Source organism: Giraffa tippelskirchi, chromosome 4, assembly GCF_054371585.1.
Source record: "Giraffa tippelskirchi isolate mGirTip1 chromosome 4, T2T-mGirTip1v1.2.pri, whole genome shotgun sequence".
Classification (NCBI taxonomy): domain Eukaryota; kingdom Metazoa; phylum Chordata; class Mammalia; order Artiodactyla; family Giraffidae; genus Giraffa; species Giraffa tippelskirchi.
In genome coordinates this window covers 182992370-183280727 of record NC_137278.1, presented here as the reverse complement: position 1 = coordinate 183280727, position 288358 = coordinate 182992370, and the positions used below count along the sequence as shown (strand labels likewise).

The 288358-nt window shown below is 40.0% G+C and overlaps 3 protein-coding genes and 1 pseudogene across 5 annotated transcripts; 1 reads left to right on the top strand and 3 right to left on the bottom strand.

The window, feature by feature from the left end:
* The first annotated feature begins 13655 nt into the window (after positions 1-13655).
* On the top strand, positions 13656-30277 carry CMAS (cytidine monophosphate N-acetylneuraminic acid synthetase). 2 transcript variants are annotated; one of them, XM_081596595.1, is made up of 8 exons: positions 13656-13946; positions 21851-21993; positions 22152-22307; positions 24824-24957; positions 26705-26799; positions 27180-27351; positions 28472-28625; positions 29694-30277. In XM_081596595.1, the coding sequence occupies exons 1-8, from the start codon at positions 13687-13689 to the stop codon at positions 29882-29884; spliced, it is 1305 nt and encodes a 434-aa protein (XP_081452721.1). In that variant the 5' UTR covers positions 13656-13686; the 3' UTR covers positions 29885-30277. The 2 variants fall into 2 exon arrangements, with proteins under 2 accessions (XP_081452721.1, XP_081452722.1); XM_081596596.1 differs by having other exon boundaries at positions 28472-28629.
* A 26584-nt stretch (positions 30278-56861) lies between these two features.
* LOC145545704 (sulfotransferase 6B1-like) lies at positions 56862-80429 on the bottom strand. The gene is made up of 6 exons (XM_081590515.1): positions 80285-80429; positions 78397-78581; positions 74309-74435; positions 63918-64012; positions 63579-63765; positions 56862-58126 (listed from the first exon to the last, which is right to left on the bottom strand). The coding sequence occupies exons 1-6, from the start codon at positions 80427-80429 to the stop codon at positions 58008-58010; spliced, it is 858 nt and encodes a 285-aa protein (XP_081446641.1). The 3' UTR covers positions 56862-58007.
* A 26318-nt stretch (positions 80430-106747) lies between these two features.
* On the bottom strand, positions 106748-278551 carry ST8SIA1 (ST8 alpha-N-acetyl-neuraminide alpha-2,8-sialyltransferase 1). Of its 2 annotated transcripts, XM_081596594.1 has the most exons (6): positions 277863-278551; positions 220590-220734; positions 178480-178589; positions 170496-170588; positions 119885-120137; positions 106748-107891 (listed from the first exon to the last, which is right to left on the bottom strand). In XM_081596594.1, the coding sequence occupies exons 1-6, from the start codon at positions 278096-278098 to the stop codon at positions 107847-107849; spliced, it is 882 nt and encodes a 293-aa protein (XP_081452720.1). In that variant the 5' UTR covers positions 278099-278551; the 3' UTR covers positions 106748-107846. The 2 variants fall into 2 exon arrangements, with proteins under 2 accessions (XP_081452720.1, XP_081452719.1); XM_081596593.1 differs by lacking the exon at positions 106748-107891 and having other exon boundaries at positions 118599-120137.
* Positions 209392-209950, bottom strand: LOC145503702 (large ribosomal subunit protein uL16-like; annotated as a pseudogene).
* Positions 278552-288358: the final 9807 nt, after the last annotated feature.

Here is a 288358-nt window from a genome sequence, read left to right as displayed (position 1 = left end):
AGGAGAGAGTAAATGGAGATCAGGAATAAAAGGGGACAAAATAGAAGAGAGGCCTCTCATAGATGGACTGTAATAGCAAATAATGAACAGAAGATTGTAATCTCAAACATCAGCACATAAATTTAGGAAACAAAACACCTTCTGCCCAAAGATTGTAAGGACAATCAACTTATATGGAGAACACATCAGTATTTTTCAAATACTACCAGTATATTAAAAATACTTCAGTTCAGTTCAATTCAGTCTCTCAGTTGTGTCCGACTCTTTGCAACCCCATGAATCCCAGCATGCCAGGCCTCCCTGTCCATCAGCAACTCCCAGAGTCCACCCAAACCCATGTCCATCGCGTCGGTGATGCCATCCAACCATCTCATCCTCTGTCGTCCCCTTCTCCTCCTGCCCGCAATCTTTCCCAGCATCAGGGTCTTTTCCAATGAATCAGCTCTTCGCATCAGGTGGCCAAAGTATTGGAGTTTCAGCTTCAACATCAGTCCTTCCAATGAACACCCAGCACTGATCTCCTTTAGGATGGACTGGTTGGATCTCCCTGCAGTCCAAGGGACTCTCAAGAGTCTTCTCCAACACCGCAGTTCAAAAGCATCAATTCTTCGGCGCTCAGCTTTCTTTATAGTCCAACTCTCACATCCATACATATTAAAAATAGTATCCTGCTACAAATATTTATTTCCACATATTTTTAGTTGGGCTTTAGGAGGACATTGTAAGTTTCCCCATTTCCCCCATTTCCTGGACTTTCAAATGTATTTCAGCTCAATCTTATATAGATACTTGTCATTCCTCTTTATGTTTGAAGATGCGAAGGTTGATTTTAAAATGACTGCTTCAACATTTCATTTTTTTTCCCTTGTTAGACCTCAAACACATTTTCTTAGTATGATAATACTATAAATGCAAGGAAAGGAAGCGGCAAGGCATTGCATGTGAAAATAAATGCATGAACATGATGACTGAATATGTGAAGATAGATGACATTTTCTATTCTACACTTTATTCCCCATATGTCATATTTAATAATTTACCTCTCTGTTCTCCTCCATAAAATGTTAAGGTTTTCTTCTGTTGGAGCTCTGTGGGCTTTTTAAAAGTTATATAACCCACTGCAATGATTAGGAAATTGTCTCTGCTCAGAATACACCCTCAGCAAATGTTTGTTGGGTGCAGAGATGAATGGTTCATGAATATGGAGCTGCCAACAACACATAAAGTGAAAAACTGAGTTAAGTCCTTGTATATTCTGTTCTTCCATCTAAAGGAGGAAGAAGTTAAATCTTCAAAAAATGAAATTCAGTATCACTTCCCTTTTCTTGTCCACATCTCAAGCCTACTGGGTAACATAGAACTATTTGATCTCATAGACAAGAAAGTCGAGTTCGTGGTACAGGTGACATTTGTAAGTGAAAAGGAGAGTGAGAAAAGGAGCTCCTGTATTTGTATAACTCTGTAAACAGAAAAGGAAAAGTAGCCAGAGTCTGTAGTTACCAAGTTCGTGCTTGTGCCCTGTCTCTTAAGTCGTGTCCAACTCTTTACGACCCCATGGACTGTAGCCTACCAGGTTCCTCTGTCCATGGGATTCTCCAGGCAAGAATATTGGAGTGGGTTTCCATTTCCTTCTCCAGAGGATCTTCCTGGCCCAGGTTACTGAACAGGCAAATCATTTCAATGTGTTTCAAGCCCTTGGGTTTTTAGAGGTCACCAAACAAATTCTCCAGCCCATGGGGATGGGGCCACCTAGTGGTCAAGAACTTTAATTTTTGTGGTTTCTGAATGCATTCCACCTGTAAAATGCCTGCTGCAAAAATTATGCATTCATCCCTGGAATCCCTACAGATAAATCTTGGAAGTCAGTTGGACTATATGTATCAGGAGTCCTAAAACTGCTGTTGTCCAAGTTTCTCCAGGCCATATAGATGAAGTAACAGAAATGATAATAATTCAAACTGGCTTTCCCTGCTCCTTTAAGAGCTCATCCTTCCATCAGTGTCCATCAAGTCTTTCAAGTCTTCAGGGATGTCTAAAATTTCTTCAAACAAGTTGTACGCTATCAGTGACACTGCTGGTTCTCCTGGCACGGTCTCCCCCAGCCCTTACTCCCCACCTCTAATCATGGACTCTGAGGCTTCTCTCTATCTGCCCAGAACACCCCCTAACAAATCCTGTAGCACCCTCTTAGCCTAAGAATAGTGCTAGCCCCAACTTGCCCTGCTCTGTGTCATACTATCTCAGCCAGAGCCCTAAGCCTGGCTGCTTTTGCCCTCATCCCTCAAACTCTCCTCATGAGGACAGCTCCTTCATTTTCTACCTATAATTCTTTCCCAGAGGCCGACCCAGAGGACTTGGCACAGGACAGACACCACACTGTCCTTTGCTTCTCCACTGTTGCCCCGATACTCTGTATTAGTTTCCTATGGGTACTGTAACAAATTGGGTTTTCCTGGTGGTTCAGATGGTAAAGAATCTGCCTGTAACACAGGAGACCCGGATTTGATCCCTGGGTTGGGAAGATCCCCTGGAGAAGGGAATGTCAACCCATTCCAGTATTTTTGCCTGAAGAATCCCATGGACAGAAGGAGCCTGGTGGGCTACAGTCCACGGGGTCTCAAAGAGTCAGACACAACTGAGGGACCAACACACAGACACACTGTAACAAATTACTTTAAATTTAGTGCCTCCAAACAACTAAAATTTATTGGCTTACTGTTTTAGAGGTCAAAAGTCCAAAATCAGTTTCACTGGGCTAAGGTCAAGGCATCTGCAAGTCTTCAGTCCTTCTGAAGGTTCTACAGGAGAACTCTTGCCTCTTCCAGGTTCTAGAGGCTGCTTGCTTTCCTTGGCTCATGGTCCCTTCCTTCCTCTGTCTTCAAAGACACCAGTGCAGGATCTTCTCTCCTCTCTGACTTCTGCTTCTGTTCTTACATCTTTTCACTCTGACTTTGACATGCCTGTCTTCTTGTAAGGACTCTCCTAAATTGTTGGAGATTAATCCAGGATAGCCTCCTTATCTCAAAATTCTTAACTGAATTTCACCTGCAAGTCCCCTTTTACCATCTATCTCATTCACAGGTCCTGGGGGATAGGATTTGGACATCTTTGGGAAGCTGCTATTCAGCCTCCTTTATCTTCCCTTCACTAAATCACATGTGCTTTAATGAGAACAAAGATAACTGATTCCTTCATGACTCATCATTATTTTTGCCAACCATTCACCAAGATGACTGTTTGGAATCAAACTAATAATAATTGTAATATAAGTATCACTTGTTGCTTCTTGGCCTTTTGGTAAGATCAAATGAAGAATCACTTGTTTATAGATCCTCAAAGTCCTTGTACTTCAAGATTTCAATAAAATTTTCTCATACTCCCATACTACGTATAGCTGAATATCCATTATCCCTCTGTATTTCTCTGCAGACTTCTGGGATTCTTCCACTTTTCCTACTCATCTCTACTTCATTTTTTTTTTCTGAAGTATAGTTGATTTACAGTGTTGCATTAGTTTTAGGTGTATAGCATGGTGACTCAGTTGTGTGTGTATTCAGTCATGGTCACGTCCCACTCTGTGACCCCATGGACTACAGGCTCCTCAGTCCATGGAATTTTCCAGGCCAGAATACTGGAGTGGGTTGCCATTCCCTTCTCCAGAGGATCTTTTCAACCCAGGGATAGAAGCTGGGTTGCTCACATTGCAGGCAGATTCTTTACTGTGTAAGCCACCAGGGAAGCCCACAGCATAGCATAGCATAGCAAACATCTTAAAACTGCTCTAATCCCAGCATATCCACGCCATGTACTTCACTTTTCCACCCAAAATCTCACCTTTTAACCAAAGAGCTTCTCAAGGCATTAAAAAATAAAAAGTTCAGTTGTCCTCTGATCAAATATGAAATTTTGTACCAACTCATAAACTAACATTTTTTTCTCTAATACATAACTATTTCATTAATTCCACTCATTGGTCCCTTATATGATGTGTTATTCATTGTGCTAAATGCTTTTTATGCATTGTTCCTTAATCTTCAAAACGATCTGGTGATGTGGCCATTATGAGACAGATGAGAAAATTCAGACTCACAGAGGCTAAGCTATTTGTCAAGGTCAATCAACTAAAAAGTGATAAAGGGAAAATCTGAACACAGAGACTATTGAACACAAGGCATGCATAGGAGACACTGTGTCTTCTTTCAACCCCAGTGCAAAAATCTTTGTATCACTTTGTGGCAGTTGGAGAAATGGGCAGAATGTTAACTAGGGTACTCTGATACTTCTGGCTTCCTACAGGGTCACAGACTCCCAAATGCTTAAAAAGAGCTGTGCTGGCCAGACCCATGCCCACACTGGGCAGGAGCAGTGCATGTGATCAGGACACTGAGCAACTTTGTGACATCCTCTGTAGAGGACTCATCTCCTTCTATAGCCTCTTTTTTTTTCCCACCACAGGCTCCTTCAGGAATGGGGCTGGACCTTCAGGTTGGGCCCTGTTTATTTGGTCCTGTGTAACCTGGGACTAGGAGCTGTCTTCTGCTCAAGGCTACATCCAGGGACAAAGATCTGATCAGATGATTCCCCTTTTTTATCCTCTGATCAAGGGACCACCCTGTGTTTCTAGTCGCAATGTGGCTCCTTTTAAGATATCTTCTTTCCACCCTTTTCCAGCTGTAGGGCCCCTGTACCAAGGGAACTGTGGAATTTTCTACCAGCTCCCTTTCAGGAAGTAGCTTATGAGGGCAACTGATCATACCAGCAGGGCTCACTCCTAAGATCTCATGGTTCCCATAGGTTTTCCACCATCTTAGCCAAGAACTCCATTTGTATAAGAGGATTAGGCACACTGCAAAAACATCTGTCACCAGATCCTATTTATTCTGGAACTAGATGCCCTCTCTGTGCTTCCCTCTCCCCATCAAGTCAAACTTTAACTACTAAATCATTCAAAATGGGTTCTCATCATGTAAGGGCTCAGAACCCAGATTCTAGAGTTCAAGATTCTACATTCAACCTTTAGACCATGAAATTTTTGATCCTTGCTTTACATCCTTGGATATGCTCCAGTGTCTCTGGTTTATAGTCTATAGGAACTTGAATAGAATTTGTATCCTGCTGGTGAGTGAAAATTGTACAAATTTTAATTATGTTGAAATGGTTGATAGTGCTTCTCAGGTCTACTATATCCTTCTATTCGCCCATCTATTCAGTCTATTAATTATTGAGAGTTTGACATTGAAACTCCAACTAAAAATCTTGATTTATCTACTTAAAAAATAATTGTAATATATAGTGAAACTATATGTAACTTTGTTCTATATTTTCCAAGTCTTTTGTAAATGTGTTAGCATACTTTCATAGTTTAAAAAGTAAAAAAGAAAGAAAAAAAAAGGGGGGTTAGGGTTGTCATGACCATACAAGACCACCTTACCTGCCTCCTGAGAAATCTGTATAGAGGTCAAGAAGCAACAGTTAGAACCGGACATGGAACAAGAGACTGATTTCAAATTGAGAAAGTAGTACATCAAGGCTGTATATAGTCACCCCACTTATTTAACTTATATGCAGAGTACATCATATGAAACGCCGGGTTGGATGAAGCACAAGCTGGAATCAAGATTGCCAGGAGAAATATCAATAACCTCAGATATGCAGATGACACAACCCTTCTGGCAAAAAGTGAAGAGAAACTGAAGAGCCTCTTGAGGAAAGTGAAAGAGGAGAATGAAAAAGTTGGCCTAAAACCCAACATTCAAAAAACTAAGATCATAGCACTAGGTCCCACAACTTCATGGCTAATAGATGGGGGAAACAATGGAAACAGTGACAGACTTTATTTTCCTGGGCTCCAAAATCACTGCAGATGGTGACTGCAGCCATGAAATTAAAAGACGCTTGCTCCTTGGAAGGAAACGTATGACCAACCTGGACAGCATATTAAAAAGCAGAGACATTACTTGTCCAACAAAAGTCCGTCTAGTCAAAGCTATGGTTTTTCCAGTAGTCATGTATGGATGTGAGAGTTGGACTATAAAGAAAGCTGAGTGCCAAAGAACTGATGCTTTTGAACCATGGTGTTGGAGAAGACTCTTGAGCATCCCTTGGACTGCAAGGAGATCCAACCAGAACATCCTAAAGGAGATCAGTCCTGAATATTCTTTGGAAGGACTGATGCTGAAGCTGAAACTCCAGTACTTTAACCACCTGGTGGGAAGAACTGACTCACGAGAAAAGACCCTGATGCTGGGAAAGATTGAAGGCAGGAGGAGAAGGAGACAACAGAGGATGAGATGGTTGGATGGCATGAGTTTGAGTAAGCTCAAACTGACTTAATAGATATGAGTTTGAGTAAGCTCCGGGAGTTGGTGATGGACAAGGAAGCCTGGTGTGCTGCAGTGCATGGAGTCTCAAAGAGTCAGACATGACTGAGCGACTGAACTGAACTGAAGGGTTGTCAAGAACCTGAAATGAGATAACACATGTAAAGACTCAATAGTCTGCCTGGCGCCAAGTTCTCCAAAAATAACTATACTTATTAATAACTATACTTATGAATACATCCTTCTGTGCTGTGCTAAGTTGCTTCAACTGTGTCCGATTCTTTGTGATTCCATGGACTGCACCCACCAGGCTCCTCTGTCCATGGAATTCTCCAGGCAGGAATACTGGAGTGAGCTGTCATGCCCTCCTCCAGGGGATCTTCCCAACCCAGGGATTGAACCCACATCTCTTATGTCTCCTGAACTGGCAGGCTGTCCTTCTAGAAAGTGGTCATTCCCTGTTAACATCAAAAAAGTGGTGGGAATTTTTCATTCACCACATTGCACAATATTGTTCCAGAAACATTTTCCTTTCAGGATCTTCTCTGGTTGCTGTTGTTGTTTTTCTTGCCTTAAATCTAGTCTTTGAGGGGTTGGGTCCATAGCTTCATGGAACAAAAAATCTTGGTGTCTTTCCGACCCTTCTCATGTCCCTGCCTTGACATCCTCAGTAACAGTGGATGGCCTGAGTACCTGCTTCCCTCCACCTTTTAGTCTCCAAAAGAAGTCACAGAACCATGGTTATGTTTGCCTGTAAAAAGCTGATACTTTGCCTAGCAGACAGTTCTTATCAGATGTTTTGAATACCACAGGCAGCTCTCCCACCCTCCGGCTTCACTCTTATCGACTTCTTCCTCCCATAGAGTTCAAAGTCTCTAATAGCTGGAGGCCTGACTGGTTCTGAGATCTGGAGTTCTAACACACCTCCTTTTCCTTCTCCTAAAATTCTTAACAGATAAGGGTCCAGGAAGTCCTTCAAGTCCACTAAATAATCTGAGCTTCCACAGTAACATTTCTTTACAGATGAATGCTTCTTTTACTTGTTTCGTGAAAGTTTTCAAGTTTATTTTCTACAGCTTCTTTCCAACCTGTTTTTTGAGATTGTTTCCTTAGCATTAATATATCCATGTTTTTAAAAAACATTTGTCTTGATATAGATTTAAAAATTCATCTGTTCATTCCAGGTGTTACATGTCGGTTCAAATCTAAAGAAATATAAGGTCTCAAACACCAAACCATGAGCAATTTTGTGGCAGTGGAAGTCCTCTTGGTCAGGATTTTTCACTCTGTTTATGACTTACTATTTCTGCCTGACAGATGTGTATCTTGGGTTGCTGTTATTCAGTTGCTCAGTCATGTCTGACTATTTGTGACCCCATGGAGTGCAGCATGCCAGGCTTCCCTGTCCTTTACCATCTCCCAGAGCTTGCTCAAACTCATCTCCATTGAGTCAGTTTTGCCATCCAACAATTTCATCCTCTGTCACCCCCTTCTCCTCCTGCCCTCAATCTTTCCCAGCATCAGGGGCTTTTCCAACGAGTCAGCTCTTCGCATCAGGTGGCCAAAGTATTGGAGCTTCAGCTTCAACATCAATCCTTCAGCATCTTGGGTTACATCCCAGCAAAGGGTCTGGCCAAGTTGAAATTTCTCCCCCACAGGTACTGTCATCACATCTTCCAGGAAAACCTATGATTTGGTGACCATGTAGGGCTCTCTCATGGGCTGTAAAAAAAAAAATTCTACCAGATCTATTGTCTATTTGGGGTTATCAATCTAGTCTTTGGGTTTCCCTTGTATCTCAGTTGGTAAAGAATCTGCCTGCAATGCAAGAGACCTGGGTTCGATCCCTGGTTCGCGAAGATCCCCTGGAGAAGGAAATGGCAACCCACCCCAGTATTCTTGCCTGGAAAATCCCAAGGACAGAGTCTTCTGGCTTCCTAGGTGGCGCTAGTGGTAAAGAACCTGCCTGCCAATGTAGGAGACACAAGAGATGTGGGTGCGTGGGAAGATCCCCAGAGGAGGGCATGGCAACTGACTCCAGTATTCTTGCCTGGAGAATCCCATGGACACAGGAGCTTGCTGGGACACAGTCCATAGGGTCCCAACCCAGGAATCGAACCAGCCTCTCTTATGTCTCCCTTAAGTCTCCCCCATTGGCAGGTGGGTTCTTTACCACTAGCGTCACCTGGTATGCCCTTGATTGTGCTGTTTTTCACTCTCTCTTGAATCACTTGCTCTGGGAATGCTGCTGCTATACTGTGAGCTGCCCTGTGGAGGGGCCCATGTGGCTATATGCTGAGCGAGGCCTTTGGACACATAGCCAGCCAGCAAGGAACAGAGGCCTGCCAACAGCCAGGTGGATGAGCCACATTTCAAGTGGATTCTCTAGCTCAGTCAGGCCCTGAGATAATCGTGGTCCCAGTTGAGAACTTGACTGAAACCTCATAAGAAACCTGTAGCTAGAACTACACATTTAAATCCCTCTCTGAGCCTCAGAAACTGTGAAATAGAAATGTCTGTTCATTTAAGCTGCTAAGTTTTAAGGTAATTTATTGTGTAGCAAGAGATAACTTATACATGAATGGTAATGTGGCCAACCTACCCAGATAAAGCAATGAATCTTAATTTGGATTCAGATGAAGATAATCACTACATTTTAATTGGGTAATTTCATTTATAGAAATCTGTTCCAGAAACTATTGCCTACATCATTACAAATTTATACACAAAGTTATTAGGGCTTATTACCTTACATAAAAATGTCCAGCAATACGGAATTGCTAAATAAAGTATGGTCTGTCCATTGAAAATAATTTTAAATAACTTTTAACAGAAAATTTAAAGATTTTATACTGTAAAGATACAAACAACAAAAGAATATAAAATTGTATGTATATACACATCATACAATTTTATATTGTTATATTTATGTCCCAGCTTCCCTGGTAGCCCAGCAGTAAGGAATGTGCCTGCCAATGTAGAAGATGCAGGTTCAATCCCTGGGTCGGGAAGATGCCCTGGAGAAGGAAATGGAAACCCACTCTAGTATTCTTGTCTGCATAATCCCATGGACAGAGGAGCCCAGCAGGCTTCAGTATATAGGGTCACAAAGAGTTGAACTGAGCAACTAAACAACAACAACATACACATACACAAAGACATATAGTACTTACAACTCAAAAAATAAAAAAATCCACGTGTTAAAAAACCAGTAAGAAAGTCTTAGCTGTAGCCCCAGAGAGAGAAGTAAGTCTGTGGGTCTCTAGCAACTGCAGTCACTGTAAGTCACAGCCAGGACTTTCATGGGCACATGTAAGATACTCTTGAGGACTCCCAGAAATACTAGGGGTAGGGCACTTTCTGCAGAGTTGGGACTACTACAGCACCAGAGACTGACTGATCCCTAGATTCAGACGTTGGTGTGGCTTCATTCCTACCCACTTGACGGTGAGATTCACCAACATTAAGAATGCTAATGGTCAGAGGCCAAACACCCTGTCATCACTCTTGTCTTCCTTCTCTCACACCCCTCATTTGACCTGTCAGCAAATCCTATTCACTATACTTCTAAGATACACTTAGAAATTGAGCACTTTCCAGGACCTTCCACCTATTTCCAGGGCCCGGCAAAGTACCTGACACACAGTAGTTATGCAGTAATGATTTGTTGAAAGAATGAAGTGGAATATGCTCTTCATAATGTCCATAAGGTCTGGCCCCTAATAGCTTTACGTGCTGTAATCTGGCCCACATGATCCCCTCTATTATCATCTTTTATCACAAACCCACTGGTGTCATATGCTCGAATTATAGTAAACTACTTCTAGTTTCCTAGTTTCTCATTAGGAAGCTATTTCATTCTTCTGTGACTTCTCTAATACTATTTCCTCAGCCCAGAAGAGATTCTTACACTTGAACAGTATTGCACAAGTCGTCTTAGCCAACAAAAACTCACTCTACTCTAAATACTTCTTCCTTGTTCTTTGCCTACCCCAGCACATGCATTTCTATCAAAGCACAAACTGCACTATACTGAGGTCTGCATATCTCCCCATCAGAATGCTAAGTTATGTGTCTTGGCCATCTTGCTTTGGCATTCCTGAAGTGTTGTGCAAGGCCTGGCTTGTGGAATGCAATAAATGCCAGCAAATCAATGAATTAAAGGACTTCTCGGTGTGTTGAGTTTGTTCACATACAGAATCACAATATAGAGACACTACAAAGATATGTTCTTTCACTATAAATACAAATGAATTATTCTTTGGCAGCAATATACTTCACACTCATCTTTAAAGGAAGGATGAGTCTGAATATTTGCTTTTAGAGCAGTTTATTTTTAACTCCTTCAGAGTAACTCAAAGACAAGCTAACATTTCCTCTTCTTGGCACAATCATTATCCTTCTCTTTTTTTCAAAATTCCATTTATTGTGTTAAGAATACACCTGCCATCTTAAATTTTAAATGTGCAATACATAATTGTTGACTACAGGTTATACAACATTGTACAGCAGATTGCTAGAATGTATCAATCTTGTCTGTGTGCATGCTCAGTCTTAACTGACTCTTTGTGACACCATGAACTGTAGCCCACCAGGCTCCTCAGACCATGGAATTTTCCAGGCAAGAATACTGGAGTGAGTTGCCATTTCCTTCTCCAGGGGATCCTGAAACTTTATGCCCACTGACCACACATAGTGAGTATGGTCTTAATTTTATTGAAAAAAAGTTATCAAACTTCCATGTGTCATATATTGAGCCAGATAATCACCTTCCACTTTGACTATCGCCTCCCTCACTTCTCTCTTTCTTTCTCAAGATTGGGAATCAACCAGCTGTCAGGTCTAACCAAAACTGCCCTGTAAAAATGCAAAGAATACAAGGTGCTTTATTATTGTAAGACTGCAACAGGATACAAAAGTATGTGTGGGCAGAGACTAGAAAAGTAACATCAGATGGAGTTCACTGCCTATTACCACGCAGATACTGCAACCCACATGCTGTTCCAGATGCAATTACAAAGAAGGAGAGGTCCCTCTCCTGGAGGAGTCCACAGTCTCATGGCTTTTACGCAAAGTGCTGTAATCTCCTTTGATAAGAAACAATGGTGCCACTGTGTGGAGGACACCAGGTGCCAGAGGAGTTAAACTACTCAGATGTCAGTGGTCCATTAGGGTTTGCGGGCCTCTAGGGAATGACCGTGGAGCATGGCAACTATCTTATCAGTGGGAAGTAAGGTAATTACTGGAGTGGAGAAGGCAAAAGAGGTTTGTGTGTCAGAAGCAATAGATGTCCTCCTCACATGGTTACCAAAAAAATCAGTGTTGCTATTTCTTAGCATAATAACTGGGAAGGTCCCATTCAAAGAGCCAGTGCATTGAGGGCAAAATGACCATGTGGCCTGTAGTGCTGGGATGGTTCCCGGGGCCCGGGCCCTTCTCCAGGCCCTGCATTGATATCTGTTTATAGTCATCCTTCCCTATATCCAGCACCTTCTCCCAGAACCAGACCCTAGAAGGGCCAGGCTACTTCACAGGCAAAAAGATGAGATGTGAAGTTTCCAGTAACTGTCTGGGACTCAAAATATTACAGGCTTACTCTCTCTCCTTCAGAAAGGGCCAAAACCTGGGAAGCACTCCTTCTGTCACTCCTGGAGAAGGAAAGGCAATACCACCACCTTTCATTCATTCTGGGTGGACTAGCCTTCCCCTAGGACAGACAAGCAGACTCTCTACTTCCAGATAACAGGCTTGCCAAAGTGGTAAAATGCAAAGTGTATGTTAGGTAGGAGATTTCTTTCTAAAAAATCACACAGAAAAGATATATGTGTGTGTGTACATGAGTGTGTGTGTGTGTGTGTGTGTGTGTGTATGCACCTATGAATCTTTTGGCTGGATCAAGAGCTTTTCCCTTCTCCCTGTGTGGCTTGACCCTGCTTTCTTCCATGTGAACACAAGCTTCCCAGTCAATTTCAGAACAGAAACTCTCCTCATCTCCCTTCCCTCATCCTGCCCTGAGGATTCAGGTTTAGAGGGTCCTTGCTGCTGCTGCTAGGTCGCTTCAGTCGTGTCCGACTCTGTGCGACCCCATAGATGGCAGCCCACCAGGCTCCGCCGTCCCTGGGATTCTCCAGACAAAAATACTGGAGTGGGTTGCCATTTCCTTCTCCAGTGTATGAAAGGGAAAAGTGGAAGTGAAGTCACTCAGTCATGTCCGACTCTTAGCGACCCCATGGACTGTAGCCTACCAGGCTTCTCTGTCCATGGGATTTTCCAGGCAAGGGTACTGGAGTGGGGTGCCATTGCCTTAGCACCCAAATATTCAGCAAGAAAAAGATCCTTTCTTTCCCAGAGTCTCTGGAAAGGACTCCAGGGTGATCGGTGATCTGCTTGATCATATTCCTGTCTCTGGGCCATGACTGTTCTCAGGAAGATGAGGTACTTAGATTGATCAGCCTGGGTCATACATTCACTGCAACACTGCTGAAGATTTGTGTGAAATGCCCACCAGGTAAGAGAGCTAACAATTCCTGAAAGGAATAGATTTCAGTAGTCCCAAAACAAACAAACAAACAAAACCGAACAGATGTCTGTTGCACTTCGAAGGGACTAAGCAAAGTTGACTTCCAAGTTTTTCCACCTAGGTGGATGGTGATGTTGGTAGAAAATGCAGACAGAAATATTCACATTGTAGTGATCATATCCCACTATACACAAACACAGAATCACTACATTGTACACCTGAAACGAACATGTTACATGTCAATTATATCTCAATTCAAAAAAAAAAAGAAAGAAAGAAAAAGAAAATGCAAAGATAGAAGCAGTTTGAGCCCATAGGGAGAGCTGTTTTTAAAATGTTGAATTTAAAGGGCCTGGAGGACATTCGAATGAGGTCATCTCTTAGAAACAAGGAGTCGGTAGCATAGCAGAAAAACGGACACTTAAATTTTTAAATGAAAATTGTTTCGAGTTAGGGTGCATCAGGGTGTGATGTGGCAAACCCGCTACAATTTCTAATGGGGAAATTCTTCAGTAGAAGAACTATTTGTTGCCCGTGTTGCCTATTTTATTAATGTCCATACAATATCAAACTCCGCAGAAGCTGCACTTCCTTCCAGTCAGGACGGGGCTCTCGGTACCGGACTTTGGCTTGGGGGTCGTGCAGGCGGAGCCTACTGGCCCTGCGAGCGACCCGCGGACTCCAACTCCCGGCGTGCCCCGCGAGGGTGCGGGATCGAAGGTGGGCGGGGCCGGGAACAGCCACCCCCGCGGGCAGTCGGGCGGGGAGATCGGGCGGCGCCGAGCTGAGGTGGCGAGACAAGAGCTCCCGGATGTGGAGAAGCTGGGGAGAAGGCGTGGGAGGAAGATGGACTCGGTGGAGAAGGGGGCCGCCACCTCCGTCTCCAACCCGCGGGGGCGACCCTCTCGGGGCCGGCCGCCGAAGCTACAGCGCAACTCCCGCGGCGGCCAGGGCCGAGGGGTGGAGAAGCCCCCGCACATGGCGGCCCTCATCCTGGCCCGGGGCGGCAGCAAGGGCATCCCCCTGAAGAACATTAAGCACCTGGCGGGGGTCCCGCTCATTGGCTGGGTCCTGCGTGCGGCCCTGGACTCGGGGGTCTTCCAGAGGTGCGCATGTGCGAGAGTGGGCGGCGCGGCCTGGGCGGGGGTCGAGAGGGGGAGCCGGGCCGCCGGAGGGGCCAGGGCTCCGGGGGCAGCGGCCCCCGGAAGGGGTGCGCAAGATCCGCGGTGCCTGGGCCCCGGCTACCCGCGGGGGAGGCAGGGCTCCAGTTTCTTCCTTGTTCCGTAACTGCTAATAGCCATGAACTTGGGACTGTTCCTGCCCCAGCCCTTGAGAGTGACACCCGTAAAAGGGGAGATTTCCTCTTCTCAAAAGTCTGCGCTGCCCAGGTTGACCTCATAGGGTAAAGGCAGGAGGCCACCCTTGTGAAACATCTGCGATGATGACTCCTTTAGACGGAGGCCACTAGCTTTCCCCTGTTGCTCGGCGTCTGCTACCCACCTGGTGCTGATCGATTAAGGAGGCGTCAGGTTCATGAATGGAGTAGGGTGTTAAGGCTTTTCTCATTTCCAGCTCAGCTTGGAGATCCTTTCCTGACCTTTGGAAAATACTCTAAGCTATCTGCCTGTTGTGAGTCAGCACAATCTAGAAAGCTGCTCACATTTGTACCTGGGTGCGAGACAGTGGAAAAGCGTACCGCCGGGCTGTTTGATGAAATGCTTCTAAATTATTTGATCATACCTTCGGAACTTCGTTTGCCCTAAGGACGGTTTAATTGTGCATCATTTAAGAGACATGGCCATATGCCATGTTGGTCAGGAGTTATGTCATTCATAAAAGGGAGGAGGCATTCTGTGCCAAGAATGAATTTACACATGGTAATTTCAACCTAATTGTGCTTGAATTTGTTCCCCGTGAAAAGTAAATTATCTTCACCTTTTGATTTTCGAGTTTTGGTTTTTAAAGAGATGGCTGTCTCTGGAACATATTAATTACATACATTAATATGTGGATAAATGATTTTCATTTAACCGAATATGTTTACAAAGGAGATACCAAAATAGTATAAATTTACTAATTTTCTTGATGTTTTTATCCAAAGGAAGTCTTGGGTGGTGCTGGGTGAATAGGAGCCTGCACACAGAAGATATTAATAACAGTAATGTAACAGGAAGTGTGCAGAGGAGAGATAGGGAAAGACTTGGGGATTTGGTTCAATTCAGTAAACACTGAGTCTGAATTTCTGCCGTACACATCCAAGGGGATTACAAGATGAATGTGACATGGTTCTTTCCCTGTGAAACTCACAGACTTTGGGACATTTTTACCTCCTTACAAAAGGTACACACTGGAAAAGAAACAAGGACCGAGAGAAGGTGCATCCAAGTTAGTAGTGATGTATTAAAACCCTATTTCTGTGACATAAACCAGAGATCAAAATCACATTCTTAATAGATTGAGAACAGAACTCCTTTACAACTCCAATTGCATATGTCACAAAACCCTTTTCAAACTGGCTTAACCTAAAAAATGGTAGGGTGTGTTTGAGATACAAATTCAAGAGCAAAAATGATTCATTGATTCTGCAAATATTTATTGATTACCTACTATGTGACAGGCACTGTTATGTGTCCTTAACCAGGAGTTTAGCAGTAGGGTCCATCCATAGATGGAGCTGGCATTATAATAGAGAGAAGATAGTTAGTATATAGTGTACTGTATCAGGTAGTAATTCATATTTTTAAGAAAAAGAAAGTAAGGGGATGGTGCAGTTGATCACCATAATCCTCTATTTCTTGGTTCCTCTAAGGCTCTCCCTTTTATGGTATGGGGGTGGTTTTGCTGACAACTGCAAAACTTTCTACACATAACAACTCCATCCAAGCCTCTGTGGTCAAACAAACTCCATCATGGTTTCTAACGGCTTAAAGGCCTTCTTAGGATGATTCCAGCCCCATAAAAGAGTGCTCAATGCTGCCAGGAGGATTTACCTTCTCTCTGGCAGAGAGCCCCTGTGCACCTGCGTTCAACAGTTAATTTAGGAAGCTTGTAATTATACATTCATTTTCTTCCCTTTGAGGTCTAATCTACCACCCCAAAAGGGGTCGGTTTGAATTTAATTGACTTATTCTGAAGCTGCAGTCAGTTTGGAGCAGCCTTCCTGCTTCTCACTTTCTACTTTCTTCAAAAAAAAAATCTATCTACCCTGTGAAGGAATTGGAGAAAACTGTAGCTCACCCGATTTGTTTTTCAGGCCTGGAGATTACTTTGTCCAAAATCATTTTGACTTAATTGAGTTTCTAGCCTGCTTAGAATCAAAGCTAACAATACTTTCAAGGTTGCTAACTTTGCCCATTAACTTACATAGTTAACAGTCAAGAAAAAATGCTGAGCTATTACTTTCATTTAGTAAAAAGTCATTATGAGAGCTGAGTTTGTAAGAGCTTGATTTTCAACAGTGGTTGAATGCTGTGTAAGTAAATCTTAGAGTGAATCGATTTTTTTACATGTTGCCTAATATACTTGTGAAAAATAAACATAAGTGTTGGTTTCACTTTTAAGGTGTGGATTTATGATTAATGAAAGGCCTGGTCTCTGTTGTCTTTGAAATGGCAGTTTATGATTTGAAGTTTCTGTTATAGGGATCATGGTTGATACTCCTGTTCATCCTGTTAGATGTAGTATGACTTCATTTGAGCCTAAAGCCATTGGCATTCCACTTTGGCTTTTACTTTATACTTGATTTTAAATTTTATTAAAAAAGCCTGTTTGTGCATTTGCTCATCCTTTTCTCTTGCACTTGCTAATGTAATGGTGCCCCTTAGCTGAGTGGAAATGATTGACTTCCTTATGATGATGTAATAAATGATGATCATTGTATTTTAAGTGTACATGTAGGATGCTATTTTCATATTCATAGTGCCATTGCCTTACATAATACATATAAATTAAACGTTTGGACCTTTGAAGGTCTGAAAGCAAAACTTCAGTTTTCCTTCAAACGGAGCTAGTGTGAGGATTAAATGAGACTGTCAACTGTTCCTTTATCACCATTCCTGTTATTTTCAATAGCTATTACCTACTAAACATTTATTCTATATTTTGGTTTATATTGGTTTGTCATAACAACCATATTTGGTAATTGCTGTCATTGTCACCTCTATTTTAGTGAAAATTTAGGCTTAGGGAGATTTGGCCTCGGGTCATATAACTAGCTTGTGGTAGAGCCAAGACTTGAAGCTCTTCCTTCAGAGTCCATGCTCTTAACCATTTACTGTTTCATTCATTCAGCAAGTATATATTGAGCACCTGTTATGTAGCAGGCACTATAAAAATACTTTGTAAAAAGTAAAGCATTATAGAAAGGTCGGTTATTGCTTCCTGGCCACTCTGTATTTCTACTAATAGGTAGGGAATTTCTCACGTCAATGGATTTTGTATCCCTGGTGTCCAGAGAAGGGCCTGAAATAGACTACACAGTCAGGAGTCATTTCCATTTTGTAATGAAGGAATGAATTTGAATAATGAAAGAAGAAACATAGGCAAACCTCTGTTTTTATTTACCGTTTAAGCGTTTCCAAAAGATCACTGAATCCTGAGGTGTTGAATGTTTTGTTACAGTAAAGATCAGGATATTAAAGTAAATGGCTTCAGCAATTTATTTCAGTTAGTGATATAACTAGATGTCAAAAGACTGGTCTCTTTTACTGTTTACTTTTTACTTTATTACCATCACCACCCTCCTTTTATCCTCTCTTTAAAAAATTTACTGAGTTTTCATTGGTACTTCAGTTTGTTGTATACCTTTGTGACATTTTCCAGTAAAAAACTTATCCCAAAACTATTTCATATTTTGCAGTGGAAGGAAATGAGGGCTTCTGTATTCTGCCTTTTGCAGAATGACACAAGTAAATATGACACACTTGACCTCTAGCCAGTGGCTCATTTATTAGACTTCCTCTGAAAAAAATTAGGGGGCAGGGTGGGGGTTTATTGACTTTATCTCTAGATTTAAATCTTCCTTCTGCCAGTAGTAAAGGGAATTTCTTAAATCTAGAGCTGTTAGAAATTTTTCTTTAGTTTCTTTCTTTTCACTCTTGACAGTTGAGCATAGATGTTTGAAACATGCAGTTTCTCTTTCATTCAGTAGATGTTGAATGAAAGGGGTGAAAGAAATGCAGTTGACCCTTGAACAATATGAGGATTGGGGTGCCAACTCCCCTCCTCAGCCAGGGCAGCCAGAAGTCCCAGATCAGCTTTTGATCTCCCAGACCTTAACTACTAGTAGCCTACTGTTAATGAAAGCCTTCCTAATATCATAAACACTTTTTTTTTTTTTTAATTTAGGGCTTCCCTGGTGGCTCAGATGATAAAGAGTCTGCCAGCAATGCAGGAGACCCAGGTTTGATCCCAGGGTTGGGAAGATCCCTTGGAGAAGGGAATATCCCCTGGAGAAGGGAATGGCTACCCACTCCAGTATTCTTGCCTGGAAAATTCCACTGACAGAGGAGCCTAGCAGGCTACAGTTCAAGGGGTTGTAAAGAGTCAGACATAACTGAGCATCCGACTTTTTAAATTTATTTTTTTTAATTGAAGGAAAAATTCTTTAAATTCTGAAGTGCTTTACAGTTTTCAAAAGTTTGACACACATGATTTTATGTAATCTCATTTTTTTCTCCCTACCCCTGTATTGGCCCTCCCCCTTTCCCTCTCCCCACTGGTAACCACTAGTTATCTATATCTGAGACACATTATGCTTTATTTAGTTTTATTTATTTTCATTATTTATTAACACATTTTACATATTTATTATATAGTATGTTACAGTAAAGTAAGCTAGAGAAAAGAAAATGTTGTCAAGGAAATCATAAGGAAGACAAAATACATTTACAGTACTTAGCTATACTGATATCATAATTTTACTTTGTTTACAAGATGAATCATCTATCAATACCTACATCAATATTGTCTTATATGATACAAAACACTGTAGATGTTATATATATTACTAACACTGAACATCAAAAATGAAAAGATATTGTGAAAAAGAAGTTCATGTTTATCTACAGGTATAATGATTCAGGCATTAATCATAAAGAAGCAGCTATATGATTGCTTTGTGGTGGTCTAGGGCTTCCCTGGTGGCTCAGTGGTAAAGAACCCAGCTGCTAATGCTGGAGACTGGGGTTCAGTCCCTCTGTCAGAAAGATCCTTTGGAGAAGAAAATGGCAACTCACTCCAATATTCTTGCCTGGGAAATCCCATGGACAGAGTTGTCTGGCAGGCTACAGTCGGTGGGGTCACAAAGAGTTGAACAGGACTTAGCAACTAAACAACAATAATGGTGGTCTGTTTTAATTGCCAATATCCGCTGGATCATCGAAAAAGCAAGAGAGTTCCAGAAAAACATCTATTTCTGCTTTATTGACTATGTCAAAGCCTTTGACTGTGTGGATCACAATAAACTGTGGAAAATTCTGAAAGAGATGGGAATACCAGACCATCTGACCTGTCTCTTGAGAAACCTGTATGCAGGTCAGGAAGCAACAGTTAGAACTGGACATGGCACAACAGACTGGTTCCAAACAGGAAAAGGAGTACATCAAGGCTGTATATTGTCACCCTGCTTATTTAACTTCTATGCAGAGTACATCATGAGAAACGCTGGGCTGGAAGAAACAAGCTGGAATCAAGATTGCCGGGAGAAATATCAATAACCTCAGATATGCAGATGACACCACCCTTATGGCAGAAACTGAAGAAGAACTAAAGAGCCTCTTGATGAAGGTGAAAGAGGAGAGTGAAAAAGTCGGCTTAAAGTTCAACGTTCAGAAAACTAAGATCATGGCATCTGGTCCCATCACTTCATGGAAAATAGATGGGGAAACAGTGGAAACAGTGTCAGACTTTATTTTTGGGGGCTCCAAAATCACTGCTGATGATGATTGCAGCCATGAAATGAAAAGACGCTTACTCCTTGGAAGGAAGGTTATGGCCAACCTAGATAGCATATTTAAAAGCAGAGACATTCCTTTGCCAACAAAAGTACGTCTAGTCAAGGCTATGGTTTTTCCAGTGGTCATGTATGGATGTGAGAGTTGGACGGTGAAGAAAGCTGAGCGCCGAAGAATTGATGCTTTTGAACTGTGGTGTTGGAGAAGACTCTTGAGAGTCCCTTGGACTGCAAGGAGATCCAATCAATCCATCCTAAAAGAGATCAATCCTGGGTGTTCATTGGAAGGTCTGATGTTGAAGCTGAAACTCCAATACTTTGGGCACCTCATGCGAAGGGTTGACTCATTGGAAAAGACCCTAATGCTGGGTAGGATTGGGGGCGGAAGGAGAAGGGGACGACAGAGGATGAGATGGTTGGATGGCATCACCGACTCGATGGACATGGGTTTGGGTGGACTCCGGGAGTTGGTGATGGACAGAGAGGCCTGGCGTGCTGCGATTCATGGGGTCGCAGAGTCGGACACGACTGAGCAACTGAACTGAACTGAATTTTAATCAGTATGATTGCTTCATGGTAGCCTAGCCCACACACACTAATGAATGAATCATTATAAAAATTTTATGGTATACAGTATTACAGTCATATTCATAATACAGTGTCAGAAACATTGTTCCATTTTTTAAAAGCCCAAAGTGCCAACATTATTAACTTTAAGTATCATTCATCTTATACCTATGTGAGGGTAGACTATTATCTACATGAAAGTAAAGGGAAAGTGTTGTATTATCATGTATTATCTACATGAAAGTAAAGTGAAAGACTCAATCATGTCTACTCTTTGTGACCCCATGGACTGTAGCCTGCCAGGCTCCTCTATCCACAGAATTCTCCAGTCAAGCATACTAGAGTGGGTTACCATTTCCTACTTCAGGTGCTCTTCCTGACCCAGGGATCAAACCCAGGTTTCCTGCGTTGTGAGCACATTCTTTACTATCTGAGCCACCATGGAAACCCATTATCGACATATGTTTTATGTATTCATGGCATACCTTTTTTTTTTTCTTCACACTGTTCCAGATTGCCTTAAATTTTTCCCATACATTTATTGAAAAAAATTCACACAGTTCAAACCTGTGTTGGTTAAGGATCAACTATTTGTGCAAATACCAAAGAAGTCATTCAGATGTCTTAGTGGAATGTCAGTCTAAAAGCACTGTGGCTAGAGTAAAACATTCTGTTTCTAGCAATGGAAATTTATAAAGGTTAAGAAAACTTCAGTAGAGACTAGTATGCATCCCCCAAATAATGTTTTATATTTGACTGTGAGTCATCATCTTACAAAGTGCGAAAGGTCAGCTATGTAAGGTGTGGTTAATAGAGCTGTTACACTAAGCTTCCCTGAGCCAGTCAAGTCATGTTCTCCACGACTTTGATTGTTATTGTGGCTTCACCCAGTTGATTCTGTGTTCAGATATTTATGTACCCATTGTTAGTTGCCCCCCGTCCCACCCAAAAAAGTTGGCTTGTCTGACTGTTTTGGGCATGTAAGTCTTGACTAAGCTTGAAACTCAGCCTTGTGGTTTGGCTAAGCCACGTCAGTTTTTTTTCTCAGCAGGCATATTAACTATACAATGTTTTGGATTTTTATGGAAAAAAAGAAATAGTATCTTATTTCCTTTAGATTTGAACTTCCAGTGTTACTAGTCTTTTTAGTAAACCATTAGCCTTAAAAATATAAATATTTTCTAATTTTATAAAATGATATCTAGGGCTGTGTAAACAATATGTATATAAATGTTATATATAATGTAAATATAAATATTACATCTGGGACCACATTTATAATTCAAACATTTAAAAATGTGGTTTCCATAGAAAATTCTTTATTTTTCTTTAAATTTTATATTACTTTGAATCTGTAACATTATTTTGATGGTACAAAAACTATTCTAACATTATGTAAGCTGTATTTTGGGGGTTGCAGAGCTCCTTTTTATGTTTAATTTTTTTTTTTTAAGTGATTTGGCTTTTTTTTTTTTTTTAATATCTGTACAGTGTATGGGTTTCAACAGACCATGATGAAATTGAGAATGTGGCCAAACAGTTTGGTGCACAAGTTCATCGAAGAAGTTCTGAAGCTTCAAAAGACAGTTCTACCTCACTAGATGCCATCATAGAATTTCTTAATTATCACAATGGTATGAATTTGACTAATAGTTTATTCAAAATTTTATGTCATTTCCAACTTGTTAACCATTTCAGAAGACTTGTTTAACATTTGAATTTAGATTTTAGTATTACTTGCTTGCAAAGAACTTTGTTTTGATGTTCTTTTCATTTGTCTTATCTTTTTAAGAGGTTGACATTGTAGGAAATATTCAAGCTACTTCTCCGTGTTTACATCCTACTGATCTTCAAAAAGTTGCAGAAATGATTCGAGAAGAAGGATACGATTCTGTTTTCTCTGTTGTGAGACGGCATCAGTTTCGATGGGGTGAAATTCAGAAAGGAGGTAATCTGTTGTATCAATTTTTATTTTAGCTCATCTTATGGAGAATTAGTTTTTCTTATGTAAATATTCTTTAGCAGTGGGAGAGTTAAAAAGGGAGCAGTAAAATAGAATATGGGATTTTTATCACTATAGTAGATAATAACATTTATAATCAGTTCTAAATCTTGTGATTGTTGAGACAAAACAATGGAAACCAAATTAATTCTCTTTCTTTTTACAAAAGATTATTTTAACCCTCTATTTGTATTTTGAGGCAAATATGTCATTTTTCTAGAGCAGATACTTTTGTGTTGCTCTACCTATGAATCATATAGAAATGATGGGAATAGAAGTCTTCCACCAAAAAGTTCTGGAGAACCTTAAGAATGAATCTGTGGAATTGCTTCGCAAAGTTCACAACTTCTTATACCAAAAGAGTACCGTAACATTTAGTTAGAGCCTTATTTCTCTCCAGGCAAACTAGCAAAATACGTCACAAAGAATAGAATTACCAACAAATAGGTAAATGAAACATACATGAAGAAAGGCAGTATGTTTCTGTTCAGTCTTGACATTTGTTGAGTGTAGGAAAACTGGGTCAATTGTCTCTAACCTATGTTTGATTTAAAGGAGATAGTAAGGAAGATGCAGTAAAAATGGAGAAGGTCCACAAAAGAGCGATTAAGATAAGAAAGTAAAGTTATAGGCAGAAAATGATTTTCAGTCTCTAAATGGGAATGTCATCAAAATTAATAAAATATATCAATGACTAGTTTATTGATTTCATTCAGTAAACAATTATTGAGTATCTTTTCTGTAGAAAATTAGTTGTTTTATCTATATAATATTTTGAACTTATTCACTAAATATCAAGGGGCTTCCTTCGTAATTCAGTCGGTAAAGAATCTGTGTGCAATACGGGAGACCCGGGTTCAATTCCTGGGTCAGGTAGATCCCCTGGAGAAGGAAATGGCAACCCACTCCACTATTCTTGCCTGGAGAATCCCATGGACAGGGGAGCCTGGCAGGCTGCAGTCCATGGGGTAGCAAGAGTCAGACACGACTTAGCGACTAAACCACCACCACTAAATATCAAAAATAAAATATAGGAAGAATTAAAGCTTGAAAAGCACATTTTTGAATAAGTCAAGGAAACCCAGTGTTAAACTGAATGTTGAGCTTTACATGATAAAATTTTATATGATTAAAGTTAAAAAGGGTTAGAAAATATCTATACATATCGACAAATAAAATTTGCAAAAGTTTAGTGAAAAGACAAGGGAATTCTGGTATGTACTATACTATGCTATTAATACAATGTACATAGGTTTGGCCCCGCCTCCCCCAGGTTGCATTTCTAGGAAAGCAATTACAGAGAAATATGCCAATAATGGAGAGAAAAAAAAAATCCACATAAATATCCTGCAAAACTAGATTGTCCATAAAATCAAATACTTTACAACCAGTAAGAACAGTACTGTAATATGTACTCTGTGACATAGTCAGATGTCACAAGTTTTTCACTTTAGAATTAAGCAAGTATTAATGTATTTGTCAGGTGTCTCCTCTATGCATGCGTGGATCTGGCTGCTGGGACTTATTGCTTACAGAGTGTATGGTCTAATGATGTCAGCATTTTAAATATCAGTAATGAAACGTTATTAAAATACATAATAACTATAAACCGTGTATGAGATACATTTTTACTAGGACAGTTCGGGCCTAAAAAGAAAAGTATAAGGATACTATGGGAGCATGTGATCTGGGGACTTCAGGGACAGCCTTTGAATCACATGTGAAGATTCAGTGGCGAAAAATACCAAAGGACCTTTAATAGAAGGGTTTCATTTATTATATCATGGTGTAATTAATGTTGATATTGTTCAGCCTTCATTATTACTAATGATAATAATAAACATAATTGATTGTTATGTATATTTTATATTAGTATTTTTAAATTACTGGTAAGAATATATCATACATTATATAAACATTTCCCATCACTATGTAAGGTTCAATAATTTAATGAGGAAATAGTAATTTTTGTGTAATAATTCCATGAATGTAGTTTCTCAACCACATTTGATAAATAACACACACATTGTATTTCTATAGAAGCACATAGTGTGCAATAGATTTAAAGGGCTCAAATATTGAATATCAGTATTTTATGACAAGTTCAGTTCTTTGGCAACTAAGGTTGCTTTTATGTTCTCCCAAAGCATTATATTTGTATGAGTCTCTTAAAACCTTAATTATTCAGGATTTCTCCATAAGATACTTTATTTTCCTCTTATTATTATTGAAAAGCAAAGATAAATCATCAGAATTATTTATCAGAATTATTATCAGATACATCATTTGAGAGTTGTTATCAGAGGTTTTGTTCCTTTAAAAAAAATCTACTAAATTGTTTATTTAGAAACAAATATTTTTGTTTCTAAAATAAAAAAATTTGTATTTGCTTTTTTAAAAAATTTACTGAATGATTTCAGTGTTCAGAGCACCTGGGACTTATTGTAGCTTTTTGCCTTTAGTTCGTGAAATGACTGAGCCTCTGAATTTGAATCCAGCTAAACGACCTCGTCGACAAGACTGGGATGGAGAATTATATGAAAACGGCTCGTTTTATTTTGCCAAGAGACATTTGATAGAGATGGGTTACTTACAGGTTTGTGCTCTCATTTTGCAAAAAATCTTTTAAACCCTTTTGTGTGTGTACTTTGAGTTCTAAGAAAAAAGTATGGCACAGTTCATAAAGGAAAGTATCAACCCCTAGAGGAAAAGGAGTAACTGACAAGATTTATCATCCGAGGCATTTATCTGGCACACTTACCCCGAACTGATCTGGGATCCATTCAGTGAATATTCGAGGGATTCTGCTACAATTCTAACATTAAGATAAATCAAGTATTGAGTATTCTGTGTATGTTGTGGTATTCATATTGTTTCATTCAAAACTGTTTTTAATCCATGGTTGTATTATTGTCAAGTTGTGGTTGTACAGTTGAATAATCTTTACTGCTTTTAAAAGAGACAAAAAAAAAAAAAGGAGCAGTATAGTAGAGGTAAAAGAGCACCAACCTAGGCATCAGGAAAACCAGATTATAGTAATATCTCCATCTATAACTATTTAACCTTGAGTATATCATTTTATCTGTTCCAAATCTTAGTGCTCTCCTTTTACAATAAGTGCTCTCATTTTACAATAAGTGGGTTGGATGTCTCACGCAGCTTTAGAGCTTACATGGTTATATCATATAGTATTTGTTCATTTTAGTTATAGGTATTGTTGATTCAACACCTACTGTTGATTATATGAAATACTACATAGGTTATCTCATATAATGAAATAAAGTGCATGTTCCTAGTTTTGTTTCAGAGGAGGAAATGGCAGCCTGAAAAATGAAGTCATTGGCTCAAAGCAAAAACAAGTTGTAAATGCTATTGTTAGGATTTTAATTCAGATCCTTATGTTACTCAAAAAATAGCATTTTAAAACCCCAAAACTCTACTGTTTATAGTAAAAATTCTAATGTGACTCATTCTCTAAGGGGAAGAAATTTTCCCAGTCTTCTGGTCAGTAGGCAAACCGTAGGCTAGCTGTTCAGTTAAGTTTGAGTATTCAGGAAAATTAGATTTGACACCTATAGGTACAACTCGCCCTATGCTCTTTGCTAAGGGGGACTGTAATTTGACCCTTTCCTAAATTGTGAAGAAAAATAGAAGTTCCTCATTGTAACAAGATTTGTAAAGAGACTGACAACTGTGAAAAATGTAAATTCCCAGCAATTGATCATGACCTTGGAATAATTACAATCGTAAGAAGTGCCCCAACCCTCTTGCGCTATGCATACCCCAGGATCATGATGCTCATTGTTCTTACCTTTACCCACATGTGATCCATTCAGTTATTGTTGAGTCCTGTCTGTACCTCAGGGATCAGTTCTGTGCAATAGATATTACAGTTCCTTTTCCTCCCCAGTCTGACCCCTATTGCAAATAGGAACAGAAGTTCCAAAAATACTTATACTGCTGCTTTTGGATGATGATGGGAGAGACTACCAGAACAAAGGGAATACAACTAGGGTTTCTCAGAAAATTCCTTGTGGTCAGAACCCTGGAGGATATGTATTATTTCTGCTCTTGTTCAATGTTAAAATAGAATTCTGAAAAATGGGAACTTGCACTGTGTAGGCAGAATTTGAAAAGGGTTAAATTTACTTGTCTTACACGATTGGAATATATGAAGCTCTCCCCTCCAAAAGAAACTACTTGTTGTATGTCTGATGTAGCTGGGTTGTTCATTTTTTCTTAGTACTGTAGCAGCGAATTCATTGTTCTGTATTTTAATAAACTTGTTGATAAGCGTGAATGCGTGTTGACAACAGTCCTCATGGCACTCGTAATATGTTTAGGGTGGGAAGATGGCGTACTACGAGATGAGAGCCGAGCACAGTGTGGACATCGATGTGGACATTGATTGGCCTATTGCAGAACAAAGAGTATTAAGGTGAAAGCAAGACCTCATAGCCTTTGCACTAGGTCATAACAAAGTATTTTCAGTAGATCCATTTAAATTCACTTTTAGACACTGATTTCTGATCCTCCAAACATCTTAGAATCTTTTGTAATATTTTGCTTACGTGAGGAAGACATATATATAAAATATGCCTATAGATGGCTTATTCAGTAACTTCAGAACCACATAGTTTGGTTGGACCACACTTAAAGTTCTTGAACCATAAGTTGAAGTGTGTGTGAAGTAACTTGGAAAGGTAATGTTTGAATAACTGAATGGGAATGAATTAGCAAGAGTATCGGTGTTAGCCAGATGAGAGGGAGTGATTAGTTTCACACTTGGATTCAAAGGTCTGTTTTGGTTTCTTTTAGATACGGTTATTTTGGCAAAGAGAAACTGAAGGAGATAAAACTTTTTGTTTGCAATATTGATGGATGTCTCACCAATGGCCACATTTATGTATCAGGAGACCAAAAAGAAATAATATCTTATGATATAAAAGATGCTATTGGGATAAATTTATTAAAGAAAAGTGGTATTGAGGTATGTGCCCCCTGAACATAGCAATGGTTTTCAAGATTGTGATATAGGGTCAAGGTACATGTGACTGAAATAAAAGATTTACATTTTTAGTGTTATCAATTAAAGTGTCTCAAATTTAGCCTTAACATGCCTAGAAAATTACGCTGTTTTTACTTTTAGGTGAGTAGAATTAGAAATCTATCAACAAATAGATTTCTTCTCTATTTAATGAATGTGAACATATTATTTTAAATAGGTGCTACCTAATATTTCCCATGGGATCTTGCAATCAGAAAGATTTCATAGAAAATAGGTGTCAGCATTTGGAAGAAAGCAGATGTCAGGTGGATTTTTTTTTTTTAATGTAGCTTATTCTTGCGATCCCTTGGACTGCAAGGAGATCCAACCATTCCATCCTAAAGGAAATCAATCCTGAATGTTCATTGGAAGGGCTGATGCTGAAGCTGAAACTCCAATACTTTGGCCACCTGATGTGAAGAGCTGACTCATTGAAAAGACTCTGATGCTGGGAAAGATTGAAGGCAGGAGGAGAAGGGGCAGACAGAGGATGAGATGGTTGGATGGCATCACCAACTCAATGGACATGAGTTTGAGTAAACTCTGGGAGTTGGTGATGGACAGGGAGGCCTGGTGTGCTGCAGTCCATGGGGTCGTAAAGAGTCAGACATGACTGAGTGACTGAACTGAATTGATTCTTACAATTGAATATTTTAATTCAAAGTAACAATACTTATTTATATTTTCAAAAATGAAGTTTAAGATGATTTATTATGGTTCATTAGAGATCTTAAATATGTGTTCCTGAGCAGGTCAAAAAACAAGTTATAGACTTTCCTCTGAATAAAATGAAATAGGGGAATCTTAGATTGCTAACAGACAAAGTATGTTTTATTTTTTTTAAACTGTAGATAGGTTACTTTCCACTGTGGAAAACAGTCTTTCACCTTTATTGAACTACTGGAAATAAAATCTGCTAAAGCTTCATCATTTTAAAATAAGTTAGTTGATTTTTCTTAATCAGTCCTTCAAAGGACTACTCGCTTGTGGTTTGTATTATTTAAAAGGTATTATTTTATTGTGAGCGACGTCTGTTTTCTCACTTTGCCCTTTTAATTTTTAGGTGAGGTTAATCTCAGAAAGGGCCTGTTCAAAGCAGACCCTCTCCTCCTTAAAACTGGATTGCAAAATGGAAGTCAATGTGCCAGATAAGCTTGCAGTTGTAGATGAATGGAGAAAAGAAATGGGCCTGTGCTGGAAAGAAGTGGCATATCTTGGTTGGTATCCTTCTTTTCAGCCATAATAATGGAAAGCCATAATTATGCAAAGAGATACTTTAATATTTATTATCTTTCACTGAAAACAATTCAAATTTCCATACATTTAGTAATAAAAAATTTCAGTAGATACATGTAGCACAAATTTAAAATAAACACTCTTAACCAACATTTTATTAGCAGTATTTGGTCTATATTATAGTAATAGTTGTATTCAGAATGGTGAATGTTAGGTCCTGGGAGTTTCTGAAATTTATCCAATCAAAGGAAAGATAAGGGAGGGAGGTAGAGAGAGTAAAAGCAAGGCAGGGAGAGGGATATAGTTAGGTCAGTTTGATGATAATTATTTATCAAGCAGCATACAAATCAGAACTATTAAAGGGAGATTTAAGATGTATATCAACAAAATGCAATATGTGGACCGTTTTTGATTTCTGATTCAAATAAATCAACTATAAAAAGACAGTTTTGAGACAGCTGAGGATATCTGAGCATGTACTAGATTATTAGATGATATTAAGGAATTACTGTTGATTTTGTTAGTTGGATGATACTGTGTCACTTTCTTAAAAATGTGTGTATTATAGGGAAAAGATGAAGTGTTTACTACTGAAGTATGTTGTCTGGGAATTCCTTCTCCCTTTCCTTCAAAAAACTTGGCAGGGAATGGATAAAAATATTGATAAATAAGGCAAAACATTAATAATTATTCCACATAAACTTGGGGTTCTTGCTTATTGGAAATTTTCCTTCATAAAAAAGTTTAAATAATTATAATTTATATGTAGAATTTCTAGTACCTGTACTAGGCATGGCACATAGAGAGGATACTCCATTCTCCTCTAACTGATAAGCATTTATGTTGAATTGCTTAAGAAAAAACACTAGACCTCAAGTATTTACTATACATAGAAATACTTTAACTCATTTTGTTCCATCTAATCTGTAGCATTCTTATATGCAGTGTCTAAAGTTGCCAGAACTGTTTATTGACTGCTGTTTGCATTATTTAGAAAGAATATTCCTTATCTCTTTAAATATTCAACCAGTGTTTCTTCAACTTGATAGGAAATGAAGTGTCTGATGAAGAGTGCTTGAAGAAAGTGGGCCTCAGCGGCGTTCCTGCTGACGCCTGTGCCGCTGCCCAGAAGGCTGTTGGATATATTTGCAAAAGCAGTGGAGGCCGTGGTGCCCTCCGAGAGTTTGCAGAGCACATTTTCCTACTCATGGAAAAGGTTATCAACTCATGCCAAAAATAGAAAGTAGTGTTATGTTGGAAAAGAACATATGCAGCCTTCATCAGCCATTTTAACTTTTATTTTTGATTAACTACAATTCCATGCTGTAATGTTAACAGAGTGTGATTGAATTTGTGATCTATCTGATATCTTTTAAAGCACTCAGACTCTCACTCTGAAACCTTCTATGAAATAACTGTGCTCTACTTTTCCTCTTTATGCGGAATCATTATTTAGAAATTGATTACAGTCTTTCTCAGATTTTTAGTCAATGCAAGTAAGAACATCATCAAAATTGACTTTGTATTGTACTCTGTAAAATTGTGTGTGTGATGCTGAAACTTTATTTATTTGGGGATAGTTTGTCTGGTAAGACATGCCCTTCTATTAATTAATAAAATTACATTTCACAAACTTGATGAAAACTGCCTTGTTGTTTTAGAAGAGATTTACCAAACATTGCCCAATTTCCTTTAAACACTGACAGTGCAGTTGGCCTAAGAAATAAGCCACCAAATACCAGCTGTAGAGCATCCTGTTGTACTTCATATATGGATACATATAGCACATAAATACAAATGGAGATGTCTGAATAAATTTGTGTATTGTGAAGGTTATATATTTATTTGTAGTAAATCATTTGCAATTACCTCTGAGGTCATGGTGATTTTGTGTACTAAATTCGTGTACAGTTTTACAGCCACCACAAAACACTCTCCTACCTGGTTAGATTCCAAGAATGGGGCATTAGCTCATAAATGTGGGCTCTTACCTAATAAACACGAACCATTTCCTGTGAAACATTTTCATCTATTTCCACTATAAAAAGAGTTCATGTAAAACTCTAGCAAGAAGCAGGCCACTCATACTGTGCTATATAGGAAGTTGTTTTTCTGTCAGGGCTGAGTGAATCTGTACAGTTCAAAGACTGCCCCATAGGTTAGAAGAAAAAAGGATCCTCTTCTATGTTAATTTCCTTTACATCTTGTCCTGGCTTTACTCCCATCTTTCTTGCTTTCCCACAGCAACTTCTTTACTCCAATCCCCTTAAATTTGCACATTCCCAAATGTTCTTACCCCTATTCATGTTCTTCCCAAAGACCACATCTCAACTCAAAATTTCAGCTATAGACTCCATGCAGATGATTCCAAAATCTAATGACTCTAAAATCTAATGTCGATTGTGAATTCTGGTTGCATTTCAAATTCTTCATATTATAGGCCAGACTCCTGTACCTCATCTCCGAAAGGTCTCATTTTATCATTGGGACATCACAGCCTTCCTCAGTTTCTCCATTTCTAGTCAGACACTAAATCTTGAGCTTGACATTATAGTCCAGTGTCCTTTCAGTTTATCTAATACTGTTGCTAGATTGATTATGTATTTGCTGTTATCCTTTACAAAATGGATACCACAGAATGGGATCACACATGTCCTGGTCCAAATGTATTCTGGACACCAGGTAATATTTCCAGCTTTGGTTCCTACTAATCCTAGTGGGTCCCTCCACCCCAATCAAGCTATTCTATGTAATTCTCGAACAATGCCTCTATTAGCCTATTCTCAAACCCTACCTTCTAATCACCAAATGAGTTACTCGTTCCTACAAAAATTCCTGCCAAAATATCTCCCATAAATACCATGTGTGAGTATAGATTATACTGGAGTCCTTGCTTCATTTCCATTCAGTTCAGTTCAGTTCAGTTCAGTCACTCAGTCGTGTCCGACTCTGCAACCCCATGAATTGCAGCATGCCAGGCCTCCCTGTCCATCACCAACTCCTAGAATTTACCCAAACTCATGTCCATCGAGTCGGTGATGCCATCCAGCCATCTCATCCTCTGTCATCCTCTTCTCCTGCCCCCAATCCTTCCCAGCATCAAGGCCTTTTCCAATGAGTCAACTCTTCGCATGAGGTGGCCAAAGTATTGGAGTTTCAGCTTCAACATCAGTCCTTCCAATGAAAGCCAGGACCGATTTCCTTTTGGATGGACTGGTTGGATCTCCTTGCAGTCCAAGGGACTCTCAAGAGTCTTCTCTAACACCATAGTTCAAAAGCATCAATTATTTGGCACTCAGCTTTCTTCACAGTCCAGCTCTCACATCCATACATGACTACTGGAAAAATTTTAGCCTTGACGGACTTTTGTTGGCAAAGTAATGTCTCTGCTTCTTAATATGATATCTAGGTTGGTCATAACTTTCCTTCCAAGGAGTAAGCATCTTTTAATTTCATGGCTGCAGTCACCATCTGCAGTGATTTTGGAGCCCCAGAAAATTGTCTGACGCTGTTTCCACTGTTTTCCCATCTATTTCCCATGAAGTGATGGGACCAGATGCCATGATCTTAGTTTTCTGAATGTTGAGCTTTAAGCCAACTTTTTCACTCTCCTCTTTCACTTTCATCACGAGGCTTTTTAGTTCCTCTTCACTTTCTGCCATAAGGGTGGTGTCATCTGCATATCTGAGGTTATTGATATTTCTCCAAGCAATCTTGATTCCAGCTTGTGCTTCTTCCAGCCCAGCGTTTCTCATGAGATACTCTGCATTTAAGTTAAACAAGCAGGGTGACAGTATACAGCCTTGATGTACTCCTTTTCCTATTTGGAACCAGTCTGTTGTTCCATGTCCAGTTCTAACTGTTGCTTCCTGACCTGCATACAGGTTTCTCAAGAGACAGGTCAGGTGGTCTGGTATTCCCCTCTCTTTCAGAATTTTCCACAGTTTGTTGTGATCCACACAGTCAAAGGCTTTGGCATAGTCAATAAGCAGAAATAGATATTTTTCTGGAACTCTCTTGCTTTTTCGATGATCCAGCAGGTGTTGGCCATTTGATCTCTGGTTCCTCTGCCTTTTTTAAAACCAGCTTGAACATCTGGAAGTTCACGGTTCATGTATTGCTGAAGCCTGGCTTGGAGAATTTTGAGCATTACTTTACTAGCGTGTGAGATGAGTGCAATTGTGCGGTAGTTTCAGCATTCTTTGGCATTGCCTTTCTTCAGGATTGGAATGTAAACTGACCTTTTCCAGTCCTGTGGCCACTGCTGAGTTTTCCAATATGCTACTGGAGATTAGTGGAGAAATAACTCCAGAAAGAATGAAGGGATGGAACCAAAGCAAAAACAATACCCAGTTGTGGATGTGACTGGTGATAGAAGCAAGGTCTGATGCTGTAAAGAGCAATATTGCATAGGAACCTGGAATGTTAGGTCCATGAATCAAGGCAAATTGGAAGTGGTCAAACAGGAGATGGTAAGAGTGAACGTTGACATTCTAGGAATCAGTGAACTAAGATGGACTGGAATGGGTAAATTTAACTCAGATGACCATTATATCTACTACTGTGGGCAAGAATCCCTTAGAAGAAATGGAGTAGCCATCATGGTCAACAAAAGAGTCCGAAATGCAGTACTTGGATGCAATCTCAAAAATGACAGATTGATCTCTGTTCATTTCCAAGGCAAACCATTCAATATCACGGTAATCCAAACCTATGCCCCAACCAGTAACACTGAAGAAGCTGAAGTTGAACAGTTCTATGAAGACCTACAAGACGTTTTAGAACTAACACCCTCAAAAGATGTCCTTTTCATTATAGGGGACTGGAATGCAAAAGTAGGAAGTCAAGAAACACCTGGTGTAACAGGCAAATTTGGCCTTGGAGTACAGAATGAAGCAGGGCAAAGGCTAACAGAGTTTTGCCAAGAGAACGCACTGGTCATAGCAAACACCCCCTTCCAACAACACAAGAGAAGACTTTACACATGGACATCACCAGATGGTCAACACCGAAATCAGATTGATTATATTCTTTGCAGCCAAAGATGGAGAAGCTATATACAGTCAGCAAAAACAAGACCGGGAGCAGACTGTGGCTCAGATCATGAACTCATTGCCAAATTCAGACTTAAATTGAAGAAAGTAGGGAAAACCACTAGACCATTCAGGTATGACCTAAATCAAATCCCTTATGATTATACAGTGGAAGTGACAAATAGATTTAAGGGACTAGATCTGATAGACAGAGTGCCTGATGAACTATGGACGCAGGTTCGTGACATTGTACAGGAGACAGGGATCAAGACCATACCCCTGGAAAAGAAATGGAAAAAAGCAAAATGGCTGTCTGAGGAGGCCTTACAAATAGCTGTGAAAAGAAGAGAAGTGAAAAGCAAAAGAGAAAAGGAAAGATATTCCCATCTGAATGCAGAGTTGCAAAGAATAGCAAGGAGAGATAAGAAAGCCTTCCTCAGTGATCAATGCAAAGAAGTAGAGGAAAACAATAGAATGGGAAAGACTAGAGATCTCTTCAAGAAAATTAGAGATACCAAGGGAACATTTCATGCAAAGATGGGCTCGATAAAGGACAGAAATGGTATGGACCTAACAGAGGCAGAAGATATTAAGAAGAGGTGGCAAGAATACACAGAAGAACTGTACAAAAAAAATCTTCACGACCCAGATAATCATGATGGTGTGATCACTCATCTAGAGCTAGTCGTCCTGGAATGTGAAGTCAAGTGGGCTTTAGAAAGCATCACTACGAACAAAGCAAGTGAAGGTGATGGAATTCCAGTTGAGCTATTTCAAATCCTGAAAGATGATGCTGTGAAAGTGCTGTACCCAATATGCCAGCAAATTTGGAAAACTCATTTCCATTACCCAAAGCCAAATACGAGGAGACCTTCAGTCCTCACTTTGACTTCTACTTTCCATGTGTCCAGTAGTAGGGAGTATTAGTCAAGAAAGTATATGTTCAGCACTGACAAGTTAAAAAACTTAGAAGTTGCCAACCCCTTCCTTATAAGATGGGCTTCCCTGGTGGCTCAGATGGTAATGAATCTGCCTGCAATGCGGGTGACTTGGGTTCAATCCTTGGGTCAGGAAGATCCCCTGGAGAAGGAAATGGCTATCCACTCCAGTGTTTTTGCCTGGAGAATTGCATGGACAGAGGAGCCTGGTGGGCTATAGTCCATGGGGTCTCAAAGAGTCAGACATGACTGAGCCACTAACACTTTCACTTTCCTTATAAGACAAACTGGCCAAACAAAATCAATGCCTTTTCTTCGGCCTCTCAAGAGAAGTGAGATAGGACAAACATCTAGAATCTAAAGAGATACACACCTGATAGTGGTTTCCCTGGAGCAAAAGCTGCTGGATACCATAAACGAACAGGAACAGTTATCTACTAATTTTGAAAGCTGTTGGAGGTTGTGTGAACCAATGTGAGATAGTGGTCATGCAGACTGTAGTCATGATGTCGTCTTTCTCTGCAGAAATCACAGAACGAGTCTGAGGATTCAGGAAGAACCCCCATGTGGCCCTGATAGAATAGCCATTGTGAAACCCTTTCTCCCTAGGAAAGGGCTATTCTAGTAGGAAGGACTTCTTCCCCAGAGGGCAATACTAAATGACAAGCCAACAGGGAGAAGGGAACTCTGTTCCACTCCAACTTTTCTGTCTCATCTAAGGTGGGGAAACTCTCCCTTAGTCAACAGGGGAGATAACATCAAGGAAACATAGTGAATGCTGCAGGCAGAAAGAAAGTAAAAGCAGGAGGAAGAAAGCTATATACCTTGTAGGAGAGACAAACATTTGTGAAGGCCAAGAGAGAGAGCCAATATCCCGAGAGCCAGCTAAAAGATCAAGACTTTGAAGATTTTAGAATGTTCTCTCTTTTCCACACCCTATGCCACACACCAACATATTGCTATCATAATAACAGTGGATTACAGCTTTAAAAGGTACAAGATAAGATGTCCTCTGAGGAGCGATACAAAAGGAAGTCCCCAAACTAAAAACAAGGACATTGGAGGAATTTGAGGTCTCTGGTACCTCTCGCTACAAGCAACAGCCCAACTCCTAGCAAGATTAACGTGAATCTTCACACTAAAAACCTGTATGTATCAGCATCTATTACTCAATAACATATCTAGCTTTACAAGCCATGCCAAAAGATGAGAAAAAGCAGAATGTGAAGAGACAAAGCAATCATCAGATACAGACTCAGATATGACACAGATGTTAGTATTATCAGACAGGCAATTTAAATAGCTATGATTAATATGAAAGTCTGCAATGGGGAAAGTACACAACATGAAAGACTAGCTAGGTAATGTCAGTAGAAAGATGGAAATGATAAGGGGATCAGAAAGAAATGCTAGCAATCAGACAGAGTAACAGGAATGAAGAATGTCTCTGAGAGTGGGTGAGTATGCTTGAAAGAGCTGAGGAAAGAATGGGTGAACTCTCTAATATTAGCCAATTTTATTTCTCTCTATACACCTGAATTACAAGTTTATTTTATTATGTTTTATTATTTTCCAGCTTTATTGAGATTTCCTTGTTGTTGTTCAGTCACTCAGTAGTGTTGCACTCTTTGCTACCCCATGGACTGCAGCACGCTAGGCTTCCCTGTCCTCCACCATCTCCCAGAGCTTGCTCAAACTCATGTCCATTGAGTCAGTGATGCCATCCAACCATCTCATCCTCTGTTGTCCCCTTCTCCTCCTGCCTTCAATCTTTCCCAGAATCAGGGTCTTTTCCAATGAGTCGGCTCTTCACATCAGGTGACCAAATTATTGGAGCTTCAGTTACAGCATCAGTCCTTCTAGTGAATACTCAGGACTGATTTCCTTTAGGATGGACTGGTTTGCTCTCCTTGCATTCCAAAGGAGTCTCAAGAGTCTTCTCCACCACCACAATCCAAAAGCATCAATTTTTCAGTGCTCAGCCTTCTTTATGCTCCAGCTCTCACACCTGAACATGACTACCAGAAAAACCATAGCTTTGACCTGAGCTATACTTGACATATAACATTGTGTATGTTTAAGGTATTCAACATGATGATTTGAAATGTGTATATATTGCAAAATGATTACCACAATAATGTTAGTCAACACATCCATTACCTCACACAGTTACCATCCCATGTGTGTATGTGTGTGTGTGTGTGTGAATGTGTGTATGGCGAGAACATTTAAGACTTACTCTTTTAGCAACTTTCAAGTTTCAATACAACACAATTTCAATACAATACAGTATTGCTAACTACAGTCACCATGTTGTACATTAGTTTCCAGAAACTTATGTATCTTATAACTGAAAGTTTGGACCCTTTGACCAACATCATCTATTTGCCTTACTCCCTAGCCCCTGGCAACCATCAATACACTCTCTATTAATCCTTTTTGTTGGTTTTATTTTATTTTATTTTAAGATTCCACATGTAAGTGAAATCATGTGGTATTTGTCTTTTTTTCTTGAGTGTATTTCACTTAGCATAATGCCCTTAAGTTTCATTCATGTGGATGCAAATGGCAGGATTTCTTCCTACTTATGGCTGAATAATATTCCACTGTATATATGTATCTAGGATTTCCCCAGCGGCTCAGCTGTAAAGAACCTGCCTTCAATGCAAGAGACACAGTAGAAGCCATGGGTTTGATTCCTGGGTCAGGAAGATCCCCTGGAGAAGGAATTACAACCCACTCCAGTATTCTTGCCTGGAAAATCCCATGGACAGCCCATAGGGTAGAAAAAGAATCAGACACAACTTAGTGACACAAACACACACACATATATATACAACATTTTCTTCGTTCATCATTGACAGACAGGTTGTTATGAATTTGCCAAATTAACATTTATAAAGTGGATCACATAGATATGCGTGTGCATGCTCAGTCCTGTCCGACTCTTTGCAACCCCATGGACTGTACCTCATCAGGTTCTTCTGTCTATGGGATTTTCCAAGCAAGAATAGTGGAGTAGATTGTCTTTTCGTCCTCCAGGGGGTCTTCCCAACACAGTAATCGAACCTGCATCTCCAGTGTCTCCTGCATCACAAGTGGATTCTTTACCACTGAGCCACCGGGGAAGCCCATCTCATAAGATATGGAATCAGCCAATATGGTAACACAAGATACTGCTGAACTCCACACAGACACAATAGATATACAGCAATTTTCTTTAAAAGAAATTCAGAAACTAGCTGCGTGATTCTTAAACATTAGACAAGTGGGAAAATACATATGCTGAAACTGGTAGGAAAGACTGAGACACACTCTCACTATAAATGCCACCTCCATCACAGTACCGAACAACCAAGAGGAAATTCCCAAATATCAGCTTCTTCCTGAAGAGTGAAGGGTTTGGACTTCACATTTAGCACCCCCTCTTTTAAGACTCCCGCCCAAGAAATGGGCCCCCAAAGCACACAACTCTGAGAGCCAATCAGGCTTGCATACCTCAGACCCAAAGACTGTAGCAGAGAAGAAATTGTTAATGGGCAGGTGAGCACTTGCCAACTCTATTCCCTCAAGACTCAGTGCAGAGGAAGCTGGCAAAACAGCTTTCTCACAGTTTCTCCCTGGAAGCAGCTAAACTACTTTCTTTACCAGCTGCTGCTTGAGAGTCCAATCTTGGTAAGATATATGTTTTTAGGAATTTATCCACTTCTAGGCTATTCTATGGAGAAGGCAATGGCACCCCACTCCAGTACTCTTGCCTGGAAAATTCCATGGACAGAAGAGCCTGGTAGGCTGCAGTCCATGGGGTCGGGAAGAGTCGGACATGACTGAGCGACTTCCCTTTCACTTTTCACTTTCATGCATTGGAGAAGGAAATGGCAACCCACTCCAGTGTTCTTGCCTGGAGAATCCCAGGGACGGGAGAGCCTGGTGGGCTACCGTCTATGGGGTTGCACAGAGTCGGACACGACTTAAGCCACTTAGCAGGCTATTCTATTCATTGGACTATACCTTTCCATAGCAGCTTTTTACTGTCCTTCATATTTTTGTGGTGTCAGTTGTAATGCCTCCTCTTTCATTTATAACTTTATTTGAGTCCTCTCTTTTTTTCTTGGTTAGTCAAAATTTTCCAGTTTTGCTTATTTTTAAAAAAATCAACTCAGTTTCACTGATATTTTTCCTGCTGTCTTTCTAGTCTCTGTTTCATTTATTTCTGTTTTAATCTTTATTATTTCCTTCTTCTGTTAACTTAGGGCTTAGTTTGTTATTTTTCTAATTCTTTGAAGTTAGGTTGTTTGAGATCTTTCTCTTAATGTATATGTTTGTCACTATAAAATTCCCTCTTAGAACTGCTTTTGCTATGTTCCATAAGTTTCAGTAAGTTGTGTTTCCATTTCATTTGTCTTGATAAATTTTTTATGTCCAGGGGTGTGTTAATTTCCACATATGTGTGAATTTTCCCATTTTCCTCCTGCTATTACCTTCTAGTTTTCTACCACTGTGGACAGAACAAATGTTTGACATGATTTCAATATTCTTAAGTTTGTTAAGGCTTGCTTTGTGACCCAACATATGATCTCTGCTGGAGAATGTTCCATGTGTGCTTGAGAAGAATGCGTATTTTGGTGGTCTTGGGTGGAATATTCTATATTTTGTTAGGTCCATTTGGTCTACAGTGTTATTCAGGTCTGCTCTTTCCTTATTGATTTTCCATCTGATTGATCTATCTGGGGTGATTATAACATATGGATAAATGAAATGACTGACAGCATTATCACAAGGGATGGGAAGGCTGACTTGAGAATATACTCTTATAAAGTGGAGCAGTATAGTGTTATTTGAAGGTAGACTTAGATTATTTTAAAATGTATATTATAACTCCTAGGGCAACAACTGAAAATGTGTTTTTTAAATATTGAGATCAAGAGGGAATAAAATGGAATCAATCAAAATTCTCAAACTCATGAAAATCAGAAAAAGATGGGTGGGATAACAATGAACAAATGTACTGAATAGAAAACAGTTACAAAGGTGATATATTTTAATCCAACTATATCAATAATCACTTTAAATATAAGTGGTCTACGCACTAGTTCTGGAGAAGAATATGGCAACCCACTCCAGTATTCTTGCCTGGGAGTCCCATGGACAGAGAGGCTGGCAGGTCATAGCCCATGGGGTCGCAAAGAGTCGGACATGACTGAGCACACATCCACACAAGCGTTAAAAGACAGAGACCTTCAGACCGGATTAAAGAAAACTAGACCCAACTTTATGCTGTCTACCACAAACATACTTTAAATATGTGGTTTTTAGCAGCTAAGCCGTGTCCAACACTTGCGACCCCATAGACTATAGCCCGCCAAGCTCCTCTGTCCATGGGATTTCCCAGGCACGAATACTGGAATGGGTTGCCATTTCCTTCTCCAGGGGATCTTCCCAACCCAGGAATTGAATCAGGGTCTCCTGCATTGCAGGCGGACTCCTGCACTGTAGGTGGATTCTTTACCAACTGAACTACAAGGGAAGCCCCCACTTAAAATATAATGACTCAGAAAAACTGCAAGTAATGAGATGAAAAAGAAACACCATGCTAACACTCATCGAATGATAATATCATATATTGTACCACTTGTCTATTGCTGTATTTTGAACTACTTCTAAATGTCTTTGCTTGAAATAGCCACTATTTAATTTCTCACAGTTCTTTGAGTCAGCAGCTTGAGCAGAGCACAGCAAGGCTGTGCTTCTGGTCTCTCCTGGGCTCACTCTTGTGGTTGCAACCACCTGGTGGCTAGAATGACTGAATGATCCAAGCTCGTTTTACTCACATGCTGGCTGTTGCCTAGGTCTTTCTCTTTCTGTAATCTTTCAGCTTCAAAGAGACTAACCTAGGCTTCTTAACATGGCAATCCCAGAGCAGCAAGGTGAGATTGAAAGCCACAGCACCTCTCAAGGGCTCCCTTAGAAGTCATCCAATATCACTTCAGTCCCCGTTCTACAGGAGAAAATGAGGCAAGTTGCTGACTACCCAGTCCAGATCAAGAAGTCAGGAGGAGAGAGTCTGTCTCCTAATGGAAGAAGTTTTATTTTTAGCCCACTATCTATGTTGATATGTTCAGATTTGGGTAATTAAATAAGCTGGAAAAAGACATATGTTTAAGGGCTTTTATTATAATTATTGCGTTGGTCAAAAAGTTAGGAAAAACCGAAATGATCATTTTGTCCAATTTGGTCAATTTCTATGTGTCCTACTTTCCTCATTAGAATAGTATCACCTCATAACATTGTGACGATTAAATGAGATAGTATATTAGTAGCATCTTTACAGAAGTACCTGGTTCACATAGGGCCCCTAAACATTGATAGTGATAATGATGATGATGGTGAGTGATGAACTGATTTAGCAATTGTGACTTCTGGATTCTAGATTCAACGTTGTTACTAACTAGCTAGGTGGCATTTTTAAAATCATTTGACACTCTCAAGTTAGTTTGACTATGAATTTAGGGGCTTATATAATAGACTACCTCTAAGATCCCTTCTCATTCTAATATTGCAAATGTACTGATGTTTAACTGAGAAGAAATGTTTCACATGGAAGAAATATATGCCAAATATATGGTAGGTATTTAGGGCGTTTGGATGACTGGACAAAGAATTGCAGTGCAGAAGTCTTTTAAGTTTCTTTTTACAAAAATGAACTTAGAAAAGAAATACTCTTGATTAGATTCTGTGGTTCTTTGAGGGAGAGAAACTATCAGCAAAGTAACTTAATCCATTATGACTATTTACTTTTCTTCAATTCGACAATGAAGCGTTTAGCCTATTAAAGATATTGCTATCATCCCTGAAGATAAAAAGATAAATAAGACACCAATTCACCACCTAGGCTGGTTGATGATATAGGGGAATGAGGTGAGAGATGAGTCTGGAGTGGTAAATAAAGAGAACCAAACCATACATGGTCTTGTAAGTTACATTAAGGAATTTCTATTTTTATTCTAAGACTAAGGGTAGAGAGATGTCCTTAAAGATCTTGAAGTAGGAAAAGCTTTTCAGGTGAAGGTGCAATTTGTCCTGGGCCTTAAAGACTATGGAAATTTATTAGATGTCAAAGGATAACATGAGAGAAATGGGATTAACACATTTAGAGACTAGAAGAGGTCCACTGTGTACACGACCTAGAGAACCTGGAAGGAAATGGTGAGAAACGAGACCAGAAATCTAGGATCAAATTGGGGGTGACCTTTAAAGGAAAATAGTTGATCCTTGTGTTGACTTAGAAATGCTCAAAATTCTTCCAAGTCAATCTATTGTACTACCAGCTTGTATGTCTACTTAGTGTTTGCGGTTCTCTTTGTAAAAACTTACAGTGACTCCATGGACTTCCCTAGTGGTCCAGTGGTTAAGAATCCACCTGCCAATGCAGGGGACACAGGTTTTATCTCTGGTCAGGGAAGATTCCATATGCTGAGGGGCAACTAAGCCCTTTTGCCACTGAGCCTGTGATCTGCAGATACTGAGCCCATGCCTCCTAGAGCCCGCGCTTTGCAACAAGTGAAGCCACCACGATGAGAAGCCCACGGACCACAGCTCGAGGGTAACCCCACTTGCAGCAATTAGAGAAAGCCTGCATAACAGTGAAGACACAGCACAGCCAAAAGTACAAATAAAAAGACTTACAGTGACTCAAAACTGCCCACAGGAACACTTCCCAGTCCAAGTGTGATAGTTCTCTATATCCTTCCTATTCTTCCACTCTAATGCAGAAATCGGCAGAGAGCCAAAATTAACCTTCCTCTCCTTACTCCACCTGTGCCCATTATTCTCTTAAAGTTCATTCTTCCTTCATAGCCCTGAGTATTTATTTGGGTGTTCAAGGCTTCCCTGGTGTCTCAGATGGTAAAGAATCTGCCTACAATGCGGGAGACTAGGGTTTGATTCCTGGATCAGAAAGATTCCCTGGAGAAGGAAATGGCTACCCACCCCAGTATTCTTGCCTGGAAAATTCCATGAATTCTGGTGGGCTACAGTCCATGGGGTCACAAAGAGTCAGACGGGACTGAGCAACTAACAGTTTTGTTTAAGGTCAGAAGGCCCATCTGTTCTGTGGGCATTGTAAGGTATCAGCATGGTAACTCAGAGGATGTTGAGATGGGCCAAGCAGATCATCTTGAGAATGAAGGACTTATTGCTGGGAGTATTGTCAGCAGATGAACCTCAGCTGTCAGCCCTCTTAAGTGCTGCTTCAGCTAAAAGAGAGTTGCTTCATCCAAGGTCACCTCTTCTAAAGGGTAGCCCACATCCAATGACTGGATAGATGCAAAGGATAAAAGTTCTCCCCCCACCCTCAACCCCACGCTTTCTCCAACAAGAGACAACAATAACAGAGTATTGTCAGCAGATGAACCTCAGCTGTCAGCCCTCTTAAGTGCTGCTTCAGCTAAAAGAGAGTTGCTTCATCCAAGGTCACCTCTTCTAAAGGGTAGCCCACATCCAATGACTGGATAGATGCAAAGGATAAAAGTTCTCCCCCCACCCTCAACCCCACGCTTTCTCCAACAAGAGACAACAATAACAGGCCATGCTAGCTTCAGAGCTCCCTGTGGGGAAAGCAGAAGTCTTTGTTGAGACTGCATAGCTGTCCATCTTCTGCCTCTGCCCAATCCTCTCAAAATCACTTCCCTGTAAACCTCCTGGACACTCCTCTCCCTCTCAGAGCCTGCTCCTCAACTGGGACATTGGGACATACTTTCTGAATGAGCAAATGAATGCATACACGGAAGGATAAATCCTATACCAATTTGGGAGGGGAACTAGATAGAGGGATTCCTGTTACCTGAATTGTTAAATATTTCCTAATTATTTAAAGGGCCATATGTGAATTTGATGGACAAGAACATGGGCAAACTCCGGGAGATAATGAGGCACAGGGAGGCCTGGTGTCCTGCAGTCCATGGGGTCACAAAGAGTCAGACATGACTGAGTGATTGAACAACAACAACAAAAACAATGTGAAGTCTTAATAATCCCTGTTACAAATCTCCAGTGTAGTTTTCATTAGGAATATCACCTTTGATGACCTGCTGCTCTTGTTTGCCTGAACAGGTTAGAAAAATTTTACTGCTAAAAATATATGAAAGAATGTTGGTTTGTGCTCATTTCATTGATACTCTTCTTTTTTTTTAATTGGGTAAATTTTTATTTAAAAAAAATTTTTTTTGGAGTATAGTTGATTGATAATGTTGTGTTAGTTTCCGGTGTACAGTAAAGTGGATCAGTTATACATATACATGTGTGTGTGTGTTCAGTCACTCAGTAATATTCGACTCTTCGCAACTCAATGGCTCTTTGTCCGTGGGATTTTCCAGGCAAGAACACTGGAGGGGGTTGCCATTTCCTCCTCCAGGGGATATTCCAGACCCAGGGATAGAATCCCCACCTGCTGCATTGCAGACAGATTCTTTACAGCTGAGCTGCTGGGAAAGACCCACATAAACATATATCCACTCTTTTTTAGATTCTTTTCCCATATAGCTCAATACAGAGTATTGAGTAGAGTTCCTTGTGCTATACAGTAGGTCCTTATTAGTGATCTCTTTTACATATAGTAGTGTGTATATGTCAATCCCAACCTTCCAATTTATGCTTACCTCTACCCCTTGCTGTGGTGCTCCCTCTACCAACTGTGGTGTTGGAGAAGACTCTTGAGAGTCCTTTGGACTGCAAGGAGATCCAACCAGTCCATCCTAAAGGAGATCAGTCCTGGGTGTTCATTGGAAGGACTGATGTTGAAGCTGAAACTCCAATACTTTGACCACCTCATGTGAAGAGTTGACTCATTGGAAAAGACCCTGATGCTGGGAAGGATTGGGGGCAAGAGGAGAAGGGGACGACAGAGGATGAGATGGCTGGATGGCATCACCGACTAGATGGACATGGGTTTGGGTAGACTCCGGGAGTTGGTGATGGACAGGGAGGCCTGGTGTGCTGCGGATTCATGGGGTCGCAAAGAGTCGGACACGAATGAGAGACTGAACTGAACTGAACTGAACTACCCCTTGCCCCTGGTAACTATAAGATTGCTTTCTATATCTGTGACTCTATTTCTGTTTTACAAATAAGTTCATTTGTACCAATTTTTTAGATTCCACATACAAGTGATATTATTGATGATATACTTAATTCAGGATTATTTCATGCTGTGTTACTAAATTGCTCCCAAAATATAAACACTAAGTAGATTCAATATTAAGTATTTGTATGCTGAGGAAACTCAACATTCAAAAAACTAAGATCATGGAAACTGGTCCCATCACTTCATGGCAAATAGACGGAGAAACAATGGAAACAGTGATGGACTTTATTTTCTTGGACTCCAAAACACTGTACATGGTGACTGCAGCCATGAATTTAAAACACGCTTGCTCCTTGGAAGAAAAGTTATGACCAACCTAGACAGCATATTAAAAAGCAGAGACATTACTTTTCAACAAAGGTCTGTCTCGTCAAGGCTGTGGTTTTCCCAGTAGTCATGTATGGATGTGAGAGTTGCACGGTGAAGAAAGCTGAGCACCGAAGAATTGATGCTTTTGAACTGTGGTGTTGGAGAAGACTCTTGAGAGTCTCTTGGACTGCAAGGAGATCCAACCAGTCCTTCCTAAAGGAGATCAGTCCTGAATATTCAGTGGAAGGACTGATGCTAAAGCTGAAACTCCAATACTTTGGCCACCTGATGTGAAGAACTGACTCATTGGAGAAGACCCTGATGCTGGGAATGATTGAAGGTGGGAGGAGAAGGGGACGACAGAGGATGAGATGGTTGGATGGCATCACCAACTCAATGGACATGAGTTTGAGCAAGCTCCAGGTATTTGTGATGGGCAGGGAAGCCTGGTGTGCTGCAGCACATGGGGTTTCAAAGAGTCGAACACAACTGAGTGACTGAACTGAACTGATGCTGAGGAAAATGTACATATTTTTAAAATCTCAGTGATAGCTCAGTTGGTAAAGAATCTGCCTGCGATGCAGGAGACCTCGGTTCGATTCCTGGGTTGGGAAGATCCCCTGGAGAAGAGAAAGGCTGCCCACTCCAGTATTCTGGCCTGGAGAATTCCATGGACTGTATAGTCCACGGAGTCACCGAATTGGACACGACCGAACGACTTTCACTCACTAGCCAACATTTGGCCACTAGGTGTCATCACAGTTCTAGCTTTAAAAAAAAAAAAAATATATATATATATATATATATATATTATCTCCTTAATTTCTCTTTATGATGGTTCATTTTTAGTGTATAGAAATGCAAGAAATTTCTCTGTGTTAATTTCATATTCTTCAACTTTATCAGATTCATTAATGAGCTCTAGTAGGTTTCTGGTAGCATCTTTAGGATTTTCTATGTATAGTATCACATCATCTGCAAACAGTGATAGTTTTATTGTTTGTTTGTTTGTTTTTTTCCAATTTGGATTCCTTTTATTTCTTTTTCTTCTCTGATTGTTGTGGCTAGGATGTCCAAAACTATGTTGAATAAAAATCATGAGAGTGACATCTTTGCCTTGCTCCTGATCTTAAAGGAGATGCTGAAAAGCTTTTCCCTGTTGAGTGTCATGTTAGCTGTAGGTTTGTCATATATGGCATTTATTATGATTAAGGTAGTTTTCTTTTATGTTCACTTTCTGGAGAGTTTCTTTTTTAATCCTAAATGAATGTTGAATTTTGTCAAAAGCTTTCTTCTGCATCTGTTGAAATGATCATATGGTTTTTAATCCTTCAGTTTATTGATGTGGTTATCACACTGATTGATTTGAGGATACTGAAAAATCCTTGCATCCTTGGGATAAATCCTACTTGATCATTGTGTATGATCTTTTTAATGTATTTTTGGATTCAGAGTGCTAATGTTCATCACTTATACTGGACTGTAATTGTCTTCTTTTTGTGGTATCTTTGACTGGTTTTCATATTAGGGTGATAGTAGCCTCATAGAATGAGTATTCCTTCCTCTGAAATTTTTTGGAATAGTTTCAGAAGAATAGGTGTTAACTCTTCTCTAAATGTTTGATAGAATTCACCTGTGAAGCCATCTGTTTCTGGACCTTTGTTTCATGGGATTTTTAAATCAAAGTTTCAATTTCAGCTGTTCATATTTTCTATTTTTTCCTGGTTCAGTCTTTTACTTTTCTAGGAATTTGTCCATTTCTTCCAGGTTGTCCGTTTTATTGGTATATATTTGCCTGTAGTAATTCTCTTATGAGGGCTTCCCAGGGGGCTCAGTGATAAAGAATCTGCCTGCCAATGCAGGAGATGTGGGTTCAATCCTGGGTCAGGAAGATCTCCTGGAGGAGGAAATGGCAACACACTCCAGTATTCTTGCCTGGAGAATCCCATGAACAGAGGAGCTTGGCAGACTACAGTCCATGGGTTTGCAAAGAGTCAGACACGACTTAGCGACCGAGCATGCACACACTGTCTCTTATGATCCTTTGTATTTCTGTGGTGTCCATTGTAACTTCTCCTTTTTCATTTCTAACTTTATTGACTTGAGCACTCTCTCCTTTTTTCTTGATCAGTCTGGCTAAAGGTTTATCAATTTTGTTTATCTTTTCAAAGATAAATTGGGTGTAATTATAGTTTTACATTTTAAAAAGATGGAATTAACCACCTGGCTGGAAGTAACCAATAAATTATTTGTTCAGTTCAGTTCAGTCACTTAGTCGTGTCCGACTCTTTGAGACCCCATGAACTGCAGCACCCCAGTCTTCCTTGGTCCGTTGCCAACTCCCAGAGCCTGCTCAAACTCATGTCCATTGAGTCAGTGATGCCATCCAACCATCTCATCCTCTGTCGTCCCCTTCTCCTCCTGCCCTCAATCTTTCCCAGCATCAGGGTCTTTTCCATTGAGTCAGTTCTTCGCATCAAGTGGCCAAAGTATTGGAGCTTCAGCTTCAGCATCAGTCCTTCCAATGAATATTCAGGACTGATTTCCTTTAGGATGGACTGGTTGGATCTCCTTGTAGTCCAAAGGACTCTCAAAGAGTCTTCTCCAACACCACAGTTCAAAAGCATCAATTCTTCCATGCTTAGCCTTCTTTATAGTCCAACTCTCACATCCATACATGACTACTGGAAAAACCATATTTTTGACTAGATGGACCTTTGTTGGCAAAGTAATGTCTCTGCTTTTTAATATGCTGTCTAGGTTGGTCTTAACTTTTCTTCCAAGGAGCAAGCATCTTTTAATTTCATGGCTGCAGTCACCATCTGCAGTGACTTTGGAGCCATCAAAATAAAGTCAGCCACTGTTTCCACTGTTTTCCCATCTATTTGCCATGAAGTGATGGGACCAGATGCCATGATCTTAGTTTTCTGAATGCTGAGCTTTCAGCCAACTTTTTCACTGTCCTCTTTCACTTTCATCAAGAGGCTCTTTAGTTCTTCTTCGCTTTCTGTCATAAGGGTGGTGTCATCTGCATATCTGAGGTTATTGATATTTCTCTTGACAATCTTGATTCTAGCTTGTGTTTCATCCAGCCCAGCATCTCTCATGATGTACTCTGCATATAAGTTAAATAAGCAGGGTGACAATATACAGCCTTGACGTACTCCTTTTCCTATTTGGAACCAGTCTGTTGTTCCATGTCCAGTTCTAACTGTTGCTTCCTGACCTGCATACAGATCTCTCAAGAGGCAGGCCAGGTGGTCTGGTATTCCCATCTCTTTCAGAATTTTCCACAGTTTGTTGTGATCCACACAGTCAAAGGCTTTGGCATAGTCAATAAAGCAGAAGTAGATGTTTTTCTGGAATTCTTTTAATTAATAAGAAATTAATTAATGTTAAATCTAATGAGATTATTAAATCTCACGATTATTAATTTCATTAGAGATTTAATAATGTATTTTCATTGTTCAACTGTCATACATTGAGCATTAATATCCACTAGAGGAAATTCTTTGTAAAATACAATTTTAGGACATTTAGTTTTTCTTCACAGCAGATCACATGGAGAGGAAGTTTCTTTTAACCATGACTGGAGAATCTTGTGCTAAGTCACTTCAGTCGTGTCTGACTCTTTGTGACCCTATGGACTATAAGCCACCGGGCTCTGCTGTTCATGGGATTCTCCAGGCAAGAAACACTGGAGTGAGTTGCCATTTCCTTCTCCAGGGGATCTTCCTAACCTAGGGATTGAACCCGCATATCTTATGTCTCCTACATTAGCCGGTGGGTTCTTTATCACTAGTGCCACCTGGGAAGCCTTGGCAAATGGAATGGGAAGGCTAAGGCTGAAAGAGGACACAAAAACAGTTGAATTATTGCCTTTTTAGAGGCCTAGAGCCAACTATAGAGATTCTCAAGATAAAAATGACCTCTCTCTGTCTTAACTTCTTTTAATTCTCATAACTTCTATAAAGTAAGTACTTTTATTTCCTCCATTTTAGAGATGAAGAAGCTGAGACACTGAGAGGTTAAAGCTACCCAAGATCATATATGAGCTGGCAGAAACAGAATTCAAGACAGAGAACATCCCTGAGGGTAGCGTATTATATTACTGATGAAAGCCTAGACAGTGTTTTCAAAATGTCATGGTACCTTAACACCTTCATCAAAGTTGTTTATAATCTTTTTTTTTTTTCTCAGTGAAAATCATTCAGTCATGTCCGACTGTTTGCGACCATATGGACTGTGGCATGGACTGTAGCCTGCCAGGTTCCTCTGTCCATGGAATTCTCCAGGCAAGAATACTGGAGTGGGTGGCTGTTCCCTTCTCCAGGGAATCTTCCCAATCCAGGGATAGAACCTGTGTCTCTTGCATCTCCTACATTGGCAGGCAGGTTCTTTACCACTGCGCCACCTAGGAAGCCCAGGCAGTCTATGGGGCCCCTTTAAGGACCCCACTCCTGAGCTCACACACAGAGATTCAGGCCTGCAGAGCTCTGCCACTGGGCTTTTTAATCATCACCCTCCATTCCTGGCCATATGCACTGAAGAAGCAATGTCTTCTGGCTTATTCACCAGTACTTTCTAGCACAGCACCTGGAATCCATTCTAAGGGATTCTCGATCCTTCTTCCATCACCTGTAAAAATAAAAAAGCCAGACGTAGTGGCAGGAAGAAAGCAACGCAGACTGAAGTAGGAGTAAAGACACAACCGGATGTGGCTGGGGAAATGACAACACGTTTCTGTCCTGCTTTTTCCATCCTCTATCCTCACCTGGCACCCACGTGCCTCATCCTTGCCACTCGTTAGGGGAGAAGGTGGGGAGAGAGAGACCCTGAGGGGGATGCTTTAGGGCGTGACAAAAATGCTGAGTTACCTGGGCCCTCAGGGGTCTTTTTGCCTCCTCATTTTATAGAAATAAATACCACTGCCCAAGTTCTCTTTCTTTGAGTTTCAGATTTCTCATTTCATAGCAGGGACCCAGGCCTGGGCCAAACTTTAAGAGCCAACACCTCTACATCTGCTTCTCTATTCCTACCCAACGGCCTTGTGGACACAATGTGGGAAGGAGAGGGTGGGATGGATGGAAAGAGTAGCACTGACATATATGCACTATCATTTGTAAAGTAGGTAACTAGTGGGAAGCTGCTGTATAACACAGGGAGCCCCACCAGCTCTCTGTGACAACCTAGAGGGGTGGGATGGTGGGATGGAGTGGGGGAAGGGAGGCTCAACAGGGAGGGGAGATATATATATATATTGTTATAGCTGATTTGTGTTGTTGTACAGCAGAAACCAACTTCCCAGGTGGGCTTCCCAGGTGGCTCACTGGGTAAAGAATTCACCTGCAGTGCAGGAGACGCAGGAGACGTGGGTTTGATCCCTGAATCAGGAAGATCCCCTGGAGGAGGTCCTGGCAATCAACTCAAGCATTCTTGCCTGGAGAATCCCTTGGAGAGGGGAGCCAGACAAGCTACAGCCTGTGGGGTCACAAAGAGCCAGACAAGACTGAGCAACTTAATGCACACAGCAGAAATCAACGCAACATTGTAAGGCAATTATCCTGGAATTTAAAAGAGAGAGCGAGAGAGCCAGCACTTCTGACTGAAGCCAGGAGCTTAACAGTCTAGGTATCAAACAAGGCCCAGCCAGTGAGCTTGTCCGCTGTCCTTCCTGTGACTCTGGGCCCTTTGGTTTGATTGGCATCATAGAAAGAGCACTGTGACAAGTCCCATCACTGCAGCTCATCCCCTGTGGGCCTTGGTTTTATTTGCCCTCTATAGAAGGCTCAAGGAATTCCTACATCAGCTTTGTGAACATCAGGGCGGAAAGGGTACTTCACCTATGATTGCCTACAGAAGGCTTATAACCTTAGTTATGAAACAGAAGCTTAAATCTCACAAAACAGGATACAGTTGACTTTTACCATTTGAGAAAAAGAAGAATGAAATAAGGCATTGATCAGACTGGCTTGAACTGACTTTTGGAGCAAATGTAACATCAACAGTATTAAGGTGTGTGTTTACCAGATGGCTTTTAAATATTCGTCAGGGGTGAATAAACTTCTCTGTGTCATTTTTTAACTCAGCTGTCTACTACCTGGCCAGATTTAGTTGTTCAGTTGAGTTCAGTTCCGTCACTCAGTCGTGTGCGACTCTTTGCGACCCCATGACCCGCAGCATGCCAGGCCTCCCTGCCCATCACCAACTCCCTGAGTCCACCCAAACCCACGTCCATTGAGTTGGTGACGCCATCCAACCATCTCATCCTCTATCGTCCCCTTCTCCTCCTGCCCTCAGTCTTTCCCAGCATCAGAGTCTTTTTAAATGAGTCAACTCTTCACATCAGGTGGCCAATGTATTGGAGTTTCAGCTTCAACATCAGTCCTTCCAATGAACACCCAGGACTGATCTCCTTTAGGATGGACTGGTTGGATCTCCTTGCAGTCCAAGGGACTCTCAAGAGTCTTCTCCAACACCACAGTTCAAAAGCAGCAATTCTTCTGTGCTCAGCTTTCTTTATAGTCCAACTCTCACATCCATACATGACCACTGGAAAAACCATAGCCTTGACTATGCAGACTTTTGTTGGCAAAGTAATGTCTCTGCTTTTTAATATGCTATCTAGGTTGGTCATAACTTTCCTTCCAAGGAGCTCACATTTATTTTAATTGAAATTTCCTTTGAGCCAATTGCTTAGCAATATGCCCTCTCTCCCTAACCAGGCTGGTTATCACAACTCTGTTCTCTCCCTCTATGCCTGCCTGAACCTCTCATCAGCGTCCTCAGCACAGATCCTGGTGGACTGTGAAATTCCACAAAATGAAGGTGCAGTCTAAATAATTGAGAAAATTCAAAGACCTATATTTTCTCATTTCTATTAAATTTGATAATGTAAATTAACATAAGCCATTGAAATAAATAGCAAATTTGAACTGAGCAAAATCATACTTTTAGAAACGTATATATTCAAGTCTGTGATGTATGTGCTCAGTTGCTCAGTCATGTCCAACTCTTTGCGACCCCGTGGACTGTAGCCCACCAGGCTACTCTGTCCATGGAATTTCTCAGACTAGAATACTGGAGTGAGTGGCCATTTCCTTCTCTAGGGGATCTTCCCAACCCAGGGATTGAACCCACGTCTCCTGAATCTCCTGCTTTGGCAGGTAGATTCTTTACCTCTGTGCCACCTGGGAAACCCCACTATGATATATGATACTGATGATGAAATATCATAATCAATATTATATTAATATACTGTAGACACAGACTGGCTCATATTTCTACTCCTGTTATTAATTGCGGTTTGAGATCCTCCTTTTCCTCCCAGGGATAATGATCATACAGCCAGTCAACAATTAAAGATTCGTAAACCCTCACAGTTATATATCAAGAGTCATGAAGATTTTAAACTACTAAATGATTATATTGTAAATAAACTGGAAAAAAATGCCCAAGTTTATTTACCCAATTCTGTTATAGCGGTTATAGTGTGAGATTACTTCACACTTCAGATGGGTAATAAAGAGAACTGTCCTTATCCAAATAGGACACAACTCTGAAGTAACCCTGAAGGCTCTAATTAGTTTCCAGATTGGCTGCTGGTGGTGGGGGAGGGATGATTAGGTGGATTGAAGACTCCTTAGCTATTGATGTTTTATGTAGGTTTTCATCCAAAGTAACCATTGGGCCATTTCCTACTTCTTCCTCTGCTGACTCCTTGGAAAGTTCCATCAAGGTCTGTACTTGTATATTTAGATAAAGGATCAAGATTCTTTTAATAAATCAATGTGAATATTATAGTTAAAGGTTACAGGATTCTCTTTGACACTGATTTTCAATTACCTGACTTTAATTGATATTTTATTAATGTGTGAAAGAGCTGCTAAAGACAAAAGTATTTCTGTCTTATAGTCTTACACATGACAAGGAAAAATTGCACACACACAAAAAGGAAAGGCTAAAAGCACACACACATTGTGTGGATCCCCACAGACCTCTCCAGATTTAGTTACCCTGTAGGTGGTAAGCTGTTCTTATCATTTACAACTTATCTTTGCTTATTTAATGTTTGAGTGAAGATTGACAAAGTCTTTCATTGCATGCAGAATAGATTAAGAGAGACTGAAAAGCAAGAATCAATAGTATTTTTTGACTGGTTTGAGGTGGGAGGTGGTAGAAAGGCAAAGAATTAAATATGACTCTAAGCATTCATGCCTACTGCTGAGCAGGTAGATAGACAGGAATGTGTTCTCATGACTTAAATCATTCTTTCACTAATTCATTCAAACCACCCTCACTGAATAATTTCTGAGATCAACCCTGCATCAATTACTGAAGAAGCTTTTGACAAGCTCTTTGTAAGTCTACTATAAAATTGAGAAGGAAAGACTTAAGTAATACTTAAGTAGTAATACTTAAGAAATACTTATGTAATAATTGAAGGAAATAAGTATAAACAAAATTGACTAATGCAAGCATGAATAGGAGAATACAAAAATAGGACCAAAGTGGATAACGGTACTACTGTAACTGAATTTCCCGGAAGATGTAAAATTAAACTGGTCCATAAACCCAATTGACAACCAACATTAGTTACACCTTTATGATGAGTGATGTCACAGGCTAGGTGTGGTAGAAGATACAAAAATGGACAGGCCATGGACTCTAACTGGCAGGAACCTTATAAACTATAATATAATTTACCTGTAATACAAAGCCTGAATTATTAAGTGTGGGAAGTAATATATAAGTAAAGGGTCACTGAAGAGCCAATGAGGAAGAAAGGAAAAACAATGGGGCAGAGAAAGGGGAATTTCAGAGAAGAGTTTCTCAGAGCTGGTGTTAAACCAATAATGCGTGAAGGCCTTTAAGGCACAAATACATGGAAATGAGACAGTGCCTCCTAACGAATCTGTTGTTCAGTCGTTAAGTCGTGTCCGACCCTTTGCGACCCCACGGACTGCAGCAGGCAAGGCTTCCCTTCCCTTCACCATTTCCTGGAGCTTGCTCAAACTCGTGTCCATTGAGTCGTTGATGACATCCAACCATCTTATCCTCTGTCTCCCCCTTCTCCTCCTGCCCTCTCAGTCTTTCCGAGCATCTTTCCCAGGGTCTTTTCCAATGAAACCTGAGAAAGATCATTAGGATCCTGCAGCGATTTATTAACTACAGAGAGGAAAGGGTAGAGCAGAGAAATGGAGGAAAAAGAGCAAAAAATTAAAACAAAAAAGACAAGGGAATCCCTAAGGGAGTAGTAGGGAGCAATTTGGATGAGGAAATGGATATAAGTTGTTTTGTCAGATTCAAGGAAGTGAAGAAGCAATGTGGTGTGGGTCAGAAGTCAGGGGGAGAGACCCAGAACTTATCTCTGAAATGGTGATACCCCCAGTGGCAATTAGCCTACAGTCCATCTCCAGTAATAGCCATCATCACACAGATGCTCATTTACGAGAGGCTCTGTAAATCTTCTAAATGGGACCAACCTTCCATGCCTCCCCACCTTCTTTTTTTTTTTTTTGCAATGCTTTTATTTTACAGTTTTGTCAAATACAGCCTTTCACAAAGTATTCTGAGGGAGTGGCAGAAGAGGAGGAGGGACATGGAGGGAAAAAGGCTCAGCGCACTTGTCTGCTCCACTAGCGGGACCAGGGTTTGGGTTTTTTTTTTCCACATTCACTTAAATGATATACTTGAAACTGAAAGTGCTGTCACAGGATAGGCATGTGCCTTTGCATCTCCCACACAAATCCGGACAGTGGGATTTTCCCCCACCTTCTTAAATCACCCTATTGGCCCGTGGGAACAGCACCACAATCATCAAAGAGATTTTCTTTATTGTTGCTGCTTAATCGTGTCCAACTCATTGAGACCCCATGGACTGCAGCACGCCAGGTTTCCCTGTCCTTCACCATCTCCTGGAGCTTGCTCAAACTCATGTCCATCAAGTTGGTGACGCCATCCAACCATCTCATCCTCTGTCGTCTCCTTCTCCTCCTGCCTTCAATCTTTCCCAGCATCAGGGTCTTTTCTAATGAGTCAGTTCTTCGCGGCTTGTGTCCAAAGTACTGGAGCTTCAGCTTCAGCATCAGTCCCTCCAATAAATATTCAGGACTAATTTCCTTTAGGATGGACTGGTTGGATCCTTGCAGTCCAGGGGACTCTCAAGAGTCTTCTCCAACACCACAGTTCAAAAGCATCCATTCTTTGGTGCTTAGCCTTCTTTATGGTCCAACACTCACATCCATACATAACTACTGGAAAGACCACCGCTTTGGCTAGACAGACCTTTGTTGGCAAAGTAATGTCTCTGTTTTTTAATAAGCTGTCTAGGTTTGTCATAGCTTTTCTTCCAAGGAGAAAGCATCTTTTAATTTCAAACCTTATCCTACCAGTTACCTCGTATCTAATAGACATTTCCAACAGCATGGTCCAAGCAGAGGTCTTGATCCTTAGCTCCCCCATTGTCACCACCAAAATCATGCTGCTATCAAACCTTCATCTAAATAAAAAGTTCCTCAGATACTCAGCTGGTTAGCCAAAAATCTAGGCTTCATCTTCTATTCCTTTCTGTCTTTCATTTCTATAACAGGTGAGCTATTTCAATATCCATGTTATATCTTAAAATTGACCATTTCTCACCATTTCCACTGCTACATTATCCATGAGTCCCTCTTCCCTGACCTACACCCCTGTACTAGGCATTTGTACCTGCCTCTTACCTTGACCCTAGGTCCCTTCTCCATCTAGTCATCAGATTGATCTTGTGAAAGGGTCCATCAGGATGTTTCACCCCTCTGTGGGAAATCCCCCATCTAGCACAAAATACAAATTCCTTGCCATGCCTCCAAGCCCAGGGAGCCCCACTCATCACTCACATTGAATCTCCTACATGGCCTCCTCAGAGTCCTCAACCCAACACGCAGCTAAGGCCTCTCTACAGTCACTGTTTGCTACATTGCCTCATTTTAACTCCTTTAGAGAACATATTAGTACCTGGCATATCTCAAATGTTTACTTTAAAAAAATTATATATTTATTCTTACAAGAATGTAAGCATCTTGAGAGCTTTTTCAAGTTCATCATGTGTCCCTATAGTCTACAATAAGGCCTGGAACATAGAATATGCTCCAAAAACTTTTTTTGCCTGACTGATAATGATGAATGAATCAAGGCTCTTGGTTATAAGTTTAAATAATTGATCTTAAACAATTTCCTACCAAAACTGGATTACAATGATCCCAAACATATCAAATAAAGTCCTATTTCAGTTCTTTCCATCTCTATGATGGTCTTTTTGGTTTTTTTGTTGTGGACCATTTTTAAAGTCTTATTGAATTTGTTGCAATACTGCTTCTGTTTTACGTTTTTGGTTTTATGGCTACAAGGCATATGGGATCTTAGCTTCCTGACCAGGGATCGAACCTGCACCTTCTGCATTGGAAGGTGGAGACTTAATCATTGGACCATCAGGGAAGCCCCTCAGCGATCATCTCAATGTGAGAAGATGATACAGCCTCATGGAATTTGGTGCCTTGAATACCACAGTCATTGTCTTCTCCTCTTGCCAGTCTCATTAGATTTTCTTTGCCTCACTTAGATGACTTAGTCATTCTCTGTACATTAACATCAGAGAAAGTTAAGTGTGACTTTAGTTTCAACATGAAGGTAAGGACTTGACCAAAATCATACCTGATTGCCTTTCTCATTCACTAGCTTTATTTATTTAGGAAAGGGAGGTGTTGAAGTAGATTTCTGTGAGTGTTTAATTTTGAAAAAAAAAAAATCTAAATTGCATAAAGTCCAAAGGAATACATTTTATTCATAACAAGTATGTCTATAGAGAAGATTGATCAAAATCTAATGGTCACTGAATTGTGATAAACTTGCCACAAAAGACTCCAAAAGTTACTAAAAATGATTAACAATACATTGAGATACAGAATCAAAGTGTTTGGCTGAATTAACTAACTCAATCCATGGCTTTGCGTTTATAGCTCAGAGTCATATACAGTACACAGTTTTGATTTTCCATTTAGCCTTGAATTAAATAATACAGCCAAGGTGTAAACAATATACCATAGATATTCAAAACTTGCCTTTCGTCATTTAGGTAATAATCTTAAAATAAGTTCACTGAAATTTCATTATAACGTCTTCTAGGCTAAAGCTACAGAATAATATTCATTACAGGAGAAAATTATGGAGATTGTATTAATGCTAGAAATGCTTCTGGGAGAAAGCCTACTTATTCAAAATACTGTAAAAAATCATAAATAATTCAAGGAAACATACTTTTCAAAACTGAAAAGTAAGACATTTTGTAATTTGACTTTTTTGAAGATAAAGAAAATACTGGAATGTCAAGCCAGTATGAATTTAAAGGTAAAGAATATCTTTTTATTCTTCATCCTCACTAATATACCAGACTATCATTTAATATAATCTGTTAGGAGTTTTTTCCTTAATAAAATGATGTCTGTCATTGTATGACACTGGAGAATATTTTTACACAGACACTGGGGAATGTTGAAATAAAAAATGTTGGTCTAGAGGTCATGATGGTCTAAACAGGCAGAAAGTAATTTCTTCTTAGACATTTGTTATTTTGGTTAACCCTATACCTCTTTTGCTGTACATTAATGCAGCTTATAGAACACCCACAGTAATATTCTATCTCTAAATAAAAGTAATCTCCTTGTCTTATGAACATCCTGAAATCAGACATATAATTCACCCATGCAAAAATTGTATACTCCCTTTTATTCATAATTATCTATCCCCAAATAGGCTAATAATTGTCTCTCAAACATGACACTTCTTCATAAGGTGTCTGTTTTTCACTGCAAGAAATATCTGCCTTCCACACTGGTGAAAAATATTTATGTATTCCCCAAGCACTGCCTTGCATAAAATGGAAATTGGCGTCATTTCCCATTTATATTAAGAGTAATCTCCAAAATGTTTTGCTAGTTCACTATGCTTCATTTTCTCTGTGAATAGTTCATCAAATACTCTCTTCTGCTTTGAAGTGAAGTAGTTTATCCAATCACCCACTGCCCCTGAAAAAAATCAGAAAGAAATCAGACAAGAACCAATTTAAATGTATACATTTAAAAGGAAGCTGCCAGAATTTATATGAAAATGTGAATAATTTTATCTCTTGCTGGTAAGATGGTGGGGAACTATTCTTTTCTTCATTTGCTTATCTGTTGTTTCTAACTTCTTCAGTAATTGCATATTAATTTTTATAGCTTAAAAAGTTATTTCTTAGAAAGGAAAATAAAAATATATAAATATCCTAGGTTTTACTATAGCACAGCAAAGAAGGATCTCACCTAAATTTAATACAAACAGAAAGCAGACAAAGTGGATACAATGATGCTACATTTATTTTTCTACCTCTTCACCTCTGCAGTCGTAACGGGGCTGATAACATACTATAGGGGTAGTTCACTGGTCTCATTTCAGGAAATTTTCTTTTACAAAATTGGTTTCAGAGAGTTAAAAACACAAATACAAAGTTACTTGTATGACACTCTTACTTTCAATATAAGGTGTCCTGAAATTGAAATAAGACATACACGTCACATGGTCTTTCGGCCTCTCCTGATTGTTGGAGTCACCCTCAAAGCCTTGGCCACTGCATCAACCCCATAAGACTGGCCTTCTCACCTCTATCACACACACTACACCACACCTCAATCCTTGACCTGGTGGATCATGGTCCTTTGTCAATTTGGCCCCAGGCTTCCTCCCTGGGGTCTAGTCTAGGTACAGTGGAGCTCAAAATACATCATTTTATCCCTTCATTACAGATTGTCTTGGGCTTCCCAGGTGGTGCTATTGGTAAAGAACCTGCCCGCCAATTCAGGTGAGATAAGAGACATGGGTTTGATTCCTGGGTTGGGAAGATCCCCTGGAGGAAGGCATGGCAACCCACTCGAGTATTCTTGCCTGGAGAATCCCATGGATGGCGGAGCCTGGCAGGCTACAGTCCATAGGGCTGCACAGAGTCAAACACAACTGAAGTGACTTGGCATGCATGTACACAGACTGTCTTATATTATTCTCTATAACCTTTTCTCTCCAACTAGCTTATACACTCTGTCAAGTTAGGGACAGTAATTCATTGTTCATGTGTAATCCTGTAGTACTGAGTCAGGTGCTGACCACATGGTGGGTGTTCAAAACCCATGGCTTGACTGAATGTCAGACAGTGTCAGCTACAGCAAAGAAACAGGTAACAACCTAAGAAATTTTTGGTGTTGTTGATTCCTGGTTCAGAAGATTGAGTTTAAGAAGTAAAGTGGAACTCTTCTGTTTGGGGGAGAAGAAAAAGGAAAGAGAGTCCTATCAGAGATAGAAGATCCCAGAGTCAGGAAATGGTATTGCTTCTGAAACACATCATTAGTTGGGGCACAAGGTCAACTTCATAAGATCAAAGTGCCTGGCCCTTAGAAGAGCAGTGTTAATGCTATCAATTTACTTAATATTCTTTCATTCTTCTTGGCTCTCCTTTCTGGCTTCTTATGTTAATTCACCTGAACCATTATTGTCTTTCTTTTTACATTTGACCTGACTTCTGTGTGCTTGGTTTCTGATTTATTCTTTTACTCTTTCTTCTACTTTTTTTTTTTTTTTACTTGCTTATATCATTTGCCTGTTTTACTTTGGGTTGTTTTATCTTTTCTTAGTGAATTGTAGTTTTTTTTTTTTTTAATAAATTATTTATTTTAGTTGGGGGCTAATTACTCTACAATATTGTAATAGTTTTTGACATTTGAAGAATAATATATAGGTTTCAGAAAATACATACCTATAAGCAAAGAAGATAAAAATCAAGAAAATACACCCAGCTCACATGGCTGATAAATTGGTTAGCATGCATTCTTCTAGATGCTTTTCTTTGCAAACATATATAAGCATATAAACTGCATTTAAAATCATACAATTATAACCTACTTTTCTCATTATACTTTGACCATCTTCCAGTATTACTATTTGTACACCTACAATGAAAGTTATCCTGAATAATAATAATACCGTTTGGATTCTAATCTTGACTCTGCAAACTACTAGTGGTGTGATATTGGATAAGTTATTCAGATGCCTGGTGTCTCAATAAAATCACATGAACAGCATTCTAAAAGTCTGTTACCAGGTTTTAGATAAGTCAAATAATGTTCCTGGCATAGAATAAGTGCTCAGTAAACACTGGCTATTCTTCATCTAGCATTTCTAGTTTTGGTGACTCCATCATAAACATGAATATAACTTAATAGATTTAAATTTCTGATTAAACATATTAAGTGCCATTTAAGTGCATCCAAGGTTTTCATTGTTATAAGCAATGCTGCAACATGCATCTTTTCCATACACATTTCTATGCTCCTGTAATATTCCCCCTAAGTTTTAGTTTGTATGGGCCTTTGGACTTCTGACACTTACGTGAACTACTCTGTACCCTTCCTTATCACCTTATCACTGTGGCCACCACAGAAATTTTTTAGAATATCAGCTCCATTTCCGACTTCAAAGACAACTGCAGACACAAATTCTCCTCTGAAAAGTAAGGAATGGCTCTGTTCACCACGAAGTCTGAATCAATAATAGTCATTTGGTTGAAATGATTATTTTCAAAGGATGGATTCCCCACTCACTCTCTCTCCATCCAGCCATTCAAGGAATGAAGTGAGTGGTCTCTATTGACCCATCCTTGTGTATAATTCCTCATATAATCCTAATTTACTAATTGGCCCTCAGGGGGACTAATCTCAGAGACGCTATTTCCACTGTTACCTATGCGTTTTTTTAGATATAAAATAAGGAAACCACTTTTAGGGAGAATTTAAAGGTGTTAGAATTACTGTTGCTAGCTACAGTTATGTTGATATGGTTTCACCTGGTGATATTTGCTAAGGTCACGAGTTGGCAAGTCAGAGATTAACTCATTAGAGTAAAATTTCTCAAGTTTGCAGGATAAGCCATGTGAATACTGAGTATTGCTAATCAGATGTCAAAGGGCAAAGATAAAAAATGTCAACAGAAGTACCGGACTAAGGATCAGAACTTCCTCATTTTTCAGCATTCTCTTTACCATGGTCCCTCCGAGTGCCTTCCTGTTTCTCTCTCCTCTTTTCTTCATGCATCCCTTTCTATGTGCTGTCTTCCCTTTATCATCTCTTCCTCTCTCCTTCTAACCCTTCTCCCCACCCTGCTTCGATATCTTTCCAATACTGTCCTCCATTCTTCCACTTCTTAAGAGTGGTCCTTCACTTCTGCTCCTCTTATTTAATCTCTTATCTCTTTACCTCCACCTCAATGTGGTTTTCATCTCCACTGCTATAGAAACTGCATCCTCAGAATTCACAAATGGTAAACAAATGGTCATGTTTGACCCTGGGTTTGGTTTCTACTAATTCTGGCTGATCTCTTTTCTTGGCTTGTCTTGGGCTATTGATGTCAGGGTTTTAGGATTTCCCCCTTCTACCCTTTCTTCACTAGTTCCTCCCACTCACCCTGAACAATTTTACCTAATTCCATAGTCTGGTGATCGCTCCTAAACTGACTTCTCGGCCGACAGCACCCATCAGTGGCTCACTGCCACTATCCAAATTGTGACCCTCAATGTTTTTTACCTGCACCATTACAACAACCTCTTAATTGCACTTTCTGCTTCTGCTTTTGCTTTCACTCTATTCTAATCAATTTTCTACTCTGGTTCTATTTAATTTTCTAGCAAACAGGTCTAACTATGTCAGGTCCATTCTTAAAACAGCAAACAGACCTCATGGTGTCCATCAGAGCCATAATATTTCTCTCTCTCATTCTGCTTTATGTATCATCTACCACTTTAGAGTCCTTTGGACAGCAAGGAGATCAAACCAGTCAATCTTAAAGGAAATCTACCCTGAATTTTCATTGGAAGAACTGATGCTGAAGCTGAAGCTCCCATACTTTTGCCACCTGATATGAAGAGCCAACTCATTGGAAAAGACCCTGATGCTGGGAAAGATTGAGGCAGGAGGAGAGGGGGATGACAGAGGATGAGATGGTTGGATGGCATCACTGACTCAATGGACATAAGTTTGAGCAAACTCCGGGAGCAGATGAAGGACAGGGGAGTCTGGGTGCATGGGATTGCAAAGAGTGGGACACCACTGAGCAACTGAACAACCACCACCACTGTAGCACATGGCACTACCTGCTTCTTCTGGGAGATACCATCTAATTCCATGGTGGTTCTGAGATTTTCTTCTTGCTGTTAGCTCTTGATGGAATGTATTTCCTCCTGGCATTTTCCTAGTAAAATCTTGCATATGCTCCCAGTTTCAGATCTGATCTCTTCACCTACTTTGCTAGGCAAACATTTTCTCCTTTATCCATATAGATTCACATTTGCTCATATTTTACTAGTATAGTTGTCATTACCTTATAGTACTATCTAGATTATGATCTAACTGAATGACAGGTCTGTATTTTATTCAATTTTTGAAACCTATTCAATTAATAAACCTGATAGTTTATTAATAAATATTAGGTAAAATTTTTAGAAAATAGTTTATTAATAAACATTTGGTAGACATTCGAAAATAGTTTATTAGTAAATATTGGCAAATAAATATTCCTTTCTCCTAACTCTCATTTTTGCTACTCTAAGGAAATTTTTAAATGAACCACCCAAGAGGACAAAAGTAATCTGTAAAGTTAAAACAATATCTGGTCTATCAACACATGAGTTGGCCAATATTTTCTTTGGGCTTGGTGGTAAAAGAATTTGCCTGCAATTCAGGAGATCCGGTTTCAATCTCTGGGTCAGGATGATCCCCTGGAGAAGGAAATGACAACCCACTCAGTATTCTTGCCTGGAAAATTCCAAGGACAAAGGAGCCTAGTGGGCTACAGTCCACGGGGTCACCAAGAATCAGACACAACTGAGCACATGTGCCCTCTGTGTTTCCAGGCAGAGGAATATCCCCAGATAACAATCCCAGCTTTTCTCTCCACCTCTTTCTTACTTCTGCAGGGCAAGTTGTTTGATTGGTGAGGTTGGAAAAATGCCCTGGTCACATCTATCAGCTCTTTTTTTTCTCCTGGAGAAAACATGTGTCAGGTACCGCTCTACCACACTGAGTGTCCTGCGCTAGCAGGGGTCAGGACTACATTGGAGTGGCTATGACTAAGTGAGCATGTTTGTAAAATTCAGGATCCATTATGAGCAGTCACACTAGGCTGCAGACCTGAAGCACATTCTTCAAGTTGCTTTATCATTTCCATCTGTTTGACACCTGTGTCTACCTCTCAGTTGGTTCCTAACTAGCCTGGGAATCTCAACATCTGGAAAGAATGTAACTCAAGAATTTCACTTAATAAACGTTCACTGAGGGATAACAATGCACAATCCACTGTGCAAGGTATGGGGTGAACAAAGGTGAAATGAGACATTAAAAATGGCAAAATGTAACTACTTCCAAATATGAATCCAGGCAAAGCATCTCATCTCTGACTTACCTTTCCTAAATACCAGGTTCCTGTTAGAAGTGAGGGCACAGATGGTGTGATTTGGATCACAGTTTTCTCTGGCTGTGCTATTTTTCATTTCAGTGAATGATGTTTTCCAAACAATCTGATTAATCTCACTGTCACTCACGTTTAAACCGAGGAAAGTAGTTATTTTCTTTATGTTTTTAGAAGGATCCTGAGCAAAAAGCAAATAAATAAATACACCCAAAGTGTAACTCATCAAAATATCAAATTCATCCTCTGAAATCTGAAAATGAGATTCATTGATTGACTTCCTGTTTTAATTTTACTTAAATTTTCATTGTTGAAATGGCAGAAAAGACTTACTTTCTTCATCTCTTCATAGGATATAATTAAAATGTTCTTAGCATTTTTGTGTTCTTCCCAGCTTAAAATGTGATCAAACCAGGATCCATATACAACTAGAAGAAAAGTGAGTTGTTGTGTTAATATTAAATGTGTTAAAAAGCTTTCATTAAACATTATAGCTTTGCATCCCTGGGTTCTTCCCATTTAAGTGAAGTAGTCAATGTAAGGTACACACATACTAGACTCTGGAGTGAAAGAGTTTTCCTTCAGAGAGCTCAGTTTTACCATTTCAACTATTAATAAATACACTATTGTGAAATGAAGCTGGGTGGTCACTTCTTTTAATTAGGCTGTGGTTTTTTTTTCTTATTTCTCGTAAATATTCTTTTATCATCAGAAGTGACACCAGAACTACAAAGATACATTTTTTCCCAAGAATTGTGTTTTGATACTTACTTTGGATCTTGGGAGAAATAGGGAAAAAAATGAGAATTTATCATTTTCTTCCTGTAAAGTGACATGTGTTTCATAATGATAAATTCTTAATACAAAAACTTTATGAACTTCCTCAAAAAATTCCATTCACAGTTCAAGGTTGAAAAAAATACAGTCTTAGGGATTTCTCTGTGGTTGACATGCTCTTTTTATTGTTTTGTTAAATTGACAGCCTTAAAAATCTCTAAGGCTTGAAAGTAAAATATTATCATACAAAATAACCTCTAAGTGATGATGACTGAAAACAAACAGTGAGCAACTTCTCACCACAGAAAAGTTGACTAGCTTGACCATCTAAAGCATAAAATACAGTCATTTAAAATACTACATTTGGGACTTCCCTGGTGGTTCAGTAGTTAGGAATATGCCTTGCAATACAGGGGGCAGGGGTTTGATCACTGGTTGGGGAACGAAGATTCCACATGCTTTAGAGCAACTAAGCCTGCGCACCACTCCTACTGAACCCACACTCCACAAGTAGAGAGTTTGGGTCGGGCAACGTAAGATCCTGCATGATGACACAACAAAGATTCCATGTGCCTCAACTAAACCTGATGCAGCCAAATAAATTAATAAATATTAAAAATAAGTGACTATGTGTTCAGTCATGTTCAAATTTTCCATGGACTGTAGCCCGCCAGGCTCCTCTTGTCCATGGACTATTTCAGGCAAGAATACTGGAGTGGATTACCATTTCTTACTCTAGGGGGATCTTCTTGACCCAGGGAAAGAATCCACATCTCTTGTGTCTTCTGCATTGGCAAGAAGATTCTTTACTACTAGTGCCGCCAAATGAATATTTAAAATAAATAAATAGACAAAATGCTACATATACATCTTTCCATGCCTCTGATGAGATAAAATTCAGTTTTTATGACAAGACAAAAATTTTAACATAAAATGCTTTTTCTGTCCATTTGGCTCTCCTCCCTTCCCCTTAGAATATATTGTGCATCTCCATTCACCTGGCCTCCTTAGGTGGTAACATTCCTTCTTAAACATATAAAGGGTCACAACTCCTTAGGAAATAATTTTCTCCCTTAATCTTGAAAGGGATTATGATGACTCATAACCCACCACTCACTTTGTACCTGTAGATCTGGATCGTGTCAACTGTCAATAATACCTAATTTGACATATAATCCTTGGTTTCAAAACTGTGCTTTGACCTCTAAGGGGCAGAATTGTCATCAGAGCTTCCTGAAATAACTGTCTCATGATTGATAATCTTCAGGCTGGCTTGAATGAAAATTTCCACTTCTCAGATTGACTGTTGATCAACATTTTATCAATATGCATGGTATAGCTGGCAGGACACTAGAAAGTACCTGGAATCTACCTGAACCTGTACTTGTTATCAGTGTGGACGCATTGAGCCCCTCTGGCTTCTTGGTACAGTTCAAATGTTCTGGTGCATTCTCCTGCTATTCAGATCTCATTGCTTTAAAGTGGCAATCCTAAAAATATTATTGGAGTTGTTTTTTACTTCATTGAGACTTGGAATCTTAAGGCATACCAGTGAATTTTTGGGGAAGGGACCAGAGGGGGCTTTGAGCAGGGAGCTCAGGAAAATGTAGGTGGCTGGGTTTTTGTTATATTTGACTTAAACTGAAAAAAACAAAAACAAACAAGGTGGTGATGTATGTCTTAAACAAACCATTTTCTGATAAAATGAGAGACAGAATTATTCAGCTCCGAAGAGCAAGGGAACCCCACTACAACCATTAAGTAAATATTACTCTTCCAGGGACACATGACAAAAAGATGGATCATCTTGTAGATGGTGATTTTAGACTATTGAAGAGAAAACTGAGACACATATAAAAGTTGAACTGACCCACTTTGGAGAGCTAGACTCAGAAGTAGCATGCATCCAATCCATCACACTGTCGTCAGAAAATTAATCAGATCATAAGTCATAAATAAATTAGGGTATCAAGTTGATAATGGGAAATTGTGCCTCAAAGGCCAAATAGCTCCCAAATGGACAGCCACCTGTGGGGATACCAGCTGAGTATATGTATGCTTGCAAGTGTTTATTTAATTGTGAATTAAACGAAAACTTGCCCTGAAATGATCAAGATGGGGCTCTTTTTGTCATTCCAAAACTGAGTTTTGTGGGCACAATTAGGAAAAGCCCGTAGAACATCAGTTTTACCTTGTCAGTCAGGCTCCTGGATCCCTGCCTGCAAGGTTTACTTTCTCTTTTCTAAAAATTAGGTTAGCAGGGGGAGATATTTGTAGGGTTAGGGCTAATTTCTTGGGTCCTCTGAACTGTAAAGACTTAGAGAGCTCCCATTCTATCCTTTGAATTGTAAAGACTTACTTTAAGTATGGAAGATCCCCTGGAGAAGAGCATGACAATCCACTCCCGTATTCTTGCCTGGATAATCCCATAGTCTATGATAGTCCCCTGGACAGAGGGACCTGGCAGGCTATAGTCCACGGGCTTGCAAAAAGTCAGAAATGACTGAAGCAACTTAGCACAGAGAGCTCCCATCCTAAAATATCAGCACCTATTTTAATTGGTATGCAGAAGTCCCCAAAGGATTCACAATTCCAAAATAGCTTCAATTTAAGATTTTTTATAAAGAGTTCTAGCAGAGTCACCTTAAAAGGACTTGTATGATCAATTACACTTATGTAAATAATCAGGCCAAGTTTATTAAAACCGACTTATTTTTGCAAATAATTTAGTCTTAATTTGGCTATGTTTGGTAGAAATGAGGGTAATTACTTTAGTAGAGAGAAAAAAATATCATGTTTAATGGGCCATTAATTTCTACTGTTGTTGTCATTAAGGTATTTTGTATTTACTACCTAAGATTTACTTCTCGGATGGCTCCTTCTTGCTATGTTACCATAAAGATTGTTTCTGAAACTTACTATCACAGTAATCCATTTTAGGATGAAGAACAGATGCCCCATGACTTGTAACCGGGACATTATGCATACTGGAAAAGCCAAGTAAAGAAACATTGATAGTCATGATGGAAGGGACCCAATCAGCCCTCCTCTCCTGAAAGAACTGCAGATCCTATTTCTGACACCTGCCTAAGACCATCACTACCAGACCAGGATGAGAAGACAACATCTGAAGTAGGCAGCTAAACCAAGATGCCATACCAGGTTGGTATACTAATTACTTTGATAGTTGTTCATACTTTTACTTATGAACCAAATATATTTCTTCCTTGGACTCAATTATTTGCAAGTTCCAAAAAAAATCAATCCAGTTGCTGGGTTTGTGGCCAACTGCCTATGTCCAATACTCCTAGTTTACCCTGGTGGCTTTCTCTTCTCCAAGGTTCTAGCTGGATGGCTCTTACAAATTTTACTTTAGGAGAAGGAGATTCTAGTACTATGCAAGCTAATGCTACTGCCAGTATCACTGAGTGAGACTCTCCTACCTGGCCAATTAATGACACTTGTTTTGAACCTGGTTGTAAGTACTCCTTTACACTAGATGTTAAATGTTGGGTAGCAGTGGATTTATGGAACAAGTTTTGGGCTTGGCCTTCCCCTGATTGGTTAGGAAGATGCACAGTTGATTTCCCCTGGGCTCAAGGTCACCTACAGGAAGCCTTGGAAACAGCCCCTGCCAATCTGCCTTTAATGCGAGCATGCTGGCATTAAAGCTTCGATCAGCTTTCCAATGGTATGACCGTTTGGCTGTGATACTCTTTCCTTTAGTTGGAAGGGAAGATATCATTAATCACATAGAGGCTTTAACGAAATTTACTCAGCAAGCTCTGAATGATAGTAATCAAGCCATTAGCTTGCTCAGTTTGGAAGTTTCCTTGATGAGAAAAGTGGTCCTACAGGATTGCATGGTCCTGGATATTCTAACTCCTTCTCAGGGGGAAACGTGCTATAATACTGAATATTGTGTTTTTACACCTGATGACTCTTCTAATGTAACTTGTCTTATGATACCTGAAGAATCAAATTTCCCCTATGAAAGATCCTTTTCCTGATCTGAGGAAAATACTAGGAAAATGGTATGGTTTAGGAGGGTTTTGGCTTCAGTCTTTACTTAAGACATTGTTACTCCTATTGACAATTTTGACTACTGTTTGTGTAACTTATAAAGTGATCATCAACTCCTATGAAGTTAATAATATCTAAACAACTTGAAACTGTTTTTCATATCTACAGCTCTTTATAAAGTAATGAACATACACATGGATGCACATGCAAGGCAAAAATTGGCATTAAGTACTATGGACAACTGGGAATTGACTATTACCCTTTGCCATTTATCTTACAAGTACAACCTCCTAAAAGGAAAAACAGAACCAGGCTATCAAGATTTGATATCAAGGAACACGGTGGACTCAGGCTAGGTAAGCAACTACCCTGGCATCAAGGGGCCAAACATTTGATCACCTAATGCTTTCTATCAAAAAATTAATGATCAAGACTGACAGACTTAGAGAATGAACTTATGGTTGTCAGGGGGAAGTTAGGGAACTTGAGATGGTCATGTACACACTGCTATATTTAAAATGGAAAACGAGCAAGGACATACTGTATAATACATGGAACTCTTGTCTATGTTATGTGGCAGCCTGGATGGGAGGGGGTTTGGGGGAGAATGGATACACGTATATGTATGGCTGAGTCCTCTCACCGTTCACTTGAAACTATCACAACATTAATTGGCTATATTACAAAATCTGGCAATACAAAATTTAAAAGTTCAAAGAAAAGAAAAAGATACATGTTCAGAGAACAGCCATAAAAAACATTAATGATCAAAAGCAGGACATTGGTGAAATAAAGTTCATATTTTATGGAAAGACAAGAAAACTTTAAACATGAAAGTTTGCCTGTTTGGTCCTCCTCTCTCCCATTCAGAGGGTATTGTGCCTCTGTATAACCAGACTTCCTTCGGAGACAATGTTCCTTCTTAATCTTGTAAGAAATCATGATGATTCATGACTCACTTTGTACATGTAGATCTGGATCGTGTAAACTTTCTATTACACATCATTTGACATATAACCCCTTGTCTCAGAACTTATATAACTGTGCTTTGACCTCGAGCAGGTGGAGCAGTCTTCAGAGCTTTCTGAAAGTCTGTCTCCTCGGTTTTAATCCTCGGGTTGACTTAAGTAAAATTTTCCATTTTTTCTTAGGTGGACTATTGATGAATTTTTGTCAACATCTCCTTATCATCCAAACATTTAATACTAGCTCAGTCTTGGCTTCCCCAATGGCTCAGTGGGTAAAGAATCTACCTGCAATGCAGGATACATAGGAGATGCGGGTTTGATCCCTGGGTTGGGAGGATCCCCTGGAGGAGGAAATGGCAATCCACTCCAGTATTCTTGCCTGAAAAATCCCATGGACAGAAGATCCTAGTGGGCTATATAGTCCATGGGGTCACAGAGAGTCAGACATGACTGAGTGACTAAGCATGCACAATGCCTCAGTCCTAAAAGAGCTATATTACTAGCAATTTCCTGAAGATTTGCTAACTGCTAATTCATTTAATCAACATTTATTAAGCTATTAGTGTCTGCCAGACATTGTGATAGACACTTAGAACATTAAATCTTTGATTAAATTGAAGTACAACAAACTCTAAACTAACTGCAATTTTTCATAGCTTCAGCTCATGAGGAAGCAAAGGGCAAAAAAATAACTATAATCTATTTTTAAAACAAGAATTTCCAAGACTACAGTGGTATCATTAGAGTATCAGCCCAATTTTCTACTCCATGGGCCCTGAAGACTGTGTAATGATAATGGTGCTAAGAAGAACTTCCCTGATACAATCTTCAGTTATGAGCAATCTCATTGCTATTTCAGTGACTTACATAATACTTTATCTTAGAATTACCCAAATTACCATATCAGTGATAATAGTTTATCTTCTAAGAACGGCCAACCTTTTCCTAGGTACAAAACACATGTAGGAGGAAGACTGATTTGCTCTCAAATTTAGGAAGTCCCTAGAATCCTAGACTATGCTTACAGATTCAATCTGCCTCACCCCCTCTCCCCAGCAGCTACAGCCCAGCCCTGGTCATTAATGGCACCTCCTAGAGTTGCTGGGACTTCCCAGGTGGTTCAGAGGTTAAACAATCTGCCTGCCAATGCGAGAGACATGGATTCAATCCCTGGGTCAGGAAGATCCCCTGGAGAAGGAAATGGCAACCTCTCCAATATTCTTGCCTGGGAAATGCCATGGACAGAGGAGCCTGGCAGGCTTCAGTCCAGGGGGTCGCAAAGAGTCAGACACAACTTAGTGACTAAACGACAACAACAGAGTTGTTGAGGCTCTGAAAGCTCCCGGTACTGTCAGGAGAGCCTGTATTTCTAGTACCAAGAAGCTGAGAAGGGACACAGATCCAGCATCATACCCAGTGATTAGGTGTAATTGACCTTGTCCATCATGGGTTTTCTGTAGGAAGCATATTCCAACATGCCCCAAATAGATTTAAGAATCAACTTTGCATAATAGCCTGATCATAATTTGAGAGCCAGCTATTCTACTATTGACTAATTAATTCATTCTCCACCTTGTTCCAAAAGGATGTAAGCCAGCCAAAAGAATCTAAAGAAACTGGCTGCCTGTGGTGGTGTTACTAATATAGGAAATTACAGTTTTAGTTTATATTTTAATCAGAATCCTCATTGTCTAGGTCATTAGTAGACCTCTGGCTTTAAAGAAAATAACAGTTTCCAAAACACATTTGAAATCTTCCTTAATGGGAAATGTTTTTCTGCACATTCTTCACGTAATACAGAATTATTCTACCACTTCCTGGTCTTAACATATGCCAGGATGGCCCTTCTGCGATCCAAATTACTCACTCTTCTGAAACGCTCCCGGACAGAAGTTGCTCTTTCTCAACCAATCCAAGTGTCTTAGGGTCTGGAGAATGAGTCATAAACCTCACTGCTTCCTACCAACTTCTAGAAGTTCTCTCTCCTAAAGAATCTAAGTTCCTTTGGGATTCATGTTTTTTTTTTAATATACTGCTCTTTCCACCCTTGCCTCAGTCAGAAACCAACCTTCCAATCTCTCTCCTACAGTTACTGAAGATTCTGATTTTAGAGCAAAACCTTAATGGGTAGCTTGTACAATCCCCTACTCTGACCTTTTTTTTTTTCATTTTCTTGCTTTTATTTATCCCCTCAACAACTGACTTGCCAATACCTTCCATTTTTTTGCCCCCTTACTGTTTATTTCAATCATCAAAAAACACTCAGTGTTGAAATGAAGCAATTCCCCTTCTTTTCTTCTCTCTTTGCTGCTGAGTTCTGCTGGAAAATTTACACAACTCTGTTTATAGCACTGCAAATTCATTTTTCCAGCCTTAAAGGCCCCAAGTTTGCCCAGCGAAACTATTTGTTCTGCATTAACACATTCGCCTGTTCTTCACCTCAGCTATTTCAAACCTCCCACATTTCCTGCAAACCTTATGCCCCACTCTTATATCCTGTTACAATGAGGCTCGTGGTTACTAGTTTCTAGAAAGCACTCTGATGACAGATAACTGTGGAAAATGAAACTTGCCTAGATGAAGTAGCCTAGGAAATAGAAAGTTCTAATATAAAACTGGAGAAGGGGCTGTAGGGGAAAAAAGAAAAATACTAATACTGCACTGAGATATTAATCTGTTGGGATATTGCCAGAACACAATTGATAGTTATTATGTAATTTGAAAACCTAAAGCGTATTTATAAACTGAAAGAGAAAATTTAATGATTAGACAAACGTGTAGCTATGTATATCTCCACTATCCTATCTGCTCATATCATGTGTATTTATATTTATGGTTTGGAGTTGGGTCCAGGGTACTTTGATGCCTCAGCTATAAATTAATCTTTCTAGGTAAATATCTACTTGTAACATTTCCACCCTAATGTGAAACTATGTGAGTCTTTGTGGGTTTAAATGACTATGTCTAATAGAATAAGTGAACAGATTTCTACAACAAACTTTAGCCTCTAAATAATTCTACAAAATAGATAATTTTAAAAATCCTATTTTATGTTAGGAGTCTGAACCTCAGAACAACTAAGCTACTTGTGCAAAGTTACATATGGAATAAAATATAGTCAGCACTTGATCCCAGTTATACTGTCTCCATAGCTTGTTTTTTCTACTACATCATGTCATTTGCAAGAGAAATAACCCTCCCCTCCAAAAGTGACTGAAGAACATCCTTGAAACACAGTCACATACATATAACCACTGCAAAATGATAGAGATGTTGCCAAATGAGCACTCATGCAATGGTGAGAGAGGTGGTGAACCACAGTCTATAACAGCTGGAGATGAACACAGCTTTTCTTTTCTTAAAGAAATGCAGACTCAAGATCTGTTTTTCAAAAATAATTTATGTATTTAATCTCTGCTTATTCCAAAAATGGAATTGAGGCAGAGTGAGGCATGCTAACAATCTTCGAATATTTAGAGGGCTATCAGGTGGAAGATGAATTAATGATTAGAGGGATAGTTTTTTTTTTTTTTCCAGATGAGTTACGACACAGTGGTCAGAGCAAAGATTTTTGGAGTTGACGCTTGACTTAAGTCTCAGCTCTCCTCATTATTTATGCATCTGTGGGAAAGGTATTTGGCCTACCAAAGTCTTCCTTCTCCTCACCTATAAAGTGAGGGTAAGAACATCTACCTCATGTTTTCTAGTGAGGATGAAATGAGATTGTGTTTGCAGAGTACCTAACCAAGTGTCTGTATCACATGGTATGTGCACAATCTATATCACATAGGAAGATTTTTAAAAACATCTTAGCAATACCAATATTGAATGTGTTGCTTTGGGGCAGTAGTAAGGGGTATGGACTTGTCAAGAAGTTCAAACTTAGCCTCTACAATTTTGGGGGGTGTTGTAAAGGTGCTTCAAACATCAGGTGGGTGTTTAAACCAGATGACCTTTACTATACCTGTCATTTCTGAAATTTGATGATTCTACCGAATATGTGCCAATAGATAGGGAACAAACTAGAAAGAGGAGTTGAAACAGTGAGCATAGTATGTTCTTCCATAGCAATTATCACAAAACAAAATATTAAGCCTTGTTGCTGGTGAGTTTCCTATGTCTTCATGTTAAGGTTACTCTTGTCTGTGGCCTCTCTTAAATTAACAAGCAAAAGCTTGACAATTCGCAAGTAAAATAGTGAAATTAGTAATTAAGCCAAGTGAGAGATAAGATCCTCAGGGAATATACCATTTCTAAATTGTGTCTCTTCTGGATTCTTCATCTTCTTACTATATTATTTTTGTTTAATCAAAGCCCTGGGAATTTAGAAGAGTTTTTTTTAAGTGCTCCAGACACCACCGAGTCAGGGAAAAAAGAATAAACCCAAGGGTCGTGCATGGTGGCAGGCCTAACATGTGCTGTGCAGCTCAACAAGTAATGTATCACTGAGGTGTTTTCAGAATAAATTACTTTCTTCCAAGTGTCAAGATGGCAAATTCTTTCACATGTGTTATATCTAGGGGGTTGGGAGTGTGTGTGTGTACTGTTTGACATGATTTATTTTCCATGCAGGTATATATAAGGCATGTTTCAAGCTACCTGTCTAGGTTTCAGCTGTAAATCACTGTACTTCAATCAGTGAATAATTACTTCAGGGAACAGACTGAGGGTATATGAAAAAAAAAAAAATGCTTGATCAGAATTAATTTCTGTTTCTGAAGACATGAAAACCAGCTAATAAGTCATCGCTAATATGTTCTACCCCTTGGTGATAAAAAAAAAACTATGAAGAAACAAAGTGAGAAAGAATATACATAGAAGAAGCAAAGGAATAATCTATTCAAATATATTTCTGAAAGTAGGCTGTTAGGATTCACTTGAACTTTTGGAAAATGCTTTTATCTTGAGTGAAGATATTCTCTGTATATTATGAATAAAAATCACTGTTATATTTACCATCTCCTTTTAGGAACAGCTCAAAAAATTCATGCCAGGTTTCAATGCTAGGGAGATTAGGGTTATCCTTGTAGTAGTGGAAGAATGAAACAGCTGTATCTTTTGGATTCCTAACGATGTAGATAATCTGTCAAAAAAAAAAAAATCAATTTATTTTTGTATGGAAGTAGCCCCAAGACAAAACATTTCCTAAGAGAAAGTAGCAGCCACACTTACCTATGCAAGTGACAACTTTTTGGTAGCTTCAGCTGATTATTAAATACAGACTTAGATACCAGAGTGTCTCAAAATTGAAGGTGCATACAAATCATCAGGGGATCTTGTTAAAATGCAGATACTCACTCAGAAGTTCCAGGATGAGGCCTGGCATTGTGCATTTGTAGCAAGCTCCCAGGAGATGTTGACGCTGCTGGCCCACTGACCAGACTTTTTGAATTTATGTGCTAAAATTTGGTCCTATCTTTTCAGGGATATACTTGAGAAAGTCCTCCTCAGGTGAAGGACAAGATTAATATTTTAATATCCATGTATGACAAAATATGATTTATGTACAAGAAGATTTCTTACAAATTATCCATATTTATAGAAAGAATAATGTTTTGGAATTCCTTTTTCTACAATTTAATCAGCTAAAGAGTAAGGAATCTAAGATACCTTGCCAATTTATACAAATACTGCAACTGCAATTTAATTTGATTCGATAAATATTTATTTAACACCTATTGTATGTCTGGCTCAGCTGGTGAAGGATCTGCCTACAATGCGGGAGACCTGCGTTTGATTACTGGGTTGGGAAGAGCCCCTAGAGAAGGGAACGGCTACCCACTCCAGTATTCTGGCCTGGAGAATTCCATGGACTGTATAGTCCATGGGGTCACAAAGAATCGGACACGACTGAGCGACTTTCACTATTGTATGTCAGCTAGTGTGCAAAAACGTTCCAGAGCCAGGGAATAGAATAATGAGCAAGACAAAAATGATTCCCGCACTCTCAAAACTTGCAGTCAAGTGAGAGTGTGTGTGTGTGTGTGTGTGGTGCACACACTTGGTCATGTCTGACTCTTTGCAATCCGTGGACGGTAGCCCACCAGGCTCTTCTGTCCACAGAATTTTCCAGGCAAGAATACTGGGAGTGGGTTGCCATTTCCTCCTCTAGGGGATCTTTCTGACCCAGTGAAGTGAGGGAAACAGATAATTAAATCCACTTTTGACAATGCAGTGTTATGAGGGTTATAATAGTGAAATACAGAGAACTATAGGAGCATATAAAAAACCTCTGGAAGCCAATGTGAGAAGCCTGGTGATAATAGGACTGTCGCCAGTCAAGGTCACCATTGCATGAGTACCAGATATTCTAACTTGCTTTTTAATTGAAAATCAGGGAGGACATATTTGACTTAGATAAGGAAGTGTTTACTGAGTCATTTTTCATACATAACTATCTTTCCCTATTGTGTTCATAGTCCAGGTATTGTGACCCTCATTAATAGCACCTGCTCCTCTTTACTTGAAAGATACACAAAGACCACGACACGCAGGAATGAAGAGCCACCTTTACCCCCGCAGTTATCTTCTCTTCGTCCCAAGAGATAATCATGGAAGAACACAACAACTCGGGCTTCCTCTAACTGCATAGGCTTCCTGGGCAGATTCACAGAACCCCAAGGCCCAGACACCACAGTTTAAAAATCCACTGCCTTAGCAAGAAGGAATAAATGGCAGAATTTAAAGCCTTAGACATCCAGTTGGAGGCTTTATTTTTTGGTAAAGAGAATAATTTTTTAGGGACTTTGGAGAATTCTTCCTTAAGTTACATGTCAGTACGTTCTAGTGGGAGGGACAGTGCAGCCCATTAACATATATTTTACCAAAAAAGGTTAAAAGAAGGTGTTCATGTACAATGAAGAATGTTAAATAGATAGTGCGATGTGTATACAAATATGATATCACTATGTCATACAGCTGAAACTAACATACTGTTATATGTCAATTACACTCAATAAACACACACACACATTGTGAATGTATCTTAAGAAATTATAAAAATTATTAGGGGGAGGTTATGAAATATGAACAGAAGGTAGAATAGTACTCTGGACAAAAAATTAAATATTAACTGAATATTTTTAAAATTAAATTTCCTTAAAAATTGAAAATTTATTTAAAAAATTAAATATTAATGTGACGCAGTGGTAAGGAACTTGCCTGCCAATGCAGGAGACACAAGAGATGCAGGTTCGATCCCTGGTCTGACAAAATCTGTGGAGAAGGAAATGGCAACCCACTCCAGTGTTCTTGCCTGGAGAATTCCATGGACAGCTGAGCCCTGGTGGGCTACAATCCATGGGGTTGCAAAGAGTCAGACACGACTGAGCACACAGACAGTGTAAAATGGGCTGAAAATATAAATTTCACGTAAGAAAGTTTGGAAACATTCAAAAGGAGAGTCAAATATTAGGAAGAAAATATAGGAGGCCAAGTAGGGTTGAGAGCTGATAGAGAATAATGGCAGGAGGAACTTACTATCTGTCTAGCCCTACAGGGGTAGTTAAGGCTTGCCCATCCTCCAAGCTCTTGGGGCTCAGCCATCAGCAACAGAAGACAGGTCATTGCCTTGGCATTCTAGGGACAACCAGACAGTCTCAGTCCCCATTAAAGGGTGGCAATGAAAGGATCATACCTTCAGGCTGTAGTGTTAGTGTGGAGTTTTTAAAATACACCCTGCTACAATCCTGGAAAAGGGCATGGCACCCTACTCCAGTATTCTTGCCTGGAGAATTCCATGGACAGAGGAGCTTGGCAGGCCACTGTCCATGGGGTGCAAACAGTCAGACACGTCTTAAGCAACTGAGCATGCACACACACACACCTTTTCTGAATTCTGGCTTCTTTGCTTATAAGAGGAAAAATAGCTACTCTTGTCACTGTTGTAACATTTATAAAGCAGAACTTAATCACTGGTGGCATTTGTTATCAGTGTTATTGCATTGTCCTAAGGGTTTTTAAGTGTACCAGACTCCTTTTCTACCCAAATCTCTCTCTCATAGATAGTCTGTTTGAAATGAAAATGCTCAATTGAGTCAAATTGTAATCAGCTTAGCATACTTTCACCTTTTCTGATAGATTTGCTTGGGATAAACACAAACTCCATGGTATTTACCTCTCCTTGTGTTACTCTTACCTGAACTGGAGAGTAAATGGTATACATGGAGACATTGTGGTTATAGAGTTATAATCATTGGAAGATCTGCTTTGATGTATGCACATTTGGTAGGTTTATTTATTTTTAAGAATATAACTAACATTGTTTAAAAGGCATCATTACTTGGAAATTGTTTACAGTGGACACATGTGTCTTGCCTTAGCTTTACAAATTTTATCCTCTTTTTTTCTGATCCTGCATTTCTCCATGAAAACAAATTTTAATAAGAAATACGTGAAAATAGAAAAAAAACTTTAAAAATTAGAAGTAACTTCTAAAATAATAACGTGAGGACTTTAAAAAATGGCTTGAGATAACTATTCTTCAGTGTTTTTGTTTTTTTTTTTATAAATTTATTTATTTTAGTTGGGGGCTAATTACTTTACAATATTGTAATAGTTTTCCATACATTGACATGAATCAGCCATGGGTTTACATGTGTTCCCCTTTCTTCAGTGTTTTATATTACATTTTACTTTTTATTCTTTCCCATATAACCTTTTGCAAAAATGATAGATAAAATAATTAAAATAATATTATTAAGGCAGTTTTTCTTTCTCTAGACATCAATATTTAAAGAAAATGACTCAAACTAGATTCAGAATAGAATAAGACATTATCTAGCATAATTACAGTTGACATACCAATGTCATACTCAGATTTTTATGAGCCAGATACTGTGGTAATACCTATATACTCATTTTCTTGTTTAATGTTTATCACACTATGTGAGATGAATACTATTATCCTTGTGTTAAATGAGGACACCAATACTCAGAGAACATTAGCAATTTTCAAAGGTCACACAGCTTGAAAGTGACACAACAAGAATCCAAGTTCAGTTTTGTGTACCCCCCGAGCCTCTGTCTTTAACCATTGAACTTACCTTGCATTGTTTCTGTTTAATATTCATTGGTAGCATGCTGTAGCTCAAATGCGTTGGAATAACTCTCCTCTCACAGTACGTTTTTAGTTCTTCAAATTTAGAAATGTCTCCCAATTCAATAGGAGGTGTTAGGGTAATTCTAGCATTGGGAATGTTCTCAATGACTTTTGCAATCCAGTGAGTGCCTTCATAAGAAAATAAAATGAAACGCATTTTTAATCAAGTGATACTCAAAATGAATATAGAAAATGAACATGAGGTTATAAAAGCAATGAATACATTAGTTTTATTATAAATAGTTATCACCTCAACACACAGATAAACCTGTTGGAACATTCGAGATGTTAGTTCCCTTTACAGGAAGAATCACATTTTAAAGATCGTGAAGAGTGATGAAAACTGTATATGCTGTTTCATCAGCCTGAAATACTCTTCCACGTTACCACTCACTTCTAGCACCTTCTCCAGTTCACAAACACACAGATCTTTTCATTCATGATTCCTGCTGGTGCTGCAAGCTCATGCATCTTGCTCTTCTAGAAACTGCCTTCTGAGTCCCCAGTTCCCTCTTCTAATTGCTCACCCTCTCTGTCTCCCGGAAGCAGCACACATCAAAATAGAGTTGTATTCATGTCTATCTCCCTAGCTCCCTGCTGAATACAGACACGGAATCTTGTTTTTGTCTGCATGCAAATACAGAGCAGTTGTGCAAACAAAGCATTTGAACAATGAACGAATGCTGTATCCAAACATCAAGGAGATGCAAATGTACTGCCATTAAGTCTGGAATAGATACCACTTTATCTTACAGAAAACAAATGAGGATATGCTCCAGTGGTGTAGACTATAGAAAACTGGAGCAGAGAAGTAAAAATTTCGGTGGGGAGGATGTTTTGCTAATTTGAAAGCAATGTTCCAAATTGGTTTAAATGAGGCTTAGTTTCCATTTATCTCATAATTCCAGTTAGATACAAGATTAACAAATTTATAGTTGAATAAATATTTAAACAGTGCTCTAACATAATGTTTTAAATTTAAGACTACTTTAGATTATGATGTTAATAGCCTTAAATATGTATAACAGTCATATAAATGTAACTATATAATAATGATATTTGCATTATTTTAATTAAATATACTGATTTATTCTGATAAGAAGAGAGAATATACAGTTTTGTGCTGCTGAAGGGGACCTCCTGGCAGCTAATGGAAAATACCAATTTATAGGCAACAATAAGTCCCGGGACTTCCCTGGTGGTCCAGCGGTTAAGACTCCAGGCCCCCAATGTAAGGGGCCCAAATTCCATCTGGAGATCTAGCTCCCTCATGCTACAACTAGATCTAGCATCTGGGAACTAGATCCCTCATGCTACAACTAAAAATATCCCCCGTGCAGCAACTAAGATCCAGTGCAGCCAAATAAATACATATTTAAAAAATATGTCCAGTGGACGCCTTATATATAGTTGTTTGTATATGGTATAAATTAGCCACTTGTTCTTATCAGCCCAGAAGAAAACAATTATTTATTTACAGATCAATCATTAAGTACAAATTGAATAAAAACTATTTATTTATCAGTATGCCTGGCTCAAAGTATGAAGAGAACTTTATAATGTTACTGATATCATGCTTATTATATATTACTATCTATATGTCTGTGAATAAAGTCAAAACAAAAGTGTACTAAAGCTCTAATTTCTACAGTTGAATTTTCTTAAAGCACATTTTTTTGACTTTCTAATAAATTTTTTCATGAAAATAAGCATTTAAGGTACTTTAATTTCTAGTGGAAAAGTTCTGAAAAGTAAATGTTTGATAAAACGTATTACATGTATTATCATTTTTATATATCTACTTTTTAAAGATACATTGAAATAAACTTTACCAGATTTTGGATAGGAAACCAGAAACACATCATCCTCTCTTGCCTCAAAAGAATCCAGGGAATTTAGAAGTTCTTCTGAAGACATAGTGGAAAAGATGACTCCCTTGAATTTATGAAGAACACTTGACTGGCTCTTCGATGACATCTTTCGTCAAACCAATTGAAAAGTATTTACTAAACACTAACTTTACACAAGGCACGGAGCAAGTGTGGTCCTTGATTTTAATCCCAGCTCACTGGCAATGTAATCACTGAGCTGACATCCCAATTAAAGGATCATATATATACCTTTTGCAATTCTTGACAAGAGTAATTTTTAAATGATAACTGAGCCAAAGTCTGCTGTGAAAATGATGTTATCTGAATGTTACTGATAACATGTGTTACAAAATATTCCCTCTAACTTGACTCAGACAGTTTACATACACAGCTAGCTTGGTAGCTTGGTAGCTGGTATTGAATTTCAGGAAGAAAAGAGGAATAGAGTAAGAAAATACAATTTTTTTGAGGTATTAGCAGGTAAATCTGTGACAAAAGAGAAACCTTACAGGAAATACTTTACATAAAAAGTACTAAAGATACTGTGGGAATAAGGAAACCCAAGTAAAAAAAGTATCTTGAGTTTTCATGTACACAGGAAGTTTTGGTTGAACTAAATAAACTCTTGTCTGAGTCATTCTTAGCTTTTGTCACCAATATTGTTATATTCTGGATTCAGTTACATACGGCAATGAAATGCCCAGTTACTTCACTGAACCATAGCTGAATCTCTTGGCTTGTTTAAACTTTAAAAAGAAATGTACACAACAAGGAAATAATCAGCATTTTAGCTGAGCACAAAAAAAGTAGAGGTCAATTGTTGAAAAACTGAAGAAGAAAGATATACATAATAATAGCAGAAATAAAAATTTAAATGATTATACACCTAAAAATTCCTCAAAAAAGCCTATAAATGATTAAAATGAATATGTAGGGGACTTCCCTGGTAGTCCAGTGGTTAAGAATCCATCTTCTGATGTAAGCAGCACAGGTTAGATCCTTGGTCAGGGAACTAAGATCCCACATGCCATGGGGCAACTAAGCCCACAAGCCACAACTAGAGAAAAGGCCCATGTGCCCCAAGGAAAATCCCTGGTGCTGCAGCAAAGACCTAGCGCAGCCAAAAAAAAAAAAAAGAATATGCAAACTGATCATGAAATACCTGGAAGCAAATTGTATTTCTGTATTCTAGCAACAACCAAATCAAAAATAAAAACTGAAAACCAATACTATTTATAATATGAAAAATTAAATCTCTAGAAATAAATCTAATAAGACACATAAAAGACACTGAAAACTTCAAAGCATTAATGAGACTAGTTAAAGAAGACCTAAGTAAATGAAGAAGTGTACAATGTCCACGGACTAGGTGATGTTATTAAAATGTCAAAATGAGGGGAGGGAGGTTCAAGAGGGAGGAGATATATATATATGATTATGACTGATTTGCATTGTTGTATGTACAGCAGAAACCAATACAACATTGTAAAGCAATTTTCCTCCAATTAAAAAATAAATATAGGTCTATGAAGTCAATTTAGTTTGATCAAAATCCTAACAGACTGTGTATGTTTGTGTTTGTGTCTGTGTGTGTGTGCACATATGTGCAAACTGACAAGCATTTGTATGGAAGTGCAAAGGGCCTAGAAAATCTCTTAAAGAACAAATCTATAGGACATATATGATTGGATTTCAAGATTTACCAGAAGACAGCACTAATGAAGATAATGTGGCCTGAGCCCAATGCTGTACAAATAGTTCAATGGAACAAATAGTACAGAAGATCCACACATAAATGTTCATTTGATTCACGACAATGATGCAATTCAGTGAGGGGAAAATGGTCTTTTTTAGTGAATGGTGCTTATTCAATGGGATCAATATCGGAGGAAAAATGAATCTTACCTCTTAACATAACAACGAAAAATTTAAGATGGATCATAGAATTAAAATGAAAAGAAAAATCTGCTAAGAAAAAAATACAGGAGGATATCCTCATGATCTTTGGGAAGGCAGAGACTTTTTCATGACACACAAAAGAACTATCCATTAAAGAAAAAAATTATAACTTGACTTCATTAATAACCTTTATTGATTACAAGTTATCATTAAGGAACTTCCTTGGTGGTCCAGTGGTTAAGAGCCCACCTTGCAATGCAGGCTACCTGGGTTTGATACCTGGTCAGGGAACTAAGATCCCACATGCCACAGGGCAACTAAACCCGGGTGCAGCACCTAAGACTTAACAAGCCAAATAAATAAATAAATAAAATTGCCACTAAGAGTGTAAAAAAAGGCAAGGCTACAGACTGCAGGAAAATGTTGTGTATATATATATATATATTCAACACTGTACTCACTTTTAGACTCTTTAGAGAACTCCTACTAATCAATTAAAAGAAATCAAACAACTCAACAGCAAAAAGTGAGCAAAAGGCCTGAATAAGCCTTTGAAAAAGTGTCCAACATTATTCGTTGTTGAGGAAAAGAAAATTAAAATTAACACCGAAGGTGAGATTCACTTCCAGAATGTCAGTATGAGGGGTTTTGTGGATCTACTCCCTGAAAAAACCACCATGAATGGTGACAATTATTTTTCAAAATAAATAAACATTTTAAATATCTAGAAATTGCCCTAAAAGCATACAACAAACGAACAAACAGTTATTCAAGAAAAATGCACTGAATCTTCATAAGAACAGTGAGACTCTATCACACTTCAGCAACAATCTGCTGCCTACTTCCACTACCCCTTCCAGCTCAGCATCAGGGCTCTATTCCAAGGACGTATGGCCAAGAAGATGGGACTTCCTCTCCCTCTGGCTTCCAGGCAAGAATTTGAAAAAAATAAAATCTCTAGTTTACTTCCCCAATACTTCCTTGGGAGGAGCAAGCCACATTTCTCATTCTCTCCAACTCTGTTTTGCAGAGGCTAAATTCCAGATGACTGTAGCCAAGAGGTTTAGGGCTTCCTTCCTCCATTCAGTTCCCACTCATGGTGTGGAGGCCCTGCTGCTGGTGTGTCAGGCTAAAAGCATTGGGGCCCTGGTTGCCTTTGGCCCAGCTTGCTCACAGTTCAGAGGTTCCACATTAGGAGAAGAAAGCCAAGAAGACCAGGGACTTTCATCACTTACCAAGGCCCTGCTCACACACCCACACCCACACAAAATGTATGTCACTCCAAGAGAAATGTCCTTGGGAGTGTCCTCACACCCAACTCCGGATTAAACGGTTCAGACACTATTTTTGACCAGAGCATGAGCCTAGACATAAGGACAAAGAGCTCTGAAGCTCTTCCTGAAGAAACTGACTCTATTTAGGAAAGAATGATGGGGAAGTCAAGGATAAAATTGCTCTAGAAACCAATAGAGATTTTTGTGGCAAGAAACTAAGAGAAAGCTAGTAGCTCCACAAAAGCAATGAAATAAATTGTAGGCTAACTTGTTCACCTAGAGAAAACCAGGGCAAGAGGTTTAAAAAAGTCTCCTGGATAACCTGGTCACCTCCACAAGTGGCCCAAATTTAACTGGATTAGACTATGGATCAGTTCATATACTGAGGCACTGTTGAAAACAATAGAGCAATCAGTCAGTAGTATTGAAGTCTAATAGTTGGGTGTGATGCCAACAGAGGCAAAGAGCTTAACAGAAAGATCAAGAAAAGAGACAGTCAAAAAGAGCCCTTCCAAAACCACTGTCAACCCAGAGTCTACCATGCCTAAGCATGCACCCTCTGAGGAGTGACATCAGAGAATGTTCGAACAATACTATAAACCAGCTAGACTAAATGCACATCTATACAACACTTTACCCAATAACAGCAGAATACACGTTCTTCTCAAGTACACCTGGAACATCATCAGAGCAGTACAAAGTTTTCCTTATTGTAATGACAACAAAACAGAGTTTTCAAGTTGTCTTTTATATTTGGCAGTAGACTCAGTAGATAAATATTGAAGAAAATCTAGACGGTAGAACAGCTTGTAATTCTGATGACTTTTGTTGTTTTCTCTCTGGAATGATGGGATATATTCTGATGAGACCAGAATTTCTTTGTGCACTGAGTTTAGATTTCAGTTTTATCTTTGTTGCAACCACACTGTCTTGAAAATATGAAGAATTCAGGAGCCTAGTTATACAGAGAGGGCAATTTTTTAATTATTTAGAGAAATCTGCAAGTCCATTTCATATTTTCAAAGAAAGGCAACATAGGAAGAATCTATTTTTAGTTGTACAATGAATTCTACATGTTTAAAAACATAGAATATGCCTGAAAGAAAAACAACCCTTTTGTTTCCTAAATATAAGTAATATGTTTTTATCAGAGAAATTACAAAATGCTAAAAAATAAAATTATCTCATTATTTTATCACCCAAAGGTAACAGCTAAAAGTTGATGTACCCCTATGAAACTTTTTTCCTATTGATATTTGTAATATATGTATGTTTACAAAGATGTTACCATTCTTTTTTTTTGGCAAGCTGTTTGACAAAACTATAAATATATCACTATAAATATGAACAATATACAGTGCATATAACACTATAAACATGAAAAGTATAATATTTATTGGAGACTCAGTATTCTGTTGTATAATGATGTATTTAATCAATTCTTACTGTAGAATCTTCATTTCTAATTTTTTGTCATAGCAAATGAAAAAATCTGAATAGACATTTCACCAAAGGTGTACAAATGAATGATAACCACATGAAAAGTTGCTCAACATCATTAACCATCAGTGAAATACAAATCAAAAGCACAGTGAAGGATGTCTTCACACCACCAGGATGGCTATAATAAATAAGACAATAATAAATGATGACAACTTCTGGAGAGCATGGAATCCTCAGACACTGCTGTTGGGAATATAAAATGGTAAATTGCTTTGGAAAATAGTTTGGCAGTTTCTTAAAATGGTAAACATACAGTTATTATATGATACAACAATCCCACTCCCAACTATATACCCCAAAATGAAAACATGTGTCCAAACGCAAATTTGTAAATAAATGTTCACAGCAGCATTATTCACAATAGCCAAAAGTGAAAACCACTCAAATGCAGAGTTGTGTTTCTTTTGGGGGTTATGGGGAGAAATTCCATTTCCTTGCCTTTTCAGCTTCTCTAGACTTAGCTCATGGCCCTGTATCTGAAACATTTGTCCCCTCTGCTTCTATTGTCACATCATCTTCTCTTTAACTTTGACCCCATAGCCTCCCTCTTATAAATTTCCTGTGATTCTATAGGTGTACTCAGATACCTCAGAATAATTTCCTCATTTCAAGATCCATAACTTAATCATATCTTCAGTCTCTTGTGCTACGTAAAGTAACATATGCATAGGTTCTGGGGATTAGGATATGGACATCTTTGGGGGGCTATTATTCCATCTATTACATTATAAAGTGGAATATTATTCAGCAATGAAAAGAAATTAAATACTTATACAGGCTTCACTGTGAGTAAACATTGAAAACACTACATTAAGTGAAAGAAACCATTTGCAAAAGACTACAAATCTTACAATTCCATTTATATAAAATGCCAAGAATATTCAAATCTATAGAAACAAAAGTAGGTTAGTGGTAGCCTTCAACAGGAGAAGTTGAAGGGAAATGGGGAGTGACTACTAATATGTATGGGATTTCTTTTTTTGAGATGATAAAATGCTCCAAAATTGATTGTGACATGCTTGCACAATTTTGTGAATATACTATTAATATAAACCATTGAATTGTGCACTTCAATGGGTGGATTCCAGGATATGTGAGTATATGTAAATAAATCTGTCATATTAAGAAAAACAAGGATAGTATTATACAATCATCCAGAACCTCTTGTCAGCAAAATATAAGAATCCTAGTTGATTCATATCCTTGCCAGAATGTGATATTGTCATACTTCACTGGCAAGAGTATATAAATTGCCTACAAATACATTGGAAAAGTGTTTGGTAGTATTCCATTTGTCTATTGCTGGTAACAAACCACCATGAATTGTAGTGACTTAAAAGCAACTGTCTGTTCTTTCCTAGGTCTATCGGTTGACCATGTTCAGCTGGGTGTTTCTTGCTCCAGGTCTTTGGTGCAGTCACTCTCAGATGGTAGTTAAGTACTGGATTTTTCTGAAGACCTGACTGAGCTTGACATAGAAAACTGTTTGTTCACATAACTGGCAGTTGATTCTGGCTGTCAGCTGTGAGTTTAGCTGGGGCTGTCTATCAGAGTGCTTGTATGTGGCTTTTCCATATGGTTTGGGCTTTTTACAGCATGGCAGTTAGATTTGAAGAGAGAGCATTCCAAGAGTGAGCCTTCCAAGAGACCAAAGCAGTAACTACAAGGCTTCTTATGATGGGCTTTCGGGAGTCATGTGGCAGCACTTCAGCTACATTCTATAAGCTACACAGGGTCAGCCCAGACTCAGTGAGAAGAGGACCACAGGGCACTTGAATACTGGAAGACTAGCTCTGACCTCCATGTCCATTTGAAAGCAGCAAAATGCTCTCAGAACCTTCTCACGATCTCCAAATCCTCATTCTATTAAGTCATCAGGGTCAAGCTTGAAGTCTGTGATCCCATTACCTAAATCAGGTATAGACATGACTGGAGCTCCTTGGAGACAGTCCCTCTCCTGAAGGTTCTTGAGTATAGCACCTAGAACACAATTCTCTCAATTCTGAAGACTTGTGAATTAAAGAGACAGGTTATCTCCTCACACACACCCAACATACAATGGAAAGACAGGGAGAAGGTACCTGTAGGAGACATCTCTACTTTAAAAGCATGTAACTGTCAGTGAGTTAGAGAAATTCTGTTGAGTTTGATACTCCTCTCTACAAGTGATTCTCTGAGGCTCTAGGCTCTGCCTTCTTCAGTTCAGTTCAGTCGCTCATTCGTGTCCAACTCTTTGCAACCCCACGAACTGCAGCATGCCAGGCCTCCCTGTCCATCACCAACTCCCAGAGTCCACCCAAACCGATGTCCATTGAGTCGGTGATGCCATCCAACCATCTCATCCTCTGCCGTCCCCTTCTCCTCCTGCCCTCAATCTTTCCCAGAATCAGGGTCTTTTCCAATGGGTCAGCTCTTCACATCAGGCGGCCAAAGTATTGGAGTTTCAGCTTCAACATCAGTCCTTCCAATGAACACCCAGGACTGATTTCCTTTAGAATGGACTGGTTGGATCTTCTTGCAGTCCCAGGGACTCTCAAGAGTCTTCTCCAACACCACAGATCAACAGCATCAATTCTTCGGCGCTCAGCTTTCTTTATAGTCCAACTCTCACATCCATACATGACTACCGGAAAAACCATAGCCTTGACTACATGGACCTTTGTTGACAAAGTAATGTCTCTGCTTTTAAATATGCTATCTAGGTTGGTCATAGCTCTCCTTCCAAGGAGTAAGCATCTTTTACTTTCATGGCTGCAATCACCGTTTGCAGTGATTTTGGAGCCCCCCAAAATAAAGTCTGACACTGTTTCCACTGTTTCCCCATCTATCTGCCATGAAGTGATGGGACCAGATGCCATGATCTTAGTTTTCTGAATGTTGAGCTTTAAACAAACTTTTTCACTCTCCTCTTTCACTTTCATCAAGAGGCTCTTTAGTTCTTCTTCACTTTCTGTCGTAAGGGCGGTGTTATCTGCATATTTGAGGTTATTGATATTTCTCCCGGCAATCTTGATTCCAGCTTGTGCTTCATCCAGCCCAGCGTTTCTCATGATGTACTCTGCACATAAGTTAAATAAGCAGGGTGACAATATACAGCCTTGACGTACTCCTTTTCCTATTTGGAACCAGTCTGTTGTGCCATGTCCAGTTCTAACTGTTGCTTCCTGACCTGCATACAGGTTTCTCAAGAGGCAGGTCAGATGGTCTGGTATTCCCATCTCTTTCAGAATTTTCCACAGTTTACTGTGAGCCATACAGTCAAAGGCTTTGGCATAGTCAATAAAACAAAATAGATGTTTTTCTGGAATTCTCTTGCTTTTTCAATGACACAGTGGATGTTGGCAATTTGATCTCTGGTTTCTCTGCCTTTTCTAAGTCCAGCTTGAACATCTGGAAGTTCACAGTTCATGTATTGCTGAAGCCTGGCTTGGAGAATTTTGAGCATTACTTTCCCAGCGTGTGAGATAAGTGCAATTGTGCGGTAGTTTGAGCATTCTTTGGCATTGCCTTTCTTTGGGATTGGGATGAAAACTGACATTTTCCATTCCTGTGGCCACTGCTGAGTTTTCCAAATTTGCTGACATGTTGAGTGCAGCACTTTCACAGCATCATCTTTCAGGATTTGAAATAGCACAACTGGAATTCCATCACCTCCACTAGCTTTGTTCGTAGTGATGCTTTCTAAGGCCCACTTGACTTCACATTCCAGGATGTCTGGCACTAGGTGAGTGATAACACCATCGTGATTATCTGGGTCGTGAAGATCTTTTTTGTACAGTTCTTCTGTGTATTCTTGCCACCTCTTCTTAATATCTTCTGCTTCTGTTAGGTCCATACCATTTCTGTCCTTTATCGAGCCCATCTTTGCATGAAATGTTCCCTTAGTATCTCTAATTTTCTTGAAGAGATCTCTAGCCTTTCCCATTCTGTTGTTTTCCTCTATTTCTTTGCAGATTGCTGAGGAAGGTTTTCTTATCTCTCCTTGCTATTTTTTGCAACTCTGCATTCAAATGAGTATATCTTTCCTTTTCTCTTTTGCTTTTCACTTCTCTTCTCTTCACAGCTATTTGTAAGGCCTCCTCAGACAGCCATTTTGTTTTTTTGCATTTCTTTTCCAGGGGGATGGTCTTGATCCCTGTCTCATGTAGAATGTCATGATCCTCTGTCCATAGTTCATCAGGCACTCTGTCTATCAGGTCTAGTCCCTTAAATCTATTTCTCACTTCCACTGTATAATCATAAGGGATTTGATTTAGGTCATACCTGAATGGTCTAGTGGTTTTCCCTACTTTCTTCAATTTAAGTCTGAATTTGGCAATAAGGAATTCATGATCGGAGCCACAGTCAGCTCCCAGTCTTGTTTTTGCTGACTGTATAGAGCTTCTCCATCTTTGGCTGCAAAGAATATAATCAATCTGATTTCGGTGTTGACCATCTGGTGATGTCCGTGTGTAGAGTCTTCTCTTGTGTTGTTGGAAGAGGGTGTTTGCTATGAACAGTGCATTCTCTTGGCAAAACTCTATTAGCTGGCTTTAAAAAATAAAGGTGAGGGGAGAATATTATGGAAAAGTTTAAGTCTTCTTTCAAAATGATAAACTGTTCACTAGAATACATCTTAATGCATAATTCTGTTTTCAATGTTGAATATGGAAAATGATCTTTTATTTGCTTTCTTTTGTAACACTGCAGAATTCCCTTTCCCTACCTCTAAAGTACTGAGGTAAAGTTTGTGTGCTTGGAAATTCAAAAGAGGAAAGTATGGTAATTATTTTAAAAATTACCAAACATTTCAAATATTTTGGTAATATTACCAAAATGTTACCCCATCACAACAAGTTCCATTTACAGTGTACTTATTACATGTCAGCCACTGCAGTGTTCTATACGTACATCCTTACAACAACACCATACAAGAAATATTGTTAAACTCATGTATTTCAGTGAAAAGAAACAGACTCAAGGGAATTAAGTAGTATACTTAAGAATACACTTAGAATATCACAATCAGTGCTAAATATGATTAGCTTGAAAACATCTGCTCTTAACCATACAAAATGTGTCTGTGTGTGTGTGTCCATGTGAAACAGTCCTTTTGGTCTCACTTGCGCGAGAGTGTGTGTCTGTGTGTATGTGCACTAATGTATGAGTAAAATGTCTTCATTTGTCTGTAAATATTAGAAGTTCTTATGATATTTAACGTCCTAGTAAATCCCCTAAATAAGAACCTTCAAATTGCAAACTTTCAAAGATGTGAACGTGTGTTTGCATGTCCAATCATGTAAGTTACGTGATGTGTGTGGTAGACATTGTCATGTGTGTGCATCCTCTACAAGTGGTTGCACTTTTGTGTACTTCATTGTGTAGTACTGTAGGGTACAGTAGTACAGTATCTTTATTTCAAGCCCAGGACATCTGGAAGCAAGCAGAAAAGCAGTGGTGATGTAGCTGGTACCACTAAGAAATGCCAAGTGATAACGATATTTCAAAAGCGAAAATAATCAAGAGTGGATTGAGGTGAAAAGATGGTAGAAGTCACTTGATCTTATAACATTGAACTCCATGCTATATAGCACAAGGAGCTTACTAATGAAGACCTGATTGAGTTAGAGGCCCAGAGGAAAGACAAACAGAGACATGAAGAAGAAGAAGAAGTAACTGAAGAATCAGAGAGATTTACAACGCAGGAAATGCAAGGGAATTCTTCTTATTAGTTTCTTAACTAATATTTCTTATTAGTTCTTGTGTGGTGGCTCAGATGGTAAAGAATCTGCCTGCAACGCAGGAGACCCAGATTTGACCCCTGGGTTGGGAAGATCACCTGAGAAGGGAATGGCTACCCACTCCAGTATTCTTGCCTGGAGAATTCCATGGACAGAGGAGCCTGGCGGGCTACAGAACTGCAGAGTTAGACACGACTGACTAACACTTTGGGCTTCCCAGGTAGTTCAATGGTAAAGAATCTGCCTGCAATGCAGATTCTTTGCAGATCTGCAATGCAGATCTTCCCCATCCAGGGACTGAGCCCTGGATGGGGAAGATCCCCTGGAGAAGGAAATGGCAAACCACTCCAGTATTCTTGCCTGGAGAATCCCAGGGACAGAGAAGCCTGGCGGGCTACAGTCCATGTGGTTGCAACAAGTCAGGCATGACTTAGCGACTAAACCTCCACCGTTAGTTTTTGAATCACAGGACCTGAACAAAGAATGGTACCCAAAGGTTGCACCAGCTGTTTAGAATGCAATCCAGTGCTACCATCATATCTATGATGAGAAAAAAAAAGAGCTACAACCCAGGTTTCACTGTGTCATTTTTTCAAAAGGGTAGACAGAATTAAATTCAGCAAGGAACCAGAACCTGTGCCATCAACATCAGGCATGAATGAAATTGAAGTTGCCTTTCATCTCCTATTGCTGATGATCCTTCAGCTCTACCATCTTCCACCTCCTCTCCCTTCTCCAGTCAGTAACTCTTCTTGCCTGTTCACTGGATGCCGGCCCCTGTATGCCAGCTGTTGTACTGGACTACTGTACTTTTCCACCTACTTTATCATAAGATTAAAAATGCTTTATTTGTGTTTGTTTGCTTTCATGTATTATTTGTATGAAAAGTACTATATGTCTATTACAGTGTAGTACTACATAGCTAATTAGTATTAGTTGGTACCTAGGCTAAGCTTGTTGGACTTACAAACAAATTGGACCTTAGAATGTGCTCTCAGAACTCGTTTGAATGTAGGGGACTTATTGTAAATAAACTCTCTTCATTCCCTCCATTTCTAAAAGCAAGATTTGCATATATGGGGCCTTCCAGAAGCCTAGGCATAATCCTCAGTAGGGAACTAAACCCAAGAGCAGGTCCAGGTTCTGTGAAGGAGAAACATGGTGCTCTGGTAGCCGAGTGAAGGGAGAGAGCATCTAATGAACAGTTAGTAATGGGTCCTGGAGGGGGTGGACTTTGACCAGGGCCTCAAAGATGGGAAGATTTTCACAAAGTGTAGGTGGGTAAAAAAAGCAGAGACATTACTTTGCCAACAAAGGCTCGTCTAGTCAAAGCTATGGTTTTTCCAGTAGTCATGTATGGATGTGAGAATTGGACTATAAAGAAAGCTGAGCACCGAAGAATTGATGTCTTTGAACTGTGGTGTTGGAGAAGACTCTTGAGAGTCCCTTGGACTGCAAGGAGATCCAACCAGTCCATCCTAAAGGAGATCAGTCCTGAGTGTTCATTGGAAGGACTGATGCTGAAGCTGAAGCTCCGATACTATGGTCACCCGATGCGAAGAGTCGACTCATTGGAAAAGACCCTGATGCTGGGAAAGATTGAAGGCAGGAGGAGAAGGGGATGACAGAGGATGAGATGGTTGGATGGCATCACCGACTCGATGTACATGAGTTTGAGCAAGCTCAGGGAGTGGGTGATGGACAGGGAAGCCTGGCATGCTGCAGTTCATGGGTTCGCAAAGAGTTGGACATGATTGAGCAAGTGAGCTGAACTGAACTGAACTGAGGTGGGTAAGGATTTTATTTAGAAAGGAGTTGTGGGGGCACTGAAGGAGGGAGATTTAGGCCTAGAGGACAGTAGCTGAGAAGTACAGCTACAACAACTTGGGATGGAGATAGAATAGGAGCAGCAGAAGATGAGGTTAAAAAGTCAGACTAGGTCTCTGCCCTGACAGTACTGGACCCCCAAGTGAGGAGTCTGTTCTCAATCTGAAATAGGACAGGGTCACAAATTCTCACCACGACAGAGGCCAGGTAAGTAACATAAGTGGGTGAAGAGGGCCAAGTATAAGACACAGACATACACTTAATTTATATTAAACACTTAGAAATTATCTTTACTTCCCTAAGCAAATATGTTGCTTTTCAATTATAATTTAAACATATAGCTTCTCAGGCTATCTTTCATCTTCTTATCTTTGAAAGTGATATGAGGAAAGAGAATATTTTTCCACTCTAAGAAAAACAACAGCACAAGCACTAAGTAACAAATCAGTCTCAGCATCAGGAATCAAAAGGGACAGTTGAGGACTTGGACAAACTGGAGTGGACCTGTTTTGTCTTTAGGAGGTACTCAATACTCAGCTCTTTATTGTCTCATGAGAGCCTGGGCCCAGGACTTGTAGATCTTTGAGGTTTTCATGAAAAATCACAAGTTCTGGTTTTGATGTAAAGTCATTTGATTGCTTAACAAAGGCTAAAAAATTTAAAAACTGAGTAAGCCAAATAAACAAAATATATATTCCATCTACATTAGAACTGTAGGCTCCTAATTTGCACCTTTGCTTAGGAAATAATGCTTTTTGAATAGAAGGATAACACATTTAGAATTTACTTTAGGAACATATCTGCTGGTCATATATGAAATGAACTAAAGCAAAAGGAGAACTCAAAGCAGATAACCAGTTAAGGCATCTTTCAAAAAGCTTGGCTTGAAATGAGTAGGATGCTAAGGAAACGGAAAGGTGTTTCCAGGTATAGGACTGTGAAAGAGAGTTAGGATTTGGTAGCAGGATGTGAGGAGAAAGAGAAAAGGATTTCTTTTTTTCTTTCTCCCATGATTTTGGTACCAAGGGAGGGTATGACAGTGACCTCAAGACCTCAAGTGTTCCCAAACAGGAAATGTGAAGCAACAGGAACAGTAACAGGCAGAAAGAAATCAGACAAGAAGATTTCAGGAAAGGTTCAGAGGTAACACAAGAAATGAAGTAAAAAGGAGTTTGGATGTCAGTGAATATGGAGCTGCCTAGTAATATCAACTTTTTTTTAATGTTTCCTTTTGTTTATGGACATTTTTTTTTTATTAATAAAGAAACAGTTGCTCCAAGGCCAGAGGCAGAAAATACTCTTCTGACATATTATATCAAGCACTTCTAATGCATTAGACATTATTCTGACTACAGGAAACAGAATCTGAATATGATTGTAAACTCTGTACTTTCATGAGAATTCTAGTTCGTGAGACAGATAATTTTTTAAAAAAATAGAAAAATATTAAGTTATGATAAGTAAAATACAAAGAAAAGAACCACAGTGATGCAGTACAGAATAACTAGGGGGTACTTTGATTTGGGTGGTCAGGAGAGGTTTCTCTATGAGGGGCCAGTTTCCAGTTTCTACATTCAAGAGGAGGTCCTCATCTAGAATCTAAACGTGTACTGTTTGTTATATGAGTAAGTGAAAAGGAAATCACCCTGAGCCAAGGAGGACAGAGCCTGAGGAATTCGCTAAGAGAGTCCTGACACTGTTTTTTATTTTTTTTATTTTATTTATTTATTTTTTTAACTTTACAATATTGTATTTGTTTTGCCATACATTGACATGAATCCACCATGGGTGTACATGTTTTCGCCTTCCAGAACCCCCCCCTCCCACCTCCCTCCCCATCCCATCCCTCCGGGTCATCCCGGTGCACCAGCCTCGAGCATCCTGTATCATGCATCGAACCTGGACTGGCGATTCGTTTCACTTATGATAATTTACATGCTTCAATGCCATTCTCCTATATCATCCCGCCCTTGCCCTCTCCCAAAGAGTCTATAATACTGTTCTATTTATCTGATGACACTGTTAAATTGCCTTCACTGGTAGGGAAAATTCTCAGCTGAACACAGATACAGCCATTATTCCAATGCAGTATTGGCAAGTGAAAATTGGTTTTTAATTTATTTGTTTACTTCATTGTTTTATTTTCCTCTCATGGAGTGTTTTCTTGCCTTTAATATAAATTGAGAGAGGTTTCTGGCAAAGATGGAGTACCTGGGAGTTGGCTTACTCTCCAACTTAAAACAAAACAGGCACAAAAGAACAAAATAGAAGATCTAAGAAGCAATAGGGCTTCCCTGGTGGCTCAGTTGGTAAAGAATCTGCCTGCAAAGAAGGAGACCAGGGTTTGATCCCTGGGTCAGGAAGAGCCCCTGGAGAGGGAAATGGTAACCCAATCCAGTATTCTTGCATGGAAAGTCCCATGGACAAAGGAGCCTGGCAGACTATAGTCTACAGGGTCACAAGAGTCGGACACCAAGAAGCAATAGATTTTCAAGACACTGGAAACAGGGGATTAGTAGTTTATCCTGCCCATATTACCACATATTTCTTATTAAATTACTAAATTAAATTGACTGAACTAGGTCTCTAGTGAGAATGTAAAATTTTGTTATTACCATGTTGTAAACAGTTTAGTAGTTTCTTAGAAAGTTAAACATATCTGGGCTATCGCATAGCCCAGACATTCCACACGTAGGTATAAGAATTGAAAACAAACATCCACACAAAGATGTGTACATATAGCTCATAGCAGTTTGATTTCTGATAGCCAAAAACTGAGAAACAAGACAAAACAACACATGTCCATCAGGAAGTAAATGGAAAAACAAATCATGGTAGAGCCATATGAAGGAATAAACAATTGATACATGGGGCTTCCCGGGTGGCTCAGTGGTAAGGAATCTGCCTGCTAATACAGAAAGCAGATCTCTGGGTCGGCAAGATCCCCTGGAGTAGGAAATGGTAATCTGCTCCAGTATTCTTGCCTGCCAAAATTCCATGGACAGAGAAGTCTGGTGGGCTACAGTCCATAGGGTTGCAAAGAATCGAATACGACTGAGCAACTGAGTATGCACACACACATGCAACTACATAGATAAATCTCAAAGCAGTTTTGCTAGATAAAAAGCCAGAAAACAAAGAGTATACATTGTGTGATCTTATTTATAGAAAATCCTAAAAAATGCAAATTCATCTATAATAACAGAATATAGATCAGTGTTTGCCAGGGGTTGGAAGGAGGTGGGGATAGGCAGGAAGCAAAAGTACAAAGGTATTCAAGGAATCTTTTGGGTGTGATTAATATACTCATTATGTTGATTGTGGTGATATTTTTCATAGGTGTGTACATATGCCAACTGTATACTTTAAATATGTGCAATTTATTGTATACCAATTGTATCTCAATGAAGCTGTTAAAATTATCAAGGAAAATATTTCAATATTTAGAACCTGACAATCAAAGATTACTGCAGACTCTTTCCTATTTAATGCGTGTGTGTAGTCAATATGAGGTTGGTCTTTACCAATGCTACTGAAATTATTTGATAAATCATTTATTTTTACAAATTGTTTAGAAGTTTTTTATTTAGAAATTTGATTAGCAGTTTTAAAGTTAACAATACCAAACTATTAGAAATATCATGTAATTGTGTTGGTGTCTTTCTTATTAGAGTTACTAATTTTGCACAGCTAAAAACTTATTTAATAAATGATGAGTATGCACTATAGTATTTCTGGGGGATGAAAGTATATCTGAAAATAAAACATAACAAATTGTTCACAGTGGTTCTCTCTGGGGCAGAATTACGAGTAAATGCCATGACTGATTTAACACATATCCCTATTGCTTTGATTTTTTTAAAAATTACCATTGCTTTATAATCGCCAAAAAATGGATCTTTCCATTTTAAGAGAAGGCAAAAATCTTCAGGTAAAGTTCCTGACACAGTGTTTGGCACAAGATACTACTGAACTGTAGCTATAACCTATACCTCACGTAACTGGTATCCTACCTGAGAACCCTGGAGCATCCTCAAAGAAACCTCAGTCTAGTTCTTTAGAAGGACCCAGAGACAAGACAAGATGAAGAGCCATTTCTTCAACAGCCACCTTGAAGACAGAGCCTTCGTAGTCTGAGCGGATGTCTTTCTCCTATTTCTACTTCAGCCCTTTCCCACAAGTCTCTGTCCTTTGCAAGCTAGCACTTGTCCTCCTCCTCAAAAAAAGGTGGTTGTCATAGATATACACAACCTTTGAGGGCACAGTTTGGAGAGGCACAGGACATTTGTAAAAGTGGGACAGTGTCTCACCATAGCCCACAAGGAAGTAGAACTTGTGTGGCAGGGACCAGGTCACAGATCTCGACCTGATTTGGTTGTTGCTGTTCAGTCGCTAGGTGGTTGCCTGACTCTTGGCCACCCCATGGACTGCAGCACGGCCAGGTTCCTTCCTCTGCCGTCCACTATCTCTCGGAGTTGAGCAAATCTGATTAGCCCTGAGCTTTAGAATAAGCTGACTGCCCAGGCAGGCTGGGAAGATGCCCATCAGAAATCGGCGAAGGAAAACATCTTCCACCGTTCACTCTGCAGTATGGTCCTCCCCATCCAAGTTACCTGTGTGCAGGGATGGCCAGTTTTCCCGGTGGGTGATGTAGCGAGGTGCGTGCCTCTTCGCAGGTCACCGGCTTGTCCCTCTCGCCCGCTAGAACTCGCCGTCTCGCGGTTCTTGGCGCCGGCCACGCAGGTGTGCAGGACAGGCCAGAGACACCGCAGCTTCCACTTCCGGGGCACACATGGGCCCTGCCATCTTGGGCCTTAAAGTTACCGATTTTTTTTACATTTGTATTTTCAGTGGTTTGACATGCCCTTATTTTCTCTACCCTCCCAGCCTGCCACTCTCCCCTCCTCCTTGTGTGTCATTTTCTATCAACTTCCCTCCCCGCCCTCCAAAAGTATCATCTGAAAAGCAAAGCAAACCAAAGCATCACTGACTTTAAATATCAGGGCTTTATTTCCTCATTTAGCTGTTGAATCAGAGATACACTTTATGCAGACGAGGTTCAGTTTGGGGAAGTATTTTACACCAGAACCGTGCATATTTCTCTCTATATTGAAGATTAATTGCTTTTCTTCTTTTGAATCTCACACAGGTATTGATTCATAGCTACCAAGAAGCTTAGTTATGAATACAAGCATGGTAGGGATTGATTTGTGAGGGGGTTATTAGATGTTTCAATCAAGTGGATCTTCCTTTATTGCATCAGCTCGGTTTGTTCACCGTGCTCACCCACGTACTTTCAAAGATTGCTAAAAGCAGCACTAACACCCAGTGAAGTCAGTGCTAAATGAAGTAGCAAAGATGTAAAGTTCTTTTTTTTTTCTCCTAAACCCCAGAAGAGACACCTATGACGCAATGAAAAGTTAAGATGATATGGAATCAACGCTTCAATAAAATCATTAGTGCGATGTGCCCCTCGACAAACTGAGGACCTTTAGAGAAAAGACAATTTTATAAATGAGAGCACTTATATCCCCCTCCCCCCTCATATAACCCTCGCAGCACTTGTTCAGAATGCATTTATTTGGAAAGGTAGAATTAAACTCAGTCTTTTTTTTCTTTTTCCAGAAATAACCACTGCTCTCAATATAGCATCCCAAGGGAGAAAGAAGGCTATTTTAAATGGAGATTAATTTCTTTGGAAGATACAGAATCCTTGTCACAGAAGGTTTACAAAAAGTTATTCCAGAGTAAGGGTAGAACTGATAAAAATGATGTCTTAAGATTCCTACAGATACTAAAATTCTGTCATCCTTTGTAGCTTATTATATTGGTATGGTAGGAAGACCAACTAAAATATTTAGAATAGAAAGTGTATTTTATTTAAAATTAGAAGAATTCAGTTTTACTTATAATCTATATGTCTCAGGTCATCTAGCCTGAATTCAATCATACTAACAAGAAATCTCATTTTCTTTGTGTAATCTACCTTAGGGACACCACCAGTATTTTCTTCCTTATAGACACAAATGTGTCCATATGATTCCATTTGTGTGAAATTCTACAGTACAAAAACCTAATCTATAGTGTCAGAAAGCAGACAGTGGTTTTCAGGGTCCAGTATTGGGAGAAATTTACTGAAAAGGAGAATAAGAAACTTTTTAGAGTGATGGACATATCTATCCCTTACATCATTTGCCAAAAACTCATCACACTGTGCACTTAAAATGTATTCATGTTATTCCTCTTAAATTCTACTTCAATAAAGATTTTTAAAAACTGTATTAAGATACCATTTTTTTAAACCTATCACATTAGCAAAAAATTCAAAAGCTAGACAACACACTTTTCTGGTGAGGTTGGGTTTAATGAATATTCACATTGCTTAAGGAGGAAAAAATCTTTCAAGTCCTAAGGACAGGAATCATATGCCTCTTGATATAATATTCTCAGAATGTGTAGCATTCTGGCTGAAAAATGCATTAACAGAATCTAATCAGGTGAGACTACCAGACAAGCCCAAACTCAGAGACTTTCTGATGACTCTGAACTCTTAAAATCTTTCAGTGTTAAAGACAGAGAAATAGTTCCAAGTTGAAGGAGACTAAAAAGATATGACAACTAAATTCAATATGTTATCCTAGAATGGATCTTGGAACAGGAAAAAGAAAATGAATTTTAAAGACCATAAATGGGACAATTGATAAAATATGAATAAAAATATTTATATGATACTATTACATCAATATTAAGTTTCTGAAATTATCTTTATACTGTGGTTATATAGGAAAATGTCCTTGTTGTTAGGAGATATATGCTGAAGAATTAAAGGATTAAAAGATTATGGTATCTGGAATTTACTCTGAGATGTTTCATCAATAATAACAGTAGCAATGATTAGAGAGATAGATAAATATGGGCAAAACATTAATGATTGTTGCCTCTGAGTAAAGGTTATATGAGAGTAGGATTTTCAGAACATTTTAAATCTGATGGTTCTTTTAAATTTGGATTTTTAAATAAATAATTTAAATGAATCTTTAGATAGTTTCTCAATGAAGAAGGAAAGCCAAAATAAGAAAACAGAAAATTTTTTTTTGCCCTGGGCCCCTAGAATTGAGTAGACCTCTTGAATTCTCAGGAAAGATTTCAGAATGTCCCAAAGACTATAGCTTTGGGAGGTCTAAGAGCTCAGAAAGTAAGGCCAGAGTATAGTTGGGGTAGGAAGTGGCCAAAAATGTGTATGCATGATGGTAATGGAAAGAGGTCAATATTTCTTCAGCTCTATTTCTGCTTCTGCTCTGCCAATTTGCTTCTTTAATTCAGAGGGAGTTGAACATTTCATTGCAGTTTTGGCAACACTGGAAAATGCATACACAGTAATACTAGTAACAGGTGCTGATGGCCGTAATTTCTTGGGCAGAAAAATGTTGCAGAATTTACCTTGGAACTGGGGTGGACAACTTAGTATTATTAATAAAAGGTGTTGATGGCCACAATCTTTTCCTGGGGAGAAAAATATGTTCCAGAAATTACCTTGGAACTGGGGTAGACAAATTCTTAGGTCCACAATGTGACCCTTAAGATTAAGATTGCATATTACAGTCACTGTTGGGCCATTGTGGTTTGGAATAAATACTCCAAGAAAGAAGACACAGATAGAAGAGAAGTCTGTGAAGAGAAAAGAAAAAGGGAGAGAAAGACAAAAATAAGCACTTGTTGCCACCACTACCTCAGCTGTCCCTTGAAGGCACCAGCAAGAAGTGGCTGAATCGTGCTCAAACCCCAATAAGAAGAATCACCTGAAATACAGAGGCTGGCCACCGCATTATGGAAATGCCATTTTTTTTTTTTCCAAGTCAGTGAAACTTAAACTGAGCAAGCATTCACTACTCCTTTGAATTTTTATAATTCTTTGTTTTAGCTTGCCAGCGTTTGTCTCATGCCTTCATTCATTCTAATTTTTATACATGTTTTATCTCCCTTACCAAATTGTAAATTTCCTACAGACTGGGTACAGAACACAGCAATTTTTATATTCCTCAAAAAGATCAGTGTAATGCTAATAACTCATGCTCAGTAAATATTTCTTGAGTTAACATGACATAAAAACTAAACAACCAAGCTATCACTATTTTCATTTGACATGTCATTGCGTGTGAGAGCCACCTAGTGTGCAAAAAGAGCTGTGTGAAGGAGCCCAGGTCAACAGCAATTTGAGTGAGTTTTCAGGGGAACCGTCTCAGACTCACTCCTTTAATTCAAGATCCTTTTTTTTTTTCTTATCTCTCTGATTTATTCTTCTGAGGAGGAAAGATGGGTTTTAGAATATTAGAACTCATTAATTCTCCTCGACAGCAGCACTGACTGTTTCAGTCTCTTTCACAAATGCCTTTTCATTCATCCCATTAATGGAAAATAAAACATGTTATTGATTCTAACATACACCTTTTCACATTTCTGAAGCCAAACAGCATTTTAAAATAGATGCCTTTCACAATCACTCTTAGCTGAGCAGTATTCTTAACATAGTTGCCATTGTCTGCACGTGGGCACACTTGGTTATGGCACATCTCACATCAGTTGAGTTATGAGCACTGTTTATATCAAGTTTGTTAAATTTATCTGCCATTTGAATATCTTTTGAAAGATATATATTAAGATACACTTAACAATTGCACATCCATATTTATACACACACATATACATAGAGAGAGAGAGCCACACTTGTCTTTAAAACATAAAGCTAGTGCATATGCAAAAACCGCAGGAAAATTACACTAAAATCAATTAGTGTAAGCTGATGATTTTTTGAAAGAATTACAATTGTGTTGCACAACAACAACAAAGTTTCCTACAAGGCCTAAGAGGGGAAAGAGACCCAGAATCAATGGAGCTGTGTTGCATTCTATTACTGAGATACATGCAAAAAGATTGCTTATCATGTGCTGAGCAATGCAACTAGAGGCAGGAAATTTGGCAACTCTCCCTCTGAATAGACAAGAGAAACTTCAGAGTAACAAGTGATGATGTGATCTATTTGTACTTTGTGTAGGACTACCAATAAGATGTGAATTTGTCATCACGTTCCTGATTTTTTGGAACAGAAAGAGTTTGCTTGTAAAGATACATGATTCATTTGAAGTAAAAATGGAAACAGTAATAATGGTACATTGAACATCCTGATGAATCTCTAAGGTAGAAACATTTCTCAAAATCACATTGACGATGTTAAAATCATTAACAAGATCAAGATAATGAGCACAAGTAATAAATCAGCATAACTGCAGCCACTATAGAAAACAGTGTGGAGGATACTCAAAGAATTAAAACTAGAACTACCATATTATCTAACCATTACACTTCTGGGAATATATCCAGAGGTAAAAAAAGTACTAATTTGAAAAGACATCTGTATTCCCATGTTCATAGCAGCTCTATTTACAATAGTCAAGACACAGAAACAACCTAGTGTTCATCAGCGGATGAACGGATAAAGAAGTTGTGCCATATATGTACGTATTTTACAAATTACTTTGTAAAAGACCTGTGAATCTTTTGTAGTATTTGTCATGGGCTGACATTTTACTACTTTCTTGCTATGAAAGAGAACAACTATTTTTTCAAATTGAATTTTCTAGCTGTTAGAAAATACTAGTGATAAAAAATGAAATTGATTTTCATATGTTGATGCTGTATCTGGTTCAGTGCAGTTCAGTCGCTCAGTCATGTCTGACTCTTTGTGACCCCATGAACCGCAGCACACCAGGCCTCCCTGTCCATCACCAACTCCTGGAGTTTACCCAAACTCATGTCCATTGAGTCGGTGATGCCATCCAACCGTCTCATCCTCTGTCGTCCCTTTCTCTTCCTGCCCTCAAACTTTCCCAGAATCTGTGTCTTTTCAAATGAGTCAGCTCTTCAGATCAGGTGGCCAAAGTATTGGAGTTTCAGCTTCAACATCAGTCCTTCCAGTGAACACCCAGGACTGATCTCCTTTAGGATGGACTGGTTGGATCTCCTTGTAGTCCAAGGGACTCTCAAGAGTCTTCTCCAACACCACAGTTCAAAAGCATCAATTCTTCTGTGCTCAGCCATCTTCATAGTCCAACTCTCACATCCATACATGGCGTCACATCCATAGCCTTGACTAGACAGACCTTTGTGGCAAAGTAATGTCTCTGCTTTTTAATATGCTAGCTAGGTTGGTCATAACTTTCCTTCCAAGGAGTAAGCGTCTTTTAATTTCACGGCTGCAGTCACCAGCTGCAGTGATTTTGGAGTCCTCCCCCCAAATAAGTCAGCCACTGTTTCCACTGTTTCTACATCTATTTGCCATGAACTGATGGGACTGCATGCCATGATCTTAGTTTTCTGAATGTTGAGCTTTAAACAAACTTTTTCACTCTCCTCTTTCACTTTCATCAAGAGGCTCTTTAGTTCTTCTTCACTTTCTGCCATAAGGGTGGTGTCATCTGCATATCTGAGGTTATTGATATTTCTCCCGACAATCTTGATTCCAGCTTGTGCTTCCTCCAGCCCAGTGTTTCTCATGATGTACTCTGCATATAAGTTAAATAAGCAGGGTGACAATATACAGCCTTGATGTACTCCTTTTCCTATTTGGAATCAGTCTGTTGTTCCATGTCCAGTTCTAACTGTTGCTTCCTGACCTGCATACAGATTTCTCAAGAGGCAGGTCAGGTAGTCTGGTATTCCCATCTCTTGAAGAATTTTCCATAGTTTATTGTGATCCACACAGTCAAAGGCTTTGGCATAGTCAATAAGCAGAAATAGATGTTTTTCTGGAACTCTCTTGCTTTTTCGATGATCCAGCGGATGTTGGCAATTTGATCTCTGGTTCCTCTGCCTTTTCTAAATCCAGCTTGAACATCTGGAAGTTCACAGTTCATGTATTGCTGAAGCCTGGCTTGGAGAATTATAAGCATTACTTTACTAGCATGTGAGATGAGTGCAATTGTGCGGTAGTTAGAGACTGTTTCCAAATAGGAAAAGGAGTATGTTAAGGCTGTATATTGTCACCCTGCTTATTTAACTTATATGCAGAGTACATCATGAGAAACACTGGGCTGGATGAAGCATAAGCTGGAATCAAGATTGCTGGAGAAATATCAATAACCTCAGATAGGCAGATGACACCACCCTTATGGCAGAAAGCGAAGAAGGACTAAAGAGACTCTTGATGAAAGTGAAAGAGGAGAATGAGAAAGTCTGCTTAAAGCTCAACATTCAGAAAACGAAGATAATGGCATCTGGTCCCATCACTTCATGGCAAATAGATGGGGAAATAGTGGAAACAGTGGCTGACTTTATTTTTGGGGACTCCAAAATCACTGCTGATGGTGATTGCAGTCATGAAATTAAAAGACGCTTACTCCTTGGAAGGAAAGTTATGACCAACTTAGACAGCATATTAAAAAGCAAAGACATTACTTTGCCAACAAAGGTCCATCTAATCAAGGCTATGGTTTTTCCAGTAGTCATGTATGGATGTGAGAGTTGAACTGTAAAGAAAGCTGAGCACAGAAGAATTGATGCTTTTGAATTGTGGTGTTGGAGAAGACTCTTGAGAGTCCCTTGGACTGCAAGGAGATCCACCCAGTCCATCCTAAAGGAGATCAGTCCTGGGTGTTCACTGGAAGGACTGATGTTGAAGCTGAAACTCCAATACTTTGGCCACCTGATCTGAAGAGCTGACTCATTTAAAAAGACACTAATGCTGGAGAAGATTGAGGGCAGGAGAAGAAGAGGATGCCAGAGGATGAGATGGTGGATGGCATCACCAACCTAAGGGACATGTGTTTAGGTAAACTCCGGGAATTGGTGATGGACATGGAGTCCTGGAGTGCTGCAGTCCATGGGGTAGCAAAGAGTCGGATACAACTGAGCTAATGAACTGACTGACACCTCAATAGGTACACATAAATGCATTTGTAAGTAGCAACAGTCACCCATGGTAACAATCCTCAAAGAAACACTAGGAATAGAATTCAAATTTTTCATTCTGGTCGGTGGCATATGCCAAACAAACAAACTAGAGCTAGCATCATATTAATCCTGAAGGATGAAATGTTTTTATTTAAGATCAGAAATAAGGCAAAGACATCTATTCTCTGCATTTCTATTCAACACTATGCTTGTAGTTGAAGCCAACTCAATAAGACAAGAATAAAATTAAAGGCATTCTGTTAATTTAATTCTTTAAAATTAAGGGCATATTGAAACAAATAAATACATGTGTCTTTATTTTCAGATGACACTAAAGTGCTATCTTTATGGAAAAACAAAATGAACTTCATAAAATTTAAAATTCTTTTATTTGCAAGAGACATCATTAATAAAATGAAAAAATAATTCAGACAAGGAAAAATATTTGCGAATCTGAGGAAAGATGTGCATAAAAAATATATTTTTTAAAATCTAAGAACTCAATAATAAGAGGAAACACTCCTCACTCTAAACGTACAATACAAATGATTTTAATAGACATTTCACCAAAGGAGATATATAAGAGACTAACAAACACCAAAAATATACTCAATCAGTCATTAGGGAAATGAAAACTCCAAAGAGATATTGTTATACACTCTCTAAGAGGGTCAATTTGTTTACTTTCTTTTTTTTAATCATTTTTTACTGTGGTAAAAACCATATCACATGAGATATACCCTCTTCACAGAGTTTTAAGTATACAGTATAATATTGTTAACTATAGACTCAGTGTTGTACAAAAGTTCTCTAGAACTTTGTAACTTTATACCCATTGAGAAGAGGGATATTTTTAAAAAGATTAACAATACTAATTGTCATGGAGGATGTGAAGAAACATCACATATTTATGTTGGGTGTGTAAAATGGTATAGCTACTTTGCAAAATAGTTTTAGTAGTTTCTTAAAAGGAAAATATTACCATGTGAATCAGCAATCTGCACACAAATATTTATAGAATCATTATTCAAAATAGCCAAGGGCCTAAACCAACCCAAATATACATTAATAAATTAATGAATTAATAATCAAAATGTATTAAATGCATGCAATGGAATGCTAGTCAGCAATAAAAAGGAGCAAACTACTGATACATGCAATAACAGATAAGTCTTAAAAATATTTTACTAAATGAAAGAAGCTAGACATAAAGAACTGATTATACTATTTCATTTATACAAAATACAAATGAATTTATTTAAACTTTATTTACATAAACTTTATTATTTCATTTATATAAACATCATTTATATAAAGTTTCCATAAAAGGCCAAACTATAGAGACTGAAAGCAGATTCATGGATGCCTGGGGTTAAGACTGAGAGCCAAAGTTGACTACTGGAAGCAGGACATTTGGGGGATCTATAAATTATAAAACTGGAGTTTGGTAATGTTTTCACAACAATTAATTTTACTGAAATTCATTTAACTGTACATTTACAATGGGTAAATTGTGTGATACATAAAGTAACCCAAAATATAATTGTTAAAAATATATTAGCAACCTAATTCTGTTTTAACCTTTCTTTTAAGATGAACTGTAATATTCATCTCCCACAGAGACCTTAGGTAGCTTGTCTATTAAATAACAATAGCAATAATAAGCCTGTCAAGCTATTAATCAGAGCAAAGAGGACTGGAAAAGTCCTCAGGTGCAACAACAATTTACTTGGCCTGACACTTCCTGTCCTACTAAACTACTAACAACAACCTTCTTGATGTGAAAAGGTTAGTTAAATTGGGCCTGAAAAATATAACAACTTACATAGTTAGCACATTCTGGTGATATCTAGAACTGGAGAATTTGTTGTTGTTAAATTCAAATGTAAAATCTCTGTCATGGTGCTGAAGCACAAAGATAAAAATATTCTAAAAGAAGCTAGGTGAAAAAGGTGAAAAAGAAGCTAAAATCACACATAATATGACAATAATGTTAGCAAAATCCTCATCAAACACAAAGTAAACTAGAAGACAATGGAGTAACATATTTTCAATGTTAAAAACTAATAAGCTATCTTTCTACATCCAGTGAAACATATTTCAAAAATGAAGATGAACTACAGACATTTTCAGATAAAACAAAAGCTGAGAGATTTTACTGCCAGTACTATTAGAAAAGCTAAAGAAATTTTCGTCAAGATGTGAGAAATGATACCAGTTCTACAGGAAGAATGATAAAGCACGAAATTAGTAAATGGGGGTAAAAATGCAAAGTATATTTTAATATGCCAATTTCTTTGAAAGACAAAATGAAACAACAATATTGCATTGCAAGGTTTTGTAATTGTATTGCATAAAATACATGGTAAAAATACACATATTGTCTTCATGTCAGTCTGAGCAGCTAAAACAAAGTACTACAACTGGGTGGCTTATAAACAACAGTTTATTTCTCATATTTCTCTAAGCTAAAAGTCTCAGATAAGGATGCCAGCATGATCACGTTCTTGTGAGGCCTCACTTTGAGGTTTCAAATTTCTGATTTCTAGTTGTGTCCTCAAATGATAAAGAGCAGAGAAAGGAAGCAAATTCTTTGGTGGTTCTCCTATGTACACTAATTTCATTTATGAGGACTTCACCCTCATGACCTCAGTGAATCCTAATTCAAGCCCTAAATCAAAAGCCTTACATCCTAATACCATCACATTGTGGGATAGAATTTCAATGTTTGAATTTGGGGGGGACATAAACACTTATTTCAAAACACACAAAAATATCAATAAAAGGACAGGAGATATAGAGTAAAGTGACATTGTTGTTGTTCAGTCGCTCAGTTGCGTCCAACTCTTTGCAGCCCCATGGACTTCAGCATGACAGGCTTCCCTGTCCTTCACCATCTCCAGGAGCTTGCTCAAACTCAAGTCCATTGAGTCGCTAATGCCATCTGACCATCTCGTCCTCTGTCATCCCCTTCTCCTCCTGCCTTCAATCTTTCCCAGCATCAGGGTCTTTCCTAATGAGTCAGCTCTTCACATAAGGTGGCAAAAGTATTGGAGCTTCAGCTTCAGCATCAGTCCTTCCAGTGAATATTCAGGGTTGATTTCCTTTAGGCTTGACTGGTTTGGTCTTCTTGCTCTCCAAGGGACTCCAGAAAATCAGTGCATTGGCTCTGGATAAACCTGGTGAGGCCGGAACAGTTTCTCCTCATGAGGACTGCCAGGCAAGGCCTTGAATTACCTACGGTTGGGGCATAAAGGATCAGACGATTGTTTGGCCTGGAGTCAGATTCCTCAGTGTATGTAGTTTACAACAGAATTGCAAAGTATATAAGGATAAGTTTTACAGAACTAAAAATTAATGGGATACACTTGGAAACTTTAACACTTCTTTTTTCTGTAACTGAAAGAGCAAATAGGTAAAGTGTGAGTAAGGATACACTTGACCTAGTAAACAGTTTTAGTACACTCCTGCCAACAACTGTGCTCATGCAAGCTGGGCTATAAAACCAGATTCAATAAACATCAAAAAATTTAAATCATGCATAGCATATTTCCTGATCATGAGAGAATTAAATAAGAAAGAGATAGCAAAAACATACAAGTAAACATTTCATATATTTGGAAATTGAAATGTGTATGTCTAAAACCCATGAACTAAAGAAGAATCACAAGGTAATTAGAAAATATTCTGAATTAAACGGTAATACAAGCATGTTGTTGTTGTTCAGTTGCCCAGTGATGTCCATCTCTTTGCAACTCCATGGACTACAGCACGCCAGTCTCCCCTGTCCATGGAATTTTCCATGCAAGAATACTGGAGTGAGTTGCAGTGCCCTTCTTCAGGGAATCTTCCCAACCCAGAGACTGAACCCACATTTATGTCTAATGCATTGCAGCCAGGTTCTTTACCACTAGAGCCACCTGGGAAGCCCGTGATCAAGAGTAATACTTGTTAATTCCATAGACATAAGCTCCTTTCTGCACTTCTTTTGCTGTAAAATATTGTTGTTATTCAGTCACTAAGTTGTGTCTGACTCTGAGACCCCATGAATTGCAGCATGCCAGGCTTCCCTGTCCTTCACTATCTCCCAGAACTTGCTCAAACTCATGTCCATTGAGTCAGTGATGCCATCCAACCATCTCATCCTCTGTCATCCCCTTCTCCTCCTGGCTTCAATCCTTCCCAGCAACCAGGTCTCTCCTAATGACTCGGTTCTTCATATCAGGTGCCCAAAGTATTGGAGCTTCAACTTCAGCATCAATCCTTCCAATGAATATTCAGGGTTAATTTCCTTTAGGATTGACTGGTTTAATCTCTTTGCTGTCCAAGAGACTCTCAAGAGAGTCTTCTCCAGCACCACAGTTCGAAAGCATCAATTCTTTGGCGCTCAGCCTTCTTCATAGTCCAACTCTCACATCCATACCTGACTACTGGAAAAACCATAGCTTTGACTATACGGACCTTTGTCGAGAAAGTAAGGTCTCTGCTTTTTAATATATTGTCTAGCTTTGTCATAGCTATTCTTCCAAGGAGTAAGTGTCTTTTAATTTTGCTGCTGCAGTTACCGTAAAATATGTCTATGGTCAAAAGGACGCTGTGTGTTATATATACCAATATGGTACGTAAGTCGTTCTGTAGATAGTGATGTATATAAGCCATAGATAGATGGTGGTGATGGCAGGAGCACTGAGGACAGTAAAGACAAATCCAGAATAAATGTCTACTTCAGCGAGAACAAATTGCTGCATCTCCATGATGGAAAGCACTGAAACCACTCTTGACCTTTTAAGGCACTAACTGCCCCCATCTCAGTCTTAACCTTTATAAGAGATCGAGACAAAACAGTATGTTGCACAGATACCATGAATCTCTTTTCTCAGTTCTTGATAGTCTTCTATATACAAAGTTCTTTTAGTAACAGGTATGGAGATTGTGCATACAATCAATAACCTGACTTTCACCACTGCTGGGTGTCCAAGCAGTAACAGCATAGGCCAATATAAAACCATTTCCAAACACATCAGTAATTCACCTGGTGTGATGTTAATTACAGCAGACTCACCAAAGGAACACTCATACTCCATTCTTACTGTGCCCTCTTCCTCCACACACAAAGGTCAGAATCCTCTTGATCGAAGGATATCTTGAGACCAATAAACTCTTGATTGTTTTGTAACATAATTTTTGATTTCATTGTTTATGATGAAAAAGTTTCCAAATATTGAGGCTGATTTTTTAATTCATGCCTGGAAACCATGACTCTTGTGGAGGACAGAAATTAACTTTCTATCCATATAAAAGAGTTAACAAAGGATTTGTTTTCCCATATTTTCCAAATCCTAGAAACTAGTTAATATGTCTCAGAATCACGCATTAAGCATAAGGAGATATGGCCTCAATTTCATTCCATGGTTTCCTGATCACTCACAATGAACTTCACAAGATTTAATTCAATCATCCTATGTGTTTAGACCTTTATCATCAAGAATCTAACTGTATATCCAAATAATAATTTTTCAGGCAAAAATACAGTCTGTGACATGTAATTACCCTCCACTTCGGTTTAGGAATTCTTGAGTAATTAATACCTTTGGACTCTTAATATCTGCTTTTGAAAGCTTAAATCAAAATAATGTAGAACAGCAGGATTCAGTAATACCTAGATTTTTTTACTTAATGGTAGTTGGTGAAAACAAGCAAGATCTATTTTTCTCGTGTGATCTGAGAATAGATTAGAGTAACCCACATTTATGCTGGAGCTCTGTCCTTTTCTCCCAAATGATTCAGCTAAACCTCATGAAGATTTAACATTAGGTAATAGAATGTCCTTTCCTAAAATAGCTACAGTCCAACAAGCTGTTATATGAGAATGAAGTCAGAGAATTAATAAGGAGAACTGCACAAAGCACCTGGTCATTTCTGAGGCGAAGTGTATGGTAATGGATGGACCAAGGTCATTTTTCCTGATATCTCTCCCTCTTGAAAAAGTGGCAGAACGGGGCCACCAGAGCTCAAGCGAAAACGGGAGTTTGAAGCAGTTATCTAAATAATTCAGGCAAGAAGGCACACTTAGGCTTGTCCAAGTCACTGAATTGAAATATTTTGAACCTTGTTGGAAATTTTTTAATGTATTGCAAAGACACACATACTGATACTGAATTATTGCATTAAGGAAAAATGTTATCCCCGGAAAAAGTAGGCTCATGTACATATACCATGTTAAATAAATGCTCAATTTTATTTCTCCTTTACGTTGCTCAGTAGATAGCAACTTTCACCTGCATAAGAAGTATGAATAATGTCCTTGTATCCTAGACACAGCATTTATAATTCTGTATTTCTAAAGTAATTTTCTCACTAAATAGCATTTTTTGCACCCAGAAGGAAAAAAAAGCAGTGTAGCTGATATGCATACAAAAATAAAGGAAGAAAAGAAAATAGAATTACCCAAATGCTTCTGGGAAATAAAAAGACTTCACAAGCTATATAAAAAAACATTTTATTCACAGAGTACATTTCCAAAATTTCTCCAAGTAAGGGAGGTAGAGAAATTGAAACTTACTGAAACTTCTCAGTACCAGCCATAATTACAATGAACACAGCAAAGAAAAAGACATGTTTTAACAGCAAACCTCCTCCTATGACATTGCATTTAAATTCTGTGGAAAGAACAACTCAGCAGAACCAACAGAGATACTGTTTTTTTCAAGTCATACTATAAAAAGTACCAATTAAAGTTTTTTTTTTACCTGCTACATTTTCTATGAAACTAAAAAAAAAAAAAAGAAATGAAGAGCACTGATTTTCCCCATACCTACTGCCAGTGGAGTTTGGCTTTATTAGGAAGAAGTAATTTCACATACAGTTCAAAACTGATTTCAATTTTATGGTCTAATCTAACATCTTTTCCAGAATTACTGCATCTATCGACTTGGAGTCAGACTACACTGCATGAGAAAGTCTATTTGAATTTTTCTATTTTTTTCTGAGCTCTAGTCTCTGCAAATTTACTCTTGAAAAATAGTCTTCATACATGTGGAATAATATATAATGTTCAATCATCAAGTTAAAGAAAAACTTTCTTTCTCAAAGCTTTTGAGACCAACTATGTTGTATGGTAACTAAAGTTCTAGTCATGCTCCAGACTTTTAAAAATGTAGGCAAGCTTTTTCTTTTTTCCTTTTTAATTTTCCTTTTAATTTTTGGGCTGTGCCGCTTGGCAGGAGAGATCTTAATTCCCGGACCAGGGATGGAACCCATGCCCTCTGCTGTGGAGGTGCAGATTCTTAACCACTGGACCACCAAGGAAGCCCCTAGGCAAGCTCTTCAGTGGAGCTCTGCTGTTTGGTGGAGCTTCAGCGTTGTCTGTTCTCACCCGTTTTTAGTGTCTCTGATGCACCCCAGTGGTCATCAGTCATCACCAATTGTGAATCCTATACACATTATTATGAGGGCTTCCCTGGTGGCTAAGTGGTAATGAATTCTCCTGCCAATGCAGGAGAAACGCATTCCATCCCTGGGTAAGGACGATCCCCTGGAGAAGGAAATAGCTACCCACTCCAGTATATTTGCCTGGAAAATCTCATGGATAGAGGAGCCTGGCAAGCTACATTCCATGGGGTCACAAAGAGTCTGACACAACTTAGTGACTAAACAACAACAATATACATTATGAAAGAGATGTCTCTAGAAATCTTTCAATGAGAAAGCCCAGTGGATTGGTGCTAAAGAATAAATGGGAAACAGGAAAAAATTGTTTTCTTGCTTCCACGAATGCTAGAATTTGCTGAAAAAACAAGCATTTTTAGTCCGTGTCCTTCTGCTGCTATTACCTAAGGCATTCCCTATGAGAAGGTTCTACTACTTCAACAAAGGATATTTACATACTGTTATCAGACGTCTCCAAGGCCTAGATACTATTGTGCATTTATATAAAATAGTCACATTCACTACACTTGTAAGAGTTCCTGCTGATGATAAAGATACAACTTGGAACAGACATGGTTACACCTCTAGAGTGACAGGGGTACATGAAGGAAATACACAAGGAAGTGGGAGCCAAGCCAGAAAAAGTTAAGGCACCCTCTGCCACCCCCAACCAGGTCAGCCATCTTTCTCTTTCAATGGGCCTAACTAATGTAAGGGGTGTGTGTATGCGTGTGTTTACATTAGCACATAGGAGAGAAAACACATCTAGTCTGCCTAAGTGATAATGAATATAAAAGCCTTTTACTGAGGTATAATTGTGGGAGCAGTAACTAAAGCTAACTTTATGCATAGCACATGGTGATCATGTTTCAAAGGGTCAAGTTCAAGGTGACACTTGCTACTATATTGCTGCCTCATCATGACAAAAGATCAAAATCATCTTATTTCGCGAGTATGCATCAAGGTAGAGATGGACAAGGGGTGTGAGAATGGGAGTGTTTGCATATTCAGGCTCAAACACCAAGGAAAACCCAACGTGGAGAGGACAGGAAGTGGGGTCGAGTTTAGACAAGTAGGTAAAAAGGTACCTAAAAAAAGCAGTGCTTTTTTCCCCAAGCGTTGCACAGTCTCACGCTGCTTCCTCTAGCATGTTTCCAGCATTAGAAATAACAGTTGCATGACAATGTATTTCTTTTAAAATGTTTTGAAAAGGTTCTTGGGGCTGACAACAAGGTCTTCACTGCACACTAAGATCCCTCCCACTGACATACATACACTGTGTATAAAATAGGTAACTAATGAGAACCTACTGTATAGCTTAGGGAACTCTATCTACCCAATCCTCCACGGTGACCTAAATGGGACAGAAATCCAAAACGGGGGGATATATGTACATGTATAGTTGATTCATTTTGCTGTACAGTAGAAACTAACACAACATTGTAAGCAAATGTACTTTGATTAAAAAAATAAAGATTCCTCCCAGTGGTCCCTCTCAATTAAAGCCCTGATTTTTGTTCTATCATTTTCATTAAACTTCCTTTTTTAATGATAATTCTCCATTTCTCATATGGTAGAGAGAAAAACAGACATATCTATCTCCTAATTTTCTCTGCCCTGGATAAAATCACATCTCTTAGATGTTTATTTGTATCATGTGAAACATGAGCTTTTAAAATGACAAATAACTGGAGAAAATCTAATTATATAGAAGCAGAAAGAGACATGATCAATACATTTAGACAGTATTCTATAAAACTTCCAGGTATAGTTGCACGTTATTATTATATTTCATAGCTTCAACAAGAAAGCAAATCAGAAAGAATTTTAGCACAATGTAGAGATCAATATGAATACAGGAGGTAGGTAAATGAGTGACTATAGCCAAAATATAATTCCTCTTTTGTGCTTTAGAATTTATAGTTCTGGGCTTTGGCTATTGTACAAGTGATCTCAAGTATTATAAGTCAATTTATAATGTTATTTACTCCTTAACTATTAGAGCAGAAGAACTCAGAAATGCTGGCACCAGAAAATCAGAAGGAAATGGAAGCACATATTTTTTTCTTATTGCAACAACAAGCGGAATTTTTGTGTTATGTTTGAATGAGTTTTCCACTCATGTATTTATTTCAGGTAAAAAATTCAGATAGGCCTAGGCTGGCAGTAAAGTCAGTAGTATCCATTTTCTTATGATAGGAAAAAAAAATGGCCAACACAATTGGAGATTCACATAAATTTCCTTTCTCTTACAAAATAGAAATTTTACGGTGTTCAACCTAAATACAGTGGCTTCTTATTTAGGAATTTATAAACAGGCAGTCTAGGCCTTTGCATGCCTCTCCAGAGCTTTCTCCAGGCTACTGAAGAACTAGTAGAATACTTAATATTTTCCCAGCTTCGAGAACTCAGAAAAAATGCATCAGAGTGGGGGGAAAAAGTTTCATTTTTAATAAACGCTGGCAGGGCCATAATTAGATCAAGATGACCAGAATTCTGTCACGGGACACCCAAATTTAGAGAGCACAAGTATAAGTCAAAAAAAAGAAATGTTTAAGGCAGTGTAAAATTTTAAGCTTCTCAGCAAATTTTCACACCAACTCTCTAGTCACAAGACTACTAGCTCGACCTCAAAGCTAGGAGATCTTCCATGGTAGCAGACAGAGATAGAGAGTGCTGGAAGGCCAAGGCCAAGGCCAAGTGCAGAGACTTCTCTGACCCTTTGTACGTGGAAAGCTTGGGGACTGGGTTTTTCTTCCTTTCCATTTGCCTCTTCTTCACCCCAGCATGCTGTTCACTGAAGTTGCCTAAACTGCTAGTCATATTTAGTTGTAGTTACTGTTCATTTGGGGCTTCCCTGGTGGCTCAAAGGGTAAAGAATCTGACTGCCATGCAGGAGACCTGGGTTCGATCCCTGGGTCGGGAAGATCCCCTGGAGAAGGGCATGGCAACCCACTCCAGTATTCTTGCCTGGAGAATCCCATGGACAGAGGAGCCTGGCGGCCTATAGTCCATGGGGTCGCAAAGAATCAGACACAACTGAGTGACTAACACACACACACACACACACACACACACACACACTGTTCATTTTGTAAGAGGCTTGACCAACATTGCAGGTGCCTTGGTATTGTCTGCCCATGTCTATCCCTGATGTGTGCCCATCAAAATCAGATCATCTCAGAGGAGACCTCTACACTGGGAAAATGAAGAAATAAAAAGCACAGTATTGTTCTCAAACCTTATTCCTCCACATGTTCTTCCTAAAGCTCCCATAAAAGTCCTCTTAGAGTTTGATCTTTGAAACTCTACAGACAGAGACCATATATCACCTGATTTTGGTTGGAAAGTTTTTATACAACCCAATAAGCATTTCCTCAAGTTTTCAGCGTACTGTGACTTTTTTTCCTCTTTAGGTCCCTCCTAACAACGGTTTATCAGTTAAAATTTTCATACAATCAGTATTTTTAAACATAGAAATGAAAACCCTAGGTGACTGATTTTCCAAACTGAGAAACAGGAGGTGATATATAATAAAATGACAAACCTACCTGAGTTGCTGACAATGTTACGGGTTATTATTTCTATTCAAAATTATCACTAACACTCTTGTAAAGCTTTGGACTAATCTCAGAATATTTTTGGCAAATTCAGAATCCTAGGATTTCCCCAGTTATTTTCCATATAGATTTTTAATCCAGGTTGCCCATTGCTTCAGGTACAAGTTATATTTAACCTAAACAAGGTTTTTGGTCCAGAAAAGGGCATAAAACCTCACAGAGTCGAACACAGAGTACTGTTTGAACATCTGTCACTATGGATCTCTGTATCATTTTGGATCATTTGCCCTTGTTAAAATAGGTAAAAGTGAACTATACAGAAGCAAAATCCAGGAAGAACTCCTTAACTTCTTGTGTTACTTTCAATTTAGATGCACAATGTTGTATAAACTGTCCGACAAATACTCTATAGAAAGCATGTGTCCAGTGTCTTCTTCCATAAAAAATCTTTTATATAAAAAATTACTTTCTTATGAAAGACTTAATCTTTCAGGCATCTTAATTTGACCAAAGTCTAACTAAAATCAAACAGAAGTCTTTCTTGCTCATGATCCATAACATCAGTGCAGTTCTCCAGTTGTAGCTAATAAAAATTAAAATTCACATCAGGTACTCATTTTCAGTCTCTTCACTCCCTCATTTATCCCCATGGAGCAACCTAATTTTTGCCACTAAAATATAACTTAAAAATTAGACTAATATGTTAGAGGATGATGCCTTCTCCTTGCAGGTGCATCAAAAGTGATGAAATATTTTCTTATGAAATGTGTCTACTGCAACCCAAATCTCTTCTGAGCTGAATCTTAAGGGTCAGTAACATTAAAATGTAATCAACCAAATTTGGCAAATAATGAGGCCCAATTCTGAAGGTCTCAATTTCAAAAAAATAAAATAATGGGAGATTAGAATTTAACTTAAGAGTAATAGAGTATGCCAGAGTACTGTGCAAGATAATTCTAGAAAGATCCTCACTTAGGAACACATACATTCCAGTAAGGATGGATATACTAACTTTATGCTATAAGCACATGTACACACACATAAGCACACACACTCACAACTCCTAGATTGAAATATATCTATCTAACCACAGAAAAGGAAATATGTATGGCATACTTGTGAACTATCACTATAAAATAATGCCAAACTGTAATTTACTAGGAGAAAACATTCTCATTAAATTGTAGTCATACTTTGAATGACATGAGCATGTAAGTGAAGACAATATGGAATAATCAAAATATCAGTTTGGTCTAATGTGGGGTTTCTCAACCTTGGCACTACTGGGATTTTCACGTGGGTAATTCTTTGTTGGGGGGCTGCTCTGTGCATTGTAGATCTTTAGTAGGACCCCTGGACTCTATTCACTAGATGCTGGCAGCACCTTCCAAACCATGACCATCAAAAATGTCTCCTAAGAATTCCCTGGTGATCCAGTGGTCAGGACTCTGAGCTTTCACTGCCAAGGGCCTGGGTTGCATCTCTGGTGGGGAAAATAAGATCCCACAAAAAAGTCTGCAGACACTGGCAAATGTCACCAGACAGGGGAGGAGAATCACCCCAGTTAAGAAGCTGTGATCTAATCATACTCTATCCATTTGCTTGCCTTTCAGAAGCCCCAAATGTACAACTAACCACTGTACAAATCTCTTGCACAAACCTAGCCCAGGAATTACAAAATGCAAAATTTCCAGAAGACATCTTCAATGGAGCCAAGACACATGAGTTCAATGGAGTTCATTAATTATTGATTTTAACACTGTCAACAATTAAAGCACTAATTTGAGTGATATCTATTTTATTAACTTTTATGTGTGCTTTTTGTTAGGCCTTTTATATTTTGATGAAATGTATAGGTAAAAATGCATTCCTTTTCAGGTAGTTATTAAATAATAATAATAGCTCAAAAGAGGAAATATATTCAGGATTGCACATACAGTGCATATTTAATGCAACTCACTCATAGCACATTCTCATTACATTTTTGCTGCCAAATAGGATCAAAAGAGCAAATTGGATCTGCACAGAATCAATACTCTTAAATTCTTAACTTTCTAAGTATCAATAGAATCTGTGTTATGTCACCAGTCATATTTCAACTGTTGATCTCTATAATAATCTCAATATTCAATCTTATTTAGAAATTGCCTAGACAGGAAGATCCCCTGGAGTAGGAAATGGCAACCCACTTCAGTATTCTTTTCTGGAAAAGTCCATGAACAGAGAAGCCTGGTGGCCTACAGTCCATGGGGTTGCAAGGAGTCGGACACGACTGAGCGACTGAGCACCACCACATCCCAGTGATGTAGAATTTTTCCAAGGGCTTTGTTAGCTTGGTATTATTTAAATGAACCCACCCAAAACTGCCACCTGGTTTAGTCTACATTGTATACTAAGTCTTTCCCACAGAAAATGAAGCTGAACTTTTGGGTACAGTTTACCTACATTTTGGTGATACTTAAAAGAATCAAGTTAGTGATATGTACTGTCTCCTTTTAGATTAAGACACTGCCAAACACAAAGACCATGTGAGGTTTCTTTTACCTTTCTCTGTATGTAAACACATCTGGCTGCCTGTAATCTGTCAACAGAGTGCGCAGTGTGTCAAAGCTGAGGTAACAAGCCTTCTAAGCTGTCCTACCTGTTACTAAAGGAATCAACAACTACTAACTCACATCCCTTTACTGGTGTGAACCATGTGTTGATGACCATTTGTAACACAGGATTTACTCATGAGATGTTGGTGGGGGGGAGTCACATACACTAAAACAGTTCTGTTCATTTGGAGTGATTTGGGGGTAAGACTCACATCTCATGCTGGTACGAGCATTAGAGCAGCAACCAGTAAGCTGGTTTGTCTCGCAGCAAGGTGTGGTAGGTAGTAATAATGCATTCATAGCTCTCCAACACCAGTTACAGATTTCTGCTATCCCAGGTCATATGGGTTCCGCTTTCATAGCTGCACAGGAATGAGCTTTGTCTGAGTGTGTGTATGAGTGTACATGAGTCTATGCATGCTTTTATGTGTGCATGCATATGCTTCATCTTGGAGAGAACCTATTTAACCATGGCAGAAAGAAAAGGAAGTACCTTCCGGTCTGTATTCCAGAGACTAAGCTTGATGTCATTGTGCTTTATTTCACCTCTGAACATTAAATTAGGAAGACAAGTATGCCAATTTGCAAACAAATAATGCACTTGCATTTGTAGTTTTTTGCACTAAAATAATAAGCAAGAGATGTGGGTTTCCGTCCCTGGGTCAGGAAGATCCTGTGAAATAGGAAATGACAACCCACTCCAAATCCCATGGACAGAGAAGTCTGGCAGGCTATGGTCCATGGGGTCACAGGGAGTAGGACACAACTGAGCGACTGAGCACACACAATAATAATGCAAATAGGCTTGCATAATGCAGACCTAAAATTGAGTTTATGCCCTAAATTCTGAGGAGGGAAAGTGACTCGTTCTCCTGACAATGAATCAACACAATCTAAATTCAACAGTGCTTCACATTGTCTAAGTGGACTTGACAAAAGGGGAGGAAGTAATTCTTATTTGACAGTTTTTTAAATGGAAGGGAAGGGAACTCCCTCCCTTGAACAAAGACTTGGTTCAAGAAATTACAATTATCAGCTGTAGCGTTTTGTATCCATATTACTCAGTAAGGGATTTTTTAAAAATGTACCCCATCACTACTCACTGCCCTTAAATAGGGCAAAATTAAGTAAGAATTTTTTAAAAACCTACAGTTCTAATATTAGTCTGATTAAGATAGCTTTTTTTTTAAACTAAGTCAGTTCGGGTTGATAACCACTAACACTTCTACTCTGGCATCTCATTTAATCTACCTTAATTCCTCAGCTTCAATAACTAGAGTTTTGTCTTGTTTGTGAACTGTACCTTCTCGTGTAAATGTGCTTTACCAACATCATTTCATCAGCATGTTACTAGTTGCAAATCCACCATGTGCCAAATAGTTCATGGGATGGTTCACTTCTTTTTTTGTCTTCCAAGCCAATAGTAAAAGCAGAGTTTCCCTTGGGTTTCTGTTGTCATTTTTTTCCAAGTGGCCCATGCAAATCCATGAAATGACCTGATCATTTCCTTTTGAAGTTACGTATAAAACCTAACAAAAATACCCTGGCTCAGTCCTTTCTTTTTCCACAGTCCCTAGGAAGTGGGCTGGAGTGAGGTGTCCTCACATGGGTCTAGCTGCATTCTCAGTGCACCAATTTTATGAAGATACCAGAGTTGAAGAAATTCCTCCGGCATGGCATGAAAGCCAGAAAAGGGCAAGACATTATCATAGTAGTGGTGGCTGATGGGCTGTTCATGCATATTCACAGAGAAGGGCCAGAAGCCATAGATGGCCACCTCTTCACAGAGGCCCAGGGCTGCGCTCACCAGAAAGAGTCCTGTGGACAGGCGCTTGGCGTGAATTCCCCTACTTTTCCAGAACTTCCCAATGCTACGCAGAAAGTTGGGGTTGGCAAAGAGCACTGTCTGATTGGCACCGACATCTGACAGTGTGTAATAAACCCGGAGGGATGGCTCTGTTCCCGTCTTCATAGAAAAGGCAGGCATGTAGATGTAACTGTGGTTATAGACCTTCATGTGGTCCACAAACGTCTTTCTGGACCACAGCAGGTTCTGAAACCTATCAAAGAGAAGAGGCTCAATTAAACCCGGGAAAAAGTAACTCATCAATACCCACTCTACAGTTCTTCTGATGCCCTGATAGGCATGTCGTCTCTGCAAAAGAACATAAAAAGCACTTCTCTTGATTTAAAATCCACCTTGAACTTACCAATTATCTCTCATCAAGTAGCCTGGCTTTCCCCCACCCCAACATCTTACACTCAGGTTAAGATTTCTTAATGAGATTCTGTTTGAACTGAAATGCATTGCCCATGCTGTTCTCCTTTAGAATTTACTTGCCTGGAATATAAAAATGATTTAATACTCAGGAATTCACAAAGGTTGTTGGTTGTTGAATAGACTTGATAAATGCTACCTGTGGGGCAGACATAAACACAGGACTTTTTTCTTCATCTGCAAATCAAAAGAACGATTTCAGAGATATTCTTCCCGCTGAAATGCTCTGATTCTACAGGTACGAAGCTTTATCAATGAATGCTACAACTATAATAATAATGGAAGAAGAAAGACTTGTTTCTATTAAACAAGGTTGCTGAGAGCTGCTCATATTGCTAGCTCCAAAGAACTCTGCTTTTCTATGTTCTTTCAATTTAGATTATATAGGAGGATTTCTGATTCAAATGTATTCAGTTAAAACTTATGGTGGACATCCTATGTGTCAGGCATTGGGGAAGAAAAACTTTTGATCTCAAGAAATTCAAGTTCAGTTGTAGGAACAAAAATATAACTGAGCACATTAATATAATAACATCATATATTAAGCACATAATATAATAACATTAATGTTCTAAGTACCACAGTTGACAGTTGTATACATTACTATGAAATACAGATGAAAAAATAATTCTGCCTTGGGAGAGTGGGTTCCAAAAAGAGCTATATTGAGGGGATGGCACTTAAATACATTTCCTTTGGGGAACAAAAGAAGAATAACCATGAAACTATAAAAGATACCAATTGCAAGGGTGCACAGAGTCCTGAAACGATGATAAAGATCCTGTGATTAAGATTCTGTGTCTCTGGAATGAGCGAGGCAGGGATGACTGGCGGAGGCAGTGGTGGAAGACGAGGCGTGTTGCAGGAACCCTTGTGTGTCTCTCATTTGTTTGGACTGCCCTCTGTGATGATGGGGAACCTTCACAGAAGTGGGTACGCACAGCACTTTACTACCTGGATTACAAATATTCCATCATTTGTTTAGCTCTCAGTCTTTGTCAAGAAAGGTGACTCTAGTGACTCTGGGGAAGGAAGAAGCTGATGGCCTGGAGACCAGTTAAGAGATTGCTGATGTAGATCAAATGAAAAAAGCCAGTGAGTGAGAGGAGGGCCTTGCAACTTCTTGTTCTTCCACATGGAAGTCATTTGTCTCAGGTTACATGCAGGTAAAGAAGGAGCATCTGATGGGGTGGAGGGGGAGTTGGGAGGGGGGTTCAGGATGGGGGGACACATGTACACCCATGGCTGATTCATGTCAGTGTACGGGAAAAGCCACCACAATATTGTAAAGTAATTAGCCTTCAATTAAAATAAATTCATTAAAAAAAAACAAATTAGGGAATACTATGTAGCTATCAGAGAGAATGAGGTAGTGCACGTGTATACAGAAGTCAAGACATATATATATATGCAGGAAAGGTGTCAAGTATAATAAATATATGAAATTATAAAAGAAAAAAAGCAGCAGCATCGGAGAATGGAACTGAGCCATATCAGCAGAGGAAAGTCTGGTCTGACAGGTTGGCAGGGCTCATCAGAAATATGTGAAACTGAAATTCTAAATACACAAATCCACAGGATTTTATGTTGCAATCAGTGTTATGAACTCTGCCTGCCAAGAAAGGTGGGTCTCTCAATCCTATAGGAAGGGAAATTGCTCAACTTTTCTTCATGTCCTTGATTCAGCAGCCTGCCTTAGCAACTTTTGACAGTCACACAGGGAGGTGAATTTTTATCCAGTCCGCCCTGCTGATTCTGATGCAGGTGTCAGGGGCTACAGTTATTCAGAAGATCAACACCATCAACGTAAGCTATCTAACTCTCTGTACCTATCTACTGGCATCTCTTTCTTTACATCTTCTAATTTTGTCCTTGTTGTATTTCTAAGAGGAAGAAGTTTCTCTTATAAACTGTGAAACAGGCTGTTTCACACCCCCTAGTGTGGGGGTGTGAAAACAGTCAAACTCTCTCCATCTCTATTGAATCATCCCCTTTTATCTACTAAACATGGTTCTAACTTAATACAAGAAAATCCATTGTATGCCCAAGCTGTTCCCAGAGCTACCCTCTAGCCCTCTCATTTCATCATCAACATTTTAGAGCAGTAAGTACACTCCTACTTGCTCCCTTTCTTGCTTGCATTCTCTCCTCATTGCTGTACAGAATGGTTTGTATTCCATAGGGTTCTGTTGGTGGTTGGAACTTATCCTTATTTTTGTAGTGGACTACATACTAAAGGGAATAACAGACAGCTCCAATAAAATCAGGGCAATTGATTTTGTGTTCCCTGTCTTAAAGCTGACTGATAATTCTCGAAGAAGGTAGTCTTCCTTCTTTGAGTTTTAACCTTGAAAAGAAACACACATCTTGAATGTACTATACTCCCAGTTTTATTGGTGTGGTTAAAAAAAAACCTACGTATTTTATTATTTTTATCTACCTCATTCTTCAGAATAGCTCAGAATTGCTGTATACTGTATGAATGGAAAACTATTAAACAACAACTGAAAAATAAGAAAAATGAAACTGACCAGTCAATAAATCATTAAGCATAGAAATGATTAATATATCATGAATATGGACATGTAGTAGAAAAACCAAATACAAAGCACAGAAACACAGCACATTTGACAAATGGATTTAATATGTGGTAGTAGAAAGTTGGTGAAATTTTTTAAATTAGTTAACAGACAATGTCAAGATAAAGTGTTAGTCACTCAGTCATGTTCAACTCTTTGCAATCCCAAGGACTAGGACTTGCCAGGCTCTTCTGTCCATGGGATTCTCCAGGCTAGAATACTGGTGGGGGTTGCCATTTCCTTCTCCTTATTATGTCAAGATAAATAGTTAACAGTTTGGGAATTTGAGGGGAAACATATTTGTACTTGACAAGAAAATTTCAAAAAAAAATTAAGATAGTATAAATATTTAAAGTCTACATTAAAGAATACAAGAAAAATTAAAGAAAACAATCAAAATCTTATCATTTACAAAGTACTTTTTCCAAAGAAAAATACTGACAAAATTATGTTGAGATGTGAAATTTCATTGCCATGAAAAATAAGATAACTGAAATAAAAAAGGGAATGACTCAAAAAAATATTTTCAGCCAACATGACAAACAGAATGTTAATGTTGATAACATTATAAAAGAAAGTGTGAAAGAAAGTATGAAAGAAACTGTGAAACATTAAGAAAGTCACTCAGTCATGTCCAACACTTTGCAACCCCAAGAACTATAGACCACCAGTCTCCTCTGTTCATGGAATCTCCAGGCAAGAATACTAAATTGGATAGCCATCCCCTTCTCTAGGAGAACCTCCCGACCCAGAGATCAAACCTGGGTTTCCAGCATTGCAGGTAGATTTTTTTTTACTGTCTGAAGCCACCAGGGAAGCCACTGATATGAAAATGGACAAAAACAGAAAATTAGAGGGAACTGAAATTCATAAAATGTTCAGCTTCAGGTTGCCAGTCAAGATGCAAACTGAATAGAATCAGGGAAGATTAAAGGTCCAGCTCTCCTCTCTTACAGCAAATCTCTAGAAATGAGAGAAAAGATATTTTTAAAAATCTATATTTATTCTAAAAAAAAAAGAAAGCAAACCTTCAGTGAATTACCACATCTGGAGTACTTCTGAAAACAGAAAGCTTACATAAAAAAAGCAGAGCGTAAACTAATTTGCCAAGCATTGTTCCAAAAGTTAGCTGTGCCCTATGCCTTAAGGCAGGAGACCCTGGAGAAGGTAGGTGTTTTGGAACAATCAACAAGGTTATTATTCAGATTATGGAGCAGCAGGAACATGCAGGTGCACTGAACCCTAAAATCCAGAACTGGCCAATTATCACTCTGTGTAGTGAGGAGGGAGTGTCGATCTCTAGGGAAGGGCAGTGGCTGCGTGCATAGATGATAGCTGGCCCAGCCTACAGGAAACTGAGGCTTCTTTTCAACTCATACAATATTGGCAGCCAGGCTTATACCAGGCTTGACACTGATGGGTCAAGAGAGAGACCTATATATTATGACATCTGAGACTCACCCAAGAGAAAGCCACCTTGCCACTTTTTCTTCAACTGAGTGAAGCCCACCTGTCAAAAAGTCCAGTCTCTCACAGAGCTTCCTGTCTCCAAACAAGAACAGTTACTCAGGATGAGAAGATGCTGAAGGGAAGTCTTCAACATGAGGGTCAGGGAACAGAATGGAAGAAAAAGAGAACTCAGAAAAGACCAAGATCAGAAGACTCTTGAAAGTCTATAATTTGTTTAGAAATAGTAATAATTATCACACCCATGAACTAAGATTGGGATGCTATAAAATGAAAGAGAACATTTAGGTAGTAAGAAAGAGCTGTTGGTAATTAACATACATAACAACAGATGGATTCTGGTAAAGGAAAGCCCCAGTAACTCAGCTTACACAGCAGGCTGAGAAAGCCATCAATCAGATTCTAATGAGAGAAAAAGTTTCTCAACAACACTCAGTCACTCAGTCATGTCCAACACTTTGCGACCCCAAGAACTATAGACCACCAGTCTCCTCTGTCCATGGAATCTCCAGACAAGAATACTAAATCGGATAGCCATCCCCTTCTCTAGGAGAACCTCCTGACCCAGGGATCAAACCTGGGTTTCCAGCATTGCAGGAAGATTTTTTTTTACTGTCTGAAGCCACCAGGGAAGCCACCGATATGAAAATGGACAAAAACAGAAAATTAGGATGTCTCAACAACAAAAAAGAGCCCTTGATAGATTATATGCTGGCAGTAATGAAAGAAGATTTGCAGCTCTAATGAGAGTCTGGAGATGAATTAGTGACTGTTGCATCAAGTCTTTATTCACTTTGGGGAAATATTAAAAAAGTTGAAAGTGAAAGTCGCTCAGTCATGTCAGACTCTTTGTGACCCCATGGACTATACAGTCCATGGAATTCTTTAGGCTAGAATACTGGAGTGGGTAGTCTTTCCATTCTCCAGGGGATCTTCCCAACCCAGGAATCAAACCCTGGTCTCCAGCATTGTAGGCAGATTCTTTACCAGCTGAGCCACAAGGGAAGCCCAAGAATGCTGGAGGGGGTAGCCTATCCCTTCTCCAGTGGATCTTCCCAACCCAGGAATCGAACCAGGGTCTCCTGCATTGTAGACGGATTCTTTACCAACTGAGCTATCAGGGAAGTATCATTAAAAGTTGAACTGAATATTAAATATTTGTAATAGTTTTTTTTTTGGTCTCAGATGCGAACAGGACTGAGACACTAAGGTAAGCACTGGTTACTGATTTGATTGTGATATATCTGTATTGAGAGATCAGGAAAGTATGAGTGTATGGCGGGGGAGTGGTGCTGTGAGGAGCACTTTAAGAGAGAAAAATCTTAATTTTTCCATAAGAAATCAATAGATAAATGGAAAAAGTTTTAAATTACAATTAACCATGTGGCTTTAAAATGTAACAAGAGAAAAATCAGCTAGAGAAGCTGAAGGCTTTGGAACATTTCTTGAGGGAGTGTATGACAGGAAATTGCTGCTTTCTCTATGAAGCTTTGTCATATCATTTGATCTTGAAAACTGTGTACACATTTTGGTAAAATTAGAATCTGAAGTTGTTAAATCATAAAAATATGAAGTAAAGAATATATATGTGTGCAACTGAATCACTCTGCTGTATAGCAAAAATTAATACAACACTGTAAATCAACTGTACTTCAATAAAATAAATTTTAAAAACATAAATGAATGTATATTAATCCAAAGAACAATACCACCCAAAAAAGTAATAGTCAAGAAACTTTATGCACCTAACCAGATAGTTTCAAAATATACATAGCAAAACTAATTAAAATTCAGATAGACAGATATTCACAAATTCACAATCATAATTAAGTCTTTAATTTTAAACTGTCTATTATTTTTAAACATGAACAGAAACTTTCTAAAATGACCAGATATTATGTCGAAAAGAAAACATATAGTATGATATATATGTATACACAAATGTATTAAAATAATTACCATCATTCAGTCCAGATCATCTGATCAAAAATGTAATAAAATGAGAAGTCAACAATAAAAATACACATCAGTTCAGTCAGTTCAGTTGCTCAGTTGTGTCCGACACTTTGCGACACCATGGACTACAACACACCAGGTCTCCCTGTCCAATACCAATTCCCAGAGCTTACTCAAACTCACGTCCATCGAGTCAGTGATGCCATCCAAACATCTCATCCTCTTCTGTCCCCTTCTCCTGCATTCACTCTTCCCCAGCATCAAGATCTTTTCCAATGAGTCAGTTCTTTGCATCAGGTGGCCAAAGTATTGGAGTTTCAGCTTCAACATCAGTCCTACCAATGAACATTCAGGACTGATCTCCTTTAGGATGGACTGGTTGGATCTCCTTGCAGTCCAAGGGACTCTCAAGAGTCTTCTCCAACACCACAGTTCAAAAGCATCAACTCTTCAGCACTCAGCTTTCTTTATAGTCCAACTCTCACAACCACATATGACTACTGGTCCATATAGTCAAAGCTATATGGACCTTTGCTGGCAATCTGCTTTTTAATATGCTGTCTAGGTTGGTCATAGCTTTTCTTCCAAGGAGCAAGCATCTTTTAATTTCATGGCTGCAGTCACCATTTGCAGTGATTTTGGACCCCCCAAAATAAAGTCTTTCACTGTTTCCATTGTTTTCCCATCTATTTGCCATGAAGTGATGGGACCAGATGCCATAGAAAACATATTTCAAGTATGTTAAGAGGAAATCTCAACTTTTACAGATGACATAATTACCTATTAGAATATATAAGAGAACCAACTGAAAAATTATTTATTTAAACCAAAAAAGACTAGATAAACTAGTTTTTAGTAAGTAAACTTACTTTTAGTAAGTAAAAAGTACACAGATGTGGAAGAAATAAGCAAAACTGTCTTCACAGATGACACATAGAAAATCTGAAAGAATGGAAGCTGGTGGGACTAATAAGTGATTATAGCAAGGTTGCAGATTACGGAACTAATATACAAAAGTCAATTGCTTTCCTATGCACCAGTAATAACAAGTGGAGTTTGAAATAAAAAACACAATACAATTTACACTAGCAACCCCCAAAATGAAATACTTAGCCAGAAACCTATCAAAATATGTACAAAATCTGTGTGAAGAAAACTGTCAAACTCTAATAAGCTAAATAAAAATCAAGTAACTAAGTAAATGGAGAGACACTACATGTTCACAAATATGAAGACTCAATATTCTCAAGACGTCAATTCTTCCCAACTTGATTTATAGATTCAATGCTGCTGCTGCTGCTAAGTCACTTCAGTCGTGTCCGACTCTGTGCGACCCCATAGACGGCAGCCCACCAGGCTCCGCCGTCCCTGGGATTCTCCAGGCGAGAATACTGGAGTGGGTTTCCATTTCCTCCTCCAGTGCAAGAAAGGGAAAAGTGAAAGTGAAGTTGCTCAGTCGTGTCCAACTCTTTGAGACCCCATGGACTGCAGCCTACCAGGCTCCTCCATCCATGGGCTTTTCCAGGCAAAGAGTACTGGAGTGGGCTTGCAATTCCAATCAAAAGTCCAGCTAGCTCTCTTGTGGCTGTCAACAAATCATTTCTAAAGCTTATATGGAGAGGCAAAAGCCTGAGAATAGCCAATACAATGTGGAAAGAAAAGAATGAAGTTGGAGGACTGATACTCTATCTGACTTCAAGTCTTACTATAAAGCTATAGGAATCAAGATAGTCTGGAATTGGCAAAAGAATAAATAGATCAATGTAACAGAAGAGGGAGCCCAGAAATAGACTCACAAAAATACAGTAGGTCTTTGACAAAAGAGCAAAGGTAGTGGAGCAGAGACAGTCTTTTTAACAAATGGTGCTGGAGCAAGCGGACATTAACATGCCAAAAAAAAAAAGCAATCTAGACACGGACTTTACATCTTTCACAAAAATTGACTCAAAATGCAACATAAGTCTAAATGTAAAATGCAAATCTATAAAACTCCTAGAAGATAATAGAACAGAAAATCTAGATGACCTTGGGTATGGCAATGACTTTTTAGATAAAATACCAAAGGCACAATTCATGAAAGAAATAATTGATAAGCTGGACTTCATAAAAATTAAGAACTTTTTGCTCTGTGAAAGACGATGTCAGGAGAATGAGAAGACAAGCTACGGCCTGGGACAAAATATATGCAAAAGAGACAGCTGACAAAGAGCTACTATCTAAAATATCAAAGAACTCTTAAAACACAAGAAGAAAACAAATAACTCAATTAAAAAATAGGCCAAAGACTTTGACAATTCACCAGATGGCAAATAAGCACAGGAAAATACGTTCCACATCATAGATCATTAGGGATATTCAAATTAAAACAACAATGAGATACCACTACATTATCTCTGAGGATGCCAAAATCCAGAACACGTGTGTGCATGCTCAGTCGCCAAGTTGTGTCTGACTCTTTGCAACCCCATGGACTGTAGCCCAGTAAGCTACATGATATTACTACATGATATTTTGATATATATATATCTTTCTTTATTGTTTGTATCCTCTTGAATGTATACAAAAAGGACTTGATTTTGTTTACTGCTAAATCCATAGCACTAAGAAAGCTGCCTGACACATGGCACCAAATTAATATTCATGAATGTTTGCTGAAGTATGCAGAAAATCAGAAACAACCTAAGTGTCCATCACTCAGGGAATGGGCAAAACAAATAGTGTTATGTCCATTCTAAGCAGAGTTGTTGTTATTTAGTCACTAAGTCGTGTCCAACTCTTTTGTGACCCCATGGACTGCATGCAGCCTGCCAGGCTCCTCTGTCTATGGGATTTCCCAGGCAAGAATACTGGAGTGGGTTACAATTACCTTCTGCAGGGGATATTCTAGAGGAACTGAACCCGCATCTCCTGTATTGGCAGGTGGAGTCTTTACCACTGAGCCACCAGGGAAGCCCCCATTCTATGTATATAAGGCAATTCTCTAATAACACAGCTCTATTTGTGTGAAGACAGAAATATTTACAAGACAAAATGTCACGTGAAAAACAAAGAAGATGCAGAATTACTATAGCAATTTTTGTAGTGGATTATCATACAGGACAAAGATATATATTTTCACATATGTATGTAAATGCATGGAAAAACATTTCAAGGATATATATTAAACTCAAAACAATGGTTGCATCTGGGAAGAGCAGTAGGTGTAGGGGTATAGGTAGAAGGTCCAGCCTTATCTGGAATGCTGCATTAAATTTAGACAATAAGTATATTTATGTGTTAGTTGTGTTATTAGATATTTCCTTTGAAAGGTCAGGCATCTTAATAATCATATAAATGCAAAATAAAACAATTGTGAGTTTTTAGTTTCCTCTTTTCAACACACCAATAAATTGGGACTAGGGTGGAATATTATTCTTTTTAAGTTTTTAATACTATTATAATGTCTGTACCATATAAACCACATTTACAAAAAGAGTCACAAGTGTTTAGGTTAATTTATCTCTTAAACATATTTTGTTTTAAAAGTTCACTTCTTTTACACAGAATATTTGTTTTTATTTTCTTCTCTATAATTTCTATTTGAACACTTTGCTTATTAGTTAACCTCCTGTTCAAACATTTCAGCAATTTTCCAGTAAGTTACCTCATTTTGTTGTGTTATTTACTTGCTTTTTTAATATTTTGGATCAACGACCATGTTCAAAGTTGCTGTCATTTTTCTATCTCTTTGTGCAGCTGTTTGTTTACCAGCTGTTGCTTCCTTTTTCTCTGTCAATAAACACTGATTTTTCTGCTAATTTATACTACCTTCCTCCTCTGCACCTTCTCAATCTACAAGGGTGCCTCTTCCACAAGAAATATTTTACCAGATGGCAAACAACACATCATAAGAAGCTATTCTCTTTATACACAGTACATATTAAAATATGCCCTAAGAAAGCAAACTTTAAAAATATTTGCAGGGTGAAGCTTTCAAACCTAAACTGAGGATGTTGCTAGAGGATGTTCCTCTTAGAGAGAAATTTAGGACAGGCCTTTAAGAGATGGATATATTTGAACTGAGTTTTGAAGACTGAGCAGAAGTTAGCTATGTATATGAAATTGAAAAAAAAAAAAAGAGCATTTCTGCCTGAGAGAGCAGCATGGGCAAAGGAACAGAGGGAGAGAGGGGGTTCTGGGAAGTGCAAACAATTTAATATGATGGAGTTTTAGCACCTTGGGAGTAGCTAGAGATGAAGCTAGCGTGGTACAAGTGCGTGCATGCTAAGTCACTTCAGCTATGTTGGACTCTGTGTGACCCCATGGGCTGCAGCACTCCAGGCTTCCCTGTCCGTCACTATCTCTTGAAGTTTGCTCAAATTCATGTCCATTGAGCCAGTGATCCCATTCAACCATCTCATCCTCTGTTGTCCCCTTCTCCCCCTGCCCTCAATCTTTCCAAGCATCTTTCCAATCTTTCTAACGAGTCAGCTCTTCCCATCAGGTGGCCAAAGTATTGGAGCTTCAGCTTTAGCATCAGTCTTTCCAATGAATATTCAGGGTTGATTTCATTTAGGATTAACTGGTTTGATCTCCTTACAGTCCAAGGGACTCTCAAGAGTCTTCTTCAGCACCATACTTCAAAAGCATCAATTCTTTGGTGCTCAGCTTTCTTTATGGTCCAACTCTCACATCTGTATATGACTATTGGAAAAACCATAGCTTTGACTATACCAACCTTTGTCAGAAAAGTGATGTCTCTGCTTTTTTAGCTGCCTAGGTTGGATAATCAAGATGGTGTGATTGCTCACCTAGAGCCAGACATCCTGGAATGTGAAGTCAAGTGAGCCTTAGAAAGCATCACTACGAACAAAGCTAGTGGAGGTGATGGAATTCCAGTTGAGCTATTTCAAATCCTGAAAGATGACGCTATGAAAGTGCTGCACTCAATATGCCAGCAAATCTGGAAAACTCAGCAGTGGCCACAGGAATGGAAAAGGTCAGTTTTCGTTCCAATCCCAAAGAAAGGCAATGCCAAAGAATGCTAGAACTACCGCACAATTGCACTCATCTCACACGCTAGTAAAGTAATGCTCAAAATTCTCCAAGCTAGGCTTCAGCAATATGTGAACTGTGAACTGTCAGATGTTCAAACTGGTTTTAGAAAAGGCAGAGGAACCAGAGAGCAAATTGCCAATATCCGCTGGATCATCGAAAAAGCAAGAGAGTTCCAGAAAGACATCTATTTCTGCTTTATTGATTATGACAAAGCCTTTGACTGTGTGGATCACAAGAAACTGTGGAAAATTCTTCAAGAGATGGGAATACCAGACCATCTGACCTGTCTCTTGAGAAACCTGTATGCAGGTCAGGAAGCAACAGTTAGAACTGGACATGGAACAACAGACTGGTTCCAAATAGGAAAAGGAGTACATCAAAGCTGTATATTGCCACCCTGCTTATTTAACTTTTATGCAGAGTACATCATGAGAAACGCTGGGCTGGAAGAAACACAAGCTGGAATCAAGATTGCTGGTAGAAATATCAATAACCTCAGATATGCAGATGACACCACCCTTATGGCAGAAAGCGAAGAAGAACTAAAGAGCCCTTTGATGAAAGTGAAAGAGGAGAGTGAAAAAGTTTGCTTAAAGCTCAACATTCAGAAAACTAAGATCATGGCATCTGGTTCCATCACTTCATGGGAAATAGATGGGGAAACAGTGTCAGACTTTATTTTTTGGGCTCTAAAATCACTGCAGATGGTGATTGCAGCCATGAAATTAAAAGATGCTTACTCCTTGGAAGGAAGGTTATGACCAACCTAGATAGCATATTAAAAAGCAGAGACATTACTTTGCCAACAAAGGTCCATCTAGTCAAGGCTATGGTTTTTCCAGTAGTCATGTATGGATGTGAGAGTTAGACTGTGAAGAAAGCTGAGTATCGAAGAAATTGATGCTTTTGAACTGTGGTGTTGGAGAAGACTCTTGAGAGTCCCTTGGACTGCAAGGAGATCTAACCAGTCCATCCTAAATGAGATCAGTCCTGGGTGTTCATTGGTAGGACTGATGTTGAAGCTGAAACTCCAATACTTTGGCCACCTGATGTGAAGAGTTGACTCATTGGAAAAGACCTTGATGTTGGGAAGGATTGGGGGCAGTAGGAGAAGGGGATGACAGAGGATGAGATGGCTGGATGGCATCACCAACTCGATGGACGTGGATTTGGGTAGACTCTGGGAGTTGGTGATGGACAGGGAGGCCTGGCTTGCTGTGATTCATGGGGTTGCAAAGAGTCGGACACAACTGAGCGACTGAACTGAACTGGGGTTGGTCATAGCTTTTCTTCCAAGGAGCAAGCAGCTTTTAATCTCATAGCTATACTCATTGTCTGCAGTGATTTGGAGCTCAAGAAAATAAAGTCTGTCACTGTTCCCACTTTTTACCCTTCCACTTGCCACGAAGTGATAGGACTGGATGCCATGCTCTTAGTTTTTTTTTTTTAGTTGAGTTTGAAGCCAGCTTTTTCATTCTCCTCTTTTGCTCTTATCAAGAAGTTTTTTAGTTCCTCTTCACTGCCAATCGAGGTTGAGACTTTACTCATAAGGAAAGATGGAGACTAATTAGCACTCATCACTCTGTGAGGAAGATGATGAGGGTGTCACCCCCAGAGTTACAGGAGAGGAAGGAGAAGCTGACCTTGCTGACTGAAAGGAACACTGAAAAGTGCTGGTCACTGGAAAGCAGTGGTGAGGCCTGTGATGCAGTGTCCATGCTGATTTAGTGTGAATTCTGTACCAGCTGTTAGATTTCTGTCCCTCTAAGGTGTGTTGGTGGCTCTTATAATGATATGTAACACAAGAGGAGAAGGTGGTTTGAGGGGAAAGATTATTACCCATTTTGGACCTGTTGAACTCTGGGCACAGGATCACCCAGAAGAACAATGAGCCAACTCAAGACAATATTGACAAATCATAGCATTTAAATGGTGGACAATGTGGGTAGACATTATAGCAAAAGGTATGATGGGCAGTGAGGTTAGGGGACACCAGGAATGGGATCAATAACAGAAGAGAAACGAGTTTCAGAAGTTTGTCAACAGTGGCAGATGCTGAAGAGAGATCATGTGAAATGAAGAGAGAAAACACTACCTGGAGATTCAACATTTCCATTTTCGGCAGCATCAGCTACTTTAGTAGAAAGCAATCTAGATCATGGGTTGAAAATTCACACATCCAGGGCCAAGCTAATTAGGAAAATATGTAAAGGGACAAAGAATCAGACAAGAGGGAGTGGATCTGAAAATGGAATGTACGTGTCCAATCTAAAAGGATTTCTAACTAAAACTACAAAGTAATGGCTAAGTAAATGTCATGCAGACCAGGTCTGACCCAATGATAACAGCTCAACCCTCAAAACTTATTCAAAATTCTGAATGACAATGAAACCATGGAACCACAATCCCTTTGAGGCAGATGAAAAAAACAAATATAGTAGATATGGTCTCTTATTTATGATGTCAGTAATAGTCTCAGATAAGAAATAGGAAGACTTATAGTCAAATTACAGAAATAATAAATTCTATCATAAGATGGCTTGTTTAACATGTTTTATCTTACTTAAGCCTTGTAGTAACTCCATGAAAAGGGTGTTGCCTGTTTTCTGCTGTGGAGGAAACTAAGAAGCAGAGTGATTAAGTATTCCAGCCAAGTTTCATAGATGGAATGGATTCAGTAGACTCCAGATTTCAGCTCAGCTCAATCTGACTCTTGATTCAACACTCTTTCAATTACACTGTGTAGCTTTTCCTTGATGGGAACACGGATCCTTCCTGCACTGTATGGAATTCATTCCCATGATCTAGCATATACTCCTTCTCACATTCTCAAGGATTTGGTCCACATTACCCTCTTTATTTCATGGCTGCAATCACCATCTGCAGTGATTGTAGCCATGAAATTAAAAGACACTTACTCCTTGGAAGGAAAGTTATGACCAACCTAGACAGCATATTAAAAAGCAGAGACATCACTTTGTCAACAAAGGTTCCTCTAGTCAAGGCTATGGTTTTTCCAGTAGTCATGTATTGATGTGAGAGTTGGACTATAAAGAAAGCTGAGTGTTGAAGAATTGATGCTTTTGAACTGTGGTGTTGGAGAAGACTCTTGAGAGTCCCTTGGACTGCAAGGAGATCCAACCAGTCCATCCTAAAGGAGATCAGTCCTGGGTGTTCATGGGAAGGACTGATGTTGAAGCTGAAACTCCAATACTTTGGCCACCTGATGAGAAGAACTGACTCATTTGAAAAGACTCTGACTCTGGGAAAGATTGAGGGCAGGAGGAGAAGGGGACGACAGAGGATGAGATGGTTGGATGGCATCACTGACTCAATGGACATGGGTTTGGGTGGACTCCGGGAGTTGGTGATGGACAGGGAGGCCTGGCGTGCTGCGGTTCATGGGGTCGCAAAGAGTCGGACATGACTGAGCGACTGAACTGAACTGAACCCTCTTTATTGCCCTTTTCTTCATCCATTTCCTCCCACTGTCCCATTTCACCCACACGAGCTCATGACCAAGTTTTCCTCACTGAAAACCAACTAATAACAAATAAAAATTATCTCAAAAGCATATCTTTCTCTAGCTGCTTCCTGATCTCTTTCCTTCCATCCGTAACTGATTTCTTCTTATCTCAAGTCACTCATACTCTCTAGGAATATTCATTCACTTTCATTTCCCAAACTAGGATTGTAATAGGGTAGAAAATACCATCTTAACAACAGACACCAGAGTCTCTTTTGGAAAGATAATTCCCTTTGTTTAAGTGGTGCTGGAGAAGACTCTTGAGAGTTGCTTGGACAATAAGGAGATCAAACTAGTCAATCCTAAAGAACATCAACCCTGAATATTCATTGGAAGGACTGATGCTGAAGTTGAAGCTCCAATATTCTGGCCACCTGATGCAAAGAACTGACTCTTTGGAAAAGATCCTGATGCTGGGAAAGATTAAGGGCAGGAGAAGAAAGGGACAGCAGAGGATTAGATGGCTGGATGGCATCACTGACTCAATGGGCAGGAGTTTGTGCAAACTCAGGGAGATAGTGAAGGACAGGGAAGCCTGGAGTGCTGCAGTTCATGGGGTCACAAAGAGTCGGACATGACTTAGCAACTGAACAACAAGTTTAGAGGGTGCTTTTGGGTGTTAAGGTTATATTTTAAGAATAGGTCCTGGAAACAGAAAGGAAAATAAGTGATAACTAACCTCTCCTCATATGTAATTAAGTGGAATTTGGGGGTGGAGAGAGCCAAAGGGTGAGATGAAGGGAGAACTTAAGAAAGGAATAAAGAGTAACAACACCTGAGAGGCTAGTGAGTAGCTGTAATACACCCAGTGCGACCTTCTCAGTGACAGGTGCTGAGAAGAATTGTCCTTCAAATACTTTTATGAACAGAAATGTCAGATGTTTCCTCTTTATATTCTTTGCTTGAGAGTTTTGCAGTGTTTCTGCTCTCTTACCTCTAACCTCCTATAAATTTTGCTACATTGCATAATGCCTTTGGGAACAGTTATTCTGGAAAAGCTAGGGAAAGAAAGTTTTCATCCATGTCTACATTGATGTGAAGCAAAAAGAGAGGAACAGTCACAGGAAATCCTATGAGGAGACAAGTAAACTGAAAGTAACTAAAGGAAATAGGTAATTGCAATAAACAATGGTCCTGTAAATTTAAGCTTATGGAAATTCCCAAAGTAATGGTGAGAGCAATGAACTCTGGCAAATTCAGGATAGGAGTTCCAGGTCAATCTGAAAAAAATTTCAATGCATATTTGACCTCTACTCACATTTAAATTCATCTGATGACTTCATCCCCTGAAAGAGGAAATGGCAACCCACTCCAGTATTCTTGCCTGGAAAATGCCATGGACAGAGGAGCCTGGTGGGCTGCAGTCCAAAGAGTCACACAGAGTTGGATACAACTGAGCATGCATGCACTGATAACTTCCTAATCTCAGGCTCCAGTCCAGCTCTCAAACATTTCAAAATTAAGTGTCAGAATAGCATAATGGTTAAGAGTGTAAACTCTGAAACCGTAACACCTACATTTGAATCTCATATCTGGCACTGTGAACTTGGCCAAGTCTCTTAAGCTGTATGTACTACAGTTTCTTCATCTGTAAAACAGAGATGCTAGTTGTATCTAGCTTATAGGGATGCTTTATTACATGAGTTAATACTTGCAGTGTATTTAAAGCAGTATCTGTCCCATTGTCAATACTCAATAACATTAGCCATTACAACCAATAGACTTCTGGGAACTTCCACTTTGATTCCTTTACACACTCAACACTTATTTTTTGAGTACCTGTTACGTGCCAGGCATTGTTTTATGCAATATGGGAGAGAGTGGTGAACAATATAAACGAAGTCTTTTTTGCTCTCTAGGAGCCTTTATTTGAGTGAGAAGAGACAACTAATAAGCAAAAAATGAACATTATGTGGGGAGTTCCATAAAGAAAATAAAGGAGGATAATAGGGAAAGAGAGGGTGGTGTGCTGCTATTTTATTTAGTGACATTTTAGCAGAGGTCTGAAGAAAATGAGATAGCATGTCCTGTGGAGATCTACAGGAAGCATCTCAAACTCAGCATCTTCCCTTCATTATCTTTTGCAATGACCATGTTACTTATGTGAACAAATGGTACAACCAACTATCAGTGACTCAACCCAGCCATAAAACACACATTCTTCCCCTTCTCGAAGCTTCTGTACCCAATTGGTCATATTTTCCTTTTTATAACATTCTTTGAGTCTACTTTCTTGTCTCTATTACATACAGATTGAGCCAGATGAAATGGACATTTTATAGATTAAAAATAGTTGAATATGGGTATGTGCTCACCCATATATTTATGTACATACTTACACATATATATATATACATATACACACACACATAGTCAAAGCTATGGTTTTTCCAGTAGCCATGTACAGATAAGAGAGATGGACCACAAAGAAGCCTGTGCCAAAGAATTGATGCATTCGAACTGTGGTGCTATCAAAGACTCTTGAGAACTTGGACAGCAAGGAGATCAAACCAGTCAATCTTAATGGAAATCAACCCTGAATATTCATTGGAAGGACAGACACCGAAGCTGAAGCTCTAATACTTTGGCTACCCGATGTGAAGAGCCAACTCACTGGAAAAGGCCCTGATGCTGGGGAAGATTGAAGGCAAAAGGAGAAGAGGGCAGCAGAGGATGAGATGGTTAGATGGCATCACTGACTCAATTGACATGAGCTTAAGCAAACTCCAAGAGATAGTGAAGGACAGGTAAGTCTGGTGTGCTGCAATCATGGAGTCACAAAGAGTCAGACATGACTTCAGCGACAGAACAATCTCACCAAACTCCAGAGCACATAGAAGGAGTACATCCCAGAATCCCTTGTGGCTGGGTAGAGCCACACAGTGTGTTCTGGACAGAACTGCTGTATGACGCTTTAGCAAGTACCCTCAAATCTCTCCCTCAATATTTGCTGCCCTGGTTTTTCTTCTGCCAGTAAGACAAAATAAAGTAGACATAGTCAAGGATTCTATGGCCCTAGGAAAACGGTGGAACCACGGCAGAGAAGTTTAGGTTCATAAATGACAGCATGGAATTGATCCCTTCCCCTTCCTCAAATGACCTCAAATTATATTTGGATGGGAAAGGTTATATTATTGTATTAATAAAGATTTGGAGTAGTTCATTAGAGCAATTAGCACACCCTAACTAATGTATACAGTCAGGAAAAACAAGACCGGGAGCAGACTGTGGCTCAGATCATGAACTGCTTATTGCTAAATTCAGACTTAAATTGAAGAAAGTAGGGAAAACCACTAGTCCATTCAGGTATGACCTAGATCAAATCCCTTATGAGTATACAGTAGAAGTGACAAATAGATTTAAGGGACTAGATCTGATAGACGGAGTGCCTGATGAACTATGGACAGAGGTTCGTGACATTGTACAGGAGACAGGGATCAAGACAATCCCCATGGAAAAGTAATGCAAAAAAGCAAAATGGCTGTCTGAGGAGGCCTTACAGATAACTGGGAAGAGAAGAGAAGCGAAAAGCAAAGGAGAAAAGGAAAGATATTCTCATCTGAATGCAGAGTTCCAAAGAATAGCAAGGAGAGATAAGAAAGCCTTCCTCAGCGATCAGTGCAAAGAAATAGAGGAAAACAACAGATTGGGAAAGACTCGAGATCTCTTCAAGAAAATCAGAGATACCAAAGGAACATTTCATGCAAAGATAGACTCGATAAAGGACAGAAATGGTATGGACCTAACAGAAGCAGAAGATATTAAGAAGAGGTGGCAAGAATACACAGAAGAACTGTACAAAAAAGATCTTCATGACCCAGATAATCACGATGGTGTGATCACTCACCTAGAGCCAGACATCCTGCAATGTGAAGTCAAGCGGGCCTTAGAAAGCATCACTACGAACAAAATTAGTGGAGGTGATGGAATTCCAGTTGAGCTATTTCAAATCCTCAAAGGTGATGCTGTGAAAGTGCGGCACTCAATATGCCAGCAAGTTTGGAAAACTCAGCAGTGGCCACAGGAATGGAAAAGGTCAGTTTTCGTTCCAATCCCAAAGAAAGGCAATGCCAAAGAATGCTCAAACTACCGCACAATTGCACTCATCTCACATGCTAGTAAAGTAATGTTCAAAATTCTCCAAGCCAGGCTTCAGCAATACATGAACCGTGAACTTCCAGATGTTCAAGCTGGTTTTAGAAAAGGCAGAGGAACCAGAGAGCAAATTGCCAATATCCACTGGATCATCGAAAAAGCAAGAGAGTTCCAGAAAAACATCTATTTCTGCATTATTGACTATGCCAAAGCCTTTGACTGTGTGGATCACAATAAACCATGGAAAATTCTGAAAGAGATGGGAATACCAGACCATCTGACCTGTCTCTTGAGAAACCTGTATGCAGGTCAGGAAACAACAGTTAGAACTGGACATGGAACAACAGACTGGTTCCAAATAGGAAAAGGGGTACGTCAAAGCTGTATATTGTCACCCTGCTTATTTAACTTATATGCAGAGTACATCATGAGAAACGCTGGGCTGGAAGAAACACAAGCTGGAATCAAGATGGCCGGGAGAAATATCAATAACCTTAGATATGTGGATGACACCACCCTTATGGCAGAAAGTGAAGAAGAACTAAAGAGCCTCTTGATGAAAGTGAAAGAGGAGAGTGAAAAAGTTGGCTTAAAGCTCAACGTTCAGAAAACTAAGATCATGGCATCTGGTCCCATCACTTCATGGTAAATAGATGGGGAAACAGTGCAAACAGTGTCAGACTTTATTTTTTTGGGCTCCAAAATCACTGCTGATGGTGATTGCAGCCATGAAATTAAAAGACGCTTACTCCTTGGAAGGAAGGTCCTGGCCAACCTAGCTAGCATATTTAAAAGCAGAGACATTACTTTGCCAACAAAAGTCCGTGTAGTCAAGGCTATGGTTTTTCCAGTGGTTATGTATGGATGTGAGAGTTGGATGGTGAAGAAAGCTGAGCGCTGCAGAATTGATTCTTTTGAACTGTGGTGTTGGAGAAGACTCTTGAGAGTCCCTTGGACTGCAAGGAGATCCAATCAATCCATCCTAAAAGAGATCAATCCTGGGTGTTCATTGGAAGGACTGATGTTGAAGCTGAAACTCCAATACTTTGGCCACCTCATGCGAAGAGTTGACTCATTGGAAAAGACCCTAATGCTGGGTAGGATTGGGGCAGGAGGAGAAGGGGACGACCGAGGATGAGATGGTTGGATGGCATCACCAACTCGATGGACATGGGTTTCGGTAGACTCCGGGAGTTGGTGATGGACAGAGAGGCCTGGGGTGCTGCAATTCACGGGGTGGCAAAGAGTCGGACACAACTGAGCAACTGAACTGAATTGAACTAATGTATATCCTCAATGCCACAGTTTTATTTCAGATCATAATAAACCCTCCTCTGTATCATAGCAACAACATCCAAACTGATCCCTCAGTCTCCAGTCCATCCTTTTCAAGGCTCCCCAAGTCACTGTCCCAAGTCCCAGTGTGACCATATCACTCCCTATCAAGGAGGAATTCTTTAATGGTTTGTCCTTCGCTTGTCCAAGCAATCTGGATATTCAAAACCTTTCATGATAGAATCCCTGTCTACTTCAGCATCTCTTTTTGCTATCATCATCAGCACTCTCTGCTTTTGCGCAGGCCAATTACCTGATGTTGCTCAAGTGGTCTACACACACTCATGCCTCCAAGCCATTGTACATGCTAGCTTTCTGTCTGAAGTGAACACCCCCATTGCCCTGCTGCTGCTGCTGCTGCTGCTGCTGCGTCACGTCAGTTGTGTCTGACTCTGTGCGACCCCATAGACGGCAGCCCACCAGGCTCCACCGTCCCTGGGATTCTCCAGGCAAGAATACTGAAGTGGGTTGCCATTTCCTTCTCCATGAAAAGGAAAGGGAAAAGTGAAAGTGAAGTCGCTCAGTTGTGTCCGACTCTTAGCGACTCCATGGACTGTAGCCCACCAGGCTCCTCCGTCCATGGGATTTTCCAGGCAAGAGTGCTGGAGTGGGGTGCCATTGCCTTCTCCACATTGCCCTGCTAATATCTACTAATCTTTGAGGACTCAATTCACAGCATCTTCTAGAGAAAGTTTTCCATGACCCCAAGCCTTGATTAGGTAGCTAACTTTTAGCACTCTTTAAGAACTTTAGTTTTATTAAGGTACTAATTACCTTGTCATGTAATCTTCTCTTTATGGTTCCTTTACTGAATTCCTTCAGAAAAGGCTAATATCTTTTATCTCTGTGTTCTCTAAACCAAACACAGTACCTGACACAGTGCAGGCAATCATTGTGAATAAATGCATACAGGAATGAATGAATTTCTAAGCATTTTTGCATCTTTGTCACAGAATACATTTAATCCATTCCAAAATATGCTGCAGAACAAAATGCAAGATCTTTTTTTTTCAAGAATACTAAGAAAATACAAGAGATACTTCTGATTGCCTTTATATTTGTCAAGCAACATTTTCTTTCACTAGCTTTTATGCAAACTATTACCCTGCCTTACCAGAAAATGGGCAATTATAAACTGAATAACATGCTTAAATACAAATCTCTCATTAGAAGCTGGTTCATTTTCTTGTAAAAAGAATATGATAATTCTTGACAAATATCAAACCCTCTAAGAATCAAATAATCATTTTTCAATCTCAGGAACCATTTAGAAAAATTTCATTGCTTTCCAGGACAAATAAAATTCTGCTTATTTTTCTGATCAAAGGTGTTCGTTTGTGGCTTCTTTTGTAGTTCTCAGAATAGCAGTTATATTCATTTCTCTAAATTTGCATATTTAAAGTCTGGGGTTCCCAGGGGGCGTTAGTGGTAAAGAACCCATCTGCCAATGCAGGAGACATACGAGACACAGGTTTGATCCCTGGGTAAGGAAGATCCCCTGGAGAAGGAAACAGAAACCCACTCCAGTATTCTTGCCTGGAGAATCCCATTGAAAAAGGAGCCTAGCGGACTACGGTCCATGGGGGTCATAAAGAGTTGGACACGACTGAAGGGACTTAGCACGAATGCAATAAGCACTTTGCTTGCTTCACTACTTTCCATCTTTGTGGGAACTTAAAGCCACAGTAAACTTTAAAAACAGATATTGATTTAAGATATAAAATTAAGTGAGGTATATTCTAATCTGGGGAATGTGACCATATAAGTAAAAATATATGGGAATGTTGGCACAAAGCAGTAATACTGTATTTTAAAAAATATATTCCACTTTAAAAGCCAACAGATTTTGCCACATTTGTATCTCACAAAGATTTTAATACAGCTGATGGCCTTCCAATTATCAAGAGGGTACTTAGAGAAGACTACACACTCAGTCTCTTCCTTGCTTCATGCAAACTATACAACCTCAAGCAAGTTACTTCATCTCTTTATGCCTCAGTTTTCCTTCTCTTAAAAAAGATGGAGATGGCAAGAGCACCTAGTTATAGGGTCACTGTGAGGTCTAGCTGAGTTCATATGTGTGATATGAACAGTGTCTGGCGCTTAAGAATTCTTACAATTTTTTCTCTTTCATCATCATTACCACCATCATCATCACTATCAACATCATCATCATCACCACCATCATCACCACAATCACCATTATTATCACTATTAACACTGTCATCACCATCAGCATCGTCACCACCATCATTACTATCAATACCATCACCATGACCACAATCAACATCATCATATTCACCATCATATTCATCATATTCACCAATCATCATCATCATAATCACCATTATCATATTCACCATCATCACCACAATCACCATCATCACCACCATCATCATCATCACTATTAACACTGTCATCACCATCAACATCATCACCAGCATCATCATCATCATCACTGTCATCATCTTTCTACCTCTCCTTTCTGCAAGAACAAATGATGAGAAACTGACTCTTAAAGAACTCTAGAGAAAGCAAATATTACTGCCAAAGGAACAAGCTATAAATGAACAGAAAAGCTACTTCCTAGGCAGGATATGGCTGGCACAAGTTTATATAGGTATTACTAGAATACTGAAGTGAGTATTAACTGTACATTTGTCAATTTTTATTATTTTGTGGGAAAAAATTAAATACATGACTGATATTCAAACTGTCAATGAACATTTGGAAATAACAAGAAAAGAAAAAGTCTAAGGGTCAGTGAAAATGGTCAGTGTCAGGCAATTTGTCAGAGATTTATTGAGAGCAAAAAAGGAATATCAAAGAATCTTTTCTATAATCAAAAAGAGAAAAGCTAAATATCATCAAAGTTTTATAAGAAAATGAGATTTCTCCAAAATACTGTAAAATGTAGCATCTCTATTTATCACAAAGAAGGTATCTGTGCCCTCCAAAATGTAATTTAAAACAGTTAATGGAACCACTTGCACGAACATCTTTAATGTTTATTCTAGGTATCACATTTACTTAATTAATGATATAGTCCACTATTTGGTTATTTAATTTAAAAATCTGTCCAAAAAAACTGTCGTAAATCTAAATTAAATAACGTCTTAATGTCATTGAATGTGAATGTGTTAATTGCTCAGTCGTGTCCAACTCGTGGTGATCCCACAGATGGTAGCCAGCCAGGCTCCTCTGTCCATGGAATTTTCCAGCCAAGAATATTGGAGTGGGTCGAGTCTTTACTTCTTTGATTACTTCTCAATCAAAAAGTTAAAAATAACTTGCATTTTTCTTCTGTGGTATAAACTCAAACTGAAAATCTGGGAAGAGTCTGAAGAAAGGGATCCTTTTCCTCTAGGTATTTGGGGGCGGGGGTGTAAAGGAGGGTAATCAGTTGAACTTAAGAGCCAAGAAATAGTTGCGGGCAGGGGCACTTGATATCAGTGTGCAGTCCACTGACTGATCCAAAGAAACAAAGACTTCATGTTCTACTCGACTTTGGATGACTTTGCAGGTTGAATGCTAGATACTACCACCAAAAGATATGACTAATTTGGGGAGATTTCTTCATGAGAATTTTTAAAAATGAAATCATTATCAACTGATCATTTACAAATCCCAAAAGCCACCAGAGAGTGTATTTAATAGTTGTGGGAGAGCAGATGGAAATATCCCACTAGCTGTGCCACCTGTACCTTACAAAGGCTACTTATACAGGCAGCCACAAGACATGCCAGGGTGTCCATGACTGATCTGCAAAGAACACTCATTGTATTTGGTGTGGTCATTACATAGAGAGGTCATTATTTCTAAAACATAACCAACTACCAGACTTAACTTCCACTGAACCTTTCTAATCCATTCTTGTGTACGATCATTTGATCACTAGGGTTTCATGCTACTCAGCAAGCTTGCTCTACTTCTGAAAATCAAGACAGAATGCTGGTTTGTATATAATCACAACATGGTAGGTCTAAAATTGTGAATGAAAAGGTCTGTGTAGGAAGTAAGCTCTGTATAAACTCTACAAAATGATTACTGAGAACCTTGGAATTTACAATTAACTAAACTCATAAACATATATTCAGGAAGAGAAGAATCCAACTTCAAGGTTTGTTTACAACTCATATGGTGGGATACAGATCATTGAAATACCACATCTATGAGTAAACTGGACAAATTCATTTTTAAGTAGCATTAAATGATGTTTTTCTCTTTATGAAAGCGAAACATAGTAATTGTATAATTGTAGAGAAATTAAGAAATATAGATGAGCATAAAGAAGCATGTTTGGCATATGGTAAATGTTCAATAAATACATGTTAAATGATGAGAAGGAAAAACAAAATAATAATCACATAACAATTTCACCATTCGGAATTGACCTTTATTAACACATTGATTTCCATCTTTCAACACACACACACACACACACACACACACACACACACACACACACACACACACACACACACCTAAAGGCAAGACTGAAATTTACATACTACTCAGAAAAGTCTCATTCACTTTTTACCCTTTATAGTTGCCTTCATCTTGTTAGATTCTTACTAATGACAGAAGAAAACCTACAATTTTTCAGTTTAAAGTAATTCAGTGTCTTTGGAAGTAAAACAATCTTTGGGGTAAATGTTTTATCCATTTAAAATGTAAAACTTGGGGCTTTCTTGGAGGTCCAGTGGTTAAGACTCTGCTTCCAATGCAGGGTGTGGGTTCAGTTCCTAGTTGGGCAACTAAAATCCCACATGCCTCATGGCCAAAAAAAACAAAACATAAAACAGAAGCAATTTTGTAACAAATTCAATAAAGAATTTAAAAATGGTCCAAATGAAAAAATTCTTTAATAAAATAAGATAAAAAAGATAAAATGCAAAACTCCATCAGAGCTATTTTTCCTCTTTCAGGAAGTCTCTCCTGCTCTTCTCCCTTCTGGAGTCTAATAGAAATAATGGATTCTCTGGTCATCTCTAACTTGGTGTGTTTGCTGTTATCTGATTCTTAGAGTTTAGCTCTAGTGTCTCTGAGATATGGCTAGTATCTCCAGTTTTTTTGGACACCAAGCTGACTTCTACTCAAGTCATGGTCCCCTCTGATGTTCTGTAATTCATGGCTGCCTGCCTTTCCCGAACCTGGGGCCTCTTCTTCTCCATCGGTACTTTTTTTTTCAGCCAGGCAGCACCGCATACGGGATCTTAGTTCCCCAGCCAGGGATCAAATCCATGCCCCTGAAGTGGAAGTGCAAAGTCCTAACCACTAAACTGCCAGAGAACTCCCCCTCCATTGGTATTTCTAATGTTTTGTATGTTTCTACTGGAAATATAGAAATGTCATCATTCTCAAAATATCCAGGGAGGCGATGGAGATCTGAAGATATTATCTCAAGCCCACCTTTGGGCACACTCTTCAGGCATTTTTAATTCACCTCCCAGCACCAACATGGACTCCACTTGGGCTACCTTGGAGAGGTATGCAGTATGCACCTTGGAGAGACATGCGGTCCTTTCAGATACACACCCTGCTCATACACTCTCTTAATACCCTAACTCTCCAATGTATACCATCACCTGGAAAAAAGAAGATGAGACATGAGGACAGATGGAGAAGAAAGGAAAAAAAGAAAGAGAACAGAAGAACGGGAAACAAAGGGACAAGAAGAAGAGGTGAATGAAAAATGCTGCCAAAAACAAATGGGAAGATAAAATTAGGGGATCAAAAGCTTGTGTGCTACAGACTTAGAGAAATAGAGAAGAGGAACAAAAATCACTTCACTTCCTTCCCTATCACTGACTCATTCTTGATCTGCCACAATGAACAACAATCTAGAGAGAAATAGCAAAGGGAATAAAATAACAAAGAAAAGGAGGTGAAAAGGTCTGTCCCACTTGCTCTCTTCAACTTCAAGGACTAATTATACACCCATTCCTCTCACCTCTAATTCTTTCTAATCGCGAACGGCAAACAGCCCCAAACAAACCTCAGCAGACTGCAAAACCGTTGATTCTATGGCTAGGTAAGAACAGAGGCTAAGAGTTAATTATATTACAGTTGTTGAAAACAGAACATCTATTTTAATGTTGTGATTCAAGTTTTAGTGGATTACATCAGCTTTTAAAGTTAACCATCTTTGGCACTTACATGTAGATGTGGGGCAAATAGCGATTTCTTCCATTTCTATCTGTCCTGAGTCACTGCCTCCCTAAGCTACACAGTATTTTGATAACAAATTTCATATTTTATATATACACAAAAGTCATTCTCCTATCTCTTGAAAACATGGTTAATATCAACTTCTCCCACTGTTAAAAACTGGAAAAGAAAGGTAAAAAAAACAAACAAACAGAACAGCACATATGCTGAAATCTTCTTAATATCGTGCTCTATAATCACAGTGTTTTAGGATGACAGACCAAATATATTTGTATGAAGGATGGCTTTGGGGAAAAATGCATTGATTTATTATATCTGCTATTGGGTTAATTTTATTTTTAACACATTAGTCTATATCATTTAGCTTCATCCTGTAAGGGTTTCCTGTAACTAGGTGGAGCAGTTAACTGCTCCTCAGAATCTCTGAGAAAAGTCTTCTGTTAAGTCATATGCTGAGTTGGAAAAGCATGGTCCAGAGAAATGTTCAGCAAGAGAAGCTGACTCACAAGAAGGAGTCATAGGGGAAAAAAAACAACAACGAAAACCTTTTTGCTCTTCTCGATTATTCCAGTAATCGATATACATGAGAAAACCCCTAACTTTCCAAAAAGAAAATCTCCAACACTTAAGGAAGAGAGAAAAGACACTAAAGAGTTTATGTCTTTGTCATAGTTGGTAAAAATTACTCATTCAAAACACTGAAGGAATATTAATTAAATAAGAACTCAATGTGGAAGAAAAGTGAGTAATATTCAAACTGTCACTTAGTAGTATCCGACTCTTTGCAACCCCATAGACTGCAGCACGCAAGGCTTCCCTGTCTATCAACAACTCCCAGAGCTTGCTCAAACTCATGTCCATTGAGTTGGTGATGCCATCCAACCATCTCATCCTCTGTTGTCCCCTTCTCCTCTTGCCTTCAATCTTTCCCAGCAACAGGATCTTTTCCAATGAGTCAGTTCTTAGCATCAGGTGGCCAAAATATTGGAGCTTCAGCTTCAGCATCAATCTTTCCAATGAATATCCAGGACTGATTTCCTTTATGATTGACTGATTGGATCTCCTTGCAATCCAAGGGATTCTCAAGAGTATTCTCCAACACCACAGTTCAAAAGCACCAATTCTTTGGCACTCGGCTTTCTTTGTGGTCCAACTATAACAATTTTCAGAGTGACTGTTCAGTTGAAGATTCTAGGTTCTTTTTTCAATTGTTTAGCTTTTTTTAAGAGACAGATATTCTCCGATTGCCATTTCTGATCTGAACATCATAGTTAAGGCAAGCAAGGGGAAAGAAGTATTGGCTGCAGGAAATTCTACAGAAGTGGGGGAAAAAAAGACCAGAAGGACCTCACCGAGGCTGCGGAAACTCAACTGACTCCAACTGGGTGTTTTCGCTTGGTCATTTCCTGTGGAAATTCAGCCAAATGAACAACTTCAGTCTAGGGAGTGCAGAACAAAACTAGAAACAATTGTCTTTATTTGCAAGTCAGATTCTGACTAAAGAAGCTGGAGTCGCGAGCTAGCAGCTGCTGGTGTGGTTTCTCATTGTGACAGGCTTCCTGCTTTGCACCCTACTGATCACACTTGTTCTGCAGTGTAGCTTTGGAGTTTTCTCTGTTTCCTCAATGTTTCATCAGCCTTCTAATGATTTTAAAATCCATTTTAAAAATTCCCTTTATGCTTAGACTACCTGGAATGGATTACATTCTCCACAATAAATCTTCAACAATAGAGTGTTTCTAATTATTCAAAAAAAAGACTTAATTCTTTGATTCCTTCCCTCCTTTTCTTTTTTTTTTTGCTATAGAGATTTCAAGATTATCATTGTAGGATTGACTTTCAGAAGTGTTATTATTAATTCAAAAGGTAAGAACATTTTTAAGGTTCTTAATACATGTCAATTCTTTTGTTTTTCTAAAAGAAAAGATTGCACTAATTTAGTCCCCCATTTATTCTCCCGTGAGAATGAACATCATCATTATTTCTCTTTATTTTTGCTATTCTGATGGTTAAAAATATATAGCTTGCTATTTTAATGTAATTGTATTTAACCATCAATACTGTGAATACTTACTCATCTCATGAGCCCTCTGTACTTACTCCTTTGTGACTTTTCCACCTTTATATCCAATTATCTCTTGGGGTGTCATATTGTTCGTGTCTATTTACGTACTATCTTTAAATATTGAAGAGTTTTACCCTTTTTCTTTTCATAGCTGATGTAAATTTTCCCCCAAATTATTGCTGGATTTTCTACTTTATTCATGTTCTGGGAAAGAAGAAATTTAAAAGTTTTGGAGTCAAATAATCATCCTCCTGTGATTTCTGCCAGCAGAAAGCATTCCATCCTCAGAACAAATAAATAGTAACCCTAATGTTATTTTTGTGTGGTTGGTGTCTTTTTGTAAAAAAACTGATGCTTATTTTAAGATTTCATTTATTTATTTATTTATTTGACTGTATCCGGTCTTAGTTGCAGCATGCAGGACCTTCATTGCGGCATGAGGGATCTTTCCTTTCTCTGGTTGCGGAATGCAGGCTTCTCTCCAGTTGTGGCATGTGGGCTTAGTTGCCCTGAGGCACGTGGGAGTCCAGTCCCCTGACCAGGGGTCAAACCTGCGTCTCTCCCACTGAAAGGTGGATTCTTAACCAATGGACTACCAGGCAAGTCTCTGTTTTCTTACGTTTCATGTATTAATCCTTACACTGGGTTGAATAGAGTCCTTCCCCAAATCTTTATCCACCCAGAAACTCAGAATGCAACCTTATTCGGAAATAGGGCCTTCATGATGTAATTAGTTATGTCAAAATTAGGTCACAACAGATTAGGATGGGCCCTAATCCAATGACTGATATTCTTGTAAGACCAGAAGACACAGCCATGCAGAAGCACACAGGGAGAATGCCATGTGATGGCAAAGGCAGAGACTGGAATGATGAATCTACAAGTCGATACCTGGATTTCAGACTGCCAGCCTCTAGAGCTGCGAGACAATACAACTGTTGGTTTCAGCCACCCAGTTTGTTCTGGCAATGCAAAGAAACTAATATAAGGAGTATACAATACATACCAAGGATTTTGGTATGTGATCTCAGAGAGAATGTTTAAACTATTTTTTTTTCCTCAAATTGTGAATAACAGGTCCAGCTGAAGTTCGCTCCTAAAGGCACATGAGTCATTTGTACTTCTCAATTCCAATGCGACATCACACTTGTAGCTTAAAATTGGCCACCATGGCCACTCTTACACCATGGTGGTAGTAGTGATGGTATAGTCTTTCAGGTGTGTCCCACTCGTGTGATGCCATGGACTGGAGCCCACCAGGCTCTTCTGTCCATAGAATTTCCCGGCAAGAATACTGGAATGGATTGCCATTTTCTTCTCGAGGAAATCTTCCTGATCCAGGGATCAAACCCACGTCTCCTGCATTGACAGGTAGATTCTTTACCACTGAGCCACCTTGGAAGCCCAAATCAATTATACTTCACTTTAAAAAGAAAGAAAAGCATCTCAAGGGAGGAGAAAAATGTTCAAACAAATAATAACTGAAAGCTCCTGCACAATAACACAAGTGTTTCTAATCAGAAAACAAGTATCTTACAGGAAGCCTATGCCTTCTGGACTTTTTAGTGATATCTGGCACAGGCTATTATATAGCAAAGATTTGAAAAAGGCAGGCTTTTTGTTTCACAGAATTTGTTGCAGTGATGAGCTGAGATGTAACCTAAGAAGGAGACAACCTTTCAGGAGCCTCTGGTCTTAGAAGACAGCAGCAGACCACAGGTTTTGTGCTATAGAAAAAAAGCAGAGTCTGTTTCCCACTCAGTTCAGTTCAGTTCAGTTTAGTTGCTCAGTCATGTCCAACCCTCTGCGACCCCATGAATCACAGCACACCAGGCCTCCCTGTCCATCACCAACTCCTGGAGTCTACCCAAACTCATGTCCATAGAGTCGGTGATGCCATCCAGCCATCTCATCCTCTGTTCTCCCCTTCTCCTCCTGCCCCTAATCCTTCCCAGCATCAGGGTCTTTTCCAATGAGTCAACTCTTCACATGAGGTGGCCAAAGTATTGGAGTTTCAGCTTCAACATCAGTCCTTTCAATGAACAACCAGGACTGATCTCCTTTAGGATGGACTGGTTGGATCTCCTTGCAGTCCAAGGGGCTCTCAAGAGTCTTCTCCAACACCACAGTTCAAAAGCATCCATTCTTCGGTGCTCAGCTTTCTTCACAGTCCGACTCTCACATCTATACATGACTACTGGAAAGACCATAGCCTTGACTAGACGGACCTTTGTTGGCAAAGTAATGTCTCTGCTTTTTAATATGCTGTCTAGGTTGGTCATAACTTTCCTTCCAAGGAGTAAGCATCTTTTAATTTCACGGCTGCAGTCACCATCTGCAGTGATTTTGGAGCCCCCCAAAAAATAAAGTCAGCCACTGTTTCCACTGTTTCCCCATCTATTTCCCATGAAGTGATGGGACCAGATGCCATGATCTTAGTTTTCTGAATGTTGAGTTTTAAGCCAACTTTTTCACTCTCCTCTTTCACTTTCATCAAGAGTCTCTTTAGTTCTTCTTCACTTTCTGCCATAAGGGTGGTGTCATCTGCATATATGAGGTTATTGATATTTCTCTCGGCAATCTTGTGCTTCATCCAGTCCAGCTTGTGCTTCATCCAGTCCAGCATTTCTCATGATGTACTCTGCATATAAGTTAAATAAGCAGGGTGACAATATACAGCCTTGATGTACTCCTTTTCCTATTTGGAACCAGTCAGTTGTTCCATATCCAGTTCTGTTGTTTCCTGACCTGCATACAGGTTTCTCAAGAGACAGTCAGGTGGTCTGGTATTCCCATCTCTTTAAGAATTTTCCAGAGTTTATTTCTCCAAAAACCATCATTAATCATGTGGCAGCAGGGTCAGCTCTAGGAATAACCTGCTGTATACCTGCTGTGACATAAACAGCCCTAAAGTTGACTCCTTACCAATCCTTCACAGAAAATACCTCCCCAGCTCCCACTCCTAAGATAGTGGAGGTGTCTGCCATTTCCAGAGTTAGAGAATTATTCTCATTTGCTAAAGCACTTAGATTCCTCCAGGTGGTTACATAAAGACACTGAGAGGAGAGAAACATTAACCCATTATCAGTCATTAATATGTCAATAAAGATCTGTTCATCAAATGACTTGTTACTGTCTTAGGAAAAAAAGAGTAGGGACTGGGCGTTGAAAAGATCTGAATCAAAGGGCCCTGCCTCTGAGACAGGGCTCTTGTAAAGAAGGAACTCCCCATCACTGGAATGGGAGATAGGATGCTGAAATAAGAGAAAGAGACAATGTAAAGAAGAGTTTCTCAAACTAAATTTCTCTTTAATAAACATTATGGATTTCCCTGGTGGCTCTGTGGTAAAGAATCCACCTCTCAAAGCAGGGCACATTGGTTTCATCCCTGGTCCAGAAAAATTCCACATGCCTCAGAGCCCTAGAGCCCATGCTCCACGACAAGTGAAGCCACCACAATGAGAAGCCCATGCGCCAAAACTAGAGAAGCCCTGGCACAGAAACAAAGACCCAATGTAGCCAAAAATAAATAAATAAACACTGAGATCTCTTGGATCACTGTCCCTACACCGTACTTCCCAAGGCAGCTGTGACCTCCACTAAGAATCACAAAACTGTAAATCCCAAACAACCAAAAGAAAATGTTGCTGAACATGATTTCATTTAATTTGAATTGTGAAAACAACAAAAAAGTTTCTTAAATTTTCCAAATGTAAACATTTAAATATACAATTATATTATAATCCTGCATATGTTTTTCCAAAGACCCATGTCCTGCTGGAGATCCTGATATGACGTATCATCTGTGCTACCATCACTATGCCGTCACTAACACCTGCACTCCCAGACAGGTAAGAGGCAAGCAACTGATCAGATTAACAAATACTAGCCATTTTTCCACCCTTGAGCTGAAGAACGTCACAGAAAATAATTGTTTTAAGGCTGAGGCAAAAATTTAAAGCAGAAAAACCAGCCCATGTGGGAAGAAAGTGCCTGAAAAGAGAATAAGGAAACAAAAGAATTGGAATGGCCAAGACTAACTCTTCCATTTTATGCTAATACAACAGGATTTATTGCTTAGATTGGGTTGTTGCAGTTTTACAAGAAGACAAGAATAAGAATTTCTTATCTATGTGGTGACTGGTTTTAAAGTGTTTGAAAAACTGCCAATTGGATTCAGCTACTGCTATGTAAAGGGACGGTTGCTAGGGTGATGCTATAAGAATCATAAGGAGACAGGAAACTCAAGGATGCAGACAGGAAATTCACAGGATGCCAACAGGAAGAAGAAAGGCCCTCTTCCTCCAGTCTCTGTCTATTGCCCCCTATTGGAAAGCCTCATAGGGAACCAGCTGGCAAAGGAAAAATGTGATTTGTAGAGTCCTGGTTCCAACATCACAAAACACTGTATAGGAAATTGTGTCTGTAGCTAAGAAACAAGAGCCTACTGAATGGCACACGTGGTAAGAGTGGAAGCATAAAAATTTGTTGGAAGACTACTGCATAAGCCAGAAAAGAGCCCATGGTGGCCTGGACCAGGCAGTGGCTGTGGGTAAGGTGAAAAATGGTTACAATGTTTAAGAGAAGGTTCATCAGCACTGGCAGTGGATTTAATCAAATGCAATGTATGCAAGAAAGAGATAAGCCAAGATGGACTCGAAGGTTTATGAACTGAACGAGTGGAATCTTCTGAACCGAACAACTGGAAATTTTTCTTCGTTTTTTCTGACGAAGATGACAGAACCCATGGGTCTTAAAGGGGAAAAAAAAAGAGTTCTGCACAGATAATTTTAAGTTTGAAATTCATATTCAATATCCAAATAGATTAGCCAAGCTGGGAGTTCGGTATATGAGCCTGGAGATTAAAGAATTAGGTCCTGGCTGCAGTACAAATTTAGGAGTCATCAGAGTACATATAGTATTTAAAGCCATGAAACTGGGAGAAACCCTGTAGAGAATGAACAAACAGTGAAAAAGAAATATTAGAGGATAGATTCCTGGGCCACTCCAATGCTTATAGATTTAGAAGATGAGAAGCCAGAAAAAGCTACTAAGAAGCAGTGGCTTTTGAAAAAGCATGAAATCAAAAGAGTGTGAAGCTAAGTGAAGCTAGCTAAGTGAAGGAAGCTTCAGGAAGCTAAGTGAAGACACATTAAGAGGAAGGATCAAATGTGTCACATGGTACTACTAGGAAAGTAAGATGAGAACTAACAAGTAACAACATGGAATTAAAGAAATAACCCAAGAAAATTTCCTAAAGTGAGAGGACATGAGCTTTCAGATTAGAAAGGTCCACAGAGTTCTAACATGATAAATGAAAGTAGGCCAATAATAACAAGGCACATCATTGTGAAATTTCAAAATACTGGGGGGTGCAGGAAGAGGAGGAGGTAAAGATAAGACCAACTTGGAATGCAAGGGGAAACAGAACTCCCGGTCATATACAAAAGTAAGGAATCAGAATGACATCACTTTTCTCAAAAGCAACTCTGGAATCTAGAAAATACTGGAGAAATGCCTTCTAAACGCTAAAAGGATTTCCAAACAAGAAGCAAAATTCTAACAATAATGTCAATCAAGTGTGAGAGTAGAATAAAGATAATTTCAGACACACAGGGTCTCAAAACCTTTAATTCCCTTGTACCTATTCTTGGTAAGCTCTTGGAGACTGTGCACCAGAAAACTGAAGAGATAATCCAAGTAAGATGATACAGATTACATGAATTCAGCGATCAATACACGTAAAAGGTGAAGGGAATCTTTAGGATGATAGTAAAGGAAGATTACACACACAGAGACATACACATACACACACACAGACACACATGGGAAGATTCTAGACTACCAACTTGCATCTAGAAGATTAGAATGATGCTTCCCAAGTGGTGTAGTGGTAAAGAATCCACCTGCCAATGTAGGAGACACAAGAGACGCGGGTTCCATCCCTAGGTTGGGAAGATCCCCTGGAGAAGGGCATGGTGACCCACTCCAGTGTTCCTGCCTGGAAAATTCCATGGACTGAGGGGCGTGGGGGCTACAGTCCATGGGGTCGCAAAAGAGTTGGACACGGAGCACGCAGCACACACATATTAGAACACTTCAAAAGATTCAAGGACTATTCTTTAAAAAGGCTGAAATTGTTCATACAGCTAAATGTCATTTAAACCAGGGGTCCCCAGCCTGAGGCCTGTTAGGAATTGGGCCACACAGCAGGAGGTAAGAGGTGGGCGGTGAGCAAAGCTTCATCAGTATTTACAGCCGCTCCCCACCGTTCACACTACTTACTGCCTGAGCTCTGCCTCTTGTCTCCTGTCAGACCAATGGCAGCATAATAAATGAAATGAGCCTGAATCATCCTGAAGCTACTAGCCATCCCTGGTCCATGGAAAAATTGTCTTCCATGAAACTGGTCCCTGGTGCCAAAAAGGTTGGGGACTGCTGACTTAAACAAATGGTTAAGATTTGGGAAGTGGTACTATAAATGAGTACTTAAAAAAAAAAGAAGGAATAAGAAGTGAATTAACTCCAGGCAAGAGGGACTGGGATTGTGAAGAGGGAGCAGGGAGGTTTCCTTCTCATCTCTTTTATTTTCTCTGGAGGTGGAAAGCAAGGTTATCACCTTAAAGAAGGGGGATGAGGAAGAGATGCTGGAAGTCTGAGAGAGAAGACAGTATATAATCATCTAGAAGTGGAAGAGTAAATGGACTTGAAAAATGCTGTGGAACTGCCTACCAGTTCTTAGTGGCATATAGGAAAGCTGGTTTCTTTGGACTGATAAATACCACTAATGGAAGGTGAGAGCAGTAAGAAAGAACAGAAACTACTCCAATAGGAGAAAAAAGGACACCAAGCAGAGAGTGTGGCTCACCAGCCTGAGTGGTCACAAAGAAGAGTGGAAGTCAGCTCCAGTGGAGAAATGGCAGGAGTGGTCCAGAAGAGGAGGTACCCAGTGGAAGAGTATTCCCACAACAGCGCACATTGAACTAGAAGGTGATGACAATGGCTTCATCTGAAGAAAGCAATTGGAAGCATTTAAAGAAGATCTCAGTTAAAATATCACAAGATAATCTGGCTATGAGAATTGATTGTAAAAAGATGAATCATAATAGAAGAAGAGAATCCAATGAGGGCTAATCACAATTTATCCTGAAAACAAGTAATCAATTTCCTTTTGCGCAGGTGGGAAATACTTGCTGCTGTTGTTGAGTTGCTAAGTCACGTCCAACACTTTTGCGACTCCATGGAGTGTAGCCCACCAGGCTCCTCTGTCCATGGGATTTCCCAGGCAAGGAATACTGGAGAGGGTTGCCATTTCCTTCTCCAGGGGATCTTCCTGACCCAGGGATAGAACCCGAGTCTTCTGCATTCGCAGGCCAATTCTTTTACTGCTGAGCCATAGGTGAAGCCTGGGAAATGCTTAGGGGTGAGTTTAAAGCTACAAAGAAGAAAAGCAAGTATTTAGTGATGAGGTGCTTCTCTTTGAAACAGCCCCCAACAAAACAACTGGAAATAGGAGAGATAGTAAATTCAGCCTTAATAAGAAAGTTTCCTATATTAACTTTCAGTGGCCAGGGTCTTTTTCTTGCTGACTCTTCATGTCTCAGTAGTAATCCTGTGGTTTCTTCTGTTTTTCTTTTTTTTTTAAACATTTATCGAGATTGTGTTCTTTCTTTCTTCTGTATCTCCTGCTGCTGTCAGAATCTTGCTACTACAGTATTTTTGCTGTTGTTCAGCTACTCACTCTTTGCAACCCCATGGACTGCATCATGTCCTTCGTATCTCTCAGGGTTTGCCCAAATTCATGTCCATTGAGTCGATGATGCCATCCAACCATCTCATCCTCTGTTGCCTCCTTCTCCCCCTGCCCTTAATCTTTCCCAGTATCAAGGGTCTTGTCCAATAAGTCAGCTCTTCCCATCAGGTGGTCAAAGTATCAGAGCTTCATCTTCAGTGTTAGTCATTCCAATGAATATTCACGGTTGATTTCCTTTAAGACTGACTGGTTTAATCTCTTTGGAGTCCAAGGGACTCTCAAGAGTCTTCTCCAACACCACAGTTCAAAAGCATCAATTCTTCAGCACTCAGCTTTCTTTATGGTCCAACCCCCACATCTATACATGACTACTGGAAAAACCATAGCTTTGACTAGATGGACCTTTGTCGGCAAAATGATGTCTTTGCTTTTTAATATGCTGTCTAGGTTCGATACCTGGGTTGGCAAGATCCTCTGGAGAAGGAAATGGCAACCCACTCCAGTACCCTTGCCTGAAAAATCCCATGGACGGATAAGCCTGGTAGGCTACAGTCCATGGGGTCACAAAGAGTTGGACACGACTGAGTGACTTCACTCACTCACTCTAGGTTTGTCATATCTTTTCTTCCAAGGAGAAAGCATCTTTTAATTTCTTGGCTGCAGTATATGGTATTAAAAATGCATAAATCACTTTTTCTATCTCTTCAGGAGTTTCACACAATTGTTTCCTAATCAAAAATTCTCACTTTCCCTTTTAAATGGTAAACTCCTTCCTGGCCTCTTGGAGTTTTCTCTTCCCTCCTCTCCCAGGGATAACAATTAAATATAAGCTGTGATAGCAACTATAAACCCCTAGGTGATAATTCTCCAATTACTCTCCAGGAAAAGAAAAAGAGTCCAAAGTCCTAGGTTCAAGCCAATTCGACACAATATTTGATTGAAGCAAATCTCTTCACTTGCCTGTAATTGAAAAATCAGGATAATGCTAATACTTGTCTTACTGGCCTTCCCATGCGTCAGTCCTATACACCTAATGGTTATGCAATGGTTAGTGTTTCTTTCTGGCATGGGTCAGTCTTCCTCCACTTATTCTTTGCTTCTACCTAATCATTTTTATTTCTCAGTAATTAGCAGGTATTATTTATATAAAAGAAATCGTATTTCATCATATCTGAGATGTTATTATATTATTTAACAATAATACACAAAAAAAAGAATACTGCAATGAATATACAACTCAATGATTTTACAATAGTGCTACAGATAGTCCTGCACTAGTCTCTCTTTTTTTTTTTTTTTTTAATCTTTTAGGCACGCAGCAGGTGGGATCTTAGTTCCCTGATCAGGGATCAAGCCTGTACCCGCTGCATTGGCAGTGTGCAGTCTTAACCACTGGACCACCAGAGAAGTTGCCACTAGCCTCTTCCTCACTTAGACATTTCTTTCATCCATTCTAAGAAACTAGGGAGCCTGGTGGGCTACAGTCTATAGGGTCACAAAGAGTTGGAAACAACTGAGCACACACAGGCAACACAAAGAGAACTAGCAATTTTTCCTACTTTCACTTTGCACTGTTTGACATTTGATACAGAGACAATCATTTTGCACCCATCTTGGTAACTATTTATAGTACAGCTTCATCTACTTGTGGGTATTTTCTTCCTTTGCTTTATTTTGCTGCCTTACAAGAAAATATAGAGTTGCTTTCAGCATTTCTCTGAAATAACTTGTATATAAATCAAATTGGCAACTCATTGCTGTTTCCATGCCTTCCTTTATACACAACAGACATTCCAACACTTTGGTTATATTTTAAATGTCAACCAAACTTAACATGTGCAGGACCCATAATGCACAAACCCTACGTAGGCAGTGTCAACTCTGCCTCAGCTTCTAACTGGTCATCTGAGACTATAAAAGGCAGCTCAGTTTCACTAATGGTATAATATGAAACTGGACTCCTCTGATCAATTATTTCATCTTGTGTGCATCCCTTCTTTTTGCCCTTCCCTTCATTAGTACTTGCAGTGTGTGTGTGTGTGTGTGTGTGTATGCACGTGCACGCATGCACGTTAGTAGTTCAGCTGTGCACGACTCTCTGCAACCCCATGGACTATAGCCCCACCAGGCTCCTCTGTCCATGGAATTCTTCAGGCAAGAATCCTGGAGTGGGTTGCCATTCCCTTCTTCAGAGGATCTTCCCAACCCGGGGATTGTGTCTCCTGCATTGCCGGCGGATTCTTTACCGTCTGAGCCACCAGGGATCATATTTATCAAATATGTTCTCTTTCTCACCAGTGTACATTCTTCCCATGTCAATAATTGACATCATGACTCTGATCCTCAAGACACTGTCCTCATGGGCTGTGGTTGTGTGTGCAGGTGTGAGTCATACAGAGATCCAGATATGAGAGCATTAAAATGCATATCACAATTTATAGCTTCAATCAAAGAGTAGACCTCTTATTTTTTAAAAGTTCTACTAAACAAATTAAAGCAATTAAGTAATAAAAACTTACAGAGGCATGTCCTTATAATTCAACGTGTTGCAAGTCGATATAAACCTGGTAACTCTGCTGGGTCAACCCCTTAAGGTTTCTCACTGGAGTGTAACCTACTCTCAATGGACCTGCATGAAAGTATCATAAGAATTTAGGCTACTTCAATATTTATTTACTAATTAAGTAATAATTATTCTTTTACAGTTATATTTGATCTGACCAGCTTCTTAATTCTGGGGATCAGAACTTCATAGATGGAAAGAATGCTGCAGTCCATGGGGTTACAAAAAGTTGGACACGACTTAGCAACTGAACAACAATAACAAGAGGGAAAGAGAAAGGGGAGAAACAAATGGACACTGATGTGATAACTGCTCCATGTCAGGAGCTGGGTTCTTATTGCCAGGCTCACTCCTACTGCTCCTGGTACAATATTCCCAAAAAGATGCATAGAATGTTCTAACTTTCTGAATTCGGTATAGAAAATTTGGGGACCAAGCCAATCCCACTTGGATCTGGAAAAACAGGAACACACACATACACACACACACACACACACACACACACACAATCAGGGCTTCATTCTATTGTTTGCTCCTCTATTGTTGGAGGAGCTACTATATCATCAAAATGAGTTAATATTAGGAGATGATGTAAAATAACTAGGTTTGCTTTTTAATGATTTTTTTCCTATTATAAAACTTTGCAGCAAAACCGGAAAATGTTGATTTATCTCCTTAGGCATGTAATTTTATATAATTGAAGCACGTGCATTTATACATTTATTTTTTCACTTAAATAAGCATTTTACCATTTGCTAAAATTATTCATGAATGTTATTCCACAACATCAACGCATAATATTCCATCAACATGGACACAAGTTACAAAACCATTGCTGTATTTTTGGATATCTAAAGAGTGCAACTGTTTTCAAATTACTTACAACATGACATGTGTGCTTACACACACTAGAGATTTTCCTCTTTGTTTTTAGGATAGATTTGTAGAAAAATGATAAAATGTCTCTTTTTAAGTATTTTTTCAACTTTTCAGAGAATCAATTTTAGCTTTTTGGATCCCCTTTGTTGTACTTTTGTTTTCAAGTTATTCTTTTTTGGTTTGTTATTGTTGCTGCTCCTTCTTTCAACTCTTTGGAGATCCTGGGACTTGAAATTGATGCTGTGATGAAGTAAGTCTTGGTAGTTTTTATGGAGTAGCTAAGTTTATTCTGAATGGTCGAGGGATATGAATTGTTGTGACATAAGGCAGACAGTAGCAAATTATGTTTTCCAAAGATTACCTAGCATGCACAAGGGATTCCCTTGTGGCTCAGCTGGTAAACAATCTGCCTGCAATGCAGGATACCTGGGTTCGATCCCTGGGTTGCAAAGATCCCCAGGAGGAGGCCATGGCAACCCACTCCAGTATTCTTGCCTGGAGAATCCCCATGGACAGAGGAGCCTGGAAGGCTACAGTCCATGGGGTCACAAAGAGTCGGACATGACTGAGTGGCTAAGCACAGCAGCATACATATTCTTTTTCGGGGGGGTTGCTGCACTGGGTCTTCCTTGCCACACATGGGCTTTCTCTAGTTGCAGTGCATGGGTTTTTCATTGCAGTGGCTTCTCTTGTTGAGGAGCATGGGCTCTAGAGCACAGGCTCAGTAGTTGCAGCACAAGGTCTTAGTTGTTCCATGCAGAATGTTGGATCCTACCAGACCTGAGCATGCCCTGCTTTGGCAGACAGACCCCTAACCACTGGACCACGAAGGAAGTCCCATACATATTCTTTTAACAATGTGACTTTGACACTTCTCTTAATATCAGGAGGATCTGTGCCAGGACTCTTCCCCCTCAACCCTGGGTGGGTCTTTGTGGTTGCCTCAACCTACAAAAGTATGATGGAACTGATCTATATGTCATTCCGATGTGAGGTTATAAAAATGCCATGACTTCTGCCATGTTCTCTCTGGATACTAGGTTTGGTGGAAGCCAACTACCATACAAACAGTCCAACTCTCCTGAGCTAGCATGCTGTGAGGGAGCCCAAACTAGCTCACAAGGAGAGTTCACAAAGAGATTCTTGAGACTACAAGGAGAAAGAGAGATGCCCAGCCTACCCCAGCTGTTCCAATCCTTCACCATTTTAACTCCAGCCACCACCTGAAGTTGATCTGATGCATCAGATCTCCCAAGCCTGGTCTTTCCTGAATTCCTGACCCACAGAAACTGTGAAAGACAATAAAACGACTGTTGTTTAAGCCTTGGAGAATGACTTGCTATTGAGCAACAAAAACTGAAACAAGAGCTTTAAAAACTTCACTCTCTTCTTCTCAATTTAAGTGATGCTATTTTCTAGTACAGTCATCCCTTGGTATATGTGAGGACTTGGTTCCAGGACCCAGACCATGAATGCTCACATCCCTTAAAGTAGGCTCTCCATATCTGTGGCTTCTACATATCATATGTAAAGATAACATATAATTATTACTTCATGCAGGTGAAGTTTGTTTAGATCTGTTTATATGTTTACCAACTTCTTTGCATCTCAAATTTTCCTTCTGAAGTAACATTCCTTTTTCCTGAGACACAATCTTTAGAATTTCTTTCAGTAAAGGTCTGCTGATGAGAAATAATTTTACTGTTTTTCTAGAAAAGGTTTTATATTATTTGAAAGATCATCTGCACACACTCCTATGTTGATAGCTTCCTTCTCTCAGCACTTGGAAGATCTTGTCCCACTGTCTTGTGACTTCCATTGACTGTTGGAAGAAGTCTGTTTTTAGTCTAATGATCGTTCTTTTGCAGATAATGTCCTTTTCCTCTAGCTGCTTTTAAAAGCTTCCTATTATCTTTAGTTCAATTTTACTAAATTGCATTTTTAATTTTAATTTCACTCATGTTTGATACCTTGCTTTCTGTATTTATGGAGTATATTATTCTTTAATTCTGAAGATGTCTCATCTATTGAAAGTAGTGAAAGTGTTAGTTGCTCAGTCATGTCCAATTCTTTGAGACCCCATGACTGTAGACAGCCAGACTCTTCTGTCCGTGGGATTCTCCAGACAAGAATACTGGAATGGATAGTCGTTCCCTTCTCCAGGGGATCTTCCTGACTCAGGGATTGAATTGGATTCAATCTCTTGCATTGCACCTCTATTTTATAATTCCACAATTCCACTTATATAAAGACTGGATTTTAGTCCTTCTCATTCCATCCTCCCTGGTGGCTTAGATGGTAGAGTCTGCTTATGATGCAGGAGACCGGGGTTCAATCCCTGGGTCAGGAAGATACCCTGCAAAAGGAAATGGCGACCCACTACAGTATGCTTGCCTGGAAAATCCCAAGGATGGAGGAGCCTGGCAGGCTGCAGTCCATGGGGTCCCAAAGAGTTGGACATGACTGAGCAATTTCTATTCCATCATCCAAGTTTCTTTGTCTTCTCTTCATATTTTCTAGCAAATCTAGCATATTTTCTAGCATATCTTGTATCTAGCAAATTATCTGCTCTATCTCTCAGTTCACTGATACTCTCTTCATGTGTGTCTAATCTGATGTCTGTTCATCTCAACAATTATATTTTCATTTCTATTTGGTTTTTTTTAAGCTATCTATGTTTCATGTTTTACTACTGAATTTTGATTCATATTTTTTCTATAAGAATTTCATACTTAGCAGTTTATATTGCATCTGAAAATTTCAATAAGTTCTCAGGCATGTCTATCCACAATTTTTATTTATTTTTTTTATCTCTGAGGACTCTCAATATTGCTAATTTCAATGTTTTCTTAAGAGCTTATATCTGTTTGAAACTCCATACAGATCTACACGCTTTCAGAGGTATTTCTTGTCTGTTTTCTGTTTGTTCTTTCTAGTTCCAGTTTTAGCATCTGTCTTTTAAATTCCCTTACATCATGGCAGATGTTAAGACAGAATGGCTATCATTGACTGCCAAAACTTGGTGCAAACACTGATAAGTTGCTCTAAGTTTGGAGAGAAAAGGAAAAAGAAGTCAGCTGGCAGAAGAGACGAGGACGTTTTAGGAACACAGTCTGGGGCATGAGTCATATAAAATATTAAACAGAAGTTGCTATAACCTTTTTTGGACCCAAGTCATTTTCCTCAAAGCTCAAATTATTTTTTAAAAAGTACATCAATAAAACAAATAATTGTTCTCCCAGATAATATCTCCATACTCCCAACTGCTTTTAGAAAAATTAGAGGTGATAACCATTGGATCCCATGGACTGTAGCCCTCCAGGCTCCTCTGTCCACGGGATTCTCCAGGCAAGAATATTGGAGTGGGTGGTCATTCCCTTATCCAGGGGATCTTTCTGACCCAGGGATCAAATCTGCATCTCCTGTATTGGCAGGCAGATTTTTTACCACTGAGCCACCAGGGAAGCCCATATATATTTGCTGAGATCTCAAGAGAAAAGATAAACAATTACTGACCCCAAGCTGTTCACCCTGATACTACTGTCTCTAATATGCCTACATGGAAACACACACACAAAACGTTGCTGCTCTTTTTTGTGGCTGCAAATAATAACTTCCCAAGTTGGAGTCTCAAAGTTCGAAAGTAAATTCTTAATATCATAATAAAGCAATCAATTAAGTTCCAGTTTTTATTTGTTTAACCATCACTGGCCCAAATATGTATTGACCTTCTGTTATGGGCAAAATGGCTGAGTTTTCAATTCTATTCAGAAACTGAGAAACAAGCTTTGAGAACTATAATCTCTCCTTTTATATCTTGTTAGGATAGAATGACTCAGTTTAGGCCAGTGAATTTTAAACCTATTAATAGTAATGGAAACCTTGAAAAATCTGATAAATAATACATAATACATACACAAAAATTTTTTAAATAAACTTCAAAAGGGGTTCAGTTCAGTTCAGTCGCTCAGTCGTGTCCGACTCTCTGCGACCCCATGAATCGCAGCACACCAGGCCTCCCTGTCCCTCACCAGCTTCCGGAGTTTACCCAAACTCATGTCCATCGAGTCAGTGATGCCATCCAGCCATCTCATCCTCTGTTCTCCCCTTCTCCTCCTGCCCCTAATCCTTCCCAGCATCAGGGTCTTTTTCTATGAGTCAACTCTTCCCATGAGGTGGCCAAAGTATTGGAGTTTCAGCTTCAACATCAGTCCTTCCAATGAACACCCAGGACTGATCTCCTTTAGGATGGACTGGTTGGATCTCCTTGCAGTCCAAGGGACTCTCGAGTCTTCTCCAACACCACAGGTCAAAAGCATCAATTCGTCAGCACTCAGCTTTCTTCACAGTCCAACTCTCACATCCATACATGACTACTGGAAAAACCATAGCCTTGACTAGACTATCTGCCTGCTAATGCAGGAGATGCAAGTTTGATCCCTGGGTCAGGAAGATCCCTTGGAGAAGGGAATGACAACCCACTCCAATATTCTTACCTGAAGAATCCCGTGGACAGAGGAGCCTGGAGGGCTACAGTCCATGGGATCCAATGGTTATCACCTCTAATTTTACTAAAAGCAGTTGGGAGTATGGAGATATTATCTGGGAGAACAATTATTTGTTTTATTGATGTACTTTTTAAAAAATAATTTGAGCTTTGAGGAAAATGACTTGGGTCATTGACTAGACTAGACTAAAGGGGGTTCAGAGATCCCCTTAAGCCCCTTATGGACACTTAGACCACAGAATATCTCTTAATTGAGAGTAACTTCAGGGTATAAGTTATCCATCTTCTTCAACTCTGTATTTTCTGTCTCAGAGTAGATTGCAAACTATATTTGTTGAATGAGCACCTCTGCAACTCTGTTCCTATGAAGCTCCCAGATTAACACCCCCTTCTCCCCATGAATTTCCAAATCCTCAACCTCTACATACATGTTTTTTGAAAACATTTACTCAAGATTAATCTAATGGTCTAAACAACTATTTTCCAAATTCCACTTTCATAATTTTCCCTTTTCCACTTCACAAAAGAAAGACATACGTCCTGTTATCCCAAATATTATAATGATGCATTGCCCCTGAGTGCAAAAACCAGCTGGTCACCCAAGGAAGAAACATTTGTAAGGTACATAGCTTCTGAAAGAGTGTCCTCTGAGAAAAGGCAAAAAGATGTTTATAAGAAATAGAAAGAGGCTGTGCCTTATTTTATCTGGGGGACAATCCTTGCAATTTCTATACCTTAATATGTTGAATAATTAGAATTCAGAAGTGAGGTTATATGCTAACCTTATAACCATATAAGGTTATATACAATCATATAAGGTTAACATATAACCATATAAGTGTTATATGTTAACACTTAACTGAATAGAAGGCGGTCAGTTTTTTTTCTGACAGAAAGCCAACTCAACTTAACGAATCAATTTGACAAAGGGCTTTGGCTTTGCTCTGAGGACATGTAGCATACAAAAAGTTAAATCTGCACTTCTGAGATTTTGTTACCATATATTTAAACATGCACAATGCAGCATGCACTAAAAGTACATACTTGGCAACAATTTAACTTTATGCCAAAAATATTAGGTAACTTTTAAAAGATGAAGGAAATAATGCTGGATTTTAAAAAATTGTATTTTAAAAAAATTATTTATTTTTAATTGGAGGATAATTGCTTTACAGTATTAATGCTGTATTAATGCTGTTTCTGCTATATATCAACATGAATCAACCATAAGTAAATGTAATGTACCCTCCCTCTTGAACCTCCCTGAATTTTTTTAGAGTATTTGAACAAAAATGTTTGCAGACCAACAGGTTACAGCTGGTATATGTTAATGAAGGGTAAATTCATGAAGGGATCCTTACTGCCTCTACCTGCAAGACCCAGCAAAGGAAAGAAGAGGATGACAGCAATGGGTCTGAAAATCCAACAGACTCTGTTGCCACATTAGAATAACCTCACTTCTAGGCCATAAAGGTGCAATCCGGAGGGTGACTGCAACTGCAAAGCCCTTTCTAATCTGTGTCCCAGACACCTTAACTAATCCTTTCATTCTGGGTGCTGTCAAAAGGAATTCACTTTCTACACATTGAACAACAATTTGTTAAGAGGACAGATTTCACGTTAAGTATTCTTATTTTTACCACACACTCAAAAAAAAAGGACACAAGGAAATTTTAGGAGGTGATGGCTATGTTTATTACCTTAATGATGGTGACAGTATCACTGATGTTTGCATATGTCCAGACTCATCAAATTCTACACAATAAACATGTGCAGTTTTGGGGGTATATCAATTGTGCCTCAATAAAGCTGTTTTTTAAAAGTGAGAATGTATGCTAGACAAGATATCCTGACAAAGGCTATAGCAGAGCTCCTTCTTACTGAGTGAAAATTTCTATTTTTTAAAAATATGTGTTTATTTATTTGGCTGTGCTGGGTCTTAGCTGGGTCATGGGGGATCTTCCATCTTGGTTGTGGCATGCAGGATCTTTAGTTGCAGCACACAAACTCTCAGTTGCGACATATAGGATTTTAGTTCCCTGAGAAGGGATTGAACTCGGGCATTGACAGTGAAAGTGCCAACTCCCAGCCACCGGATCATCAAGGAATGCCTATTGTCTAATTGTTAAGTATATAAAGTTCTCTAATGTTATTGTAAGTGGTATGTTTTTCCTTATTTTACAAAATGGAACTGCTGTATGCATTTTGATTTTGTCTTCAAAAACCTTGCAACATTGAATACATTTTGTTAAGTGAAAAAACTATCACTCCCTTTTTCAAAATGACTTCACTTGTGAAAACTCAATTGTCTCCTTGTGCAATATATGGCTCATCTGGAAAGATCAGGTGTGCAATGGTCACTGGTTAAGAGTGACTTTGGATTGAGACAAGTCTGGGTGAGGTCCCAGACTGGTGAGTAGCAGCTGTGAACATGAGCAGATGACAAAATTTACATCTTGTTTTCTGTAAAAGCACACTTTAAAATACTTCCTTATTAGGATTATTCTGAGGATTAAATGAGGCAAAGCACATAAAGAACACAGAACCTGGCATGCCAAAACACTGACTAAATGTTGACCCTAGATTAATCATAACGACTCTTGCTTGCCTGGTATTAATTTTTTATATTAAATTTTTTCCTTTTAAACACTTAATTATTGTGTTTAAAGGAAAGAAATACTTTGCTTTCTCCTGCTGTATTTAAAACATTTCTCAAAATCACCATCTCAATCTCTCTTTCATCTTGCTCTAAGTCTTGTTCTAGATAAATACTCTTTTTCACATGCTTTTAAAAATCTTATCACCAATTCCACATATTCAGGTAGAAAAATAGAATCTTTTGTCCTTCAATATAATGTACTGAATGTTTCATTCCCCTTCATAAGAACATTTATGTGTTCTTAAAAGTGATTTTATTTCCTACTCAAAATGGGAGTTAAAGTATTATACTGCGGTTATGCAAGACACTACCATTGAGGTAAACTGGTTGAAGGGTACAAAGGACTTGCCTACACATTTTTTGTTTGTTTGTTTTGCAACTTCTTGTGAATCTGAAATTATTTTTAAAAAATTAAATAAGCAAAGAAAAATAATTCTGCAAGTATTCTCTTGATCTTTTGCCCATTCTCTTGTATCTGATATGAATCCTTCCGAATTTTCCCAGAACCTCAATCCACTTAACTGAATTAAAGAGACATCACCATCATCAGTGGTGATTTTGTAATATTTTCCTGATCAGACCTCCCATTCCCCTCAAAAATAAAATAACCACAGAAAAAAACCAAGACTGAGTGAGGGTCAGTAACTAAACTATAAAAGAGAAATGTTTCATTTTCTTATTCTTACTAATTCCTTGCGATGCAACATTAGCTATGTCAACAAACAAATCACACTAAAAATAATACAGAGCACTAATTTTGGGTCATTCAGTTAAGTTATTAACTCACAAATTTGACTGGCATTTTTGGTTTTCAGTGACATTCTTAAAACCAACTATTTATTATGAAAATAATACATCTATATACACCAACAGCAAAAAGGCTTATCATATAAAAATGAACAGAAAACTAAAGTACAAATTTTGGAAAATGTCAAATGACCTATGTAGCATTAAGTCCAAAAAAATAGGAGGAATAATCTGCATATAGAAAGAACAAAAACACAAAACTTGTCTTGATGATACCTAAGAGGACATTATAGCCATAAAAAAATGCTATGGAAAAATAATTTGGCTCATGGAAAACAAAAATACAATTAAAAAATGGAAGTAGTAGACCACACAGCACAATGAACACAACTAAAATACCTGGGACATAATACACACACACACACACGTACACACACACGTACACACACACAAAGCTACATGGTACAAGGAGAGAGTTACAAATCATGGTAATATGCCTAGAAGTTCTAATATCCACCTAACAGGAGGACTAGAAAGAGAGAGCAAACATAATGGAAAAGAAGAAACAATCAAGCATCTGAGAGAATGCTCACAGACATGAAAAACAATACTAATGATAACTAACACTTATATATTGCTTACATATAGCAGGGATAAATAAGCATATATATAATTATAATATATTGATATAGATATACCCACATATTTACCATATACATATATACATAGTTTAATTCATTATATCTATTATGTAAGAATTACTATCCTTGCTTTATAGATGAGAAAACTGAAGGAGAAAGTGTTAAGTAACTCAGTCAGGCTCACACAGCTGTGAGTGGGTGAGAGGGAAGTGCAACCTGAGTCATCACGCTCTAGTGGACAGACTCCTAACCACTACATCCCAACCACTACATCCCACGTCTTCCAAATCAAAGGACCTCCATTAATGTGTCAAGTGACATTAATGAAAAAAGACCCACCCTAAGATAAAATATGTCTTGGTAAACTTTCTGAATTTCAGTGATAAAAAGAAATGTATAAAAACTTGAGTGGAGGAGGTAAAGAAAGATTTCCCTCAAACAAAAAATAAATAAATTTCTATTAGGTTTCTGACTGGCAACTTTGAGCGCCAAAAGATAATGAAACAGTACACTCAAAGTTCTGAAGAATATAAGAAATATCTGAAAAAAGTTCACCTCATGTTAATTATAGTTATCTACAAATGGTGAGGTTTGGGGCGAATTTTTTGTTACCACCTTTCTCGTATTTTTCTCTTTTAATTTCTTATAACGATCATATTTTTTGTGGAGAAAATTAAGATCATTGTTATAAAAATAAAGATATTCAAATGGATTAAATTTCTTAATGAAAAAATGAAACTATATATGCACTAAAATATTAGCAATAATTAATAAATTAAAAAATATTAGGATAATATTTTCTCATTGAAGGGGGTGTTGTAAGGAAGACTGTCTACAGAAAAATTTTTTAAAGGAAAAGACTAACAAATTTCACTGTATAGAAATGTTGAATTCTGACAGAACATAAGTTAAACAATATGTGTCAGGTTAGAAGAAAACATTAATGTTTGCTACATACATAATATAAACTGTTCCTATAAATCAACAGGAAAATAGTTTTTAAAAAGAAAAAAGCACAAAATTAGCAAAAAATACAGGCAATTTACAGAATAAAAAAATACGGAATCAACAACCACTCAGCTTTCTTGTATTCAGAAAACAACACATATTAAGTAAAAAATAATGTATCATTTTTAGCTCAACAAACCAACAAAAATTTGAAAGATGAATAACACATAATGTTTTCAATACTGGAAAACAGGCAGTCTGATGCATTATCGAAGAGGAAGTAAATGGTACATTTTGAAAGTGTAATTTCATGGTATCTGTCAAATTAAAAATTGTTTGGTTGTGTTTCTGAACATCTATTTTATGGGAATACTTACTTCAGAACCAAAACAGGGAGCGCAGCATTGTTTATCAAGTGACACACAAGTGCTATTCACTCGGATAAGACTTCCTTAGGTGACAAGTGCCTGCACCCAGACTGTCTGGATAGTTTACCCTTAATTGCTGGTGTACATGGGACAGCGTAAAGGTGATGCTCAAGTCTTCTTTTCACAGAAATCAAGTTTCTCCACATGAGCGGTCCTTGGAAAAACAGCTCACAGCTCACCACTGGGCTTCATCAGCTAGAGACTGATCCCCAGAAGCTCCCACAGCAGCTGCCAAGATTTCTGGAATCGATACTAGAACAGGAATTTCCCATCTCCTCCCCCAAATCTGACTGGATAGCATGTGATGTACTATATTATAATATCATATAATCACACATTCCTGTACACTCCCACAATATTGCTATTTTCATGCATGCAGATGCAGCAAAGTGGTCATTTCTTTGTTTTTAATAAAACCCATCTGATTTCAGTTCACCAATCAATGCCAATCAATGAGTTGGGATTGAAGCCAACAAGTTGGAAAGTAGTAGTAATCAGTAAACATGATATACTATTACTTCTTTGAGCAAAACGGTGGATTCACATGTTATTTTTTACCATCCCTAAAGGCAAAAAGCAGAAACCCAGAGGAAGCATGAAACAGTGTTTGGAATCCCTTAATCCTGCCTAGTTTATTTACAATTCCCTCCTTCATCCTTCCTGCCTGTCCAGATGGTTTTTGTCTTTGTTTCCCAAACTGATTTATGTTCACTGTCTTTAAGATGTTAAATACCCCAAAAGCCTTCTTTCTAATTGCTCACAAGCAGAAGTCATAAATTCCTACCTTTGTCGAATTATGCTGGGGTTAGCTGTCACTAAATGACTTTTGGATCCAACATCCTTAGTGTATTCACTTGACAAAGGAGGAAGATTGCATCTAGAGAAACAAGAACAAGCATTTCAGAATGATTTACATACTTTTAAAACAAGTCAACTATCACGGCAAATAGGAATTTACTAAGTTTAGCTCAATTCACAAATAAATGATTTTTGTCACCTCTTTCTTTTAATAGATGTTAGATGACTATTATAGCATCTTCAGAATGTTGTCATAAAAACTATTTCTGTGTTAGAAGAAAGAAAATGTCAGCGAGAGAGGTAAGGGATCTACTAAAGGAAAGAGATACAACTAGAGTGAATTTATTCCATTCAAAACATTTTTGAGGTGATAAGTCAGGATGCATTAGACTTGAAATGAGCATTTGGGGTGTGTAGCCCCTGGGCAGTGGTCCCCAACCTTTTTGGCTCCAGGGACTGATTTTCATGGAAGACAACTTTCTCACGAACTGGGTAGGAGGGATGGTCTCAAGATGACTCAAGCACATTACACTTTGTGCACTTTATTTCTATAATTATTACATCAGCTTTACCTCAGATCATCAGGCATTAGATCCCAGAGGCTGGGAACCCCTGTCCTAGAAGATACAGGACCTATAGTCCTCTCTGTGGATACCAACAAGTCTCAAGAGAAAAGGAAGAATTGTATTTGCTTGTGTTTTTCATTCTTTTCCCAAATTCTAAATTATAAGAGTACATTCGAGGCAAACTCTGCCACCTAAATCAGTGCATGCATGACCAACGTATGGTTGACTTCCAGTGAAAATGTTTTGTCATCCAAAAAAATGCAGTGATTCTCCACCATCCCAGTCTAGACAAGGGGAAGAGTGCAGGTGACAGAAATAGCCCCTCCTCCCTCCCACACACACCACCCTGCCCTGGGTGCTCTCCTTGACTTCAATGTCTTATGAACGCTTACAATGGAAAACGCTGCAACTGCAAATCCAATCTCATGGCTTTCTACTAGTGGGCTGTTACCCAAGTGATGACATCTGCCTCAGTTTCCCCATTACAAAATGAAGATAATGACTTTTCCTCTCCAATAAGCTGGGTGTACGGATTAAAGTAAGAAATGTATCAAAAAGTCCCTACCTTGATGCCTCACACATAGTAAAAGCTCAAAAACATTCCATATCAGAAATATCATATCTTGGTAACTCAGTCACTCAGTCATATCTGACTCTTTGTGACTCCATGGGCTGTAGCCTGCCAGGCTCCTCCATCCATGAAATTCTCTAGGCAACAATACTGGAGTGTGTAGCCATTCCCTCCTCCAGGGTATCTTCCCAACCCAAGGATGGAACTCGAGTCTCCTGCACTATAGGCAGATTCTTTAACACTGAGCCACCAGGGAAGCCCCAAGAATACTGGAGTGGGTTGCCATGATCGTATAAATATAACTAAATACATATTTATTACTTATGACCAGCCCAAATGAGTCTATAGCATCCACTGGATTTTTCTTTTATTACTGAGTCCTGATTTCTCCTCTCCAGCCATATCTCTAAGTTGACTCCAACCATCAGAGCCCCTCTAACTTTGTATTATTTCAGCAAAGTAAAGCATCATTTATTTGTTGTTAGAGATCTTACAAATATCAAGGCCTCAGCCATTTCCCAACTATTAAAATCTCCCGGGCAAATTTCCCCCAGGACATGGGGTTGTCTGAGATCAACTCAGCTGATCAGCACAAGTTCCTTGATGTTGTCTTGTATTTACCCCTGTGACTCCCACCACATCAGGGCATCTGAGGTAGAAATTTGTCTCAGTTGATTTGGAATCTTCCTTTCATCTGCTCTTTGGTAATAAGATCCTGATTCTTCTGACAGCTCCCCACAGTGTAATGAGTCAGCCGGCTGCTGACTTCCGCTGAGTGCCCATTGAAAACAAACACAATGGGCATTGTGAGGAGCCTGGGGGAAGCCGAGTCTCAGAGCCTACTTGAGGTGTCCACAGTCTAACCGTCCCATCACATCCATGCGGTTTCTAAGGACTGTGCTGGGGAATGAGCTTACTCGTAATGGCCAGGCTCATCTGACCATGGTGCTGACCCCGGGATTCAATTGATCTCTGCCAAGATGAACAGGACTCTCAGGATAAAACACAGGCTAGAATTCGAGCATCTTTTTCTCTCTTTTCTTGGATGAATATAATTATTTACTTAGTTTTTTTAGTTTTTATTGGAATATAGTTGATTTACAATGTCTGTTAATTTCAAGTGTTTACAGCAAAGTGAATCAGTTATACATATATATTGACATATTCCTGTTCTCTTTCAAATTCCTAGGTTATTACAGAATATTGAGTAGAATTCCCTGTGCTATACAGTAGGTCCTTCTTGGTTAACTATTTTATATATAGTAGTGTGTGTATGTTAATTTCAAACTCCTAATTTATCACTTCCCCTTCGATCTTGATGGCCCTTCATAACATTTGAGAACCAATCTCACTATATTAAAACTGTAAACTCTGTTGCTAGAAAGTAGAGTCAACCTATTCTGTCATCAGTAAATGAAAGGAGTTGGTGTTCATGAATAACAACTTTGTTTTTCTGTGTGTCCCTTGTAGGTTGATCCATGGCTCATATGTCTGGATCCCTTCATACCTCCTTTGTTGTCCAGTCGCTCAGTCATGTCAGACTCTTTGTGACCCCATGGACTACAGCACACCAGGCTTCCCTGTCTCTCACCATCTCCTGGAGTTTGCTCAAACTCATGTCCATTGAGTCAGTGATGCCATACAGCCATCTCATCCTCCATCATCCCCTTCTCCTGCCTTCAATCTTGTCCAGAATCAGGGTCTTTTCCAATCAGTCAACTCTTTGCATCAGGTGGCCAAACTATTGGAGCTTCAGCATCCATCCTTCCAATGAATATTCAGGGTTGATTTCCTTTAGGATTGACTGGTTTGATCTCTCTGCTGTCCAAGGGACTCTCAAGAGTCTTCTCCAACACCATAGTTTGAAAGCATCTCTTCAGCACTCAGCCTTCTTTATGGTCCAACTTTCACATTCGTACATGACTACTGGAAAAATCACACCTTTGACTATACAGACACCTCCAGAAATACACTTCCAGAGACTAAATGCCAAATTCTACAACATAGTGAAATGTTTAAAACAATAAGGATAATATTTTATACATTCATTTCTGGAAAATAATGCCATTGTACTCTGGTATAAATAACTGTTCTTCTGGGTAAACTTTCTCTTCAAGTACGAATGCCTGTGATACCTCCCTGCAGCTCTCAGGGAAAAAAAAGCACACTGTAATTTTAGCTCAACTCCTAAATTGATAATTACAAGATTTACATAAAAGGCACATTTAATACAGTCAAATTGTTTCTTATAAGGCATAATTGTGTAAAAGTGTTTCAAATTTTGCTTTATTGCTTATTGGCACAATGAACGGATATTACTGGCTGAAGTGTCTTAGTAACTGTGCCAGGGATCATAGAGAATGTGGCCACAGAATTGATGAGAAATGAAAATTCCCTGAAGTGAGAAGTGGAGATGGGTGGGGAATGGGTAGAATGGAATAGAATACGTTAAAAAATTCCTTTTTAAATTATATGTATACTTCAATACATAAAACACATAATTGAGTATAATTCACAGGCACCAAAATTATACTGTCTTCACTCATATTCCTGAGCCACCCAATTTCTCGCCAGGATATAATCACTTTACCTCTGTCTTTCAGAACTACAAGATAAATGATATTTAACAATATTATTTTTTTAAAGTGTCACTTTTGGTTACAGAGCAAATGTTTACTTTGAAATATGGGAAGGTACATTTTAGCATTAGCAGACGTGTTTGAAAATGTCCAAGCAAAGGAAATTATGGCATTGTTATAATTCTGGAAAACATCTTGAACTGTAATCAGGTAACCATTGTGTATAGGTAAGGCTATTTTGGGATCTCATCTTTCACTGTAACGGTCCATGTACCCTATAGTCTAGGATCAGACATACATGTTTCTAATCATATTCACTAACTGTTTCATTTTGAACATATGCTATTACCTCAAATTTCTCAAGGTGCCCCCAAAATGTATATTAATCAACCATGTATAAATAGATCCATAAGTGGTCAAATAAGAATAATTTACAATTAATCAACATTTAATTACTCCCATATTATAAATTCTTTGTGTGTGTGTGTGTGTGTGTGTGTGTGTGTGTGTATACTCAGTCGTGTCCAACTCTTTGAGACCACATGGACTATAGCCTGCCAGGCTCCTCTGTCCTTGGGACTTTTCAGGCAAGAATACTGGAGGGGATTGCCATTTCCTTCTCCAGAGGATGTTCCCAACCCAGGGATCAAACCCGTGTCTCCTACGTCTCCTGCATTGCAAGCGGATTCTTTCCAGCTGAGCCACTGGGGAAGCCCCATAAGCCATCAATTCAGTTCAATCACTCAGTCGTGTCCAATACTTTGTGACCCCACGGACTGCAGCACACCAGGCTTCCCTGTCCGTCACTAACGAGCTTACTAAAACTCATCTCCATCGAGTTAGTGATGTCATTCAACCATCTCATCCTCTGCCGTCCCCTTCTCCTCCTGCCCTCAATCTTTCTCAGCATCAGGGTCTTTCCAATAAGTCAGTTCTTCCCATCAGGTGGCCAAAGTATTGGAGCTTCAGTTTCAGCATCAGTCCTCCCAATGAGTATTCAGGACTGATTTCCTTTAGGATGGCCTGGTTGGATCTGCTTGCAGCCCAAACGACTCCCAAGAGTCTTCTCCAACACCAGAGTCCAAAAGCATCAATTCTTCGGTGCTCAGCTTTCTTTATAGTCCAACTCTCACATCCATACATGACTACTGGAAAAACCATAGCCTTGACTAGATGGAGCTTTGTTGGCAAAGTAATGCCTCTGCTTTTTAATATGCTGTCTAGGTTGGTCATAGCTTTTCTTTCAAGGAGCAAGCGTCTTTTAATTTTATGGCTGCAGTCACCGTCTGCAGTGATTTTAGAGCCCAAAATAATAAAGTCTGTCGCTGTTTCCATTGTTTCCCCATCTATTTGCCATGAACTATAAATAAAGCTTTTTAGAGATTCAAATGTGTTATGACAACGGCACCATTCTTGAAATTGAATCAAAGGCACATGCACACATACCTCTAGTTTTGATGCTGCCTTCTTTGAATTCTTTTCAATCCTCACCTCCCTCATCATCCCATAAACATTTGTTTAATCCTGTGCTGTGCACCCTAATCACAGGCACTTATTAATTTTGAATGTGAACATATCAACAATGATTGTATACAATGCAAATGTAGTCTTGTGTATTTGTAATAAATAAATATGGATAACCCCATAAGATGCTTAAGACTGATCTTCTGCACATTAAGGTTAAAAAATATCCATCTTCCTAAATGTGGTGACACACACATGTGTGCTCAGAAATAATTTTAAAAAACACATTTATTGTACTGCCTCCTTCTACATTGTACTCAGATGTCTTAAAATCACTCAACTTTCCTGAATCTGTGAATATAATATTTCCACTTCTTCTTCCTTACATAGTTTCTGGAAAAAGCAAGTCAACTTATACTCAAGAGCAGTATGAAAAATCAAACTAGACTACGTGAATGTGTTACAGATGTGTGATAGTCACATTATCACGGAATCAGAGTTTCCACAATGGAAAGGCTTAGGGAATTGTCTGCAGCCACCTCTGCATAGAGATTATTAGAAAGCTGAGCTGCAGCTAAGGTACCACAGTGCATTGTGGGTCACAGAGCGAGTCTGTGGCAAGGGCTGGTCCTTCTTCCGAGTTTTCTTTGCCCTCAGACCGCCCCCCCCCCAGTGCCAGTGTCATGGAGGGGGTGCCTCTGCTCTCCAGGTGATCGTCTCCGCTTCTATAGCTACCATATCACCATGCTCACCCCATGGCTCACAACCCTGTGGAGTCTTGGTGTCCTCCCACACTAGAGCTTGGAAAGGCTGGCCTGTGCCCAGAGTGGAATGGACAGAGGGCTCTGTCCAGACACCCCTTCCCCACAGAAGGACCCCACTCACTCATCGTTTACCTCTGAGCCACCCTGACCTTGGCAATGACACAGCTCCAGATTCTAAGGCCATGATGGAACAGTCCAACATACCATTTCCAACCCCAGTGAAGATCCAGTATAGATCAGGAACTCACTAAGCAGATGTTGACCTGAATTAAGAGAACTACATTTTTCTCTTCTCCTCTCTTCTATTTTCATTATCTTTCTTGTCTTCTATTTTTATTGCAAAAATTAATCATTACAGTGGAGAGGAAAACACAGTCTCACACTGGAAAAACTAGGGCAGGGCACCTCCATAAAGGAAAGATAGAAAAGGATTCCCCCTCTGCCGCAGGCTTCACCAGTGAGATGCAGTCTTCTGAGGAGCCCAACCCTTGCTCTCTCAGAAGGAACCTGACCCTCCCCTTGAAATGGCTTCCTTGAAACACTCTCAGACAAGCTTTACTCTCCCCTACTCCGCTTAGCTCAGAACCCAGAGGTGGCTAAGTGTTCCCTCAGCTACCTTTTTTTTTTTTTTTGTCACTTTAGACCATTATTTATTTATCCTTATTATCCTTAAAAATGAACACAAAACCCCAACCTCCATCCTCCTTCAGCTTTCCGCCCTCTGTGTTGCTTGAGGAGTCCATTGTCCTGGCCCAGAGTCTTCTCAGAAGGTAAAGAATCTGCCTGCAAGGCAGGAGACCCAGCTTCGATCCCTGGGTTGAGACGATCCTCTGGAGAAGGAAATGGCAACCCACCCCGGTATTCTTTCCTGAAGAATTCCATGGGCAGAGGAGTCTGTCTGGCGGGCTACAGTCAGACACGACTGAGCAACCAACACAAAGCCTCAATGCCTCACTTATTGCCACTTCAAGGAGACTTTGGGGCCATCATGTAAGACCCTCCCCAGAGTAGCCTCCAAGCTCCTACATTTCTTCAGTAACAAGTGTCCTCTTTGTCTACAACATGTCTGCTCACCCCAGAGAAGCTGACGTCAGATTCTTAAGAAGTCACATGTTCCAGAGGGCCGCTCTTTGACACTAACTCTCATTTTTCCATCTTCTTTTATCTTTCCCATTTCCACTCCCTCAGCTCTGAATGGCCCTGTCATATGGCCCCATTGCACTTCTTCCTTTCTCCGTGCCTCTCAGGGCCAACTTCCTTCCAGCTCAGATTCCAAAGTGTGTCCTTCACGCTCTCTCCAGCCATGCTGTCCCTCCTCACCCTTCTCCCCTCTCCCCAAGGCAATCCTAAGCCTGTGTCCATCTGGTCACTGTCTTTCCTTCTGGTCAAAATCACCCAATGGTGCAGGTTGGCACCATTTCAGTGTCATGGTCTCTATCCTCGGCTGGGTGTGTCCTAGCAGTCCCTTTACACACCCCTGCAGGAAGCTCCTGTTTTCCAGTACAAGCAACATCACGTGACCACTCCACTCAGTCCCCTTACTAAGCTGCCACCTTGCTCAAAATGTATTCCCCCTCCTTCCTTCCAGTTTTCCTAGTCCTGCACAGATCCACTGCCTCTTCGAATTCCACTCACCACTTTCAAATGCTTTTGTGAAAAACAAAGCAGCAAAGTGTGCAGAATGAAATGAACTAACGAAATCTTTTATTCATTGAGAATTCGTCTTAAGGACAAGTTTTAAAGTTGGAGTCACCCAACTGTATCATCTAAAACAAGATGAGTGTTTCCACTTTCGGTATCTCCCCTTGACCTCTGAGCGTTTCTTTTCCTTGTGCTTTCTTGGGGCCCGTTCCCTGGTTCCCCTGGCCCTCTCCTCAACTCACTTGTATGTGAACTTGGAGGGAAGTTGAAGAGAAGCTACAGCTGATTAATCACCAGTGACTGGTCTCCAAAGGCCCCGGGGCTGGCGGGAGGGGTGAGGGAGAGGAGAGAAGGCGGAGGCCGCGCTGTGGGAGCTCTCTCTTACCGCATGACAAAATCTGCTTCATCTATTTGACGGCCACAGCCACTCTTCTTCAGAATCCCACCATTTCCCACCACCGCGCATTTCTTCAAGGGCAGCTGGAATGGGGTTGCCTAGCAACAGAAAACAAGGCGGGTTTTCACTGCAGAGAACACACAACCGCTCACCAAATCATTGTTTACAGCAGACCCGGCCGGAGAATTTGATTGAAGACTGGGCAGAGTGAAAAGAGTGCATAGAAAGAAAGATGCCAGGAAGCCTGCAAGGAGCAAACTAGTCCATTCCTTTGAAATAAAAACATTTCGTTTTAACTCCCTGAAGTGGATTTCAATACAACCACATTTTGGGTATCAAACTGGCCATGCATATAATAGGGAGTGACTGCTAAGGAAAATGGAAAAATCCCCACTAGACACTGGATTCTTTTCAAAGGCATTAAGCTGGGAACAAACTCAAATGAATTCTACTCCTCTATTTGGATGCACTTTCATTCTTTCATACAATCAGTCATTCACTCAACAAACGTTGCTGAGCGTTTCCTATGCTAACTGTTGAGTATAAACACAAAGACAGCGAAGTCACAGGTCTCGGGATTCACAATTTGGGATGTGAGGAGAGTGTGAATATATAAGCGTATGTAACAGACCGTATTGTGAAGGTGACCTCGCTGTACAACAGGAATGTTTCACATGCTGTGGAGAAGCCAGAGAGGGACGAGAAGGCACATCCGTGAAGCCGACTCAGGGAGAGCTTTCTTACTTGAGATGAATCTTTAAGGATGAGTAGGATTTTGCAGGCGGGGAGAGCAGCATCAGCAGAGGTGCAGAAGTAAGCTGAGAGCAAGTGCAGTGTTTATGAGCAAATGCACATTCTGAGTAGGGTCTGTCTAGAACTTAGGAGCGACTCAGGGGCGAGTGACTTGTGTCTAACCAGGCAGCATGTGACTTTCTGCAGCCATTGACCTGGACTGCAAAGAAAATGCCCCATGTACCTGAATGTTCCCTGGAGTGCTATTTATAGTACCAGGGACTATCAAAACCCAGCAACAGCCCCTGGAAGTGAAATGTGACATTCAGTCTCTTTCAGCTGGGTCAGCAAGAACCACCGGCACAGCATTTCCTGCTTGCTGAAACCGGGCATCGTGGCTGGCAGTCTCTGGGGGAAGTACCTTACATCCGTAGAAAATAATCATGCCCATATTAAGTCACCATGGTTGATCAATCTGAGGGCATCATATGGATTACACCAAAAGAATAAATGATTATATGACCATATGCACATAGGTAAGCAGAAAAATGAAATTCCAGGAGTGTACATAGTCACCGGGAGCTGAGGGGCACTCAGCAAAGCCCAAGAAGGAAATTTAACTTCCTTGATTTCTAGTTTGTAAAAGGAACAGCCAGAGCTCTGACAATAAAGTGATGAAGCTACAGCACTGAAACTGCAGTGTCTAAGCATATGCCTGCAGATGGAAAGACTTGCTGGAGACTGTCCAGTGACCTCCAGAGCAGGATACAGAGAAGGAGGGTCAGGCAAAGGGCTGCACTCCAGCTCTCCCAGATGAGCCAGGATGATATGTGGCATTTTTCTCAGTCACTCCTGGGAGGAAGATTTAAATCAATACTAGAAACACACAAGTATGACCTGCAATTTGTTAGACGTAGATTTAGGTATTTATGTTCAAGTTAACTGCTCTTTTATTCCACAAATATTTACTGACTGCCTACTATGTTCCAAGCACTGTCCTGGGTGACCAGGACATAATATTCACAAGGAGGTCAGATTCTAGTGGGAAATGGATGATAAAGACAAATGAATAAAATAAACAGAATATCATATGATGGAGAGAAAGAAATCACTGGCATGAGAAAATCAGGAAATATTTTTGAAGAAAACCTGCCATTGAACTAGGGTGGTCAGGAGATATGGAAGCAAATCCCTGAAGGTAAGGGGGTAGTGAGCCTTAGAGGCACCCAGGGGAGTCGCTGGGGCAGACATGAAAGAGGGACACTCCTGGGTTTTAAATGAAGAGAAAGAGGCCATTGTGTCTGGAGATGAGTAAGCAAGGGATAGAGAAGAAGAGATCAGAGACTTGGCTGATAGGAAGGTTGAGGAACAAATTCTATGGGCTTTGGAGGATACTGTAAAGACTCTAAGTTTTATTCTCAGATGAGAATCAAGTCAAGGTAGCGTGAGCAAAGAAGTGGCATTCTGTCACATTCTGGAACAATCATTCTGCTGCTGTGTAAATAGGCTGCAAGATGTCATGCACAGAAAGAAAGAGACCAGTCTCCTAAAATGACAGGCTAGAGATTATGGTGGCCTGGGCTAGAGTCAAGAGCCGTGGGGGTGGCCGGAAGTAAGCAGATTTTGGAGATGTTTTGGAGGAAGAGCTGACCAGAGTTGCAATGAAAATAGGATAAGAGAAAAAGAGAAGAATCAAGAACAATGCCAAGTTCGGGGCTCAGACAACTGTAAAGATGGACTTGCCGTTTACTGTGACATGGACAATAACAGAGAAGCAAGTTTGGGTGAGATGATTTGGAGTTCACTTTTAAATACGTAAAATATGAAATCTCCATTAGCCATTTAAGTGGTGATGTCAAATAAGCAGTTGAATATATGAGAATACAGTCAGGGAACCGGTTTCTCCTGAAGATAGAAAGCTGGGGGTGATAAGCATACAATTGGTATTTAAAATCAGAGGACTACCTGGTGAGTGAGTTTAGACAGGAAAGAGAGGAGATCTTAGACCTGAATCTCCGGATGCTCCAACAAGAAAGAAGTTAGGAGACTGAGAAGAAATAGGTAAAAGAGACTGAGGAGTGACTAATGGAATGGGAGGAGAAAAACAGGAAAGTAACATGTCTTGGAAGTAAGTTGTTTTGTTTTGTTTTTTAAAAAAGTATCTAAAGATACTCAAGAAGAACAGGAGAAAACTGCAGCAAATGCTATTGATAGATTACATAAAAATAAGAGCTGAAAATTGCCATGGAATTTTGAACACAGAGGTCAATGGTAACCTTCAGCAGGACAGATCTGGTTCAGAAGTGAGAATGGAAGCCTGATCTGAGTACAGTGAGTAATACGTGGATATTTGCAACTATTTGTATATAGTTTATGTGAAAAGTGTGGGCTCACTCATGATCAACTAATATTTAGTTTGCTTTGTAAAAGCCAACTTAAGCCCCTCTTCCCGACCCCCGTCCCACCCCCATTGTTAAGGAAAAGTCCCTGGACCAGATTGGCTGGCAATCTCAGTTTTCTGTTCAGTTTTCTGAACAAGAATCTGGGCACAGAACATGCAAATCTGGAAAGCAGCAGTAACAGTATAAAGCTGGGTACAAATACTACTTCCTATCACTTCATGGCAAATAGATGGGGAAACAGTGGAAACAGTGGCTGATTTTATTTTCGGGGGCTTCGAAATCACTGCAGATGGTGATTGCAGCCATGAAATTAAAAGACGCTTACTCCTTGGAAGGAAAGTTATGACCAACCTAGACAGCATATTAAAAAGCAGAGACATTACTTTTCCAACAAAGGTCTGTCTAGTGAAGGCTATGGTTTTTCCAGTAGTCAGGTATGGATGTGAGAGTTGGACTATAAAGAAGGCTGAGTCCCGAAGAATTGATGCTTTTGAACTGTGGTGTTGGAGAAGACTCTTGAGAGTCCCTTGGACTGCAAGGAGATCCAACCAGTTCATCCTAAAGGAGATCAGTCCTGGGTGTTCATTGAAAGGACTGATGTTGAAGCTGAAACTCCAATACTTTGGCCACCTGATGCAAAGAGCTGACTCATTTGAAAAGACCCTGATGCTGGGAAGGATTGGGGGCAGGAGGAGAAGGGGATGACAGAGGATGAGATGTTTGGATGGCATCAAAGACTCAGTGGACATAGGTTTGGGTAAACTCCGGCAGTTGGTGATGGACAGTGAGGCCTGGCATGCTGCAGTTCATGGGGTTGCAAAGAGTCGGACATGAATGAGTGATTGAACTGAACTGAACTGAACTTCCAGATTGTGGGACCCCTTAACATTTCACTTCCTGTCTCTAAAGAGGGAACATGCTGCACAGGATTACATGAAACGACAGAGGTAAAGCGTTTCACCAAGCCACTAGCATGGTGGTTCCCCCATCATCCTTCCCTCTCTTCTTTCACCTTTTTCCTTCTCCTAGCAAGGTCTACTGACTTGTTCAAGCCACAGAATACTCAGATTCCATGAGTTGGGGGAACACATGGTAAAAGAGTGATTCTCAAAATCTATCTTTACACAGATGATTTTATGGCAGAAGATCTGCCTATTTTCTATGGTGTTTACCTATTTGGGGTGACACTAGTGCTAAAGAATCTGCCTGCCAATGCAAGAGACTCAAGAGACGTGGATTTGATTCCTGGATTGGGAAGATCCCCTGGAGGAGGAAATGGCAACCCACTCCATTTTGCCTGGGAAATCCCATGGACAGAGGAGCCTGGTGGGCTACAGTCTATGGGGTTGCAAATGAGTCAGACAAGACTGAACACACACACATACATATGTAATATTTCTGTATGTATAAAGTGAAGCCACTTAGTCATGTCTGGCTCTTTGCGACCCCACAGAGTGTAACCTACCACGCTCTTCTGTTCATTGGATTTTCCAAGCAAGCATACTGGAGTGGGTTGCCATTTCCTTCTCCAGGGGATCTTCCCGACTCAGGATTGAACCCAGGTCTCCTGAATTGCAGGCAGATGCTTTACCATCTGAGCCACCAGGGAAGCCCCTTCTGTATGTGTATATGTATATAAATATATATACTTTTCAAAGCCTTTGAACAGAAGCCTAGTTGAGGAGGAAGCCATTTATGAGTTTGAGCTGGTAGTATTTGCTTACTTCCTCTTCCTTTGGTCAACACTGGCCCTCACACAGCAATTTCATTTCAATAACTGTTTCTCCAGTGCCCTGAGTTCACTCTTCAGGGCGTTGGCAGCAGCAAACAAAACAGCTCACCAAAGTTTAAAAAGGAAAAACTTAATAGGGAAAATACTGTGAAAACGTTTTAACTAATTGAGATAATACTATCATTACTCTATTTAAGATGCAGAATATCTCAACTTGGCAATGATCAATGCTTATTAGAATGATGTGTGAACAAGGTATTCTTTCGGTGTTTATTACATAGAAAGGGGGGCTTCCCAGTTGGTGCTAGTGATAAAGAACCCACCTGCCAATGCAGGAAACTAAAAGAGATGTGGTTTCAATCCCTGGGTTGGGAAGATCTCCTGGAGGAGGGCATGGCAACCTGCTCCTGTATTCTTGCCTGGAGAATCCCATGGACAGAGGAACCTGGTGGGCTACAGTTCATAGGGTCACAAAGAGTTGGACACAACTGAAGCAACTTAGCACACACACATAGAAAGAACTGGTAATGTTTTGGATAATCCATTTCCACATAAAGATTATGATTCTGTTAAGGAGTATTTTTATTAAGGTGCTAACTTCATTCTTTCTTTTCAAAGGTATCTCCTTGCATCCATATAAGAAAATATCTACTAGATCTGAGAACATAGTACTATGCTACAACACTCCTCGTGCTAACCTTAAAAATACTACTCTAAATGAAAGACTGGATTAGGCAAACTGATTACAGACATGGGCTCAAAATATTGCATGACCATTAATTCAATTTACCTTATAAATCTTTGTCCAAGTTTTTTCACCTATCACTGTTCCATATGTTAGTGGCCATCTTCTTAACGACTATATTATATTAACCATCTGGGTTCAGATTATGGTTTTCCAGGCCCCTCAAATTCTCAGTGTTTCACTGGAAGGCAGGCATAATAATAACTATCCCATCTGTCTCTCAGTATCATTATGAAAAATTAAAAATGAACTGAGGTGTTGAAAATTATCAGAAAACTCTGAAATCCTATATAAATGAGATTAGTACATTACTACACACTAAAAATCTTATATGAAGAGTATATCATGAGAAATGTTGGGCTGGAAGAAGCACAAGCTGGAATCAAGATTGCCGGGAGAAATATCAATAACTTCAGATATGCAGCTGACACCACCCTTATGGCAGAAAGTTAAGAAGAACTAAAAAGCCTCTTGATGAAAGTGAGAGAGGAGAGTGAAAAAGTTGGCTTAAAGCTCAACATTCAGAAAACTAAGATCATGGCAGCTGGTCCCATCACTTCATGGCAAATAGATGGGGAAACAGTGGAAATAGTGTCAGATTTTATTTTGGGGGGCTCCAAAATCACTGCAGATGGTGATTGCAGCCATGAAATTAAAAGATGCTTATTCCTTGGAAGGAAAGTTATGACCAACCTAGACAGCATGTTAAAAAGCAGAGACATTACTTTGCCAACAAAGGTCCTTCTAGTCAAGGCTATGATTTTTCCAGTAGTCACGTATGGATGTGAGACTTGGACTGTCAAGAAAGCTGAGCGCCGAAGAATGGATGCTTTTGAAATGTGGTGTTGGAGAAGACTCTTGAGAGTCCCTTGGACTGCAAGGAGATCCAACCAGTCCATCCTAAAGGAGATCAGTCCTGGGTGTTCATTGAAAGGACTGATGTTGAAGCTGAAACTCCAATACTTTGGCCACCTCATGGGAAGAGTTGACTCATTGGAAAAGACCCTAATGCTGGGTAGGATTGGGGGCAGGAGGAGAAGGGGACGACAGAGGATGAGATGGCTGGATCGCATCACCGACTCGATGTACATGAATTTGTGTAGACTCCAGGAGTTGGTGATGGACAGGGAGGTCTGGCGTGCTGAGATTCATGGAATCGTAGGGAGTCAGACACGACTGAGCGACTGAACAGAACTGAACTGAAACACTAAAAAATTAAATTATCTGGAGAAAAAATATCATTACATTGCTGGACCATTACTATTACATGTAGTTTATCCTTGTGTGAGAGGCTTTCAATTTCAAAGGTTTCATATAGATTTTAGACAAAGCATTTTTTATCATTGGCCCTTTGAGGGTGTATCTACTACTTTGACCAAAGAGGGGTTTTTTTTAATAATTATTTATCTTATTTATTTATTATTTTTACTTTTGGCTGTGCTGGGTCTTTGTTGCTCTGCACGAGTTTTCTCTAGTTTTGGAGAGCAGGGACTACTCTCTAGTTGCAGTGCACCAGCTTCTCATTGCAGTGGCTTCTCTTGTTGCAGAGCACAGGCTCCGGCATGCACAGGTTTCAGTAGTTACAGCACATGAGCTCAGTAGTTGTAGCTCCTGGGCTCTCGAGCACGGACTCAGTAGCTGTGCTACACAGGCTTAGCTGTCCTGTGGCATGTGGGACATTCCTGGACCAAGGATTGAACCAGTGTCCCCTGCATTGCAAGGTGGACTCAACTACTGGATCACCAGGGAAGCCCAGTCAATGAGTTTTTAAATGCACATATTTGTATGAATCATTCCAAGTATCATATTTTTTTTTTGCTCACTGCTCTACACACAAACTAAGAACAGATGAAATGATCAACAACTTATTCAATAAGGTAATTATTTATATTTAATCCAAAGAGTTCCATTGAGCATCCAATCTACTTTAAACAGTGTCTGCCCTAAACAGTGGCATTTTCTTAATGTCATAACGGATATATTATTTTATTTATTTTTAAAATATATTTTATTGAAATACAGTTGATTTACAATGTTAACTTCTGCTGCACAGCAAAGTGATTCAGTTACACATATATATACTTATATTCTTTTTCATAATGGTCTATCACAAGATATTGAATATAGTTCCCTGTGCTATACAGCTGGATTTTGTTCTTTATCCATACTATGTATAATAGTTTGCATCTGCTAATCCCAAACTCCTACTTCATTCCTTCCCCATTCCCCCTTCCCCTTGGCAACCACAAATCTGTTCTCACGTCTGTGAGTCTACTTCTGTTTTGTAGATTAAGTTCACTTGTGTCATATATTGCTGCAAATTGTATTATTTCATTCTTTTTTATGGCTGAGCAGTATTCCATCTTCTTTATCCATTGTCTTTTGATGAACATTGAGGCTGTTTCCATGTCTTGGTTATTGTGAATAGTGCTGCTATGAATTTAGGGGTGCATGTATCTTTTTGAATTATCACTTTGCCCAGACATATGCTCAGGAATGGAATTACTGGATCATATGACAACTCCATTTTTAGTTTTTTGAGGAATCTCCACACTGCTTTTCACAACGGCTGCACCAATTTGCATTCCCACCAACAGTGTAGGATGGTTATCTTTTTTCACATCCTCTTCAGCACTTACTGTTTGAAGATTTTTTTAATGGTGGTTACTCTGACCACCGTGAGGTACCTCATCGTGGTTGTGACTTGTACTTCTCTAATAATTAGCAATGTTGAACATCTTTTCATGTGACCATTGGCCATCTGTATGTCTTCCTTGGAAAAAATGTCTATTTAAAGCTTCTGCCATAATGGATATACAATTTAATCTCCAAACTTTAAGAACAAACACAAATTCCATCACTCTCTAAATAAGAGTCAATTAATGAAGCCATTCAGAATCTTGCTTCTGAGATTACCTTATCCTCATCACAGTCCATAGCCTACACTGTCTGTGTCTCTTCTTAAAAAGCTCTGATGCCTGACTTGCCTTTAATTCAACAATTATTCGTTGAGCCCTGTTATGGAGCAGGGGCTGTTATGAATTCTGGAAAGGGACTGATGAATAAAACAGACATATATCCTGGTCATGGAAACAGGAAACACAAAATTTAACAAATAGGAAAGTACAGAGTGCTATATAAGTTTAAGAAAAAAATCTTTCTGAGGAAATGATGCTGGGATCTGAGGACTGAAGTTTTTAGGCATAAGAAAGACAGTTGAGATTTCTGGCCTATTAGATAATCTTAGGAAGATTGAAAAAAAAAAAGACAAAAATTAGAGTCGCTGATGTCTTATGGCATGAATGAAGGTAAAAAGACTTGTTACAGGCTGGAAGACTTTTCCAGAAAAAAACCACAAATGCCAACTGTGAAAATATTCCTGGCTGAGAATATGACTTTTGACAAAGGCTATTAAAAACTGAAAAACTTAAACCCGGTTCTTTCTGCCTTAGGTAAATAGCTCCAGAGGATCCAGGAATGGATTTTATAATTAAGTGAATAAAAGCCTTATTTGAAAAGTGAAAGTCGCTCAGTCATGTCCAGCTCTTTGGGACACCATGGAATTCTCTAGGCCAGAATACTGGAGTGGGTAGTCTTCCCCTTCCCAGGGGATCTTCCCAACCCAGGGATCAAACCCAGGTCTCCCACATTGCAGGTGGATTCCTTACCAACTGAGCTACCAGGGAAGCCCTTAAAAGCCTTATTTAACAAGTCATTTCCAAAGCCAAATGCCTCACTTCTGCCTCCTCTTCATGGGCAATCCACGCAAGACAACAAAGTAGTAAGACACAGAGACCACGATCACCTACTCATCTTCCATTTCACAGACATAACTAGATGTCCTGAAGGATAATTACACTCCCTCTATGAAGGAGTGAGTTAACTATCATCAGTCTCTAAAACTCTTAGGAGTTTGAGCTGGCCTTGGGAAGAGGGGAGGAAGGACAGGCATGGGAAAAAAGAAACATGTAAACCATTTAATATAGAAAGAACTGGGCTAAACAATGTTGAGGTAACTATTCTCACAGGAATATAGAACATTTTAGTAAGAGCACCTCTGATTGAAAATTAAGTTACAAAAGTCTTGGAGAGAGAGGGTAACTTTTAGGCATTCAGTGTAAAAAACTAGCATCACACACTGATGTAAACTCAGAATCAAAGAATAAAAAGTGTTCTACAGAACCACGGTAGGACACAACTGAGGACTAGGGTGCAGGCTGTAATGTCTCTACGTCAAAGTAATAAATATAACTAACCTTAAAGCCAGGGGCTTCCCAGGTGGCACTATGGTAAAGAACCCACCTGCCAATGCAGGAGCTGCAGCAGACACGGGTTCAATCCCTGGGTCAGGAATATCCCCTGGAGGAGAGCCTAGCAATCTACTCCAGTGTTCTTGCCTGGAGAATCCCATGGACAGGAACCAGGTGGGCTATAGTCCACAGGGTCACAAAGACTCAGACACAACTGAAGCAACTTAGCATGCATGCACAACCTTAGATCTAGGCTTCTTAGGAACACCAGGAAGTCAAAAAGTTTGAAATCCTGTAAGTGTCCCACTTAGATTCTTTCCACAGTGAAGTTCAACCAGAAATAACTTAGGCCCTCAAAAGGTGAGAAGAAGTTCTGGGGTGCCCAGCATTAGGAAAATTGAGTAACAGACTGAAATAGATTAAGCAGACTAGTGGCCAATTAAAACACTTTAATATCAAGAAATTTCTGTAAGCAATAAACTTGTATGTTTTTGATAGACAAGAAGTAGATGTATTAATATAGGATGCTTGTGAGAGACACAAATGGGCAGGCAAGGGGGCTCTGTCCCCAGGATTAAGTGGGCTACAATTTTATAATCAAAGGGAAGTGGGGGAGGGGGGAAAGACCACCTTCTTCGAGGAGACGTCAGCCTTACACCACTAGCTCCTCCTCTGTATTGAGCAGTAGAGTGTCTGACCCTATGAGGTCAACTAGAATTACCATAGTGCTGAGTGTTGTGACATTTTGCTTCCACCTAAAGGCCTGGGGCATATTTTGTACTCTTATGGCTTTCTAGTTAAGCAAGCCAGCTTCTGAACTTGTATTTTAAAATGCTCTCTTGCTTTTGAAGATGGCAACAAAAGACATCACTGTTTCAAGTTTAATATAAGATCCTCAGGTTATTATAACTCTCACCATACTTCACTGATTCAATATAAGTTTCTCAGACTCACTGAGTGATTTTCACTTACTCACTCCTCTAGATTCTTCTTCCTCTAGCTTTCTTCTATCCCTCTACTACTATGGTATCTATAACCTCTATTCCTCACCTTGTTGCTTTTATACTTGGAGGGAAAGGGAGAAATGCCATAAATATTTCTGAACAAACATGGTTTCATAAACAATCAAAAAAGATGAGGCTGTCAAGCTAAATTTTGTTGGGTTTGTTACACACATAACTTTATGCTGATACTTTTAGCTAGAAGAGTTGGCATTTCTATTTTCACACTTCACAATTCAAGGGGAAGATCTTTTGTTTTGTTACCTTTCAAACTTCTCTTTGATAGGAAGGAAAAGTAAGTCTTCCTTGTCATGCAGTTGTGTTTTCAAGCTAGAAAATGTACCAAACCTTTCAGTACTTAGAACACCATCAAGTGTCATGATTAAGAAGAATAATCAATGTCATTGTTGGATGTGGGTCTCAAGTCCTAATAGAAAAACAGGGGGTTTTGATTTGCAGCCCTTTAGAATGGCCTGAAAGGCTGTCACTAGATGTCAGCTGCTATTACTCATGAAGTCAAAACATATGCTTGCCCTTACTTGATGAAAATATCAAGTTTTTGTCCAAAAGAACATGAACTCACACCTAATTGCAGTCCAACCCATTCACTTCTATGTACCTTCACCCACATATCCACATGGACTCCCACATATAATTATGCTTCACCCACACACATAATTTAATTTCTCATCCCTATGTTAATTATATCCTCAGCCTAAGCATCTAAATACAACCCCCTGCCTCACATCTAATTATAGCCCCCTTCTTATGAATGTAATTATACCATTCAGCCACCCATCTAATTATGCCCTCCTTGACGTATTTAATTGCACTGCCCTGCTCAAGGACCTAATTACATTCTAACCAGTCCATCAATTAAGCCCCCAACTCTCCAACCATATTCTTCAGATGCACATCTCTTTATCTCTGTACCCCACTTTATTATTTCAACTAGAGACTGCCAACTTCCCACAAGCAAATTCCTAGCAAGTATGGCACCCAGATAAACATGCAAAATAATGATGCATGTTTAGATGCAGCTGAATCAAAAGGAGCTTTGGTGCTTTCAAGTAAATAAGCTTTTCCAATATTTGTTTATTCAGTTTTATTTAACCAGGCCCTTGGAAGTCAAAATTAAAATTTCAGCTGTTTTTTTTTTAACTTTGCATGTTTAAGCATTTTTATGATGAAAAGATCTAGTAATTAGTTAATTTATTTCAGAGACAAATGCTTCTCATTACAGATATTTAATTATTGAACCCTTTAAAAAAGCATTACCCAAAACTTTGCCTGGGGATATATATTTATAAATACTAATGATAGAATATTTGCACATCCCTTCCATTTAAAAAAGGTTAACTGTTTTTCAATTACACAAAATGAATTTCCAGAAAGCTGTTGTTAAGATCTGTATTTCCCATTCCACTAATAAAATTATGATTATAAAAAGACTAGTTCACTATTAATAGTCCTGCTACACGGGATGCATTGCTGGAAACTGAATGATGTTGAGTATTTATATGTGCTGTGCTATGCTGAGTCACTCAGTCTGACTCTGCGACCCCATGGACTGTAGCCCACCACCTCTGACCATGGGATTCTCCAGGCAAGAATATTGGAGTGGGTTGTGATGCCCTCCTCCAGGGGATCTTCCCAACCCAGTGATCAAACCCAGGTCTCCCGCATTGCAGGCAGATTCTTTACAATCTGAGCCACCAGGGAAGCTGAGTATTTATATATGCAAAAGTAGGAAGTCAAGAAACACTTGGAGTAACAGGCAAATTTGGCCTCAGAGTACAGAATGAAGCAGGGCAAAGGCTAATAGAGTTTTGCCAAGAGAACACACTGAACATAGCAAACACCCTCTTCCAAAAACACAAGAGAAGACGCTACACATGGACATCACCAGATGGTCAACACCGAAATCAGATTGATAATATTCTTTGCAGCCAAAGATGGTGAAGCTCTATACAGTCAGCAAAAACAAGACAGGGAGCTGACTGTGGCTCAGATCCTTATAGCCAAATTCAGGCTTAAATTGAACAAAGTAAGGAAAACCACTAGACCATTCAGGTATGACCTAAATCAAATCCCTAATGATTACACAGTGGAAGTGAGCAATAGATTTAAGAGACTAGATTTGATAGACAGAGTGCCTGATGAACTATGGACGGAGGTTCGTGACATTGTACAGGAGACAGAGATCAAGACCATCCTCAAGAAAAAGAAATGCAAAAACGCAAAATAACTGTCTGAAGAGGCCTTACAAATAGCTGTGAAAAGAAGAGAAGCAAAAAGCAAAGGAGAAAAGGAAAGATATACCCATTTGAATGCAGAGTTCCAAAGAATAGCAAGGAGAGATAAAAGAAATAGAGGAAAACAATAGAAGGGGAAAGACTAGAGATCTCTTCAAGAAAATTAGAGATACAAAGGGAACATTTCATGCAAAGATGGGCTCAATAAAGGACAGAAATGGGATGGACTTAACAAAAGGAGAATATATTAGGAAGAGATGGCAAGAATACACAGAAGAACTGTACAAAAAAGATCTTCACGACCCAGATAATGACGATGGTGTGATCACTCACCTAGAGCCAGACATCCTGCAATGTGAAGTCAAGTGGGCCTTAGGAAGCATCACTATGAACAAAGCTAGTGGAGGTGATGGAATTCCACTTGAGCTATTTCAAATCCTAAAAGATGATGCTGTGAAAGTGCTGCATTCAATATGCCAGCAAATTTGGAAAACTCAGCAATGGCCACAGGACTGGAAAAGGTCAGTTTTCACTCCAATCCCTAAGAAAGGCAATGCCAAAGAATGCTCAAACTACTGCACAATTCCACCCATCTCACATGCTAGTGAAGTAGTGCTCAAAATCTTCCAAGCCAGGCTTCAGCAATACGTGAACCACGAACTTCCAGATGTTCAGCCTGGTTTTAGAAAAGGCAGAGGAACCAGAGATCAAATCACCAATATCCGTTGGATGATCAAAAAAGCAAGAGAGTTCCAGAAAAACATCCATTTCTGCCTTATTGACTATGCCAAAGCCTTTGAGTGTGTTCAATTCAGCCACTCGGTTGTGTCCGACTCTTTGTGACCCCATGAACCGCAGCACGCCAGGCCTCCCTGTCCATCACCAACTCCCGGAGTCCACCCAAACCCATGTTCATCGAGTCAGTGATGCCATCCAGCCATCTCATCCTCTGTCGTCCCCTTCTCCTCCTGCCCTCCATCTTTCCCAGCATCAGGGTCTTTTCAAATGAGTCAGCTCTTCGCGTCAGGTGGCCAAAGTTTTGGAGTTTCAGCTTCAACATCAGTTCTTCCAACGAACACCCAGGACTGATCTCCTTTAGGATGGAGTGGTTGGATCTCCTCGCAGTCGAAGAACTCTCAGGAGTCTTCTCCAACACCACATTTCAAAAGCATCCATTCTTCGGCGCTCAGCTTTCTTGACAGTCCAACTCTCACATCCATACATGACCACTGGAAAAACTTTAGCCTTGACTAGACAGACCTTTGTGGACAAAGTAATGTCTCTGCTTTTTAATATGCTGTCTAGGTTAGTCATAACTTTCCTTCCAAGGAGTAAGCATCTTTTAATTTCATGGCTGCAATCACCATATGCAGTGATTTTGGAACAAATTAACCACATCCCTCCCTCGACTTGCTTTAAAAGTGCTTTGCTGAAACTCTTTGAGGAGTTCCAGTTTGGGGGGCGGGGAGCATAAGCAAACTGTCTCCTTGCATGGCCCTGAAATAAAACTTTCTCTGTTTCAAACTGCAACATTTGGGTTTGTTTGGACTCACTGTGTGTCAGGCACACAAACTCACTGTAGATAATAAGATGGCCATTTGGCAGATTTATTGAACATTTCATACTCAATTCCTGGTTAACTTAAGTTGGTTAATGATGTAGCTTCTGACGGAAGGATGCTAAAGCTGTAAGGAAGGCTGTCCCTATACTTTAAGCCAGAGGTTGGCCACATTTCAAAAATTCTCAAAACCAAGGGGAAAGGAAGTATGAAGGGCATGCACATTACAAAGGTTGTGGCCAGTGATTCTTAGTGATGGAGCAGAAAGCGGCAGCTGCCACAGAAGAAACTACACCCTGTATCATGGTGAGACTTTTGTCTTCTCAATTCACAAGGTGAACGTACCACCAAAAGCTTCTTTTTCTACAAATACAGGCAGCACATCTTCCTGTTGATGAGCCTCCCCCTGGAGCCTGCCTGCATCCAAGTTTGGCTTAACGTTTCTTCTGTGACCGCTGGCAAGTTACCTAACATCAGTGTCTTAGTCTTTTCATTCGTAATAATGGTACCCACCTTGTATAGTTGTAAGGATTAAATGAGTTATGTCTAGCTAGCACAAGATAAATGATTGGTGAGTTAGTTTTAATCGACTCAGATTTTCTCAGCAGCACAGCCCAGAAACCTTGGGAGTAATGTTTTCGCGTCTCTCAATATCACCTAACATGTAACTCTGCAAAAGCTCTTCTATGCTTCTTCTCTTTCCACCCTCATAAATATTTTTACAGTGGCTGGTTACTATTAGTCAGCTTCAGTTCATGTCTACCATCCCTCCTTCACTCTCATACATTACTTATTCTTCTAAGACAAAGGTGATGGCATCACAGGTGTTCACAGTGTGTCAAACAATGTGTTAAATGCGTGTAGCAATTATCCCACAGTAAATCTTCATATAAACAAAGGCTAGTGCGAATCACTACCCTATCAAAAAAAAAAGTACAAAATATGTTTGCTCTTTATTCACAGGCGAAAATGTCTGATATCTTCATTGAGACACTCAGGACCTGTCAATATGCCGAAGTCCCTGCTCATCCTTTTCTCAAACCACATCATCTATGCTCACACCCCAAATTCTCTCCACACCATTTTATTTACAATTGCTGACCTCCAATAGAGCCTGAATTTCTTGTCTCCCTATACTTTTGTTGGGGACTTCCCAGGTCACCCAACTGGTAAAGAACCTGCCTGCTAATGCAATGCAGGAGACATAAAAGATGTGGGTTTGATCCCTGGGTTGGGAAGATCCCCTGGAGAAGGAAATGGCAACCCACTCCAGTATTCTTGCCTGAAAAATCCCATGGACAGAGGAGCCTGGCAGGCTACAGTCCATTGAGTCTCAAAGAGTCAGACACAACTGAAGCAACTTACACACGTTTGAGGCTGCTCCAGGGCCTCTTCCTCTCCCCTCCTCACAGCTTCCCTACTCTATTATCTGCCAAACAAATTATTTTTCACTGTGAATATTTATAAAGTGTCTGCAGGTTTCTGTCCAGTAAGATCCCCTACAAATTCAAGGAAATACTCCAAAAACCAAAGCAGAAGAGAAAAACGTTATAATTCATTTATGCTCAATGAGTCATGAGAATTAGGTATTAAAGCTCTGCACAGAGGTTTGTAAATATGTGTGGAATTGAATCAAATCACTTCTTAAATACTTCAGAGACTTTTAAACTTATTATTGTTGATGTTGTTATTCTGTTTGCTTTGAAATGGAAGTCTCTTATTTTTCAAACAAAATTGTATGAAGAAAAACTCCATAAAAAGAAAAAGAAATAGAAAAAACAAATGAGAAGATGTTGTTTTGAGGTCAAGGTGGGCATCCTTCCACACTGACCTCTTGTGTTAGTTGCTCAGTCGTGTCCGACTCTTTGTGATTCCATAGACTATAGCCCACCAGGCTCCTCTGTCCATGGGATTCTCCAGGCAAGAAAACTGGAGTAGGTTGCCATTTCCTTCTCCAACTGACCTCTTGGTATCTCTCAGTTTTGAAAGTGACACTAAGACACAGCAAGGAATTTGATACTGCAGAAAACTACTAACCTAATCAAACTCCTTTTTTCCCCCAGGAATGAAGAACCACAAACATCAAACGCCTTTCAGCTAAGGAAATGTGGCAAGTATTTACTGAGTGCCAACCATCCATAAACCAGTTACCATATGATGTGTTGGGGCAAAAACCCTAACCCCCAGTTCAATGTTTATTCCACTAAAACATGGTGGGAATTAAGACATCTGTTTTGTTTTCAACTATAAATAGCGAACAGTTACTCAGTAATGCAGCAGACTGTTAAACCGTTAATCCAGTTTAACTGATTAAGCACTTGAACTAGCAAAACCAGATCAACTGCCTGCTAGTTAACTATTAATTATTAAATTTAAAAAAAAACAGTATTGTCCCATATATAACTATTTCCATTAAAAATGAAAAAGGAGGGAAAAACTGGGAGATTGGGATTGACATATAGACATGCTCAGTCGCTGCAGTCATGTTCTACTCTTTGCGACCCTATGGACTGTAGCCCACCAGACTCCTCTGTCCATGGGATTTCCCAGGCAACAATACTGGAGTGGGGTTGCCATTTCCTATCCCAGGGGATCTTCCCAACCCAGGGATCGAACCGGCATCTCCGGCAATGGCAGGTGGATTCTTTACTGCTGATCCACTAGGGAAGCCCAGGACCAAGAATACTCATCTCTAATAAGCATGGCAGGGTGATTCTGACATACATGGGCCACAATGAAGGAACGGGGGAGGGTGGGAGGGTGAAATAAACAGAGGTAAGGATGTGAGTACAGAATTTAGAGGCTGTAAAATTTAGCTGATTGGAGCTTTGGGGGGTTGTCCTGGGAGATGACTAAGGGAGCAAAACTGGGAAAAGGGGTGCTCTGGAAACAACTTTTCCTTTTTTCTCACAAGTAAGGATGACAGATTTTTTTAAAAATACAGTTAGGGGAGGTAGGAAGCTCAGAAGCCAGTTACTCTGGAAGAGAATATTCCTTGCTTGATTTCCTCATTTAAAAAATGATTTTACTAATTTTTTATTGAAGTATAGTCGATTGGCAATGTTTCATTAGTTTTAGGTGTACAGCAAACTGAATCAGTAATACATGTACATGTCTCTATTCTTTTTTTAAGACTCTTTTCCCATGTAGGTTATTACAGAGTATCGAATAGAGTTCTATGTGCTATGCAGTAGGTTCTTATTATTTATCTGTTTTATACAGGAATGCATGCATGCTCAGTCATGTCTGATTCTTTGTGACCCTTTGGATTGTAGCCCTGCTGGGCTCCTCTGTCCATGGGATTCTCCAGGCAAGAATACTGGAGTGGGTTGCCACGCCCTCCTCCAGGGGATCTTCCCCACCCACAGATCGTACTGGTGTCTGCCTATATCTCCTGTATTGCAGGCGGATTCTTTATTAACTGAGCCACTTGGGAAGCCCTGAAATATACACATTACTATATATAAAAGATGGCTCAGTGGGTAAAGAATCTGCTTGCAATGCAGAAGCTGCAGGAGATGTGGGTTTGATCCCTGGGCTGGGAAAATCCTCTGAAGGACAACATGGCAACTCACTCCAGTATTCTTGTCTGGGAAATCAGAATCACCCTGCCATGCATAGTTGAGATGAGTATTCTTGGCCAGACACTACTGAGTGACTGAACTGAACTGAACTGATTCTTGGTCTTGGGCTTTCCTGGTGGATCAGCGGTAAAGAATCCACCTGCCATTGCGGGAGATGCCGGTTCCATCCCTGGGTCGGGAAGATTCCCTGGAATAGGAAATGGCAACCCCACTCCAGTATTGTTGCCTGGGAAATCCCATGGACAGAGGAGTCTGGTGGGCTACAGTCCATAGGGTTACAAAAGAGTCAGACACAATCGACTAAACAACAATATTCTTGGTCCCACCGCAGCCCTCTTGAATCACTATCTCTGAGTATAGCGTGAAAAGTTGAAAGTGAAAGTGAAAGTCACTCAGGCGAGTCTGACTTTTTTCAAGGCCAGAATACTGGAGTGGGTACCCTTTCCCTTGTCCAGGGGATCTTCCCATTCCAGGGATCAAACCCAGGTCTCCCGCACTGCAGGAGGATTCTTTACCAGCTGAGACACAAGGGAAGCCCATGAAAAGCTGCAGTTCTATAAAATTAATGTGCACGATAAAGACTGTGAGTCACCAGATTCTGCCAACTCTCAAATACAGGCTAAGGTCTTCCTCCCTTAGAACTTCCCCTGACCAATCTCATCTTCTGGGATCGTCATCCACAGTCCTGCCCACTGCCACCAAAAAACCTACAGCGCTGTCACTCCCTCTAACCAGACATTCTAGACACTAGGCCGCTGCTGCTGCTGCTAAGTCGCTTCAGTCGTGTCCGACTCTGTGTGACCCCATAGACGGCAGCCCACCAGGCTCCGCCGTCCCTGGGATTCTCCAGGCAAGAATACTGGAGTGGGTTGCCATTTCCTTCTCCAGTGCACGAAAGGGAAAAGTGAAAGTGAAGTTGCTCAGTCGTGTCCGACTCTGAGCGACCCCATGGACTGTAGCCTACCAGGCTCCTCCGTCCATCGGATTTTCCAGGCAAGAGTACTGGAGTGGGGTGTCATTGCCTTCTCCGAGACACTAGGCATTTGGTACCAATTGCTGTCCTCCATTGTACGTATACAATCATCCTCCACAAATGAAGAATAAGCCACCCAAGAGTATAAAGCATGTCTTGTAACTCCTAATGTCCTCAGACATTACACACCGACCACAGTAAGTACGATGAAAGCATTTACATACTTATTGTGGTCAGTATATATAGAAGTTTTCATTTTTAGTTCAGTTTAGTTGCTCAGTCGTATCTGACTCTTTGCGACTCCATGGACTGCAGCAGGCCAGGCTTCCCTGTCCTTTACCAACTCCCAGAGCTTGCTCAAACCCATGTCCATTGAGATGATTGATTTACCCATGCAGAAATGCCAAAAATATAAGCAAATGAAGCAAGTCTGTTAACTTTCTCAGACCACTGGTATAAAGGTTAAGGATATGCAGCTGAGCTAAAAAGAGTCTAGCATAGAGAAGTTGCAAAATCACACATCTACAGAATCCAGGTTGGAAGCACAAGCAGAATGGAAGGAAAACAATAGGGAGTGCTGAGTACTGGGGTAAACAGAGGATGCCTGATCAAAGCAAAAAGATCAGGAACTGATCCATATTCTGTTGATGGGATAATATTGTCATATTCAGATATTACCCACTGTGATTTCTCAACCCTTAGTGGCTGAAGCCTCTCATTCCAAACAGTTGTTTGTTTTCTAACTGAAATGGGATCATCTTATCCCTGCTATTGCAACATGCAAGCTTATTTAACAAGCGTGCATACCTTATTTAACAACATATGATGAGCATATCTTATTTAATGGTATGGGCCCATACCATATCTTTATTTAAAGATATGAGCATATCTTATTTAACAAGATATGATGGGCATTATTTTAATGCCAGGATATTATTTGACTGGATAGGTGGCTCCTAATTTAACCAATTCCTTACTGTGAGTATTTTAGTGCTAGTGCTAAGTTGCTTCAGTCGTGTCTGACTCTTTTTGACTCTAAGGATCATAGCTTGCCAGGCTCCTCTGTCCATGGGATTCTCCAGCAAGAATACTGGAGTGGGTTGCCATTTCCTCCCGTTGGGAGTTTTCCCAACCCAGGGATCGAACTGGAGTCTCCAGCATCTCCTGCATTGGCATGCGGGTTGTTTACCACTAGGGCCACCTGGAAAGCCCCGTGAGTATTTTAAGTGGTTCCTAATTTTTCACTTATGTTAAATAACACTGCTATAAACATCTTCAGATTGTGGCAAATCCAGGAAGGTGGATGGGGAAGAACAAATGAATTCATTCTTCTTTCTCCTTTTGTATAAACAACCAAGTTGGCTTAATTTTATATAAAGCACCATGCAAGAGCCTCTTCAAGATTGCCTTCCAAAAAGATTGTCAACCCTAACCCATTCCACACAGAATTCCTCATGGATTGTCATCTCTAACCCATACACACAGAATTCCGCATGAGGAATATATATACTGACCTGATACGTATAACTTTGAGAAGCTGATCAGTTATTTTAAAGTAAATCCTTACTGCATGGAATCATTGGGTCAGATAGAAAGCACATATTTAAGGCTTTTGATACACACTGTGAAATTTCTCACCAGAAAAAAACTGTACCAGGTTCACTGACACCAGTGTACCCTGCATTGAAAATAACTTGGGTCATATCAATAAAAGTTAGCAACTGAGCAAGTATTTGTCCATTTCCATAAGAAAAGCACAATGGAAATCTCCTTATATCCTTACAGCTATCTCTCCCAGGCCCAATGGAGAGACTTTACTGTGTTGTAATCATTCTGTGGCGGTTACTTAATCTGAAGAAAGGCAGTGAAGTTTAAATGGATATATTCATAGTTTGGCATCAGTGGGCCTAAGTTCAAATCTAGACTCAGCTTATAACCAGTTTCTAGCTGGGAGACCTGGGTCACACTGACATCTCTCAGCCTTAATTTCTACACGTAAAATGGAGATGATAAAACTTTTATCAGATGAAACGTTTAGCAAAAAGCCTAGCACATAATAAGTTCTCAGCCAACTATGGCTGTACAGTATATCTACACTTCACTGTGTGTGTGTTAATTGCACAGTCATGTCCGACTCTTTGTGACCCCATGAACTATAGCTTGCTAGACTCCTCTGTCCATGGAATTCCCCAGGCAAGAATACTGGAATGGGTTGCCATGCCCTCCTTCAGGTGATCTTCTTGACCCAGGGACTGAACCCAGTTTTCCTGCATTGCGGGCAGACACTTTACCATCTGAGGCACCAATTACAAAAATATAATTAACTCACTCTTTCATAGATTTTATTTAACATATTTGATTTTCATGAATATTTATTAGACATTTTACTTAAAAGGTAACAGTTTTATAAATTTATTTACTTTAAATTGGAAATAATATATTTGTTTAAATAAATGTACCTATTGTTTCTAATTTAAGAAGAGTGAATTAAAACAAAAATATGTTCAACATTATTCTTCTTCTAAATAGAAGTATTGCAATTAAGGAACTTGTAGAAGAGTTATAAGCAGCTTAAACTCATTGCTTTATTTGCATATATGCTTGTTGTAGAGTCATAATTAGTAAACTGAAACATATTTGAAACTCCATTATGTCTTTTTTTCTATTTGTTTGGCCATCTTCATTTGCATACACTCCTCACTGCTACCCTGTCTCTCCTGCATTTATGGCAGACTTTCATGTGCTGTAGGATAGTTCCATAATGTCTTTCATTTCCCAGAGACACACAGATTTCTCTTTTCTTTTTTGCACTTACCAATAAGATGCTCAAGTAAATGAAACTTTCATTGTTTTGTCAGCAGCAGCTTTGATGGACCATTTGGCTCACATAACCCTTAACTGACTTAGAAAGAAAAAACGTGCATTGACAGGGTGATTTTCAAGGCTAGAAAGATTTCTTTTCAAGTGTACTAAACATAATGCCAACCCCATAGCAGCACTGGCAATAGAAAGTTCGAGGTTGGCTAATTTAGCCCTCAGCACTTCTCAAACACATCCTAACTGAAGAAAACTTTGCAGACAGATAGAAAAATAACATATACAGACTGCATATTTATACATGTAACATAATACATCTGTATTATTTGTCAATCACTCTCTAAGTGTCCAGGTCATGGAAAGGACTCAAAAGTCATGGAGGACGTAACACACAAACAAATGACAGAGTCAGAGATTCTCCCACCAACTGTGTGACCTTGAGATTTTTACTGAACCTGAATCTCAGTTTTCTTTTCTATAAAATGAAAATAAAAGTACCTTCTGAGAGGTATTAAGAGAATTAGATAAGATGATAATTAAAAACGTGCCAAGCCTGGCACTTCAAAATTACTCAGTAAATATTAGCAATTACTAACCTTAATTAACCACTTCAGTTCAGTTCAGTTGCTCAGTTGTGTCTGACTCTTTGTGACTCCATGGACTGCAGCACACCAGGCCTCCCTGTCCATCACCAACTCCCGGAGTTTACTCAAACTCATGCCCACTGAGTCAGTGATGCCATCCAACCATCTCATCCTCTGTCGTTCCCTTCTCCTCCTGCCCTCAGTCTTTCCCAGCATCAGGGTCTTTTCAAATGAGTCAGTTCTTCCCATCAGGTGGCCAAAGTATTGGAGTTTCAGCTTCAGCATCAGTCCTTCCAATGAATATTCAGGACTGATTTCCTTTAGGATGGACTGGTTGTAACCAATAACCACACTGTTTTGATCTCCTCCCTATTTTCCATCATTTTTCTAGTGCCCACTCCCCCATATCTGCTCTGCCTATCCGCATAGCTTACACACTCCTGCCCTGTTCAGCTTACAACTTCTCTCAACTATCTGCAAGCGTGATTCACCAAGATTCCAGTGGTTTTTACAAACTAAAACATAAAACCCGAGTTTCCTTCAGGCACTCTCTTTTTAAAGACTTGACATTATCCATTACATTTTAATGCCACTATTTTTTATTAATATGATAACAGTTTGCCTTTCCTGCCCCCAAGGTCTCCTAGTCCTCACTTAATCCATCTCACAGCTGACAAATCCTCACCATGATTTAATTTTCTGGACCTAAATCTTCATGTTCTAAACCTTTCCTTGCCTCTATTTGTTCCTTAAGGGAAAGGTCAGGAATGAAGTGATAAAATGCCGTAAGAACTTAATGCTTGTCATTGACTTTTAATTTTTGACCTGTTCTATCTTCTTCCTTCTGAATATTATAGAGCATTCCACTACTTTAGCTGCAAGGTCTTTTCCATGAAATAGGATTACAATCTGAAAAAGAAGTCTTGGAGGATTACTTAATTAATGGCTTTTACTACTTACCAGAAAAGTCATGAAGTTTTCAAGTCAAAGGATGATTTTTCTAACCGCACACTCAACATACTAGTTTAGTGTCTATAATTTGGCTGAAATCTTTTTCCTTGTTAGAGTTCCAAGGGGCGAAAATATTATTACGGTCTCTGGCAAGAGGTTGTTTGGGAGCTATATTGATTGGTTTGTTTCCTAAACATCTTGGCTCTGCAGTGCTACAAAGAGTAAAAAATGTTTCCCTCCAGGAGCTGAGGCAAGATACCTTGAAAACAAGCAGGGAAGGAGTATGTTAATTGAAAAGATGGTGGTATTGTAAGAGCCGTCATTTCAAAATACAAATCCCACACGTTCGTTTTGTAGGAAAATTGGTGCTGGGATATCTGATGGCTGGAAAATTGAGGAAGAGAGCATGATGGCCTCAACATGGGGGCCTAGAGCCTGGGAATGCAAGCTCCAGGCCGGGAGGAGACCCAAGGGATGCCCGCTTTTCTAGCTCCATCACTGCTCCTGCCCTTTAGTTCTGCTTGGGCAGAGGGCAGAGCCTGGCTGGGCTGACATCACTAACAGTGACTTTAAATCTTTGGAAAGAGGAGCAATTTCCTCACTGTGGTATCTTGCAAGATTGATTTCACTGCAACACCTGAGACTCTGTATTGATAAATAACCACATAAGGGGAACAATGGTTGCAGCAACAATAGGGGTTCAATGTCTATTTGAGCTGTTCAACCCTACTTGAGCATCACCTCCAGGCTTCTCTTACAGGCTTCAGTCTCAGACAATCATTTAGGGATTTCCCAAGTGACTGCATCCAATGTGGGGCTTTCCCCCTCTGCTCTGTGATAATAAACTCCAAGTTTCTTATATATAAATATATGTGTGTGTATACTCCAGTACTCTTGCCTGGAAAATCCCATGGACGGAGGAGCCTGGTAGGCTGCAGTCCATGGGGTCGCGAAGAGTCAGACATGACTGAGCGACTTCACTTTCACTTTTCACTTTCATGCATTGGAGAAGGAAATGGCAACCCACTCCAGTGTTCTTGCCTGAAGAATCCCAGGGACAGCGGAGCCTGGCGGGCTGCCGTCTACGGGATCGCACAGAGTCGGACACGACTGAAGCAACTTAGCAGCATATATGTATGTGTATGTGTGTGTGTGTGTGTGTGTATGTGTGTGTGTATGTATATGTGTGTATATATATATGCCACACCGAGGCTAGGAGGTCTACCAGGATTACAGCTGGTGATTTTACACAGTAAAAACAAGCTGCTTCATTCCTTCCACTAAAACTTACTGACCCTCTATCACATCCCAAGCTTCAGGGTAATAACTGAGATACTATAACAGAGAACAAACCTGAAATATACACAATAGCCCTTTCTCAAAGCTCTGCCTCCCAGGCTTGACTTTTAAAGCTATAACACTTTCATTCATATCGAGATAAAAAGTTGCAGAACAGAGAATAACATTTGTCTTCCTGGATGTTTACAGGATGTCCTAGAGAATAACATTTGTCTTCTTGTATATTTACCTGACCTGTGGAGACAACTACAAGAACAAAAGGATTCTGCACCAAGAAGTTCGCAACAACCAGCCATACCTCTTCCCCTTTTAGTACAGAAGCCTGAATCCGAATTTGAGTAAGATGGATCTTTGGGACACTAGTCTGTCATCTTCTTGGTCTGCGGGTTTTCTGGATAAAGTCATGATTTCTTGTCCAAACATCTCATCTCTCCACTGACTGGCCTGTCGTGTGGCAGGCAGTACGAGCTGGGACTCAGTAACAAAAAGTACTACAGAGATCCCTATCCTCCCAAATTAAATACTGTCCCTGGGACAGTGAATACTGTCTCAAATGAGAGAGAACCTTGAATCAAATACTTAAACAACTGAATCTGAACTGATGAATGAGAGGTATCTGAAGAAAGGTACCTGGAGGAACTGATACGCAAACAGGATCCAAGGGATTAACATGAGTGAACCAGATAAGAGAACACAAGAGCCTTCCAGGGAAGGAGACAGCGTGTCAAAAAGCTCTATAGAAAGAGAGCACATAGTATTTATTAGGGACTGAAAGCAGGCCAGAAAGGTGAAGAGTCAAGGGTGAGAGGGAACACCATGCAAACTGATGCTAGAGCCCCAGGCAGGGAACAGAGTAGGCAGAGCCTTGTAGGCCTAAGAAGTCTGTCTTATCCTGAAATCAATGGGGTAGCTGATCAAGGATTTTAAGCAATGGGATGGCACAATCTGATTTGCATTCTAAAATAGTAATCCAGGCTGCAATGTGAAAATCGACTGGAGATGAGGCCTGATTAGATAGAAGGTGGCCAATAAGGGACTACTATAAAATCCTAGGCAAGAGGCCTCTGTCACCTGGAATAGGATGGGAGAGGCAGTGGTGGAAAATAAGGAAGAGACATGTGAAAGAGAAAGAAATTATCTTCACAAACATTCAAATGTCCTTCAGCTCTATCCAATAACAATTTCTCAATAATATATTTGAAAACTGGTTAATAATAGCAAAACAAACTAAAATAAAATACAGTAATCCTCTTATATACAAACCTTCAATTTGCAAACTTTCAAAGATGTGAATGTGTGTTTCATTAATGTCAGGCATCAGTGAAATTGCAGTTTGCCTTCTGTCTCCTATTGCTGACGATTCTTCAGCTCTACCATCTCCCACCTCCCCTCCCTCCTCCAGTCAGTAACTCTTCTTGCCTGTTCACTTGATGCCAGCCCCCATATGCCAGTTGCTGGACTGTACTACTGCATTTTTCAAGGTACTGTACTGTAAGATTAAAAATGCTTTATTTTTGTATTTTTTATGTATTATTTGGGTGAAAAGTATTATAAATCTATTACAGTACTGTACTATATAGTCGATTGTGTTAGTTGGGTACCTAGGCTAACTTTGTTCGATTTAAAAAAAATTGGATTTATGAATGCATTCTTGAAACAAAACTCATTCACATGTAGGGGACTTACTATAACAACTACACCAAACTGTGTTTGGTCCAGCACCAAACTGTGGCTTAACTTTAAAACTGTATGATCGTGTTCATCTCAAAACTAGAATGAAACCCTAAGTGATCTCGGACATGCCACATCCCACACAACATGGATCATTGCTAACACCCACTCCCTTTCCTTCTCCCAGTATTGTGGCCTTCACAGGACTTATCCTGGGTCCTTCCAGCACAGGCAGCATCTCCTTCCAAAAGAATGAAGCTGCAGTCATGTGGTTGCAAAGACTCTGGAAGAACAACTCTCCCTTCTATTGTTAATTCAGCTTGTTTTCACTTACCATCTGCCATGCTATGTGCCAGGCCCTCTCTAGATACTGCCCTCAGAAGCTTTCTGGTGTGTAGAAAGCATGTGAACAAATCACTGCTATTCAGGAGTACAGTGACAGAGATATACACAAATTTGGGCAGGGCAGAGGAGGGGGAGAACAGATTTTTAATTGACATGGCAGGCAACAGGGATTTTGGAGAGGAAACTGGGAAGATTATACACCTATGAAGATGCTTTAGCTGGATTTTGAAAGATAAAGAAGAATTTATCAGACAACAAAAGGAAGAACATGCTGGGCAGAGGGAATAAAAAAGCACAACTTTAGGGGGGAAATGCAAGTCACATGGTAATCACAGAGTACAGCTGATTCTTGAATGTAGGGGGAGGGGTGGTTAGGGAGCCCAATCCTCTGCACAGTCAAAAAAATTCTCATATTAACTTATAATCAGCCCTTCTTATACATGGTTCCTCTGTATTCATGGTTCTTCTGTACTTATGGTTCTGAACCTGAGTTTCAACCCACAGGAGATGAAGTAGTACTTTAGTATTTACCATTGAAAAAAATCGGCATATAAATGACCCCATGCACTTCAAACCCGTGTTGTTTGAGAATCAATTGTATAAAGTAATAAGCAGCAGGGGAAAGAAGGTGGATGGCTATTACTAAGCTGATAACATCTTATATTCTCCAAGAGTTCAGATATTGAAGGCCTGTGTGCCACTGAATGAAGTCTGACCTTTATCTATAGGTGGTAATCAGGCAGGATTAACTTGTCCAAGACTGAGCGCCTGCAGTCTAGAAAAGGAAGTGGCCTCTGGTAAAAGCACCATTGAGGCCAGCAGTGGTCTGGCACTGAAGGCCCTTAATCCGGGCCAATAGCAAGGCAGGATCCCAGCCCTCCCATCATGCCAGGGAAGAGGCCAACTCTTACCCATCCGTTGCCCAATTGATAAATCCTTTTCTGGCAAGCTATATCGTTCACCCATGGGTGCAAGGCCTGTCCTCTGGCTGCTACTCATGACAACAGAGGGCTTTCCATCACCCACAAACACTGAGCTGATAAACCAAGCCAAAGTCAAGCTCTGCTGTATCTTAGTACAAAAATACCACAGTTTTTGAATCACATGAGGGGAAGGGTTAGCACTCTTAATTAGATGATTAATATGCCAGCCTAGCTTAAGGGTCCCTCTCCTGGATTCTAGAACATCTAGAATCTCATCATTTTTAATCATGAAAAGGCAGCAGAGTATCTGCCAGCTGCTATTGTCCTTCTCCATGAGTTTCCTGCTCTGACCCTTCTCCAGCAGGCTTGGTGAGTGTTCAGTCTGGCCACTTGCTTTTGTTTGCTTGCATGGCAAGCAGAGAGGAGCAGCCTAAGAGAAGTTACACAAACCATTTACATTTTGTAACGACAGCCATTGGCATCAGGGTGCAGCGCATTGCAGGGAGGCAAGTTCGTTAGAGTGAAACTTGTCAGAAAGTTCTCGAATAAACCCATGTAACAGATGACAAACCTTGACCTAGTGCAGTGGCAGAGAGGTCTTGAAAGAGGGGGTGGGGGTCAAGAGATATTTACAAAAGGAAATGGCACTGGAAAAGTGGTTGGTACAGAGGATGGACTCAGACGTAAGTACAACTCCAGTGATTGAGTGGGTTATGGTATCATTTTCTGCAGCAGGGAACAAAGAGAAGCTGATGGGGAGGGAGGGAGTTAAATTTTGAACATGTGGAAGGTAAGGAGCCTCTGGGACACTGAAGACAGGACCCAAATAAGGGGACAGAAAGGGTCTCTTTTCACTCACCACCACCTCCCCAGGAGTGAGTCCAGTCCCTCGTACACAACAGAAGTTGCTTAATAAATGCCTGATGAATGAATGTGTCAACTCTCTATTTTATACAGAATTATCCAAATTTTAGGAAAGCATAGTTTTGCTGGCACAGGGCATATTCATTTTGGTGGCAAGTTCAACACATGTGAAAGGGAATTTCTGGGGCAGCAAAGCCTTGTTTTAAACTTTAACTCAACTCTGATTATATGTTGTTGATTCTTGATTTGTACTAAATTTTATGGATCACATAGAAGTCCTATATTTTTTATATAATCAACAAGGATCTACTGGAAAGCACAGGAAACTATACTCAACTGTTTGTAACAAGGGAAAAGAATATAAAAAAAAATACGTATGTATATATAGATGTGCTACATCTGTGCTGTATACCCATAACTAACATGATATTGTAAATCAGCTGTACTTCTTTAAAAAAAAATGACACTTGAAAAGGACCAATAGATATTTGTAAATAAACAAGTAAATGCAAATAAAATTAAGATTAAAGCTTATTTTATTAAAAAAGAAATACTATACTTTTCCCTGGAGTCCATATATATCACTGGCCTTCAAGTTTGAAGAACTCCAACAATCTCCATCTCATCTGGAAGCACCTGCCAACTGCAGTTACTTCACTTCTTAATGACCTTGTGTGTAACAGTCAACATCTATGTCAGGCTTTAACAAGAAAAAAACAATTAGGAAATGTATACGTTTTACGGTTCCAGAATAACAATACTTTGTGAATGTGCTATCATCTGAATAGTAGACAAGACCTCAAATTGTATTAGATTGGCCTAAAGGTTCATTCGGGGTTTTTTTGCAAGATGGTATGGAAAAACCTGAATGAAACTTTTGGCCAACTCATTAGAGTAGACTGAACCCTAGGAAGAGGAAAATTTAAGCAAAATAGTCATATACTATAAGGAGTTGCTAGCCAGTGCATTAACAGCAGATCACCCAGAGTAAAAATTCTCGAATGAATTTAATTTGCTATTGTTTTTTTGCTCAGCACCTTTTTATTTTCCTTAGCAAAGAGTTAAAAGTCTGAGTCTCAGTAGACAGGAAAAATAAAATGTAGCAAGAAAAATTTTATGTGTAATAGTTTTCAGAATATAAAATGTTGGTTATCCTCAGAAAGCACTTCTGTTTCCATTACAGTCAGCGAATCTCTTTCCACACCCTATCCATCCTAAATTTCTCCACACTTAGCATGTCACCTAGTCCGCCAGCCTCCTCTGTCCATGGAATTCTCCAGGCAAAAATATTGGAGTGGGGAGCCATTCCCTTCTCCAAGGGATCTTCCCCACCCAGGAATCCTCCTGCATTGGAGGCGGATTCTTTACTGTCTGAGTCACCAAGGAAGTCTCATATTTTTCAGACAAACTGCTAATGCATTGCCTTGATTAACAATTTGCCCAGATTCTCTCCTTCACTGAGCATTTGTGTCCTCTGTACCGTCAGTCTCCACAGAGGTGACCCAGGAGAGGGTAAGAACTTCATATTTTGTCTAGAAAATTCTTCTTTATCAGGCCTAATCCTCAGCCTGAACCCACACTCAGGCCACTACAGACTTGGCCTGAGCCCTGGGAAATGTGGACCAGCCCTGGCTTCAGGGAAATGATCTGGGAAAGTAGCCACCCAAAGCTGTGGGAACCACCATCAAGTTACCCACGGTCTTCTGACTCCAGCCTTGTGGTGTGACACTGGTAACTTGGCTTCTGTCTTATTTTCAAAACACAGTCCCACGTTGCTCTTCCAGATTCCTGCCCACCTCAGACTCAGTTCTAGAAATGTGCCTCTGCCTTGTTCTCAAAAATAGTCCTGATTAGGCCAGGATTAGGGATGAAATCAACATCGTTGACTTTGACCACTCCTTGGAAGGACTGATGCTGAAGCTGAAGCTACAGTATTTTAGTCATTTGATGGGAACAGACGACTCATTGGAAAAGTCCCTGATGCTAGGAAATATTGAGGGCAGAAGGAGAAGAGGGCATCAGGGGATGAGATAGCTGGATGGAATCACTGATGCTATGGACATGAACTTGGGCAAACTTTGGGAGATGATGAGGGACAGGGAGCCCTGGCGTGCTGGGGTCACAAAGTCCATGGAGTCGCAGAGTCAAACATGACTGAGCGACTGAACAACACAATAGGGATGTATTTGAACCTGCAGCTATACGGATAGTGTTTCATGCCACCATGTTTTCAAATTCATTCACATTAGACTTAGTAAATCTCCACTTCCTGGACATGTGGATCTTCTGGCGGCCAGGGAACTTGAACTTGGCCCTGCAAAGGGCATCAATCACATGCTCCTTGTCCTTCAGCTTGGTGGGGATGGACATTATGACTTGGCCAGTGTGGACCCTGGCCACTGTGCCCTAGGGCTTTCCAAAGGCACCACACATATCTGTCTGGAGCCTATCAGCTCCAGCACAGAACAACATCTTTTTGATACAGATGACATGATGGGGTGGAGCCACACCAGGATGTGAAAACCACCTTTGCCACAGCTTTTCACCATGTGATTGCTCGACAAATAAGGGAAGGCTCCAGGGCTTCAGAGGAAAGCTACTCATGCTTACCTCACACCATGTGGCCACAGAGTGGGAACTCATCCACTTTTGCCTTCTTCCACCTCAGGTCAAAGATGTAGATCTTAGCATCAGAGACACCTTGGCAAAACGGAGACTTTGGGTACAGCTTTTTCTTACAGTTCCCATAACACCATGCGGGGCAGCAGTCCATGAGGACACCAAAAACTTCGGTGGTGTGGCAAAGGGAAAGAGCCAGCAATTCTCTACTTTTTGGAGTTGTGGAGCTTCTGGTGGCCAGGGAACTTGAACTTGGCCCTGGAGAGGGCCTCAATCACGTGCTCCTTGTTTTTGCAGCTTGGTGCGGAGGGACATTATGACTTGGCCAAGTCCTAACAATCTCCATGCTGGAAACATCCATCCTATTCCCCTGGGTCCCTGCCTGGATTAAAGAATCAGCTCCCAAGTCTCTAGAAGGATGGAACCCTGCCCTCCTCTGGTCTGTACCTCCCTGAAGCTGCCAGTTGTCAAAACGTCTAGCCTAGTGGCTGGAGACTTGAAATCAATGTCAGTTTAATCTGGCTTTCTGAATAGAGCCTCACACTAGTTCCACTAGTGGAACATCATTTTTTTTTCTTTTTTAAATTGAAGTATAACTGATTTGCAATGTTGTGTTACTTTCAAGTGTACAACAAATTGATGTAGGTATACATATATATCTATTCTTTCTCAGATTCTTTTCATTACAGGTTATTATAAGATACTGAATGTAGTTCCCTGTGCTATACAATAGGTCCTTGTTGTTTATCTTTTTATATATAAAAGTGTGTATATGTTAATCTGAAACTCCTAATTTAACCATCCCTCTCCTCCTTTTCCCCTTTGGCAACCATTCATTTGTTTCCTTTTTAATTTATTTTATTAAAGTATAGTTGATTTACAATATTAATTTCTACTATATAGCAAAGTGATTTGGTTATATATACATTCTTTCTCATATTTTTTCATTATGATTTATCACAGATATTGAATATATAGTTCCCTGTGCTATACAGTAGGACCTTGTTTATGCATTTTCTATATAATAGTTTGCATCTGCTAATCCCAAACTCCCACTCTATCCCTTCACCACTCCTCCTCTGCCTTGGCAACCACAAGTCTGTTTTCTATGTCTGTGAGTCTGTTTCTGTTTTGTAGATAAGTTCACTAGTGTCATCTTTTCGACTCCACACATATAAGTGATATCATATGGTATTTGTCTTTCTTTTGCTTCTTCTTATCTCCTGGTTACTGCCAACAGTTACCTAGATTGAGAATCTTAATCTACTTGGCTACTACTGGCTGGACCTCCTTTTAGTCTCCATAGCTAAATTCACTTCCCTATTCTATCCCCTCCCTACCCCTTCTTCACCCTGTCGGGCAAGTCTAGCCTGAAGTTCTCACCTGCAGATAAGAAGGTGTGTCAGGCCATGAAGGATGACAAGAACATTGCACCAGCTCCCAAGGGACCTAAAGACTACAGGCCAATTAGCAGGAGAAAGAGAGTAAATTGATTTGAACAGATACAACATTAAGAAAATGTTCTCCATACTCATTTTGTATCTTTTTATTCCCTGACCAAATTAATTAAGTCAGAGAAAATTCGGTGTTGATATGCTCTAAGTTAATCAAATGTGTCTTTATGCAGTTAAGAGATCCCTAATAGAGTTAAGAAGTGCAAATGAGCACATCAAGAGCAAAAAAGAAACAGAGGCTTCATGGTATGAAAACAAAAGCTCAAAATGAAATCAAAATCAGAAATGCCTCTCTACATCTGGACATTGGCCCATAAGAAGGACCAAGATAAAGACACGAGCTGAAGAAAAACAAAGATATACCAGCTTTCTCTGCAGGAAAACACCCTGTCATGTCAACCAAATCTAAGAAGAAAATATTCTATGGAACATGCAAACCTCATGAAAAGAGTTACTGCTCCCATCAGACCTGCGGATGAGATCTGACTCAGTGGTAACTGGTGCCATGCAGCCTTTTCAACTGTTTCCAGGAAGTTGCAAGCCTGAGCCATGATCAGTCTTTGCACTAAATTTTACACACTGTCAAACATTTTAGAAAGGTCCACACCATGGTAAGATAGACCACTCATTACACCTCATTTTCATTTTATTTTCAACCACAGACAACCTGTGACAATTTTCATTAGAAAAGTCAAAGTGTTTGTTGCTCAGTCATGTCCAACTCTTTGCAACTCCCTGGACTGTAGCCTGCCAGGTTCCTCTGTCCATAGGATTCTCCAGGCAAGAATACTGGAGTGGGTTGCCATTTCCTCCTCCAGGGGATCTTCCCCACCCAGGGATCCAGCCCAGATCTCCTAGCATTGCAGGCAGAGTCTTTACCATCTGAGCCACCACGGAAGCCCAATTTTCATTAGAGAAAGATCTTAATTTGTAATTATTTTTAAGTTTGAAAGACAAACACGTCTTTCAGTTTACATTCAACTACTCTGTGGGGCAACTCACTTCTTTTTTTTTCCTTTTACATTTATTTTAATTGGAGTATAATTGCTTTACAATGTTGTGTTAGTTTCTGCTGTACCACAATGTGAATTGGCTATATGTATACATCTATCTCCTCTCTCTTGAGACCGGCCCCCATCCCACCTCTCTAGGTTATCACAGAGCACGGAGCCAAGCTCTCTGTGCTATACAGCAGGCTCCCACTAGCTATCTGTCTTACAAATGGTAGTGTAGTGTATATATATCAATCCTAATCTCCCAATTAGTCCCACCCTCTCCCCTCGTTGCGTCCACAAGTCTGTTCTCTATTTCTCTGTCTCTATTCCTGTCCTGCAAATAGGTTCATCAGTACCATTCTTTCAGATTCCACATATATGTGTTGTTGTTGTTGAGTCACTAAGTGATGCCTGACTTTTTTGCGACCCCATGGACTGTAGCCCATCAGGTTTCTCTGTCCATGGGATTTCCCAGGCAAGAATACTGGAGTCTGTTGCCATTTTCTGCTCCAGGGGATCTTCTCAACCAAGGGATAAAACCCGCATTAACTCCATTGGCAGGCAGATTCTTTAGCACTGAGCCACCAGGGAAGCCCCAATATATGTGCTATATTCCATATTTGTTTTTTCTCTTTCTGACTTACTTCACACTGAATGACAGACTCTAGATTCATCCACAACTCACTTCTAATCTTGTGCTTTCCTCTCCTCTGAGGATAACAGACATGTGGAAATCCTAGGATGACCCACTCTCCTTATCTTCTCAGTTATAGAACAGTATGAGGAACAGTAGCTAATCTACTGTTTAGACACAGAATCTTAATTCACTAGAAATTAATAATGTTTCTCACATTGCATATTTCTCACATCACATTTCAGCATCTCATCATTATTACCCAACTATAATGATACAAATGTCTGACTTGCCAGAGTCTGAGGCATTCTCTATTACTCCTTTATATTTCCCTAAATCCCAGACTCAACAGATTTATCTCCTCACCACTCACCAGCATGGAAAACTGACCCCTTTTCTAGTGCTTCCACTCCCCAACTGGTTCCTTTATTACCAAAATTCCTAAGAAATGCTCACATGCCATAAATGCTTAAAAAGATAATAAAAGTAACATTATTATATGTTTGCATAGTGCATTCATTACAAAGTACTTTTACATCCCTAATCTCACTTTAACTTTGTTTCTCATAAGAACACTGAAATATGAACACCAGGTATTATCAATCCCAAATTGAAAATTCTAAAATTCAGGCTGAGAATAGTTACAACCACTAATGACTTGCCTGAGATGACAAATACCATCATAGAAAGGCCAGGTCTAAAACCCAGATCTTTAGATTCTATTCCCTACATATTTCTCTAACACTGGCATTCAACCAATGATGACAGAATAAATGCCCTGAGGTAGTTAATGGCAGTGGAATCGTGTTCTGGATTCCTATAATAAAGAAGCCATGTACAAAGAATAAAGTGCTTCCCTCTGAGAACCTGGATTTCTCTATGACAGATGTGATGTGATTTATAAGGAACAAATATATTTGGTCATTCAGATGACCAAAATACGTTTCTGAAAGATATTTGGTCTTCGTCCACAATTCCTGCCTTGTGGCTCCCCAAACCCTTGGAATTTCCTGAGTAATATGAGTGAAGGGAGCATCTTTTATAATATTTGGTCTCTTGACCCCAGTTCCTGAAACTCCTTCAGACCCATAAAGGTGAAACGGGTGTCTTGGTGCCCCTTCACACCACAACTGGATTTATGTTAATGAAGGTCACTTTTGGAAACCACCCAAGGACAGGGGCTGGCTGTCAAGGGAGCTCATCATGAACAGAGGACTGCAAGTTTCAGTCTCACTCCCTGGATCTCCAGGGAGAGGACAGTGGCTAGAGGTTGAATCAAATACCAATGGTCAATGTGCTAATCAATCATGCTGACATAATAAAACCATCATAAAACACCCGAAGGATGAGGTTCAGAGAACTTCCAGGTTGTGAAAACAGGGTGCTTCCGCTTGCCACCAAGCAAGGCCCCAAGGTCCCCAAGAACAGAAGCTCCTTTGTTGGGGACACTGCCCTATGTAACTCTTCATCAGGCTGTTGATCTGTATCCTCTAACAGCCTTTGTAATAAATCTGTAATGGAGCGAGTAAACGATTCCTTGAGTTCTGTGAGCAGTTCCAGCAAACTCACGGAACACACGAAGGAGGTCGTAGGAACCTCTGATTTATACAGGGTCAGCCAGAAGTCAATCAGGATAACACCTGGACTTGCGACTGGCAGCCTGAGTTGGAGTCACTGGAACCTCCAATGCATAGTCTGTCAGTCAAAAGCACAAGCCATAACCTGGGCTTGCCACTGATGTTTGAAGTGGAGAGCAGTCTTATTGGACTGAGCCCTTGGTGTGCGTGCTAAGTCGCTTCAGTTGTGTCCTCTCTTTGCAACCTCATGAACTGTGGCCCACCAGGCTCCTCTGCCCATGAATACTAGGCAAGAATACTAGAGTGGGTTGCCATGCCTGCCTCCAGGGCACCTTCCTGACTCAGGGATCAAACCCGCGTCTCTTAGTCCTTGGAATCTGATGCTAATTCCAGGTATGTAGTGTCAGAATTGAGCTGAATTGTAAGACCACCAGTTGGTGTCTGAGAATTGCTTGGTGATGTGGGGAAGTCTCCAGTCACATACATTGGAATTGGGCCCAAGAACCCATTTAATAGAAACCAAAATAAAGGGACTAGTCTTATTTCTCCTTCCTAAGTGGGCCATAAAGGCACTCAAAGTCAAAGGGAAACTACAGTGCTGCAGGAGACCCTAGAGCCTGCATGTCTATACTCTATTTTTTTTTTCTCTCAAATAGCTACAAAAAGAATTTCTCCATTTTCTTTAAGAATATTCATCTAAGGAAAGTAAAAAACTTAAAATGGTTTCAAGGTGACTGATATAACCTAACAATAAATCGCCAGAACCTGTGATTTTTCAAGATGAAAAAAAAAAGAGAATAAACAATAATACATTAGAAATCAGATGGGCCAGGTTTTACATGTCAGCCCTCCACTTGCAATCTCTAGAATCATGAGTAAGTTATTTAGCCCATCTCAGTTCTCAGTTTCACATATGAAATGAAGACCACGGTAACCATCACAGGATAAAGTGAGCTAACATGTGAAAAAAACTAAGGCAGATAGTGCAGGTCAACACACGGCTTCTCAGGTGGCACTAGTGGTAAAGAATCTGCCTGCCAATATAGAAGACATAAGAGACACGGGTTTGATCCCTGGATTGGCAAGATCCCCTGGAGGAGGGCATGACAACCCACTCCAGTGATTTTGCCTGGAGAATCCCATGGACACAGCAGCCTGGTGGGCTACAGTCCAAGGGGTCAGAAAGAGTCCTGAAACGGCTTAGCATGCATGCACAGGTCAGCACATGGAGTGCATTTGTCCAGAGCTGAAATACTAAAATTTCCTAGACTCTCTTTTGGTTAGACACAGCCATGAGATTCAGTCCTGATCACTGGCACGTCAGCAGGAGTCTGTCCATATTTTCCTCTTCTGTTTTCTCTCCATCCTACAGGGATCCTGGATCAAATCTGGGTTACTTGGCCATCAGCTAAGCCTGTTCAAGCAGGAGCCTGAGAACTAGATGGCACTGTGTGGCCACCACCCAGCCTTAAACTACTCACCTAATTTCGAATTACTGCTTGAGATAAATAAGTACCTATTTGGTTAAGCCCCTGTGTCAGAATTGGAGAAATTTGATAATAAAGCAATGGGGAATCATAAGAGGTCCAAAGTTTAGCCAAACCCTAGTCTGACAGCATGAACCAACATTGGCTTGGCAAACATCTATGCCCACCAAACATTAGTCTCTTAAGTTTCCTTCAGTTGAAATGGTATGTGTTTGGAAAATGACTACCATCATATCGGTAAGTAAAAAAGCTGAATTACCGAAAGCCATAGATCATACAGTTGAATCTAAATTTTGTTAGGAGAAAAAAAAAAATTGCTGTGTGTCCAGAAGCTCAGAGGATTCTATTAAGCACAGTACTCGGAAGGAAAATAAAAATGTGTATTTTCATTTTAACAAAGTCATTTTGACAAAACTGCTTCAACATGTCCTGCTGGGTTTCCCATGGGCCAAGGGTATGGTGGATCGAGGCCAAGTGGAAGTCTACGGCAACCAGAGAAACTGGAAATGAGTGTCTGTTTGAGCTGCATTAATTATGTGATTCTTTACACATGGCCTTGGGTGGATATTTTGAGGAAAAAATGACTCATCTAGTTTGTGATGTTTATCACATGACTATCCAGCACAATGTGAGAGAATGGTAGGCTGATCCTGTTTTTATTACACCAAAGAAACATATTTCTCAGATTATATTAGCACAGTTGTGGTTTCTAACATTCCTGCTACTTCCTCACTCATTCCCAAAGAAATTTATGCTCTTTCTGGGCAAAGATATGCTTTAAGCCAAGTGAAAGTGAAAGTCGCTCAGTCATGTCCGACTCTTTGCGACCCCTATGGACTGTATAGTCTATGGAATTCTCCAGCCCAGAATATCAGAATACTGGAGTGGGTAGCCACTCCCTTCTCCAGGGGATCTTCCCAAATCAGGGATTGAACCCAGGTCTCCCTCGTTGCAGGCGGATTCTTTACCAGCTGAGCCACCAAGGAAGCCCAAGAATTCTGGAGTGGGTAGCCTATCCCTTCTCCAGTGGAGATTTCCGACTCAGGAATCGAACCGGGGTCTCCTGCACTACAGGTGGATTCTTAATCAGCTGAGCTACTAGGAAAGCCCCAAAATAGTATTTATTCATTATTATCTACAAATATGGGCCATGCAGGCTTCAAAGAGACAGGTAGAGCAAGGAGTTGATTCCAACCCAGGGGATGGAGGGATCCTAAAGTATTCTCAAAGTAGGAACACCTACCAACACACCTTCCCCTCCAAACACACACACACACAGTATATTCTAGAAAACCCACATAAAGATTAAAATTCAGCCCTTCATGTCTAAAGGGTACATGCATGCATGCTCAGTCGTGTCCAACTCTTTGCGACCCCAAGGACTATAGCCCGCCAGGCTCCTCTGTCCATGAAATTTCCCAGTCAAGAATACTGGAGTGGGTTGCCATTTCCTACTCCAGGGGATCTTCTTGACCTAAGGATTGAACCTACATCTCCTGAAGCTCCTGCATTGGCAGGTGGATTCTTTATCACTGCACCACCTCATACCTAATAATAATCAAGAAGTATCTCATCAAAATACACTTATAGAGCCATTTGGAAACAACTACATCAAACTGTCCTGCTTGGTCTCCTGTAGTTCAAGCCAGAGTAGAGCAGTGGTCCAGTCCAGGTGGGATGTTTCCAAGGAGATCTTGGAAACCGTGAGCAGCTAGAAATGAACATCTACACTGAGTGCAAAGCACTGTACGAGGCACAAAAATGAGTTTCCACAAAACCTCACAAGATAGTATTGAAATCAGCAAGTAAAGAATTTTAGAAAACTGTGATAGATAATTATGCAGATAATTGCATAGGAGGTGAAACTGAATAAATTAAAGCCAGGCTTTCCAGGTGGCTCAGTGGTAAAGAATCCGCCTGCCAAGCAGGAGACGCTGAAATCGCAGGTTTGAACCCTGGATCAGGAAGATCCCCTGGAGGAGGAAATGGCCACTCCAGTATTCTTGCCTGGGAAATCCTATGGACAGAGAAGCTGGTGAGCTACAGTCTGTGGGGTTGCAAAAGAGTCGGGCATGACCTAGTGACTAAACAGCAGCAGCAGCAGATAATAAAGCCATGGGAAGTTGTAAGATGTACAAATAAGAAGCCACTAACTGTAATAACAAAATACACACCATCTCTGCAAGGCCTCTGTGAACCCTCCACCTTGATTCAGGACCTGTTACTTTCCACATCAAACACATAGTCTTGAATTGCGCCTCGGCAACAACAATAAAAGCCAGTGGATAAAAATGGGCAAAGGAATAATACCAATAATAATGATGGCTAACTTACATTGAGGCTTTAGGGAAGAAGTATAATACATAATTAAAATAAATACATTAAAATATATAATTAAAAGTGTAATATAAAGCTATACATAGTTAGAGAAAGAGTGATTTAGCATTATTTTGCTAAAATACAGGGAAAGGATAGATGTTATACTCAATTGACAACATGGAGCCCAGATCACTCACCTGCATTTCTGCCTAATTGAGCACATGCCACTTTCTTCCCACCGGGAGCATGAATGAAGCCTAACAATTAACTGACAATTTAGCTTCCTGATAACAAACTAGAATTCTTTCACTAAGAAACAAGAGGGCCCAGGGATATATACCCTTTGTGTTGCTACAAACTGATTTTCCAGGGTTTCTATAAATTAGTCATTTCAGAATCTCATCAGAAGAACACATATGTAACTTTTTTTTTTCAAGTCCACCAATTGAACTGGTTTAGGCCGCTGGAATGACTGTGCACACACAGTGATATAATGGCTTAACGCTTTCTAAGAAAAAAGCACTTTTCCTTTATTATTCAGAGATGGTTCCTTGATCTCGCAGCTGGCCGGAAGAGACACAGAATTCATGTGCACGCACTTGAAAAGGACACTGTTTCCTGCTATCTTACTGCTGCAACTTACAGATAAGATGGGAGGTTAGTTTGTATTTCTTTAATCATTTCTTTTCTTCAAATCTATTTCCTAGCACAGAGTCAGTTAGTATGACTGAAAGCCTTCATCTATAAAATCTTATTTTAGATTTCTTTAAATATTTTTCTATTTGATGGGCTGTTAAAGGAGATTGCTTCCTTATCTCATCTTTATTTCATAGCAAGTTGGTATCAGTTTTTGCACAAAGAAGATACTGCAAATTGGCTTACTCAACTTCAATTCCACTCTTTTACTAACTTCCTGCTAAAGCTTGGCTGCTTTAAAAAAAACTGCCTCTCTTGGATGTCTCTGCAACTAGTGTTCTGGATGCAAATTAATCTTACCCATTAGATGCACTTGAGGAAGGTCTGGAGGGAGGAGGTGAGTTGAAACAACTTCCTGGGGCCTGTTTCTGCTAATGGCAGTGGCCACTGTGTTTTTCTAATCTCTAAACCACAATAACGGCAGTACCTTCTTGTTCTAAGTAATTTCAGGAGCCACCTCATGACTCCTACTCCTTCATTCACCTAATGATTTCTAGGGTTCCCTAGAAATAAAGATTTCCTTTCTTTCCCCCTCACTTGCTACATAGATGCTCTGTGCTGTGCTAAATTGCTTCAGTTGTGTCTGACTCTGCAGCCCCATAGACTGTAGCCCACCAGGCTCCTCTGTCCATGGGATTTTCCAGGCAAGAATACTGGAGTGGGTTGTCATGCCCTCCTCCAGGGGATCTTCCCAACCCAGGGAGCAAACCCATATCTCCTGTGTCTTCTGCATTGCAGGCAGATTCTTTACCACTAAGCAACCGGGAAAGTCCGTTGCTACATAGATCTATTTTAATAAAACATTTGATTTCAGTGCTTGGAAAACCACAGAGAAAAACATTAAGGGAGCAAAGCTTGATTGAGGCCACTTCAAAAGTGGTCAGATATTCTCTCTCCATCACCACCACTCCTCCACTTCAGAGCAGTAATCTAACCACAGGGTTAAGATTCACAAGCTCTAAGAAGCAACTTCTGACCATATGGTCCCCACTCCCCGAGAGCAATACCAGCCTTAAGATAACATTCCAGTATTGCAAATCTTCAAGATCATTCCACAGCCAACCTCAAAACACTAGAATTCCACAGTTTCCAGACCTCACCTCCTTCTCTGCTTGCCTCCTTCAGTCTCATATGACTCAAATCAGAAGCGCTAGGAAATCTGTTATTCTATACTATCCTGCTGCTGCCCCTGTATCAAAACACCATTTGACTTCTTCAAACACACACACACACACACACACACACACACACACACACACACAAATGACAGTTATAAAGGGAAGAATTTATAATTAAGAAGAGAACACGGACTTCTCTGGTGGTCCAGTGGTTAAGAATCTGCCTGCTAAGGCAGGAGACACAAGTTTGATCCCTGGTCCGGGAAGATGCCACAGGGCAACTAAGCCTGTGAGCCACAACTACTGAAGCCTGCATGCCTAGAGCTGGTGATGTGCAACAAGAGAAAGCAATGAAAACCCAGCACAGTCATAAGTAAATAAATAAATTTTTTTTTAGAAGAAAGAAGATGAAAAGAAGTAGATCTGATTAGTAAGAAAAGGTCAATGATCCCTTTCCTATAATATCAAGACATATAAGAAACTATATTGAAAGGCAGTAAACTCTTTACTAACCTGAGGGAAGAGAGAATAAGTTGAATTGTCAATGGTGAATGAGTATAAAAACTCCCCATCGTACCACAGGCTTTTCCCCATGGGGGAATTCATTTTAGTCATAGCAAAGAGATGGGCAGGGTCACAGCAGTCTTCCATCTGTTTCCTAGGAGAGAAAATGGAGAAAGAAAAGAACGGCAGGTTAAGTGAGCAGCAGACTCATTCACTTGTCATTCCCACAGAGATGTGCAGCCTTACCTCAGCACCAGCTCACAAAAGCATCTGTGTCTCTAGGGTGATTAGACAACTATTTATTCACCCTTCCAGCCATCGGAATGCATGACTGGAATATTTCATAATATTTTAAAAAGTTTCAGAAGAAAAGACATCAGGCGGTAGGATTGTAAATTGGTGCAACCACTATGGAAAACAGTATGGAGATGCCTCAGAAAATTAAGACTAGAACTACCATGTGACCCAGCTATTCCATTTCTGGGTATTTATCACATGCGCACAAAAACACTAATTTGAAAATGAGATATATGCATTCCCTATGTTCACTACAGCATTAAAGTTCTCCCTTGGTATATGCAGGGAACTGGTTTCAAGATCTGCCTCAGACACTAAAACCCACAGATGTTCAAGTTCCACAGTCAGCCCTCCATATTTGAAGTTCTGCATCCATGGATTCAACCAACCTCACATTGTGCGGTACTATATGTATTTATTGGAAAAAAAAAAAACATGTAGAAGTGAATCTTACAGCAGTTCGAACCCATATTGTTCAAGGGTCAACTGAATTAACAATCACGTAATCGTGTGCATGCTCGGTCGTGTCCGATTCTTTGCGAGTCCATGGACTGCAGGACTGTAGCCCACCAGGTTCCTCTGTCCATGGGATTTCCAAGACAAGAATATTGGAGTGGGTTGCCATTTCCTTCTCCAGTATTTACGACAGCCAAGGTATAAAAACAACTTAAGTGTCCATCGATGGACGAATGGTAAAGAAGATGTGGTACACCACAGAAATCTACTCAGTCATAAAAAAGAATGAAATCCTGCCATCTGCAACACAGATGACCCTTGAAGGTATTATGCTTAGTGACATAAGTCAGACAGAGAAAGACTGATTTCATTCACAGGTGGAATCTACAAAAACAAATGAAAAACCAAAATAAAACAAAAACTAACTCACAGTTACAGAGATCAGATTAGTGGTTACCAGAAGGGAAAGAGGCTGGGGGATGGGTGAAATGAGTGAAGGGGGTCACCTCTCTGGTGATGGATGGTAATTAGATTTGTGGTGGTGATCAATTTGTAGTGTATACAGGTGTCAAATTATAAGGCCGTACACCTGAAACTGATATAACTAAACAGAAACAAAGAAAAATATCAGCTCTCATATGCAGCTGAAATGTGTTTGAAAGCAAAAATAATCATTGTAATTGCAGACTGATGGATTTAAATATCCAAGGCTTGGATGGCTAACATCTCTTCATGGTGATTTAACCATCAAGTGGTGACTTTCAGAGACCAGGGACTTTAGGAGAGCTGTACAGAGTAGGAAAAACACAGATTGGCCCTAAAAAGGGTACACCCCCCAAAACTGAGGATGTGATCCAAGAACGAGCCCTGGGAAATCTCTGTGAACAGGAACTGAATGAGATGAGGGATGTGATTTCAGGCACTGATGAAGCAATCTGCATTCCAACTGGTAAATCTCGTGAGCTTTTCCTGTTCTTGTTTTGTCTGACCTCTCAGTAGGGTGGGACGTAGCTGAGCACCGGGACTTGGCAGAGGTTCAACTCCTTCCTTACTCCCTTTATCTCTGAAACACCAGGGTCTCCTGGGTCTCCCCCATCCACCCTCCTGGGATGGCTCACAGCTGTTCCTCTGCTGGTCCTTCACATGGAGGCCACTATTCTACTAGCCAATCTTTACATTCTCCTCAAATTCAAAGCCTGTCAGAAACCAACTCTGTTTCCTCACTGAGCTTTCAGGAATAAAAGAGCTTATTCCCCAGTTCCACTTCTAGAAGGACCAATAAAATAAACTGCTGACATAAACCACTTCTGAATGGCACCCCCAAGTAGACTTGCCTGCTCAGATATCTTTAGCCACCAGTGGTACCCAAGCTTGGAGCTGAAAAGTGGCAGGTAATTGGAATATAGTCATGCTCGGTCTCACAGGGTTGGTTCTGTAACCCCCCTCCACCTAAATACCAAACCCCAAGGATGCTCAAGACCCTTACATAAAATGGCACAGTGTTTGCAGATAACCTACACACATCATTCCCTGTACCCTAAATCATCTCTAGATTACTTATCATACCTAATTCAATACAAGCATTATGTAAATAGTTATAAAGACAATGTAAATGCCATTAAATAGTGACCAGTGTGCAGCAAATTCAAGTTTGCTTTTTAGATCTTTTGGCATTTTTAGTTTTTCCAAATACTTTCTATCCACCCATCAGTTGAATTCTTGGATGCAAAATCTGAGGATGAGGATTTGCGGGCAACTGTACTTGGGTTCAAAACCTGGTTCTGCAACTTACTAACTCTATAACCCAGGAATGTTACTAGGCTTCAGAAATGGTCTCAGAAACTATTCTTGGGAATTCCCCCAAGGACATACAGGTGCAGCATTGTAGTCCAAGTTCAAGCTCAACGCAGAGACAACTAAACCGAATCATAGTCTGGGGTTCTTCCCGCCACCTGGTGCTTTCTCTGGTGTTTTTTGGTTGGCACCAGGGAAACTTCACAAAGGTTTCAACAGAAAGGACAGGGTTGGGGTCTGGGGAAGGTGGCCTTCTTCTTTCACATTTGCTAGCATCTGTGTCCCTCTTGCTCCTACATCATCATCCCATTTCCCCCAAGTGCCCCTCTTCTCTTGCCTCCTCCATGTTCAATAATTCCTATTGTGTTTCATTACCCAAAAGGCAGCCTGAACAGAGGCAGGAAAGTTTTACAGTGAATTGCCTTCATTTTCTCAAAAGAGCATCCTGGGTACTATCATCAATTAACATAGAATGAGACATGGCTTAAGACTGTCTTTAAAAATGAGAATTGTGGACTTCCCTGGCGGTCCAGCAGTTGAGAGTCCACCTGCCAGTGCAAGGGACCCGGGTTCAATCCCTGATCTGGGAACTAAGATCCCACATGGCTCGGGGAAAGTGAGCCTGTGCCCTGCAACAAGAGAAGCCAATGCAGTGAGAAGCCCACGCACCGTAACTAGAGTAGCCACCCACTCACCGCAGAGGGGCAACTAGAGAAAGCCCTTGCACAGCAACGAGACCCAGCACAGTAAATGATAAAATAAAATAACAAATAAAAATTAGGAGAATTATCTTAGGCATGACTCTGAGCTTTGTGAGGTGAGGAAATTTTTGAGCCCTTAATCCTTTTCTGGTTAAATGGAAATAACCAGAAATGGAATACCTTTTAGTTCTTAGAGTGGTCCTAAGAGATAATTAAGGGAATACATGGGCTTTCCTGGTGTCTCAGAAGGTAAAGAATCTGCCTGCGATGCAGGAGACCTGGGTTCAATTCCTGGGTCAGGAAGAACCCCTGGAGAAGGAAATGGCAATCCACTCCAGTATTCTTGCCTGGAGAATTCCATGGACAGAGGAGCCTGGCAGGCTACAGTCCATGCATTCTCAAAGAGTCAGACACAACTAAGTGATTAGCACTATTATTATTAGTCCCAATTCACATCTGAGGAAACGGTATTAGGGCCATTGCGGGACATGCTTTTTCCTCTCTGCAAGGCTGCCTATTCAGGACCATTTTGACTCACCCTTATCTTTCTCTTCCCTGAAGAAATGCTTTCTAAACACCAGCCAAACATGCTAGGTGCCTTCCTAGATCTTTTCCTACTTAATTCTCACAGCGAGTGACCTTGGAGCTACATAGCTTTAGGATTCTTTCTTTCAGTAATTCAACTTGGGGCAAATAAATAGTGAAGCAGGGTGGAGAATGGCTTTGCTCCCAGGTCTTTTCACTTCATGTCTGGTACTTTCAGCCAGACCATAGCTCTCGCCTCCAGACCAAGCTAAACCTGCTATTCAGTACAAAGTGCTACAGAAAATTCAGAAGAAAAATTTGTCCCAGCTACATAATAAGACCCCATTTAATCTTTATCAGTGTAGAGTGATATGTAAGTGTCCTAGCCACTTACATAGCACTTTACACTGGCTTCCTCTTTTCATCCTCATAAAAAACTAAGATAGAGCTGATTACATTATCCTAAATTTACAGACAATGAAACCGAAGCTGGGGCCAAGAGACTTGCTCAAGTCAAGTTCATGAGGTTAATAAATGTTTGCTTAACTATCAATCAAATTGTGTGTTTAGACAGACTCAAATTCACACCTTTTCCTACAGCATCATCATGCTCAGGGCAACTACACCTTGAGGAGGGAAACCAAACACTGGACAAAAAATAGAAAGCATCACATGCATACAAATACTTTTAAAAATTCAAGAAAGAATTATGAATTCAAATTCATAATAATCATTGCACCATTTGCAGTATGGGAGTGCTTTTCGTATAAACTTATGAACTTTTCCCTCCATCCTCTACCCCGAGTGCCTCTGCATCTTCTGTCTGTCAGGCCCATTGTCTAGAAGGTGGCTGAAAAGAGACTACAACATAGAAGTGTGTTCACCCCACCCGCATGCCTGAGAAGGGCCCCACGAGCTCACCAGCTATATGGCTATATAACCACAGAAGCAAAAGCAGAAGTTGAAATAGTTCTCCCAGCAGTAGGAGTGGGAATCAGGGTAGTGGTAGCAATAATTTTTACTGAGCTCTTGCTTAACACTGCTAGGTTTGGGGGAAAAGAAAGTTGAGCTTCACCTCCTGCCAACCTGCAGGTGATCCTGGAGGGAAGACACATACCAGCTTTTAGAATGTTTAGCAATTTTCATTCCCACCCCCTTCTTCATGCTTGGCACTGATGCTGCCTATTCTTTGCTTCTCTTGTGCCTGCGAGCAAAGTTGCTTCAGTCATGTCCAACTCTTTGTGACTCTCTGGACTATGGTCCACCAGGCTCCTCTGTCCATGGGATTCTCCAGGCAAGAATACTGGAGTGAGTTGCCATGCCCTCCTCCAGGGGATCTTCACAACCCAGGGACCAAACCTATGTCTCTTATGTCTCCTGCATTGGCAAGCCAGTTCTTTACCACTAGTGCCACTTAGGAAGCCCAATTTTTGTGGCAGGCAATAAAATTGCAGGGTTAAAATGGTAAAAGTAAATCCATTTTTATGTTCAAGTTTAAATCTTCAGATTATTAATTTTTACCAGTTGAGTGTAAGGTGAGTATTGGAGTTAAATGCAAGTGGTTTTTATTATTTGAATTCAAGCTTCAGCAGAACTCCTACGAATGACACTATAGTTGCTTTGTGAAGTTAAGTAACTAGGAGCCACTTGCTAAAAACTCACTCAGGTTCTCATCGCCTACCAGTGAAAGATATGCCTATCAACAAAGCCAAAAGGACCGTATTGGCTTACTGTGCCAGAAAGACTGAGAGTCTAACAGCCAAAAAGAGTGAAAACTCAATCACTCAGTTAATAACACCCAGTTATAGCAGAAAGCAAAGAGGAACTAAAGAGCCTCCCGATGAAAGTAAAAGGGGAGAGTGAAAAAGCTGGCTTAAAACTCAACATTCAAAAAACTAAGACCATGGCATCTTGTCCCATCATTTCATGGCAAATAGACGGGGAAAAAATGGAAACAGTGACAGACTTTATTTTCTTGGGCTCCAAAATCACTGCGGAAAGTGACTGCAGCCATGAAATTAAAAGACGCTTGCTCCTTGGAAGAAAAGTTATGACAAACCTAGACAGCATATTAAAAAGAAGACACATCACTTTGCCGACAAAGCTATGATTTTTCCAGTAGTCATGTATGGACGTGAGAGGTGAACCATAAAGAAAGCTAAGCGCTGAATTGATGCTTTTCAACTGTGGTGTTGAAGAAGACTCTTGAGAGTCCCTGGGGCAGCAAGGAGATTAAACCAGTCAATCCTAAAGGAAATCAACTCTGAATATTCATTAGAAGGACAAATGCTGAAGCTGAAGCTCCAATACTTTGGCCACCTGATGCGAAGAGCTGACTCATTGGAAAATACCTTAATGCTGGGAAAGACTGAAACCAAAAGGAGAAGGGGGTGACAGAGGATGAGATGGCTGGATGGCATCATCAACTCAATGGACTTGAGTTTGAGCAAATTCCAGGAGATGATGAAAGACGGGGAAGCCTGGTGTGCTGCAGTCCATGGGGTTGCAAAGAGTCGGACACGACTGAGCAACTGAACAACAAAGCAATGTGAACCCTGCTAAGATCTCTTAGATGCCATGTTCATTGCTCTAGTCACCAGACACGATGAAGGCTGGGAAGCTCCCACTCCAGGGACTGACACTATTGTGCCCCTTCTGAGGAAGAACTGAATTTGAGAAAGCAAACTTGAAGAAGAGTTCCACCTCTAAAGAGTTCAGCTTTAGACTCAGCTAACCATCTGACTCAATGCCATCTCTGGCCTCCCTGAACATGTATGTGACAAAGGCTTGTGTGATCACTCCCTTCACCATTATACCTAAACAGGGTATTGAAGTAACCCAAACAGGAAATGTCATAAAAGTTTACTGTTTATAACTGTGTGTGATTTAAAATTCTGTAAGCAACCTAGGAGTAAATGGAGTGAAGATTTCCTTATGTGCTTTCTATGTTCAAATTCTATCCATTAGGTGAAGCATAAATAAATGTATCTTTAATATTGCAAGAGGAAAATGCTGCAATAATAAATTTATTGTGAGAGCGATTAATTTTATATACAAAAGTTATGAAGGATCACTGATTACAGAAGAGAATAAATTGTCAGAGGAAATATTAAGTGTGCTTAGAAGATAACTTTAAGGAAAATACTGCATTTTTTGGCCAATAAATATTTATAAAATTTTACATAATAATATAAGGCAGTATAACAGAGTTGAGATTACATGAAAATACAAATCTTGATATAATTACTTGATATACTAGCATTCAAAATATTAAACAAAATAACCTTTAAGAACTATATTTGATTTTTAGTTATTTAATTATATTTAGATAGTGAATTGTTCAGGGAAAAAAAGCCCTAGTTGGGAATTCTTCATATGCAAGATCGTCAAATGCCAAATCTGCCCCTAAAAATTTCATGAAAATAAAAAACCCCATAAACATCATGAGAAATCATCATGACCCAGTCATAACAGAGAATTCCTCATATCCTTCTTAATTGCTTTATTCTACTTAAAAGCACTTAATACTGTATGCTTTTTTTTTTTTTAATATTTATTTGCTTACCTGCATCAAGTGTTAGTTGCAGCATGTGGGATCTAGTTTCCTGAACAGGGATCGAACCCAGGCCCCCCCTGCACTCAGAGCATGGAGTCTTAGCCACTGGACCACCAGGGAAGTCCCTATACATTATACGTTCTATCTATAGTTTCACTTGTCTGTCTCCCCGAGTCCCACGATTTAAACTCCTTGAGGGCAAAGACTTTTGTCTTTGTTCACTGCTGTGTCCCCATCTCCTTATATGGTGACTAAGACACCAAATAGGTGCTTAATATATGCTGATCAACTGGATGAATAAATTACAAGTAGGAAGAAAAGAAAATATAAAACGTTAGAGAATCAAGAGAACCTCAATGCACATTTTGCTCCCACTTGTCAAAATCCAAATTGAAGAAGTCAATTCTTCACAGTTTTAGTCTATGGAGACCAAAAAACAAAAGCCTGACAAAATAGCTGCTATAGGTGAGTAAACATTTTCAGTAGCAGCAGATTCAGGATTTTTAGGGTTTGATGATGGGTGAATCCCAAGTTCCTTACACTGTGCACTGACAAACATTACTCTGATCAAAGTGAGCATGCCTTTGGGATTCCAGGCCTGCAGCACAGGGACCACAGGAGTGCTCCATCAGTGAAAGGCGCCGATATATTCTGTTTCCTTCACCACTGTCAAACTTTCAAAATTTGACTTCTAAAATGTTAGATAAGTTTTCAGATTTTAATCTTGCCTCCAAAAAGTTCTTTCTATTCTAATGCTACCTGACTTCAGTCAAGTATTGATTTTAACATTTGGCTTTTGGCCATAATGTGTATCTAATCCATTTCCTCCATTCAATCAATGGTTCTTATTGTAAACTGTTCTGAGTTCTTAAAATTCCTTTTAGATTAGTATATGTTAACTCCTTGGGTTAATGTCACAGAGCCCAGATTCATTGCTAAAAATGTGCCTACATAACCACATCAGAGGAAGGTTTTGAAAGTGGGGTAATATATATAAAATGCTTAGCACATTATATGGTTTCCATAAGTATTCATTTCATTCTCCTTACCAGTCAGGGACCATATGATTCTGCTTGTTTCCCATGATCTGAGGTTATGATTGCTTTCTAGATATAATTATTAATAGTTATCCCCCTTCTATTCCCAAACATGTCCCTATTTGGATGATAAATTATATGTTCACCTCATTAAGAGTAGAAGATAAACAGGGCGTCCTATAAAAGAGGGCCTTTCTTTAAGTGCAGAATCTAATGGCCTAAGAGAAATCAGACAAGTTTCTTATTCTATATATGTCAATCACAGATTTCTCAGAGACTATGGCAGGTAGAGTTTGGACCACCCTAAAGTTGTTTTTTGCCCTAACGTAAAGAAATCTGTGTCTGAAACTACCCATTCCAAAGCGAGTTTAAAAATCAGGAGTCACTGCTGACGGAGAGTCCAGGATCTGGAATAAGCACTAGACGAAGTTGCTCTGAAGTGAACGAACAGCAGGGCCCTGCCCGCAGCAGACACAGGAGCAGGTGGTGACAATGCCATCTCTGTGGCAAAGACCACATCTGCCCACAGCACGGTCCCCTAGATGGCTTAGATCCCTGACATAAGAGATTCACAATACCCCCTCAATACAGGGGAGAGATCTGTATTCATTTTATTTCTCTGCAAAATTCTCTTGAATGGTGTGGAGGAGAATTACTTTCACGAGATTATTGCTTAAAATAATGTTTGCCACAGATATAATAAAAAAGCTTCTCAAAGATCAATCTTCTATATAATTTGCCAGGACTACAAAAACAGGGAAAAACAACTCTTGCGTACTACTTGATATGGCAAGCTATCTTTTATTTAGCGGCATTTTATTCTTCACATTTGAAATAACTGCATAATAAGGAAAAAGTACTCCAAAGAGAGGTCAATTTATGCCACATGTAATTTACATTTCTCTACCACAGGCAGAGCAGACTTTAAGGAAGGAACTTTTGGAAAACAAGTATTTCAAAGATGATCTGGTTTTCCCAAATACATATTTGTTCTGTAATGTGCTTAACAAGTACGTATGATTATTTGAACTGAAAAGCATAAATTTTTCCAGGAAGAATCTCAATAAGTGCTTACCTGCAATCTTCCTACTTATGCTTATTTATCTATACAACTAGAAAAACTCTAATATTATCCTTTGAGAATCACCTGTTTGCTTTTTTGGTAACTGAAACTGAATAGACTCCTTTGACCAGCATTCATTATTTGACTCACTCGATAAATATTTATGGAGCATTTTCTATGTGCCCAGTGCTATTCCAGGCACTATAGCCAGAATGGGAGCTGGGAAAAGGAGAGGTGGGAATACTTTGCCCTTGTAAATTCTAACGGAGAAGATAGACAAATGATAGATAAAGTATGTGGGTAAGGGGTGGGGTGTAGTTTTCAACAGGGGGCTAAGTAAGTCCTCACTGGGTAACTGAGTTTACTCAGAAGGAGGTGAGGAAAGTAAGTCATATAGATATCCAGGATATCCCAGAGAAAGCACTTGGGGAGAACAAACAAGTACAAAAGTCTCAAGGCAAGAGTGACCCTGGTACGTTCAAAGAACACGAAGGAAACCAACGAAGCTAGACTGTGGGTTGGGGAGAGGGGTTCACGGAAGAGGGATCGGGTCAGATTGTGTACACGGCTTTTACTCCAGTGAAAGGGGCAGAATCTGTCCTCACCACCAAACTTCTTGTGGCATCATACAAAGATCGTCAAGAATAAATCCAACTCCAAAAATCATATAAATATTTGGATTTTACTGAAGTTGTAATGGAGGGGGCTGGGTCACCACACAACAGAAACTTCATAAAGTCTCCCACTGAATATCTGTCTTTCCCCTGGATACAATTCTATCATTTCCTCTAGACTATTGGAAGGACTGATGTTGAAGCTGAAACTCCAATACTTTGGCCACCTGATGCAAAGAGCTGACTCACTGGAAAAGACCCTGATGCTGGGAAAGATTGAAGGCAGGAGGAGAAGGGGACAACAGAGGATGAGATGGTTGGATGGCATCACCAACTCAATGGAGATGAGTTTGAGTATACTCCAGGAGTTGGTGATGGACAGGGAGGCCTGGCATGCTGTGATCCATGGGGTCACAAAGAGTCAGACAGACTGAGCGACTGAACTGAACTGAACTGAACTAAACCCCAAAGCTGGCCTTTTCTCCATCACCTCTCTCTTATCCAGAGAAATTTCACTTGATTAAGCCCTCTAATTTTGACTCCTTTCATAATCATTTAACATCAAACTTAGGTATGAGAAGATCTATTATACAAACTTTTTTGGATTTTATCCCTCTTTTTGTTCCTAGCAACAACAATCAGACAACGGGAAAAAAATCACAGGAATCCAAATCAAAAAGGAAGAAGTAAAATTGTCACTGATTGCAGATGACATGACACTATACATAGAAAATCCTAAAGACATCACCAAAAAATTAATAGAACTTATCAAGGAATTCAGCAAAGTTGCAAGATACAAAGTCAATAAACAAAAATTTACTGCATTTCTAATAACTAAAATAAATTATCATAAAGAGAAATCAAGAAAAAATTCCATGTACAAGCATATCAAAAAGAATAAAATACTTGAGAATAAATCTAACTAAGGAGATAAAAGACTTACTTGGAAAACTATAAGACACTGATGAAAAGAAGTTGAAGATGACACAAAGTAACAGATATACTGTGTTCATGGACTGGAAGAATTAATAATGTTAAAGTGACTATACACCTGAACACAATCTGCAGACTCAATGTAATCATTATCAAAACACCAATGGTGTTTTTCACAGAACTAGAACAAACAATTCTAAAATTTGTAGGGAATACAAAAAATAGCCCAAATAGCAAAGTAATCTTGATAAAAGAGAACAAAGTTGGAGATATTCCTGATTTCAAACTATACTACAAAGCTACAGTAATCAAAACAGCATAACACTGATGAAAAACAGATACACATATCTATGGAACAGAATAGAGAGCTCAGAAATAAACCCACATTTAAATGATCAATTAGTCTATGACAAAGATGGTAAGTATAAACAGTGGGAAAAAGACAGCCTCTTCATTAAATGGTGTTGGGAAAACTGGACAGCTACATGCACAATAATCAAACTGGACTATTTTCTCACACTACATAAAAAATAAACTACAAATGGATTAAAGACTTAAATGTAGACCTGAAACCAAAAAATGGCTAGAAATAAACACAGGCAGTAAGCACTTCAGTATCAGTCTTTAAGCAATATTTCCTTAAACAAAGGAAACAAAAGCCAAAATAAGTAAATGAAACTACATCACACTAAAAAAAAATGTTTTGCATAGCAAAGTGAAACAAAAAGGCAGCTTACTAAATGGGAGAAAATATTTTCAAGAAATATATATGATAAGGGGTTGAATTCCAGAGTACACAAAGGATACATTCAACTCAATATTAAAGATCCCAATTAAAAAATAGGCAAAGGACCTAAATAGACATTTTTCCAAAGAAGACATACAGATGGCCAACAAGCACATGAAAAGATGTTCCACATCACTAATCATCAGAGAAATACAAATCAAAACTGCAATAAAATATCACCTCACATCTGTTAGAATGGCTATCATCAAAGAGACAACAAATAACAAGCATCAATGATGACATGAAGAAAATGGAACCCTCGTACACTGTTGGTAAGAATGTAAACTGACACAGCCACGATGGAAAACGATATGGAGATTCCTCAGAAAGTTAAAAACTGAACTATCATATGATCCAGCAATTCCACTCCTGGGCATTTATCTGAAAAATGAAAACACTAATTCTAAAAGCTATATGCAACCCTATGTTCATTGCAGCATTATTTACAATAGCCAAGATATGGAAGCAACTAAGTGCTCATTGATGGATAAATGGATGAAGAAGATGTAGTGTATATATATAACAGATATTGTTGTTGTGTAGCGGCTAAGTCATATCCAACTCTTTTGCAACCCCATGGACTATAGCCCATGAGGCTCCTCTGTCCATGGGATTTCCCAGGCAATAATACCAGAGCTGGTTGCCATTTCCTTCTCCAACAATGGAATACTACTCCACCATAAAAAGTGAAATCTTGTCATTAGTGAGAACACAGATGGACCTAGAATGTATTATGCTAAAAAGTGAAATCAGTCAGACAGAGAAAGACAAATACTGTATTATTTCAATTATATATGGAATATAAAAACAAATGAACAAATGTAACTAAATAGAAAGAGATTCATAGATATGGAGAACAAACAGGTGGTTGCCAGAAGGGAAAGGGGGTCAGCAAAGGAGAGAAATAGGTGAGGGAGATTAAGATGTACAGACTCATAGTTACAAAATAAATGCCACAGGTATGAAATGTACAATGTGGGGCTGCTATAGCTATAACAGATTATCAATAAGTGTCTACTGTACAGCACAGGAAACTATACTCAGTATTTTATAATAACCTATAAGGAAAAAGAATCTTAAGTATACGTACTTATGTAAATATATGGGCTTCCAAGGTGGCGCAAGCGGTAAAGAACCCTCCTACCAATGCAGGAGATATAAGAGGTGCAGGTTCAATACCTAGGTCAGGAAGACCCCTGGAAGCAACCTACTCCACCCACTCCAGTATTCTTGCCTGGACAATACCCATAGAGGAGCCTGACACGATACAGTCCATAGGGCCACAGAGAGTTGGACACAACTGAAGCAACTGAGCACGCATGCGTGTGTGTGTGTATATATATATATATATAGCTGAGTTTGTTGTACACCTGAAATCAAAACAACACTGCAAATCAACTATACTTCAATAAAAGATAAAATTAAAAAATAATGTACAGTATGGGGAAGACAGTAATTACATAATATCTTTGTATAGTGACAGATGGTAACTAGACTTACCGTGGAAAGCATTTTGAAATGTATAGAAATATCACATTACTATGCTGTGTAACAGGAACTAACATACTGTTTTAGGTCAATTATACTTCAAAAACAAAATACACTCACAGAAAAAGAGATCAGATTTGCAGTTTCCAGAGGCAACAGAGTGGGGAAAGGGCAATTGAATGAAGGTTCTTCAAAATGTACAAAATTCCAGTTACAAGATAAATAAATATTAGGAATATAATGTACAACATGATAAATATAATTAACACAGATATACATAAAGGTTAAAAGAGTAAATCCTAAGAGCTCTCATCATAAGGACAAATATTTTTTCTATTTCTTTAATGTTGTAGCTATGAGATGATGGATGCTCACTAAACTTATTGTGATAATCCTTACATGATGCATGTAAGTCATTATGCTGAAAATAAAAACATCTCTCTTCAGAACCACTTTTTTCTTATTCTAATAACGCCTAGGCCTGAGATTATTTTCTGTGAAAGATAAGAAGTGAGAAAATAAAGGCTATTACAAGTGTAGATGGCAAGAAGTTAGAAGGCAAAACAAACAAAAAGGGACAAATGTGATAGAAACCACGTAAGTCTTCCAAACCGTACAGATTTTTCTAAACTAGGAAACTGAACCAACAAACATAAGATGACCTAACTGGTAAATTTTAAAAGTTCAAGCCCAGGAATCAAGTTTGTTGGATTCACCTCAGCTTTGCTTTCAGTGCAGGACTAAAGCACTAGTCCTAACATTTTTCCAGACCAGGCTGTCTCTTCTATGATTTATGGCACACACACCTGGCATTTCAGTGAATAACCATTCTGGTATATGAACATTTTCAAAATTATTTTCTGAGAAAAATTTTGGCTTTTGCATTATGACCCTTTTTCACAGGATGGAATTCTGTGCAACAACACAAACCAGGGATTCTCAATTTTCTTACCAGAATATTAACTGTGCCACCTGCTTGCCTAAAACATATGGGTCTCTCTTTACTCAGCACAGAATATCAGCCATTCAGGTTGTCAACAACCTTCAATTGACCATCAGCTAGTTTCCATTAAATGTATGGTTAAAGGAACAAGTATTTGGGAGAGATGTAGGGATGTGTTAGCTGATTTCTCCTTGGAGTTAGAGTTACATTTTCTTTCTCTATATCAAATCAAACCACAAACAAGTCAGCTATTTGCATAACTAGTGTCTATTTTTAAATGTCCACCCTATAAACTTCCATAGATGAGAATACACCTTGTTGTCTAGGTCAAATGTATCAACTCAGTTTACCTGCAACATGTTGTGAAAACAATCAGGCAGTCAATCTTCATTTCATCTATCTATCATCCCGGAGAAGGCAATGGCACCCCACTCCAGTACTCTTGCCTGGACAATCCCATGGACGGAGGAGCCTGGTAGGCTGCAGTCCATAGGGTCGCAAAGAGTCAGACACAACTGAGCGACTTCACTTTCACTATTCACTTTCATGCATTGGAGAAGGAAATGGCAACCCACTCCAATGTTCTTGCCTGGAGAATCCCAGGGATGGGGGAGCCTGGTGGGCTGCTGTCTATGGGGTCGCACAGAGTCGGACACGACTGAAGCGACTTAGCAGCAGCAGCAGCAGCATCTATCATCCCTCTTCTTGTTGCTAGGTTCGCTACATTCGTACTCAATTTTGAATTGTTTTGTGGATATCATTGACCCTATCTAGATAGAAAAGTATGGAGAGAGTTGACAGCAACAGTTAAGGAGAAGCATATGCTTAAAAATGGAAACAAAAGTGGAGACGACTTCTAAAAGCTAAAAGCACTGAAAATAAAGGATATTACAAGTGTAGATGAAATGAATCATTTGATAGAGTGAATAAAGAAACAATTGAAAAAAGAGAAGGAAAAATGATAGATTAAAGGAAAAAATTTTTTTTAGTTTGTCAATAAAAGACAAAAAAAGCTGAAAACTAGAGATCAGATAAGCCTACTCTCAATGTTTTCAGTGCTTAAAGATAAACAAGACTGCATTCAACTGAGGGAAATACAAAAAAACATTATCCCTCCAGGGAGAGATAATCACTATTAATAGATTTTTGTGTGCATTTTTCCTATGCATTAAGTCAATTACTCCCTTAGTTAGTAAATAATCAACAAATATTTATTGAATACCTAGCATGCATCAGAGATTCCAGACACAGCAGTAAACAAAATGCTCAGTACTTGCCCTCTAGAAATGGGAATTTAGTCTGTTTACAATTTATTGATGCTATATACAACACTGTGGTAAACATTCACATTATTAGATTTGTAAACATATACATGATTGTTTTCCTGGGATCAATTTTTAGAAGTATTTACTTTTAATTCTATACTAATGAGGTTCCTCTTGATTCAAAAAAATATTGTTACACAAAATATTTACAGAGCTTAAACTACTATAAGGCAACAAAAACAAGTGTTCTCTTTCATATTCTCCACAAAGATGTCTAGATTAAAAAGCAATGGTTTTCCTATTTCTGATTACCATTCAAATAATGGTATTTTTATTTTCTAATTATTTGTACTATCAACTGACTGAACTATTGAAGATGAAGATATCACTCTCCAGTCCTACCCCAAATAAACATGCACAGACTTCTCTTCATTCCACATTCCCTAAAGAATTACATAAAACATTTTAACTTAACCAACATTATTACAGTACTATGAGTCTTAAAGTATGATTTAATAGCTGAGTACTATCACTGTATTTCCTGTCTTGAAGACTTTCTAAAATTTGCTCTTCCTGGAGTTAACTATTGCCTAACTTTTTTCATTAGCTTCATTTATTCATAACATGTGCCTTCCAATAATTCCCCTTCTAATTCTTCAAAGAACCGTAAATTTTTGTCAATGTGGCCAAACACATCAATAAATCAGCCAGTTTGATTTTTTTGCTCGGGAATATCTCTTCTAGAGCCCTTTGCCCTCTAGTTCCAATCTGGGCTGCTTTCTTTCTAGCTCTGATGAACACCTGTCGTCTTGAAAACTGCCTTCACCTCTTTTCTGTATTGTATTATTCAGTTTCTTTATCCATATTTTCTCTTAGCACTTTCTTATTTGGGTAAAGCATATACTCTATTTCCTTCTCGAGAAACAGTGCAAGCAAAGTACATTTTGGACTCTTTGAATGTCGAAAATACTCTTACTTAGTTTGGCTGGGTGTAAAATTACAATTTAGAATTTTTTTTGGATTTTGAAGGCATTATCCATGTTTTCTAGCTTTCAGTGTTTTTGTTGAGAAATGTGGGATCATTCTTATCTCTAATCATTTGATCTTAATCATTTTTCATCTTCTTAAGATCCTAAATTAGGGATTCTGAAATTTCACAATAATATGGTTTGGATAGGTCTTTTGCATTCACTGTGCTAGACACTTGGTAGTCCCTAGCAATCAGGAGATGTGTCCTTCAGTCCTGGAAACAACCTTATATTATTTCTTTAATAACTTTTACCCTCCCTTTCTTCTATACTTCTCTTTCCATATCAAACTTATCACCTTTTTCCCATTTTCTCACTGTCTTATTTTTCTTTCCTATTTTGAGACGGAATTATTTTCTAAACATTATTTTACAAATCCACCTACTCAACTTTTAATTTCCACTACCACATTTTTAATATCAAAAAGTTCTTTCTGGTCTTCAAAAAGTTTTGTTCAAGGCTTCCTAACCTTTGTTAATGCAATGTAATTTGTGAGAATCATAACCATATCATTGGTTATATAGTCTTCTGCTTCCTTATTGTTTGTTTCATATATGTTTTTTTCTGTTGGTTTACACTGGTCTCTTTCATGTTAGAGATTTTCTAAAAATATTTACAGATTTATACGTGTTTATAGTTAAAAATAATGTACTAAAGTGATGAATAAAAGATAACTGGGTGTAAAGTCCGTCTAGTCAAGGCTATGGTTTTTCCAGTGGTCACGTATGGATGTGAGAGTTGGACGGTGAAGAAAGCTGAGCGCCACAGAATTGATGCTTTTGAACTGTGGTGTTGGAGAAGACTCTTGAGAGTCCCTTGGACTGCAAGGAGATCCAATCAATCCATCCCTAAAGGAGATCAATCCTGGGTGTTCATTGGAAGGTCTGATGTTGAAGCTGAAACTCCAATGCTTTGGCCACCTCATGCAAAGAGTTGACTTAATGGAAAAGACCCTGATCCTGGGAAGGATTGGGGGCAGGAGGAGAAGGGGATAACAGAGGATGAGATGGTTGGATGGCATAACTGACTCGATGAACATGAGTTTGGGTAAACTCCGGAAGTTGGTGATGGGACAGGGAGGCCTGGTGTGCTGCGATTCATGGAGTTGCAAAGAGTCGGACACGACTGAGTGACTGAACTGAACTGAACTGAACTGAACTGAATTACCAACTGCTGAGCCTCATCAGAGTATGATCCAATAGGGACCCAGTCATTTCATGAGAGGATCCCTAAATGTCAGTATTCATATTTTTTTCTCTTTTACTAGTCAGTTTTCCCATTGAGGAATCTTCCATTTTCTTGATGTTATTGGACTGGCCAAAAGGTTCACTGGCCAAAAAGATACTATGGAAAAAACCAGAATGAACTTTTTGGCCAATCAACATAAGCCTGTTTGATAACATTCTAAGAGCTATGTGAAAAGAGGAGGCTGATGTCTCACTCCAGAATACAACCTTTCTCTTCATTCCCCTGTTCTCAGCTGGTGTCCCGGGTGCAGAGCCTGTCTGTCTCATCTCTGGTCATCTAACACGTGGGTTCTCAGCTGATGCCCCGGGTGCAGAGCCTGTCTGTCTCCTCTCTGGTCATCTAACACATGGACAAAGGCAGCTCCGTGTGTCTGTGGGTAAGGGGAGATCAGGAACACATTCAATCAATCTTCCTGCTTTTAGTGTCATTGGCACTCACCTCTAATTGCTGAGTCTATCAGGAATTCTGCAACATAAACTGGTTTCCTTCTTGCTGGGTTACCCTGTTGTATTTCAAATTTCTGTACTCTACATGTTGTTAGACGTGATTGGGCCATCTGCTTCTTATCTCCAAAAATTGTGTTGATGTCTTTTGTCTGCTATTGTATCCTCTTCCATTTTCTTCATTCTTACAAGTTTATTCATATTTATATTCTTCTCTTATTATTTATTAGTCTTTCAAGATAGGTCAGAAAACCAGAAGCCAGGTGGTATTAACTTTTTCCAGTTTAGTTCTTTACTGGTGACTGTCAATAATGTTTTCTGATTTGAAAACATATGTGGATAAAACTAAAAGGCTGCCAGGGAAAATCATTCTGATGATGGTTGCTTTAAAGAAATGGAAATGGGCTATTAGGATATGTAGGGATTTTTACTATTTATCTTATATGTTTCTATACCTTTGTAGTGCTGTGAAAGTTATCATTTTTATTATTTTATCAATTTATCACATTTGTCATATTTATTTTTATTCATTGACATTATGTATTTATATTTACCATTTTGTTACTTTATCAGATTAAATTTGATTAATTTTTAGAGCTCTCATAAATTTAAAGTAATAAATGCTTGTTACAGAAAATCTGAAAAATATTTAAAAGGACAAAAAGGAAATTGAAATTTAAAAAGCAATACATCCACACTGAGAAAAGTGTAAGTAATATTTTTTTCTCCCTGTGATCTTAAGGCCATATTCTCAGATTTTCTTTAAAATTAATTTAGATTGACTAATCACTTTCCCCTGCTCTCCAGCTTCTTCCAAGGCTCCTTCTTATCTAAGTCCTTAGCTTTTGACCATAAAAATATTTATATTTGTCCTTAACTAAAGAAATATTCCCCCAAAAATGCCTCCTTCTTTAAGATATGCTAAAATCTCTCAGAGGACTTTTCCAAACAAAACATCTCAATGCACTCATTGCTTCTATTTCTTCATTAACCTTTTCACTTGCCTCCAGTGCATCAACTTGACTGAAACTACCCTCTCTGATGTCTTCAGATATATCCAAATGACCAAACCGAATCAGATAGCCTTTCCTCATTCCTTACTCATTCTGGCCACTCTAGCATTTAGCCCTGTTGACCACCTGCTTTCTTCTTATAAGTTTCTCTGCCCTGGATATCCAAAACAGTTTATCAACCCACCTAACCACCTCCTATTTGCTTTTTCTCTCTTTCCTGACAAAATAGCCCTTCTTCCTCCCATCACCTAAATGTTGTTATGTCCCAAGGCTCGAACTTTGGTTCCCAGTGCTTTTATTTGATTCTAATAATAATGAAGGAATGAATCCAAGTCACATTCCTTACACTCAACCCGAGAAAACTAACAATATCACATCAAGAGCTACAAAAGAGAACAAATCTAGAACAGGCCGTCGGGAGATATCTAAAACGGGGGCAAGGCTGGGCTAATGGAGAAAGGAGGACATAGAGAAAAAAGAAGGAATTAAGAAAAGCATTCCTATGTAGCTCTGTCAGTAAAGAATCCACCTGCAATGTAGGAGTCAGTCTGCAATGCAGGAGACCCAGGTTCAATCCCTGGGTTGGGAAGATCCCCTGGAGAAGGAAATGGCAACCCACTCTAGTATTCTTGCCTAGAGAACCCCATGGACAGAGGAGCTTGGCGGGCTACAGTCCATGGGGATGCAAGAGTCGGACACGACTTAGCTATTGAACCACCACAAGAAAAGCATTCGGTTCTTATGATGCACAAGACACTATGCCAAGTCCTTTCAAATATATGCTACCTCATTTAGTTCTCGAAGCAATCCCATAGTTGGGTACTTTATCTCTCTTTACAAGAATTAAGCAGAAGCAGAAAACCCAGGTCACCTGATGAGGAAGGAGGCACAGTGCTGGAAAAAACAGAGGCTTTGGGATCACACGGCTTTAACTCTGCAGAGTTTGGCCAAACTACTTTACACTCTTGTTTTCAATTTTCTCATTTATAAAATGGGGAAAATTTAGTTGATAACAAATGAAAGGATTGTAAATAAGACATATAAAGTACTTAGTACATAGGAAGTGCTCATAAGTTGCTGTGGTTATTATTATTCTGACAATACAAAGTAGGGATATTTTCATAACAAAAGGGCATACTATGGGAAGCAAAGGAAGAGAGTTACAAGAAGAGGAGCAAATGTTTCTTCCAAGGCATAGACCTAAGTCCAGACTGAAGCCCGGGCTTCTTGTGGCTGCACAACTTTAGAGAAGAGCTCTCAGTAATCTGCTGTTTACATGGCGCGTCTCTGTGAGAAGGGTCGATGAATGGGCCCCACTGTGACTGAGCAAGTCAGTGAAATAACATGAGTCAAAGTCATCTTGTGAGCGGGGAAAGTGCTCAGCCCAGGACCTCCTACTGCCTAGAGACTGTATGTCCCCAAAAGAGGGAGCTTGTATCACTACTGAATCTCAAGACAAGCTGTGGCTATCCTTTCTGGATAAATTATTTTGACAAAAATTTTAAAAGGAAAAAAGATAAGTATTTTTGAAGGAATAATAATGAAAAAGAAAAGTATCATAAGCCCATGTGGATTTAGAAAGATCAGACTGCAACAAATGCTAAATATTCTCCATACCTCCTTTATAGCACGTCTTAACATTCCTTTGCCATAAAAATACATAAAAATGTGATCATTGACATAGTGAACCAAAAATGAACAGACTACAAGAAAAAGACAAACTGACCAGAAAAGCTGAGAGAAGCATTATGGCCTGTGGAAGTACTCTAGACAGCAGCTGCAGACTTTTCCCAGACACTCTGATAATGGAGAATGTAATTAGTTTTCCTTGACAAAGAAAAATAGGAGAACTGATGAGGTCAAAAATCCATAAATTAATTCAGTTCAATGAGTGCTTGTGTTTGTTTGAATAAATCCTCTGTGCTTGAAACTGCAGGTCACAAAAGATGAACAAGACACAAGCCAAGGGCATAAAGGGTACCCAGATAACCATGCATTCATTCATTCACTTATTCATTGATTAAATGCTTATTTCACACTGAGTGTGTGCAAAGGCTATATGCTAAACCTTATGAATGAAGGTGAATAAGATGGGTCTCTGTCTTCTGAAATCTCACAGTCTTTTTCAAGAGACAGCAGCAAATAAACAACCTCAGCACCATTTATCAGTGTCTGGAGGAGGATGCACAGACCACTGAGGAGCGATAACCCGGGGGCTGGGTTGGGTGAGAAAGAATAGATGGAGGAAGATGGAAAAAGATTTTCTAAGGTCAACGTGTAAGCTGAGAATAGAAGGACTAAGAGGATTTAGCCAGACAGACCAAAGGCTTGAAGCATGAGAAAAATAAAGATTTTCTGACCAAGAAAACAGCATGTACAAAAGCACCAGGCTCCTAAATTCCACAGGCCAGGGCCAGTCCAGAACATTTTTTTCAACCATCTCTGGTAAAACGAGGAAACTACAGGCAATGAATGAGGCTTTCATATATTACTTTAATTAGCAGCCTTTTTACCTGAGATTATGTCCTTTCTACTTCAAATTTTATTTTTTACCTTTTTTTTGGCTGCACCACACAGCATGTGTGATCTTAGTTCCTCAACCGGGGATTGAACCCGTGCCCCCTGTATCCCTGCATTGGGAGTGTGGACATCAAGGGACTTCCCTGTCCTTTATACATTTTGATGGTAATGTGTAAAGTCTTTAATGAAATGGTGGTATTTTATAATTTCCTTACTTGCAAGAACACAAAATTATCCACTTTATTAATGTCCACTGCTTAATTTCTTTGGTAATTTTCTAATCCATTAAGTTTTAAATTTGAGTAACCCTGAACTGAACACAATGAACAGAGCCACAAGTACTCTGAAAAGGCAAAATATACGTGGCAAATAAGCATGCGTTAGTTTACACAGGAGAATGAACTTAAAACGTAGGTGAGGGCCAGATTAAATTATGAAGGACTTTATATGGCTAGTTAATAAGTTTAAACTTGATCCTACCAGCAAAAAGGAGAGAGGGCTTCTGTGGTGGCTCAGTAGTAAACAATCCACCTGCCAGTGCAGGAGATGCAGGTTTGATCCCTGGGTCAGGAAGATCCTCTAGAGAAGGGAATGGCAACCCACTCCAGTATTCTTGCCTGGGAAATCCCACGGACAGAGGAGGCTGGTGGGCAACAGTCCATGAGATCGCAAAGAGTCGGACACAACTGGGCGACTAAACAATGACAACAAAAAGAAGAGGAGTGACATTCAAAAGGGAGAGTAATTAGCAAGTATGATGCTGGACAAGTTGCTTACTCTCTCTCTGTTGGTTATTTGGCAAATGGGCTTCCCTGCAGCTCAGCTGATAAAGAATCCTCCTGCAATGTGGGAGACCTGGATTCAATCCCTGGGTTGCAAAGATCCTCTGGAGATGGGAAAGGCCACCCACTCCAGTATTCTGGCCTAGAGGCCACCCACTCCAGTATAGTCCATGGATCGCAAAGAGTCTGAGCAACTTTCACTTCACTATTTGGCAAATACTGTTTATGGTGTTCTCAAGGCAAGAATACTGAATGTTTGCCATTCCCTTCTCCAGTGGACCACATTTTGTCACATCTCTCCACCATGACCCATTTTGAGTGGCCCTACACAGCATGGCTCATAGTTTCATTGAGTTAAACAAGGCTGTGGTCCATGTAATCAGTTTGATTAGTTTTCTGTGATTACGGTTTTCATTCTGTTGAAGAATTGATGCTTTTGAACTGTGGTATTGGAGAAGACTCTTGAGAGTCCCTTGGACTGCAAGGAGATCAAACCAGTCAATCCTAAAAGAAATCAGTCCTGAATATTCATTGGAAGGACTGATGCTGAAGCTGAAGCTCCAATACTTTGGCCACCTGAGGCGAAGAGCCAACTCATTTGAAAAGACCCTGATGCTGGGAAAGATTGAAGGCAGGAGGAGAAGGGGACGACAGAGGATGAGATGGTTGAATGGCATCACCGACTCGATGGACATGAGTTTGAGCAAGCTGAGAGTTGGTAATGGACAGGGAAGCCTGGCGTGCTGCAGTCCATGGGGTCACAAAGAGTCAGACATGACTGAGTGACTGAACTGAACTATTTCGCAAATACTGATGCTGGTAACCACACCACACCTACCAGACTTGTGGGTGCTTAAATCAAATTCAGGTTGATGAAATATTTCTTAAATTCTACTGCTTATTACAAAGGTAAAGAGTTAATATTAATAGGATCCTCACTCTTCTCTACATAAATATTTAAACTAATCAGCTTTAAACTCCCATCTCCTTCCCCCTCCCTTTTGGCCAAGATACTAGACCAACAGGGCTTACTGATAGGACATGAAGTGACATAAACAGTAAGACACTTCTTGAGTTCCAATTGATGAATAACAAGTCTCTCTATCAGAGTATGATGTTACTATATGACAAAGCACCACCTCCCAACAATCTACCAGGTTAACTTTTGAGAGGTATGAAAAATCTAGTCTTCAAATACTAGAATTATGACATTTTTAGAGTGTATCAAGAATTCCCACTCAACATTCTACAGAGAAGCCTGGCTGCTGTACCACACTTGGCTGTAGAACAATGCTTCCTTTGTGCCTGACACAGACAGTATTGAGATTCCCACAATTGCTAGAAAAGACATGTCATATCAGTGCATCATCAGTGTTGTGGGGAACTGGCTGTGATTTTTTAACGGCTACTGCTCTTGTTTGTAAATATAAATTACTTTAGTGTTTGCTGGATTAACCAAAAAGCAGATGATGTTTGTCTATGGCGTGCCAACCAAGTAAGGGCATGACAGAAATGGGAAAAAAATTTTTTTTAATAACTTAATACTTGAAATCCTAAAAAGCGTTGAAATAATCAAGGGCAAATTCAAAAAACTTTGCTAAACCAAGCATCCTATATTCTTTTCAATTTTTAGGTCCTTCAAAATTTTAGGCAGAACTTTTGATTAATTTAGCCAACAACTTTAGTTTCTCTTTCATTATTAGACTAACTCTTTGGCAGGTAGAGATGAGTATTTACATTGACAGTGTCATATGCTATAATTTTCAAATAACTTTAATTTGAGACATACCTCTATTATTTACAGTTCAAATGTGAACCATCCATAAGTGTGCTGGTATAGTTATAGCTCCTGACTAGTAAGCTTCAGAAATCAGCTAACCTGAATTTGAATGCTGGTCCTACTCTTAATACATAGGAGACCTTGGGCATGTTCCTCAAACTCTCTAAGTCTATGTTTGCTTTCTCAACTGGAAATATAAGTAAAACAGTATCTACCACATAGGTAAGTAGAGAAAACGAAACAAGACCAATCATAGAAATTCCTTTTGGGGAACCTGTCACACTGCTCAAACTAATTAATCATTATTACTATTACAATTTTAATTCATTTTTCAACGTAAATTAAACTAGTTTACAAAGAAGGACAAGAAGACCTCATGCATTAAATCTACCAAATAAACACACTTGATCTGCCAACAAGAAAATAGGAAAAATGCAGAACAAATGATGGAGGACTTATTTCCACACAGAAAGCATCAGGAAGAGAAAATGGGACAAGAGCCAAGGGAGCAGAAAATGAGAAGAGAATTCCAGCCTGTGCCAAAGGACTTGGGTAACCACTTGTCCACAAATGTCACCCTATTTCAGGGAAATGGACTACTAAGCCAGACATCCCTGATGATCAACAGCAAAAGAGAATTATTGAAATGTAAACTAATCTGTACCAAAATTGATGAATGTGTGCCTAAGCTCAATTTCCTAATTTTAATGGAAAGTACTTTAAACTTCTCACCAGGTATTTTATATCTGGAATATGCTAGGAATGTCCATGAAGCCAAGGGCATGTGTTGGCAGCAGGAAGGTCCTAGGCCATATGGGCTACCAATTAGTAGTCAGATGCCTGGCATCAGCAGACTTGCTCTGATTATGCCTCGGAATGCACTTATAATGCAAATTTAGAGACTTTCATTTTTGTTAAATGTTTGTCTAGTGAAAAAGTATTTGCTTCATGTGGGCATGTGCATGTGTGTGTGTGTGTCTATGTTTGACTGTGTTGAAGGGAAAGGGGTGCGTTTGGAATAAGTGCTCTGTGATCCTTAGAGCACTGAGTTGGTTTATCAGAAGATGGATAAAGGAAGGGCATAAATACGCCAAGATGTCTGCCTCTGCCATCCATCCAGACCCTACTAGCTCAGGCCCACCTAGTGCACAAACATCCAGAGCACATGGGCCAGAACAGAGCCAACGACCACGTGACTAACATGGAACGGGCCTAGCCTTATACTCTCCCCTTCCCTCCTCCATGATCACTGGTGGTGGTTGTTTAGTCACTCAGTTGTGTTTGACTCTTTGCGACCTCACAGACTGTAGCCTGCCTGGCCCCTCTGTCCACAGGATTTCCCAGGCAAGAATACTGGAGTGGGTTGTTCTTTCCTTCTCCAGGGGATCCTCCTGACCCAGGGATCAAACCCATGTTTCCTACATTGGCAGGTGGATTCTTTATCACTGAGCCATCAGGGAAGCCCATGATCACTGGTCCCAGCATTCACTGTAGATCTTCACTCATCCAAGAGCTCTCAAACACAGTATCAAAGACAGAAAAGGAAGCCATCCTGTGTGTCTCCTAACGGAGGTTCCTAACTGCCCCTCTATTTATGCCATCATGGTGACAGCTTTGACTTTTCACTCACTGGAGCATCTTCTGGAGGATTGCTTAAGGACAAGTCAACACATAGCAGAAGAAAGAGCTAAGGGAATGCACTGAGAATCCCATCTAAATTGGGGCAAAGATTTAAAGAATAAAGATGGAATGATAACTGGCTCAACAAGCAGAAGAAAATTTGATTCCAGTGCAGACTCCATGACTCAGGAGGAGAGTATGCAGATAATGCCAAATTGGTCCATTGGTCCAGATTTGTATAGTAGCACTTGAGGCTCAAATCTAAATTATGCTGTATCTTCCTTTTCTTCCATTAACCCTACCAAATCATTTTTTCAGTCCAGAGGGTTTTCAGCTAGGTCTTTTATTTTTGTAATTAATTTTTACTGAAGTATAGTTGCTTTACAATGTTGTGTTAGTTTCTACTGTACAGCAAAATGAATCAGCCATAATACACACATATGTCATCTCCCTTTTGGACTTCCTTCCCATTCAGATCAACACAGTGCATTAAGTAGAGTTCCCTGTGCTATACAGTATGTTCTTATTAGTTATTTATTTTATACATAGTATCAATAGTGTGTATGTGTTGAGCATCTCCTAGGTCTCTGAGATCTCCACTCTATGCCAATTCCATCTCTGCAATTGACATCAAGCTCTTGGCATGCCAGTCTCTTAACTCATATTCCTGCCTCTGCCAATCTGCCCCCACACCACTACCAGACGTCTGTTTCTAACCACAGTTACTGAGTAATTTCCACATCCAGGATCTTACAGTGGCTCTCAAACACCTATTGAACCCCATCCGAGCTGCTTGAGCTTTCTCTCATTCTCACACTTACATAATCCTGTTGAGACCAACCATTCAGCACTAGCTCACAACCAGAAAGCATTTCTTAGCCGCAGAGTGTGCTATTACTATTTCTCTGCCAATTCAAATCCCACTCATCTTTCAGGCCTAGTTTCGGTGGTCTTCTCTACCACCAAGTACCATCACCGAGTTGTCTGACCCACTGCCTACAAGCACTTGGAGGTCAGGGACTATGCCTTACCCTGTCTCTGTATCCCTCCTCAAAGTCATCATCATAGTAGGAGATCAACAATAATTTGCTGAATAAAAGATGCACTAAGCAGAGCTGAAATTCTATCACTTGCAAGTAAGAAGTTGCTATTTTTCTCATTTTTCCTACTCCTTATCCAGCCCCATCCCAATCATTTATGATAAACCGGTGCTTCAATAACAAAAAACTTGGTTCAGAGCAGCCAATCTCTCTGAAGTAAGACATGTGCAGAGAAAAAAAAACAAAATTAACACATACCGACATTTCAAATCTATCACCAATTTCCTCTCTTCTGAACAGAACTTCTATTTTGCCTCTTGCTTTCCATTTCCCCACAAAAATCTAAACTATTTTCCCGCCCTCCCTCCTGTGCTCCCTCCTAAAATAATGACATTTCCAGAAACCAGATTCATGTAAGCTTCTCACAGTGAGCTGTGGTTTCCTCTCCAACTGAGGACCTGACAGTAGTGAAGGCTAAGCGGCGAATATGCAGCAAGAGTCCTTGAAGGAGTGAAGAAATAGTGACTTTGAATAATTTGGAGAAGATGACAATGGTTAGGGCAAACAAACCAACCAACTCAGGACCCTCCTCCCAAAGGCCCTCAAAAAGAGGAGATGCTGTATGATGAAATCTGCTGTTTCTTCAAGTCAGAGGTCCATCTTATCTTGTTTCCAGTCACCATAATGGTTTATCTGGATGTTTATTATATCAACTGCGGAATCCCACCACCACTATTCAAACAGGATGCAATCTGGGATGAGGTTTGGTGACTAGATTTAGAGGATCTACAGGCAGTAAGCAGTGGGGAGGGGGAGAGAGTGGAAAAAGAGAGGGAGAAAGGGAAGGAGTGCGAGAGACTGGGAGGAGTGTGAGGAGGGTGAGGAAGGAAGGAAGAGAGGGGTGAAAAGGAGGAGGGGTGGGGAGGGGGAGGGAAGGAGGGGAAAAGCGAGAGGAGGAGGAGAAGGAAGAATAAGGAGGAGGGGGGAGGGGAGGGGTGGGCGCAGCGGTGGGAGAGTGGACGGGGTCAGGGGGAGGGAGACAGAGAGGCAGGAAGGGGAAAAGGAGAGGGAGATGGGGAGCAAACAAGCTTCCAAAATCATTTTTGAGGCCATATTTAGAGAGGGTGCTTAGAGAGTGAGTCCTGAGTCAGAGGTTTGCATCCTGGCTCAGCCATTCACTACCTCTCTGAGCTCCACTTTCTTCACGAGTCAGTCACTTGCCCCAGGCTCCAGAGTTTGAAACTGATGAGCGACAAGATTCAACTGAAGAGGGAGACAGAAGAAGGAGAAAGGAATCCAGCACCACATTCACTGAAGAAACACCAAAAGCAAGCCCGTTGAAGAACAAGACAGAAATGGTAAATATTAGAAAACAAATCATCATTATTTATAAATAATGTATTTTTATTATATATAAAACCCAAAGAAGATAAACTGAAAATAAAAACACTTAAGAAACTTAAATAAGGTAGACTGTTATAAATAAAAATTAATAACTTTCCTCTAATCAAAACATAATCACAGAAATAATTATGAAAAGAAAATACTAGTGGGTATAAAAAAAGAAGCATCAAAAACATAAAATAACTAGGAGAAATCTCAATAAGAAATGTACAGAATCTAAGAGAAAACACTACTCTGTTTTGGGAAATAAAAGAAGGATTGAATATGTAAGTAAACATATCTTATTCTTGGGTAGAAAATGTCAATTTTGTAACATATCAATTAATGAAATTCAAATGAAAACATCAACAGGAATCACTTGAACTTCAAAAGCAATCTCAAGCGTACGTAAGAGAAAAATATGAAAGAACTACAAAGAAAACTCTGACAAAGAAATGATGACTAGCCTTTACTATAAAGCTGCAGTAATTGAGACAGTAGAATTGTAAAACAGAACTACTGAGACAGAGTTTTGCAAGGAAAGTGAAACTTCCAAAACAGACCCACACATATAGAATTATTTAGCATGGATAAACTTGATATTTCAAATCAGTGCGGGGAGGGTAAGTTTTCTGTTTTGTTTTTAAGTAATGATAGTAGAACATATGGGGAAAATACTGGATCTCTACCTCATTATACTAAAAGAAGTCACAGACAGATCTAAAATTTAAATGCATAAAGTTAAATCTGAAAAATACCAGATGAAAATATCCTAGGCTGCTGGAATCATGATAAGAAGGTTTAAAAACTATAAAAGAAAAAAAAAACAAACTGGTGAAGTTGACTGCCCGATTCTTGTGTATACAGAAAGAAAAAAAAAAAATTCCTTTTAATTCTTTTTTTTGCAGAAAGTAGACTTCTATTGGGTTTCCCCAGTGGCTCAGTGATAAAGAATCTGCCTGCCAATGCAGGAGACATGGGCTCAATCCCTGCATCAGGAAGATCCCCTGGGGAAGGGAATGGCAACCTGCTCCGGTATTCTTGCCTGGAGAATCCCATGGACAGAGGAGCCTTGCAGGCAACAATCCATGGGATCAGAAAGAGTCAGACACAACTTAGTGACTTACGAACAACAACACTTTCTTCCACTGTTTTCCTTTTAACAAGATCTCATGACCTTGTGAGCAATTCTCTTTGCCACTCTAGACAGAGTATGACTGAACCAAGGTTTCCTTATTTCCCACTTCTTTCTGATTCCAATTCCTACTGCTTTCTTCCCACTGTAAACAACACTGTGGTGGCCTCAATGGTACAAACGTCCTTGGCAACTGACCATGTTCTCCTTCTGCTTTCATGCTCGCAAAAAAGGCCTCCTCTACCCTCAACAACACAAGCTGGAATCAAGATTGCCGGGAGGAATATCAATAACCTCAGATATGCGGATGACACCACCCTTATGGCAGAAAGTGAGGAAGAACTAAAGAGCCCCTTGATGAAGGTGAAAGAGGAGAGTGAAAAAGTTGGCTTAAAGCTCAACGTTCAGAAAACTAAGATCATGGCATCTGGTCCCATCACTTCATGGGAAATAGATGGGGAAACAGTGGAAACAGTGTCAGACTTTATTTTGGGGGGCTCCAAAATCACTGCCGATGGTGATTGCAGCCATGAAATTAAAAGACGCTTACTCCTTGGAAGGAAGGTTATGGCAAACCTAGATAGCATATTTAAAAGCAGAGACATTACTTTGCCAACAAAAGTACGTCTAGTCAAGGCTGTGGTTTTTCCAGTGGTCATGTATGGATGTGAGAGTTGGACGGTGAAGAAAGCTGAGCGCCGAAGAATTGATGCTTTTGAACTGTGGTGTTGGAGAAGACTCTTGAGAGTCCCTTGGACTGCAAGCAGATCCAATCAATCCATCCTAAAAGAGATCAATCCTGGGTGTTCATTGGAAGGTCTGATGTTGAAGCTGAAACTCCAATACTTTGGCCACCTCATGCCAAGGGTTGACTCGTTGGAAAAGACCCTAATGCTGGGTAGGATTGGGGGTGGGAGGAGAAGGGGACGACAGAAGATGAGATGGTTGGATGGCATCACCGACTCGATGGATATGGGTTTGGGTAGACTCCGGGAGTTGGTGATGGACAGAGAGGCCTGGCGTGCTGCAATTCATGGGGTCGCAAAGAGTCGGACACGACTGAGCGACTGAACTGAACTGAACTGAACCCTCAACATATAAACAAAAACTGACTCTTGCCACCATTTTTATCTTTTCCTACCAGCGAGGCCACCATAGCATTGTTTACAATGAGAAGAAAGCAATAGGAATTGGAATCAGAAGAGTATGCCTGCAATGCAGGAGACCCAGGTTCAATCCCTGGGTCAGGAAGATCCCTGGAGAAGAAAATGGCAACCCACTCCAGTATTCTTGCCTGGAAAATCCCATGGATTGAGTAGCTTAGTGTGCTACAGTCCATGGGGTTGCAAAAAGTTGGACAAGACTGAGCAACTAGTTAACATGTAAATTTTTAATCTGTCCAGAATTGAACTGGGTTTAACACTTAAGCTCAGGACTAGCTGTATTTTTCTGTTTAATCTGTTTGTGAAATGTCATCATTTCTCCATTTGGGTTGGAGAGAAAGTGTGACTTAGGGGACTTGAGCACCTATGATATCTATTAACCGGCCCTCCCCAGCCTAAATTTGTTATGGACAATTAAGATTGCCTCCGCCTTCAAGAATCATGCACCCTGCCCCCCGACCCCACAGACCAGAGAGTAGCCCTGAAGATCTGTCTCTAAAGGAAGACTGAAGCCACAACTATGCCACAATGATGGGGTGTCAGTCCTGCCACGTCTTTCTTATACATCCTTGGCTCTGTTTCCAGTCTGGTCCATCTCCTCATATGCACCACACACCCTTAAGACCATGTAGCTCTCACATTCCTGTACTATAGGCAGGGGCAAGTACCATCTCACCCTTTTCCCCCAGTCATACCTATTTCTCTCCCCCCATAATTTCATTTTCGCTTATTTACTCTTCTATCAAAACACTGGAATAGTTTCATAAAGTTACAAAAGAAAGATAATAGCATTGATATCATGGTTGTAACTGCATTACACATATGCCTTAAATTTGGAGAAAACTGGTATTTTTACAATATAAATCTTTTTAATCAATCAAAAAAAAAAAAAAGACACTATCCTGTGGAGATAATTGAGGAGCAGAAACACCTATTTCCAGTATGTTAAGTAGCTCCTGTTTTAAAAAGAAGGAAAAAACCCACCATAGTCAATTCTCAAATGCAATTTTCTATTCTCTCCATCTTTTTGTTTAATGAGATAGTACCACTTTGTGCTACACAAACTAAATGAGGTATCAACTGATGGATACTTTGTGGGCAGGAAAAGATGGATGCTATTAAAAATAATTTTTATGTGATCTGATTATTACTTAATAAATATGTTAGCTATTTATTACTACATTAACAAGTTACTCGGAGAAGGCAATGGCACCCCACTCCAGTACTCTTGCCTGGAAAATCCCATGGACGGAGAAGCCTGGTAGGCTACAGTCCATGGGGTCGCTAAGAGTCGGACACGACTGAGCGACTTCACTTTCACTTTTCCCTTTCATGCACTAGAGAAGGAAATGGCAACCCACTCCAGTATTCTTGCCTGGAGAATCCCAGGGACGACGGAGCCTTGTGGGCTACCGTCTATGGGGTCGCACGAGTCAGACACAACTGAAGCGACTTAGCAGCAGCAGCAGCAGCAGCAGCAGTAACAAGTTACTAAAAAACTCAGCAGCTTCAAACAATAAAGACATATTTCTCACACAGTTTCTGAGGGTCAAGAGTGTCTGAGCTACATGAGCCTGGCTCAGGGTCTCTCAGGTCAAGACGCTGGCTGCAGTCACTGAAAAGTAGAGGATCCACTTCCTAGCTCATTTCTGTGGTTGTTGGGGGAGCTTGGTTTCTCACTGGCTGTTGACAAGACACCTCAGTCCCCTGCCATGTACTCTTTGCCAATTTCTTATGCCAGTTCCATGAACTGCCTGAGTGTCCTTACAACATGGCAGCTGGTTTCTCCCCGAACAAGTAACCCAATGGAGAGAGAAAAAAAGACTACCTTAATCTTGGAAATTATATACCATCATTTCCACAGTAATCTATTCTATTCTAGAAGTGAGTCACTAAACCCAGCCTACATTCAAAAGGAGGGGATGACACATGAATACCAGGATGTAGGGAGCATTGGAAGCCATCTTAGAAGCCTTCACTATATAATATATATGGAGTATATCTAGATGTTTACATAGATATGAACAAAAACACTTACATAAAGTACAGGGATTGTCTCAGTACATTCCAGCTTGTTTCAAATAGTCCTATTTTATTGTGGTAGTCCTGGAATAGTGATAGTACTTTACCACATGTATCCAGTTTGGATACTAAATTATACTCTAAATAGAAGAAACAGCAGAAAAAATACACATCAAAACACTAACATTGTTAACCTACAGGGAATGAGACTGAGAAGACTTTTCTCTTTGCTCAATGAACACTTGTGAGTTCTAACTTTTACAACAAAAATGCATTATCTTAATAAAGAATTCTCAAGAAGCAGAAATTACACATTGGATTGATGCATTATCCTTTAGAATAATTCAAAATATTATCACATGGCTTCCATTTCAGGCACAGAGACTGACACCAAAAGAGAAGCCCCCGGGGATTTCAGCAATGGATAAAAGAGAGAGGGTAACTTCCCTTTTCGGGTGACACAGAAAAGGTCTCCACATGGCTGGCTGTCCCACTTCAGTTTCTCAGTTTTATAGATTTCAGTTCCCTGACCATGGCATAGTTGGTATCATTTCTTAGCATCCATCTCAGAGATATGAATAAGAATTAAGAAAGTAAGCTATGACAGCTAGATAAGAAAGAAAAAAATAAAACCAATCCTAAAACTAACCCATTGGGATGAATAAGAGATGTTAGGCAGAGAGAGAAGGAAGGAGGCACCTTCCCACTGACTTGAACCCAAGATCTTTGCTTGACCTGCAGGATCCTTGAAAAGTGCGCAGGTAAAAACAGTCTTGGATACTAATAAAAGTAAAGATACAGCAAGTGATAATTCACCTTCACAGACTGAAATTTTACCATTTGAGATTCTTTCCGTTGTTAAAACTGCAATATAAGCAGATACGGGCTTCCCTGCTGGCTCAGGGAGCAAAGAATCCACCTGCAATGCAGGAGACCCAGGTTTGATCCCTGGGTCAGGAAGATCCCCTGGAGGAGGGCATGACAACCCACTCCAGTATTCTTGCCTGGAGAATCCCATGGACAAAGGAGGATGGCGGGGCTACAGTCCATAGGGTTGCAAGGAGTCGGACACAACTGAGCAACTAACACTTTCACACACACACAAGGAGATATAGTAGGCTTTAACTGAAAGCTCTGAATGGTGATATTGGTTCTACAGCAAATGGGGCATCCAGCATAGTAAGGAGCCCCAGAACCCTAGATCCCACAAGCTCTAGGGCCAGACAGACTCCTTACTAACTGCACAAGCCTGAGCAAAGTCCTTAAACTCTCTTTGCTTCAGTTTCTCCATCAATAAAATAAGACTATCAGTTTTTTCAACAACTGGTACTGAAATAATTGGACATCCACCTGCAAAAGAAATGAATCTAGACACAAACTTACACTCTCCACAAAAAATAACTCAAAATAGATCACAGACCTAAATGTAAAATGCAAAATTATAAAACTCCTAGAAGATAACATAGAAAAAAAACCTAGGTGACCTCAGATGTAGTAATGATGTTTTAGATCCAATACCAAAGGTGCAATCCATGACAGAAATAATTGACTAGACTCCATTAAAATTAAAAATTTCCACTCTGTGAAAGACAGTGTCAAGAGAATGAAAAGATAAGCCACAAACCAGAAGAAAATATCTGCAAAGCATAGCTGATAAATGACTTATCCAAAATATATCAACAAGAAAATAATAACTCAAATTTTAAATGGAAAAAAACACAAAAAATAAAAACCAACTGATAGATACAGAGAACTGATTGCTATTTGCCAAAGGCTGGGGGTGGAAGTGGGTGAAATGAGTGAAGAAGGCCAAAAGGTACAAATTCCTAGTTTTTAAATGAATAAATTCTGGGTATATAATATATGGCACAGTGACTACAGTGAGTAATGTGCTGAGCTCAGTCACTTCAGTTGTGTCCGATTCTTTGTGACCCCATGGACAGTAGCCTGCCAGTCTCCTCTGTCCATGGGATTCTCCTGGCAAGAACACTGGAGTGGGTTATCATGCCCTCCTCCAGGGAATCTTCTCAACCTAGGGATTAAACCCAAGTCTCCTGCATCTCCTACATTGCAGGTTAATTCTTTACCGGCTGAGCCACTTGGAAAGTCAGTATTTACAGTTAGTAATACTGTATTGTATATCTGAAAGTTGCTAATAGAGCTTAAAAGTTCTAATCACAAGAAGAAAAAAACTCTGTAACTAGGTACAGTGGTGGGTTTAAGCTAGACCTATAATGGTAATCATTTCACAATACATACAAATACTGAATCATTAGTTTGTACACCTGAAACTAACATAATGTTACATGTCAATTAGGTCTCACATTGAAAAAAAATGGGCCAAAGACCTTAACAGACACCTCACCAAATGGCAAATAAACAGGTGAAGATGCGCCACATCATATGTAATAGGGAAAATGCAAATTAAAACAACAATGAAATATCACTGCACATCTATTAGAAGGGCCAAAACCTGGAACACTGATAGCACCAAATGATGGTGAGGGTGTGGAGCAACAGGAACTCTCATTTGTTGCTGGTGGGAATGCAAAATGGTACAGCCACCCTGCAAGACAACTGGACAGTTTCTTACAATACTAAACATACTCTTATGCAACTGAGTACATACACATACACACACACATACCAAACAATCAAACTCCTTGATATTTACCCCACAGAAGTTTAAAAACTTATGTCCACATAAAAATCTGCACACACATGTTTACAGCAGCTTTATTCCTAACTGCCAAAACCTGGAAACAACAAAGATGCCCTTAGTAGGTGAATGGATGAATAAACTGTGATAGATTCACACAATGGAATATTACTCAGGGCTAAAAGGAAATGAGCTGTCAAGCTGTGAAAAGATATGGAAAAACATTAATGCACATTACTAAGAGACAGAAACCAATCTGAAAAGCTCATATACTATAGATGTTATATGTATATACATATATTATGTATATATATATACATATATATTTATATGTATATACCCAACTATAGGACATTCTGGAAAAGGCAAAACTGGAGTCAATAAAAGATTAGTGGTTACCAGGGGTTGGGAGGAAAAGACAGGGGTGAATAGACAGAGCATTTATAGGGCAGTGAAAGTACACTGTATGATCCTATAATGATGGATACATGTCATAATGCATTTATTTAAACCTGTAGGATGTACAACACCAAGAGTGGATTCTATTAAGTTATATTATGGACTTTGGGTAATTTGGTCAAGTCATCAATTGCAACAAATGTTCCACTCTAGTGGGGGATGTTGATAATGAGGGACATTATTCATATGTGGGGGAGAGGATATATAGGAAATCTCTATAACCTTCTTCTCTGTTTTGCTGTGAACCTAAAACTGCTCTTTAAAAATATCATCTTAAAAAAGGCATGGGCAGGAGGTGGGAGGTGGGATGGGGAACCCAACCAGCTCTTAGGAGTTTTTCCTTTTCTTTAGTTTACTTATTTATTTGCTTGCACTGGGCCTTTGTTGTTGCACAGAGGCTTTCTCTAGTTGCAGCAATCAGGGACTACTCTTCCTTAGGGTGCTCAGGCTTCTCATCACTGTGGTTTCTCCTGCTGTGGATGGAGCATAGGCTCTAAGGGTGCATTTCACTAGTTGTGTCTCATGGGGCTAGCTGCCCCTTGGCATGTCGTATCTTTCCGGACCAGGAATCAAACCCAAGTCACCTGCATTGCCAGGTGGATTCCCATCCACTGCGTCCCCAGGGAAGTCCCTGGGGGTTTTTAAGGAGGAAGAAGGGAAACATAGGCCAAGGAATAAGGGTGGCCTTTGAGGCTTCCCTGGTGGCTCTGGTGGTAAAGAATCAGTTTGCAATGCAGAAGCCCCGGGTTCGGAAAGATTCCCTGGGGAAGGGAATGGCAACCGACTCCAGTATTCTTTCCTGGAGAATCTCATAGACAGAGGAGTCTGGTGGACTACAGTCCATGGGGTCACAAAGAGTCAGCCACAACTGAGTGACTAAGCAAGAGCACACAAGCTCTGGAAGCTGAAGACAGTCTTCAACTGGCAGCCAGCAAAGAAATGTGACCTCCATCCTTAAACCACACAGAAGTGAATGCTGCCAACCATCCGAATGAGGAGAGAAATGGCCCCTCCTCTAGAACCTTCAAAAAGAGATGAGGCCTGTTGACACTTTGATCTAACCCCACCGAGAGGAGGCCCATGTTAGACTTCTCTTCTGTAGAAACGTAAAATAATAAATCTGTGTTGTTCCAGAGTGAGGAAGGACTAACTTACAAAGCTCCTATGATGACAGTAACATACATAAAAGTATTTAAAAGAGGATCTGACACATAGTAAGCATTCATTAAACGCTAGCTCTCAGCACCACCTACAATCTAAATGGACTTAGGCAAGTAATTACTCATAGCCTGTTTCTTTATAAAATAAGGACAATAATATCTTCCTCCCAGAGCATTTGTGAATGTTAAATGATAACACTGTGTAAAGTGCTGAAAACAGGGCTTGGCATATGGCAGATACAAAATAAATAATGACAATACTACTAAAAATATCAGCATTGCTGTTTGAAAAATGGAGCTGATTTTAAAATCCAAGGTTAGATGAATATATTGAGCATGAGAGCATCTAACACAGTGCTTGCATGTAACTGGTGCTCAATAAATGCTAATTAATATAAACTTAATTTCCCATATTGCACCTCTATTTTTAAAATGTAAAGAGAATCTTTCAGACTGCTTAAAGTTCTAAATCTTGAAATCTGATACACCAGGAGCTATCTTCTGGCTTATCTACAAGATCATTTTTTTTCTGTAACAAGATTTTCAGTGGTATTTTATGCTGGAATTATGGTTGAAGTCCAAAACTAGAGACACAGATGCTAAGTAACCCATACTCTGAGTTAAGAGTGACACTGGACATGTGGTCAGTCCCCCAGGAGGGCTCGAGGCACATTCATTAGCAATCAAGGGCCCCACTACTACCACATCATAGCCATCATCAAAAAAAAAAAAGAAAAAAGAAAAGAAAAAATTGCGAAGGGGAAGGGACCAATTAGAAGTTTGGGATTAACATACACACATTACTTATACACAAAACAGATAACCAACAAGGACCTACTGTATAGCACAGGGAACTATATGCTGTATTTTCTAAAGATATTTTAAGGGAAATGAATCTGAAAAATAATATGTATATATATATGGGTGTGTGTATATATATATATATATATATATATACGCTAAGTTGCTTCAGTCATGTCTGACCCTGTGGGAACCCATGAACTGTACTCTGCCAGGCTCCTCTGTCCATGGATTCTCCAGGCAAGAATACTGGGGTGGGTTGCCACTCCCTTCTCCAGGGGATCTTCCTGACCCAGGGATTGAACCCATGTCTCTTATGTCTCCCACACTGAAAGGCAGGTTCTTTACCACTAGCGCCATCTGGGAGTAGATATATATAGAGAGATATACATAGATATATAGTAGATATATATATTACATATATACATATATAAATCACCTTGTTGCACATCTGTAACAACATTGTAAATCAACTATATGTCTATAAAAAAGAGAGAAAAGGAGAAAACTTGGGAGTCAGAGAACCCTGCTCAGGCGCTAGTGGGGATTCTCCCCTACCCTGATGAAGAGGGAGCACCCAAGATAATCAAGACTGGGGGTACCTGGCCAGGGGTGTATTCTTCCATAAGATTGGCTTAAGCCAACACACTTGTTGGTCTGTCCCCTTTCGACTGAAAAATATAGTCACAACTTGAATGTACGGTTATTTTATTTGGTGGGAATGTTCAGGACTCCCAGCCAGGGAGACAGCATGTCAGTAGCTCTCATAAAACTGCTCCAAGGAGGCAGGAGAGGAAGTCAGGCTATATTCCAGTTTGCAACAAAGGGAGCCTGGTAGTCTGAACATCAAAGATCAGATATCAAGTTAAGGAATTTAGCATTCTATGTATGGAAAGATTCAAGTCTCTGGGCTCACTGAATTCATTCCTTTCATATGCACCTCGGCTATCTGGGGCCAATTCTGTTTCCTTGTTCATTTTGCTTCTTGCATTCTCCTAGCTCCTCAGCAATCACCCTAGTGGGTGACAGCATCCACTGAATCGTAGTTTGGGAAGCCGTCATTCACATTTGGAGGCCAGAATTTGATGATGGCTGTGACATTTCTTATTTATTGATATGGCAGGAGATATTTTCATTTCACATTCCCCAAGCTTTTATTTCATGACTGCAGCTGTGAAATCAAAAGATGCTTGCTCCTTGGAAGAAAAGCTATGACAAACCTAGACAGCTTATTAAAAAGCAGAGACATTACTCTGCCAACAAAGGTCCATCTAGTCAAAGCTATGGTTTTTCCAGTAGTTGTGTATGGATGTGAGAGTTGGACCATAAAAAAGGTTGAGTGCTGCAGAATTGAAGCTTTTGAACTGTGGTGTTGGACAAGACTATTGAAAGTGCCTTGGACTGCAAGGAGATCAAACCAGTCAATCCTAAAGGAAATCAATCTTGAATATTCATTGGAAGGATTGATGCTGAAACTGAAGTCCCAATACTTTGGCCACCTGATGCAAAGAGCTGACTCATCAGAAAAGACCCTGATTGTAGGAAAGATTGAAGGCAGGAGGAGAAGGGGACAACAGAGGATGAGATGGTTGGATGGCATCACTGACTCAACCGACATGAGTTTGAACAAGCTCCAGGAGATGGTGAAGGACAGAGAAACCTGGTGTGCTGCAGTCCATGGGGTCTCAAAGAGTTGGACACGATTGAGCGACTGAACAACAAAGCTTTTAAACAACAACAAAGCTTTTAAAATGAAAAGAAAAGGAAATGAGAACCAACTGGCAGTAGAAGAGTGACCCCAAACTATGAGGCAACATTTGGAAACACTCGTGGCAAACCCCAAAATGAGAGGGAGGGTAGCATGGATCCCTTTTGTGATGTGAGACCTTGATCACCTGCTCAGGATGAAAATGAATCAACTCAGTTGAACATTTCGCTGTTCCTGGGGCCATAAGGATCGTTTAAGAAACAATACACAATGACTGAGTTTTAGAAGGATGCACAAACTCATCCAGGGAACAAGTAGAACAAAACATGAAGGTTTTTCTTCTATCTGGGAATTATGATCATTGCCCAAAACCGAGACCAAAATGGGCTGCGAGTTCCCCATCTTTTAAGTTCAGGAAGCTGCCAGAAGTTGGAGCAGCCATCTGTCTACAAGTCCTGTAAGTGATGGTACCTGACAGAGAAGCAGGACTGGCACCATGCCACTGAGCCACACTAGGAAGGCGTAGGAGGAACGAGCAGTCCCATTTCTGCCATGATGCCACTGCTTCTCCACTCTGTAGAGAGGCTAGACATCCCTCTCCCTCCCTGCCAACTAGGAAAGAAGAGGGGTGGGGGAACAAAAGAACCACTTATCAAGGCCCTGAGGGTTTGCATTAAAAAAGAAACTTGTCACTTCATTCCAGATGCTTTGATGTGCTGGTCCTGCATTGTCTGAGAAGAAAAAACAGACATGGAAAGATATGGTGAGGCTGAGGCTGAAAGGTGGTGAAATTCCCTCTGGTATGGCAAGGACGGCATAGCATCTTTCTTCCACCTTAGAAGACTTTCCAGCAAGCAAAGGAACAGGGACAATTTGTTCTTAAAAGATACAGGCAGGGAGTTCCCTGGCGGTCCAGGGATTAAGAATTCACACTTCCACTGCAAAGAGCACGAGTTTGATCCCTAGTCGGCATCTGATCCTGCATATGGTGCTCCTTGGAAGAAAAGCTATGACCAACCTAGACAGCATATTAAAAAGCAGAGACATTACTTTACCAACAAAGGACGGTCTAGTCAAGGCTATGGTTTTTCCAGTAGTCATGTATGGATGTGACAGTTGGACGGTGAAGAAAGTTGAGCACCGAAGAATTGATGCTTTTGAACTGTGGTGTTGGAGAAGACTCTTGAGAGTCCCTTGGGCTGCAAGGAGATCTAACCAGTCGATCCTAAAGGAAATTGCCCCTGAATATTCATTGGAAGAACTGATGCTGAAGCTGAAACTCCAATACTTTGCCCACCTGATGTGAAGAGCTGACTCATTGGAAGAGATCCTGATCCCGGGAAAGATCAAAGGCAGAAAGAGAAGGGGATGATAAGAGAATGAGATGGTTGAATGGCATCACTGACTCGATAGACATGAGTTTGAGTAGGCTCCAGAATTGGTGATGGACAGGGAAGCCTGTCGTGCTGCAGTCCATGGGGTCGCAGAGTCGGACACGAATGAGCAACTGAACTGCACTGAACTGAATGGCGGTATGTAGCCAAAAAAAAAAAAGATGTGGGCAGCACATCAGGGTTCACATGAAAAGCAGCAGTCACCAAGAGAGGACTGTGTAACAGTCTCGTCCTCCCGGCACAGTGGGAAGGGAGTAGCTCTCAGGCAGGGGATGGATTGGGGCTCTGCAGCAGAGGGTGCCCTGCACACTCCCACCCCAGGCATTGGAGATTCATGCATGCATGCATGCTCACTCACTCAGTCACATCCAACTCTTTGTGACCCTGTGGACTGTAGCCTTCCAGGCTCCTCTGTCCATGGGATTCTCCAGGCAAGAATACTGGACTGGGTGTTGCCACACCCTCCTCCAGGGGATCTTCTGGACCCAAGAGTCAAACCCAAGTGTCTTCCATTTCCCACATGGGCAGGTGGATTCTTTACCACTAGTGCCACCTGGGAAGCCCTCAAAGCTATCAGAGGTGGTAGACACACAAGAGTTTTCATTGTGCTTTAAAAGCAACATAACTGAGCTAAATACCAGAATAAGACTATCCCAATAATCAAGGTGGATGTAAATTGATAAAATCTGGCCAGGTTGGTCACAGATCCATTGGCATTCTAAAGGGGATTAATGGTGAGGATCAAGCAACAGATTTGACAAGGCATAGTTGGCACAGAGTCGGACACGACTGAAGTGACTTAGCAGCAGCAGCAGCAGCAGTTGGAGCAGTTACCAGGAAAAGAATAAAATGACCATGTTTTTACCCCCAAATTGAGGCTCCCCAATCCCGGTGGACACCTCCTGCTTCATGCCTCTCAGAGTCCTGTTGAGCTCCCTCTCACTGTGGCAGCCTGGCTGGAGAAGGGAAGATCAGCTGCTCATCCAACCCAGCTGGCTACTCCATCTCTTTTATTCCATCAGTAATTGTTGTCCTTTTCCCTCATGTATCTTTTAGCAATGCTTTAAAGAGCTTTTCCTCTCTGACATCTCATATGTTGCATAGTTTACCCAGAGTTGAAAGATACTACACCACTGAACTGTGTGGAGACCTCTGGGTGCATCTCCCCATGCAGGTCAAAAACCTCAGTTGGCCAGAGGAGGAGCCTGGGCCCTCTTTGGACTCCACCGAATACAGACATACACAGCTCAGTTCTGCAAGTGAAGGTCAACCTGCGTTTCGCTTTCCTCCACAAAAGGAATTGAGAGGGTTTTTGGAGACCATAGCTGTTCCTATAAATACCGTGTGCTTCTATGTTCTCTGCAGGAAGGCCCATGTCCTTCTGACTAACTTCTTTATTCCCAGGGCCTAGCAACAGCGCCCGGCACATAGAAAACACTGAAGATATATTTGCTGAAGGAAGGAATGAATGGAGGAGTGAATGAATGAATTGGGAGTGAATATTTATGACATGGAAACTTAATGTTAGGCAACAAAAGAAATGACCCTTGAAAGGTATTCAGACAGCTGTGGACAATCTAGTATCTTTATTCGGACAACAAATACTTCTTAAGTTTGTAATGACTGTGATGAGGGATCTAAAACAAATTAAAATAAGACTCAATCTCCGACCCTAAAACACCAAAGAAACAATGTGTAAGTTGCTTCAAAAAGGTGCAAGGGGACAAGGACTTGGACAGGAATGACAGGCAATGTCAACTCAATCATCATCACTCAACCTCCAAAAACCCAACCCAACCAAATATCATCATGGGGTTCTTGTGCCTCTTGACTGCACCTTCACCCTCCACTCATGTGGATATAATCTGCTCCAGATTCGAGCTCAAGAGTTTTAATTTCAATAAATAAGAAAAAACTCTTAACAGAGTCAGAAAATACAATTGTTTTATTTAACACAGTTGCAATTTTCCTTGAAATCTCTATAATGAAGCAAAAGTTCATTTTCCTTTTCTTTTATTATTTATTTAGCCACATCATGCAGCATGTGGGATCTTATTTCCCTTACCAGGGACTGAACCCAAGCCCTTGGCAGTGAAAGTGCAGAGTCCTAACCACTGGACCACCAGGGAATTCCATTTTCCCTTTTAAATCACAGTTTTATTTAACTGCTTAATTCCTGGGAAAATGATACAAATGATCTCATAAAGTCACTGCTTTAAAAAAAAAAAGCTACAGTTGATTTACAATATTGTGTTAGTTTCAGATATACAGCAAAGTGTTTCAGTTGTGTGTGTGTGTGTTATACACACACACACACACATATATATATCCTTTTCAGACTCCTTTCTATTTAGATTATTACCAGATATTGGATATGGTTCCCTGTACAGTACGTCATTGTTGGTTATCTATTTTATAAATAGTAGCATGTACCTTAATATTAATCCCATCCACCTAATTTATCCCTCCACTCCTTTCCCCTTTCATAATGATAAGTTTGTTTTCTGTGTCTGTGCGTCTGCTTGCTGGAAAGTATGAAAACTCACATTCAAAAAGATGCATGAAACCCAGTGTTCACACCAGCACTGTTTACAATAGCCAAGATGTGGAACCTAAGTGTCCACTGATAGATGAATGGGTAAAGAAGATGTGACATACATATATATATATATATATACATATATAGTATATATATGTATATATACACACACACGTCTCTATGATGAAATATTACTCAGCCATAAAAAAGAATGAAATATTGCCATTTGCAGTAACATGGATGGACTTAGAGATGATGATACTAAGCAAAGTAAAGACAAATATTATATGATGTCACATACGGGGAATCTGAAAAAATAATACAAATGAACTTATTTACAAAATAAGGCACTGTTTTTTAAAAGTATATGACAGACCATGCTAATGGGAAGGATAACCATGGCAGATAAAGGTACACGCTCCACTGCACTAAATAAATTCCTCATAGCTATTAATAGGCCTGCAATGCTCAGTAAGGGAAGACTGGCACTGTACGTACCCAGTTTTGTGGGAATCTTTCTTAGCTGCTTTGGCTTCTTGAAAATTCCCTAAGGGGAATTTCATCATTTAATGTTAACAATCATTGTATGCCTGACTATGTACACAATTGCTATCCACACTGAAATGGAGGAAACCTCAAATCCCTCAAATCTGCCCTTAGCCGAAGTCAAATTTCCTATGAACAACCAAGCAAACCAGTTATAAAGAACTGATGGTAGTGGGGAAAAACTAACAAGAAACTACTTTTAGAAATTTATACTAAGAAAATAAATAAATACTTAAGATTATACAAGGATGTTCATACAAGCATTATTTACATAGGTGAGAAATTGCAACATGAATATCCAATAACAGTGGGTTACTTAAATAAATTAACTCTCCCAAAAAAGGAAAATCTTACAGCCATTAAAAAGGGATGATGTAGATCTACATATACTGTTACTACAAAAATATTCACAATGTACTGTCCAAATTCATTGTATACACACACAGGCATAGAATGAATGGTCTAGAAGAATATATACCAAAATATTAGCAATGTTTCTCTTTGGGTGAATACATGTCAGTCACTTTCACAAATAAAAACAGTATTGCTCTTATCATTAAATGTCAACTTTGAGAAGAAGAACTCTTTAAAGAGGCTTTTTGATTTTCCATATTCAGTATTTCCCTTGTGGCTCAGATGGTAAAGAATCTGCCTGCAATGCAGGAGATCTGGGTTCAGTTCCTGGGTTGAGAAGACTCCCTGGAGAAGGGAATGGCAACCCACTCCAGTATTCTTGCTTGGAGAATTCCATGGACAGGAGGAGCCTGGCAGGCTATAGCTCAAAGAGTCAGACACAAGTAAGTGACTGACACATTCAGTATTCACCATATATATGAAGAAATTTTAAAAGAATCTAACATATCCTGTCAATATCCTTTTTAAGGATCCTTTTGAAGAAAGTAATTTGTTCCAACAACATTTTAAAACACAGGTAAATAATCTTTTCCCAAAATGAAAATCATAAAACTATTACAAGGTTGTAAGTTAAAAATTAATTATATAAGAAAATGTTAACAGATATAACACTGAATTATTTTAAAAGGATATAAAACCAAATATACAAAATACATACAATTTAGTGATACATTCACATGCAAACACAAAAAACTGTTCACAATGAGTACTTCTGAAGGACGGAATTACGAGTGATTGTTTTCTTCTTTTTACATTTAAATTTTCCTACAGTTGGTATCTCTGACTTCCAAAATCAGACCAATAATAAACATTATAAATTTTTTAAATAAGCATGAGGGATATAAAACTCATGTATACATTTGTCTTATCAATAATTGAAATAAGCACTTTGTTCAAAACAAGCCCTTTCTCATTACATTCACTTGGAAATAAATCTCTGGCTTGCAGTCTGTTACTTAAGCCTTGAATAATGGAGAACTGTAGCTCTGAATTCATTTCGGCTTCCTCCTGGCACCTAATTAAAGGAGTGACACAGCTCTTACAGTCTTGGCTGATTCCCTCTCATGCAGTGCCATAGCCAGAAGACGGTCCAACAGAAAGGGGAGAAAATTGGTTGCTTCAAAACTCAGCATGATGACTTAAAACAAACTCTCACCCTTGGAACACATGACTCAATTTCTTACTGACTTAACTAATGACACTTGATGCAACTGTAAATTCTATAAAATCATAAACCGTGTCTTACTTTCATCATTGTATCCCAGCACCTAAGTGGAACACAGCAGGCATTTACTAAATGTAGATAAAGGAATGACTGAATGAATGAATGAACAGGTGATTTATGCCTGGGGCCTCCTCTCTCCCTTAAAATTCTCCTGTCCATTTTACAGCAGCCTTCATTCTAACACTATGGAAGAACGATATCATAAGGTCACATTTTATTGTCATCTATTCTATTACTAAAAGTGTAATAATAGGCATAGGATGTGTCTCAGGAAGCAGCATTTCTCATCATTATGGCTCAATAATTAGCAATTATTCAGCACCTAATCCTCTCAAGGTAAAAACTGCCACCCACAGCTAAGGCTCAGAAAAGCCAGATAAATTTTTCAAGGTCACAAAGTTAATAAATGACAGAAGTGGGATTAAAACCTGATTCTCTGGGGCTCTGAAGTCCAGACTCCTTTCAGGTGGAAACAATCATTTTGTCATCTCTTCAAGCCAGGTTGAGGATGGCTACAGACTGTACACTAATGATCTCCCTTAATTAACATGGTAAACCTAGGAAGTGGGTTACCAAAGTGCACCATTTTTCGGATGACATAACAAAGGAAATGAGAGGTTAAGCAGCTTTCCCAAGGTCACACAGCTCCCAGAAGAGCCAAAATAGAATGAAAAAGTTAAAAAGGATTTTCCTTTAAATAGATCAGCTTCATCGTTAAGGATTGCATTGATAACATAGTCAGCATCACTTCCAAAATGATTCACAGCTGTGATGAGAAAAATGACCCTTGAGGAAAAAAAAAATTATTTTACTGAGTTGCTGCCTAGGCATTTTACAGTATGATAACCCTGCTCACACTCGAGTCTGGACATTCTGATGAGGACTCAAGTTTAGGATGCCTGCCGTAAGTTCCCTCTTTGCTTTTTCCCAGGCACCTTTTAAAATAACCACTTAAGAGTTTAAGCCCGCGAAAAGTTCCAGACACCCCCACTCGCAACCACCTTATAAGTAATAGATGCTTGTCACCCTGCTCTAATACTTTGGCCACCTGATGGAAAAGCCCACTCATTGGAAAAGACCCTGATGCTGCTAAAGACTGAAAGCAAAAGGGGGCGGCAGACGGTGAGATGGTTGGATGGCATCACCAACTCAATAGACATGAGTTTGAGCAAACTCAGGGAGACAGTGGAGAACAAGAGAGCCTGGAGAGCTGCAGTTCATGAGGTCGGAAAGAATCGGACAGGACTGAGCCACTGAACAACAGCAACAACATTGCTCTCTTATCTCCCGCTCCTAGCGGGAGAGGGAGGGCAGCCCCTCCCCCAGCTCACAGCGCCCCCTGGCTTCTTAGATCTGTAAGTAACATATCTCCGATTCTTCTTTGAGTGTATTAAAACCTTATCCTAAATCAATTCGACCATGGGTTTCACCTCTCCAAAATGGGAACTGGATGCTGACGGAGGTACCTGCCCTCCCAGTGGGAAGCTTATGTCGCCTCCTTTAGCAGGTTCCAATCTGCATGTTCTTAGTTTGATACAACAGCTCTGGCTTCCAAACAGAACTCTGTCAGAAGACAAACTGGCCATGCTCTAGACTAACATATACAATTATCCAGTTGATCCAACTAGCTTCCTAAACACTCCTCTGCAAAACGAAGACAAATAGGCTCTCACATTGCAAAAAAAAAAAAAAGACCCGACTTGCAAGGCAGAAGACAAAGGTATTACAAATGTGTCTAATATTTAATAAAAAGCTATAATCACATCGACAAACAAGTAAAATATATATTCTTTCCTAATCCTTTCCCTGGACAAACATACCTGTATGACAACCTGGAATGCCAGATTCAAATTTAGGCCTCTCAAATCCCAGGGCATTTCATATTGAAACATGGCAACACAAGGAGACCTTCTCCCCACATGTGTACATGTGAATCCCCCTAATCCCACCGGCAAGTTGTTCTCACAGCCTCCCATTCTGGCAAAGAGCTGTTCCTTGTCTGGGGGTCTAGGAGCACACACAGCAGTGGGGCAAGCCCCGCTGAAGATGGAGAAGGGGGAAATGCTCCCTGAGGGCAGGCAGGCTGCAAAGACCCCATTGAGCCTTACCTGACTGAGAAGGGGTGAGACTAGAAAAGAGCAAAGTGAGCTTCCCCGAAACACAGGACACGAAGCATGGGCTCCTCTCGCCAAGGCCGAAGGGGGCGACTGACAAGCTCACATACAAGCTTGCAAAAGACACAGATGCTTATCATAAATCTCCCCAAATGTGTCCCGGGGTTCCCTACCCTTCTCTAACCAAGACCTGGCCATCTATCAAAGTACCATTTATTCACTCCTCTTTCAGTAGTCAGAGCATTTACAGTTTGCAGTTTGCATTTCACTGTTAATTGCATGATGTTTTGTGGATTTCTTAAATCCTGTCAACTGGATTGGTTTTGTTTCTATAAAGTAGTGATTCCCAACCAGGGGCCATTCTGCCCTCCACAGGAGACATTTTACTAAGTCTGCAGACATATCTGGTTGTTTCATTCAGTGAACAGAAGACATGGGTATTACTGAACATTCCACTATGTACAGGACAACCCGCCAAAACAGTGAATTATCCAGCCCAGGATGTGAGTGGCTTCCCAGGTGGCACAGTTGGTAAGGAATCCGCCTGCCATTGCAGGAGAGACAAGAGACACAGGTTTGATCCCTGGGTGGGGAAGATCCCCTGCAGTAGGACATGGCAATCCACTCCAGTAGTCTTGCCTGGAGAATCTCAAGGGCTGAAGAGCCTGGTGGGGCTGGATGTCCATGGGGTCGCAAAGAGTCGGACACGACTGAGTACACAAACACACACATACAGGTGTTAGTAGTGCTGAGACTAGGAAATTGTTCTAGAGGAAGAACTCTTAGAAATTACAGAGGATGCTGTTTGACCCCACTCCTTTGACCCCACATGGCCATGCAGAGTGTTAAACCTCAATAAGTCCTTGCTGGTTAACTCACTGGCTAACTGGGCCCACTCCTTTATAAAATGTTCATTCACGCAGTAACTCAAGAAAAACGAGTGGGCCAGTAACCATGCCCAGCTCCAGGTACGCAAATATGAAGGAGTTGGCAGAAAAGGCAGACAAATAAACTGGTACTTTTAATACAGCCTATAAATCTCCAGGAAAGTAAGGATTCTGTTAAGTTCACTGTTGTGGTTCCAGCACCTTCTATGGTAATAGTGGTAGAAACAGTAGTAGATATTTTGGGTCAGTGGAAAAAAAATGCAATAATAGGCACAATGTTTTCTTCCTGTTGGTTTTGTTTGGTTTGTTTTGAAGGAGAAGAGTCTAACACAGCCTGGGGGAGAAGGAAGGAAAGCTGCCTTGAGGGAAGTTAATGTGAACTAAGCACTTATTACACTCGGCTCTCAGTACCCTGGAGGGATTGGTTTCAGGACTCCATCCCAACTCCCTACCCTCCCACCCCCATCTGGCTACCAAAATCCCCCAATGCTTAAGTCCCTTATGTACAATGGCTAGTCCAGTCTGCCCTCCATATCTGTGGGTTCTCCATCCAAGGATTCAGCCAACTGCAGGTCTTGAATTTCGACCCGAAGCTGGTTCAACCTGTTGAGGTGGGACCCACAGATATGGAAACTGTGGACACAAAGGGCCAACTCTATATGCCAGAAACAGTTCTCAGCATTTTCAACGCACTGTCTATTTTAAAGCTCACAACACTTCTACAAAAAGCCAGCCTTCGCATGTGAGGAAATGAACCGTGAAGGCTGATTAGCTCAAGAACACAACAAATGGTGGAATCAGGATTTGAACACAGCTAACTTCGGAAACTTTGTTCTTAACCACTATTAGGCACTATGGAGAGAGGAGTAAGGATTGGCCCCATGAAGGCTGGGCCTTGTGGTCTTGAAAGAAAAGATTCCAGGTAGAAGGAATGGTACAAGCAAAACCAGCACAGCCTGGCTTGTTTCAGGGACTGTAACCTTTATCAGTCTGACTAAAGCATAAAGGGGAATACTGATGAAAGATGATAGCACAAAAGTAATCATGGCCAGATCATAAGAGACATCAGCAATGCTTCCTTTCCCCAAGATTATCAGGGAACAAGCATAGGCTTAGAGTCTAATAGCTCTAGGTGGAATACCAACCCAATCACTTTGTTAATGGTTCTCTCTGAACCTCCATTTCCTCAACTGTAAAACAAAGAACATACAAATATAAAATGGGAACTTTATAAAATAGCTATGGAAAAACAAAATAACCAATACCAGCACTAAGAACTGGAGCTGATACATATCATGATTCCAAGTAATGTTAATGACTTATTTTTGCTATTTTGGAGAAGGAAATGGCTACCCACCTCAGTATTCTTGCCTGGGAAACTCCATGGACAGAGGAGCCTGCAGGGCTACAGTCCATGGGGTCAAAAGAGGGCTACAGTCCATGGGGTCAAAAGAGTCGGACACGACTTACTGACTAAACTGACCCCACCACGGTCATTGCTGGTCAAGTTTTTTCACATGTGAATCTGCAACGTAATGGCAACTTATTTTTATTAAGCACCAAATTTGTTAAACCATCTTCTTCCTAAATGACCTTTGCAGTGAATTCCACAAATTCCACACTTAACAAACATGAACCTACATTCCATATGCACAGACTTCTGCACTCCGCCTCTCATCCCCTCACTACCACTGCCCAATGCCCTTCTGCACCCATCAGGACAGCTGTGGAAACACCCGAAGCTTCTAGAAACCATAGATTAAAAACAGGCACAGAAAGGAAAGTGCAGAAAGCTACAACTGCTTAAAGACTAGCAACTTAAAGACTTTGCAGGCAGGAAGCACATACTGGACCCTTTGCCACCTACCCACTCTCACTACTGGTGTCCTCTCTGCCCAGAACATCCTTTGCCCTCTCCTCTCACCACTCCCCCATCCTAACACCCTTCAAGCCTGAGTACAAATACCACTCCTTTTCAGCTTCCCTCCTTCCCCAGAATCAAGCGCCAAGTTCTGTGAATTTCCCCAACCCTTTGCTTTGTATTTTGATTGTTGTAAGGATTGCTTATTAAACACAGGTACGAAGCAAGCAACATCCTTTTAAGAGCTATCTCTATGCTATCAGGTAATTTTCACGATAAACCTGTAAGAAATGACTACAAGCCCCACTGTACAAACAGAGACGGTAAAGCTCTGAGAGTTGAACTTACCAGTGGTCATACAACCAGACAGGGAACTCCAAGCATGTGCTGACAGATTCACAATCTGTAAGTCTTTCGCTCTGTTATGCTGTCTCTCTTTAATAGCTCTATTGTCAAGTCATTGGTTGATTATATACATATATGCTTGTCGCACAGGATGACAGCAAGTCTCTTGATGGCAGGGACCAGGGCACATTCATTTTTGTAAAACATGGGTAGTAATGTACCCATTTATATAACGTTCTTAGGAGAATTAAATCAGACAGGATATTTAAAACACTTAACATACCACCTTAGGAAGCATCACTATGAACAAAGCTAGTGGAGGTGATGGAATTCCAGTTGAGCTATTTCAAATCCTGAAAGATGATGCTGTGAAAGTGCTGCACTCAATATGCCAGCAAATCTGGAAAACTCAGCAGTGGCCACAGGACCAGAAAAGGTCAGTTTTCATTCCAATCCCTAAGAAAGGCAATGCCAAAGAATGGTAGAACTACCGCACAATTCCACTCATCTCACAGGCTAGTAAAGTAATGCTCAAAATTCTCCAAGCCAGGCTTCAACAATACGTGAACCGTGAACTTCCAGATATTCAAGCTGGTTCTAGAAAAGGCAAAGGAGCAGAGATCAAATTGCCAACATCCACTGGATCATCGAAAAAGCAAGAGAGTTCCAGAAAAACATCTATTTCTGCTTTATTGACTATGCCAAAGCCTTTGACTGTGTGGATCACAATAAACTGTGGACAATTCTGAAAGAGATGGGAATACCAGACCACCTGACCTGCTTCTTGAGAAACCTGTATGCAAGTCAGGAAGCAACAGTTACAACTGGACATGGAACAACAGACTGGTTCCAAATAGGGAAAGGAGTGCGTCAAGGCTGTATTTTGTCACCCTGCTTATTTAACTTGTATGCAGAGTACATTATGAGAAATGCTGGACTGAATGAAGGACAAGCTGGAATCAAGATTCCTGGGAGAAATATCAACCTCAAATATGCAGCTGACACCACCCTTATGGCAGAAAGTGAAGAAGAACTAAAGAGCCTCTTGATGAAGTGAAAGAGGAGAGTGAAAAAGTTGGCTTAAAGCTCAACATTCAGAAAGCTAAGATCATGGCATCTGGTCCCATCACTTCATGGGAAATAGATGGGGAAACAGTGCAAACAGTGGCAGACCTTATTTCTGGGGGGCTCCAAAATCACTGCAGATGGTGACTTCAGCCATGAAATTAAAAGATGCTTACTCCTTGGAAGGAAAGTTATGACCAACCTAGATATATTAAAAAGCAGAGACATTACTTTGCCAACGAAGATCTGTCTAGTCAAGGCTATGGTTTTTCCAGTGGTCATGTATGGATGTGAGAGTTAGACCATAAAGCAAGCTGAGAACCAAAGAATTGATGCTTTTGAACTGTGGTGTTGAAGAAGACACCTGAGAGTCCCTTGGACTGCAAGGAGATCCAACCAGTCCATCCTAAAGGAGATCAGTCCTGAATATTCATTGGAAGGACTGATGCTGAAGGTGAAACTCTAATATTGTGGCCACCTGATGCGAAGAGCTGACTCACTGGAAAAGACCCTGATGCTGGGAAAGATTGAAGGCAGGAGGAGAAGGGGATGACAAAGGATGAGATGGTTGGATGGCATCACCGACTCAATGGACATGAGTTTAAGTAAACTCTGGGAGTTGGTGATGGACAGGGACGCCTGGCGTGCTGCACTCCATGGGGTCGCAAAGCATCAGACACGACTGAGCAACTGAACTGAACTGAACTGAACATAGTGCCACGCACATAACAAGGGCCTAATAATTCATTGGCTTTGTTGTCACTGTTACCATGTCAGGTGCCAAGAACAAAGCCTTGCACATAAACCCTGAACAGAAGCTTATTTCTGAGGAACAAACACAATGGCTAAGCACCTGACACAAGAGACAAATGCCACTCTCCTCATGCTACCTAAGGACCTCCCAAGTGGCTCTTCGGTAAAGAATCCACCTGCCGATGCAAGAGATGCAGGAAACGCGGGTTCAATTCCTGGATCAGGGAAGATCCCCTGGAGAAGGGAATGGCAACCCACTCTAGTATTCTGGCCTGGGAAATCCCACGGACAGAGGAGCCTGGAGGGCTGCAGTCCACGGGGTCCCAAAGAGTAGGATACGACTGAGCACACAACACAGAACATACTACCTGACTGTTTAATCAGAAGCAGCAAGAGTTGCCTAGAAAGTTTAAGTTTCTATGATAGGGTGAACTGATTTATTTATCTTTCTACGGCTATGTGGATGATAGGGAAACTTTCTGTTTAGCAAAACTCTTAAAGCTTGGTTGCTTGCTTACTGCTCCCCATCCTCCCGGGGATTTGTCAAAGTTCCCCTCTGAGGGGTCAGCACTTAACAAGTTCTAAGCTTGGAGAAGAAAATCACAAAAGTAAGTGGAAGCACAAAAGGCAAAATGGAAACTGAAATTCTGATGCTTATAAACCTAAGCAAACCAACACTTTCTTTTGTCCTCAAGCATTTTACAAGACTTTAAACCATCACATTCTTTCCTCATATGTGTTTGTCAGTCACCACCCAGGAGGAGGTAAGCTGTCGCAGAGAAAGCAGCTGTCCATCCTGTCCACTGTTATCCTCAAGGGCCTAACTCATATCTGTGGCACTGTAGTCACTCATTAAATATGGATTGACCGACTGGCTGCAATTATTTGCATGCGTGTATATATGAATATGGGCTTCCCCGGTGGCTCAGTGGTAAAGAATCACCTGCAATGCAGGAGCCACAGGAGCTGTGGGTTCGATCCCTGGGTCAGGAAGATCCCCTGGAGGAGGGCATGGCAACCCACTCCAGTATTCTCGCCTGGAGAAACCCGGAGGAGCCTAGTGGGCTACAGTTCACAGCGTCACAAAGACTTAGCGTGCATGCATACATATATGAATATATGTATTTATGTCAATACATATACATACATCATTCCATGGTTTAGGGGTAAACATATATATATCCCCACACATAAGTGTACATTGTACATTTATGTACATGTGTTTGTATTTGTGCAGAAGATATGTCAGACTGGAAAACACAGATACCTGTTTGCCAAAGTTGTGTCTCCTTAACACAACAAAGGCTTCTGGCTGACCTGTTTCATATTTAACAAATATATGACAAACCTCGTAGCTCACAAGGCTTCCCTCATAGCTCAGTTAGTAAAGAATCTGTCTGCAATCCAGGAGACACCGGTTTGATTTCAGGGTCAGGAAGATACCCTGGAGGAGGAAATGGCAATCCATTCCAGTATTCTTGCCTGGAGAATCCCATGGACAGAGGAGCCTGGCAGGCTACAGTCCACAGGGTCGCAAGAGTCAAACATGACTTAGCGACTAAACCACCACCACATGACAAACTTAGTGTATTAAGAAGTAGAGACATCACTCTGCCAACAAAGGTCCGTCTAGTCAAAGCTATGGTTTTCCAGTAGTCATGTATGGATGTGAGAGCTGGACCATAAAGAAGGATAAGCGCCAAAGAATTGATGCTTTTGAACTGTGGTGCTGGAAAAGACTCTTGAGAGTCCCTGGACAGCAAGGAGATCAAACCAGTCAATCCTGAAGGAAATTAATCCTGAATATTCATTGGAAGGACTGATGCTGAAGCTGAAACTCCAATACTTTGGCCACTTGATGTGAAGAACTGACTTATTGGAAAGACCCTGATGCTGGGAAAGATTGAGGGCAGGAGGAGAAGGGGACAACAGAGGATGAGATGGTTGGACGGCATCACCGACTCAACAGACATGAATTTGAACAAACTCCGGGAGATGGTGATGGACAGGGAGGCCTGGTGTGCTGCAGTCCTTGGGGTCACAAAGAGTCAGACACGACTGAGCGACTGAACAACACCACTACTATCCACGTACTAACGATCCAGATGTTAAAAAATCAATTAAACATTCAGAGTTAAAAAAAAAAAAAGACTTAACAAACAATGATACTTTGACTATCTTTCAAAATCCTCCTCCCTGTTTATTAGCTTCAGTGTAAAGCATCAGAGGGCAGTGGGGGGGGGGGTATAAGGACCAATAATGATTCTTTGCAAATCTGCCAGGTGAAACATTCCAAATTCTTTTGGCCTGGCCAAGTGTCCTTATTTAAGCTGTAACATATACAACTTACAATTTACAATTTATAACAACCGGAATGATACTATTGACTGGTTATATGTACCAGACACTGGGCAGTCAGTGTTTTTTTCCCTATTTAAACTTTACACCAACTCTGCAAGGTAGATGTTATTATCTCTATTTACTCATAATAAAACTAAAACTCAAAAAGATAGAGTAATTTGCTGAAGATACTCTGCTGTTTACCTAGTCTTGGCAGTCTATAAACTCAGGATTCGACTCTGAAGCCCAAACTCTTTTTCAGCCTGCCAGGTTCTTCTCTCCATGGGATTCTCCAGCAAGAATACTGGAGTGAGTTGCCATTCCCTTCTCCAGGGGATCTTCCTGACCCAGGGATCGAACCCGGGTCTCCTGCATTGCAGGTAGATTCTTTACTGCCTGAGTCAAGCAGCCTGCATTCAACGGTACCTCTTACACGGTTTTATAAACACTAACTTTGAGGGATATGTGTTCATGTAGTTTTTACTTGTTTTCATTTTTCAGTCGCTAAGTCGTGTCCGATTCTTTGCGACCCCATGGACTGTAGCATGCCAGACTTCCCTGTCCTTCACTATCTCCCTGAGTCTGCTCAGATTCATATGGATTTTCATAAGTAATTCTCTGCATAGAGAGACTAGCCCACATGCCAGCCAAGCACACTGAAGATCACCCCAGGCTACAGACAGCAAGAGGCAAGTGTGTCTCAGGAACAACCCACCTGGGCTTCTCACAAAATGAAGCATTTTCCTCTTGACCATGTCCTCCAAAAGAAATCGAGTCTCTAACAGAGCTTCATTCTTGCTCCTCCTATACAAAAAATGGACTCATTCATTGCAAACGAATGGGAAGTTCTGAACTCATTTCCTTATATTACTTGAAATGAAAAGCGGTTACTGTCTTTAGAGCAAAGAACTCCTGCATGCTACACCCTTTGAGTAGAACAATCAATACGGAGAAGGTGAGAGAAAATGAGCCCTTATATATTTTTAAGGGGAGTGGGGTTATTCTTAAACTTAATGATAGCAGAATTCTAAAGAGAGCAAAGGACATTCCCAGTTTAGAGAATTCTGCTGCCTTTCCCTGCAAGGATTGGCTGTTACCTCTTTGACCTTCTTTCCAGGAGTAGGCCTGAGAAAGGGAGGGAAACCATATGTTTTCAAAGTCTGTTTGTTTTCTTTCTTAATTTACAGATGTTTCTGACCATTTGTAACAGCTGTGAAACTGTTTCAGTTGGCTCTCACCTGGCCCTATACTCCTTTGCTCCACAGAGGAAAGCACTGTCTACCCCCTCCATACCCCCAGACTGCAACCATCACAGGAACAGCCAAGCACAGCATCTTCAGCTGAAGGGACTGAAGGTGAAAGGGGTCCCTTACAGTGAGAGAAGCACCAGGGTGTCCCTTCAACATGACCAGGAGGACCAAGAAGAAGCAGAGGGAAGCAGCTCTGTCTCACCTCCAGTCTTACCGCACAGTCCCTCCTGCCAAGAACTCATTTTTAGACCCTTAACCTGGATGTCCCAGAGAGGAAGGGAAACTTCGACCTCTGAGTGATCCTAAGAGTTCTGATTTCCAAGCTGGTTTTAGTTTTCTGTGTTTTCTGATTTCAACTCCCTGCCTAAAAGCACCTCTCCCGGTCACCGGAAGACAGCCACCGTGTAAGCCGAGCAAAATTGCTTTATGTGACAAAAATTCCAGCTCTGACCCCACAAAGGTACATGACCTTGGGGGAAATTAACTCCTCCTTCTGAAGATTTAGCTTGTGGGGGGGGTACAATAAGGATATAATATCCATTACCAGAAAGCTGATAAAGCCCCAATAAAAATCACCAGTCCCTGACTTTTTAGCAGATAGGGTTATCAACGAGTGTCCTGTGTTTATTATGGGGTCACCACACAGAGCAGCGGAGCCAGGCTGGGTGTCCATGTTTTCACTGTCCACGACTCCCTCGTTAGTGGCTTCTCTTACCAACCATTCACCAAACCCCAGGAAGACGCCTGGTACCTGCTTCTAGTTCCCCACTGCTCTGAACTTCTACAGAGCCCGAGATACATTCTCATTAAGTTCAAGGGACAAAGTTAGCCTAGATTCTTCTTCCCCTCGGTCATCGGCAAATCGCTGACTACCACTCAGGCTTGGGAAGAAAGGCGAAAAGACTTTCCATGGCCAGGGCAGGTGTCCGCACATCTCTCGGGGTTCAGGGCTAGGGAAGGGCCCCCTGACTACCGTCTTCAGGTTGGGGAACGGCAAAGAAAGGGAGGAGGATAAGAAGATCGGGATGAAAGGGCCGCTGCGAGGCAGTCCTCGCCGGTGACCCTGTCCTCGGCGCCCGGGAGAGAAAAGGACATGAGTGGGGTGGAGCCGCGAAGGCAGGAGTACCTGAAGATTCCGGCCGCCGTCCGATTCCTCCTCCACGCAGTGCCCTGTTGCAGGACTCCTTGCACGATCTCCTTCTCGTCCGGCAGCCGATAGACAGGGAAGACATAGAGCCAACAGAGGACCACAACGCAGAGCGCACTGGCTCCCACCGGCAGCCGGGTCCGCGGGAACTTCCACGCCAGGACGGCCATGGCCCCTCTCGATGTGTGTCGCCGGGCCCGCCCGCAAGGGCTCATCGCAGCCCCGGGGTCCCGGGGTGGGGGTGGGGGGCGAGGGCCGGAGCCTCAGCACCAGGCTAGGCGCAGCGACAGCGGAGGGTCCCCCCACCGCCGGCCCCCCATGCACACACACCTTCCGCTTTCTTGCACGCACTCGGACGCCCGCTCCTTGGGCGCCCAGGACCCCAAAGGTCAGCGCAAAGATTTTTTCTTCCAATGCAACTTTTCCAAGGATGTCTTGCTAGGGGAAGTGGCCGGGGAGCAAGTCACGAGCTACGGCCATGGTCGCTTCTCCCTGCAGAAGGCGGGCGCCGGGGTCTCCGAGAGCGCCGGGGGGAGGCGGCGGGGTGTCGCTCCTGCCGGTTCTGCAGCATCACCGTCGCCCTCGGCGTGGGTCCGGGGAGAGGCTCGGCTCCCTCCCAGACATCTGGCCCGCGGCGTCCCCTTCCCAGCGATGCTCCTGCGCCCTTCGCCGCCTCTCCCCGCCTCCCGCGCTGCTGCGCCGCCAGCCCGCCCCCCCCCCTCCCGCCCCACGCCGCCCCCTAGACGCGCCAAGTCCTTGGAAATTTCCACGGCGGCCGGGACCGCTAGCCCGCCCCGGGCTTCTCCTCCTGGCTTGCCAGGACCCCCGCTCCCCACCCCTCCCGGAGAAGAAAAGAACTCGCTCTCATCAGTGAATTCAGCGGCGCGCCGCAGCCTTCCGCGGCGCCCGGGACTTCGCAGACACACGCTCGGGGATTGGTGGAAATCAAGGTCTCCCTCCTTCCCCCACCCGCGAAATTGCCTCCTTTGACCCGTTCAGATCCGCGACGCTCGGCTGGAGAGCGAACCCCCCTCTCCCGCTCTGGTCCCTCCGGAGGTAGAGGCAAACAATAAAATAAAAACAGTAAATAATAACCCCCTTCCCCCCAAAATGTATATATTCAAATCCCTGAGCGTGGCCGAGGCTGGCGGATAGCCTGACCCTCCGACACGCAGCCGGCTCGCCGAGGCTGTCACCCCGCCGCCGTCACCCTCGGCTCTCTCTAACTGGTTGGTTATTAATCCGCAGTGAGGCGCGAGGAGGTCGGCGGAGACTGAGTCCTTGCTGGGCCGCCACCCCATTCCCCGGTCCTGGAGCCGCGGCTCCAGCGGTCCCCGTGCGCGCGTGCAGGCGGGCACACACGCTCGCGGGCCTGCGCGCGCGCGCGCACGAGGGGGTGCTTGCACCCCGGGGTCCTCCGCCTCGCCTCCGCCCTGCGGGGAAAGGCGCTGCTGCATCCAGATGTGAGGGCGGCTGGTGGCCGAGCAAGCCGGCCTCGAGATGTGACAATGCCTTGGAGGCACGGTCGCCTTCTCTCCCTGTTAGACGACAGGGCCGTCTGTTACTCGACGTCTTTCTAGCTCCACCGACCAGCTTATCGCAACCCCAACCTTGGAGAAGCGCCACCCGCCTGGGTCGGCGGAGTCCAGAGACCCATAGTGTCTGCTACCACTGGCGGCCGGGCGAATAGCGCGGCTACCTCCTAGCGGTTGCCTGTTCTGTTTGCTTAAGCATCGCGTCAAGCATGAAGTGTGCAGGGACAAAGAAATCCCGCAGCCTGCTAACAGGGTCACCTTCGTCGTCAGGAGACCACAATTTAAGGCCATAGCTTCAGCTGCTCAAGCCCACTTTGGCTACCGCGTCCCTCAAATCTACAATAACTGTTAGGTGGCCTGATGCATCTTTATCTACTGAGAGAAGGGACTTGAGAAGTTGATGCAAAGTTATTTCTCAAAAATCACCACCAAAGTTTCATCCTCCCTCCAAGCCCCACTGCCCTCCGCCTGCAGGCATGCCCCAGAAATCCCTCCTACTTACTTTAGGCAAATCAAGAGAGACAAAGAAGCGTGAAATCCCAAAGTTAGATCTTACGCGGTGGAGCCTAATCCAGAGTCTTTGAAATGATGATTACCTGAAGTCCGGCAAAGTACCCCCACCCACCTTCTTCTGCTCTGGGAAGGGGATTCGGGGAACGGGGGAGGTCCAAGGGGACAGGGAAATGTGTCCCATAGTTGCCAGACTGGATAGATCATATGCCTCCTTTGTTCCAGTGATTTAAATTGAACCCAGACTATCCCAATTTCTCTTTTATCCCCCCTAGTCCAAGGGGTACGCCTATTCCAATTTAAGGGCTACAAATCAATAGCACAGTGACCACAAATATGGTATGGTTATGAAGGGGCTGTGTGAATGTTTCCCTATTTAACATCATTAAAAAATGCAGCAAAGTTGTGCCTTAAACTGAGGCACTTCTGTGATGCAGTGTGCTGTTTTTCCTTCTTCTGAAAACTAAGATTCTATTTCCCTACAATCCAGCCTCATTGCCTGCTTCTCTGGAGCATGAACACTGAATCTAGGCAGACCATTGCCCGTCCCCCTTCCAAGTCACACAGGCATCCCTTTTGTCACTGTGTTTTGTGGTCCCTGTAATTCTCGAATGGGATATCTTTTTTTCTCGCTGCATACAAATACAGTGCATCATGGAAGGCCAGTCCAAGGAGCTCTGGATTTCTCCCTCTGTGTTCCCAGATCACCTAAAACACAGACTTCGTGAGTAAGAACTCAATAAACATTTCTGATTTCTGCTTCTGTTCCCTTTGACCTCTTGATCTGAATGTCTGTAGCGCTGCCTGTCTCTGACAGATGATTAAACATTTAGATGTGTCATGTTGTGTTGCTAGCATTTTTCATATGTAGCTTTGTCTCAGCAACGGGGCAGTAAGAATGTTGGGTATCATGTATCAAATAACAAGCCTATGCTTTTCATCCAAAGGAGGATCAATGTGTGGGGAAGAGCAGGAACAATATTTTATGTTTTTTTCATATTCCTCCAGGTGCCATCTCAGGCTTGAACACATACATACTCAACAAACAATAGTTGCTTGATTACTTTCTTGATAAATCTGAGCATCTCAAATTTATTCTGGCTGTTGCTAAGGCAGCACTGTTTAAGGAAAGGTATAAAACCCCATGTTTAATGTTTTAAATAAAATATTTTACCTGATATTTAGCTCTTTGGCTTATATGACTTTTAGTAGGCAGTTAAGGTGTTGTTTTATAGTTCTGCATCTGAGTACACACAAGTGGGGTTTGCTCTATAAATGTCTTTTACTGGACCAGTAAACACCGTGGGCAAAACTACCCGATATCATAAGTAAACTTGATGGGTAGCACTTTTGTGACATTGGAGTTGTGAAAGCTGATCTGAGATACATCCATCACAGAACTGAAGCCATGGAGAAGAGAGAGAAAAAGAGTCCCTCTCATTGAACTGTCAAAAGAGACCAAAATGAAGAAAGATGATCAGAGTGAATGGATCAGCTTGGACCCACAAGTTAGCTTGGACGCTAATGGTGTGTAGAGAAATATTAATAGTTACATAGAAGTATCTCATTAGAAGATTAAAAATTCAAAAATGTCATCCTTTCTTCAGTATCCTCTCAAGTTCTTGTTGTCAGAATGACTTGGAATGAAGAGATAAAAGCCAAAAACATCCCCTTTTCACAACCAGTTACAATACTGAAGTAAATAGGGTTGTAGTGTGAGAAAGACTCTGAATAAATGCATTTGCTTATCTTCACTCCCTCTTGTGACCCCACTAAAAGGAATAAAAGGAATAAAAGAGAAATAAACTCAAAAAAACAAGAGAAAAGGAAAGGATGCATAAGCAGAAAAATGATGTCAAGAAGTTCACAAGCGGGTAAGCAATTGAAGAGTGATAACTGATTTATCAGAATGGGGAAAACTCTGGGCCTTCAAGTGATATTGTGTGTGTAGGCACACAGGATGGGGCAGTATAGATTGAAGCCAACAAGAGTCAAACTAATTGGCACGATGGAGTTCTTCAAAGGCGCAGAAAATAGAAGTACCTATTACCTCTGAAGATGGAAGTAATGTGTGAAAGAAAATAAGAGGTTTGTTTGAAAGTCTTTAGAAGGAAGTAATGTCTCTAGGAACAGTCGTGTCCTCTAGCCTGGCTTAACGTAAGAGATCAGCTTTCTAGAGAGACTGACCAGCACAAAGAAGAAGACCAACTGATTGTGATACATGCAGGAGGTCTCCATCCAAACAGCCATATCCCTACCTCATACCCTGTGGTGAATCCCATCAGTAGATAAGGTCGACTCACACAGACCCACTGGCTTCTTTGTTAGGCTTCAATCTTAAATAAGAGTGGGGAGTCAAGGATCTAGAAAAATGCAAAAAAAAAAAAAAAAAATCAACCCAGAGTGGGGAAATCTCCAATAAAAACCATAATAAAATCTTCACAGGGTTAAGAGACAATCCATGAAGTGAGGGGAAAAAAAAGCATATTCAGATGACCAGATTAAAAACATGGTAAACACACACACACACACAAAGTTCATAGAAGAGTTGAAACACAAAATTGAAGAAGTCTCCCAGAGAGTAGATCAAAATGATAAAAGAGAGAAAAAAAGAACAGACTCAAGCAGAAAAATAAGCATCCAAAATAATAGGAATGGAAGAGAAAAAAACTAGGAGAAAATTTTCAAAGACATACTTAAAAAGTCCTAATATTAGAGTCCATCAAGGACTCAACATAAGGAATAAAAAAGACCCACAACAAAGGATATATGACAGTGAAATTTTAGAAAGCAAGAAGGAAAAATTTGTGAAAGATTTTTTTTTAACACAAAAGACTAGAAATGATGATGGCATTAGATTTATCAAAAACAGCATTAGAAACAAGAAGGAAATGGGATTAGGTCATCAAAATTCTTAAGAAAATTTTTTATAGCCTCAAGTTCTCTGTAGAGTCAACATATGACTCAAACCTGAAGGTAGAATAGAATTTTCAAATGCAGATTTCAAATTTTCAAAAGTTTTAAAAATTTTACTCCTGGGCACTCTTTCCTGCGAAGATACAGGAAAGAGTCCACTAAAATAAGTTCACCAAGAAAAAAATGAATTAGGGATCCAGAAATCCAAGGTTCTCATACAAGAGGGGAACAAAGGGAATTCCTAGGGAAATAGCCTCAGATCAGAAGAACAATTAATAACTTCTGGTTTTAGCTCAAAAGTAACTTGGAAGTTGTAACTCCCATCCTTCCCAGAAAGCTGAACAAGCTCTAAATCAACTTCTCTTACACCATCAGAGAACTGAGGTCCCAAGGCAAACCACCAGTCTGGAGACACAGGCAGATCCAAAGCCAGAGCTGAGATCTGTTTATTATAGAAGATGTGGAGCCCAAAACTGGTAGGAACAAAGCATTATAATTTTGGAATTTCTGGAAATTGAATGTGGACTAGTAAGAGTCAGAAACTCCTAGGAGTAATAATGAGGTGGGTCCCTAATTTGTAAATATTAACTCCAGGAATCCCACCAAGCTCTCAGGATGAAAAACTGAGAAAGATCCTTTTAAGGCTCTGGTAGGGGTAGAGAAGAGTAACCATTGTATAGCAAAGTCCTATCATATCTCTATCCCATCTAGAGGAAGAGCACTTCTCCCATTTTAACCCACAGGTATCTTCCTGGCTCAATTAAGCTGAGAAAACAAAACTATGTAACATTTGTGAAGTTCACAGCCCAGGGACACAGGTCTTTGATCATAATATCATGGAACATTTGCCCTCTTTCATACCTTGTGCTGTGCTGTGCTTAGTTGCTTAGTCATGTCCGACTCTTTATGACCCCATGGACTGTAACCCACCAGGCTCCTCTGTCCATGGGAATTCCCCTGGCAAGAATACAGGAGTGGATTGTGATGCCCTCCTCCAAGGGATCTTCCCAACCCAGGGATCAAACCCAGGACTCCTGCACTCCAGGCACATTCTTTACCATCTGAGCCACCAGGGAAGCCCAAGAATACTGAAGCGGGTAGCCTATCCCTTCTCCAGGAGATCTTCCCCACCCAGGAATTGAACAGCAGGCTCTTGCACTGTAGGCAGATTCTTTACCAGCCGAGCTACCAGGGAAGCCTCTTCTACCCCTTACCACCAGACTAATAAGTTTCTAAGCAGATGATATAGCTGAAAAGTTACAAGATGCCGATTCTCTCTGAGGAAAGCACTTAGGGGAAGCCCCAAGTCAACAGATGAGTTAAAATAAGTGATGTTAGAGCAATTTGAAGCCTATGGCACTTTGGAGCTATTACAAACATTAAACATGGGCAAAAATTCAGCCAAATTATCACAAAACTTTACACTAAAGGCCTAATTATGTCTGTTCTTATTACTCAATACATCATGTCTGGCTTTCAACAAAAAATAATAAGGCAAGACAATTATACATTATATATTACAAGACAAGAAAAGAAAAAACAGCACGAAAAACAAAGCAAGCATCAGAACCAGACCCAGCAAAGAACATATGGCCCAAGTGTAGGAATTATCAGAGAATTTAAAATCATAGTGATTAAGATATTAAAAGCTTTAATGAAAAAGGTAAATAGCACACAAGACCAGTGGCTAATGTAAGATGAGCAATAGAACCTCTAAGCAAGGATCAAATGGAAATGCTGGAAAACAAAAACACTATAATGGAAATAAAAAATATATTTGATGAGCTTATCAGTACTGCATATAGCTAAGGAGAGAATCAGCAAGCTAGAAGACAAGTCTAAGTAAATTCCCAAACTAAAATGTGGGATAGAAAATAGTTAATTCAAAAGGTGTTAAATAGGCATTTCCTGGAGGATGACCAAGATTAAGGAGTAGGAAGATCGAGTTCATCTTCCACAGGCAGACCAAAATTAAAACTATGTACAATATATTATTTAGTTCAGTTCAGTCACTCAGTCATGTCTAACTCTTTGCAACCCCATGGTAATCGTATATATATACATATAATTACCTTTATATACAATACACTTTTGATGAGAAAGACCAGAAAACTAGCAGAAAAGATATTCTACAACTAAAGCTATAATGAGGGAACCACAAAAGGGTGGGCAGAAAGGGTAGAGACATGATATAGCCAAGACCCATACTTTTAAATGGGTAACCCACAAATGAGAGGATAATTACAATTTCAGAGGTTCTTCCCAAGGAACAAGGGGAAGACCTCACTAGCCTGGGGGTCTTGCACTGGGAAGATGAGGCCCCAGCACATTTGGCTTTGAAAGTCAATGGGTCTCACTCTTGGGAAGGGAGATCCAGAGGGGTGTGGGAAATAGAGACTTCACTTTTAAAGAATTCACACAAAGTCTCAAATGGTTGAGGACACAGGTCAGAGGCAATAATGTGAAAGGAGACTGGGACAGACTCACTTCTGCTTTTGGAGAGCCTCCCAGAGAGGCAAAAACTGGAGCTCACGCTGGGGACAAGGACACTGGTAACAGTAACTTGCGGAAGCTTGTTCTACCGTGGGAAAAATGTTGCTGGAAATCACCGTTTTGAAATATTTCCTTTAGCTTTTTCATGCCAGAACCTGGCCCCGCCTATCGCACTGTTGGCACCAGCACTGGATCTCCTATGGCCAAGAAACTAGGCAGGTAGGGACACAGACCCACCACCAACAGGCAGATACCAGCCTCAGGACTGTGGGAGCCCTGCAGTCTGCCATGTAAGGACACAACCCAGCCACCACTAGGCCAACACCAGCTCTGGGACACCTTGGACACCTCAGCTGCTCACCCTAGGATCTGACCTCACCCACCAGAAAGGCAGCACAAGCTTTGAGACACTCCTGATCTCACAGTAAGAAGTGTTAGGAACTAGCCCCACTGACTAGAGGGCCAGCACCAGCTCCAGGACCCTCACAGCCTTGCAACCAGAGACCCTAGAACCTGGCTCTGCCTGCGAGCAGATCAACACCAGCTCCAAAACACCTTGAACTCCTTATCCAGCTGCCTTGGGATCCAACAGCTTTGGGACATCGCTAACACCACATTCAGCTGTATCAAGAACTGGATCCATCCACCACCAGGACAAAATTAAATCCAGGCTCCCCGGTCCCACAGCTTCTGCCACAGAACCCAGCTCCAACCACCAGTGGGCCAGCACTAGTTCTGAGACACAATAGGGCTCTGTAGCAAGCCACCTTGTGATCTGGCACCAACTTCTACATAAGACAAGGCCTGGCAATCAAGTGGACCAAGGGCCAGCCACACTTAGCAGACTGTTCACAGTAGTGAGCCTGTGACAGCAGAGGGACACACACAGACCACATAGGGAGCACCACTGGAGCGTACAGTTCTGATGATCAGAGGGGAGTACACTGTCGGATGCATAGGATGTCTCCCCCTCTCCCAAAAACAAGCATCTTCTCCAAAGTTGGGAAACAGCCAACCTATCATATACATAGAAATAAAAACAGCAAAGTAGGCAAAATGAGGCAACATAAGAATATGTTCCAAAATAAGGAACAAGATAAAATCCCTGGCGAATTAAGTAAAGTGATGATGACGATGAGAAATCTACCCAATGAAGAGCATAAGGTAATAATCACTGTTGGTTGTTGTTGGTTGTTCAGTCACTAAATTGTGTCCAACTCTTTGCAACCGCGTGGGCCACAGCATGCCAGGTTCCTCTGCCCATGGAGATTTCCAGGCAAGAATACTGGAGTGGATTGCATTTCCTTCTCCAAGGGATCCTCCCACATCAGATATTGAACCCATGCCTCCTGCATTGACAGGCAGAGTCTTTACCACTGAGCCACTGAAGCTGTTCAAAGAACTTGGAAGAAAATTAGATGAACAGAGAAGCTGAAAGTTTTTAACAGAGTTAAAAATATAAAGAGAAAACAAAAAGAAATAAAGAATATAATAACTGAAATAAAAAGTACACTAGAAGGAATCAACAGTAGATTAGATGATACAGAGGAAGGTATCAACTAGATGGAAGAGAGTAGTGGAAATCACTGAAGCTGAACAGAAAAAAGAATAAAAAAGAAACGAGGACAGTTTAATAGAACTCAAGGACAACATCAAGCAGTCTAACATTCATATTATTGAAGTAGATAAAGGGGCTGAGAATATATTTGAAGACATAATAACTGAAAATTTTCCTAACATGGGGAAGAAATATACAGGTCCAATAAGCACAGAGAGTCCCAAAGAGGACTGCACCAAGGCATATTGTAATTAAAATCGCAAAAGTTAAAGCCAAGGGAGAATATTAAAAGCAGCCAGGTAAAAACAGTAAGTTATATACAAAGGAGCTTTGCTAAGGCTATCAGCTGACTTATCAACAGAAACTTGCAGGTGAGAAGGGAGTGACAGGATATATTTAAAATGGTGAAAGGGAAAAACCTACAACTGAAAATACTCTGGTTGGCAAGGCTTTCATTCAGATTGGATGGTGAGATCACAAGTTTTACAAACAAGCCAAAGTTAAAAGAGGTCAGCACCACCCAACCAGCTTTACAGGAAATGTTCAAAGAGACTTTTCTGAGAAAAGAAGAGAAAGCCAAAATTAGAAATATGAAAATTACAAGAAGAAAAAACTCACTTGTAAAGGCAAATATGTAGGAAAGTTAGTGAATCAGCCACCTATAAAGCTGGTAGGAAGATCAAAAGGCGAAAGTAGTAAAAAGTATCTATCTCCACAACAAGTAGTTAAGAACAACAAGGTGGAAAATATGATGTCAAAAACAGTGAAAGTGGGGGAGGAAATAAAAATATGGGATTTTTAAAATGCATTTGAACTTAAGAGATCAGGAACTTAATCACACATATGTAGAGATTGCTGTATATAAACCTCATGGTAACCACAACCCAAAAATCTATATTAGATACACACACACAAAAAAAATCCCAAAAATAGAAAGGAAGGAACTTGAACATAAACTAAAGCTAGTCATCAAGTCACAAGGGAAGACAGGAAAGGAGAAAGAAATGAATGAAAAAGAGCTACAAAAACAAAGCCAAAGCAAATAAAAAAATTGCAAAAGTATGTACCTTTCAATAATTTCTTTAAATTTTAATAGGCTAGATGTTCTAATCAAAAGACACAGAATGGATGAATAGATACAAAGACAAGATACACACATACGTATGCTGCCTAAAAGAGACTTACTTCAGATCTAAAGACAAATGCAGACTGAAAGTGAGGGGATGGGGGAAACTATATAACGCAAATAGAAATCAAAAGAAACCTGGGGTAGCAATCTTATATAAGACAAAATAGACTATAAAACAAACACTGTAATAAGAGACAAAGAAGGCCATTGTGTAATGATCAAAGGATCAACCCAAGGAGATAATAGAATTATAAATGTATAGGCACTCAACATAGAAGCACCTAAATATATAAAGCAAATATTAACAAGCATAAAGGGAGAAATCAACAGCAAC

Coding starts and splice junctions, on each gene's coding strand:
- CMAS (XM_081596595.1), top strand. CDS start 13,687: ATGGACTCGGTGGAGAAGGGGGCCGCCACCTCCGTCTCCAACCCGCGG. Junction 24,958..26,704: donor TAGAGATGGGTTACTTACAG/GTTTGTGCTCTC, acceptor TAATATGTTTAG/GGTGGGAAGATGGCGTACTA. Junction 26,800..27,179: donor GCAGAACAAAGAGTATTAAG/GTGAAAGCAAGA, acceptor GGTTTCTTTTAG/ATACGGTTATTTTGGCAAAG.
- LOC145545704 (XM_081590515.1), bottom strand. CDS start 80,429: ATGTCATCGAAGAGCCAGTCAAGTGTTCTTCATAAATTCAAGGGAGTC. Junction 64,013..74,308: donor GCTGTTCCTAAAAGGAGATG/GTAAATATAACA, acceptor CTTTTCTTCTAG/TTGTATATGGATCCTGGTTT. Junction 63,766..63,917: donor CCTATGAAGAGATGAAGAAA/GTAAGTCTTTTC, acceptor CTTTTTGCTCAG/GATCCTTCTAAAAACATAAA.
- ST8SIA1 (XM_081596593.1), bottom strand. CDS start 278,098: ATGAGCCCTTGCGGGCGGGCCCGGCGACACACATCGAGAGGGGCCATG. Junction 170,589..178,479: donor GAAGCAGATTTTGTCATGCG/GTAAGAGAGAGC, acceptor TTGTTTCTCTAG/ATGCAATCTTCCTCCTTTGT. Junction 120,138..170,495: donor CCCAGCATAATTCGACAAAG/GTAGGAATTTAT, acceptor TCTCTTTGATAG/GTTTCAGAACCTGCTGTGGT.